Genomic DNA, 243,793 nt, shown 5'->3' on the forward strand with positions numbered 1-243,793 from the left:
ATCCTGCCACTATGCCATAGACAAGTTGAGCATAATTTCTATTTTCACTCTAAGTTGCATTCTGTTTGTGCCACTCACTCCTACTGACAAAAACCCACACACCTTCAGTCAGTGTCAAGATCACATTCAGCAGAAAACTTGCACAAAGTCTAGCTCTAGTAAATCACAAACTGAAATTACTCACATAGTAAATACTCCTATTCACAGCTTCCTGAGCATATCTAATATAGGTGGATATTTATACTTATATCTGACAGATCTGAATTTCTTAGCTTGCTTGTACTTCCTTTGGAAAAAGCTATAACAGCTTTTTATAGAACATAGTCAATGAAACTAATATACAGTACTTTTAGCTAACTTATATCTAAAAGGACTCTGCTTTAATATTTTAAGAGCATGGGAAATGCACATAGGTCTAGAGAAGCAAAAAAATAAATGTTTGAAGAGACTGACAGTATGAAAAAGAGAAGATCTGAGTTTGGACTGTCTGCAGCGAACCCCAGAGCAAAAAGCTAGAGGGCACTGAAAGAGAATATCATCCAGATAAAGTCAAAGGAGGAGTGAGAAGGAAATAAGGAAGAAGGTGCAGAAAAAATTGAAGTACACAGGTAGGGACGAAGTGGCTTCCAGGAACATAGCCATTGTAAAGCTATTATCCCCAGTTTACTTTGGCATATTTCCTAGATACAGTTTGGTCTGCGATGAGAAGGAATCTGGTATTAATTTGAAAATATTCAGCAAGCTGTCCTATCTTGAAGTCTACAAGGGCTCTCATTCTTCTGCATTTATTTTAGTATAAACATTTTCTTATTTTATTATTCTAAAAATGTTCTTTATTTGTTTTAGTATAAAAGAAGAATGTATGCTGCAGAGTCCTAGAAGAAGGTTCACATAACAGAACTTATCTGTCACTGAGTGCCTGTGCCCAAACTTTAAAGGGCACAGGCACTCAAACAGCCCTAAACTTGGGCTGTGTATTAGGTGACATTTGAAAGACTCTGGTGGAGAAAATATTGAATATCAGAGTGCAATTAAATGGATTTCTGGAATACTATGTTGGGTTGCTCTGAACTATATCAGAAGACAATGTGTACACATCTAGCAGGACTTCAAAGCACAATTTCATACAGTAGCCTGCTGAGGTTAACTCAGGGACATCTGCTGAACATGCCCTGCAATTAAACAAGCAAGAGGTTGCCAAGAGTTATATAGGTACCAAAACATTTTCTTCTCCTTTTAGATATTTATTTTTCCAAGAACCAACCTTCAAAACTAGGTGTGGAGAGGGGGCTCTGAGCTCCAGCTCTAAGCATAAAAAAGATTTCGGCATGATTCTGATCATACGCTAGAAACAACCTACGGCTCTGAATATCATTCCTAGATTGCTGCTAGGGAGAGCAGAACACTGCAGAGCATGTGTGCAAGCGCAAACCGTGAATGGTCTCCACAGCAGCTGCAGACCAGCATGGCTCTTGGTTTCACCACAGTATCCACTACTCAGGGTGGTCACTTGCTTGGTCTGCATTTGACTAGAACAGACCGACCTGTTAGCTGACATCAGAAACAGCATCAGTTAGCACACACGCAGCAGCCGTTTGTTTCAGGGACACGTAGCTTTGCGTGTTGATGAAGACAATCCTATGCATCACAGCAGCAGCCTATCTTCAGAATTAAAATGCTAAGGGCTATTCTTTTAGGCTAAAACTAATGACACTAGCAAACAATCCAATGTTTATAAAGCTTACACTCTTTTGTTGATATTAGGTGTGGAGAGCAGGCATTAGCCCTCCCACAGTGAGGTCAAACTCGTTATGAAAGGCTTCATCTATTCTAGGATCTTAAGTCTTATCCTCAAGCCAAACTGCTCCTTTAATCACAAGACTGCCAGCTAGCAAAGGGCAAGTCAGAGATTTGGTTGTGGGAGAAAAGAGAAAGACTTCAGCACTAACTTGTCATTCAGCTGGGACACTCCTTTTTCTTCAGCTTACTGCTCTCAGTCGTGTCTCTTAACAGCTTCATATCTCATTCCTTTCCCGTGGCTTTAATCTGGGTTTAACACAGAAGCAAACCAAAATCCACCCTGTGCCTTGAGGGGAAAAATAGCAAGCAAATATCTAAATTATTTTAGTTGTCTCAAAGATAAGAGTATATCAAAAGTCTGTCTACATTAAAAATACTTTCATTTCTTGCTGTCTTCTACGTCTTTGACTTTCAGCCTTACAAACCTTATGAGGTCACAATTCAGAACGACAACTGTGCAGCAACTGGGAGTTGAAGCACAAACTGTTCTACAAGGTCAGCCGCTACTAATGAATTTCCACACTAATTTTTGGCCTAATCAAGCCTGGTCTTATACTGCTACAATTAATTAGTCAGAGTAGCTACACCAGTATATGCCCCAATATGGAGTCCGCTCTCCACTCCAGTTGGAATTAACTGTTCTAGCCTCAGGCGTCTCCAGCGCAGTGCACTTCTAATCATCTGATGCTGCTGGACTCCCTTCATTGTAACCCAAAATCATGCATAAGGACTTCTGCTTTTAGGTGGACACTGGTCTCCACTCTAAAACAAGATGTAGAAACTAAAAGGGGTGACAGTTTTATACTTATAAATACCTCCTCTTATGCAAGTATGCTTCTGTTTGAGAACAGCTTTTTCCTTTTAACTGTTGGTACCAATTTGTTTAAACTATAAATCAAGGACTTTACACATGCAGAATTAAAAATGAGATACGATCTTTGGAAAAACCCCACATTTATTTTCTCACACCCCGGGCAGCTGCAAGATCCTTTAAATGCTATTAATGACCTTTCTATGACCTTTCAGAGTCAACCATTCCGGAAGAATAACTTGTTTTAATTGGCTAGCATCAACCTGAACCCCCAAATTTTCTCTCAGTCCTGTGCCCCACTCCTAACTGTGGCAGAGACTCTGATTCAGAGAACATTTTCTTCACTGTCTGCAGGGCTGCATATCTGCATCCGTGTGGAACTGATCTTTCTCTTAAAGGCTTACTGTACCAACTCAAAGCTGTTTGCGTATCTGTTTACAACAGTGTTCTGTATGTCCTCTTTCAAGGTGATCCAGAAAATCCCAGAAACTAAAAAGCAGTGAGGAGCCATTAGCTGTCCTAGTGGGACAGATCTTCCAGTGCATAAGTGCCTTTGTGGCATACGCAGCAGAGTATGACCTGCAGGAAACACAGTTTGTTCCCAAGTTACGTAAAGCCCGGTGACACTAGCAAGAACTTCAGCCAGAGGAGTACACTCTGTGCAGGCAACAGCAGCTTACTAGATGTTACAGCGCTCTTAAGAGATAAGGTTAAAGATATCACATGTGCTGCGTGCTAAATGATTTAGTCAAATGTCTTGCAGGAAACTGTTGATGTATTCTCTTCCAGGAATGTTTCCTGGGAAAAACAGCTGGCAATTCGGAACAGAATACTTCAAGGCTGCCTCCACATGCCAGCTGCAGCTTTGATAGCAGCATAGACAGCAGGAGTTAACTTTTGTTCCTATTTAGAGTGTGTTTCCACATAATTAAAGAACTCCATAGAAGAAAGGCATCTGTGAGTAGAAACAGAGTAAATTCTGCAAGCAGGGCTAACTATTAGGAGCTAAAACTGAACCCGCAAGCTCAAGTGTAACTGGAGAAAGCACTCTAACAGACACAGCCTGTCCTGGTGCCCACTCCCAATGATACAAGGAAAACTCAGTCACTTTGCAACCTCAAATTTAGGCAGTCCTTGCTGGTTTTAGACTACATCCTTTTCTCTCGTATGTATTTTTAGTGTGTGCAACTGTCAAAAATCTGAGGATAAGGAAAATATATCTTCTGCATCATCTTCTCCTTTAGCTTGAATGCACCAGTAGGAAGAAGTGAACCAGTCAGCTGAGCTAGCACTAGAGGGGTCCTACAGGAAAGACAAGGAAAAACTCTTCAGTAGGGCCTGTTGTAATAAAACGAAGGGTAATGGTTTTAAAATAGAGGGAGGAAGATTCAGATTAGATATTAGGAAACATTTTTTTACAGTGAGGGTGGTAGAACACTGGCACAGGTTACCCAGAGAGGTGGTAGATGCCCTATCCCTGGAAACACTCAAGGCCAGGTTGGACGGGGCTCTGAGCAACCTGGTCTGGTTGGAGATGTCCCTGCTCCTTGCAGGGGGGGTTGGACTGGATGGGCTTTAAAGGTCCCTTTCAACCCTAACAATTCTGTGATTCTAGAGTAGCTTCTCTGCACTACAATTGCTTTTGTGGTACTTGCTGTTTTGTGCTTGCTTTTTGCTCAGGTGATGGGAAAGAAGTGAAAGGAGAGAAGATGTAACCAAAGGGGTTTGCACTGAGCAGCTGTTCTTTCTCATGCATGTTTTTTTTTTTTTTCACATCATCAGGACATGAGATTTTTCCAGCAGTGCACTTAAAGTTGTAAATCTTTGGGCTAACAAGGATCAAAGTTCCTGCAGACATAACAGACAAGCTTAGAAAAGCTATCCCACAGTACACTGCACAACGTCAGAACCATCATGTCTTATTTAAATGCTGATGCTCTGACAGGTGCAGGGTTTTCCATGCCTGTGGTCTAACATACATGACCTAGATCGCACATTGCTAAAATAGCACAGCGGCTGCTAACTCTGGGCACTTTGAACTATGCAGCTCTTCTGCCTTTCAGAAAGAGATGAAAGAGCAGAGAGGCCCTGCATATGCCTCCACAGTGAGCAGATGTATGAAGCTGTCACCATAATGATGACTGAGCAGGATCTTTCCCTTGGGCATATCCCATTCCAAAAGCCAGAAGTGTATAAGAAAACTAATAACCAGGTATCCTTTTATTTCATCTGTCGTGCATGGAACTGAACACGTGGGTTTTTTTTCCAAGGACATTACCAGCACCTCAACTTATAGTAGCTGTGAACCAAATCAACAACTGAAGCAGAGGATGAAGAGTCCTTCCCTTTGTAAGTCAGGATGTTCCTGTGGGGAAATGATGCATGGTAGAATCCAACCTAGCAGAGAACTGCATGGCAAAAGAAAAATTTGGTAAAGCTGTGGGATGAAAAAACAGAGAATATAAATGTTGTTGAGTAAAAGTCAGCATGGGTGAAAATATTAGAATGTTTTCAATTGTGCTAATCTGCAGTTCATTAGCTGTGCAAAAGCAAGCACAGCTGCATCTGGTGACCTCAGAATTGAGATGCAATTGAAAAAAAGGGATAAAGCAAGAAGAGAGAGAGAAAATATGGGGTGACCTTGATGTGTCTTAACACTCCGCAAAAGAGAGGAGGCTCAGGAATGCTCAAAGTCTCTGAATTGGACCCTAGAATTTGACAGGACTGAGGAAAATTGTGAAACTTTACAGTTAACTTTGTATCCTGTCTTTTTGAATCCTCTGGACAAAAAAACTAGGGTTTTTGCTCTGGAGTCTCAGCCGTTATGGTTTGTATTTGCCAGCTTTTTCTCCTTGACAAAAATTGGTTTTTGTTTGGGGAATTCGTTTGTTTGCTTTTGAGAACAGACCGAGAATTTTATATCACTAAGTATTATGAATCCATAACGAAACTAAGAGACTTGTTAACATTGCCAAAGCCACTGCATCAGGCAGGTTTTCTGCTGAGCATTCTGCTCAGCCCTTCCCCCGTGCCTTGTGCTTTGTCTCAGTTCAGGTAGCCTTGCCCAGCTGCAGTGCTCCGGGTACTAGGTGACCTGTTGATGCTTCCAGCTGACCTACCCTCACCTTCCCTCAGGGAGACAAGAACCAAATGGCAAACCCTGGCCAGTGTACTGCCTACCACCTCTCCTACCTGTCACGCCTCGGAGGGCTGATTTGATGCAGTGAACCCTACTGGTGTCTTCTGCTAGTAAGGACAGAAAACTAAGCAAAGAGGAAAGCACTCAACATCCTCTGTCGCTCTCTTTCCCTGAACAGCAACAGACCTCTGGGAACAGAGGGGTTAGCTACTCTCTAGATGAAGGAAGCTGTGGCCTGTAAAGAGAGGGGTCTTAAACTCTAGCTCTGATCCCTGTGGCTGCAGATGTTAGACCAAGCCTTGCCAATTAAAGAAATGACACAACTTCCTATTGCAAAAGAGTCCAAAGGTTAAAAAAGAAGGCAAAAGTAACATAGGATTGCACTGCACAAAGCCAAATCCTGCGGTAGACAAAGTAAAACTTAACCAAGTGATAATCTTTAGGAAAATCACAACGTTCTTCCACATTACAGACGGGTAAGTGACTTGCCAGAGTCATCTGCTAGGTCAGTAGTAGACTCAAGGAGTGAGGCATTGATTAAATATAATCATGCCCCTGATTGATTTGGGCACTAAAGTCTAGGTGTGTTTCATCTCAACCTAAAGCATAATCTAGGATAATCAGCTGCACTTTTTGAGAAGGAAGGGAGAAAGAGAATGAAAAAAAAATATGGGGGTAGGATAAGGAAGGCAGTTTCCAAGAAAACAAAGAATCAATTCAATTGAAGGAAAAAAAAAAACAAAGAAAAAGTAGCCTGAGGAAAACTTGGCTTCTGAAGAACAATGGACCAAGATGAAAAAGCAAAACATAGGTAGGAGAGACATATAGTTTACTTCAGGTTTTTGGGTTAGAACATGTGATTAACAGGAATTTGAATTTCCTTTCAAGCGAAACTGCTATTCCTAACACTGCTCTCTCTTCTGAGAAGTTTTCCGAGCTCATGGCAAAGATGTGCCAGCATCCTGCTCCTTAGGTGGCCCCTCCCAATATTGATGATCCCTTGTTTTCCTTGGAAAGCTATTAACAGGTATCCAGAGAGCTGCCTCTCTCTGCTGCAGCTGGTACACACAAACATCCCTTCAGGTTATCTGATCAGCTCCTGGCTTGGTGGATCTTCAGCAGCCAGTCTTTGTATTTTGGGGAGGAGGGAAGAATATTTTGTTTCTACAGGGATTAAAACTGAAGTCTGGCATGAGAAATTCTGTTGCCTTTTTCTTAAACCTTGAGGTCTTAGTTGTGCATCAGTTATGATGACACTGGGCCCCAAGAGGAGGCCTAGAAATAAGGCACAAATGAGTGGGGAGCAGCACAACTGATACACCAACACAGCTGTTAGTGCTCTGCAAGGAAATCCACCCCACAGCAAAACATGGCACGAGTGACTCGGGGGCCTCCCACTACTGGCACTCTGTCAGCAGACACCATTTTGATGATTTGCTGAAAGCAATTTTATTATTGCCCTGTAGCATATTGCTGTGTGTGTCTGCTTAGAGTCACAAGTTACCTCCACTGATCACCTGTACAGGCAGGCTTAAGCAAGACAGGGAGGATGTAAATCTCCTGTTCCTTGACTCCTTTTCAGGCTTGTTTGCTCTGTCATATTCTGCTCTCTACTCCACAGCCCTGGCACTCCTGCTTTCACCAGTATTGATAACTTAGGGTTTGCAATATCAGTTCTCTCTTAATTTCTACTTTTAAAATATGAATTTGGAAATGGAAATAAGTTTACAAAAAAAAAAAAAAAAAGAAAGAGTGCTCTACAGATAACCTTTTAAACTGCTATGCACTTGAAACTCAGCTTATGGAGCTTTGTAACTGTTCCAGCTCAGGTGACAAGGATGCCAAAAATGTACTGCAAATCAACACCCTTATGTGTCACACGTCCCTGTTGTGACCCCACACACACACTCAAACCCTGTCTCAGCCTCTTCCTCTTAACAGAAGGGTAATGTCTTAGCAACCGCCAGCACAGTCATATGACACATGTAAATGATTTTGTGAATGTTATTTATAAAGGGCTCAGAGTCTCTGTGTCCTTAAATTATTATTTAAGGGTGGGGAAATCACATGTTATAACTTGATGGCAGTTTTTAAAAAGAAACCGCCCTACAGCAGTTGGACCAGCTGATTAGATATTTTCCTCCTTAGCTTAAAGGCTGGCCCCAGAAATGAAACTGCTGAGCAGAACTGAGCTGATGCCAAGTCATTGTTATGCCAGGACAAACACTGAATTCTTCTCCCTGCTCTTGACATAATACATCTCTGCACAAACACAAGTGCTTTGCAAGTCCATTCCCATCCAAGAGAAAAATCCTGAAACAGCTGGGATCTCTATCACTCGGGCATCAAGCCTATTTCATTCACATGACAGGAGCTCTGTGCCTGTGTCGGGGGGTGGGGAGTGTTGAAGCTCTCCCTTTTCCCTGCAAGAAATGTTTATTTAGCTGACTGGTAAAGCATACTTAGAAATATAAGCAAATTTTGTTTCTACAGACAAAATCATTCATGCTCACACCACCTGAATTTAAGCTGAGGCTATTTTCATTTCTGTGGATGAGGTCTGGAGCATAGAAATGTGCTTGTTAAAAATAAGGAAGAAGCTAGTGTCTTTTGGGACAGAGTATCACAGAGGACCACTAGTGTATTGCTCCTACTGTTATTTGTGGTCAATGGGTAAAATCAGCAACTTGGCCAGAATTCTTCATTTGCTGGGCTTGGATTAAAAAAAAAAAAACAAAAAAAAAGGAGTGGGATTTTTAATTTGAAACAGGAGGAGGGAGTTTTTGGGCTTTTCTGCATTTGCCACAAGAGAACCATTCCCTGCAGATTGCAGCCAACACAGTGAGGCCAGGACTGTCCTCAGTGCCCGGCTCCAGACACTGCACTTCGGCAGGAAGCGCGACTGCCACGCGCCTGGCAGTTAAGGCCAGCACTCTCCTTGCTCAGAAGAGGTGCCAACAGGGGTCAAAGCTTTGAACCAGTGAGAAGATTACAGAGTACACTGTTGGTATGGTAGATGTGTTAAGTGCCTAATCGTTATTAAGATGAGGAAAAATGACTCATAGTGTTTATGTGTACACCCCTCAAAATGAAAGCTTTAACTTGTGAAGTGTAGAGGAAAAGAAGCCTCATTAATCCTAGCAGTCCTTGATACACTGTGTCTGGGGAACCGATCACTATCTGCCTGATAACATGGAGGAAAGAGGCTCCTTCCCAACCCTCCTACCTCCTTCCCACACCTCCCTGTTCCCTCATTCTCAAATCTGATGTTCAGCTCTGTCTGCTATACTGTTGTCACACTTGCCCTTGAATAACTCCAGTAAATTCAAGCAGATCAGAGCAGGCATAAATCTAACTCACTGGCCTTGAAGACCAACATAGCTCCAGCATTTGGGCTCAGATGGGCTTCACAGATGGGAGAAGACAGGTTAGATGCCAGCTTGACACACTTCTCACAAACAATCCCAGCTCCCAGGAGAGGGGCTAAGTCAGTGCTGGCCCCCCACCACATGATGGGAGGGGGCCCACAGCCCTCATGCAGCTAGCTTTTTCAAGACCAAGTTGTCTTTTGCTCTGACCTCCTTTTGCAGCTAGATTTTGAGAGAAGATGCACCAAAATCAAAGGACTCGCTGCATATGCTTTGTTTAACGTGTCACTCATGCTCTGCAGCTTCTCTTGAAAAGACTGTCATTGGCTTTTTTTTTTTCTGCTGAAGAGAGGGCAGTAGGGATGGGATTAATGCACTGTTTCTCACTACATCCTAAGTTACTGTTAGATTGCAAGTCAAAGACACTCCAAGTCAGTTAGTAATTTGATTATCATCAGACTTGTTCTCAGGACCTTTCACTCTACCAATCACAGAGGGAACTTGCAATTAAAGTCCCAGATTTGTCCTTGCTTCAGCATTTTTATCCAGAGCCTCTGCTCACCATTCCCAGGATTTAATCTCTACCAGCATGTTCAATTTCTCAATTAAGATGTCATATGTCCCTTGTTTCTGGGGGTGCAAGCCTCAGTCATAAGCTGTCAGTAACTTTTGACACAAACACACAGACATGGCTCATCCTACACATACCACAATAAACTGCTAGTCTCTGCAGATATATCTAAATGTCTTGGAAAAGTGCTGTGTAAATACCAATAAAATCCAAATAAGTATTTTATGTTTTGAACTAATATATCTCTTCTCAGCATTGGAGCTAAGCTCCTTAGCACCTCCTAATCAAATCCTCTAATAACCCCGTGAAGTACCACATCTGATCATAGGCAGGGATCTAGCAGCACTTCAGAAAAACTCTCAGACACTCAGCCTTCCCTGGAAACTGAGGGAACTGCCACAGAACCAGTTTCCTGCCCCTGGAAAGGTCCCCGCTGCCTGTGTGCCCAGCCTCACCTGCATCTCCCCTTCCCCTTCCCAGTACCAACCATGTGCTTAGTGTAGCATCATCAGGTAGACTGAGAGAAAGTGGGGCAAACGTCCTTCCTCTGACTCTTGCCATCCTCCTCGCTGCTGCGTCTGCCCACTGCCAGCATTGCTTCTCCCTCCAGAAGCCAGGGAAGGCCTCTCTCTCTCTCTTGCACACACAGACACACTCTTGCTCATGCAAAGCATAATTCTGCTGTCCCACCAGTCCATTGCTTCAGATAACTGTTGGTTTCTTTGTTTGAAGAGGCCCCCGTGAAGGTCAGCACTTCCAGCCAGGTATGTAAGATACTAAGAAACAAAGTAATCATTCCAAAAGCCAGTGTTGGTGGTTAGGGCTGTAAGAGAAACCTAAGGACCCTTACATTCAGTTGTCTTTAACTCTACCTTTCTTCTGTTATCATTAGCATTTGCCTGGTCCCCAGACTTCTCTTAAGCTGACGCCCCTCCAGTCATCTTTCTCCGTTTCTTTGAAACCATGCTGCTTTAATTTTTCAGCTGCAAGGAAAGTTCTTTTCAGCTGAAGCCTTTGAATGGAAGCATGGCATTGTAGAACAGTTTTCACGGCATAATCCACTCTGTGCTGAAAAACTTGCTTCTGAAATTGCTTTCAAGCAAAAATATTTAGCCTGGAAGAGCACCATGTTACTGTGCCTCATGTTTCTCTGTACATCTGTTCTCTGTACATGCAGAGAACTTATTAGCTTTTGGAAGTAGGATGTTAAAAAAGTTCTCCAGGAAATTCTTGTTCTTTCCTTCAGAAAGTCTAATTCATAAAATAAATGTTTCAGGTTACACATTTGAGTTGCTGTAAAGTAAACCATAGCAAGAAGCCTTGTAAAATGCAACTGCTTGTTTTGCGTGGTGCAACTCGATGCAGCGTGGTGTTCTCACAGCTATGCAATACTCTGTCCTTACATCCCCTGCACAGCCACGGTGGCTGGACTGATGCTGCAGCACACCAGTAAACTCTTCCACCAAAGGCATTTCTGCAATTCAGTCTCATTTCCGAGAAGTGGACAGAATTTTCTATGGTTCCTTCAAGCGCTTCTTAAAAACCAACAATGGTTTTAATAGAAATGTGGTTGTCTTATTAATATTTGAGCGAGACAGAAGCTCTCTGATGTGATGAGCAAGCAGTGGAGAAAGGGGAAGTGGAAGATGAAGACACCAGGGCGAAGGAGTGTGCTGTGGCCATGCAGGTGGCATCGCGGGAGGCACTGAAGGGCAGCAGTGACTGCTAATGCAGAAAAGCTAAAGACACAAAATATCTCTCCTGTTGCTGCACTGGGAGGAGAAAAATGCTGTCTCCTGCGGGAAAGACAGTCAAGGGCTCTCCGATTCCCATAGGTTTCTAAACAACTTGAGTCTTTGTTTCCTCAGTTCGAGGATACAGCCATAAAATCCTTTTTTTTTCTTTAGAGACCACAACCCTTTTTGGCACCAGTAATACCAGTATGGGAAGCCACAGAAGTCATGGTTTCAGAGACCGGCTTGTATTTAGGACAGAAAATGTTGACAAAGGCATGGCATACACTGAAAGTTTAATCTATTTTACTAATCTATATAGTTCATACGTCACACAGACACCTTAACTATCCCCTTTCAAAAAAATCCAGCCTAGCAAAAATGTCTGGTTCCTGCATGGTAACATCAGCCAGGATCAGGCTCCAGGTTCTCAGGCAGAAAGTGATCTCTGTTCCTGCTCTCCTTCTCCCAAGAGCAACATCACAATAAATCTTACCAAATCTTAACACTTGTTCAAAGAACTGCAGTATATAGGAATCCCCTTAGATCCACCAAGGGGAAGTCATGCTTGACCAACTTGATAACCTTCTATGATGAAATGACTGCCTTAATAGATGACAGGAGCGCAGTGGATATTGTCTACCTACACTTCGGTAAGGCTTTCAACACTGTCTCCCACAAGATCCTCACAGAGAAGCTGTGGGCTGGGTGGCCAGACCTAGAGGTGGACTGAAAACTGGCATGAAGCCTAGCTGGAGGCCAGCAACTAATAGTATAGCCCAGGTATCGATGCTGGCTCCAGTCCTGTTTAACAGTTTAACAGCCCCTAGATGACAGGGCACAGTGTGCCCTCAGCAAGTGTGCACATGACACAAACGGGCAAGAATGGCTGATATGCCAGAGGGTCCTGCTGTCAATCAGAGGGACCTTGGCAAGCTAGAGAACTAGGCTGACAGGAACCTCATGCAGTTCAACAAGGAGAGGAGAAGTGCAAAGTCCTGCAAGTGGGGAGGAACAACCCCATGCACCAATATATTCTGGGGCCACCCAGGTGGAAAGCAGCTTTGCAGAGAAGGACCTGGGGGTCCTGGTGGACACCAGGTTGAACACGAGCCAGCAATGTGCCCTTGTAGCAGAGGCAGTGAATGGTATCCTGGGTTGCATTAGGGAAAGCATTGCCAGCGAGTCAAGGGACGTGATCCTTCTCCTCTGCTCAGCACTGGTGAAGCCACACCTGGAGTACTGTGTCCATTTCTGACCTCCTCAGTACAAGAAAGACATGGACATACGAAGAGAGCCCAAGAAAGGGCCACAAAAATGATTAAGGAACTGGAGCATCTCTCCTGTGAGGAAAGGCTGAGAGAGGTAGAACTGTTCAGCCTGAAGAAGAGAAGGCTCAGGGGGATCTTATTAATGCATATAAATAGCTGAATGGAGGGAGGGTGCAAAGATGACAAAGCCAGGCCCTTTTCAGTGGTGCCCAGTGACAGGACCAGAGGCAATAGGCACAAACTGAAACACAGGAGGTTCCCTCCGAACATCAGGAAACACTTTTTTCAACCAGAAGGCTGATGGAGCACTGGCACAGGGTGCCCAGACACATTGTGGAGTCTCCATCCTTGGAAATATTCAAAAGCTGTCTGGACACGTTCTTGAGCAACTGGCTCTAGGTGGCCCTGCCTCAGCAGGTGGCTTGGACCAGATGACCTCTGAAGGTCCCTTCCAACCTCAGGCAGTCCGATTCTACAGTAACAATATCAGCCAGTAACACTAGCACAAACATTCCTATGCCTACTCTGCTTATCAGCAGTTGTAAGCCTAACTAACAGACACATTTGAGCATGTTTCTAAATAAATAATTCTTTCATTTAAATTACATCAAGTCTGAACAAATTTCTGTCTTAGCTGGAACCAAGCAGTGGATCTATGAAATTAAAAAGCTAATTTTCATGTACAAGTAGAAGTCCATGAAAAAAAAAAAAAAAGAATAGCAATTTGAGCTCTGTTTTCAATTCAGTATTTAAACACTTCATTCTAGCAAGGGCAGAATCCAAAAGCACAAAGTAATAGAAACTGAAACTAATTTCCTATTCACATGTGAACATCTTATTTATACACATATTTACTTTGTCAACCATAATAATCACCTTTCTGTATAGCACAGCATCAAACCATCCTGAAGACAAAGAAGAACAGAAAATCTCTGGGTGAATGCCGTGGCTCGGACTAGTGGATTTTTAAATTCTCACTGCAACAGACTATTTTACAACCAGAAACTCCTGTGTTGTGTGACTTCCAGTAGATGTGGATGAAGGCTGAATTCAGAACGGCAACCGATTTAACAAGATGGCAGTACCCAGCAGGCACTCAGGAGACATAAAAACCCCCTATCGAGTCATGTTTCACACCACTTACAGTGCAATATGTAACAAGGAACACACTTACTGGTTACAGTCTCTTGGGTTGGCAGGACATGGCACGTCTGAATCTGCTGTACACTATGTTATGAAGATGTCTGAATTGCAGTGAAATGTCTTCTTCCCTGGGATGAGAACTCATTTCAGTGATGTGATGAACTGTAAAGAAATAATAAATATGCTAAGAATGAAAAATGTTTGCCTGAGACAAAGTTACTTTGAGAAAGTCTGTAAAGCTGGATCTAATGGGAAGTACTGACAGTGCCATGCACCTCCAAGACTTGCTACATGTAGAGTTCTCTCTTATTAGCAACAGGCAGAGATACTGTGAGGAACCAGTTCATCGTGGACTGCTTTAATTTCCCAGATAACTACTGTATAACAAATGCTTCCAGCAATGATAGAGGCCAAGTATTTTTGTATGGTACAGTTAATATTTCTTTCAACTATTAATCCATGAAGTTTTGGACTTGTTTTGGTAACTATTAATCTTCTGCCACTTACTTTCAATCTGATATTGCTGGGCATCCTGCATCCTGGGGGTGGTTGCACACAGTCATTTTTTCAGCAACAGCTTATTGTCTGTCTTATGACAATCCCCCCCCCCCCCCCCCCGCCTTTTAAACTCCCCAGCTTTCACATGCCTTTTCTTCTCCCTGATATTGCTTGGTGCAGAGTTTTAGCCTTCATCCTAAGAGCCATGTCACACCCAATTTGCTTCTCTGTTCTGTTCCATAGCATTCCCGGCAGGCTGCCTGGTAGCATACCTTGCTGTGTAACATAGATATGACAGAACACTGCTAATCCCAAGAAAAAGCAGCTGTAAAAAGCCTGATCTGGGCCGTATTTAAACAGGATGGTAACACCTACACAACACAATCCCAGAGCAGATCCGTGGAAGTGTTGACACACATCATAGTTAGACCACATACGAAGTATTTTATGGCCTGATTGTATATATGGTGGTGCCAAACTTTTTATCGAGCTTCTCAGAAAACTGTTCTACCCCCAACAAAAGCTTAGAGCACCAAAAAAAATAGTAACTTTTAGGATGAACTTGTTTTAAAATATGTACATGTGCTGCCCAGGCTGAGAAACGAAAAAATATGTAAATAGAGATATCTGAAAGATATCTAGAAATGTTTGGACAGCAAGCCTATACTACTTCCCAGGGGAATTTCATCCAGCCTCTACTATCTTTAACATGGAAACATCTCCACAACAAAAAAGTCCTTGGGAACGGAGAGATCCCTTATAGCATGCTGCGTGGCAGCAGGAAAATGTGAGGCAGCAGCTGGCTAAGGATGCAACATCTACTTGTCTCCTTGGGACACTTTCTGATCAAAGTGCTGCATGATCAGCACTTTATTAACAAAGGCCTTTTGCAATTGTCTGAACAGTCTCCTAGTTTTTTTAATCAATGACTTAATAAAGGACTAAATGCAGAAAGATGGCCACAGACTGACTGGTTTTGGTGCAAGTTAATAGACTAGCCATAGTACAAGAGATACCAGTCAGAGGATCATCAACCTATGGTCCGGTAGAGAAACAGCCTAACGAGTCTTAGCCTGCACTAATTTACTGTGCAGCGTGCTGAACCCAAACATCAGCGCAGGCTCTGCAGCATGCAGCTGTGTGGTGATGCACTATGGTCAGCACAGATCCTTTCAAACCACATAAACCTTAGCTTAGTGCGAACTACAGAGTTTGCACTGATTTCTTTAACGAGACACTCTAGCTCCCACTAAGTCAGGAGGAAGTAACTCCTGTTGATTTCACAGGACTTCCCTCAGATACTGTAAGGGTTCAGCATAATTGAAATTAAAGCTAGATGGGAAATTTTCTGCGAACTTTAAGAGAAGCAGCTAGACCTCTGCTGCCATGCTGAAAGGCTCCTAGGCTCCTTCCTGATAAATGATTTCACGCAATATAGAATATCAAGTTTAGAACAAGATACAGTCTGCAACAAGCTGCCCAATGACTTTGCTTAGTACTTCTACTCAGGAGATTCGTAGAAGTAGTTTTTTGTTTTTCACAGTTTTGACTGATAACTTCCTACTCTGTGCTTGCTTGAACCAAAGCTATTCAGCTCTTAGGACACTACATAAACCTTACACCTTGTATGATGGAGAAATACAAGCTTACATAACAGACTGCACACACATACAAAGAGTTTTATAAGTTCTCTAAGGGATGTTGTCACACCTCTCATGGACTCTAGTCTTATTCATTATTTATCCCCAAAATACCAGTCTGGGAATGTACTTCAAACTTAAATTCATTGAAAGAGCATTCGGTTACTGTTTCCTTATTGGTATTTCACTGCACAGCACAGAGCTCACCTAGACTGTGGTATGTGGGATGAGGCAGATAAACCTTCTTTGAGAAGTTACAGGAAATCCTCTCAAAGCCTTTCTCAGTAGCTTTCTGAGTTTCTTGGTCTCCTGACCATTCTGCCCATACTACTGTCCTCTGACTTCTTGCTGCCTTCTATCTTCTTGCAGAAGTTTCCATCTAATCAGCTTTTACTAAAATCCTTTGTTGAAAAGAGAGAGATGTGCACATACATGTATCTCATATCAATATAGGATGACCTGACTTTGTGTGTTCTACTCTCCATCAGTCTTTCTGGCACAGTTTCTCTCTCCTAAAAAGCGATTTGAGAAACATCCTTCACATTACTCTGTGACTTCTGTTGAGTTACTTCCAATATCCTAAATAAACAGGAAAAAAAAAAAGAAGAAAATTGGCTCCTGCCTCAAAATTCTCCTTTTTCTCCTCACCTCCCAGTTACATCTGGAAGTGCAATTACAGCTTGTGAGCATCTGTGTGGCCTCCAAAGAGCAGTCAGAGCCCAGGGAATGCTCACACACTGGGGAGAAAGATTCACCCTCCAACAGACACAGAAGCTTATCAAAGCCAGGAGGATCCTGAGGGAGACTGTAACACACACAGAGGACTTTATTTTGGGAAGAACAGGAACCTTTCTCCTCCCCCAGTCATAATGCTTACACTGAGCTCAGCCTCAGAAGTGAGCAGGTAAAGTCTCTCTCTTTTTGGACAGGGATTGTGGTAGCATAGAAGGGAACACTCCTATCTTGGCATTGCTTTACACAAAGGAAAATACTTTCATTATGGGCTTCATTCTACTGACTTCCTGGGAAGTTACAGAAAATGTGGCTTATTTTTGTTCCTTTCCTTATTATAATCAAGTATTGGTCCTAGCTTACAATTCCCATTTAACAGCCAGAGCTTTGTATTCCTGAAATGTAACTGCCTGTCTCAGTATTGTACGTGCAGTGTCACGCACCATGACAAAACCCTGAGCTGTACCACCTTTAACAAAGAAATCTACATCCTTATCAGTCCAGGAAAAAACTCCAACTATTCCCTGGCCTTGCCATATCTGCGTGCCATGGACTGGGGATTTGGTTACAAAGCCTATATAGTCACATTTTATTACCTAACAGCAATAAAGAAAAGCAAATTGCACCTTCTGACGAATCAGATACTACTTCAGTGTTTCCAAATGCTTCAGTTGAGCAAGTAATTATCTGCTCATTTCATAGAATGAAAACAATTAGCAGAAACAGGAAGTGGATAGTCCCTCTTCGGGAAATACTCCTAGGGAATTTTGGCAATATTAACCAGAAAGGAGGAAGCAGAAGCAATGACTTAATTTTGAAATCATTAAAAGCTCTGTATGTTTATGTTAATGAAGTCTCTGCTGAATATATTCCTTAGTGTTAAGGCCAATTCACAGACATTCATCCACACCAGATATCCGTCAACACTGGAAGTTTCCTTCAGTTGCAGTAACACTGTAAATCTCTAGCTCAACTGCCAAGTGGCTGCCCAAGCAATCCCCTCAAAACTGTTCCCCTTCTGAATATGAGGATGAGCCTACTTTTCTCCAGATACTTCTCATCCCGGTCTATTGTCTCCTTCTCCCAGCTCACCTAAGTTCTGATCCTCCTCCCTGGTGCAAACCAAAAGCGCCTTGGGAAAATACAGTACAAGAGAACCCAGGGTACCTCTTACTACTGTGTTCAAGAAGTGGGCATCAGAGTATGAACGGCTTTGGTACAGTCAAAAGGTGATACAGATGCGAGAAAAGAGGTGGCAGCTCATACAGCTCTGGCTAGCCAGGACTGCCCTCTAGTCAACTCTAAATGCAACCACTCGTGCAGGCCCTTTCCTTGTTTGGGTTCTATGGCCTCCTTGTTCCCCAGTAGCAGCTTTTGTTTGTTGATTCTAGTTAGATGTAATCAGAAATCTTTTGTAATCAGAAAACCTCCACAGCAGTTGGGTCCTTGACTGCATGAAAACATCTGCAGTTGGTGAAAGGCCGCCGTCATATCAAGGGCAAGATGTATGGGAGGGGGAACTGGAGATGGGCTTTACAGAACTCATTAAGGGTTTGAAGGCACTAGGCCACAAACCATCACATGGATATATTGATTTGATTTTAACATAAACACTTTATGTTACCTTATTTGTGCTTCAGAGTTCCGAATTTTAATATGGGGCAGTGAACAAGGAGTTCAAGTTCAAATGCATTTGACTATGCCCAAATTTGATTACAGCCTAATGATCAACTTCATGTTTAGTGACTCCAAGTTTGTTTATTTTTTTTTATTTTATTTTCTTTCCCCTAGCACAGAAACGATTTTCTAAGTTTACAATGAGCTCTTGGCTATGTCCAAACTACAAAAACAAAGTTATTTTCAGGCTGGTATTCTGTCTAAAATGGAGAGGTTTGTGCTATTTGCTCCCTCCGTATTTTTCAAAATAATAATTTAAAAAATTCTTAGTATATCTATGGTAATATCTAATTGACAATCCAAGGTAAGCTTCTAAGTAATAAAGAGAGGCCAGAGAAGATGTCAAACTCGTTAACTCATATATAAACTATGGCTGTTTGAGTCCTAATACCATTGCATTATATCTAGGCAGAGAAGAAGAAAAAACAATAAAATCCATCTGACTAAGTAGTAATTAACTTTGATACTTCATCTTTAAACATTTTAAGGTGGAAGAAGGCCATTTTCACAAAGTCATTGTGACTGTTTCACTCTAATTAGCAGTTTCTGAATTCAAGAATCTTTAAAAACGCTATTGTTGTGATCCTAATATCACATCCTAACACATGATGAAATAATACTAATCAGATCAGGCTGGTTTAGGAAAAAAAAAAAAAAAAGGCATGAATGCAACTACGAAAACAATGGGAGAAGATGCGGGAAAAGCAGTTAGTGTCTTTCGGATGCCCAGTTGGCCAGAACAGATTATTGCACAATTTCAGTTGGTAGGCATGGGCAAATAAAAATACCTAGTGGCAGTAAGCTGACTTGCTGTGTTTTCAATCATTAAATCAATACTCACATTTTATGGTCTGCACACAGGCACACAAGCTTTCTGCTGTATCATTTTTGAGCACAGAGGCAGTTACAACAGCATGAAAGACACATCCTGTAGCTATAGGTAGACATCACAAAACTCTGTCCTATTGCACTTCTCACTTTTACTGCAGTGTGGCAGCTGAAGCAGAGTCAAGGGAGATGCAGGCTTACACTCAAGCAGATGCACAGAGTCCTGAGAAGTTTCTACTCCCAGCACTTGGAGATCACTGCACAAGCAAAAAGCTAGAACCACTCTTTGTGCTTCAGCCGTTGGTTTGCTTGGCTCTCGTCTATCTGCCATTAAGTACCATCCACAGCTCCACATCATCTCCAGTGATAAAAGGGACTAAGAAGTGCTTTCAGCTGCAGCATTGAAGTCTGTCCATGCCTGTGTATACAGGAAAATAAAACATTCTCTGTTCCTTTCCCTTTAAACAGCACACTCAAGCCAGTGAGGTTTGGTTTTTTTTTGTTGTTTGGATTTTTTTTTTTTTTTTTAGACTAACATTAGGCTTTCTTTTTCTCAGGGAAGCTCAGCACTGACAGCCAATAGGGCCTTACTGGGTAGCTGCCAGATGACGACATCACCTCTCAAAAAAGGTTTCCCATTCTAGCCATCTCTGTTTTATTTATAGGCAAAAACTAATGGATACAAAACACTCAGGGGAAAGGGGAGTGACAGCATGAAGAAACTTGCGACTTTATTTGAATAAATTACTGCTTGACAGAGAAATATTTGCCATGGTCTCATTCAATAACTTTAAAAATATTTCTAGTACAGGGAAAAAAAGTCTATTATTCACACATCTGGCAGCCTGGAGATAAGGAAGAGGCTTTAATTTTTAAACAAAAAGACACTTAGTATTAAAACCACCTGCAACAGACTCAGTTCTAGAAGATGAGGAAGGAGATTTCGTCTCTTTTTTTGAAGTGTTAGCTTACTTTAGAAAGAGGATAGAAAAACAGCTGGAGGAGAAATACAGTGTAGGCAGAATTGTGGTTCCACGGGACAGCCAGGGAATTTCAGTGGAACTGCTCCTCTCTCTCTCTCACACTCTCCCTCTCTCTCTCTCTCCCTATCTCCCTCTCTCTCACACACACACTCTCTCTCTCACTCTCTCTCTCTCACACACACTCTCTCTCTCTCACTCTCTCTCTCTCACACACACTCTCTCTCTCTCACACACCCCCTCTCTCACTCTCTCTCTCACACACAGCCTCTCTCTCACACACTCTCTCGCGCGCTCTCACACTCTCTCTCACACACTCTCTCTCTCTCACAAACACTCCCTCTCACACGCGCACTCCCTCTCTCTCACACACACACTCTCTCACACACACCCTCTCTCTCTAACACACACTCGCGCTCTCACACTCTCTCTCCCTCACACACTCTCTCTCACTCTCTCCCTCTCACACACTCTCTCTCTCACACACACTCGCTCTCCCATACTCTCTCCCTCTCACACACTCCCGGCCTCTCAAACTCTCTCTCACAGTCTCTCTCTCTCAGGCACTCCCTCACACGCACGCTCGCACACACTCTCTCTCGCACTCTCTCTCTCTCTCTCTCTCACACTTCCTCCCTCCCTCCCTCCCTCCCTCCCTCCCTCTCTCTCTTCCCCCCCCCTCACACACACTCTCTCTCTCACACACGCTCTCCCTCTCTCTCACACACGCTCTCTCTCACACACTTTCTCTCACACTCTCTCTCACACTCTCTCTCACACACACTCTCTCTCCCACACACACACCCTCTCACTCTCTCTCTCACACTCGCCCTCTCTCACTCTCTCTCTGACTCTCCATCTCACTCTCTCTCTCTCTCACTCTCTCTCACACTCTCTCGCACTCTCTCACTCTCTCTCACACACACTCTCTCTCTCTCTCTCACACACTCTCTCTCTCTCTCTCTCTCACACACACTCTCTCTCTCACACACTCTCTCTCTCTCACACACTCTCTCTCTCTCTCACACACTGAGTGAAGAGCAGCAAGAGCTTTCCTTGCTGACCCTTTTCACGTGGGAGATTAGCTGGACATTTGCTGGTTTAGTGCCTTGTTTCTTCTGCGCAGCTTGGACAAAGATCATTGCGGCTTTCGCGGTTCGAGTTGTGCAGCGAAGGCAGAAAGCCTCCTCGTCTGGATCCCCGGAGCTCTGCGGGAAAGAGTGAGAGAAGAGCCGCGAAAGCTCCGAGTGCGGCCAGCTGGCGTGTGGCGCCGATCATCCGCTGTTTGTCGGTTGGAGGGCGACTTCCTTCTGCGCGGCTGGTTCCAAGTTGACGGTAACTGCCAGCGTGCTAGCTGTGTAGGACAGTGAAGAGGCTGACGTGTGTGTGTCCGTAGAGCTGCTAGCAAGCGTACGTGAAGAGCAGTAAGGGCTTTCAGAGCAGCCGGTTCTCGTGTTGGACAGTGGCCACACATCCGCACTTTTAGTGCCTCAGCACCCCGCACAGCTTGGAAAACACGGCTGTAACTGTCCCAGCGCAAGCTGTTCAGGAAAGCACAGAGATGCGATGTTCATGTGCCTTTAGCGCTGCTAGCAAGAAGCCTCCGGAGCAGGCACTTCTCGTGCGTCAACAACCGTGCCTTCTACGATCTTTCATAGCCTCTTTTCCTCCGGGCAGCCGGCTTTAGCTGATGTGAAGTGTTGGTGGGCAAATCATCCAGAGAAGCGAAGAGTCGCAATGCTTCTGGACCGTTACCAAGAGCGAGTGAAGAGCAGCAAGAGCTTTCCGTGCTGACCCTTTTCACGTGGGAGATTAGCTAGACATTGGCCGGTTTAGTGCCTTGTTTCTTCTGCACAGCTTGGACAAAGATCATTGCGGCTTTCGCGGTTCGAGTTGTGCATCCCCCGGAGCTCTGCGGGAAAGAGCGAGAGAAGAGCCGCGAAAGCTCCGAGTGCCTAACCCTAAGCCCTAAACCCTAACCCTAACACCGAATCCTAAACCTAACCCTAACCTTAACCGTAACCCTAACCCTGCTGACCCTAACCCTAACCCCTCACCCTAACCCTAACCCTAACCCTAAATCCTAACCTTAAACACTAACCCCTAACCTAACCCTAACCCTAACCTGAACCCTGACCCTAACCCTAATGACACTAACCCCTAACCCTAACCCCTAACCCTTACCCTTACCCCAACCCCTAACCCCTAACCCAACCCTAACCATAACTTAAACCTAACCCTAACCCCTAACCCTAAGCCTAAACCCTAACCCTAACCCTAACCCTAACCCTAATGACCCTAACCCCTAACCCTAAGGTAACCCTAGCCCTAACCCTAACCGTAACCCTAACCCTAAGCTCTAACTGTAACCCTAACCCTAACCCTAATGCTTACCTAACCCTAACCTAACCCTAACCTTAACCCTAAACCCTAATCCTAACTCTAACCCTAACCCCTAACCTAAACTTTAACCCTTAACCCTGACCCTAAACCTAACCCTAAAGCTTACCCCAAAACCTAACCCTAAACCCTAACCCTAACAGAAACCCTAACCCTAACCCTAATCATGTCGCTAACCCTAACCCTAATGACCCTTACCCTAACTCTAACCCTAATCCCTAACCCCAACACCTAACCCTAACCGTAACCCTTGTTCATGTAGGAAAGCCACGCGTCCCAGTATTTGAAGATTTGAGATGCTGTTCATGAACTAGTGTGGACTACCAACAGCTCTTGGAGCCGGCCCTTTTGGTGTGGCAGTAATGGTCCAACATTCGTGATATTTTGTTTTTTTTTTTTTCTCAGTGCTTGGCCTGGTTTACGTGGTGGTAAATGTTGGAGTCCTGTTCGTCTAGGAAAGCTCGGAGCTCCAGTGTTTGTAAACCTGGAGATGCGGTGTCAAGAACCAGTGAGGAGCAGCAAGAGCTTTCGGAGCTGGCACTTTTTTTGTGTGAGCAATTGTCCGACGTTCCTGACTTTTAGTTGGTGTTTTTTTTCAGTGGCTGCACGTGTGTGGTTGATGGTAAGTGTTGAAACACTCTTTGTCCAGGAAAGCCCACAGCTCTAAAGTCTGTGGTTCTGCAGATGTGCTGTGAGGAGGAAGAGCTTTCGGTGCTGACCCTTTTGATGTAGCTGCACTCGTCCTACATTCATGACTTTTAGGTTTTATTCATCGGCTGCCCCTGTGCAGTAGAGGGTAAACACCGCAGTGCTGTTCATCCAGGAAAGCTCGGAGCCCCAATGTGTACTGTGCTGTAGATGCAATGTGAAGTGCAGGTGAGGAGCAGCAAGAGCTTTTGGTGCTGACCCTTTTGGTGCAGGTGCACTCGTCCGACTTTTGTGACTTTTAGGTTTTTTTTTTTTTCAGACGGCGCTTCTCGCAGTAGATGGACAAGCTTTCCGTTCTGGCGCTTTTGGTGTGGGAGCAATTGTGCGACGTTAGTGAATTTTTTTTTTTAAGGTTTTATTCTGAATGGTTGGCCAGGCTGAGGTGGTGGTAAACGTCTGAGTCCTGGTTGTCTAGGAAAGCCTGGAGCCCCAAAGTCTGTGGATCTGTAGTTGCAGGGACAAGAATGGGTGAGGAAAAGCAAGAGCTTTTGGTGTGGGAGCAGTGGTCTGATGTAGTGGATGGGAATATGTGTGTCTATGTGAGCGAATGTATCGAAGTGAGTAATGCGTATGGGAATATGGGTAAATGTATCAAAATGAACAAGATCTAAGCACAATGGACAAAGAGACAGTATGTGCTGAGAAGCAACGGTATGATGGACAAAATAAGTGCGTGATGAAGAACAATGCTACAATGTCAATCAGGAGCGTGAAGCTAATTGGACAAACAGTGGGGTGGTAGAGCTCGTGAAAATAGCTGCCCTATAGGAACAGAAATCGTAGACAAAGATCATCCATGTAAAGAGTATAAAACACTGCTTGTCAAAATAAATGTGCCTTAGCGCACTCACTTTGGCTCACTTGCTGTCTTGCTAGTCACTTTGTCTCAATATGCCACAGATGGTGTCCGAACAGGGACGCATTTAAACTTCAAAAGGTACAGAAACTTTAAAAGAGTCTTGAATAGAGCCCACACTGGTGGCATAGCCCAGTTGTACCAGAGGTCGGAATCCAGAAACTACGATTGAGGATCCACACATCTGGAGGTGCAACCATCACCTGTATACAGGTGAGAAACTGGGAACCATGGGAGGGAAACTATCCTCAGAACAGATGCAAAGCATTGACGTAATGGGAAGAATGCTAAAAACACAGGGTAGGACTGTTACCAGCCAACAATTAATTACTTTATTAGAGTGGATTCGTGATAATCATCCACAATTTCCTGCAGACAGGACTTTTCATCTAAAGGCTTGGGAAAGAGTGGGCGCAAGCCTTCAAAAAGCTGCTGCAGCAGGAGACAGCCAAGCTTGCAAAAACTTAGGCACTTGGGGACAAATCATGCTAACCCTTGAGAATGCTTCAACAGAATCTACTAATTCTTCTTTGCCTGAGGCGTCGGCACCCCCATTACCAGACACTCAACCTGTGAGCACGTCCCTGTGTAACAATGGTATCTCCCCAGAAACTGGTGGGGGGAGGGATTAGCACAGAGAACTCTGTGCTGTGGCTTGGTGCATAAAACTCTGTGCTGTATTCCTGTTCCCCAGGGAACATTGGGTTGTACACCCTGCTTGCGTGCCTTTACCGTCGCTGTCGTCGCCGCAGTCTGGCATGCCAGATTTGCCTTGGGTTCCACCTGTCAATTCTTTTCCTGATACTGTTCTTGCTAATAACGAAACCTCTCTTTATGTAGATTTATTTAATGTGGTTTAAATGGACTCTGAAAAGAAACCTCATCTGTTCCCTCCTCTGCGAGATGTGAATGCTAGTCATGCAGCTGTGAATGCTGAAACGCGTAATATCTGGGGAGACTAAAAAAAAGAGGCAATGCAGACTGGCAAATTGCCTTAGACTGTCCAGTTATGTATCAAGCTAATGAGAAGCCAGTTTGGTAGCCTCTGAGTAATGATGCTATAAAGAATCTGTGACGAACAGTAAAGAAGGGAGGGATACATTCTCCTTTTACTAAAATCTTACTGAGGCAACAGCAGAGATGTATGCTCTGGCTCCACATGATTGGAAATAATTAATGAAAATGGTGTTAACACATAAACAATTTCTGACATGGCATGCAGATTTTAAAGAAGGATGTACTGTGCAAAGTGTTACAAATTTAAAACAACATATTCCAATAGGATATGAACAATTGAGAGGAGAAGGTACTTATAGTAACCTGCTCCTGCAGGCACAGTTCACGTGGGAAGTGTGTACTCAAATTAGACATATTGCTCTTAGGGCAGTGAGAAAAATTCCAGCATCAAAGGGAGAAGGACCTCAATCTTTTGTTAATGTGCTGCAAGGAGCTAATGAGCCATATGCAGATTTTATAGATCGTCTGAAAGCTACCCTTTACCAATGTTAGCCAAGGATGGCCAGGCTGTTTATGAACTGTAGCAGCGACTGTCCTCCTGATTCAAGAAGCTCGTAAGCTGACAACAGGAGAGCGAATCACAGTTTATGTTCTGCATATGGTACTTTCTGCTCTGAAACAGAAAGGAGGTCACATCCTAAGCAGGATGCTCAAATATAAAATTGATGATTGGAACAATTACAAACAAGCACGAGAATAAAGCCTGCCGCTTTTTTAAATTCGATAACAGAAGAACCTATACCTGACCCAGAATTTGAGTTATTTACCGACGGAAGCAGCTTTGTGTGAAGTGGAAAGATTGGCTGGATGTGCAAAAGCAGCGACAAGCTCAGTTATCGATGCAAGGCCGCTTCCAGTGAATACCTCGGCACAAAAGGCTGCACCGATAGCCCCAAAATGGGCAGGAGATAAGAGTGAATCTCCGGACTGATTAAAGTATGGTCTTGGGGTAGTGCACGCTCATGGCGCCATATGGAAAGAGAGAGGAATGCTGACAGCACAAGGAACATCCATCAAACGCCGAGAAGAGATTTTGCAATTGCTTCAAGTGGTGCAGAAACCTATAGAAGTTGCAATAATGCGTTGCAGAGCCCACCGATTTGGGAATTCCCCAGTGAACACTGGAAAGAGATTAGCCAATCAAGCAGCTAAGGAGGTAGCAGAGAAAGGCATCATGGCAATAGTAGCAGTTAAAGAAATGAGATTCGAACAACAAACCCCAAACGACAGTAAGGTTGATCTGGAATTACCTAAATCACTTAATTCAAATGTGGGTGGAAAAGGATGGCTGGTGACTCCTAAGAATCAAGTTGTGGTCTCACCAGAGTTGATGCTTAGGATAATTGAAGAAAAACACAGAGAAACTCGTTGGGGAATAGAGGTAGTGATGAGCGATTTAAGGAGACAGGTGATTAGTGCTAGGAGGACAAAGTGAATGAAATCAGTACTAGAAAAGTGTGAGATTTGTTTATAGATTATATTTTCACACGAGAATGACGTTGCTATGCAGGGTTCTTCTAGGCTATATAGAAATTACTACTCTCTTATAAACTGACTTGATTTCTCTCATTTAATAATTTTATTCTGACTAGTCCTTTATTCTTCTAAATCTCCACTTCACTATTCAAAGTGTCATTAGATATTTATAGGATATAACTACACATATTCATACAATTTCCCTACTCTCCACTCCACTGCGCATGCTCAGTATTTTGAGTCAGTGGTCTCTGAGGGTCCTCTGGAGGGATGACATGAATATTCTTCCTCGATGTGTTCACTAGTTGACCTCTCACTCACTTCAGCTCCTGGTTAGTGCGCTCAGCTCAGGTAGAGCACTGAGCAAGGCACAACTATTTCACAACTAAGCATTTCCTAAGACGACGTGCCTATTGCTACGTGTCTTGTTATAAACGCCTTCAAACTGTCGAGATAGCCAGGGTACGAGTGGAGCCACCACTGTCTGGTACATGTAGAGTAGATAGCAGCACTATCTGGATATTTGATTTTTCCATCCCCTCTGTAACAGTGGGGTGACCAGAGCAGGGACCAGCCTTCCTGTGCCCTGGCCTCGCTGGGTGTCTCTCACACATCTGAAGGACGCCGTGGGTTTCGGCCTGTTGTTCCAGCTTTATTAAAATACAGCCACTTCCCCAAGAAGGCTGCACCTCTGCCTGGCTTAGCAGCAGCAGCAGCAGCAGAGTGCTCGCAGGGTGCGTCCTGATCTTGGCTTCTTCTTTGGAGACTTGAGGATGAGGATGGTCTGAGCTGCCAGGGATGAGATGGAGGGCTTGTGGTCTTTCACCAAGTTCTCAAGGGCTGCGCCAGAGAGAAACAGAGCTGAGATGAACGCCCGCGTCTGCAGAGACCCCCAGGCATCCCCTCCAGACCGTGCTCTCTACTCACCACTGCAGATCGCCCACACCATCTCTGGGCTTTGGTCCCTCAGGGGTGGCACGGCAAGCCCTAGGCACAGAGCTTTGTCAGACCTGCCGCTCCCCAGCGTGCTCCCCACAGCACAGTCCCCGTCCCTGCCAGCTGGGCTGCATGGCTGCCTCCCCCTCATCAGGGTTGACCCCAGGGAAGACCACCAGCCAAGGGGGCTGGGAGCAAGCAAGGCAGCCCCCAAGCCCACCTGCGCGGGCAGGGCTGGGAGAGGGAGGCCAAGGGCCTGCGCGGGACCGCTGGGGCTCTGGCAGCCACAGGGCTGCTCCTCGCTGCCAGTGCAGCAGCAAGGACTGGGGCCAGGCTGCCAAGAGAGGGACCCCGGGGGCTGCGGCTCACCGAGGAACCTGACGGCTGTCTCTCGCAAGGTGGCCTGAGCATCCTCCAGGTACGGCAGGCTCTGACGACAGTAGTCTTCAGCCCTGCTCCTGTCCCGCGCCAGCTGCAGGGAGCACAAGGGCATGGGCATGTCGCAGCCCCTCCCCACTTGGGCGGAGCAGTGCCTCCTCCCACACTCCCCCCAGGTTCCACCCCCCCCTGCCCACTCCCCCCAGCCCCGGGTGCTGAGAGCCCACCAGCCTGCATTGTGCAGGGAGGGGAGAGGGCCGTGGAGAAGAGCCCTTGGGGGCTCTGCTCCTGAGGACAGGGACCAAGGATGCAGCTCCAGGCTGCGGACTCCGGGCTGGAGCCAGGCAGGCGAGGCACAGCTGCAGAGCCCGCACCCCAGACACGGGGGGCAGCCCTCGTCCAGCCTGGGCCCAGGGGCTTGGGGGCTGTGCTCACCAAGCACTCTCCGATCCTCCATGTCTGCTGGGTCTGCAGCAGGTGGCTGAGTTCTTGCCACTTGAGCAGCTCTGCTGCAGCAAGGAGGGCTTCCCCGGAGACCTGCAGAGCAGCAGAAGCTGGGAGATGGCACCATGGTCTGGGGAAGGAGACCTGGCGTCCCTCTCCCCTTGGCTTTGTTCCTGGGGTGGTCCTGCCCTTAGGAAGCTGGGACGTGCCCCGCCTCAAACATCTGGGGGTCTCTTCCCTGCATCCCTGCTTAGCTTGGAAATCTGTACCTTGGCCACGCTCTGCACTTGGTCACTCATGTGGAAGAAGAGTGGGAGCAGGCCCATTCGCACTGGCACCTTCACCTGGCTCTTGTTCTTCCCCACCACAGCCTTCATGAGGTTTCCAAAGAGGCTGATGGAGAGCTCTCTCAGCTGGCTGAACTCCTGGTAGGGAGAAGCGCAGCAGCACTTCAGCAACACTAGCTCTCTGCCCACGGTGAGCAGAAACGTTAGCATGGCTGGGGTCAGGGGAGATGCGCCGGGGTCGGCTTCTGCACACCGGCATTGCGCGCCAAACCCGCAGCCACAGCTGAATGGCCCCGGGCTCGAGAAAGACCTCTCAAGAGAGTTCCTTCAGGCAGTGGCTGTGCCTCCAAGCGCTCCCCCAGCCACCCAGCACTCCCCACCAGCTGCACCAGCCTTGCTAGGGAAGAGCTCCCCACAGCCGGGCTGAGCAGGAGGTCCCCGGCAACACCTCCGTGGCACGCACCACTGGCTCCTCCTCAGCCCCTTTGCCGCGGAGTCTGCGGAGAACACGTGGTCCTGCCCGGCAGTGCAGCTCGGGGAGCCCTCGGGGCTCTGAGCGCAGCTGCCAGGGAGAAGCTGGGCTGGGCTGCAGAACCCAGAAGCCATCCCACAAGAGCCCGGGGCAGAGAGGACAGAAGGCCCTGCTTGGAGTGCTGCCTGCAGGGCTGGGCTGCAGGACAGCCATCATTGCCCCGTGCCCCTCCGTGGGGCTCAAGCTCCCACATCAGCCTTACATGGTCAAAGAGGGGCAGGAGCTTCTCCACCAGCTGCACAGCGATGGGGCTGGCCTCCTCCTTCCTCAGGCGACCCATCACATTTTGGAAGACCACCAGGGCCTTCCTCTTGATATCTTTGTTGCCGCCCTGCAGGACCTCCGTCATGTCTGGCAGGAGGACCTGCATTTTCCTTGCCTGTGTGAAAAAGAGAGTCACCATTCCTCTGAAAAGGTCTGCACCTGGAAAGCTCCCCAGGCAGCCACAGGGCCCACCACGGCAGGGAGGGCAATTGGAGCAGTCACCCCACCGCCTGACTGCCAGCCAAGGCCAAGCCACCGCCTTACCCACTGCCCCAGCCCCCGGCTGCCAACACGGCTCCCGTCATGACGCCCTGCTCACCATGTCAGCTCTCTCTGACAGTGTGACGAGGCCTGTGAGCACCAGCGAGAGCATCCCCGCGTTTGAACTCCTCAGAAACCTCTCGACTTTGTACATTGGCTCAAACACCTCATCTTCCAAATTACGGGAGGCCAGCAGCTGAAAGAAACCCAGCAGTCAGTGGCCGGCAGAGCTGGGGAGGCTCCCCGTGCCATGCAGCTCCTGGTTCCCACGGTCAGGGAGCACAAGGGCACCAAGGCTTTTTCTGGTAACTCACAGCCAAGGAAAGGAGGGAGGTTTGATCTGAGTAGGTGCAGAAGAATGTGTTCTGCGGGTCCTGGAGTTGGATGAACAGCTCCTTCAAAACGTTCTCCAAGGTCTCGGGTAAGGAGAAGATCACCTCCCACATGGCCAGGGCAGTGCTGCAAGACAGAGCGCTCTGTCAGCTGGGCTGCCTCGGCCACAGCAGCACGGCCCGGGACAGCCCCGCGGGACACAGACCCTGCCCCTCGGCTGGGATGCCCTGGGCAGCAGGAGAGGGCTGAGGTGGCGGTGTTCTCGGTGGGGCTGGCAGCCGGAGAGTCCCCGAACCCCTCTGCCCACAGGGAACAAGCCCTCAGGGTGCTTGTCAGGGCCAGTACCTGTCTCCTCGCGGAGCGATCTTCAGCATGGTGCTGACTGCCTCCCCAGGGCGCTTTCTAGCTATCAGGAGAAGCAGTGACTCCACGCTCTGCTGGGCTGGTGCCGTGCTGATCTCTTCCAGGTTTTCGTGGATGCAGCTCAGGATTGCTGGCACCTGGAGGGGACACAGGTGAGGATGGTGCTGCCACTGGGGTGCAGCCCTTTCCTCAGCTGCCCTTCCCATCCCTCTCTGCTGCCTTCACGTGTCTTCTGGTGCCCGATACAGCTGGGTTTGGGAGGGAGGGACGGAGGGAGCAAGAAGGCCTGACAGGGCTCAAGGGCAGGGCAATCCAGCCACCGGCCACTTACATCCATCTGCGACAAGTCAGGGTCTGCCATGACCTCATCCAGCATCTTTGTTGCCACCTCCTTGTCAAAGATGCTGCAGTCTGTCATGGCCTCGATGATGACGAGGACGATGTCTGTCCTCTCTGAAGGTCTGAGGTATATTAAAAAGGCCTATGGGAGGAAGGCAGGGAGCGAAGTCACGTCACCGCCAGCGCCCTGAGGGTGCTGTGGAGCTGGGCAGCGCGAGCAGCCGTGGCGAGAGATGCCCGGCAGTGCTGGCGGCAGTGCTGGCAGGAAAGCTGGCAGCAGGGGCTGCAGTCACTGCGCGGGGCAGGACGAGAAGAGAGGGCCCCCTGGTGAGGGAGGAGAGTTGGGCTGAGGGGCACAGTGTGCTGGCCCTCCAGAGAACCAGGGCTTGCTGGTGGCCAGGAGGGCTGGAGCTGCTGCTGGGACACTGCAGTGCAGCCCTGGCATCGTCCCTGCTCGGGGACAGCAGGAACCCTCTCCCCGGGAACAGTGAGGCTACGCCAGGCCTGCTGAGTCTGGGTGCCTTTGCTCACGCAAGTGCCCTGCCGACGCCACGGAGAAGTGTCCCAGCAAGGGGGAAGCTCATTACCGTGCCTCTGCTGGTGGCCACAGACGGAGAGGAGGTGGTCTGGTGTTCCCAGCAGAGCTGCTGTGCTTTCTCCTTTGGCCTTGACCTGCCTAAACAGCGGGAGAAACACAGAAGAGTCAATAAGACACAGCAGCTTTGCCAGCAAGCTCCCCAAAGCACCCAGAGATCTGCTTGCAGGACACAAGCGGTCAAGGAGATTTCTGGAGGGCGTCAGGAACAGCTTCTTGCTACAAACCCTGGAGGGAGCAGGTGGGGTGATGCACAGATGCACCTGCTCTTTGCTAACAGGGAAGACATGGCTTTGGGACATGGCAATCAAGAGCTGCTTTGGTGGCGTTCAAGATACTGAAAGGAGGGAGGAAGGAGAGCAGGAGACAGCAGATCCTGGACTTCAGGAGAGCACTCAGCTTCTGCAGCAGAATGACAGCTGGGAAGCTACGGGAAGCAGCTGTGAGGGGCAAAGGAGGAGAGGGAGAGAAGCCAACCCAATGGCAGATGTCTGTGTGCGGTGGGATGCAGCCCACCACAACTTCTCTTACTTTCTTGATTTTTCAGGAATGTATAGAGGTAATAGAGAGCCTCTGATGCTGGACGCTTTGTCACATCCTCCGAAGACCAGAAAAGGAAGAGCCGTCCCAGCAGCTGCCCCAGGACTGGGATCTGGATCTCTCTGTAGCTGACGGGGCCGTGTATTTCTCTGCCAAAGTGGTGCCAGGCCTGTGTGCGGGAGGCAGAACAGCAGCAGGGTTGAGGGCAGGCAGCTGGTGCCAAAGCCCTGGACACACCCTGGGGTGAGCCAGGGCTTCGCAGGGCCACGCCGGCCACAGCTCCCAAAGCAGCGACATGGGTGACAACCCCGCGTGGGGAGAGCTGCAGGCTGCTCTGGTGTGCAGTGAGGGGGAGACGGCCTGGCTGGAGGGTGCCTGGCTCCTTACCTCCAGCGAGGAATGCCTGCTCAGCAAACAGCTCAGTGAGCTAATCCTCTCCACAGCCCTCTCCCGCACCTCTGCTCTCTCAGAGTCGGTGAAGTTCAGCAGCATCTGGGGTGAGGTGAGAGAAGCTGCTGGTGAGCCCCGGCAGCAGACACCCGCTCCAGCACAAGCAGCGCGGGCTCAGCTCCTGAGCTGGACTCGCACAGTCCATGGCGGCTTCCTCAGCTCTCGAGCAAAGGTGCGGGCCGTCCGCTCAGGAGTGGACAATCCCTTCCCTGCAGGGTGAGGAACAGCCCCGCTCTTTGCACGTGCCAGACCTGGAAGATACTCTGCAGCTGCTCGCTGACTCTGCAGGCGGGAGCGCTGAGCACCAATGTCCACAGCATCTCGTCCACGGCAATCAGGGTCTGCAAGGAAGACAGAGTTGTGGCAGTGCCGCCTGCTGTCCCTCTCACCCCAGGAGACGAATGTGAACTCGTAGAGCCAAGGGAGGCCTCCTGCACTGCATCGCAGTGGCCGGGGGGGGGAGACCCAGGGACAGGCAATCTGCTGCAGGCAGAGCAGCCTGCGGCGCGGGACGTGGCCAGGCTTAGGGGAAGGGGACGAAAGGCTGAGGGTGGGAAAGCAAAGCCGAGACCCTGCCCTGCCTTGGCTCTCTGCTCATATCGCAGCACGGTGTGGCCAGGGAGCAGCCCAGAGGGGCTGGGGGCTCCTGTAGCTCACCCAGCACTTACCTGAGGGTAGAGAAAAATGCCCAGGCCACGGATTTTGGCGTTTGGTGGAAGGAAGAAGACACTGGAGAAGCAGGCTCGTAGGAGGCTGCTCTTTTTGCTCTCCAGCAGAATCCCCACTGAGCTGCAAAGAGGGAGAGGGGCCACTCAGACGGTGGTGTTGGGAGCAGAGCCTCAAGGCCTCGTGTAGGTGGACACGGACCTCTGGGACAGGGTCCCCACGAGGGATGGGCAGGTACCTCAATGCGGCAATGGCACCCATGGCTTTCTGCCGCATGGCCGTTTGCATTTTGTCCCTGGGCTCCTCTTCCAGCAGCACCTGCAGAGCACAACTGGGATGGGCCCTGGCAGCTGCCAGCACCCAGTGCCACCAGACCCTGGCCCTGCCCAGGCACTGTCCCCACAGGATGCCCGTGCTGGCCAGGCCCTTCCGCAGAGCCGTGGGGTTTCCCCTCACCTGGATCTTCTCTGCCAGCTGGTATCTGTGGCAGAAGACATCCAGGCCCTGACACAAGTCGTGCTGCTTGGCGGTTCGGCACAGGACGCAGATGCATTTAAGGAACTTCATCTTCAGGCGCTCCTCCTGGCAGGCGGGGACAGAGACAGAGAGATGGGGAGCGTGAGAGGGGACACACACGGCCGGCGGGACCGGAGCAGTGGGGGTGCAGTGCCATGCGGGAGAGCTGGGAGAAGCAGCCCTGCCCAGCCAGCACAGCTCCAGCAGCCCGGCAGCAGAGCCCCTGTCAGCAGAGGCCGGCGCTGGCACAGGTGAAATGGCCACGGTTACCTGCTGGGGGCTGCTGGCAAAGGCCTGGATGAAGTCCACAGTTGCCTGTTCCACGGCGTAGACAGGCAACCAGCTGTCATCTAAGGAAGGAGGAGAGCAGGGAGGGTGTGGAGAGGGGCCGGGGCCAGGAGAGAGCAGAGGCAGGAAATCTGCCCTGCGTCCAGCCCCTGCCCACTCCCTTGGCACAGTGTTCCTGTGCGTGCCAGGGCTGGAGGGTGCCCGGCAGACGGGCTGCCATGCTGGAGCACGGCGCGGCGGGGAAAGCCCCCAGTGCCCTGCGCTGAGGAACTCTCTTGCAGGTGGGCAGGAAAGGTCCCTGTCCCACAGGAGGGCTGCCTGCTGCCAGCCCAGCTGCCTCTGGCTGCCTGTGTCCGGAGCAGGAGCTGGGTCCCCTCTGCTCTCTCCCTCTTTGGGAGAGGCTGTGCTGGGGCCAGCTGCCAGCCCTGAGCATCCCTGTCATTCAGGCGGAATCGTGCCCCCCGCCCGCGGGACCCCTGCTGCCCACGTGCCGGGAAACGTGACGCTGGCGTGGAGCAGGGTGCGCTGGCTGGCCCCAGCCCTGCCCCGACCAAGATGGCCCCTCACTGACCAATCTGCAGTGGCTCCACCATCGACACCTCGTTGGGCTCCCACGGAGAGCTGCTCTCCTGGGACGTCTGGCCTCCCTCCCAGGCCACACTGGGGCAGCTGGGGGGCCTCTCTGCCATCCTGCGGGATGGAGGAAAGGAGTAGGAGTGGGGATGTGGGGGAAGCTTTGGAGAAAAGGCCTCGGCGCTGCGGGCTTCTGCCGGGGCCAGCAGGGTAAGACGTGGGCTCCTCGCGGGCTCCTCGCCAGCTCCGTGCTGCTGCCCTGTCCCGTTGCTGTCCTGCTGGACACTGAGGGCGAGGGGGGGCACAGCCGTGCTGACCGTATACGGTGGGGTGGGGTGTCGGAATGGGGAGGTCACAATAGACCCCACTGTGACACGCTGCCTGGGCCGGGAGCGGCAGGGTTCCATGGGGTGCAGCGGGCTGGCTCAGCCCTGGGCACCTGAGTGCTCTCAGGGTGCCCCCGGTCCACCCTTTGCCCTCACGTCCCCCCGGGACCTCCCTGTTGCCCTCTGCGCTGTCGCAGAGCCCCATGTTCAGACACCCCGGCGTGCCCACACGGCATCTCTTTGCTTTTGGTGCGCTGCAGAGCCCTGCCTCTCCCCCTCAACACCATTAAAGACTGAAAAATCACTCCAGCTTAACAGAAATCCTGCTTTTGGTCGCTTCCCTCTTCTCTTCCCCCTCCCCCACCAAAGAGGAAGAGCTCCTGCAGAAAAGGGGAAAAGGAGAATGAAACTTCTTCCCCTGAGTTTGCCCTCTGAGGACTGGGAAGATCCCGGAAATGGAGATTCCAGTCTCCCCGGATTTCTCCTCTGTCTGGCTTGTGACCATGGTGGAGACCGGCCCCTCACAATCAGAGCCCTTCCCCGGCCCTGACCATCTCTTCCAGCACTGGCCCACCCAGGACCCCTCCTGGGGCCTTGTGTTAGTTTTCTGTAGTGGGGCGGGGGGCAGGGGCGCGGGTTGGGGGCTGCGTTGGCAGTTTCTGTAAGAAGCTGCTAGAAGTTGTTTCCCCTTTGTCCGGCGTGCTCGGCCGGGCCCAGGGCTGATCCGCTGCTGGCCAAGGCCGAGCCAATTCATAGCACAATGTTCCTGGATAACGCCTCTGCGATAAGGTATTTAAGAAGCGGAAAACAGAAAAAAAGTAGAGAAGATGTGAAGCAGCTGAGCGGGGTCAGAGAGGGGGAGGCGCGAGCCTTGTGGGCCTTGCGGCCCTCACCCTCTGGCCTCCCGCCGGGTGGCCGACCGGGCCGGACTCGGCCCGGCGCGGCTGCAAGGAGTGGAGAGGAGATGAGATGTGAAGAGAATCTGAGAGGCGTCTGCCTGCCTGTTGTGAAGGATTTCTGGTGAAAGAAATCCTGGTGGGAGCTGTAGAGTGGGGCAGTTGAATTCTGAGGGATCCAGTCCTACCACAGGGAGAACTGGAAGCCAACAAGATCAGGCAGAACAGGGAGTGGTTTAAGCCACCCACCCCTCCCCAACGAGCGGTAGGGGAACAAACCGGGGATGAGGTTGGGGGTGTGGTAGAGGAATGGATAAAATAACTGCAATAGGAGAGAGATTGGGAAAAATCAGTGTGCAAAGTGCAAAGAAGAAAGGCCCTGGAAAAACGAATGTCCCTATTCTGAAGAAAAATCAAGACCGGCAGCACAGCAGATGCCTTTGTCAGACGTATGAAGAGGACGGGGGAGAATTCCCCAGCAGAAGCCCTGGTTACAATCCAGCTGGGGACCCAAACCCCGGATTTTCTAGTTGATGCTGGAGCTACCTATTCAGTTACTTGTAGAGGAAAATGGAGTAAAAAGCATGTAGACATTATTGGTGCCACAGGGAAAGCTGAAAAGAAATTTTTCTTTCTTTCACCCTTTAACTTTTACGGTGTGCGAACAATGGGGAATTTGCCAATTTTTATACAGAGCAGAGTGTCCTGTTCCCTTACTGGGGCAAGATTTATTGAGCAAATCGGAAGCACAAATTAGTTTTAAAAACGGTGAAATTCAGTTAAATATTCCTGAATGAAAAGCAAGCCAGAGGGAAAGAGTGAATATTCTTCCTCGCTGTGTTCACTAGTTGACCTCTCGCTCACTTCAGCTCCTGATTAGTGCGCTCAGCTCAGGTAGAGCACTTAGCAAGGCACAACTATTTCACAACTAAGCATTTCCTAAGACGACGTGCCTATTGCTACGTGTCTTGTTATAAACGCCTTCAAACTGTCGAGATAGCCAGGGTACGAGTGGAGCCACCACTGTCTGGTACATGTAGAGTAGATAGCAGCACTATCTGGATATTTGATTTTTCCATCCCCTCTGTAACAGTGGGGTGACCAGAGCAGGGACCAGCCTTCCTGTGCCCTGGCCTCGCTGGGTGTCTCTCACACATCTGAAGGACGCCGTGGGTTTCGGCCTGTTGTTCCAGCTTTATTAAAATACAGCCACTTCCCCAAGAAGGCTGCACCTCTGCCTGGCTTAGCAGCAGCAGCAGCAGCAGAGTGCTCGCAGGGTGCGTCCTGATCTTGGCTTCTTCTTTGGAGACTTGAGGATGAGGATGGTCTGAGCTGCCAGGGATGAGATGGAGGGCTTGTGGTCTTTCACCAAGTTCTCAAGGGCTGCGCCAGAGAGAAACAGAGCTGAGATGAACGCCCGCGTCTGCAGAGACCCCCAGGCATCCCCTCCAGACCGTGCTCTCTACTCACCACTGCAGATCGCCCACACCATCTCTGGGCTTTGGTCCCTCAGGGGTGGCACGGCAAGCCCTAGGCACAGAGCTTTGTCAGACCTGCCGCTCCCCAGCGTGCTCCCCACAGCACAGTCCCCGTCCCTGCCAGCTGGGCTGCATGGCTGCCTCCCCCTCATCAGGGTTGACCCCAGGGAAGACCACCAGCCAAGGGGGCTGGGAGCAAGCAAGGCAGCCCCCAAGCCCACCTGCGCGGGCAGGGCTGGGAGAGGGAGGCCAAGGGCCTGCGCGGGACCGCTGGGGCCCTGGCAGCCACAGGGCTGCTCCTCGCTGCCAGTGCAGCAGCAGGGACTGGGGCCAGGCTGCCAAGAGAGGGACCCCGGGGGCTGCGGCTCACCGAGGAACCTGACGGCTGTCTCTCGCAAGGTGGCCTGAGCATCCTCCAGGTACGGCAGGCTCTGACGACAGTAGTCTTCAGCCCTGCTCCTGTCCCACGCCAGCTGCAGGGAGCACAAGGGCATGGGCATGTCGCAGCCCCTCCCCACTTGGGCGGAGCAGTGCCTCCTCCCACACTCCCCCCAGGTTCCACCCCCCCCTGCCCACTCCCCCCAGCCCCGGGTGCTGAGAGCCCACCATCCTGCATTGTGCAGGGAGGGGAGAGGGCCGTGGAGAAGAGCCCTTGGGGGCTCTGCTCCTGAGGACAGGGACCAAGGATGCAGCTCCAGGCTGCGGACTCCGGGCTGGAGCCAGGCAGGCGAGGCACAGCTGCAGAGCCCGCACCCCAGACACGGGGGGCAGCCCTCGTCCAGCCTGGGCCCAGGGGCTTGGGGGCTGTGCTCACCAAGCACTCTCCGATCCTCCATGTCTGCTGGGTCTGCAGCAGGTGGCTGAGTTCTTGCCACTTGAGCAGCTCTGCTGCAGCAAGGAGGGCTTCCCCGGAGACCTGCAGAGCAGCAGAAGCTGGGAGATGGCACCATGGTCTGGGGAAGGAGACCTGGCGTCCCTCTCCCCTTGGCTTTGTTCCTGGGGTGGTCCTGCCCTTAGGAAGCTGGGACGTGCCCCGCCTCAAACATCTGGGGGTCTCTTCCCTGCATCCCTGCTTAGCTTGGAAATCTGTACCTTGGCCACGCTCTGCACTTGGTCACTCATGTGGAAGAAGAGTGGGAGCAGGCCCATTCGCACTGGCACCTTCACCTGGCTCTTGTTCTTCCCCACCACAGCCTTCATGAGGTTTCCAAAGAGGCTGATGGAGAGCTCTCTCAGCTGGCTGAACTCCTGGTAGGGAGAAGCGCAGCAGCACTTCAGCAACACTAGCTCTCTGCCCACGGTGAGCAGAAATGTTAGCATGGCTGGGGTCAGGGGAGATGCGCCGGGGTCGGCTTCTGCACACCGGCATTGCGCGCCAAACCCGCAGCCACAGCTGAATGGCCCCGGGCTCGAGAAAGACCTCTCAGGAGAGTTCCTTCAGGCAGTGGCTGTGCCTCCAAGCGCTCCCCCAGCCACCCAGCACTCCCCGCCAGCTGCACCAGCCTTGCTAGGGAAGAGCTCCCCACAGCCGGGCTGAGCAGGAGGTCCCCGGCAACACCTCCGTGGCACGCACCACTGGCTCCTCCTCAGCCCCTTTGCCGCGGAGTCTGCGGAGAACACGTGGTCCTGCCCGGCAGCGCAGCTCGGGGAGCCCTCGGGGCTCTGAGCGCAGCTGCCAGGGAGAAGCTGGGCTGGGCTGCAGAACCCAGAAGCCATCCCACAAGAGCCCGGGGCAGAGAGGACAGAAGGCCCTGCTTGGAGTGCTGCCTGCAGGGCTGGGCTGCAGGACAGCCATCATTGCCCCGTGCCCCTCTGTGGGGCTCAAGCTCCCACATCAGCCTTACATGGTCAAAGAGGGGCAGGAGCTTCTCCACCAGCTGCACAGCGATGGGGCTGGCCTCCTCCTTCCTCAGGCGACCCATCACATTTTGGAAGACCACCAGGGCCTTCCTCTTGATATCTTTGTTGCCGCCCTGCAGGACCTCCGTCATGTCTGGCAGGAGGACCTGCATTTTCCTTGCCTGTGTGAAAAAGAGAGTCACCATTCCTCTGAAAAGGTCTGCACCTGGAAAGCTCCCCAGGCAGCCACAGGGCCCACCACGGCAGGGAGGGCAATTGGAGCAGTCACCCCACCGCCTGACTGCCAGCCAAGGCCAAGCCACCGCCTTACCCACTGCCCCAGCCCCCGGCTGCCAACACGGCTCCCGTCATGACGCCCTGCTCACCATGTCAGCTCTCTCTGACAGTGTGACGAGGCCTGTGAGCACCAGCGAGAGCATCCCCGCGTTTGAACTCCTCAGAAACCTCTCGACTTTGTACATTGGCTCAAACACCTCATCTTCCAAATTACGGGAGGCCAGCAGCTGAAAGAAACCCAGCAGTCAGTGGCCGGCAGAGCTGGGGAGGCTCCCCGTGCCATGCAGCTCCTGGTTCCCACGGTCAGGGAGCACAAGGGCACCAAGGCTTTTTCTGGTAACTCACAGCCAAGGAAAGGAGGGAGGTTTGATCTGAGTAGGTGCAGAAGAATGTGTTCTGCGGGTCCTGGAGTTGGATGAACAGCTCCTTCAAAACGTTCTCCAAGGTCTCAGGTAAGGAGAAGATCACCTCCCACATGGCCAGGGCAGTGCTGCAAGACAGAGCGCTCTGTCAGCTGGGCTGCCTCGGCCACAGCAGCACGGCCCGGGACAGCCCCGCGGGACACAGACCCTGCCCCTCGGCTGGGATGCCCTGGGCAGCAGGAGAGGGCTGAGGTGGCGGTGTTCTCGGTGGGGCTGGCAGCCGGAGAGTCCCCGAACCCCTCTGCCCACAGGGAACAAGCCCTCAGGGTGCTTGTCAGGGCCAGTACCTGTCTCCTCGCGGAGCGATCTTCAGCATGGTGCTGACTGCCTCCCCAGGGCGCTTTCTAGCTATCAGGAGAAGCAGTGACTCCACGCTCTGCTGGGCTGGTGCCGTGCTGATCTCTTCCAGGTTTTCGTGGATGCAGCTCAGGATTGCTGGCACCTGGAGGGGACACAGGTGAGGATGGTGCTGCCACTGGGGTGCAGCCCTTTCCTCACCTGCCCTTCCCATCCCTCTCTGCTGCCTTCACGTGTCTTCTGGTGCCCGATACAGCTGGGTTTGGGAGGGAGGGACGGAGGGAGCAAGAAGGCCTGACAGGGCTCAAGGGCAGGGCAATCCAGCCACCGGCCACTTACATCCATCTGCGACAAGTCAGGGTCTGCCATGACCTCATCCAGCATCTTTGTTGCCACCTCCTTGTCAAAGATGCTGCAGTCTGTCATGGCCTCGATGATGACGAGGACGATGTCTGTCCTCTCTGAAGGTCTGAGGTATATTAAAAAGGCCTATGGGAGGAAGGCAGGGAGCGAAGTCACGTCACCGCCAGCGCCCTGAGGGTGCTGTGGAGCTGGGCAGCGCGAGCAGCCGTGGCGAGAGATGCCCGGCAGTGCTGGCGGCAGTGCTGGCAGGAAAGCTGGCAGCAGGGGCTGCAGTCACTGCGCGGGGCAGGACGAGAAGAGAGGGCCCCCTGGTGAGGGAGGAGAGTTGGGCTGAGGGGCACAGTGTGCTGGCCCTCCAGAGAACCAGGGCTTGCTGGTGGCCAGGAGGGCTGGAGCTGCTGCTGGGACACTGCAGTGCAGCCCTGGCATCGTCCCTGCTCGGGGACAGCAGGAACCCTCTCCCCGGGAACAGTGAGGCTACGCCAGGCCTGCTGAGTCTGGGTGCCTTTGCTCACACAAGTGCCCTGCCGACGCCACGGAGAAGTGTCCCAGCAAGGGGGAAGCTCATTACCGTGCCTCTGCTGGTGGCCACAGACGGAGAGGAGGTGGTCTGGTGTTCCCAGCAGAGCTGCTGTGCTTTCTCCTTTGGCCTTGACCTGCCTAAACAGCGGGAGAAACACAGAAGAGTCAATAAGACACAGCAGCTTTGCCAGCAAGCTCCCCAAAGCACCCAGAGATCTGCTTGCAGGACACAAGCGGTCAAGGAGATTTCTGGAGGGCGTCAGGAACAGCTTCTTGCTACAAACCCTGGAGGGAGCAGGTGGGGTGATGCACAGATGCACCTGCTCTTTGCTAACAGGGAAGACATGGCTTTGGGACATGGCAATCAAGAGCTGCTTTGGTGGCGTTCAAGATACTGAAAGGAGGGAGGAAGGAGAGCAGGAGACAGCAGATCCTGGACTTCAGGAGAGCACTCAGCTTCTGCAGCAGAATGACAGAATGAAGCTACGGGAAGCAGCTGTGAGGGGCAAAGGAGGAGAGGGAGAGAAGCCAACCCAATGGCAGATGTCTGTGTGCGGTGGGATGCAGCCCACCACAACTTCTCTTACTTTCTTGATTTTTCAGGAATGTATAGAGGTAATAGAGAGCCTCTGATGCTGGACGCTTTGTCACATCCTCCGAAGACCAGAAAAGGAAGAGCCGTCCCAGCAGCTGCCCCAGGACTGGGATCTGGATCTCTCTGTAGCTGACGGGGCCGTCTATTCCTCTGCCAAAGTGGTGCCAGGCCTGTGTGCGGGAGGCAGAACAGCAGCAGGGTTGAGGGCAGGCAGCTGGTGCCAAAGCCCTGGACACACCCTGGGGTGAGCCAGGGCTTCGCAGGGCCACGCCGGCCACAGCTCCCAAAGCAGCGACATGGGTGACAACCCCGCATGGGGAGAGCTGCAGGCTGCTCTGGTGTGCAGTGAGGGGGAGACGGCCTGGCTGGAGGGTGCCTGGCTCCTTACCTCCAGCGAGGAATGCCTGCTCAGCAAACAGCTCAGTGAGCTAATCCTCTCCACAGCCCTCTCCCGCACCTCTGCTCTCTCAGAGTCGGTGAAGTTCAGCAGCATCTGGGGTGAGGTGAGAGAAGCTGCTGGTGAGCCCCGGCAGCAGACACCCGCTCCAGCACAAGCAGCGCGGGCTCAGCTCCTGAGCTGGACTCGCACAGTCCATGGCGGCTTCCTCAGCTCTCGAGCAAAGGTGCGGGCCGTCCACTCAGGAGTGGACAATCCCTTCCCTGCAGGGTGAGGAACAGCCCCGCTCTTTGCACGTGCCAGACCTGGAAGATACTCTGCAGCTGCTCGCTGACTCTGCAGGCGGGAGCGCTGAGCACCAATGTCCACAGCATCTCGTCCACGGCAATCAGGGTCTGCAAGGAAGACAGAGTTGTGGCAGTGCCGCCTGCTGTCCCTCTCACCCCAGGAGACGAATGTGAACTCGTAGAGCCAAGGGAGGCCTCCTGCACTGCATCGCAGTGGCCGGGGGGGGGAGACCCAGGGACAGGCAATCTGCTGCAGGCGGAGCAGCCTGCGGCGCGGGACGTGGCCAGGCTTAGGGGAAGGGGACGAAAGGCTGAGGGTGGGAAAGCAAAGCCGAGACCCTGCCCTGCCTTGGCTCTCTGCTCATATCGCAGCACGGTGTGGCCAGGGAGCAGCCCAGAGGGGCTGGGGGCTCCTGTAGCTCACCCAGCACTTACCTGAGGGTAGAGAAAAATGCCCAGGCCACGGATTTTGGCGTTTGGTGGAAGGAAGAAGACACTGGAGAAGCAGGCTCGTAGGAGGCTGCTCTTTTTGCTCTCCAGCAGAATCCCCACTGAGCTGCAAAGAGGGAGAGGGGCCACTCAGACGGTGGTGTTGGGAGCAGAGCCTCAAGGCCTCGTGTAGGTGGACACGGACCTCTGGGACAGGGTCCCCAGGAGGGATGGGCAGGTACCTCAATGCGGCAATGGCACCCATGGCTTTCTGCCGCATGGCCGTTTGCATTTTGTCCCTGGGCTCCTCTTCCAGCAGCACCTGCAGAGCACAACTGGGATGGGCCCTGGCAGCTGCCAGCACCCAGTGCCACCAGACCCTGGCCCTGCCCAGGCACTGTCCCCACAGGATGCCCGTGCTGGCCAGGCCCTTCCGCAGAGCCGTGGGGTTTCCCCTCACCTGGATCTTCTCTGCCAGCTGGTATCTGTGGCAGAAGACATCCAGGCCCTGACACAAGTCGTGCTGCTTGGCGGTTCGGCACAGGACGCAGATGCATTTAAGGAACTTCATCTTCAGGCGCTCCTCCTGGCAGGCGGGGACAGAGACAGAGAGATGGGGAGCGTGAGAGGGGACACACACGGCCGGCGGGACCGGAGCAGTGGGGGTGCAGTGCCATGCGGGAGAGCTGGGAGAAGCAGCCCTGCCCAGCCAGCACAGCTCCAGCAGCCCGGCAGCAGAGCCCCTGTCAGCAGAGGCCGGCGCTGGCACAGGTGAAATGGCCACGGTTACCTGCTGGGGGCTGCTGGCAAAGGCCTGGATGAAGTCCACAGTTGCCTGTTCCACGGCGTAGACAGGCAACCAGCTGTCATCTAAGGAAGGAGGAGAGCAGGGAGGGTGTGGAGAGGGGCCGGGGCCAGGAGAGAGCAGAGGCAGGAAATCTGCCCTGCGTCCAGCCCCTGCCCACTCCCTTGGCACAGTGTTCCTGTGCGTGCCAGGGCTGGAGGGTGCCCGGCAGACGGGCTGCCATGCTGGAGCACGGCGCGGCGGGGAAAGCCCCCAGTGCCCTGCGCTGAGGAACTCTCTTGCAGGTGGGCAGGAAAGGTCCCTGTCCCACAGGAGGGCTGCCTGCTGCCAGCCCAGCTGCCTCTGGCTGCCTGTGTCCGGAGCAGGAGCTGGGTCCCCTCTGCTCTCTCCCTCTTTGGGAGAGGCTGTGCTGGGGCCAGCTGCCAGCCCTGAGCATCCCTGTCATTCAGGCGGAATCGTGCCCCCGCCCGCGGGACCCCTGCTGCCCACGTGCCGGGAAACGTGACGCTGGCGTGGAGCAGGGTGCGCTGGCTGGCCCCAGCCCTGCCCCGACCAAGATGGCCCCTCACTGACCAATCTGCAGCGGCTCCACCATCGACACCTCGTTGGGCTCCCACGGAGAGCTGCTCTCCTGGGACGTCTGGCCTCCCTCCCAGGCCACACTGGGGCAGCTGGGGGGCCTCTCTGCCATCCTGCGGGATGGAGAAAAGGAGTAGGAGTGGGGATGTGGGGGAAGGTTTGGAGAAAGGCCTCGGTGCTGCGGGCTTCTGCCGGGGCCAGCAGGGTAAGACGTGGGCTCCTCGCGGGCTCCTCGCCAGCTCCGTGCTGCTGCCCTGTCCCGTTGCTGTCCTGCTGGACACTGAGGGCGAGGGGGGCACAGCCGTGCTGACCGTATACGGTGGGGTGGGGTGTCGGAATGGGGAGGTCACAATAGACCCCACTGTGACACGCTGCCTGGGCCGGGAGCGGCAGGGTTCCATGGGGTGCAGCGGGCTGGCTCAGCCCTGGGCACCTGAGTGCTCTCAGGGTGCCCCCGGCCCACCCTTTGCCCTCACGTCCCCCCGGGACCTCCCTGTTGCCCTCTGCGCTGTCGCAGAGCCCCATGTTCAGACACCCCGGCGTGCCCACACGGCATCTCTTTGCTTTTGGTGTGCTGCAGAGCCCTGCCTCTCCCCCTCAACACCATTAAAGACTGAAAAATCACTCCAGCTTAACAGAAATCCTGCTTTTGGTCGCTTCCCTCTTCTCTTCCCCCTCCCCCACCAAAGAGGAAGAGCTCCTGCAGAAAAGGGGAAAAGGAGAATGAAACTTCTTCCCCTGAGTTTGCCCTCTGAGGACTGGGAAGATCCCGGAAATGGAGATTCCAGTCTCCCCGGATTTCTCCTCTGTCTGGCTTGTGACCATGGTGGAGACCGGCCCCTCACAATCAGAGCCCTTCCCCGGCCCTGACCATCTCTTCCAGCACTGGCCCACCCAGGACCCCTCCTGGGGCCTTGTGTTAGTTTTCTGTAGTGGGGCGGGGGGCGGGGGCGCGGGTTGGGGGCTGCGTTGGCAGTTTCTGTAAGAAGCTGCTAGAAGTTGTTTCCCCTTTGTCCGGCGTGCTCGGCCGGGCCCAGGGCTGATCCGCTGCTGGCCAAGGCCGAGCCAATTCATAGCACAATGTTCCTGGATAACGCCTCTGCGATAAGGTATTTAAGAAGCGGAAAACAGAAAAAAAGTAGAGAAGATGTGAAGCAGCTGAGCGGGGTCAGAGAGGGGGAGGCGCGAGCCTTGAGGGCCTTGCGGCCCTCACCCTCTGGCCTCCCGCCGGGTGGCCGACCGGGCCGGACTCGGCCCGGCGCGGCTGCAAGGAGTGGAGAGGAGATGAGATGTGAAGAGAATCTGAGAGGCGTCTGCCTGCCTGTTGTGAAGGATTTCTGGTGAAAGAAATCCTGGTGGGAGCTGTAGAGTGGGGCAGTTGAATTCTGAGGGATCCAGTCCTACCGCAGGGAGAACTGGAAGCCAACAAGATCAGGCAGAACAGGGAGTGGTTTAAGCCACCCACCCCTCCCCAACGAGCGGTAGGGGAACAAACCGGGGATGAGGTTGGGGGTGTGGTAGAGGAATGGATAAAATAACTGCAATAGGAGAGAGATTGGGAAAAATCAGTGTGCAAAGTGTAAAGAAGAAAGGCCCTGGAAAAACGAATGTCCCTATTCTGAAGAAAAATCAAGACCGGCAGCACAGCAGATGCCTTTGTCAGACGTATGAAGAGGACGGGGGAGAATTCCCCAGCAGAAGCCCTGGTTACAATCCAGCTGGGGACCCAAACCCCGGATTTTCTAGTTGATGCTGGAGCTACCTATTCAGTTACTTGTAGAGGAAAATGGAGTAAAAAGCATGTAGACATTATTGGTGCCACAGGGAAAGCTGAAAAGAAATTTTTCTTTCTTTCACCCTTTAACTTTTACGGTGTGCGAACAATGGGGAATTTGCCAATTTTTATACAGAGCAGAGTGTCCTGTTCCCTTACTGGGGCAAGATTTATTGAGCAAATCAGAAGCACAAATTAGTTTTAAAAACGGTGAAATTCAGTTAAATATTCCTGAATGAAAAGCAAGCCAGAGGGAAAGAGTGAATATTCTTCCTCGCTGTGTTCACTAGTTGACCTCTCACTCACTTCAGCTCCTGATTAGTGCGCTCAGCTCAGGTAGAGCACTTAGCAAGGCACAACTATTTCACAACTAAGCATTTCCTAAGACGACGTGCCTATTGCTACGTGTCTTGTTATAAACGCCTTCAAACTGTCGAGATAGCCAGGGTACGAGTGGAGCCACCACTGTCTGGTACATGTAGAGTAGATAGCAGCACTATCTGGATATTTGATTTTTCCATCCCCTCTGTAACAGTGGGGTGACCAGAGCAGGGACCAGCCTTCCTGTGCCCTGGCCTCGCTGGGTGTCTCTCACACATCTGAAGGACGCCGTGGGTTTCGGCCTGTTGTTCCAGCTTTATTAAAATACAGCCACTTCCCCAAGAAGGCTGCACCTCTGCCTGGCTTAGCAGCAGCAGCAGCAGCAGAGTGCTCGCAGGGTGCGTCCTGATCTTGGCTTCTTCTTTGGAGACTTGAGGATGAGGATGGTCTGAGCTGCCAGGGATGAGATGGAGGGCTTGTGGTCTTTCACCAAGTTCTCAAGGGCTGCGCCAGAGAGAAACAGAGCTGAGATGAACGCCCGCGTCTGCAGAGACCCCCAGGCATCCCCTCCAGACCGTGCTCTCTACTCACCACTGCAGATCGCCCACACCATCTCTGGGCTTTGGTCCCTCAGGGGTGGCACGGCAAGCCCTAGGCACAGAGCTTTGTCAGACCTGCCGCTCCCCAGCGTGCTCCCCACAGCACAGTCCCCGTCCCTGCCAGCTGGGCTGCATGGCTGCCTCCCCCTCATCAGGGTTGACCCCAGGGAAGACCACCAGCCAAGGGGGCTGGGAGCAAGCAAGGCAGCCCCCAAGCCCACCTGCGCGGGCAGGGCTGGGAGAGGGAGGCCAAGGGCCTGCGCGGGACCGCTGGGGCCCTGGCAGCCACAGGGCTGCTCCTTGCTGCCAGTGCAGCAGCAGGGACTGGGGCCAGGCTGCCAAGAGAGGGACCCCGGGGGCTGCGGCTCACCGAGGAACCTGACGGCTGTCTCTCGCAAGGTGGCCTGAGCATCCTCCAGGTACGGCAGGCTCTGACGACAGTAGTCTTCAGCCCTGCTCCAGTCCCGCGCCAGCTGCAGGGAGCACAAGGGCATGGGCATGTCGCAGCCCCTCCCCACTTGGGCGGAGCAGTGCCTCCTCCCACACTCCCCCCAGGTTCCACCCCCCCCTGCCCACTCCCCCCAGCCCCGGGTGCTGAGAGCCCACCAGCCTGCATTGTGCAGGGAGGGGAGAGGGCCGTGGAGAAGAGCCCTTGGGGGCTCTGCTCCTGAGGACAGGGACCAAGGATGCAGCTCCAGGCTGCGGACTCCGGGCTGGAGCCAGGCAGGCGAGGCACAGCTGCAGAGCCCGCACCCCAGACACGGGGGGCAGCCCTCGTCCAGCCTGGGCCCAGGGGCTTGGGGGCTGTGCTCACCAAGCACTCTCCGATCCTCCATGTCTGCTGGGTCTGCAGCAGGTGGCTGAGTTCTTGCCACTTGAGCAGCTCTGCTGCAGCAAGGAGGGCTTCCCCGGAGACCTGCAGAGCAGCAGAAGCTGGGAGATGGCACCATGGTCTGGGGAAGGAGACCTGGCGTCCCTCTCCCCTTGGCTTTGTTCCTGGGGTGGTCCTGCCCTTAGGAAGCTGGGACGTGCCCCGCCTCAAACATCTGGGGGTCTCTTCCCTGCATCCCTGCTTAGCTTGGAAATCTGTACCTTGGCCACGCTCTGCACTTGGTCACTCATGTGGAAGAAGAGTGGGAGCAGGCCCATTCGCACTGGCACCTTCACCTGGCTCTTGTTCTTCCCCACCACAGCCTTCATGAGGTTTCCAAAGAGGCTGATGGAGAGCTCTCTCAGCTGGCTGAACTCCTGGTAGGGAGAAGCGCAGCAGCACTTCAGCAACACTAGCTCTCTGCCCACGGTGAGCAGAAACGTTAGCATGGCTGGGGTCAGGGGAGATGCGCCGGGGTCGGCTTCTGCACACCGGCATTGCGCGCCAAACCCGCAGCCACAGCTGAATGGCCCCGGGCTCGAGAAAGACCTCTCAGGAGAGTTCCTTCAGGCAGTGGCTGTGCCTCCAAGCGCTCCCCCAGCCACCCAGCACTCCCCGCCAGCTGCACCAGCCTTGCTAGGGAAGAGCTCCCCACAGCCGGGCTGAGCAGGAGGTCCCCGGCAACACCTCCGTGGCACGCACCACTGGCTCCTCCTCAGCCCCTTTGCCGCGGAGTCTGCGGAGAACACGTGGTCCTGCCCGGCAGCGCAGCTCGGGGAGCCCTCGGGGCTCTGAGCGCAGCTGCCAGGGAGAAGCTGGGCTGGGCTGCAGAACCCAGAAGCCATCCCACAAGAGCCCGGGGCAGAGAGGACAGAAGGCCCTGCTTGGAGTGCTGCCTGCAGGGCTGGGCTGCAGGACAGCCATCATTGCCCCGTGCCCCTCCGTGGGGCTCAAGCTCCCACATCAGCCTTACATGGTCAAAGAGGGGCAGGAGCTTCTCCACCAGCTGCACAGCGATGGGGCTGGCCTCCTCCTTCCTCAGGCGACCCATCACATTTTGGAAGACCACCAGGGCCTTCCTCTTGATATCTTTGTTGCCGCCCTGCAGGACCTCCGTCATGTCTGGCAGGAGGACCTGCATTTTCCTTGCCTGTGTGAAAAAGAGAGTCACCATTCCTCTGAAAAGGTCTGCACCTGGAAAGCTCCCCAGGCAGCCACAGGGCCCACCACGGCAGGGAGGGCAATTGGAGCAGTCACCCCACCGCCTGACTGCCAGCCAAGGCCAAGCCACCGCCTTACCCACTGCCCCAGCCCCGGGCTGCCAACACGGCTCCCGTCATGACGCCCTGCTCACCATGTCAGCTCTCTCTGACAGTGTGACGAGGCCTGTGAGCACCAGCGAGAGCATCCCCGCGTTTGAACTCCTCAGAAACCTCTCGACTTTGTACATTGGCTCAAACACCTCATCTTCCAAATTACGGGAGGCCAGCAGCTGAAAGAAACCCAGCAGTCAGTGGCCGGCAGAGCTGGGGAGGCTCCCCGTGCCATGCAGCTCCTGGTTCCCACGGTCAGGGAGCACAAGGGCACCAAGGCTTTTTCTGGTAACTCACAGCCAAGGAAAGGAGGGAGGTTTGATCTGAGTAGGTGCAGAAGAATGTGTTCTGCGGGTCCTGGAGTTGGATGAACAGCTCCTTCAAAACGTTCTCCAAGGTCTCAGGTAAGGAGAAGATCACCTCCCACATGGCCAGGGCAGTGCTGCAAGACAGAGCGCTCTGTCAGCTGGGCTGCCTCGGCCACAGCAGCACGGCCCGGGACAGCCCCGCGGGACACAGACCCTGCCCCTCGGCTGGGATGCCCTGGGCAGCAGGAGAGGGCTGAGGTGGCGGTGTTCTCGGTGGGGCTGGCAGCCGGAGAGTCCCCGAACCCCTCTGCCCACAGGGAACAAGCCCTCAGGGTGCTTGTCAGGGCCAGTACCTGTCTCCTCGCGGAGCGATCTTCAGCATGGTGCTGACTGCCTCCCCAGGGCGCTTTCTAGCTATCAGGAGAAGCAGTGACTCCACGCTCTGCTGGGCTGGTGCCGTGCTGATCTCTTCCAGGTTTTCGTGGATGCAGCTCAGGATTGCTGGCACCTGGAGGGGACACAGGTGAGGATGGTGCTGCCACTGGGGTGCAGCCCTTTCCTCACCTGCCCTTCCCATCCCTCTCTGCTGCCTTCACGTGTCTTCTGGTGCCCGATACAGCTGGGTTTGGGAGGGAGGGACGGAGGGAGCAAGAAGGCCTGACAGGGCTCAAGGGCAGGGCAATCCAGCCACCGGCCACTTACATCCATCTGCGACAAGTCAGGGTCTGCCATGACCTCATCCAGCATCTTTGTTGCCACCTCCTTGTCAAAGATGCTGCAGTCTGTCATGGCCTCGATGATGACGAGGACGATGTCTGTCCTCTCTGAAGGTCTGAGGTATATTAAAAAGGCCTATGGGAGGAAGGCAGGGAGCGAAGTCACGTCACCGCCAGCGCCCTGAGGGTGCTGTGGAGCTGGGCAGCGCGAGCAGCCGTGGCGAGAGATGCCCGGCAGTGCTGGCGGCAGTGCTGGCAGGAAAGCTGGCAGCAGGGGCTGCAGTCACTGCGCGGGGCAGGACGAGAAGAGAGGGCCCCCTGGTGAGGGAGGAGAGTTGGGCTGAGGGGCACAGTGTGCTGGCCCTCCAGAGAACCAGGGCTTGCTGGTGGCCAGGAGGGCTGGAGCTGCTGCTGGGACACTGCAGTGCAGCCCTGGCATCGTCCCTGCTCGGGGACAGCAGGAACCCTCTCCCCGGGAACAGTGAGGCTACGCCAGGCCTGCTGAGTCTGGGTGCCTTTGCTCACACAAGTGCCCTGCCGACGCCACGGAGAAGTGTCCCAGCAAGGGGGAAGCTCATTACCGTGCCTCTGCTGGTGGCCACAGACGGAGAGGAGGTGGTCTGGTGTTCCCAGCAGAGCTGCTGTGCTTTCTCCTTTGGCCTTGACCTGCCTAAACAGCGGGAGAAACACAGAAGAGTCAATAAGACACAGCAGCTTTGCCAGCAAGCTCCCCAAAGCACCCAGAGATCTGCTTGCAGGACACAAGCGGTCAAGGAGATTTCTGGAGGGCGTCAGGAACAGCTTCTTGCTACAAACCCTGGAGGGAGCAGGTGGGGTGATGCACAGATGCACCTGCTCTTTGCTAACAGGGAAGACATGGCTTTGGGACATGGCAATCAAGAGCTGCTTTGGTGGCGTTCAAGATACTGAAAGGAGGGAGGAAGGAGAGCAGGAGACAGCAGATCCTGGACTTCAGGAGAGCACTCAGCTTCTGCAGCAGAATGACAGAATGAAGCTACGGGAAGCAGCTGTGAGGGGCAAAGGAGGAGAGGGAGAGAAGCCAACCCAATGGCAGATGTCTGTGTGCGGTGGGATGCAGCCCACCACAACTTCTCTTACTTTCTTGATTTTTCAGGAATGTATAGAGGTAACAGAGAGCCTCTGATGCTGGACGCTTTGTCACATCCTCCGAAGACCAGAAAAGGAAGAGCCGTCCCAGCAGCTGCCCCAGGACTGGGATCTGGATCTCTCTGTAGCTGACGGGGCCGTCTATTCCTCTGCCAAAGTGGTGCCAGGCCTGTGTGCGGGAGGCAGAACAGCAGCAGGGTTGAGGGCAGGCAGCTGGTGCCAAAGCCCTGGACACACCCTGGGGTGAGCCAGGGCTTCGCAGGGCCACGCCGGCCACAGCTCCCAAAGCAGCGACATGGGTGACAACCCCGCATGGGGAGAGCTGCAGGCTGCTCTGGTGTGCAGTGAGGGGGAGACGGCCTGGCTGGAGGGTGCCTGGCTCCTTACCTCCAGCGAGGAATGCCTGCTCAGCAAACAGCTCAGTGAGCTAATCCTCTCCACAGCCCTCTCCCGCACCTCTGCTCTCTCAGAGTCGGTGAAGTTCAGCAGCATCTGGGGTGAGGTGAGAGAAGCTGCTGGTGAGCCCCGGCAGCAGACACCCGCTCCAGCACAAGCAGCGCGGGCTCAGCTCCTGAGCTGGACTCGCACAGTCCATGGCGGCTTCCTCAGCTCTCGAGCAAAGGTGCGGGCCGTCCACTCAGGAGTGGACAATCCCTTCCCTGCAGGGTGAGGAACAGCCCCGCTCTTTGCACGTGCCAGACCTGGAAGATACTCTGCAGCTGCTCGCTGACTCTGCAGGCGGGAGCGCTGAGCACCAATGTCCACAGCATCTCGTCCACGGCAATCAGGGTCTGCAAGGAAGACAGAGTTGTGGCAGTGCCGCCTGCTGTCCCTCTCACCCCAGGAGACGAATGTGAACTCGTAGAGCCAAGGGAGGCCTCCTGCACTGCATCGCAGTGGCCGGGGGGGGGAGACCCAGGGACAGGCAATCTGCTGCAGGCAGAGCAGCCTGCGGCGCGGGACGTGGCCAGGCTTAGGGGAAGGGGACGAAAGGCTGAGGGTGGGAAAGCAAAGCCGAGACCCTGCCCTGCCTTGGCTCTCTGCTCATATCGCAGCACGGTGTGGCCAGGGAGCAGCCCAGAGGGGCTGGGGGCTCCTGTAGCTCACCCAGCACTTACCTGAGGGTAGAGAAAAATGCCCAGGCCACGGATTTTGGCGTTTGGTGGAAGGAAGAAGACACTGGAGAAGCAGGCTCGTAGGAGGCTGCTCTTTTTGCTCTCCAGCAGAATCCCCACTGAGCTGCAAAGAGGGAGAGGGGCCACTCAGACGGTGGTGTTGGGAGCAGAGCCTCAAGGCCTCGTGTAGGTGGACACGGACCTCTGGGACAGGGTCCCCAGGAGGGATGGGCAGGTACCTCAATGCGGCAATGGCACCCATGGCTTTCTGCCGCATGGCCGTTTGCATTTTGTCCCTGGGCTCCTCTTCCAGCAGCACCTGCAGAGCACAACTGGAATGGGCCCTGGCAGCTGCCAGCACCCAGTGCCACCAGACCCTGGCCCTGCCCAGGCACTGTCCCCACAGGATGCCCGTGCTGGCCAGGCCCTTCCGCAGAGCCGTGGGGTTTCCCCTCACCTGGATCTTCTCTGCCAGCTGGTATCTGTGGCAGAAGACATCCAGGCCCTGACACAAGTCGTGCTGCTTGGCGGTTCGGCACAGGACGCAGATGCATTTAAGGAACTTCATCTTCAGGCGCTCCTCCTGGCAGGCGGGGACAGAGACAGAGAGATGGGGAGCGTGAGAGGGGACACACACGGCCGGCGGGACCGGAGCAGTGGGGGTGCAGTGCCATGCGGGAGAGCTGGGAGAAGCAGCCCTGCCCAGCCAGCACAGCTCCAGCAGCCCGGCAGCAGAGCCCCTGTCAGCAGAGGCCGGCGCTGGCACAGGTGAAATGGCCACGGTTACCTGCTGGGGGCTGCTGGCAAAGGCCTGGATGAAGTCCACAGTTGCCTGTTCCACGGCGTAGACAGGCAACCAGCTGTCATCTAAGGAAGGAGGAGAGCAGGGAGGGTGTGGAGAGGGGCCGGGGCCAGGAGAGAGCAGAGGCAGGAAATCTGCCCTGCGTCCAGCCCCTGCCCACTCCCTTGGCACAGTGTTCCTGTGCGTGCCAGGGCTGGAGGGTGCCCGGCAGACGGGCTGCCATGCTGGAGCACGGCGCGGCGGGGAAAGCCCCCAGTGCCCTGCGCTGAGGAACTCTCTTGCAGGTGGGCAGGAAAGGTCCCTGTCCCACAGGAGGGCTGCCTGCTGCCAGCCCAGCTGCCTCTGGCTGCCTGTGTCCGGAGCAGGAGCTGGGTCCCCTCTGCTCTCTCCCTCTTTGGGAGAGGCTGTGCTGGGGCCAGCTGCCAGCCCTGAGCATCCCTGTCATTCAGGCGGAATCGTGCCCCCCGCCCGCGGGACCCCTGCTGCCCACGTGCCGGGAAACGTGACGCTGGCGTGGAGCAGGGTGCGCTGGCTGGCCCCAGCCCTGCCCCGACCAAGATGGCCCCTCACTGACCAATCTGCAGCGGCTCCACCATCGACACCTCGTTGGGCTCCCACGGAGAGCTGCTCTCCTGGGACGTCTGGCCTCCCTCCCAGGCCACACTGGGGCAGCTGGGGGGCCTCTCTGCCATCCTGCGGGATGGAGGAAAGGAGTAGGAGTGGGGATGTGGGGGAAGGTTTGGAGAAAGGCCTCGGTGCTGCGGGCTTCTGCCGGGGCCAGCAGGGTAAGACGTGGGCTCCTCGCGGGCTCCTCGCCAGCTCCGTGCTGCTGCCCTGTCCCGTTGCTGTCCTGCTGGACACTGAGGGCGAGGGGGGGCACAGCCGTGCTGACCGTATACGGTGGGGTGGGGTGTCGGAATGGGGAGGTCACAATAGACCCCACTGTGACACGCTGCCTGGGCCGGGAGCGGCAGGGTTCCATGGGGTGCAGCGGGCTGGCTCAGCCCTGGGCACCTGAGTGCTCTCAGGGTGCCCCCGGTCCACCCTTTGCCCTCACGTCCCCCCGGGACCTCCCTGTTGCCCTCTGCGCTGTCGCAGAGCCCCATGTTCAGACACCCCGGCGTGCCCACACGGCATCTCTTTGCTTTTGGTGCGCTGCAGAGCCCTGCCTCTCCCCCTCAACACCATTAAAGACTGAAAAATCACTCCAGCTTAACAGAAATCCTGCTTTTGGTCGCTTCCCTCTTCTCTTCCCCCTCCCCCACCAAAGAGGAAGAGCTCCTGCAGAAAAGGGGAAAAGGAGAATGAAACTTCTTCCCCTGAGTTTGCCCTCTGAGGACTGGGAAGATCCCGGAAATGGAGATTCCAGTCTCCCCGGATTTCTCCTCTGTCTGGCTTGTGACCATGGTGGAGACCGGCCCCTCACAATCAGAGCCCTTCCCCGGCCCTGACCATCTCTTCCAGCACTGGCCCACCCAGGACCCCTCCTGGGGCCTTGTGTTAGTTTTCTGTAGTGGGGCGGGGGGCAGGGGCGCGGGTTGGGGGCTGCGTTGGCAGTTTCTGTAAGAAGCTGCTAGAAGTTGTTTCCCCTTTGTCCGGCGTGCTCGGCCGGGCCCAGGGCTGATCCGCTGCTGGCCAAGGCCGAGCCAATTCATAGCACAATGTTCCTGGATAACGCCTCTGCGATAAGGTATTTAAGAAGCGGAAAACAGAAAAAAAGTAGAGAAGATGTGAAGCAGCTGAGCGGGGTCAGAGAGGGGGAGGCACGAGCCTTGTGGGCCTTGCGGCCCTCACCCTCTGGCCTCCCGCCGGGTGGCCGACCGGGCCGGACTCGGCCCGGCGCGGCTGCAAGGAGTGGAGAGGAGATGAGATGTGAAGAGAATCTGAGAGGCGTCTGCCTGCCTGTTGTGAAGGATTTCTGGTGAAAGAAATCCTGGTGGGAGCTGTAGAGTGGGGCAGTTGAATTCTGAGGGATCCAGTCCTACCGCAGGGAGAACTGGAAGCCAACAAGATCAGGCAGAACAGGGAGTGGTTTAAGCCACCCACCCCTCCCCAACGAGCGGTAGGGGAACAAACCAGGGATGAGGTTGGGGGTGTGGTAGAGGAATGGATAAAATAACTGCAATAGGAGAGAGATTGGGAAAAATCAGTGTGCAAAGTGTAAAGAAGAAAGGCACTGGAAAAACGAATGTCCCTATTCTGAAGAAAAATCAAGACCGGCAGCACAGCAGATGCCTTTGTCAGACGTATGAAGAGGACGGGGGAGAATTCCCCAGCAGAAGCCCTGGTTACAATCCAGCTGGGGACCCAAACCCCGGATTTTCTAGTTGATGCTGGAGCTACCTATTCAGTTACTTGTAGAGGAAAATGGAGTAAAAAGCATGTAGACATTATTGGTGCCACAGGGAAAGCTGAAAAGAAATTTTTCTTTCTTTCACCCTTTAACTTTTACGGTGTGCGAACAATGGGGAATTTGCCAATTTTTATACAGAGCAGAGTGTCCTGTTCCCTTACTGGGGCAAGATTTATTGAGCAAATCGGAAGCACAAATTAGTTTTAAAAACGGTGAAATTCAGTTAAATATTCCTGAATGAAAAGCAAGCCAGAGGGAAAGAGTGAATATTCTTCCTCGCTGTGTTCACTAGTTGACCTCTCGCTCACTTCAGCTCCTGATTAGTGCGCTCAGCTCAGGTAGAGCACTTAGCAAGGCACAACTATTTCACAACTAAGCATTTCCTAAGACGACGTGCCTATTGCTACGTGTCTTGTTATAAACGCCTTCAAACTGTCGAGATAGCCAGGGTACGAGTGGAGCCACCACTGTCTGGTACATGTAGAGTAGATAGCAGCACTATCTGGATATTTGATTTTTCCATCCCCTCTGTAACAGTGGGGTGACCAGAGCAGGGACCAGCCTTCCTGTGCCCTGGCCTCGCTGGGTGTCTCTCACACATCTGAAGGACGCCGTGGGTTTCGGCCTGTTGTTCCAGCTTTATTAAAATACAGCCACTTCCCCAAGAAGGCTGCACCTCTGCCTGGCTTAGCAGCAGCAGCAGAGTGCTCGCAGGGTGCGTCCTGATCTTGGCTTCTTCTTTGGAGACTTGAGGATGAGGATGGTCTGAGCTGCCAGGGATGAGATGGAGGGCTTGTGGTCTTTCACCAAGTTCTCAAGGGCTGCGCCAGAGAGAAACAGAGCTGAGATGAACGCCCGCGTCTGCAGAGACCCCCAGGCATCCCCTCCAGACCGTGCTCTCTACTCACCACTGCAGATCGCCCACACCATCTCTGGGCTTTGGTCCCTCAGGGGTGGCACGGCAAGCCCTAGGCACAGAGCTTTGTCAGACCTGCCGCTCCCCAGCGTGCTCCCCACAGCACAGTCCCCGTCCCTGCCAGCTGGGCTGCATGGCTGCCTCCCCCTCATCAGGGTTGACCCCAGGGAAGACCACCAGCCAAGGGGGCTGGGAGCAAGCAAGGCAGCCCCCAAGCCCACCTGCGCGGGCAGGGCTGGGAGAGGGAGGCCAAGGGCCTGCGCGGGACCGCTGGGGCTCTGGCAGCCACAGGGCTGCTCCTCGCTGCCAGTGCAGCAGCAGGGACTGGGGCCAGGCTGCCAAGAGAGGGACCCCGGGGGCTGCGGCTCACCGAGGAACCTGACGGCTGTCTCTCGCAAGGTGGCCTGAGCATCCTCCAGGTACGGCAGGCTCTGACGACAGTAGTCTTCAGCCCTGCTCCTGTCCCGCGCCAGCTGCAGGGAGCACAAGGGCATGGGCATGTCGCAGCCCCTCCCCACTTGGGCGGAGCAGTGCCTCCTCCCACACTCCCCCCAGGTTCCACCCCCCCCTGCCCACTCCCCCCAGCCCCGGGTGCTGAGAGCCCACCATCCTGCATTGTGCAGGGAGGGGAGAGGGCCGTGGAGAAGAGCCCTTGGGGGCTCTGCTCCTGAGGACAGGGACCAAGGATGCAGCTCCAGGCTGCGGACTCCGGGCTGGAGCCAGGCAGGCGAGGCACAGCTGCAGAGCCCGCACCCCAGACACGGGGGGCAGCCCTCGTCCAGCCTGGGCCCAGGGGCTTGGGGGCTGTGCTCACCAAGCACTCTCCGATCCTCCATGTCTGCTGGGTCTGCAGCAGGTGGCTGAGTTCTTGCCACTTGAGCAGCTCTGCTGCAGCAAGGAGGGCTTCCCCGGAGACCTGCAGAGCAGCAGAAGCTGGGAGATGGCACCATGGTCTGGGGAAGGAGACCTGGCGTCCCTCTCCCCTTGGCTTTGTTCCTGGGGTGGTCCTGCCCTTAGGAAGCTGGGACGTGCCCCGCCTCAAACATCTGGGGGTCTCTTCCCTGCATCCCTGCTTAGCTTGGAAATCTGTACCTTGGCCACGCTCTGCACTTGGTCACTCATGTGGAAGAAGAGTGGGAGCAGGCCCATTCGCACTGGCACCTTCACCTGGCTCTTGTTCTTCCCCACCACAGCCTTCATGAGGTTTCCAAAGAGGCTGATGGAGAGCTCTCTCAGCTGGCTGAACTCCTGGTAGGGAGAAGCGCAGCAGCACTTCAGCAACACTAGCTCTCTGCCCACGGTGAGCAGAAACGTTAGCATGGCTGGTGTCAGGGGAGATGCGCCGGGGTCGGCTTCTGCACACCGGCATTGCGCGCCAAACCCGCAGCCACAGCTGAATGGCCCCGGGCTCGAGAAAGACCTCTCAAGAGAGTTCCTTCAGGCAGTGGCTGTGCCTCCAAGCGCTCCCCCAGCCACCCAGCACTCCCCGCCAGCTGCACCAGCCTTGCTAGGGAAGAGCTCCCCACAGCCGGGCTGAGCAGGAGGTCCCCGGCAACACCTCCGTGGCACGCACCACTGGCTCCTCCTCAGCCCCTTTGCCGCGGAGTCTGCGGAGAACACGTGGTCCTGCCCGGCAGCCCAGCTCGGGGAGCCCTCGGGGCTCTGAGCGCAGCTGCCAGGGAGAAGCTGGGCTGGGCTGCAGAACCCAGAAGCCATCCCACAAGAGCCCGGGGCAGAGAGGACAGAAGGCCCTGCTTGGAGTGCTGCCTGCAGGGCTGGGCTGCAGGACAGCCATCATTGCCCCGTGCCCCTCTGTGGGGCTCAAGCTCCCACATCAGCCTTACATGGTCAAAGAGGGGCAGGAGCTTCTCCACCAGCTGCACAGCGATGGGGCTGGCCTCCTCCTTCCTCAGGCGACCCATCACATTTTGGAAGACCACCAGGGCCTTCCTCTTGATATCTTTGTTGCCGCCCTGCAGGACCTCCGTCATGTCTGGCAGGAGGACCTGCATTTTCCTTGCCTGTGTGAAAAAGAGAGTCACCATTCCTCTGAAAAGGTCTGCACCTGGAAAGCTCCCCAGGCAGCCACAGGGCCCACCACGGCAGGGAGGGCAATTGGAGCAGTCACCCCACCGCCTGACTGCCAGCCAAGGCCAAGCCACCGCCTTACCCACTGCCCCAGCCCCCGGCTGCCAACACGGCTCCCGTCATGACGCCCTGCTCACCATGTCAGCTCTCTCTGACAGTGTGACGAGGCCTGTGAGCACCAGCGAGAGCATCCCCGCGTTTGAACTCCTCAGAAACCTCTCGACTTTGTACATTGGCTCAAACACCTCATCTTCCAAATTACGGGAGGCCAGCAGCTGAAAGAAACCCAGCAGTCAGTGGCCGGCAGAGCTGGGGAGGCTCCCCGTGCCATGCAGCTCCTGGTTCCCACGGTCAGGGAGCACAAGGGCACCAAGGCTTTTTCTGGTAACTCACAGCCAAGGAAAGGAGGGAGGTTTGATCTGAGTAGGTGCAGAAGAATGTGTTCTGCGGGTCCTGGAGTTGGATGAACAGCTCCTTCAAAACGTTCTCCAAGGTCTCGGGTAAGGAGAAGATCACCTCCCACATGGCCAGGGCAGTGCTGCAAGACAGAGCGCTCTGTCAGCTGGGCTGCCTCGGCCACAGCAGCACGGCCCGGGACAGCCCCGCGGGACACAGACCCTGCCCCTCGGCTGGGATGCCCTGGGCAGCAGGAGAGGGCTGAGGTGGCGGTGTTCTCGGTGGGGCTGGCAGCCGGAGAGTCCCCGAACCCCTCTGCCCACAGGGAACAAGCCCTCAGGGTGCTTGTCAGGGCCAGTACCTGTCTCCTCGCGGAGCGATCTTCAGCATGGTGCTGACTGCCTCCCCAGGGCGCTTTCTAGCTATCAGGAGAAGCAGTGACTCCACGCTCTGCTGGGCTGGTGCCGTGCTGATCTCTTCCAGGTTTTCGTGGATGCAGCTCAGGATTGCTGGCACCTGGAGGGGACACAGGTGAGGATGGTGCTGCCACTGGGGTGCAGCCCTTTCCTCACCTGCCCTTCCCATCCCTCTCTGCTGCCTTCACGTGTCTTCTGGTGCCCGATACAGCTGGGTTTGGGAGGGAGGGACGGAGGGAGCAAGAAGGCCTGACAGGGCTCAAGGGCAGGGCAATCCAGCCACCGGCCACTTACATCCATCTGCGACAAGTCAGGGTCTGCCATGACCTCATCCAGCATCTTTGTTGCCACCTCCTTGTCAAAGATGCTGCAGTCTGTCATGGCCTCGATGATGACGAGGACGATGTCTGTCCTCTCTGAAGGTCTGAGGTATATTAAAAAGGCCTATGGGAGGAAGGCAGGGAGCGAAGTCACGTCACCGCCAGCGCCCTGAGGGTGCTGTGGAGCTGGGCAGCGCGAGCAGCCGTGGCGAGAGATGCCCGGCAGTGCTGGCGGCAGTGCTGGCAGGAAAGCTGGCAGCAGGGGCTGCAGTCACTGCGCGGGGCAGGACGAGAAGAGAGGGCCCCCTGGTGAGGGAGGAGAGTTGGGCTGAGGGGCACAGTGTGCTGGCCCTCCAGAGAACCAGGGCTTGCTGGTGGCCAGGAGGGCTGGAGCTGCTGCTGGGACACTGCAGTGCAGCCCTGGCATCGTCCCTGCTCGGGGACAGCAGGAACCCTCTCCCCGGGAACAGTGAGGCTACGCCAGGCCTGCTGAGTCTGGGTGCCTTTGCTCACGCAAGTGCCCTGCCGACGCCACGGAGCAGTGTCCCAGCAAGGGGGAAGCTCATTACCGTGCCTCTGCTGGTGGCCACAGACGGAGAGGAGGTGGTCTGGTGTTCCCAGCAGAGCTGCTGTGCTTTCTCCTTTGGCCTTGACCTGCCTAAACAGCGGGAGAAACACAGAAGAGTCAATAAGACACAGCAGCTTTGCCAGCAAGCTCCCCAAAGCACCCAGAGATCTGCTTGCAGGACACAAGCGGTCAAGGAGATTTCTGGAGGGCGTCAGGAACAGCTTCTTGCTACAAACCCTGGAGGGAGCAGGTGGGGTGATGCACAGATGCACCTGCTCTTTGCTAACAGGGAAGACATGGCTTTGGGACATGGCAATCAAGAGCTGCTTTGGTGGCGTTCAAGATACTGAAAGGAGGGAGGAAGGAGAGCAGGAGACAGCAGATCCTGGACTTCAGGAGAGCACTCAGCTTCTGCAGCAGAATGACAGCTGGGAAGCTACGGGAAGCAGCTGTGAGGGGCAAAGGAGGAGAGGGAGAGAAGCCAACCCAATGGCAGATGTCTGTGTGCGGTGGGATGCAGCCCACCACAACTTCTCTTACTTTCTTGATTTTTCAGGAATGTATAGAGGTAATAGAGAGCCTCTGATGCTGGACGCTTTGTCACATCCTCCGAAGACCAGAAAAGGAAGAGCCGTCCCAGCAGCTGCCCCAGGACTGGGATCTGGATCTCTCTGTAGCTGACGGGGCCATGTATTTCTCTGCCAAAGTGGTGCCAGGCCTGTGTGCGGGAGGCAGAACAGCAGCAGGGTTGAGGGCAGGCAGCTGGTGCCAAAGCCCTGGACACACCCTGGGGTGAGCCAGGGCTTCGCAGGGCCACGCCGGCCACAGCTCCCAAAGCAGCGACATGGGTGACAACCCCGCGTGGGGAGAGCTGCAGGCTGCTCTGGTGTGCAGTGAGGGGGAGACGGCCTGGCTGGAGGGTGCCTGGCTCCTTACCTCCAGCGAGGAATGCCTGCTCAGCAAACAGCTCAGTGAGCTAATCCTCTCCACAGCCCTCTCCCGCACCTCTGCTCTCTCAGAGTCGGTGAAGTTCAGCAGCATCTGGGGTGAGGTGAGAGAAGCTGCTGGTGAGCCCCGGCAGCAGACACCCGCTCCAGCACAAGCAGCGCGGGCTCAGCTCCTGAGCTGGACTCGCACAGTCCATGGCGGCTTCCTCAGCTCTCGAGCAAAGGTGCGGGCCGTCCGCTCAGGAGTGGACAATCCCTTCCCTGCAGGGTGAGGAACAGCCCCGCTCTTTGCACGTGCCAGACCTGGAAGATACTCTGCAGCTGCTCGCTGACTCTGCAGGCGGGAGCGCTGAGCACCAATGTCCACAGCATCTCGTCCACGGCAATCAGGGTCTGCAAGGAAGACAGAGTTGTGGCAGTGCCGCCTGCTGTCCCTCTCACCCCAGGAGACGAATGTGAACTCGTAGAGCCAAGGGAGGCCTCCTGCACTGCATCGCAGTGGCCGGGGGGGGGAGACCCAGGGACAGGCAATCTGCTGCAGGCAGAGCAGCCTGCGGCGCGGGACGTGGCCAGGCTTAGGGGAAGGGGACGAAAGGCTGAGGGTGGGAAAGCAAAGCCGAGACCCTGCCCTGCCTTGGCTCTCTGCTCATATCGCAGCACGGTGTGGCCAGGGAGCAGCCCAGAGGGGCTGGGGGCTCCTGTAGCTCACCCAGCACTTACCTGAGGGTAGAGAAAAATGCCCAGGCCACGGATTTTGGCGTTTGGTGGAAGGAAGAAGACGCTGGAGAAGCAGGCTCGTAGGAGGCTGCTCTTTTTGCTCTCCAGCAGAATCCCCACTGAGCTGCAAAGAGGGAGAGGGGCCACTCAGACGGTGGTGTTGGGAGCAGAGCCTCAAGGCCTCGTGTAGGTGGACACGGACCTCTGGGACAGGGTCCCCAGGAGGGATGGGCAGGTACCTCAATGCGGCAATGGCACCCATGGCTTTCTGCCGCATGGCCGTTTGCATTTTGTCCCTGGGCTCCTCTTCCAGCAGCACCTGCAGAGCACAACTGGGATGGGCCCTGGCAGCTGCCAGCACCCAGTGCCACCAGACCCTGGCCCTGCCCAGGCACTGTCCCCACAGGATGCCCGTGCTGGCCAGGCCCTTCCGCAGAGCCGTGGGGTTTCCCCTCACCTGGATCTTCTCTGCCAGCTGGTATCTGTGGCAGAAGACATCCAGGCCCTGACACAAGTCGTGCTGCTTGGCGGTTCGGCACAGGACGCAGATGCATTTAAGGAACTTCATCTTCAGGCGCTCCTCCTGGCAGGCGGGGACAGAGACAGAGAGATGGGGAGCGTGAGAGGGGACACACACGGCCGGCGGGACCGGAGCAGTGGGGGTGCAGTGCCATGCGGGAGAGCTGGGAGAAGCAGCCCTGCCCAGCCAGCACAGCTCCAGCAGCCCGGCAGCAGAGCCCCTGTCAGCAGAGGCCGGCGCTGGCGCAGGTGAAATGGCCACGGTTACCTGCTGGGGGCTGCTGGCAAAGGCCTGGATGAAGTCCACAGTTGCCTGTTCCACGGCGTAGACAGGCAACCAGCTGTCATCTAAGGAAGGAGGAGAGCAGGGAGGGTGTGGAGAGGGGCCGGGGCCAGGAGAGAGCAGAGGCAGGAAATCTGCCCTGCGTCCAGCCCCTGCCCACTCCCTTGGCACAGTGTTCCTGTGCGTGCCAGGGCTGGAGGGTGCCCGGCAGACGGGCTGCCATGCTGGAGCACGGCACGGCGGGGAAAGCCCCCAGTGCCCTGCGCTGAGGAACTCTCTTGCAGGTGGGCAGGAAAGGTCCCTGTCCCACAGGAGGGCTGCCTGCTGCCAGCCCAGCTGCCTCTGGCTGCCTGTGTCCGGAGCAGGAGCTGGGTCCCCTCTGCTCTCTCCCTCTTTGGGAGAGGCTGTGCTGGGGCCAGCTGCCAGCCCTGAGCATCCCTGTCATTCAGGCGGAATCGTGCCCCCCGCCCGCGGGACCCCTGCTGCCCACGTGCCGGGAAACGTGACGCTGGCGTGGAGCAGGGTGCGCTGGCTGGCCCCAGCCCTGCCCCGACCAAGAGGGTCCCTCACTGACCAATCTGCAGCGGCTCCACCATCGACACCTCGTTGGGCTCCCACGGAGAGCTGCTCTCCTGGGACGTCTTGCCTCCCTCCCAGGCCACACTGGGGCAGCTGGGGGGCCTCTCTGCCATCCTGCGGGATGGAGGAAAGGAGTAGGAGTGGGGATGTGGGGGAAGCTTTGGAGAAAGGCCTCGGCGCTGCGGGCTTCTGCCGGGGCCAGCAGGGTAAGACGTGGGCTCCTCGCGGGCTCCTCGCCAGCTCCGTGCTGCTGCCCTGTCCCGTTGCTGTCCTGCTGGACACTGAGGGCGAGGGGGGGCACAGCCGTGCTGACCGTATACGGTGGGGTGGGGTGTCGGAATGGGGAGGTCACAATAGACCCCACTGTGACACGCTGCCTGGGCCGGGAGCGGCAGGGTTCCATGGGGTGCAGCGGGCTGGCTCAGCCCTGGGCACCTGAGTGCTCTCAGGGTGCCCCCGGTCCACCCTTTGCCCTCACGTCCCCCCGGGACCTCCCTGTTGCCCTCTGCGCTGTCGCAGAGCCCCATGTTCAGACACCCCGGCGTGCCCACACGGCATCTCTTTGCTTTTGGTGCGCTGCAGAGCCCTGCCTCTCCCCCTCAACACCATTAAAGACTGAAAAATCACTCCAGCTTAACAGAAATCCTGCTTTTGGTCGCTTCCCTCTTCTCTTCCCCCTCCCCCACCAAAGAGGAAGAGCTCCTGCAGAAAAGGGGAAAAGGAGAATGAAACTTCTTCCCCTGAGTTTGCCCTCTGAGGACTGGGAAGATCCCAGAAATGGAGATTCCAGTCTCCCCGGATTTCTCCTCCGTCTGGCTTGTGACCATGGTGGAGACCGGCCCCTCACAATCAGAGCCCTTCCCCGGCCCTGACCATCTCTTCCAGCACTGGCCCACCCAGGACCCCTCCTGGGGCCTTGTGTTAGTTTTCTGTAGTGGGGCGGGGGGCGGGGGCGCGGGTTGGGGGCTGCGTTGGCAGTTTCTGTAAGAAGCTGCTAGAAGTTGTTTCCCCTTTGTCCGGCGTGCTCGGCCGGGCCCAGGGCTGATCCGCTGCTGGCCAAGGCCGAGCCAATTCATAGCACAATGTTCCTGGATAACGCCTCTGCGATAAGGTATTTAAGAAGCGGAAAACAGAAAAAAAGTAGAGAAGATGTGAAGCAGCTGAGCGGGGTCAGAGAGGGGGAGGCGCGAGCCTTGAGGGCCTTGCGGCCCTCACCCTCTGGCCTCCCGCCGGGTGGCCGACCGGGCCGGACTCGGCCCGGCGCGGCTGCAAGGAGTGGAGAGGAGATGAGATGTGAAGAGAATCTGAGAGGCGTCTGCCTGCCTGTTGTGAAGGATTTCTGGTGAAAGAAATCCTGGTGGGAGCTGTAGAGTGGGGCAGTTGAATTCTGAGGGATCCAGTCCTACCGCAGGGAGAACTGGAAGCCAACAAGATCAGGCAGAACAGGGAGTGGTTTAAGCCACCCACCCCTCCCCAACGAGCGGTAGGGGAACAAACCAGGGATGAGGTCGGGGGTGTGGTAGAGGAATGGATAAAATAACTGCAATAGGAGAGAGATTGGGAAAAATCAGTGTGCAAAGTGTAAAGAAGAAAGGCACTGGAAAAACGAATGTCCCTATTCTGAAGAAAAATCAAGACCGGCAGCACAGCAGATGCCTTTGTCAGACGTATGAAGAGGACGGGGGAGAATTCCCCAGCAGAAGCCCTGGTTACAATCCAGCTGGGGACCCAAACCCCGGATTTTCTAGTTGATGCTGGAGCTACCTATTCAGTTACTTGTAGAGGAAAATGGAGTAAAAAGCATGTAGACATTATAGGTGCCACAGGGAAAGCTGAAAAGAAATTTTTCTTTCTTTCACCCTTTAACTTTTACGGTGTGCGAACAATGGGGAATTTGCCAATTTTTATACAGAGCAGAGTGTCCTGTTCCCTTACTGGGGCAAGATTTATTGAGCAAATCGGAAGCACAAATTAGTTTTAAAAACGGTGAAATTCAGTTAAATATTCCTGAATGAAAAGCAAGCCAGAGGGAAAGAGTGAATATTCTTCCTCGCTGTGTTCACTAGTTGACCTCTCACTCACTTCAGCTCCTGATTAGTGCGCTCAGCTCAGGTAGAGCACTTAGCAAGGCACAACTATTTCACAACTAAGCATTTCCTAAGACGACGTGCCTATTGCTACGTGTCTTGTTATAAACGCCTTCAAACTGTCGAGATAGCCAGGGTACGAGTGGAGCCACCACTGTCTGGTACATGTAGAGTAGATAGCAGCACTATCTGGATATTTGATTTTTCCATCCCCTCTGTAACAGTGGGGTGACCAGAGCAGGGACCAGCCTTCCTGTGCCCTGGCCTCGCTGGGTGTCTCTCACACATCTGAAGGACGCCGTGGGTTTCGGCCTGTTGTTCCAGCTTTATTAAAATACAGCCACTTCCCCAAGAAGGCTGCACCTCTGCCTGGCTTAGCAGCAGCAGCAGCAGCAGAATGCTCGCAGGGTGCATCCTGATCTTGGCTTCTTCTTTGGAGACTTGAGGATGAGGATGGTCTGAGCTGCCAGGGATGAGATGGAGGGCTTGTGGTCTTTCACCAAGTTCTCAAGGGCTGCGCCAGAGAGAAACAGAGCTGAGATGAACGCCCGCGTCTGCAGAGACCCCCAGGCATCCCCTCCAGACCGTGCTCTCTACTCACCACTGCAGATCGCCCACACCATCTCTGGGCTTTGGTCCCTCAGGGGTGGCACGGCAAGCCCTAGGCACAGAGCTTTGTCAGACCTGCCGCTCCCCAGTGTGCTCCCCACAGCACAGTCCCCGTCCCTGCCAGCTGGGCTGCATGGCTGCCTCCCCCTCATCAGGGTTGACCCCAGGGAAGACCACCAGCCAAGGGGGCTGGGAGCAAGCAAGGCAGCCCCCAAGCCCACCTGCGCGGGCAGGGCTGGGAGAGGGAGGCCAAGGGCCTGCGCGGGACCGCTGGGGCTCTGGCAGCCACAGGGCTGCTCCTCGCTGCCAGTGCAGCAGCAGGGACTGGGGCCAGGCTGCCAAGAGAGGGACCCCGGGGGCTGCGGCTCACCGAGGAACCTGATGGCTGTCTCTCGCAAGGTGGCCTGAGCATCCTCCAGGTACGGCAGGCTCTGACGACAGTAGTCTTCAGCCCTGCTCCTGTCCCGCGCCAGCTGCAGGGAGCACAAGGGCATGGGCATGTCGCAGCCCCTCCCCACTTGGGCGGAGCAGTGCCTCCTCCCACACTCCCCCCAGGTTCCACCCCCCCCTGCCCACTCCCCCCAGCCCCGGGTGCTGAGAGCCCACCATCCTGCATTGTGCAGGGAGGGGAGAGGGCCGTGGAGAAGAGCCCTTGGGGGCTCTGCTCCTGAGGACAGGGACCAAGGATGCAGCTCCAGGCTGCGGACTCCGGGCTGGAGCCAGGCAGGCGAGGCACAGCTGCAGAGCCCGCACCCCAGACACGGGGGGCAGCCCTCGTCCAGCCTGGGCCCAGGGGCTTGGGGGCTGTGCTCACCAAGCACTCTCCGATCCTCCATGTCTGCTGGGTCTGCAGCAGGTGGCTGAGTTCTTGCCACTTGAGCAGCTCTGCTGCAGCAAGGAGGGCTTCCCCGGAGACCTGCAGAGCAGCAGAAGCTGGGAGATGGCACCATGGTCTGGGGAAGGAGACCTGGCGTCCCTCTCCCCTTGGCTTTGTTCCTGGGGTGGTCCTGCCCTTAGGAAGCTGGGACGTGCCCCGCCTCAAACATCTGGGGGTCTCTTCCCTGCATCCCTGCTTAGCTTGGAAATCTGTACCTTGGCCACGCTCTGCACTTGGTCACTCATGTGGAAGAAGAGTGGGAGCAGGCCCATTCGCACTGGCACCTTCACCTGGCTCTTGTTCTTCCCCACCACAGCCTTCATGAGGTTTCCAAAGAGCCTGATGGAGAGCTCTCTCAGCTGGCTGAACTCCTGGTAGGGAGAAGCGCAGCAGCACTTCAGCAACACTAGCTCTCTGCCCACAGTGAGCAGAAACGTTAGCATGGCTGGGGTCAGGGGAGATGCGCCGGGGTCGGCTTCTGCACACCGGCATTGCGCGCCAAACCCGCAGCCACAGCTGAATGGCCCCGGGCTCGAGAAAGACCTCTCAGGAGAGTTCCTTCAGGCAGTGGCTGTGCCTCCAAGCGCTCCCCCAGCCTCCCAGCACTCCCCGCCAGCTGCACCAGCCTTGCTAGGGAAGAGCTCCCCACAGCCGGGCTGAGCAGGAGGTCCCCGGCAACACCTCCGTGGCACGCACCACTGGCTCCTCCTCAGCCCCTTTGCCGCGGAGTCTGCGGAGAACACGTGGTCCTGCCCGGCAGCGCAGCTCGGGGAGCCCTCGGGGCTCTGAGCGCAGCTGCCAGGGAGAAGCTGGGCTGGGCTGCAGAACCCAGAAGCCATCCCACAAGAGCCCGGGGCAGAGAGGACAGAAGGCCCTGCTTGGAGTGCTGCCTGCAGGGCTGGGCTGCAGGACAGCCATCATTGCCCCGTGCCCCTCCGTGGGGCTCAAGCTCCCACATCAGCCTTACATGGTCAAAGAGGGGCAGGAGCTTCTCCACCAGCTGCACAGCGATGGGGCTGGCCTCCTCCTTCCTCAGGCGACCCATCACATTTTGGAAGACCACCAGGGCCTTCCTCTTGATATCTTTGTTGCCGCCCTGCAGGACCTCCGTCATGTCTGGCAGGAGGACCTGCATTTTCCTTGCCTGTGTGAAAAAGAGAGTCACCATTCCTCTGAAAAGGTCTGCACCTGGAAAGCTCCCCAGGCAGCCACAGGGCCCACCACGGCAGGGAGGGCAATTGGAGCAGTCACCCCACCGCCTGACTGCCAGCCAAGGCCAAGCCACCGCCTTACCCACTGCCCCAGCCCCCGGCTGCCAACACGGCTCCCGTCATGACGCCCTGCTCACCATGTCAGCTCTCTCTGACAGTGTGACGAGGCCTGTGAGCACCAGCGAGAGCATCCCCGCGTTTGAACTCCTCAGAAACCTCTCGACTTTGTACATTGGCTCAAACACCTCATCTTCCAAATTACGGGAGGCCAGCAGCTAAAAGAAACCCAGCAGTCAGTGGCCGGCAGAGCTGGAGAGGCTCCCCGTGCCATGCAGCTCCTGGTTCCCACGGTCAGGGAGCACAAGGGCACCAAGGCTTTTTCTGGTAACTCACAGCCAAGGAAAGGAGGGAGGTTTGATCTGAGTAGGTGCAGAAGAATGTGTTCTGCGGGTCCTGGAGTTGGATGAACAGCTCCTTCAAAACGTTCTCCAAGGTCTCGGGTAAGGAGAAGATCACCTCCCACATGGCCAGGGCAGTGCTGCAAGACAGAGCGCTCTGTCAGCTGGGCTGCCTCGGCCACAGCAGCACGGCCCGGGACAGCCCCGCGGGACACAGACCCTGCCCCTCGGCTGGGATGCCCTGGGCAGCAGGAGAGGGCTGAGGTGGTGGTGTTCTCGGTGGGGCTGGCAGCCGGAGAGTCCCCGAACCCCTCTGCCCACAGGGAACAAGCCCTCAGGGTGCTTGTCAGGGCCAGTACCTGTCTCCTCGCGGAGCGATCTTCAGCATGGTGCTGACTGCCTCCCCAGGGCGCTTTCTAGCTATCAGGAGAAGCAGTGACTCCACGCTCTGCTGGGCTGGTGCCGTGCTGATCTCTTCCAGGTTTTCGTGGATGCAGCTCAGGATTGCTGGCACCTGGAGGGGACACAGGTGAGGATGGTGCTGCCACTGGGGTGCAGCCCTTTCCTCACCTGCCCTTCCCATCCCTCTCTGCTGCCTTCACGTGTCTTCTGGTGCCCGATACAGCTGGGTTTGGGAGGGAGGGACGGAGGGAGCAAGAAGGCCTGATAGGGCTCAAGGGCAGGGCAATCCAGCCACCGGCCACTTACATCCATCTGCGACAAGTCAGGGTCTGCCATGACCTCATCCAGCATCTTTGTTGCCACCTCCTTGTCAAAGATGCTGCAGTCTGTCATGGCCTCGATGATGACGAGGACGATGTCTGTCCTCTCTGAAGGTCTGAGGTATATTAAAAAGGCCTATGGGAGGAAGGCAGGGAGCGAAGTCACGTCACCGCCAGTGCCCTGAGGGTGCTGTGGAGCTGGGCAGCGCGAGCAGCCGTGGCGAGAGATGCCCGGCAGTGCTGGCGGCAGTGCTGGCAGGAAAGCTGGCAGCAGGGGCTGCAGTCACTGCGCGGGGCAGGACGAGAAGAGAGGGCCCCCTGGTGAGGGAGGAGAGTTGGGCTGAGGGGCACAGTGTGCTGGCCCTCCAGAGCACCAGGGCTTGCTGGTGGCCAGGAGGGCTGGAGCTGCTGCTGGGACACTGCAGTGCAGCCCTGGCATCGTCCCTGCTCGGGGACAGCAGGAACCCTCTCCCCGGGAACAGTGAGGCTACGCCAGGCCTGCTGAGTCTGGGTGCCTTTGCTCACGCAAGTGCCCTGCCGACGCCACGGAGAAGTGTCCCAGCAAGGGGGAAGCTCATTACCGTGCCTCTGCTGGTGGCCACAGACGGAGAGGAGGTGGTCTGGTGTTCCCAGCAGAGCTGCTGTGCTTTCTCCTTTGGCCTTGACCTGCCTAAACAGCGGGAGAAACACAGAAGAGTCAATAAGACACAGCAGCTTTGCCAGCAAGCTCCCCAAAGCACCCAGAGATCTGCTTGCAGGACACAAGCGGTCAAGGAGATTTCTGGAGGGCGTCAGGAACAGCTTCTTGCTACAAACCCTGGAGGGAGCAGGTGGGGTGATGCACAGATGCACCTGCTCTTTGCTAACAGGGAAGACATGGCTTTGGGACATGGCAATCAAGAGCTGCTTTGGTGGCGTTCAAGATACTGAAAGGAGGGAGGAAGGAGAGCAGGAGACAGCAGATCCTGGACTTCAGGAGAGCACTCAGCTTCTGCAGCAGAATGACAGCTGGGAAGCTACGGGAAGCAGCTGTGAGGGGCAAAGGAGGAGAGGGAGAGAAGCCAACCCAATGGCAGATGTCTGTGTGCGGTGGGATGCAGCCCACCACAACTTCTCTTACTTTCTTGATTTTTCAGGAATGTATAGAGGTAATAGAGAGCCTCTGATGCTGGACGCTTTGTCACATCCTCCGAAGACCAGAAAAGGAAGAGCCGTCCCAGCAGCTGCCCCAGGACTGGGATCTGGATCTCTCTGTAGCTGACGGGGCCATGTATTTCTCTGCCAAAGTGGTGCCAGGCCTGTGTGCGGGAGGCAGAACAGCAGCAGGGTTGAGGGCAGGCAGCTGGTGCCAAAGCCCTGGACACACCCTGGGGTGAGCCAGGGCTTCGCAGGGCCACGCCGGCCACAGCTCCCAAAGCAGCGACATGGGTGACAACCCCGCATGGGGAGAGCTGCAGGCTGCTCTGGTGTGCAGTGAGGGGGAGACGGCCTGGCTGGAGGGTGCCTGGCTCCTTACCTCCAGCGAGGAATGCCTGCTCAGCAAACAGCTCAGTGAGCTAATCCTCTCCACAGCCCTCTCCCGCACCTCTGCTCTCTCAGAGTCGGTGAAGTTCAGCAGCATCTGGGGTGAGGTGAGAGAAGCTGCTGGTGAGCCCCGGCAGCAGACACCCGCTCCAGCACAAGCAGCGCGGGCTCAGCTCCTGAGCTGGACTCGCACAGTCCATGGCGGCTTCCTCAGCTCTCGAGCAAAGGTGCGGGCCGTCCGCTCAGGAGTGGACAATCCCTTCCCTGCAGGGTGAGGAACAGCCCCGCTCTTTGCACGTGCCAGACCTGGAAGATACTCTGCAGCTGCTCGCTGACTCTGCAGGCGGGAGCGCTGAGCACCAATGTCCACAGCATCTCGTCCACGGCAATCAGGGTCTGCAAGGAAGACAGAGTTGTGGCAGTGCCGCCTGCTGTCCCTCTCACCCCAGGAGACGAATGTGAACTCGTAGAGCCAAGGGAGGCCTCCTGCACTGCATCGCAGTGGCCGGGGGGGAGACCCAGGGACAGGCAATCTGCTGCAGGCAGAGCAGCCTGCGGCGCGGGACGTGGCCAGGCTTAGGGGAAGGGGACGAAAGGCTGAGGGTGGGAAAGCAAAGCCGAGACCCTGCCCTGCCTTGGCTCTCTGCTCATATCGCAGCACGGTGTGGCCAGGGAGCAGCCCAGAGGGGCTGGGGGCTCCTGTAGCTCACCCAGCACTTACCTGAGGGTAGAGAAAAATGCCCAGGCCACGGATTTTGGCGTTTGGTGGAAGGAAGAAGACGCTGGAGAAGCAGGCTCGTAGGAGGCTGCTCTTTTTGCTCTCCAGCAGAATCCCCACTGAGCTGCAAAGAGGGAGAGGGGCCACTCAGACGGTGGTGTTGGGAGCAGAGCCTCAAGGCCTCGTGTAGGTGGACACGGACCTCTGGGACAGGGTCCCCAGGAGGGATGGGCAGGTACCTCAATGCGGCAATGGCACCCATGGCTTTCTGCCGCATGGCCGTTTGCATTTTGTCCCTGGGCTCCTCTTCCAGCAGCACCTGCAGAGCACAACTGGGATGGGCCCTGGCAGCTGCCAGCACCCAGTGCCACCAGACCCTGGCCCTGCCCAGGCACTGTCCCCACAGGATGCCCGTGCTGGCCAGGCCCTTCCGCAGAGCCGTGGGGTTTCCCCTCACCTGGATCTTCTCTGCCAGCTGGTATCTGTGGCAGAAGACATCCAGGCCCTGACACAAGTCGTGCTGCTTGGCGGTTCGGCACAGGACGCAGATGCATTTAAGGAACTTCATCTTCAGGCGCTCCTCCTGGCAGGCGGGGACAGAGACAGAGAGATGGGGAGCGTGAGAGGGGACACACACGGCCGGCGGGACCGGAGCAGTGGGGGTGCAGTGCCATGCGGGAGAGCTGGGAGAAGCAGCCCTGCCCAGCCAGCACAGCTCCAGCAGCCCGGCAGCAGAGCCCCTGTCAGCAGAGGCCGGCGCTGGCGCAGGTGAAATGGCCACGGTTACCTGCTGGGGGCTGCTGGCAAAGGCCTGGATGAAGTCCACAGTTGCCTGTTCCACGGCGTAGACAGGCAACCAGCTGTCATCTAAGGAAGGAGGAGAGCAGGGAGGGTGTGGAGAGGGGCTGGGGCCAGGAGAGAGCAGAGGCAGGAAATCTGCCCTGCGTCCAGCCCCTGCCCACTCCCTTGGCACAGTGTTCCTGTGCGTGCCAGGGCTGGAGGGTGCCCGGCAGACGGGCTGCCATGCTGGAGCACGGCGCGGCGGGGAAAGCCCCCAGTGCCCTGCGCTGAGGAACTCTCTTGCAGGTGGGCAGGAAAGGTCCCTGTCCCACAGGAGGGCTGCCTGCTGCCAGCCCAGCTGCCTCTGGCTGCCTGTGTCCGGAGCAGGAGCTGGGTCCCCTCTGCTCTCTCCCTCTTTGGGAGAGGCTGTGCTGGGGCCAGCTGCCAGCCCTGAGCATCCCTGTCATTCAGGCGGAATCGTGCCCCCCGCCCGCGGGACCCCTGCTGCCCACGTGCCGGGAAACGTGACGCTGGCGTGGAGCAGGGTGCGCTGGCTGGCCCCAGCCCTGCCCCGACCAAGAGGGCCCCTCACTGACCAATCTGCAGCGGCTCCACCATCGACACCTCGTTGGGCTCCCACGGAGAGCTGCTCTCCTGGGACGTCTGGCCTCCCTCCCAGGCCACACTGGGGCAGCTGGGGGGCCTCTCTGCCATCCTGCGGGATGGAGGAAAGGAGTAGGAGTGGGGATGTGGGGGAAGCTTTGGAGAAAGGCCTCGGCGCTGCGGGCTTCTGCCGGGGCCAGCAGGGTAAGACGTGGGCTCCTCGCGGGCTCCTCGCCAGCTCCGTGCTGCTGCCCTGTCCCGTTGCTGTCCTGCTGGACACTGAGGGCGAGGGGGGGCACAGCCGTGCTGACCGTATACGGTGGGGTGGGGTGTCGGAATGGGGAGGTCACAATAGACCCCACTGTGACACGCTGCCTGGGCCGGGAGCGGCAGGGTTCCATGGGGTGCAGCGGGCTGGCTCAGCCCTGGGCACCTGAGTGCTCTCAGGGTGCCCCCGGTCCACCCTTTGCCCTCACGTCCCCCCGGGACCTCCCTGTTGCCCTCTGCGCTGTCGCAGAGCCCCATGTTCAGACACCCCGGCGTGCCCACACGGCATCTCTTTGCTTTTGGTGCGCTGCAGAGCCCTGCCTCTCCCCCTCAACACCATTAAAGACTGAAAAATCACTCCAGCTTAACAGAAATCCTGCTTTTGGTCGCTTCCCTCTTCTCTTCCCCCTCCCCCACCAAAGAGGAAGAGCTCCTGCAGAAAAGGGGAAAAGGAGAATGAAACTTCTTCCCCTGAGTTTGCCCTCTGAGGACTGGGAAGATCCCGGAAATGGAGATTCCAGTCTCCCCGGATTTCTCCTCTGTCTGGCTTGTGACCATGGTGGAGACCGGCCCCTCACAATCAGAGCCCTTCCCCGGCCCTGACCATCTCTTCCAGCACTGGCCCACCCAGGACCCCTCCTGGGGCCTTGTGTTAGTTTTCTGTAGTGGGGCGGGGGGCGGGGGCGCGGGTTGGGGGCTGCGTTGGCAGTTTCTGTAAGAAGCTGCTAGAAGTTGTTTCCCCTTTGTCCGGCGTGCTCGGCCGGGCCCAGGGCTGATCCGCTGCTGGCCAAGGCCGAGCCAATTCATAGCACAATGTTCCTGGATAACGCCTCTGCGATAAGGTATTTAAGAAGCGGAAAACAGAAAAAAAGTAGAGAAGATGTGAAGCAGCTGAGCGGGGTCAGAGAGGGGGAGGCGCGAGCCTTGAGGGCCTTGCGGCCCTCACCCTCTGGCCTCCCGCCGGGTGGCCGACCGGGCCGGACTCGGCCCGGCGCGGCTGCAAGGAGTGGAGAGGAGATGAGATGTGAAGAGAATCTGAGAGGCGTCTGCCTGCCTGTTGTGAAGGATTTCTGGTGAAAGAAATCCTGGTGGGAGCTGTAGAGTGGGGCAGTTGAATTCTGAGGGATCCAGTCCTACCGCAGGGAGAACTGGAAGCCAACAAGATCAGGCAGAACAGGGAGTGGTTTAAGACACCCACCCCTCCCCAACGAGCGGTAGGGGAACAAACCAGGGATGAGGTTGGGGGTGTGGTAGAGGAATGGATAAAATAACTGCAATAGGAGAGAGATTGGGAAAAATCAGTGTGCAAAGTGTAAAGAAGAAAGGCACTGGAAAAACGAATGTCCCTATTCTGAAGAAAAATCAAGACCGGCAGCACAGCAGATGCCTTTGTCAGACGTATGAAGAGGACGGGGGAGAATTCCCCAGCAGAAGCCCTGGTTACAATCCAGCTGGGGACCCAAACCCCGGATTTTCTAGTTGATGCTGGAGCTACCTATTCAGTTACTTGTAGAGGAAAATGGAGTAAAAAGCATGTAGACATTATTGGTGCCACAGGGAAAGCTGAAAAGAAATTTTTCTTTCTTTCACCCTTTAACTTTTACGGTGTGCGAACAATGGGGAATTTGCCAATTTTTATACAGAGCAGAGTGTCCTGTTCCCTTACTGGGGCAAGATTTATTGAGCAAATCAGAAGCACAAATTAGTTTTAAAAACGGTGAAATTCAGTTAAATATTCCTGAATGAAAAGCAAGCCAGAGGGAAAGAGTGAATATTCTTCCTCGCTGTGTTCACTAGTTGACCTCTCACTCACTTCAGCTCCTGATTAGTGCGCTCAGCTCAGGTAGAGCACTTAGCAAGGCACAACTATTTCACAACTAAGCATTTCCTAAGACGACGTGCCTATTGCTACGTGTCTTGTTATAAACGCCTTCAAACTGTCGAGATAGCCAGGGTACGAGTGGAGCCACCACTGTCTGGTACATGTAGAGTAGATAGCAGCACTATCTGGATATTTGATTTTTCCATCCCCTCTGTAACAGTGGGGTGACCAGAGCAGGGACCAGCCTTCCTGTGCCCTGGCCTCGCTGGGTGTCTCTCACACATCTGAAGGACGCCGTGGGTTTCGGCCTGTTGTTCCAGCTTTATTAAAATACAGCCACTTCCCCAAGAAGGCTGCACCTCTGCCTGGCTTAGCAGCAGCAGCAGCAGCAGAATGCTCGCAGGGTGCGTCCTGATCTTGGCTTCTTCTTTGGAGACTTGAGGATGAGGATGGTCTGAGCTGCCAGGGATGAGATGGAGGGCTTGTGGTCTTTCACCAAGTTCTCAAGGGCTGCGCCAGAGAGAAACAGAGCTGAGATGAACGCCCGCGTCTGCAGAGACCCCCAGGCATCCCCTCCAGACCGTGCTCTCTACTCACCACTGCAGATCGCCCACACCATCTCTGGGCTTTGGTCCCTCAGGGGTGGCACGGCAAGCCCTAGGCACAGAGCTTTGTCAGACCTGCCGCTCCCCAGTGTGCTCCCCACAGCACAGTCCCCGTCCCTGCCAGCTGGGCTGCATGGCTGCCTCCCCCTCATCAGGGTTGACCCCAGGGAAGACCACCAGCCAAGGGGGCTGGGAGCAAGCAAGGCAGCCCCCAAGCCCACCTGCGCGGGCAGGGCTGGGAGAGGGAGGCCAAGGGCCTGCGCGGGACCGCTGGGGCTCTGGCAGCCACAGGGCTGCTCCTCGCTGCCAGTGCAGCAGCAGGGACTGGGGCCAGGCTGCCAAGAGAGGGACCCCGGCTCACCGGCAGGTGAGCTGCGGCTCACCGAGGAACCTGACGGCTGTCTCTCGCAAGGTGGCCTGAGCATCCTCCAGGTATGGCAGGCTCTGACGACAGTAGTCTTCAGCCCTGCTCCTGTCCCGCGCCAGCTGCAGGGAGCACAAGGGCATGGGCATGTCGCAGCCCCTCCCCACTTGGGCGGAGCAGTGCCTCCTCCCACACTCCCCCCAGGTTCCACCCCCCCCTGCCCACTCCCCCCAGCCCCGGGTGCTGAGAGCCCACCAGCCTGCATTGTGCAGGGAGGGGAGAGGGCCGTGGAGAAGAGCCCTTGGGGGCTCTGCTCCTGAGGACAGGGACCAAGGATGTAGCTCCAGGCTGCGGACTCCCGGCTGGAGCCAGGCAGGCGAGGCACAGCTGCAGAGCCCGCACCCCAGACACGGGGGGCAGCCCTCGTCCAGCCTGGGCCCAGGGGCTTGGGGGCTGTGCTCACCAAGCACTCTCCGATCCTCCATGTCTGCTGGGTCTGCAGCAGGTGGCTGAGTTCTTGCCACTTGAGCAGCTCTGCTGCAGCAAGGAGGGCTTCCCCGGAGACCTGCAGAGCAGCAGAAGCTGGGAGATGGCACCATGGTCTGGGGAAGGAGACCTGGCGTCCCTCTCCCCTTGGCTTTGTTCCTGGGGTGGTCCTGCCCTTAGGAAGCTGGGACGTGCCCCGCCTCAAACATCTGGGGGTCTCTTCCCTGCATCCCTGCTTAGCTTGGAAATCCGTACCTTGGCCACGCTCTGCACTTGGTCACTCATGTGGAAGAAGAGTGGGAGCAGGCCCATTCGCACTGGCACCTTCACCTGGCTCTTGTTCTTCCCCACCACAGCCTTCATGAGGTTTCCAAAGAGCCTGATGGAGAGCTCTCTCAGCTGGCTGAACTCCTGGTAGGGAGAAGCGCAGCAGCACTTCAGCAACACTAGCTCTCTGCCCACAGTGAGCAGAAACGTTAGCATGGCTGGGGTCAGGGGAGATGCGCCGGGGTCGGCTTCTGCACACCGGCATTGCGCGCCAAACCCGCAGCCAGAGCTGAATGGCCCCGGGCTCGAGAAAGACCTCTCAGGAGAGTTCCTTCAGGCAGTGGCTGTGCCTCCAAGCGCTCCCCCAGCCACCCAGCACTCCCCGCCAGCTGCACCAGCCTTGCTAGGGAAGAGCTCCCCACAGCCGGGCTGAGCAGGAGGACCCCGGCAACACCTCCGTGGCACGCACCACTGGCTCCTCCTCAGCCCCTTTGCCGCGGAGTCTGCGGAGAACACGTGGTCCTGCCCGGCAGCCCAGCTCGGGGAGCCCTCGGGGCTCTGAGCGCAGCTGCCAGGGAGAAGCTGGGCTGGGCTGCAGAACCCAGAAGCCATCCCACAAGAGCCCGGGGCAGAGAGGACAGAAGGCCCTGCTTGGAGTGCTGCCTGCAGGGCTGGGCTGCAGGACAGCCATCATTGCCCCGTGCCCCTCCGTGGGGCTCAAGCTCCCACATCAGCCTTACATGGTCAAAGAGGGGCAGGAGCTTCTCCACCAGCTGCACAGCGATGGGGCTGGCCTCCTCCTTCCTCAGGCGACCCATCACATTTTGGAAGACCACCAGGGCCTTCCTCTTGATATCTTTGTTGCCGCCCTGCAGGACCTCTGTCATGTCTGGCAGGAGGACCTGCATTTTCCTTGCCTGTGTGAAAAAGAGAGTCACCATTCCTCTGAAAAGGTCTGCACCTGGAAAGCTCCCCAGGCAGCCACAGGGCCCACCACGGCAGGGAGGGCAATTGGAGCAGTCACCCCACCGCCTGACTGCCAGCCAAGGCCAAGCCACCGCCTTACCCACTGCCCCAGCCCCCGGCTGCCAACACGGCTCCCGTCATGACGCCCTGCTCACCATGTCAGCTCTCTCTGACAGTGTGACGAGGCCTGTGAGCACCAGCGAGAGCATCCCCGCGTTTGAACTCCTCAGAAACCTCTCGACTTTGTACATTGGCTCAAACACCTCATCTTCCAAATTACGGGAGGCCAGCAGCTGAAAGAAACCCAGCAGTCAGTGGCCGGCAGAGCTGGGGAGGCTCCCCGTGCCATGCAGCTCCTGGTTCCCACGGTCAGGGAGCACAAGGGCACCAAGGCTTTTTCTGGTAACTCACAGCCAAGGAAAGGAGGGAGGTTTGATCTGAGTAGGTGCAGAAGAATGTGTTCTGCGGGTCCTGGAGTTGGATGAACAGCTCCTTCAAAACGTTCTCCAAGGTCTCGGGTAAGGAGAAGATCACCTCCCACATGGCCAGGGCAGTGCTGCAAGACAGAGCGCTCTGTCAGCTGGGCTGCCTCGGCCACAGCAGCACGGCCCGGGACAGCCCCGCGGGACACAGACCCTGCCCCTCGGCTGGGATGCCCTGGGCAGCAGGAGAGGGCTGAGGTGGCGGTGTTCTCGGTGGGGCTGGCAGCCGGAGAGTCCCCGAACCCCTCTGCCCACAGGGAACAAGCCCTCAGGGTGCTTGTCAGGGCCAGTACCTGTCTCCTCGCGGAGCGATCTTCAGCATGGTGCTGACTGCCTCCCCAGGGCGCTTTCTAGCTATCAGGAGAAGCAGTGACTCCACGCTCTGCTGGGCTGGTGCCGTGCTGATCTCTTCCAGGTTTTCGTGGATGCAGCTCAGGATTGCTGGCACCTGGAGGGGACACAGGTGAGGATGGTGCTGCCACTGGGGTGCAGCCCTTTCCTCACCTGCCCTTCCCATCCCTCTCTGCTGCCTTCACGTGTCTTCTGGTGCCCGATACAGCTGGGTTTGGGAGGGAGGGACGAAGGGAGCAAGAAGGCCTGACAGGGCTCAAGGGCAGGGCAATCCAGCCACCGGCCACTTACATCCATCTGCGACAAGTCAGGGTCTGCCATGACCTCATCCAGCATCTTTGTTGCCACCTCCTTGTCAAAGATGCTGCAGTCTGTCATGGCCTCGATGATGACGAGGACGATGTCTGTCCTCTCTGAAGGTCTGAGGTATATTAAAAAGGCCTATGGGAGGAAGGCAGGGAGCGAAGTCACGTCACCGCCAGCGCCCTGAGGGTGCTGTGGAGCTGGGCAGCGCGAGCAGCCGTGGCGAGAGATGCCCGGCAGTGCTGGCGGCAGTGCTGGCAGGAAAGCTGGCAGCAGGGGCTGCAGTCACTGCGCGGGGCAGGACGAGAAGAGAGGGCCCCCTGGTGAGGGAGGAGAGTTGGGCTGAGGGGCACAGTGTGCTGGCCCTCCAGAGCACCAGGGCTTGCTGGTGGCCAGGAGGGCTGGAGCTGCTGCTGGGACACTGCAGTGCAGCCCTGGCATCGTCCCTGCTCGGGGACAGCAGGAACCCTCTCCCCGGGAACAGTGAGGCTACGCCAGGCCTGCTGAGTCTGGGTGCCTTTGCTCACACAAGTGCCCTGCCGACGCCACGGAGCAGTGTCCCAGCAAGGGGGAAGCTCATTACCGTGCCTCTGCTGGTGGCCACAGACGGAGAGGAGGTGGTCTGGTGTTCCCAGCAGAGCTGCTGTGCTTTCTCCTTTGGCCTTGACCTGCCTAAACAGCGGGAGAAACACAGAAGAGTCAATAAGACACAGCAGCTTTGCCAGCAAGCTCCCCAAAGCACCCAGAGATCTGCTTGCAGGACACAAGCGGTCAAGGAGATTTCTGGAGGGCATCAGGAACAGCTTCTTGCTACAAACCCTGGAGGGAGCAGGTGGGGTGATGCACAGATGCACCTGCTCTTTGCTAACAGGGAAGACATGGCTTTGGGACATGGCAATCAAGAGCTGCTTTGGTGGCGTTCAAGATACTGAAAGGAGGGAGGAAGGAGAGCAGGAGACAGCAGATCCTGGACTTCAGGAGAGCACTCAGCTTCTGCAGCAGAATGACAGCTGGGAAGCTACGGGAAGCAGCTGTGAGGGGCAAAGGAGGAGAGGGAGAGAAGCCAACCCAATGGCAGATGTCTGTGTGCGGTGGGATGCAGCCCACCACAACTTCTCTTACTTTCTTGATTTTTCAGGAATGTATAGAGGTAATAGAGAGCCTCTGATGCTGGACGCTTTGTCACATCCTCCGAAGACCAGAAAAGGAAGAGCCGTCCCAGCAGCTGCCCCAGGACTGGGATCTGGATCTCTCTGTAGCTGACGGGGCCGTGTATTTCTCTGCCAAAGTGGTGCCAGGCCTGTGTGCGGGAGGCAGAACAGCAGCAGGGTTGAGGGCAGGCAGCTGGTGCCAAAGCCCTGGACACACCCTGGGGTGAGCCAGGGCTTCGCAGGGCCACGCCGGCCACAGCTCCCAAAGCAGCGACATGGGTGACAACCCCGCGTGGGGAGAGCTGCAGGCTGCTCTGGTGTGCAGTGAGGGGGAGACGGCCTGGCTGGAGGGTGCCTGGCTCCTTACCTCCAGCGAGGAATGCCTGCTCAGCAAACAGCTCAGTGAGCTAATCCTCTCCACAGCCCTCTCCCGCACCTCTGCTCTCTCAGAGTCGGTGAAGTTCAGCAGCATCTGGGGTGAGGTGAGAGAAGCTGCTGGTGAGCCCCGGCAGCAGACACCCGCTCCAGCACAAGCAGCGCGGGCTCAGCTCCTGAGCTGGACTCGCACAGTCCATGGCGGCTTCCTCAGCTCTCGAGCAAAGGTGCGGGCCGTCCGCTCAGGAGTGGACAATCCCTTCCCTGCAGGGTGAGGAACAGCCCCGCTCTTTGCACGTGCCAGACCTGGAAGATACTCTGCAGCTGCTCGCTGACTCTGCAGGCGGGAGCGCTGAGCACCAATGTCCACAGCATCTCGTCCACGGCAATCAGGGTCTGCAAGGAAGACAGAGTTGTGGCAGTGCCGCCTGCTGTCCCTCTCACCCCAGGAGACGAATGTGAACTCGTAGAGCCAAGGGAGGCCTCCTGCACTGCATCGCAGTGGCCGGGGGGGAGACCCAGGGACAGGCAATCTGCTGCAGGCAGAGCAGCCTGCGGCGCGGGACGTGGCCAGGCTTAGGGGAAGGGGACGAAAGGCTGAGGGTGGGAAAGCAAAGCCGAGACCCTGCCCTGCCTTGGCTCTCTGCTCATATCGCAGCACGGTGTGGCCAGGGAGCAGCCCAGAGGGGCTGGGGGCTCCTGTAGCTCACCCAGCACTTACCTGAGGGTAGAGAAAAATGCCCAGGCCACGGATTTTGGCGTTTGGTGGAAGGAAGAAGACGCTGGAGAAGCAGGCTCGTAGGAGGCTGCTCTTTTTGCTCTCCAGCAGAATCCCCACTGAGCTGCAAAGAGGGAGAGGGGCCACTCAGACGGTGGTGTTGGGAGCAGAGCCTCAAGGCCTCGTGTAGGTGGACACGGACCTCTGGGACAGGGTCCCCAGGAGGGATGGGCAGGTACCTCAATGCGGCAATGGCACCCATGGCTTTCTGCCGCATGGCCGTTTGCATTTTGTCCCTGGGCTCCTCTTCCAGCAGCACCTGCAGAGCACAACTGGGATGGGCCCTGGCAGCTGCCAGCACCCAGTGCCACCAGACCCTGGCCCTGCCCAGGCACTGTCCCCACAGGATGCCCGTGCTGGCCAGGCCCTTCCGCAGAGCCGTGGGGTTTCCCCTCACCTGGATCTTCTCTGCCAGCTGGTATCTGTGGCAGAAGACATCCAGGCCCTGACACAAGTCGTGCTGCTTGGCGGTTCGGCACAGGACGCAGATGCATTTAAGGAACTTCATCTTCAGGCGCTCCTCCTGGCAGGCGGGGACAGAGACAGAGAGATGGGGAGCGTGAGAGGGGACACACACGGCCGGCGGGACCGGAGCAGTGGGGGTGCAGTGCCATGCGGGAGAGCTGGGAGAAGCAGCCCTGCCCAGCCAGCACAGCTCCAGCAGCCCGGCAGCAGAGCCCCTGTCAGCAGAGGCCGGCGCTGGCGCAGGTGAAATGGCCACGGTTACCTGCTGGGGGCTGCTGGCAAAGGCCTGGATGAAGTCCACAGTTGCCTGTTCCACGGCGTAGACAGGCAACCAGCTGTCATCTAAGGAAGGAGGAGAGCAGGGAGGGTGTGGAGAGGGGCTGGGGCCAGGAGAGAGCAGAGGCAGGAAATCTGCCCTGCGTCCAGCCCCTGCCCACTCCCTTGGCACAGTGTTCCTGTGCGTGCCAGGGCTGGAGGGTGCCCGGCAGACGGGCTGCCATGCTGGAGCACGGCGCGGCGGGGAAAGCCCCCAGTGCCCTGCGCTGAGGAACTCTCTTGCAGGTGGGCAGGAAAGGTCCCTGTCCCACAGGAGGGCTGCCTGCTGCCAGCCCAGCTGGCTCTGGCTGCCTGTGTCCGGAGCAGGAGCTGGGTCCCCTCTGCTCTCTCCCTCTTTGGGAGAGGCTGTGCTGGGGCCAGCTGCCAGCCCTGAGCATCCCTGTCATTCAGGCGGAATCGTGCCCCCCGCCCGCGGGACCCCTGCTGCCCACGTGCCGGGAAACGTGACGCTGGCGTGGAGCAGGGTGCGCTGGCTGGCCCCAGCCCTGCCCCGACCAAGAGGGCCCCTCACTGACCAATCTGCAGCGGCTCCACCATCGACACCTCGTTGGGCTCCCACGGAGAGCTGCTCTCCTGGGACGTCTGGCCTCCCTCCCAGGCCACACTGGGGCAGCTGGGGGGCCTCTCTGCCATCCTGCGGGATGGAGGAAAGGAGTAGGAGTGGGGATGTGGGGGAAGCTTTGGAGAAAGGCCTCGGCGCTGCGGGCTTCTGCCGGGGCCAGCAGGGTAAGACGTGGGCTCCTCGCGGGCTCCTCGCCAGCTCCGTGCTGCTGCCCTGTCCCGTTGCTGTCCTGCTGGACACTGAGGGCGAGGGGGGGCACAGCCGTGCTGACCGTATACGGTGGGGTGGGGTGTCGGAATGGGGAGGTCACAATAGACCCCACTGTGACACGCTGCCTGGGCCGGGAGCGGCAGGGTTCCATGGGGTGCAGCGGGCTGGCTCAGCCCTGGGCACCTGAGTGCTCTCAGGGTGCCCCCGGTCCACCCTTTGCCCTCACGTCCCCCCGGGACCTCCCTGTTGCCCTCTGCGCTGTCGCAGAGCCCCATGTTCAGACACCCCGGCGTGCCCACACGGCATCTCTTTGCTTTTGGTGCGCTGCAGAGCCCTGCCTCTCCCCCTCAACACCATTAAAGACTGAAAAATCACTCCAGCTTAACAGAAATCCTGCTTTTGGTCGCTTCACTCTTCTCTTCCCCCTCCCCCACCAAAGAGGAAGAGCTCCTGCAGAAAAGGGGAAAAGGAGAATGAAACTTCTTCCCCTGAGTTTGCCCTCTGAGGACTGGGAAGATCCCGGAAATGGAGATTCCAGTCTCCCCGGATTTCTCCTCCGTCTGGCTTGTGACCATGGTGGAGACCGGCCCCTCACAATCAGAGCCCTTCCCCGGCCCTGACCATCTCTTCCAGCACTGGCCCACCCAGGACCCCTCCTGGGGCCTTGTGTTAGTTTTCTGTAGTGGGGCGGGGGGCGGGGGCGCGGGTTGGGGGCTGCGTTGGCAGTTTCTGTAAGAAGCTGCTAGAAGTTGTTTCCCCTTTGTCCGGCGTGCTCGGCCGGGCCCAGGGCTGATCCGCTGCTGGCCAAGGCCGAGCCAATTCATAGCACAATGTTCCTGGATAACGCCTCTGCGATAAGGTATTTAAGAAGCGGAAAACAGAAAAAAAGTAGAGAAGATGTGAAGCAGCTGAGCGGGGTCAGAGAGGGGGAGGCGCGAGCCTTGAGGGCCTTGCGGCCCTCACCCTCTGGCCTCCCGCCGGGTGGCCGACCGGGCCGGACTCGGCCCGGCGCGGCTGCAAGGAGTGGAGAGGAGATGAGATGTGAAGAGAATCTGAGAGGCGTCTGCCTGCCTGTTGTGAAGGATTTCTGGTGAAAGAAATCCTGGTGGGAGCTGTAGAGTGGGGCAGTTGAATTCTGAGGGATCCAGTCCTACCGCAGGGAGAACTGGAAGCCAACAAGATCAGGCAGAACAGGGAGTGGTTTAAGCCACCCACCCCTCCCCAACGAGCGGTAGGGGAACAAACCAGGGATGAGGTCGGGGGTGTGGTAGAGGAATGGATAAAATAACTGCAATAGGAGAGAGATTGGGAAAAATCAGTGTGCAAAGTGTAAAGAAGAAAGGCACTGGAAAAACGAATGTCCCTATTCTGAAGAAAAATCAAGACCGGCAGCACAGCAGATGCCTTTGTCAGACGTATGAAGAGGACGGGGGAGAATTCCCCAGCAGAAGCCCTGGTTACAATCCAGCTGGGGACCCAAACCCCGGATTTTCTAGTTGATGCTGGAGCTACCTATTCAGTTACTTGTAGAGGAAAATGGAGTAAAAAGCATGTAGACATTATTGGTGCCACAGGGAAAGCTGAAAAGAAATTTTTCTTTCTTTCACCCTTTAACTTTTACGGTGTGCGAACAATGGGGAATTTGCCAATTTTTATACAGAGCAGAGTGTCCTGTTCCCTTACTGGGGCAAGATTTATTGAGCAAATCGGAAGCACAAATTAGTTTTAAATACGGTGAAATTCAGTTAAATATTCCTGAATGAAAAGCAAGCCGGAGGGAAAGAGTGAATATTCTTCCTCGCTGTGTTCACTAGTTGACCTCTCACTCACTTCAGCTCCTGATTAGTGCGCTCAGCTCAGGTAGAGCACTTAGCAAGGCACAACTATTTCACAACTAAGCATTTCCTAAGACGACGTGCCTATTGCTACGTGTCTTGTTATAAATGCCTTCAAACTATCGAGATAGCCAGGGTACGAGTGGAGCCACCACTGTCTGGTACATGTAGAGTAGATAGCAGCACTATCTGGATATTTGATTTTTCCATCCCCTCTGTAACAGTGGGGTGACCAGAGCAGGGACCAGCCTTCCTGTGCCCTGGCCTCGCTGGGTGTCTCTCACACATCTGAAGGATGCCGTGGGTTTCGGCCTGTTGTTCCAGCTTTATTAAAATACAGCCACTTCCCCAAGAAGGCTGCACCTCTGCCTGGCTTAGCAGCAGCAGCAGCAGCAGAGTGCTCGCAGGGTGCGTCCTGATCTTGGCTTCTCCTTTGGAGACTTGAGGATGAGGATGGTCTGAGCTGCCAGGGATGAGATGGAGGGCTTGTGGTCTTTCACCAAGTTCTCAAGGGCTGCGCCAGAGAGAAACAGAGCTGAGATGAACGCCCGCATCTGCAGAGACCCCCAGGCATCCCCTCCAGACCGTGCTCTCTACTCACCACTGCAGATCGCCCACACCATCTCTGGGCTTTGGTCCCTCAGGGGTCGTGCGGCAAGCCCTAGGCACAGAGCTTTGTCAGACCTGCCGCTCCCCAGCGTGCTCCCCACAGCACAGTCCCCGTCCCTGCCAGCTGGGCTGCATGGCTGCCTCCCCCTCATCAGGGTTGACCCCAGGGAAGACCACCAGCCAAGGGGGCTGGGAGCAAGCAAGGCAGCCCCCAAGCCCACCTGCGCGGGCAGGGCTGGGAGAGGGAGGCCAAGGGCCTGCGCGGGACCGCTGGGGCTCTGGCAGCCACAGGGCTGCTCCTCGCTGCCAGTGCAGCAGCAGGGACTGGGGCCAGGCTGCCAAGAGAGGGACCCCGGGGGCTGCGGCTCACCGAGGAACCTGACGGCTGTCTCTCGCAAGGTGGCCTGAGCATCCTCCAGGTACGGCAGGCTCTGACGACAGTAGTCTTTAGCCCTGCTCCTGTCCTGCGCCAGCTGCAGGGAGCACAAGGGCATGGGCATGTCGCAGCCCCTCCCCACTTGGGCGGAGCAGTGCCTCCTCCCACACCCCCCCCCCCCCCCCCCGCCCCGTGCCTCCCCTCGCCCACTCCCCCCAGCCCCGGCTGCTGAGAGCCCACCATCCTGCATTGTGCAGGGAGGGGAGAGGGCCGTGGAGAAGAGCCCTTGGGGGCTCTGCTCCTGAGGACAGGGATCAAGGATGCAGCTCCAGGCTGCGGACTCCGGGCTGGAGCCAGGCAGGCGAGGCACAGCTGCAGAGCCCGCACCCCAGACACGGGGGGCAGCCCTCGTCCAGCCTGGGCCCAGGGGCTTGGGGGCTGTGCTCACCAAGCACTCTCCGATCCTCCATGTCTGCTGGGTCTGCAGCAGGTGGCTGAGTTCTTGCCACTTGAGCAGCTCTGCTGCAGCAAGGAGGGCTTCCCCGGAGACCTGCAGAGCAGCAGAAGCTGGGAGATGGCACCATGGTCTGGGGAAGGAGACCTGGCGTCCCTCTCCCCTTGGCTTTGTTCCTGGGGTGGTCCTGCCCTTAGGAAGCTGAGACGTGCCCCGCCTCAAACATCTGGGGTCTGCTGGGTACAGCCCTGCTGGACCAGGTGGGTCAGGTGTAGGAAATGTCAGCTTTTGCCCTTGATGCCCAGGGGTCAGCATGCCCTGCCCTCTGTCACTAGCCAGCGTTGGAATCTCTACCTTGGCTACACCGTTGATCTCATCATGCATGTGAAAGAAGAGGGGGAGCAGGTAACTTTGTACCCTCTTCTTCATCCTCCTCCTGTCGTTGCCCACCACAGTCTCCAGCAACTCCATGAAGAGGCTGATGGAGATCTCTCTCATATGGCTGGACTCCTGGAAGGGAGGAGGAGATGGAGACTTGAGGGGAGATGCTGCGGAGTTGGGGTCTGCACACAGGAGCTGTGGGAATCTCTGCTCCAGCCTGGCAGCGCCGCTGGGGAGCCCGCGGGGCTCTGGGAGCAGCTCTTGAGCTGCAGCTGGATTGCACAGGGGCCGGCCTGGGACCCAGCACAGGGGGCTCGGAGGCATCGACCTCTCAGGGCTGGGCCGCAGGGCAGCTCTCCTTTCCCCATGCCCCTCTGTGGGGCTCAGTCTCCCACATCAGCCTTACATTGTCAAACAGGGGCAGGAGCTCAGCTGCCAGCTGCACAGCGATGGAGCTGGCCTCCTCTTTGTTCAGGTGACCCATCACATTTCTGCAGAGCACCAGGAGCTTCCACTTGATATCTGTGTTGCCACGGTGAAACACCTCCATCATGTGAGGGAGGAAGGCCTGCATTTTCCTTGCCTGTGTGAAAAAGAGTCACCATTCCTGTGAAAAGGTCCGCACCTGGAAAGCTCCCCAGGCAGCCACAGGGCCCACCACAGCAGGGAGGGCAATTGGAGCAGTCACCCCACCGCCTGACTGCCAGCCAAGGCCAAGCCACCGCCTTACCCACTGCCCCCGCCCCCGGCTGCCAACATGGCTCCCCTCATGATACCCTGCTCACCATGCCAGCTCTCTCTGAGAGCACGATGAGGCCTTTAAGGACTTGGAGGAGCGTTAGCCTGCTTGGACACATCTCATAGCTGGCAGAGGTCACCACCTGAAAGAAACCAAGCAGTGAGATACTGGCAGAGCCTTCAGGGCTTGCAGAAAGTGATCAGGCCTTTGCTGGTAACTCACAGGCACGTGGACACAGGCACCTTCTGAGCCGAGAAACCTCTGCGAACACTCAGTCTGGGACAATCTGAGAAGCCCATTAAAGATCCTCTCCAAAACATGGGGTACAGAGAACATCACCTCCCACATGGCCAGGGCAGTGCTGCAAGACAGAGCGCTCTGTCAGCTGGGCTGCCTCGGCCACAGCAGCACGGCCCGGGACAGCCCCGCGGGACACAGACCCTGCCCCTCGGCTGGGATGCCCTGGGCAGCAGGAGAGGGCTGAGGTGGTGGTGTTCTCGGTGGGGCTGGCAGCCGGAGAGTCCCCGAACCCCTCTGCCCACAGGGAACAAGCCCTCAGGGTGCTTGTCAGGGCCAGTACCTGTCTCCTCGCGGAGCGATCTTCAGCATGGTGCTGACTGCCTCCCCAGGGCGCTTTCTAGCTATCAGGAGAAGCAGTGACTCCACGCTCTGCTGGGCTGGTGCCGTGCTGATCTCTTCCAGGTTTTCGTGGATGCAGCTCAGGATTGCTGGCACCTGGAGGGGACACAGGTGAGGATGGTGCTGCCACTGGGGTGCAGCCCTTTCCTCAGCTGCCCTTCCCATCCCTCTCTGCTGCCTTCACGTGTCTTCTGGTGCCCGATACAGCTGGGTTTGGGAGGGAGGGACGGAGGGAGCAAGAAGGCCTGACAGGGCTCAAGGGCAGGGCAATCCAGCCACCAGCCACTTACATCCATCAGCCAGAGGTCACAGTCTGCCATGACATCATCCAGCATCTTTGTTGCCACCTCCTTGTCAAAGATGCTGCAGTCTGTCATCGCCTCGATGATGACGAGGATGAGGTCTGTCCTTTCCGAAGGCCTGAGGTATATGACATAGGCCTACGGGAGAAAGGCAGGGAGCGACGACACGTCACCGCCAGTGCCCTGATGGTGTTGCGGAGCTGGGCAGCGCGAGCAGCCGTGGCGAGAGATGCCCGGCAGTGCTGGCGGCAGTGCTGGCAGGAAAGCTGGCAGCAGGGGCTGCAGTCACTGCGCGGGGCAGGACGAGAAGAGAGGGCCCCCTGGTGAGGGAGGAGAGTTGGGCTGAGGGGCACAGTGTGCTGGCCCTCCAGAGCACCAGGGCTTGCTGGTGGCCAGGAGGGCTGGAGCTGCTGCTGGGACACTGCAGTGCAGCCCTGGCATCGTCCCTGCTCGGGGACAGCAGGAACCCTCTCCCCGGGAACAGTGAGGCTACGCCAGGCCTGCTGAGTCTGGGTGCCTTTGCTCACACAAGTGCCCTGCCGACGCCACGGAGAAGTGTCCCAGCAAGGGGGAAGCTCATTACCGTGCCTCTGCTGGTGGCCACAGACGGAGAGGAGGTGGTCTGGTGTTCCCAGCAGAGCTGCTGTGCTTTCTCCTTTGGCCTTGACCTGCCTAAACAGCGGGAGAAACACAGAAGAGTCAATAAGACACAGCAGCTTTGCCAGCAAGCTCCCCAAAGCACCCAGAGATCTGCTTGCAGGACACAAGCGGTCAAGGAGATTTCTGGAGGGCGTCAGGAACAGCTTCTTGCTACAAACCCTGGAGGGAGCAGGTGGGGTGATGCACAGATGCACCTGCTCTTTGCTAACAGGGAAGACATGGCTTTGGGACATGGCAATCAAGAGCTGCTTTGGTGGCGTTCAAGATACTGAAAGGAGGGAGGAAGGAGAGCAGGAGACAGCAGATCCTGGACTTCAGGAGAGCACTCAGCTTCTGCAGCAGAATGACAGCTGGGAAGCTACGGGAAGCAGCTGTGAGGGGCAAAGGAGGAGAGGGAGAGAAGCCAACCCAATGGCAGATGTCTGTGTGCGGTGGGATGCAGCCCACCACAACTTCTCTTACTTTCTTGATTTTTCAGGAATGTATAGAGGTAATAGAGAGCCTCTGATGCTGGACGCTTTGTCACATCCTCCGAAGACCAGAAAAGGAAGAGCCGTCCCAGCAGCTGCCCCAGGACTGGGATCTGGATCTCTCTGTAGCTGACGGGGCCGTCTATTCCTCTGCCAAAGTGGTGCCAGGCCTGTGTGAGGGAGGCAGAACAGCAGCAGGGTTGAGGGCAGGCAGCTGGTGCCAAAGCCCTGGACACACCCTGGGGTGAGCCAGGGCTTCGCAGGGCCACGCCGGCCACAGCTCCCAAAGCAGCGACATGGGTGACAACCCCGCGTGGGGAGAGCTGCAGGCTGCTCTGGTGTGCAGTGAGGGGGAGACGGCCTGGCTGGAGGGTGCCTGGCTCCTTACCTCCAGCGAGGAATGCCTGCTCAGCAAACAGCTCAGTGAGCTAATCCTCTCCACAGCCCTCTCCCGCACCTCTGCTCTCTCAGAGTCGGTGAAGTTCAGCAGCATCTGGGGTGAGGTGAGAGAAGCTGCTGGTGAGCCCCGGCAGCAGACACCCGCTCCAGCACAAGCAGCGCGGGCTCAGCTCCTGAGCTGGACTCGCACAGTCCATGGCGGCTTCCTCAGCCCTCGAGCAAAGGTGCGGGCCGTCCGCTCAGGAGTGGACAATCCCTTCCCTGCAGGGTGAGGAACAGCCCCGCTCTTTGCACGTGCCAGACCTGGAAGATACTCTGCAGCTGCTCGCTGACTCTGCAGGCGGGAGCGCTGAGCACCAATGTCCACAGCATCTCGTCCACGGCAATCAGGGTCTGCAAGGAAGACAGAGTTGTGGCAGTGCCGCCTGCTGTCCCTCTCACCCCAGGAGACGAATGTGAACTCGTAGAGCCAAGGGAGGCCTCCTGCACTGCATCGCAGTGGCCGGGGGGGGGAGACCCAGGGACAGGCAATCTGCTGCAGGCGGAGCAGCCTGCGGCGCGGGACGTGGCCAGGCTTAGGGGAAGGGGACGAAAGGCTGAGGGTGGGAAAGCAAAGCCGAGACCCTGCCCTGCCTTGGCTCTCTGCTCATATCGCAGCACGGTGTGGCCAGGGAGCAGCCCAGAGGGGCTGGGGGCTCCTGTAGCTCACCCAGCACTTACCTTGGTGTAGAAGTAAATGTCCATGTTTTCTGTTTCATGGCTTGGAGGAAGGAAGAAGACACTGGAGAAGCAGGCTCGTAGGAGGCTGCTCTTTTTGCTCTCCAGCAGAATCCCCACTGAGCTGCAAAGAGGGAGAGAGGCCACTCAGACGGTGGTGTTGGGAGCAGAGCCTCAAGGCCTCGTGTAGGTGGACACGGACCTCTGGGACAGGGTCCCCAGGAGGGATGGGCAGGTACCTCAATGCGGCAATGGCACCCATGGCTTTCTGCCGCATGGCCGTTTGCATTTTGTCCCTGGGCTCCTCTTCCAGCAGCACCTGCAGAGCACAACTGGGATGGGCCCTGGCAGCTGCCAGCACCCAGTGCCACCAGACCCTGGCCCTGCCCAGGCACTGTCCCCACAGGATGCCCGTGCTGGCCAGGCCCTTCCGCAGAGCCGTGGGGTTTCCCCTCACCTGGATCTTCTCTGCCAGCTGGTATCTGTGGCAGAAGACATCCAGGCCCTGACACAAGTCGCGCTGCTTGGCGGTTCGGCACAGGACGCAGATGCATTTAAGGAACTTCATCTTCAGGCGCTCCTCCTGGCAGGCGGGGACAGAGACAGAGAGATGGGGAGCGTGAGAGGGGACACATACGGCCGGCGGGACCGGAGCAGTGGGGGTGCAGTGCCATGCGGGAGAGCTGGGAGAAGCAGCCCTGCCCAGCCAGCACAGCTCCAGCAGCCCGGCAGCAGAGCCCCTGTCAGCAGAGGCCGGCGCTGGCGCAGGTGAAATGGCCACGGTTACCTGCTGGGGGCTGCTGGCAAAGGCCTGGATGAAGTCCACAGTTGCCTGTTCCACGGCGTAGACAGGCAACCAGCTGTCATCTAAGGAAGGAGGAGAGCAGGGAGGGTGTGGAGAGGGGCCGGGGCCAGGAGAGAGCAGAGGCAGGAAATCTGCCCTGCGTCCAGCCCCTGCCCACTCCCTTGGCACAGTGTTCCTGTGCGTGCCAGGGCTGGAGGGTGCCCGGCAGACGGGCTGCCATGCTGGAGCACGGCGCGGCGGGGAAAGCCCCCAGTGCCCTGCGCTGAGGAACTCTCTTGCAGGTGGGCAGGAAAGGTCCCTGTCCCACAGGAGGGCTGCCTGCTGCCAGCCCAGCTGCCTCTGGCTGCCTGTGTCCGGAGCAGGAGCTGGGTCCCCTCTGCTCTCTCCCTCTTTGGGAGAGGCTGTGCTGGGGCCAGCTGCCAGCCCTGAGCATCCCTGTCATTCAGGCGGAATCGTGCCCCCCGCCCGCGGGACCCCTGCTGCCCACGTGCCGGGAAACGTGACGCTGGCGTGGAGCAGGGTGCGCTGGCTGGCCCCAGCCCTGCCCCGACCAAGAGGGCCCCTCACTGACCAATCTGCAGCGGCTCCACCATCGACACCTCGTTGGGCTCCCACGGAGAGCTGCTCTCCTGGGATGTCCAGTCTCCCTCCCAGGCCACCCTGGGGCAGCTGGGGGGCCTCTCTGCCATCCCGCGGGATGGAGGAAAGGAGTAGGAGTGGGGATGTGGGGGAAGCTTTGGAGAAAAGGCCTCGGCGCTGCGGGCTTCTGCCGGGGCCAGCAGGGTAAGACGTGGGCTCCTCGCGGGCTCCTCGCCAGCTCCGTGCTGCTGCCCTGTCCCGTTGCTGTCCTGCTGGACACTGAGGGCGGGGGGGGCACAGCTGTGCTGACCGTATGCGGTGGGGTGGGGTGTCGACACAGGGAGGTCACAATGGACCCCACTGTGACATGCTGCCTGGGCCGGGAGCGGCAGGGTTCCATGGGGTGCAGCGGGCCGGTTCAGCCCTGGGCACCTGAGTGCTCTCAGGGTGCCCCCGGTCCACCCTTTGCCCTCACGTCGCCCCGGGACCTCCCTGTTGCCCTTGGTGCTATCAGGAGAAGTTCAAAACGGAACAATAGCTTTGAGCTCGGCCCCTCAAAAAAGACCAAGGTTATGGTGCTTCCTTAGAGGTGGTGTAGGAGATATGTTGTGTGGCGAATCAGGTTTATGGTGTCCGAGTAGCGACTGAGTTCAAAAGTGATTGATTGAAATAAAACACCAAGGCAGTTTACTGAGAAGGACTTCTCTGCTTTAGAGAGCTCGTTTTTACTACTTTGTCAATTAATACAATCATAGAATCATAGAATCATAGAATGGTTACAGTTGGAAGGGACTTCTGTCTCTTCTTCTGCACCATCAGCTCCACCGCTTGTAAATTCGCGGAGGGGCGATAGTGAGGTGGGAGCCAGTTTCTAGGTGGCGCCCGAGGAGTCATGGGACATGGACCGGGGTCCTAGCGCTTTCCTGGTTGGGAAAAGAGCCACGGTCCCCAAGAACAAGGATAAAGCGGCGGGTGATAGAGCCGCAGTCCTCGAGACCAGAATGACAAGAAGTACTGCTTCAAAGGAACATAAATCAGTTTTAACGAGTCTAACAAAAGTGTTCTAGGAACAGAACTGTGCTATTAATAACAGTGACCTGAAGAGTTTGTTGACTTGGGTGTCCGCTCACGTATCAAATGCAAACCTCTGTAATATATATACGGTGGGCTCCTGGAACACCATAGGTGTTCCAGGGACTGGGGGACTGTGACTGTGGGACTGTGTAACGCGGGGTGACCCTGCTGTTCAAAAGTTATTACCGGTGTGGTGTGAAATGTTTGAAGCCTTAAAGAATCACACGCAGAAAGGAGATCCAACACCACACGTTACCCCATGCGCTCCTTCGTCCGTGGAAACAAAGACTAACAGCGAGCCGGAAAATCCCTTTGATCCAGGTCCCATAGATCCGGAACAGAAACCTTCAGTCTTTGGAACTTCCTTGTTATAGAGGTGGCGTGTTTGTCTGTGCATGCATATAAGCATGAAGTAAATGGTGTGAAATAAGGGGTGAATGCTGTCTTGGTTTCAGCAGGGATTGAGTTAATTTTCCTCTCAGAAGCTTTGGATTTTGTGTGTGAAGAATGTTGATAAGAATGCTCTGATGATCAGAGTTGTTGTTAATGAGACCAAGGACACTGTCTGGCTTTCCAAGTCTCGTTAACGAGCAGGTGCATGAAGCTGGGCCCAAAAAAAAAAAAGTATCGTTCATTTGGACATCGAGTGGTGAGAAATTATACACTGTTCATTTTGTATATATTGATGTTCTTATACTTTGTTGTTATTGTAGATTTCCTCTTAGTAAACTGCAGCATAAGGTAACGTGTGATTGGCCGACTGTGGCCCCCATTCCCAATTTGCAAAAATTGCTGGGAGCTATCAGCTGGGTACGCCTGGTATTAGGCCTCTACAGAATTACTTTCTCCACTATTCCAAATACTTAAGGGAGACTCAGATTTAACCTCTTCTAGGAGACTAACTCCAGAAGCACAAATGGCATTACAAACAGTTTTGCTACAGATTTCCATTCATTTGCCTAAGCAACCAATGCTGCAATTTTTAAAAGAATTTATGTTGTATCCAGCAACTCATTTAAGTTGCACTCCCATTAAAAATGCCTTGACAATATTTCCAGATGGATCAGGAAAAACACACAAATCTGTAATTGTTTGGAAGCAGGATGGTGAGTGGCATCATGACGTACAATTGGTAGAAGGTTCAACCCAAATAGTAGAACTTGCAGTGGTGGTATGAGCTTTGTATAAGTGGAAAGATGAGTCCCTCAATATTGTCTCCGAATCTGCCTATGTGGTCAATGTAGTACAACGCGCTGAATGCGCAATGTTAAAGGAAATTAATAATCCTTTTTTGTATGATCAGTTTCAACAGTTATTGTTGGTATTAGAATCATAGAATCATAGAATGGTTAGGGTTGGAAGGGACCTTCAAAGGTCATCTAGTCCAACCCCCCTGCAAGGAGCAGGGACATCCCTGACTAGGTCAGGTTGTCTTTTGGTTTGCCCATAACCAAATGAAGTGGTCCTTTTTTTTCCCCCACTGATACCCTGGCTCCCAGTGCCCAGCACATCCTCCCCTTCTCTGTGACCACTCTCTGCCCTGTTCTGCCAGCACAGCCCTGAGCTCAGTGCAGATCTTGTGTCTCAGTGAAAGAGGATTGAACCTGTGCACACTACTGCATACTTTCATCCACAATACAACAGAAATTTCATCCCCAGAGATATGGAGTTTGTCCTTCCTCCTTCTCTCTGCTGTTAGAAAAGACTGTGAAGCCCCGTTGGAAACCTGTCATGCTCACAAGCGGGATGTCAACATGTGTTTGCTGCCAGTTACTGCCAGCGTGGTGGCAGTTGTCTGTTGTGGCTCAAGCCATGGTGGAGGAACATGTTGGTTACAGTAGGCTATATGATAGCGATTATATATCAAGAGAGTATATTGTGCTCCTTGCAGGGGGGTTGGACTAGATGACCTTTGAAGGTCCCTTCCAACCCTAACCATTCTATGATTCTATGATGTTCCTTTCTTTAATTTCTTCCCCATCCTTGTACTCCTCTCTTCCTGGATAGTGGGTCCTATGCTGCCCATCTGATGGTACGCCAGCATCCCCAGCTGCTCCCATACAGCTATCCCTGAGCAGTCATTCCCATTGCAGTCCGCTCCTCTCTGAGATGTCATCTGCCTCCTTCATTTCTGCCTTGCCTTTGTCTCAAGGATCCCTTATCTCTCATTCTGCAGCCCCACAAGTCAAGGTGTTTGTTTTCAAACTCCTTTGAGATGTCCACCTACCAGGTCAAGCTGAGCCTCCCTTTTCAGGAGAAAAACTCCCAGTTCTTTTGAACAGAGGCGAGCTGGCTGGTGGGAAACTCGTCTGCAAAGGAAGGAATGGGGATGAGTGTTCAAGAGGTTCCTCTCCCACCTTGTGTTATCCTTCCTGCTCTGCAAGAAGCTGATGTCCCTTCACAAATGCATTACTTAATGCTGTTGTAAAACACAGCTGTTGCCAAAAACACTGCCTTTCCCCCCATTTTCTTGCAAGCTGTTCTGTTATCAGCTGTGGTGCACAATGCTCTGGATTGGCTCCTTGCATGAGCCTTCTGGGCAGTCATTCCCGTTTAACTTACTTGAGGACAGATGGTGCACTCCGCATAAATGGCAGTCTTTTCCCCACTTGCCTGGCAAGGCTCATCCTTGGCAGTTTCGCAGTGTGATTCCCAGTCATAGTTGGTTTGGAGGTAGTTTTCCATTGTCTCCTGCTGTAACAGAAAGCATGCCTGCTCCCTTTGCTCCATCCAAAATAAGCTGTTAGGACTTGGGAGGTTAGGTCTGATTATGTGAAGTGTTTGGAGGGATTTGCTGCCTGACTTATCCTCAGGAACTGATTCACCTCCAAGAACTGAGAATTAGCATTAAGTTGAAACTCCTGGCAGTCCGTTTTTCTGAGTGCTCTTTGACTATGCAGTCAGAAGATGCCCAAACTACAGGTGATTATCCTTTCCTCTACCAGGAAACCAACCTTACAAGGTCTTGAATGCTAATTTCTTTGGTGTTTAGAAAGGGACGCTGAATGAACTCAGGTCCCTCCTGAGAGATGCTGGGGTCTGTTCATGTGCAGAACAGTGGTAGTCCTGTGAATAAAACTAGAAGGCACTGTTCACTGTGGTCCTTGATTTTTAACTAAGAGGCAGCAGCTGGCGTTATTTCATGGTTGATGCCAATCAAATTAATGAATGTTGTGCAGCTCCAAGTGCTGATTTGAGAGGACGTTCATGAGTTTAGGAGTTTGAAGCCCTGAATTTAAGGGTGAACAAGGAGATGTGGTGGGTTCAGGACACCTGTGTTCAGTAGTTTAAGACATATATGTCCAAGTCGCAATTGTTCATCAACCAATTCATTCAAATGGTGCAGCTTTTCTCTTGCCAATGGCCACTGGTCAACCCAGACAGGGGTATCTGTTACCCATGTCAGCTTTTGGGTAAGCTGCTCTTTACCAGTGGCCATTATGATAAATTTTGTAACAACATTCCCCACTGAGTGAGGAGATCCCTACCCCATAAGGTGACATGAATGGGTAGTATCAAAGGCTGCACAGTGCCCACATGATTATCTGGGTCGTTAACATGTACCAATGCCTCACTCTGTCATGGTGCAGTAACTCCTCCCCCCACTCCCGTTATCATAGTTACTGCCATCCCAGTCCCCCAAGCGGATGGCCAGTCCCATTTAGCCACTATTGTTATATCTGCTTCAGTGTCAATTAATCTGTTAATTATAGCTTGATCTCTTCCTCTTGTAACCATGCATCGCAGCATAGGGCAGCTACTCACTATCTGTTGAGTCCAGTATATTTCGGGGCTACCTGTTGATCCAAACCCCTGGTTCCCACACTCTCCCGTAGAAGCAGGCATTTCAGTGTCTAGGCTGTCCTTGAAAGGTATGAATTGCAACAATTTAACTCCAGATGGTATAAAACATGGTGGCTGTGGTGTCCATAGCATAATTTTTATTTCCCCTGTATAATCAGGATCAATAACACCTGGTAGAATGAAGAGTCCTTGCATTGTGGTTGATGATCTGCCTAATAGGAGGGCATGGTATCCGTTCCCTACAGGGCGATATACGCCGGTTTAGAGTTTTCTAAATATATGGGTTGGGAGGTGGCCAGGTCCAGCCCTGCGCTTCCTCGGGTGCCTGACTCAAGGGTTGTGACTCGCTTATGCCCATCCACAAGTGTGGCTTCTGAGGAGTGTGCCGGGGAGCATTTGTTGCCTGCGCACGCCTCCCTGTGGCACTCAGCTTGTGGTTTCCCTGATTATGGGATCCTGACAATTCCTTGCCATTCTTATCAAATTTTGATTTACAGTATTCCACATAATATCTCCCCATATTTGGGCACTTCTAGGGCAGTCCTTTTGCAAATGCCCTGGCTGCCCACAACTATAACATGTTTGAGGTCGGGATGCGCCCAATTGACAAGCAGCAAATGCTTGAGCCATCATCTGCATTTGCCATCCGTGCGTCCCTACCACATTACACGCCTCTACCATTTGAACCATTGAAGCACCAGGATTTTTGCCAGTAAAGAGCATAATAGCCTTTTACAATTTTGAATTGCATTAGCAACTGCTAAGTGTTCTAACAATATAGATCGAGCTTCTGCATGATCTAGCTGGCTTTCTAAAGCCTCATTTGAATGATCTACAAACTCCATACAGGGCTCTGTAGCCTCTTGCTGTATGGTTGCAAAGGACTTTGTCGCAGTACCACTCTCATCAGGGAGGGTTAAAAGGGCCCGTAAAGCAGCATTCTGACTCTGTAATAAAGCCTCACGAATGATCCATACCTGTGCATCATGTGGCGCGAACGCACCCTCTCCCATTAATATGTCAATCCCAACAGGGTCAGGCAGCTGCCGGTTCAAATTCTCAACCGACACTTGTTCACAGCAATCTCTCCATGATTGCTGCCATAATATCCTCTGGGTGGGGGTAAGGATGATTTGCGCCAATGTGCAACAATCATTAGGTAGCATCAAGGTTGTATTAAAAATTGATTGAATTAACGCCCTCGTATACAGCGAATTAAGTACCTCCTCCTTTACACTACATCATATTTGTTTCACCAACCTGAATTGAAACCCTTCCCACTGAGCAAGGCCATTGGGCTGCAGTAACACAGGCATGGCCAGAGCCTTCAACAAGTGTATGTCCCCTTCCATAGCAGCTTCCGAACCTCCTTCCACTGATCAACCGATTCTGTGGTCATCACGGCTATTAAATTAACTGAAGAGCCACCCTTTTGTGAATTATTGGGGCAGAGTGGGAAAAAACCCGGCTCCTTTTTCGGGCCTATGGGACCTGGATCAACGGAATTTTCCAACTCGCTGTCAGTCTCTGTTTCCACAAACGGAGGAGCAGACGGGGTAACGGGTGCTGTCAAAACCCCTTTCTGTGCGTGATTCTCTGAGGCTCCAGACATTACAGACCACGCCGGTAATAACCTCTGAGCCTTTGAAGCTATGCTTCCCATCATTCCCGGCTGCTTACTTCCCTTAGTTGAGGTAATGAATTAGCTGCACAGACTTCCTACCATTCGGCCAGGCGTTCCCACCCTGTTCAGGCACCAGTTGTCAGAACGCAGTCTCAGATTGTTGGAGCGCAGTTGTAGGAGCATAGTCACAGACCCCCTTGCCTGCTAGACAGAGCCAACTATTGTTACCATTTCCGTGCTTATATATCCATAGATGCTGACGCGGAAGTAACGGACACTGCTGACCACCAATATGATCAAGCAAATGCCGATTTATTGTTGATACATCCCGGTTAATATAGCCCTTCTAATTCCGTATCATGCGCAAGCTCTCTACTAATTGGTTAACTATATCATGCACGCCCTCCTAGCTAAAATATGATTCGTTAAGTCTCTTTGTTCACGCGCACGGCTCTCTCCACCTGCACCCTGCTTCACGTTAAGCCCCCAGTCACGTATGCCAGCTGTTTTCCTTCTTCTCAAGGTTGCTTCGTTTACTTTCTCACAGGAAGCTTCATTACTTTCTCACAGGCGGCCTCATTATTTTCTCACAGGTGGCTTCAGTACTTTCTTACAGGCAGCTTCAGTACTTTCTCACAAGCGGCTTCAGTGATGTCCTTGAGGCCTGCTGCTCACAAACATAACAATTCCATTCGGTCTGGATTGTTCACTAAGTGCCCCTGGTACTCCAGGTATCCAACACATAGATCCTCTAACCATCACCAGGTGTCCTTGATCTTGCTTTTCTTCTCTTGGAAAGTCCCTTGTTTCTCATTCCCATGGCTTCTGATATTTGTTGCCCCCAACACCCATCCATCATGGGCACCCAGATGCAGGCTCTGGGATGCAGAGGACCCAAGGGGACAGTGCTGTAGCCAGGAAGTGACACTGCATCTCCTCGGCAGCACATCCCTCTCCTGCGGTCCAACAGAGAATGAGGACACGTGTTGGGCCCAGGACCACCAGTGATGACTCCAGGATGGGGGCTCTGCATGGGACTGTATGATGTCCCTCTGCCTCCACCCTGTGCAAGCACACAGCCCTGGCCTCGGCCAGGTGCTGTGTGGACCCATCTTGCCAGTGAGAGCCTGCCAGCTGGGCAGGGCTGCCATGGGCTTGCCCGCTTACCAGCTGTGCTTCTACCACCTCTGGCAGCACAGACACCTCAGCCTCCCACGTCTGTAGCTTACTGCAGGCAACAGGGCTCGGCTGGCTGAGTACATACCTTCATCTTACCTCCCCTGGGGCCAGGACAGGGATCTCCTGCTGCACAGACCCTTACACGTCCTTCCCCAGTGGCATCTATGCTCTGGGTGCTGCAGCAGCCCACAGCAGCCACAAGGAGCAGGGAGGGAAGAGGAATAGCCATGAGGGTGCCCCGAGGGAGAGGGGCTGGGGCTAGGGGCAGCCGTGCCATGACCCTGCGGCTGCTGAGGGCTTGCTGCTGTGACCTGGCAACCTGAAATAGGGGGATGTGTGCACGTCCCTGAGGCGCTGGTGCATCCCTGGGTTCCCTTAGGGCCATCCAGCCTCTGCAAAAGGCTCAAGACCCGTGCCGGGGGGAGCTGCTGAGGGGAGCTGCTCCTCCAGTCCCCAAAATCCCTGGAGCCTTCCCCAGTGCCCGCCTGGGACAGGGCAGTGGCTGGCTGGTGCTGAGGGATGTGCGTGTGGATGCAGGTACCCGCGCAGGTGCGTCGGGGGCTGCGTGTGCAAGGGCAGGCTCGCATCGGGTGGTGCTCAGCTTCGAGGGGCTTGTGCTTGCTGGGGGATTTTATACGGGTGAGCTTTGTAGGGGGAGTGTGCATGCCGTTCTGCGTGCAGGGAGGGCGCGCGTTGCGGGGTGCAAGGGTCACGCCTGGGTGTGCTGGGGTGTGCGTGTGTCTGTACAGGTGCACGTGCCCGGGCTGCGTGCCTGAACTGTGTGTGTTACCGCCTAAAGCGTGCGTGCGTGCGTCTGTGTGTGCCTGTGTCCCTGCCCGTGTGCAGGGCCGGGCCGGCCCGGGGGCGGATCCCGAGCGGCGCGAGCAGCAGCAGCGAGAGCTGAGGTGGCAGCGGCACCGGTAGCGGCGGCACGGGCGCTCCCCTCCGCGGGGCGAGCGGCGGCGGGGCCGGGGCCAGGTAGGGTCCCGCAGGCGCAGCGCTGGGTCCGGCCGTGCCCGGCCGCGGCTGGGAGCAGAGCGGGGCGGGCAGGGGAGCGGCTGCGGCGGTCGCGCAGCCCCCACGGGCCTGCTGCTGGACGGGGCAGCGCTGGGGCTGCCCGGGGCCGGGGAGGGGGCCGTGGGCAGGCGGGTGGGGGGCCAGGCAGGGTGCTGGTAGGCGGCGATGGCTGCAGGCTGAGCTCCTGAGCTGGCCGGGGAGGGTGGGAGGCTCTGCCTTGTCCCTCGAGCGAACGAGGCGCCTGACCGCCGCTTTGCTGCCCGAAGAGGGATGTGGAAGCACTACGGCTGTAGGAGCTGGGGGTGCTGCCCCCCAAACCCACCGAAACGGAGCTCAGACTGCCTGCTCTCCCCCTGGCCAGAGCAGCAGGGTCTGTGTCCCACCACAGCGCTGCCACATCCGTCTCCTTCCTCTGCCTCCTTTTTGGCCTTCCCTTGCCACATGAGCTGCCTGCCTGCTGCCTGCCCCCACCAAGGCTTGTTTTGGCCCTTGCATTACCCTCAACAGATGGGTACTGGGAACCATTCTCCTGCCAGTCCTTTACTGAACCCTCACTAGAAAAATCAGGTCTCTTGAGTCCTAACTTTGCCACAGGTTGGATTCTCATCCCTGAGAATATCACCTCCTGTGTCACATCAGCCCCGCTGATGTGGGAGAGGAACCCTGCTGCCCACACTCTCCCTTTGCCCTCTGCTTCGAGCAGTGCTCCTCTGACTGCTCATCAAGGCTCTTCGGAACCCAGGGAAACACGGGAGCATTGCCATAAACCCATTCACACATTGGTAGGGTGCAAAATGGTTGCAAAATGCTTCCAAGGGACAACAGAGCCACGGGGGTGAGTGGCAGGTTCCTGAGGAGATGCTAAATAGGGACTTGGAGACACCTCAGTCTGCCAGCGATGCTCTGAATGACTCCATGAGAGTGTCTTAGCATATCACTGCCCCAGTATCAGTGTCACACTTCGGATGTGTCACATAAGAGACCTTGCTTTCACTCTGCACCTGTTCTATCACTGTCCTCTCTGCAGGCAGGACCGTGCACTGAGGGGTGGGTCAGAGTTAACCCAGCAGAGATAAAGATTTGTTTCTTTACTGCAGTAGTGAGTTCCCTGATCCAACAGCCACCTCTTCATGCTCACTGTGTCTCAATTCCTATCTGTAGAGGGGACTGAAGCACTGCTTTGCCTTCATGTAGGGCGGTCATGAGCCATGTGTGAGCAGCGAGAACCTCAAAGCTGTGGCAAGTGTAGTTACCAGCCTGCCACCACATCCTTCCTGGCACTCTGCTCCTGGCCATTGACTGTCTCCGAAAAGAACTCACCAAACTCACCAAATTCCCATTCCTACAGGCTCGAGAAATAAGCTCGGAGCTGAGTGGTGAGTGACAACAGCAGTGGGTCCCTGACAGCAAGAAATGGTTTTTCAAACTAAAGCTTGACCTGCTCATGTGCACATCAAGGTATGTCAGATTTGGGCTGCAACCAGGCTCTGTGATGTGCCAGGACTCCAAAGTGATTTCACTGCAGGCCGCACCAGCGAGGGGGATGTTTGTGGGATTGCTTTCCCTGATTTGCAGGGTGTTGTGCAGGTATTCCCTGTCTTTTTGTTCTCTTTAGAGCAGCCTTTGAGGAGGGCTGGCAAGCAACTTGTCTGCCTTGCGAAACAGAGAGCAAAGAAAGGACACTTGGCAATGAGAAGGACGGGTGGGAGATGCAAGGTGAAGCAGCCAGAGACTCTACCAGGCAACACAGGCACTGTCTGGGTGGATGATCAGATAAGTTGGTTTCTGGCTGAGCTGTCAGCTCTTCTCCAACTTTGCTAATGCCTTTCTCAGCCCCATGGGAGAAGGATCTCAGCTAGCATGGGGTTTAATCCCGAGGACTGCCTAAGCCAGTGCAATCAACTAGAGGTAGGAATAAAACGCCAGTGACAGCCTGAGTTGCTCCCTGCTGCGTACAGGGAAGCTTCCCTGTCTCAGAGGAGTTAGACAGTGTGAGAAGAGACCAAGGTCCTCATCCAGACTCTGGCACCAGAGCCTCTGGCAGACTCCCATCCATCTGTCTCATCCACTCCTGCTAGGGCCTGTGTGAGCTCCCCTGGACCCTTGTTTTGTCTTTCAAGTCTTGGGGTGCCAATCCAGGCCTTTGGGCCAGTCTCTCCAGTTGAATCCCACCTACCTCGCTCTTACCCTGTTCTTCCGTAACAGGAACCTAGGCAGTGTCCTGTCGCAGCTACCCCTGTCACCTAGTCCTCACAACACAGCCACTGTGCACCAGAGCTGGAATCAGGATGGGTATTTCATTTCGCACACTCCTGCGCAGCCTCCAGAACTGAGGAAGACTATTTTTGTCTGAAGAAAACAACACACACTGGGTTACATGTTATATGCCTACCAGCAGGAAGCTGAGTTGGAGAGGATATGGCAACATTGATTGGACTGCGCACACTACAGTGAATTAAAAAAGGAGCCTCTTCCACACACAGGGAGGGTTAAAGAGTGCAGACAGCTCCAGAGAGGTTATTAACTATAAAAATACTCTCATCCAAGCAGCTGCCAATGGTGAGCAGTTCCACACATGCACAATCACTTTCTAAGCAGAGAATGATCTGGAAGAGAACAAGGGTTGGTAAATGCATACCCAGGGTCCTGACCACAGCTAGTCATAAGGCTAATTAACTGGAATCAGTAATGACTCTGCTATTGCATCAGCCCATCCAGGCCTCTACCTTCCACCTTTCATGATTCACTAACAAACACATTCAGCAGTCACAGCCTGATACTCATTTTTAGGCTCTGTTACTGCCTGCAACCTGTAATATTAGCATGCGTTAGACCAAGCACAGTAACAAGTGTCAAGTCCTCAAAGAAGGAGGCTGCAGCAGTAACAAGGCTGGCACTAATGCACTCAGGATCCCAGGGATCTCACAAAGGGACAAAAAGGGAGGTCACAGACAAGGCAGGCCACATATGCCCACAGCAGAGGTCTAAGCAGCAAAAAAAAAAAAAAAAAAAAAAGCCACATATCTATCTCAAGTCTCCATCCTCAGAGATATTTAAAAGCCATCTGGACATGGTCCTGGGAGACTGGCTTTGGGTGGCCCTGCTTGAAGGGGAATTGGACCAGACACAGATTCCCTTCCAACCTCAACTATTCTGTGATCTCTTCCTTCTGAGCACAGAGCTCTGAATAGCACTTGGAAAACACCAAGGATCCTGGTGTTTTCCAACCTTGCTGTCAAGATAGGCTCCAATGGCCCTGGTTTGGTAGGGATATGGGTGAGCCTGCAGTCTTCACCTCAGCACACATTTAGGCTCCAAAGTAAGAGACTCCAGTGAGGAAAGCCACCAGTTACACAGGCTGGATAGGGCTAACTGGAGCCAAGCAGCAGACAGGTGATTCTTCCTGATCACTTGACAGCGAGCACCATGAGCCAACCCAAGCAGTCTCAGTACCTACAGCCTCTTCCAAATGTGACCATCAAGGGAAGTTTGGAGAAGTATTTCAGGTATACTCGGTGTCAGATAGCACTGGGCTGAGGCTACACAAACCAGGCCCAGCCTTCAAAATGCTGTCCAGGTCTGCCCTCAGAGACCACTACCGTCCTCCCAGTAAGGCAAACAGTAATCCTGCATGCATAACTAAGAACAGCCACTCACTAGTAAAAGAGCACACAATCTTTGACACTTTCGTTCCCAGCACTGACAACTCACAGGAGCATGGTAGGTCTGAGTATCTTTATTTCACAGTTATCAATGGCTAGAGGGATGAGTTACATACTCATGTATGCTGCCACAGGTAGGCAGCAAATCATACTAACAAGGTGGTACTCACTCTGGGTTTAATGACAGGATGTGAGACCGCACAGCTGTGCTCAAGGTATTGAGGCAACTCCAAATGCTGGCAGTGAAAACAAGATACTAATCCTGGAAAAAACTAATTGGCCCAACTAGAGTTTAGGAGAAAAAAAATATATTATCACATTGATGCTGGGGGGGGGGGGGGGAGAAAAGAAAAAAAGAGTTCAAACAGCAGCAAGTAAGAATGTCCCCAAAGGGGAATCAGTAACACGGGCATGTACAGAACAGGTAGGAGAGGGAGAAGCTCAGGGCTAGTCACAAGCACAGCTGGACCAGATCACAACAACATACTTCACTACATGGAGGAACATGCCCTACACTTTTCGTAGTGTGTTAAATTAGTCTGTCTTCATCCCTTCCCAGCCAGCTCACAGTCCAGCAGTTAGTTACAGCACTGTGTGCAAATACAGTTAGAGCAGTCCACAGCTCCCCATCCCTTGTAATGCACTAGTGTAATTAATCAGAGGGTTGGAAAGGGTAAGCCAGACATGCACATGAGAACAAAGACAGGTGGAAGCTCTTGCCAACCACATAGCATTGCTTGGTGCCCTGCAGTCCCAGAGAAGGCTACTGAAGTTGTGTTTCTGGATACACTGGCCCTACCCTATGGAGGGCCACGTGGTAGCAAACAACAGCACTCCTCAGGATGACCTGGACTCAGCTGGCATGTTGAAAGCAAACAGGGAGACACTGGAAGTGCTCTAACGGCATAGGCACTCCACAGAAAATTAATATGGCCTGTAGTTCCAGTAACTGCAGAAAACAGAGATCTGGAAAGCAAGAAGAAAAGCAGGTAAGTTCCTGTATCCCTTGGGTCATAGAAGAAAGAGCAAATAATGCGTGTGTGAAGATTGAGCTTTACAGCATTATGCATTTCCACTCTGCACTGCAGAAGGGCAGATTTGCTGCTATTGTCACTGAAGAGGCGTGGAGCATGAAGTTACTTGCTCAAGGTGGCAGCCAGGTCAGCTGCAGAGCTGGAACTGAACATTGGTCTACTGGAATCCAGTTTGCAGAGGTCTCTGAACACTCTGGTATTTTCTCACATCCATCTCATGCCTGAGAACACAAAAGTGTCCACCTGCTCCTCTCCATCTAGCCACTAGTTCAACACACACATCTGCCACACTACTACACTTATCCCAGATGGCTGTTTGCTAGGCAGTGCTAGCCAGCTCCCTGGCTCCAGAGCATTGACTCATCACTTGTTTTCAGTTTCTCCGGAAGTTGTACTGAATAACATCACAATCTATTTTTAGGAGATCTGAGGTCCTCTCAAAATCCAGAGTTAAAAACAAAGCCCCTTCTCTAAGGCCATTACCTTGTCCTTCAGTTGCTGGCAAAGCTGCAGTGAAACTGTGAAGAAGACAAGGACATCATTTAACCATGAGATAACACATTCCACTTTATGGACCTGGCTGACTTCATAGCGCTGGCTGCCAAACTCACTGGAGTGGGGGAAAAAAGAGCACAGCTTCACACACAACAGCACAGAACACAAAACTCAGTTGTCCTCCATTCTCACAGAAGAGACCATTATGATTTCTACCACATTTAAAACAGCACCTGGTAAAATTATAGAATGCAAACTCTCAGTCTACCTCTGACCAGATTTAGAATTAAGCTAAATCTAATAAGAGTTAAGGCAGAAGCTTTAGCACTTTCCAGAGGCACAAAGGCAGGAAATGCAGATGGCAATGCCAATAACCTAATGTTCATTGTGGCTGACAACTCTGATGTCTAGACAAACTCGTAGCACTGGATGTGTGGGCTGTATCCTGAAAAGCCACACCTTTGGGCCTTTATGACCAAGTCATTAAAGAAACACTATTATGAGCACCCGTGCATTCACAGGCACAGCCACAGCAAGTGACTCAGTCCAGCTTCTCCACTTAACAGAAGCTATAAGCAAAACTGCGTACAGCCATTTGCATCTCATCCTCAGCATACTCCTACACCTGTTACACAGCCCTTGTAGTGACTGTACTTACAACATGGCTCCAGGGTTGTGTAAAATGGATCCTCCAGCAGGTCTGAAGTTCTAGAGTAGAAGGAAAAGGTCACTAGGATTTTTACGCAGTAAACAAACTACTCATAAGGAGGACGTTTAAGGTTTGCACTTTCAGTAGCCTGACATTAAGAAATGTCTATACTGTCTCTGCCCGAATACTCTGTTCATATGGAATCCATGTCATTTGATCCCTTCCTGCTCCTTCATTAAAAAAATTCTGCACAGAGGCAGAGTCCAACATAGCTCCAAATTCTAGCATCACAAAAATAAGATGAGAAGATCCAGAAGAAAAACAAAAGATAGATTCCAGGAAAAATGCAGGACTGCATTTCATAAAACTTAAGAGTTTAATTCTGTTTTTATAGGACATGAAGCTGACCCAAATGCAACATGTGAAGCAGAAAAGTAGCCATCAAAACTCCATTTAGAAAACCTTCTAAACCATGCTACATCAATGTAAACTGGATTAATACAATTACGTCCTTCCAAAATTAAGCAAAATTCTCAAACTATATTGTAAGATAAAGCATTACTTGGCAAAAAATAGTTACTGGCTTTCTCCAGAGCACTGGTATTTTCCTTTGGGCTAAGTGACCGTGCCCCAGACTAGGTTTAGAGCCAGTGTTCTGTCTGCAGCAGATCTAAACACAGACACTTAACACCAGTTTCAGTCATTTCTGTATTATCTTATGCATATAACATTGTACCATGTAGCAGTGCGATCTCCTCACAGTGGGACGTAGGGAGAGGTGAATAAACAAAGCTAAAGAAATAGTAGGCGTCACCTTGGTTGTGCTGGGCTGCAGCACATGGAGTTGGTAGACAGTCAGGCACAGCTTATTCAGGTTAATATAGAAATTCACAAGGATGTCTGGAGGCAGAGCAGGGGTGAACATTTTCTGGTGAGAAAATAAGTAGTTTCTTTGTCAGTGAAAGAACCTGTCCTGATTTTCCCTCATCCCTTACTAAACGAGCTGACTTTCGCTTCCAAGATTTCTTCTTCTGTACAGGGGCGACTGATACTGACTGGAAAATCACTACCTTTTTCTAAGCTATACTACAGTTAGTACCTCATAGTGAGAGGGACGTTAAGAAAGAAACAAAGACTTGCGCAGCTTGCAGGCAACAGTTGTTCCTCTTACTGCACACATCATGGTTTGCACATGATGGGGACAAAAAAGGATGGAGCGGTGTTCACAAGGGCAAATCATCCCTGGACGAGCTTCCTGGGCGAAGAACAGAACTTACTCTCTGAGAACCAGAGTCCTCATGCCCAAGTCATCTGCTTTCCCACATGAAGATACAGAGCAGCCAAAAATGCTCAGGTTTTACACCTACTTCAGCTCTCTCTTTCTGCCTCAGGAGACACCTCAGAAATGCACTTGCACCAGGATGCAGCACAATAGCCTAACCGTTGCACGCTGCCAGACTGTATGGAGATCTAGACCATGAAATACTTACTGTGAGACCACTGGAGGCAATCTCTGGTAGAGTCAGGGTAGCTGGAGTGGTAAGCCGATTTCGGGCTCTTGAGAGCTGTAACATCACCGCATCCATAAGCTACAAGGTAATGTACAGTACACTGCTGAGTGGAAGTTCCTAGACGGCTCTGGATAGCGTGCTGCAGAATCCCACAGCCTTTTGCAAGTGTTACAACAACAACCACCACCCCTGCCTCTGCCCTTTCAGGAGTTCAGAGACATTTTGGCAAGGGGTGGCTCCCACACAAATGCAGTTTAGCCATTGCCACCATCACAGAGAGGTAGGTAAGTTGTTACCACTGTCACTGAGACAGGCCAGGAGCGTTTAATACCAGGGACTGAAGTGAGAACAGCTATTCATTAGAAAAATAAGAAGAGAATATGAGATCAATTACTGATGCCAGAGGAGCATCAACAAACTCATCATCAGCTCTTCTGAAAAGCAGGCGTTAATGAAAACCAACAAGCTGTGTTCTTGTTCTCCCCTTTCCCTCATCATGGGTACAACAACTGCTGAATGGGCCTCTCATTCATAACCATCTATGAGCTAGGGCACTAGGGAAAAGAACCAGCTCATTGTGAGTTCAGTCCTGCCAGAAACCACAGTTCAAAGGCTCTATTCACGCAGACTTCCTTCTCCAGAAATAAAGCAAGAAGCAACATATGCCTGTTACAGAGCTCATAAAATCACAGAACAGTTCAGGTGGGAAGGGAGCGTTAAAAACCACCCAGTCCAACCCCCCTGCCAGGAGCAGGGACATCTCCAACCAGATCAGGTTGCTCAGAGCCCCGGCCAACCTGGCCTGGAATGTTTCCAGGGTGGCATCCACCACCTCTCTGGGCAACCTGGACCAGTGTGCCACCACCCTCAGCATAAAACATTTCTTCCTTAGGTCCAGTCTGAATCTGCCTCCCTCTATTTTAAACCCTGACCCCTCGTCCTGTCACACCCAGCCCTGCTGAAGAGTCTCTCCCCACCTTTCCCACCAGCCCCCTTTAGGCACTGGGAGCCGCTCTCAGATCTCCCCGGAGCCTCCTCTTCTCCAGGCTGAACAGCCCCAGCTCTCTCAGCCTGGCCTCACAGCAGAGCTGCTCCAGCCCTCCCATCATCTGCGTGGCTTTCTCATGATTGTTAAGATGAAGGCGTTTCATATCATGACTAATTTCTGCCCCCTACTTCAATCCAAAAGTAAAAAGGAAATAGTTTTATTATCTAGCTTCTTCGTATTAGCAGCCATTGCCCATGTGGAGACTAAAAAGTTTTAGATTTCTCATGTTTGATATTGTGACGGATGCTAATGAGTAAGTCAAAACTCTCGTTCTGGTAGCTTCAGGGAGCATTTCCAAGCAGAGGGCTGGGCTTTACTGCCACACAGCAGCTGGTCTGTATCAGACAGCCTCAACTGCTACTAGCAAGTGAGAAGTCACTTTAAAATCGTCAGTAAATCACAAGCACTAACTGTAATCTTTTGTTTGCTGATGATTGCCTCACTTCTTTCCCCAAAAACACTGACTGACAGGGAAGAGCATGAGCTGTGTAAACTCATCATCCAAAAAAGATCAAGGGAGATGCTCCCAGAATATCACTGCTGTGCAACAGGGCACTGACTGCTCAGATCACCATTCACCATGATGTACAACCCTGTTACTGATGCTAAACTGGTATAGATTCATATCAAATATAAGGTCACATGACATTCCTTGACACTGGCACATATGGGTACAACTGGGGAATTCATTTCCAGTAAGACTCAAGACAGCAATGTGCATTAACTATGTTTAAAATAAAAAAAAAAATGCACGTTCCTACCCAAGTAGATAGGGCTTTCTCCTCACCTTGAGGACCTCCGAGCCTGTTGTGAACTGGTAGTTTACATCTCTGTTCATGAGCAGGTAAATGGCTTGGTTAACATGGTTTCTAGCATCCTGGATCTGCAAAGATAGAAATGCAGCCCTATTAAAGACACACTCTCTATAACACACAAGGGAAGTAGAGGTTTCCCTGATTATCTCGTTGGCCCTAAGAAAATGGTGACTTCTCAAATGTTAAAGGCCTTTTCTCTCCAAGTACCAGACACTTGCTAACGCAAATCTTCCACTGCTGCCCCGATGCATTATTTGGTTCTTCACTCAAGGACTGGAGATGCAAAATAGTATGATAGCTACAACCTGGATTGACAATAAAAATATTGCTGCTGCCCTGAAGGAACAGTGACATTAGACACTCTCATCCGAGGAAGACTCTGATCACGACTGTTCAGGTAGGAATTTTCACTGTCAATGGTATACAGCAGTCAGGCCTAGCAACATGAATACTGACTTCTTCCTTAGGAACTATTAGAGCTATAACCATTGACGTAAATTACATCAATAGCAGCAGTGAGCAGCAAACACTGATTTCTAACATCAGTCTCTGGCAGTATTCCAGAGTTTTCTAAACCAGAATTGTTGGGCTTGAGAGTTATCTCCAGCATCAAGAAGCTGCCATCGTGCCACTTATGTGGAACTTAGAATCACAGAATCTTTAAGGTTGGAAAACATCTCTAAGATCATCAAGTCCAACCATCAACCCAATACCACCATGTCCACTAAACCATGTCCTGAAGTGCCATGTCTACACATTCTTTGAACGCCTCCACCACTTCCCTGGGCAGCCTGTTCCAGTGCCTGACCACACTTTTGGTAAAGAAATTTTTCCTAATATCCAATCTAAACCTCCCCTGCCGCAACTTGAGGCCATTTCAGCTCAAGTTCCTCTCAAGCAAGACCACTCGCAGCCAGGAGACAATTATCAAAACAAGGTTAATAGGTGTATCCCAGTGCTTTCATGGGAGCAAGGACAAACCAGAGGAAGAAGAAAATGGCCCTGTGAGAAAGTGACTTGTGTTCAGTTCCAGACAGCAGAATGAAAATTGAAAAAAAGCAAAGGGGTAAATCAGAGGGTGCAATAAATGGAAAAGGTAAGCAGGGAAGCCTGTTTGAGAGGTGGCTGCTGGTAGACAGGTCATACAGCATGGGATATTTGCAGTTTGATACATCTACACTGCTCCCCAGCAACCCCAGATCCCAGCTCAGCCTTGTAGAGGCCTCCTTGGCATAGATCTGGGCACTGGTTCCTTCTCATCCGGAGCTCAGGGATCACAGAATAGTCCTGCTCTTAGAAAGCACAAGGCACTGGAGGCTACAGAGAGAAGAGAGAGATGATAAAGTCCACTGTCAGACTACAGAAAGACTCTGCAAGTACTTGGGCTATGGCATCTCCAAACATCATCACCTCCAGCCTTTACATCTCCCAGACGCTTTTGAGGAGGCTAAGTGGTTCCTGGCAGTGTTACCCAACCCAGCAATGCCAAACCTACTATTATAACGACTTGCTTCATTCCCACCCCGCCTTGGTTTTGCTCTGTTTTCTAACCAGGTTCCTCAAAACTTGTGTGCCTGCACTTGTGTTCCTTGAAAATGTGCCTATATTACAACTTCTTACTGATGACTTGACTTTGCACAGACAAACAAAACTCCAGCTGGCACCACTAACTTGGGGAAGAAACTCACAATACTTCAAGATGCTAATTTTTAATTCGCAGGACAAAGATCTCCATGCAATCACTGTAAACACTTCTGCACAGAGTCCTTTAGGCACTCACATTCTGCATCTGAACAACATTAGAACACAAAACTCTTCCAAGTAAATAAGGGAAGGTGTTTTCCTTAAAAGCCGGAAGAAGACTGTCAATCAGGCAGCAGTACAAAACATCCGGAAAATAGGATGCAGTGCTGAGTGTTATCAGAAAAACTTCCTTGCCTTGTGGCAAGGCATAAACTCAGTCAAGTTTGGCATTAATATTTCAAGTACACAATTTTCTAGATTTCTACCAAGTTACCAGGCAGAGCTTTCATTCCACTGCCAAAGCAGCTGTTGGAAATTGCACTGAAGACCAAATGCACTGATGACCTAGAAAAACCTGAGCCATGGTGTAGTGAAAGACATCTTTCCTCAACCCACTCAGCTATGACACAGTAACTATGGGAAACTACATCTTAAGGATCAGGCACTAGATCAGGTGCTGAAATCAGGCATCTCCCAGCTAAATGGTGGTAAAGAGATTCAGCGTTCCGGATAGCCACATCCCTTTAACTCCTTAACAGAGGGAACTCAGCTATGCTACAAGAGCACAATGCAGTGGTATTTGTTCTTAGCATAAAGAAACGTTTCCCTAAGAGAATGAGAGCAAGCTACTCAAAGCTTCTGGAGTTGCTCTTTGCCCTGCTAGCCTCGGTTTTACAAGCAGACACAAGGCCAGTACTGTACAGGCACCCTAGGCACTCCTTTTAAAGGATTATGACTGCTATGCAGACAGTCTTCAGCTCACCAGTTCTTCAGAAACAAGCAGAAGCCATCTCTCTCTTTCCTAGAACCATAACTGAATTTAATTGCATGTTTCCTCCCTTAGATTTTATCACTGGAGCTAATGTGGGACAGACATAACCTTCTCTCTCAGAAAGCAAGCTACTGCTTGGAGGCACAGACACCACAGAGGAGTAGGCATCTAAAGTTAACAGTACCTGCTGCAATTTCCACTGCTTGTCTTCCCGAAATGCAAAGTGCAGAAGCTGATTATTTCTGGGCATTTTCAGATTAACGTCCTTGAAGAAAGAAACAAACATATGAGAGCAAGCATCCCCGTAAGCAGAACATGGAGACTGCCAATCCCACTCCACTCTGTCTCCCAGCCCATCTCGGCAGGCTGATTTCAGCAGTCCTGGCATGGCCAGAACCTCAGTCCTCCTACAGGAAAATGCTAATACAAAGGATAAGTTAAAAGGCATTTAGTGAATTGCGATCCAGGTAAGATGCACAACCTCACCTCAGAAGGCCCCCAAGGAAATTTGATATTACACAACAAAGACAGTAAAGGCAAGGAATCCCCAGGAAAGCTGACTCCACCACTAACTACAGAGTGTGTGTTGGGGGCGGGAGGGTATGTTAGATGCTAGATCTTGACAAATTTCAAGAGTTGCTGAAACATTAAGATTTTAAGATCTATTAGGGAAGACTGACAAACAATACTTATTGATCACTGGTAAAGCATAACAAGGATGACCTCTCCCTTGAGGTTATCAAAGTGCAATAAGGATGACTCCCATCCCTTGATGGTAGTACAAAGCAAGAAGCACGGCAAGTACTCACAGCTTGACACAGGGCATCTCCCTGCAGCGTCAACACACCTTTCACCTGGTCTGTGCTGGAATGAGAAGAAGGATCTGGGCAACACAAGTCACAGGAGGCAAGAGACACGTACCGAAATTGCCAACCCTCCCTGTCCCATGCAGCTTCCTTCCAGGGGTCAGCTGGGGGATGCAGATGAACTCTACACACACTTTCAAGTTCCCAGCTGTTGGCTGCAGCCGGCTGCTGTCATACTCTTTATGAGCCACCTCACTCTAACTGCCCTGCCTAAAATATTACGTTCATTTCTGATCCTATGCTTATTTCTTGTATTACATATCAACAACTTGGTTGCTGTTACAAACAGCTCTAGCAGGCACAAACACAAGGTATTAGATGAATTATTGACCTTGGAGTGCTACCTGGTTCATATGGGAGTTGAAAGCTACAAACCCTACCCTGCCCCACTCCAATAAGCAAAAAGAAAAACCCTAAATAAACAAAAAAAAAAAAAAAAAAACCCACACCTCAAACCCTTTAAAAGGTTCTGCAAGATGGCTCAAATCTACAACGAATGCTAGGGGAAGACTGAAGCACCTGGGCCTTCAAGAACTCAGGTTAGCCATACCTTACATTTTAATACCCTAGACAGAGATTCTTTAGATCAACATTTCTTAAGATCCACCTTGCAACAACAATGAATAAAAACTAGAATCAACTTTAACACTTTAAGATCTGAAGAATTCAACCTTCAAACCCAATACAGAATACTTGCACCATTCTATAAAATGCTCACCATGTTGTTTCTAAGGACTAAGGTCTCCTACTTCACAATCTCTACCAGAGTGCAACTATTTAAGACTGAGGCCTGCGCTGAAGGTCAAAAAATTGACAGCTGTTTCAAGAGAACTACACTTCTACAGCACCTTCTGCACAGCTCTCAGTTTGCTCTATACCAAGGAGATTTATTATTGCTGTTTTAGGGAGATTAGGACAAAGGTTAAGATTTGTCCACAGTCAGAGTTAGAAACTGAGCCAAGAGCAGAATTCAGGTCTTGTAACTTGCAACTCCCTGTGCCCAGAATCAGAAATATGCCCCTTGGCAAAACTGTCGACAGCAGCACGTGGTTGGAAATCAATTACTCTATCAGAGGTGTCAGTGAGAAACAGCACGAGTCTGGCTAAGGCAGCCCCTAGAACATTGCTACAGACTGTTAATTAACCTGTCATGAGAGTTTGTTTTCCTTAAGGTGAAATCTCATATTAAAGAAAACACCTTTACTCTGGCGTGCTGTAGAGATCTTTGCCACAGACGCTCAAGGAACAACGCCCTAAGCTACAGAGGGAAGCCACCAGCACAAGCACAGGCACCTCGGGGAGCAGGGGCAGCACCTCCCACCAGAGCGATCCACTGACCACCACAGACCCACTGATCGCCACCACCACTTACCCCGATGTGCTCAGCACAAAGTTCTCCTGCTTGACGGCTCCTCCTGAGCCACTGGTGGGCAGGGCAAACCGGTGAGAGGCCTCCTGCCCAAGAGAGGACATAGTGAGTGCTGGAGCCCAGCCCGCCACAAACCAGGAACAAAGATGAAGCAAGAGCAGAAATGCAGATGCTGGCAAGTGGCCGAATGCGGAGTGGTCACCTTTGCAAGCCTGCTGCAATTCATCTAGCAGAGCACACAGATTTTCCCTGATCCTCCTGCAGGACAGGCGCAGCCCAGGATAAGGCTCAGTGCATGCAGCTCATGGCAAAAGGTGTCAGAAATCCCGCATTCCAGCTCCACACCCCGGAGCCGGGAGGGCTGGCCAGTGCCCAGAGTGGTCGCCAAGCTGTCAGCAGCAGGAGCAGCACTCTGCACAGCTCCGCCCTGCATGCCATCGGGCACTGTGGAACTGCCACCTTCTCAGCGTGCTTGCTGCTCCGGCTGCGCCGCCAGTCCCTTACACACATGGGAAGCCTGCAGTGAAAGCCAGCCCTCCGGACTGGTTATACTGGCTGGTGACTGTCCTTCAATCACACTTCACCCTAAAAACTGTAACAAATTCTTCAAAACAGATACCGCAAGTTATTATCACCTGCTACTGAGTCACATCCTGGGTCAGCACTCCAGCACTCGCCCCTCACCTCCACATTTTTTCCCCTGCTCTTGCATCACCCAGTAACCCCCACCAAAACCTCACAGCGTTAAGCAGCTGGGCCTGTTAAAAACTAACCTAGCAGGAGAGTGGTGAACTCTCATGCACGCAATCCACTTTGGCCAGTTCAGGCCTGGTTCAGCTGAACACTTTACGCCTCTGGGTACTGGGCAGATACTGGCAGAGAAGTGGGGATATCAAGTGAAGGACAGTTTTGAATGAGGAGAGTGCATGCTACTAATTACTGCACAAGGAGTAGTTAAAGGCTATCATGCTTGTTTCCACCATCACTTGACAGAGCTACAGCCAGATCCAGACTCTCTATTCCAGAACACATCTCAGGCAAACATCTGGCTGCCTCCACGTGCCTTTTCAAAGCAGTTCTATCAGCAAAAAGGGTCAAGAGCAGAGAAATCTAGGGGAAATCAGCTTTATTGTGAATCCTCAACATCAAAGGGCAAGCAAACACTTGGGATATTACTGGACATCTACCACCATTCTTCACTTGGGGGAGCAAACAAACCCACAACACGAAAAACCGATGAAGCAAATTAACCTTACCTTCAAAATATCCTGTAGCTGTTTCAAAACAGCATGGACCTCTTCTTGTAAAAGCCATTTAAATTCTTCTTCCTACATTGTGGAAAGATAGCAGTGGAATCATTAGAAATCAAACACTGGAAATAAATCTCTCAGACACATATGAATATTATTTAAGTTCTAAGCAAACTGCTACGTCCACGTTGTTTACATCTCATGCTAGAGGGAGAAGAAAAATATTGCCTCCTGATTTGTTGAAAGGCCTTACTCTCCACTTCTCTCCCCCAGCCAAATGATTCGTCCGCATTCTTGTTTTGACTTTGTGTAGCAAAGCAGCATTCCAAGTCACTGTACCAATCACAGAATTAGGAAAGAACAGGCATCATGGGATGTGAATTTCAGAACAAAGTACAGACCCTGCTGCTTAAAAATCTGGGGCATCTTTTTAAGTTGCTGTGGTGGGCTGAGCTTGGCTGGCAGGCCACCAGACACCCACCCAACCTCTCCCACTCCCCCTCCTCAACAGGACAGGGGGAGGAAATAAGATGTAAAGCTTGTGAGTGGAGATAAAGACAGGGAGGTCCCTTACCAATTACCATCACAGGTGAAACAGACTCAACTTGCAGACAAATTTGTTTCCAATTAGACAGTCAGAAACAAAGACAAAAATTAAAATGCTCCTCCTCCCCAGTAGCATTTTTCCAAGCAACGGCAGCCTAAAAATAAAGCAAGCTAAACTGAAGAGAGGGTGGGGAGAGAGAAAGGCTGAGGACTCCAAATCATCTGGGCAAATTCAGTAACAAACAAAATGTTTGATCTGATGACACACCATCTCAGGCCTCAATCAGTTGTCTGCTACAGAAAAGCCTGTGTAAAGCAGATCCTCAAACCACAACCCACAAGACCCCATGCAGAAGATCATCAGAAAAGTGAGGTTAGAAGCGAGCGAGGGACAAAGAGGAGACTCACGCTTGCTACCCTGTAAGAGAGGAGAAATTTTCCATGTGGAAAGTACTGGAAGGGAATGAATTGAGCAGGCTGTGGATAGAAACATTGGAAAGGTGTGGCCAACTCAGAAATTTAACCCTATGGTTTCTCCGCTAGACAGTTCCCGTTCACTATGAGAAACACAAAATAACTACTCGCTGATGCGTCATCACCTCATGCAAGAGTTATCTGAACAAAGAGTAGGACAAGGACGGTTTTGTTTCAACAAACATTCACCCAAAGGAAACACACGCAACAAACCTAGGTAGGATTCTCTGCTATCCTTCAAACCAGTGTGGGTGCAGGACCCCTGACTTTCACCAGTTAATCCTGTTTTGGGTTTCTGGGCATCATATTGACATATTGGATTCCTTGCTCTTTTGTCCTCCACAACACTCGCTCTCCTCCAGGTTCCCAAACGAACAGAAATCACACAGGTAAAGCAGAACCTCCACTACCCCACCGTCGCCACGCAGATGTTTCTACTTCACATCATCACGGGTGTTTTTCATCCCCCCTAGTGACAGCAGAAGATCTTCCCCCCTAGTATTAATTTCACACTATGTCAAGTTCATTCACCATGTCTGTGTGCTGCACACCTGCATTTCTGAGGAATGCTAATCATATCATTCCAAACCACATTTATTTTTGAAAAATCTGTTTTTCATATGCAGCTTTCCAACCAGTTGCATCTCTAAAATCCCCTCCCTAGATAGGAAGTTTTTCCTGCTTCTTGCAGCTCACGTCCCTGGAGATGTCTGCAGGGTCGTACCTTCAACAGGCAAACAGGGCTGCTTTGACAGGCCTGCCTGCCATTTGCTAGGTTCAGTCTTTCATCAAGCAGCGTGCTGGACAAATTATGACAAAACCAAGGTCACGTAGCATGGCTCGTTGCTTCCCGTTAGCATGGCTGCCCCCGGTACTGACCTGCCACCGCGCCCAGCCCAGGCCAACGCATGGAGTGGCATCAATTGCAACTCGCCCCCGGCACTGCTCAGGGGAGACCGCAAAAGTGGGAGTGACGCATGGATCAAACTCTACAACTTGGAGAGAGTTCTAAAGCAGGCATGTTTATTTGGCACCGGGTGCATGGGGAATCACTCCTCCAAAAGCACGCACACCGACAGCATGTTTTACCAAAAATTTATCCGGTGCAGGTATACATATTCGTAGGATTGCACAATACAGACATACATGTGCATGAGTGAGGCAGGGTTATTAAAAAAACCACTTGCGTTAGCATTTCAGATCTGTCTCTGGTGGTCGTTTACTTCTCCAGGGGTCTGATCTTCCTCGAGATGAACTTCAGTCATTCACCCATGCTGGCCTTTCGCTTGGGGATTTCAGCAGTTTCCCGACTTCTGACCGAACCTGGGGTGGAACTGACATTCTGTCCTTTGCTAGACATACCAGTCCTTGACAAATACCAGTTTCTTGACAAATACCAGTCCCTGATAAGTGAGTTTCAAGGCAGACAGGATTGCTAGGCATTACCTAGCAGTTAGTCTCCTAAATCAAGCAATACTTGGCAGACAGTTAATTCCCTATATCAGGGGTGTGGAGGGAGTCGCGGCCCTGAGGGCCGCACGGCAACTGAGCCCGCGGCCGGCCCGAACGCAAGGCCGGGTTCACGGGCACCCACGCGCCCTCCCGCCGCGGCCCCGCGCTGACCGGGCGGCCCTCAGAGAGAGAAGCTGGGGACAGGGAGCGGCCTCGCCGCCGCCCGGGCCCGACCAGCCGGGACGGGGTATGCCAGGGACCCGGCAGGGCCGCCACCGCCCGCGGCCAGGCCGCTGCCGCTGGCCGGTCGTCCCGCCAACGCCGAGCCCAGCGCCGGACTCACCAGCACTGCCCGCTCCGCCGCGCTCGCCATGGCGGCCGCCATACCGCCACTCGCCCCGCCCCCTCACGGCGCCCTCGGCCGCCCCGATTGGCTACGGGCACCGCCCCTCAGCCCGCCCGCACCGCCCCGCTGCGGCACGGCCTCCGCCCGGCAACGCAGCCGAGGCAGCGCCTGATTGGGCAGCACCGCTCCGCTCTCGCAAGCGCGGCGTGACGCCAGACGGGGGCGCGCAGGTCTGCTCTGTTCGCAGCCGCGGTGGGGGTGACAGCGGGCGGGGTGTAAGAATCCTCAAAAAGGGGTAAAGACATGCGAGTCTCATCGGTTTCTTCTCAAAATTTTGAAATCGAAATACATTTATACAGTCACTCAAGCCAGTATAAGGAGGGATACTGCAGACAGGGCGCCTGGGTCACCAGGCCCCCAACGCTTAGGCAGCACAGGAGTCACCACACCGGGAAGGCCCGGGCCTCCAGCTCTCGGCATTCTGTGCGTTAAAACCAGGCCGCCCTCCTCCTGCCCGTCCGCATGCACGCAGCCCTCTGCATGCGAGGGCTGGAATTTATCCAGCTTCGTCCTTTGCAGAAGCCTGATCTTGTCAGTGGGGCACTACAGGGACCAAAATGCTCTCACAATTGCTGCTTTTCCACAACTCTGACTTCCGAGCGTTTTGAGGAACGCACATCTCTCTTTGACCTCACAATATAAGTCTGAGATGCTTTAGAAACTGCCACAGGAACATTGTGTTACCAAGAAAGGTTTTATTCTTTTTGCCAGTAGCTTTGTTAATTGCACAAAAAAAAAAAAAAAAATCTTTGTTCTGCCATTTAAACATTTTCACACATCCTATTCTGAATGACAAACGTTAATTAAAAACAAGGCAAAAAAAATAAAAATTCACAACCTTAATTAACTATAGGATCTATCACTGAGGAAAAAAAAAGAAACTGCGTTTCTTACAAGCTTTTCACAAGTGTCACATTTTCTCTTTAAAAAGGAGGGAGTCAAAAAATTGCTAAAACAGAAATCCTCATAAAAAGAACTTTACAGAATTGTCAACAATATTAAGACAACATTGACTAACCAGTTTTATTAGAGCATCTCTCAATCCACAGCTTCCCCTCCCCCCAGCTCCCACTCCTTCCCTCCCCAAATCTCAGGCCTAGGAACAGATTAAGATCCATGATAAGAGGCTACAGATATAAATACAAGAATCTGAGTGAGAGTGACACGAGTCAATCCCAAACAGCATCTGAAACAGTCCCCTTTTCACCATTTCCATCCCTCCTCCTCACTTCGCATCCACTTCAGAGCTCTCTGTCTCCTCCTGCTCCTCCCTGGCTTATCTGTGATTGTAGAGCTGGCTACATCCAGCTACCTCACCAGAACGCCGCAGTCAGACTTTCCCAGGATAAATTACAGTGTTTAACTAGTCTGCGCCTGCCACTCCCACATGAATAAAGATCTCCATTTTGAGAGCTACAGTATTTCTGGAAAACAAAACCCGCATCAGTGAGCTGCCTAGGGAGCGGTTCGCCCTCTCACAAATATGGTTCTTTGAATTCACTACGAAATACACATCACAGGACTTGAGAGCTCCTTTTGTATTCTCACTCTGCCCAGAGGCACCACAAAGTAAGAAAGAGGGAGATTCTCCATTACCTTTGCTCAGACCCATTCACTTTTACTCTGGCCCAAGAGACCTCTGCAGGGCCAGGTGAGGGATGCTGCTGCACTGGCTCAGCACAGTTCCACTCTCAACCGAACCTGAAACTGTACCTCCCTCTTCCTCCCGAAAGATTTCTTACACTATAAAACCTGTGGTCTTATCTCCTGCCCCCAAAAACACAGTTTCCCCCAGACACCCTCAATACACAAATCACAATAAGTGATTTCTTAACTGCGGCATGTTTAAGCAAGGACTTCTGACGCTAATAGCTGAGTTCTTCTGGATGGGGGAAGCGCAAGTGTGTCAAAAGCAAGCTAATGGCTGGTTTTCCTGGGTAGTTATATGTGCCTTTAACATGAGTATCTACATGCTGCCAAAGAAACATGTATGTATAACTAGTATTGTTCACATATACCACTGACAAATGGGAAAAGTGATGTCTAACAGATCTATTACTAAGTGTTTACCACAGGACAGAATGCGTAACACAATATTAGCCCACACATAACAGTGATCACAGGAGGTGAAATATTCAACAAAGTAACATTTACAGCATTAGGCATTAGGTGTTGTGATTTGTAATGAGTATCTGATACGTTCTGTTTCTTAATAAGGTACCCCTGAACCATATGAACATGCTGCACAAAGCAGGATTGGTAAGAAATCCTAACCTACAGGAAAATTTCCCTACACAGCCATTAAGTTCCTAGAAAAATAAGATACTGGGAGGGACAGACCTCACAGATTTCAAGGAACGTGGTCTAATTTGAAATTGCTTGCTTTCCTTTCAGAATCCAAATGGAGGAGATTCTGCTACTGAGAAGTGATTTTGGCCAATAAAGTTTCCTGCTGGCATTTTACTAACTCTCACATCTAAAATGCAAGAACCCTCCTAAAAGGCTAATACTGAGAACAACTAAAAAAAAAAAAAAACCCCAAACAAAAAAAACCCATGCTCTGTGCATTTTTACAGAGACAGGCATCCTTTGGACTCTGGGTTGCTCTGGTGCCAACACTGAGAGCATCTCTACTCTCGAGCCTTGGCATCTGCAGTTCAAGTCCCACATTTCTAGACTGAAGCTCAGCAGTGGTCTTAGCCTCCCATTTTACTTAGCAGTCTTTCCACAAGTTGGTATCTGTCCACAAGCAGAGTCACAGGTACAGGGAAAAGTCTCAGCCTGTGCTCATGTTGTACCCAGAGTAGTAACACTAAAAAGATGTATGGAAAATCTGACGTGTATAAAGATCACAAATCAGTACACAAAATGTCCCTGTGAGGTAGGTAATCATCAGCCACCTTTAAAGATGGGCAAACAGGCTAAGATACACAATGACCACGCAAAGGCCAGAGAGAGTACATGGAAAGGAGCTCAGGATCCTCAGTCTCTTGGCTCTACGATCATTCCTCTCGCCTTTTTCAGGCTCATCACTCTGCTTGTGACACTGCTACAGCCCAAGACACCTTTGTAATTGTTAACTACAAGGGTGTCAAAAAAAAAGAAAAGAAAAAAGCAAGCTAAGGTCAGGAGCAACCCTAAGGTTTGTTCCTTCCCCAGATAAAGTATCTCTGGCCCAGTTTTAGGCTTATGTTTCTCTTTCAGTTTTCTATGCAAATATGTTGATCTCCAATGCTGTCTGTGGGACGGGCAGCTGTGATTAGCCTTTTAGGAGGCTCATGTACTCTGACATTCTCTCATGTTCAGTACAGTTTGTGTTCCCTAAGTTATAGTTGTCTGTACAGGGGAAGACATGGATGCAATCTATTCTTTACAGTACAAGGAATTCCTCCATCGGGGTGCTGGGGAGGTGGAAGTTTAAAAAGAAACAGAATCAAGACAGTGTTGCATGCAACCCAATTACCTTCTGGAACTGCCATTCTCCTCCATGGGAGGTGCTTTGTTCTCTAACAGTGGCCAATTAACAGGAATGCTCCTCACCTTACTTGAGACCAAGGACTTTAGTGATATTCACAGGTAGATAGCATGTTATGTCACCTGTCCTCTTGATGCAGAGAGTCCGACACACGCATTATTTCACAGCAAAGGAGAAAAGATATCATTAGGAACAGCATCTTGGACAAGCATACAAAGAGGAAAAAAGCAGCCAAGCAGCAGATTTCTGGCAGAGTTGCCTCAGAGCTTCTGAACAAGCCGCCACTGTTCTGTTCCATGACTGTCAGTGCATGGCATGGATTTTTCTAATTAGACTGCAACAATCCAAGCCCCCTCCTCCCCCCCTTCTGCCACCAGGGGAAGGCTCACTGCAGCAGCTGCCTCCGTGGCAGATCTCAAAGTCTGTATAAAAGGAAATGGAGAGACAGAGATGGACTGGTCCAGAGTTAAAACCCAGTATCATAATAATATTAACCAATAATCATAGTATTAACAGTAAGAACGGTGCAGCCTAGTGGATGTAGGCCCTGTACACTGCAGACATGTCGTTGTCTGATTGGTCCAATGCTTTTGCTCGTTTGTAGACCTAGAGAAGATAAATTGGAAAAGGATCAGTGCCTGCTCTTCTGTGAAGCCTTTCCCTAGCAGAAAAATCACTTTGTTGACCATTACAAACCAGAGAACTACATAGTATGTAAAGTAATTAAGAGGAGTGCGGATCAGAACACTCTAGGTCTCATTGAGGCCATCTGTGTTTACTGATGGGACTTTCTAAAGAGTTTACAATCAAAACAAATCCAATTCCATCCTAGTCAAAATATATTTCAATCGCTCTTCCCTTGTCTTAGGGATGATGTAATTCTTCAACTTTTGTCTCTTGCTGACAAATGGCTCTACTGAAGAAATGCTGAGTAACAAATATCCGAACACTGAACAACTCTTACCTCATTGGCAGCAGCTGCCATGGGAGTTGGGTGGTTGACAGAATCGCCCAGTGCAATAGCTAATCTAAGATCCTTCTGTATGTATTTCAGGTAGAAATCAGGTTTAAAGTTTCCTTGCAAGATATCTGTCGAGAGGAATGCGTGCAAAAAATAAGCATGACAAAAGTTAATCAAGCCCACACTGCAAGGGCATGCAATTCAACCCCAAACTTCCCTTTCCCATGCTGATCACCAGGAACACTGCTTTTGGCTCTTCTGTTTCTCTGCTCTCTGTCTTCATCCGGCCACAACAAATAACATCACTATTGCCCACTGACAACGTGGGCTCAGATCTCTAAGCAGCTTGTCCTCCATTTCACTTACTACCCTACCCCAATGAAATCCTCACTGTGAACTCAAGTCCTAAGCAGGCTGTAGATAATGCAGAGCTGGAGGTGTGTTCTCAGAAGCCCTGGCTATGAAGGGGAAGGAATAAGAACTCAGCTCTTCGTTTTCAAAATGCTTAAAATACCCAGAATCCTAGGCAGATGAACACGAGACGGTTATTTTCTCCCTTCTGCCACTATCTGAAATGCTGCTAGGCTGTGGCAAATGTCCCATAATAAAACAATGTAAGAGAACTTTACTTTGGCATTTCTGGTCCAGGAAGATGCTGGCAAGTTGTCCCTGATTGAGGATATCCAGAAGGGTCTGTTGGGACTGGCCAGTCACCTGAGCCAAAGTCAGTCCTTCTGCTATCGTTGCCATGAAGCTGCCTTGGACCATGTTCACAATCAGCATCATCTTGGCAGCATTGCCTACTTCACCTGGGAGCGAGACATACCATTGGGCATTCCTCCAGAAGAGATACGCCAGCCTTGCTCTCCCATCCCACACAGTATTAACAGTACCAGGCTCTTCATATCAAGCACTTGGCAGCTCTCCCTTCCCCTGAAAGACTTCAGAACATTTACCCATTTTCCAAACACTCAAAAGGGAAGAGAGAAATTAAGTATGACTTAAAAGAAAAAGGATCACAGATCCTCCAAAATGAGGCAGTATTCAAGAAAAGAAAACTTAGGCTGGAAGCTCTGAAATAGGCCAAGTTCCAGAAGAGCAGGCCAGTTTCCTGTAGTGCCCAAGGAGACAAGAAATAGATTACATATATGCCTCTCAGACTCCTTGCTGGAATTCCCAGTCCTTGTACTGACTAAGAAACCCCTGTTAGGCCCTTCGTGTTTCAATTACCTAGAAAAAAAGAGGTCTTCCCCATCGCTTGGAAACAGCTACTGCAGTCCTCATATAAACCCCTGTCGCCAGCTGCCAGGATCACAAGCATCCCATCATTAGACAGCTGCTGATTTCCTGAGACCGGTGCTTCCAAAAAGCGACCACCCCGAGACACTATCACCTGGAAAAAGAGCATCTCTGATTAGCTCTGCCTGAACAGCATGCGTTGATGCTGAGTAGGCAGCACAGCAAGATTGTTTAGGGCATTCCTGTCCCAGAGGATAGAATTTTAAAGCAGAACAAATAGCTCAGACATACAAACAGGAGAGGAAAGCACTAACACCTCACGCTGCATCCTGCAAAGGGTACTCAAGACCAAAAGTTGCCTTCACACTCCAGCAACACTTTCCTGCACCCATCACTACTGCGCATATTTTAAGCGGCTGAACTTACATGCTTTTGCCATGGCACCCTGTGGACCAATGGCCAAGGAACCAGTGCTGAAGTTGTCCATGTGCTGCAGGAATCTCAGAAGATTAACTGTTAGGATCTCTTCTCCCTTTTCCCCAAAGAGGAAAAGCCTTTGACAGATCTCTTCAGCCAGAAGTTTACTAGTATGTATGACTCTTCATTCTCCAAATTCACGTTACACACTACTGCATCACCAATATGTCTGCTTAAAGCTCCACCAAAACTAGCTGCCCTTCCTCATGCAACAACACACACTGCCTTTAGGGCAGAGGATAGCAATCAAGACGCCAAAGAAGAAATCAAAGATACCACATTAGAAATAATGAGAGCACTTCTACAGAAATCCTCTCCATAACAATATTTCTACAGAATGAGACATGAAGGCACTATTTTTCCCCAACCAGAACACTTAAAATAAGCAGATTATGCATTTTATCAGTTTAAGGAAAATTATTGATCCACACAGTGCTTTCTCCTCCAGTTTGATATAGAATACCAATCTGGTTATAAATACTTCTTAAGGGAAGAAAATTTGGCTGGCTATTTGCACTGGTGCCAGCTAACAGCCCTATCAAATCTACAAGCTTTGCTTTACCACATCTCATCCAACTTTGTTTGCTGGTTAAGATTCAACAGGTTATTTTGTGTTATTTGCCTGGGACTTGAGTGTCTCCTAAAAGGAGCCCCAAAATCTTCAGGCACATCTTTATTACCCACAGCTTACTGTCTGAAGCAACAAGAACTGCAGCACTCCTGCTGAATCACAGATGTTAGAAGTTCAGTTCAATGTGATCACCTGGGCCAACTCTGTGACTGTATCTGCATCCACGGTGGACATATCCACATAACACTTCCCTGGGCGAATCCCCTGCAACACTCCACTCGGACCAAGTACCAGCTGTGGGGAACAGAAGAGCGGTAAAGCAATAGGGTGTCTGCAAAGAAACTCCAATCCTGCAGGACAGCAGTTCAAGATTGCCTGGCACAGCAGTGGTAGACTCCTAAAGGGATATCTAAACTACCCCCCCTGCCACCCGCCATTTTTCAAAAAGTATTATTTTTTTGTAGGACATTTATTTTTATGTAGCTGCAGAGCTCAGCATCTACAACGACCCAGACTACCATGGTTAGTGGGAATCAGAACTGGCATTCAGTGACTGTATCTTGTAGTCTAGCTAGTGGAGGAAAAATAAGAGCTAATCCTTACATCCTTTGCTGCTTTTGGATCTGATACACAGGCAAAGGTGATGTCACAGGTGGAGACAACTTCAGCGGGGGTTCTTCCTAGCCGTGCCCCCTCCTGGATGAACAAATCACACTGCAAAAGTCACAAATCCAAACATAAGAAAAATGTTTGAGAGCAAATGCGTTCTCTACATTTTGCTGAAACAAACTCTGTTGCTGGACCCAACTCAAAAGGAGTGAGGCATGTTAATTACATAGCAACTGGGCTATCTTCTGTTAGTTTGTCCCCACGCACGCACAGGGCTCTTTTGCAGCTTTTCTGAAACCCCAAGTGAAGAACTTCAAAAGACAGACAAAGGAAAAGAGAACGCTTAGGTGAAATGAAACAAGATTGAATGTTGCAGGTCTCTGAGAAGAGGTGAGGGAAAAAAAAAAAAAACACTTAACAGACATAGCAAAAAGGTGTTACTGGACAGTAAACAGGAAGACACATAGCTGAGACTGACACGTGCTGTAACGGTCTGCTGCTTCAAAATCTTAGCTCCTTCTTACCCTATGCCCTCATACCATCCATGTTTTGCAGTTAGGAAAAAAAATAATCATTCAATCCCTTTTAACACAGTAACCACAATGTCTTTCTTGCCTTTGATATTCCAAAATATCAACCGAGTACTACATCTAAGCCAGTTACCTACTTTTACTCCTCCACTACAAAGAATAATGCTGGCTAGAATATAAGTGTAATAAGCTCCATTTTCACTTTGAATACATCTATAAAACTCTTCTCATCCTGGTCTTACGACACAGCAGGTTTTCAGCAGAACCTTTGTTACCAAAACATGAACAGCACAACCGATGTGTAGATCAATCTGTGGTCAAGCCGTGCATCTCACCACGCCATTCCCAGGATCAAGTCCCCAGCACTGGGTCTTTTTGTCCAGCTCCATGACACAATGACTTGGCTATTTACATCAGCAGTATTTCCAGAACCACTTTACATTGCATTCCTCAACACACAGACAAGGTTGTTAGTTTTTCTGGCAGCTCTCTCATCTCTTGAGAGAGCAAAATGGCAACGGGGTGGGGACTGTTCACATAAGAGTGACCATAGTAGGACAGACTGCAGCTTCAGCTAGTGAAAAATGGCCAGCAACAAGTACCTGGCAGATAATACTAGAATAAGGTGGCAAGCATATACTTTGGTTTCTTTGAGATCCTCTCCCAGGCACCACCAACTGGTGACTCCAGGCCTCCTTGAGCTAGAGGTGGTGACTTCATGTTTAGAAAAGGTTAAGTATCATCTTTACCTTAAGCACATGCCTACCTTCTCAGCAGTCCGGTTCCAGACAGTGACAGTGTGACCCATCTTCAGTAAGTTGGAGACAATGCCACTTCCCATCAGGCCAAGTCCCAGAAATCCTATCCTGAGGGGAAGAGGTAAACATGAATGCGACAGAAAGCAATTGCTGTCAGCCTCTCACAATCTTGGAAATGATAAGGACCAGGCCCTGGAGCATCACCAGCAAAAAAAAAAAAATACCAAAACCACAACAAAACCAAACATGCCCCACTGTGGCCACAGCTAGAATGGGCAGATACTGAGCTTTAAAGACAAGCTGGTATTTATTTTTCTTACTAACCATCCATAACAATTTCCTGAAGGAAGTCTTTAGTCTGCTTCAGAAGACTACCTAAATATTAAAAGGTTTTGGTAGTCTGGGGTTTGTTTGTTTATTGGGGGTGGGGAGGTGTTTGTTTGGGGTTTGTTTTACTAAAATTGCTGCTCTTGTGTTTTCTGTTGCCAGCCATTACCTTACTGAAGATAAAGGGAACATTTAGAGATCAGCAGGTGCTTCTCTAATTAATCTTCTGATTTTAAAACTAAATGACATGTACAATTACTTGCTTATGCTATTGAATGACACATTACAACCTGTATTTTAATGAAGCTCAGCAAGGACTACTGGGCTAAGCATCATGCACAGACCAAAGACCCTGCTCCATAGCTGTGATTTTGGACAGACACAGAAAGAAAGGAAGTAAAAGGCCAGTACAGGTATCATGAGCGACAGTACAATAGTCCCAGATACCAGCTGCCTTCCCCCCTGCCTCCCCCCCACACACCTCAAAGCTGGAGTTTTGCTCCCCTGCTTCAAGAAAGAAACAACACACTAACAAGTTCCATGCCTACAGTTACTTGCAACAAGAATTCCTTTGCAGTCGTTGCAAGGATCCTTTTTATACATCATGCAGCTAGCTTCATACCAAAACCACAATTTTAGTAGAAGACTCTGAATTGTTCAGTTACACATCTGATGTAACTTCATGACGAAACCTGCCTGGCAATTCCCCAGTTAATTCTTCAGAATTAGCCACGCTACAGATGCGCTGTGGCTTTCACAAGCCACCTGCACTCTTCCAGCTAGCCATGCCACCTTTTGGTAGAGGAGCAAACCAATTTAGATAGGTCAGAGTAGGTCACTACAGGCTTCTTAAACAGCCCAAACAAGGCCTACCTATTTTCAAGTCTCTAAAACAGAGGAGATGTTCTCTCTCTCCCAACCCACCCTTTCCTGAGAGACTGTTTTACCTGAACAGCTTCATTGTTACTTTGGTTCCCCTGAAGTACAGTTAAGAACTGACATCCCATGAGAAAGACCCCAACAGCAAACAGCAAGCTGTGGCTTGAACTCAATTTGAACAGAGCGGAAATTACAGAGTGAAACAGGAAGCTCAAGTTAGGCTTCTCTCACTCTAGAAAGGAGAAGGGGGATGTTAGAAGAAACCAGAAAGCTCACGGGCTAAACAGCAAAGCTCTTGTGCTGGGAGAACACGCCTCCCTCTTCCTCTTGTCTACTACATGCTCAGGAGAGCAATTAAATAACTCCAGTCAACTGCCAGGCACCAACCAGAGAAAGATATCCTTTTATCTCTCTGCCTCATACAGCATTCAGAAATCCTGCTGCTTAACGTTCTGCAGTATGCCCTACAGGAAAAGGGCAACTGCAGAAAAGCCTTGAATTGCAAATGTATCCAGGCCAGACCATATTCTGGATGTTTCTACTGGACAGCCCCTGCTTGTTTATAGCTGCCTCCCTCCCCCTCGGCCCCCCAAATCAGAGTTTCACACAAGGACAGAGGAGATTGTTAGAGGGAAACTGAGGTTTATTTATTGTCAGTGACAAGCTGATAATGGCTGCATGTATGAGCTGGGAAGAAGAAAAAGGAAAGGAAATGGCTGAAGTGCATTGGAGATCTTACTTTTTGTCTGTAGGTGTGATACTGCCATTGACTGCTGTGCTGTCTGCTGCCTGGATGGAGGTGGATCCTGTTTCCTGGGTGGGATGGGGGAAGGAGAGGAGGGGAAAAAAAAAAAAAAAAAAAAAAAAAAAAAAGCTCTGGAGGAACTGCAAGTCCTCATGAAAATATGGAAAATCCATCAAAACCAAGATTTGCCTTACCTCTTCACAAACTTTCAGCTTCTTTGTGATAGCTTGATAGCAGACAGCTGGCTGCATGGAGAAGACAAAGCATTTAAAAGTGCTGATTTGCTCTCCTGAGCAAACAGACCATATCCTTGTTAGAGAGAAACAGGCAGCTCACTCACCCACCACCATCTGCAAAGCAGGAAAACTTTCACGGTTCCCTCAATGGGAGAAAAGAAAACCAAAAACCTATTACAACATACTAAGCTCTTCTTTCCCACTGTGCCCCAGCATTTCAGCCTTTCTTCCGATACAGATACTGCAAACTCCTTTCTGTAGTTCACACATCAGACAGGCTCCTCCAGAGGCAAGATCCAGGGCATCCCTACTCTCACATTTGTCAAAGAAAACAGAAATCTCTATAGCCTGCTATAGAGCACCTTGCCTCAAGTCTATGCTCAGTATGTCAATGCAGCTGTGGAAGCAAAACCTTGTTAATATGAGAACGCATGCTGCTTTCAACAAACATTAAGGTGAAGGCTGCTCCCTCCCATGCTGCTTACTGTGGCCTTGTTTAGGTTAAAACTGTTAGCTACTCTTAATCCTTCTGCCTCTGCCCAGATCCTCAGCTAGATATAAATCCTTTTTCATTTAATTTGATCTTTCCTTTTCCTCCTGATGTTCACTGCTGAAGATAAAATCCTGCAAGGCTTCTGACTCTCAGGAGATAAATTGTCTATATTTTACAAGGAGCTTTTCTGGTCCTGGAAATTCTCCTACCATATGCAGTTAATTGACAAATTCATTCAGATGAAGGAACTGGTAGGACAACCAAAGACAACCAAACAACAGGAGTTTTAAACAGCAAAACAGCTTTTCCTACCCCTCAATGCTCAATCTACAGAATTTACTACAACAGGTCTGTAAAATACTGGTGCTAGATAATCTTTAATTACTTAAACTATTCACATGTACTCCATGCTAAATCATTCTAAACCTTAAGGTTAGGAAGTAACTGAACTACAAGATTGCACATGAGAATCTAATTGCTGCTAGCCCCCAAAGAACAGAGCTCTTTATGCACACTCCTTGCACTTAGTCCCAGCAAAGGGCAGGTTGCCAAGCTAGACAGACCAGCAGAATGATCTCATCTGCCAAATCCTCACCTTCTCTGTCTGGCTTAGCAGGAAGTGATGAAAGTGTGGATCACTGTCCTTCACGGGCTACAAAGAGAGAAAGTAGAGGCTCAGAATCATTCCCAGAGAGTCACTGAGCAACCACAGCTCAATTCTCTTGTTCTCCCAAGCTGCACAAGAACAATAGCTTAAGGTGGAAAATACAAAATGTTATCAACTGTACCAAGCACCCTCTTTCAATTTAGCAGTTTATGTTGTGTTTCATTCTCAAAACCAGAGCCATTCAATTCAAATTCCTCCATTTTGGACATCTTTAGGAAAACCAAATAAGATTATGAGCAAGATTAACATAGGAGCAAGGGATCTCACACCCTGCTTCTTCCTCTTCCCAAGGGAATGAAAAAACTTGTTTTTCCAGCTTCCAAGGAACTCTTTAAAACAACATTCTGGGGACTGGCTGGAGATACACCTAGCACTGTCACATGCTAGGCAAATCCACATTAACAGTAACAAGGACTGCAGGCCCAGGTATCTCACCTCCCTGACGAGCATTATACGCGCTAGCCTAAAGTCACACTGCTCCTACTCTGTTTTACTGATCACTTATTTATTTATGCACAAAAATGAAAGGTTTACAAAAGCTGCTTATGAGGGAAATCAAATGAAACCACCCCATATGATTGTATCCAGACAGGGAGAGACTATCCACATCATCTCCACCAGTTTTGGGAAGCCAGTGCCAGAAATACTTTTGAAACAAGAAGTGCAAAAATGAGTGCAGTAAGTTAAGTGTGAATCTGCAAATGGTTCCACAAATACTGAAATCTCATTCCCCAGCATAGTTCTTAAGTACACAGGCTATCGTCTAGCCTTGTTACACTACAGAATGATAGAATGAGAGTGTCTTATTTTGTTCCCACAGGAGGAAGAGAAGATCTCACTATTTTACAGCCCAGACAAAAGGTTCTACATTTGCTTACACAAGCTCAGTTCCTAGATTGCATATGTTGTGAAGTTTCTCACCTCACTGACGCTTGGTGGCCATTTAAATCCAGCCACTGTTCCAGTCATCACTCTCTTCACTGTACTTGATTCTGGAATTGTAAGGTCCTGAGGAGACAAAAGGAGGATCAGAAAGAGCTTACAACCTGGCTCACTGGCTGGCCACAGCACGTTGATCACATGAGCACACATAGAGTTTTGAAAAGCAGTACAAATGCCTTCCATTTCACAAGTCTTTGCATGAAGAGTTCATATTTAAACAGACAGTGTATTATCAACACAGATGAGGTGAAGAAAACATGAACTGCCAGGGAAGGAATTCAACCACAGTTACAGCTTCTCGAGAATCCATTCTTCATATGGAAGAAGAATCATGTAATCATACAACGAGCAGAGAAGCAAACAAACACACTCGATCCAGCATTGTCCTCCGACAGATGCAAAAAGCTAAACAAATGGGTGAGGAACATCACCACAGTCAGAGGTCTGAACTCTTCTAATCCTCCACTGGCATAAAAAAGTAGCCTACCTGTTAACAGCAGAATCTTCAAAGCATGAGGCTGATAGTCACATCTGCTCAAGTTTGCAGAATCCACGAGACAGAACTTGGTATGTGGACTGCCCCATTCACTCAACAGGCCCCGATTTGTAATGTCAGGATAATACTTAATGCACCAGGTTTTTTACTGTTGAGCAGATTAAAGTTTTTCTTTCTTACTTCCCCAAGATACATAGGTTAAAATAGGTCTTTATGCTGTAGGTCACAGACATATGCTGTAGACATATAGGTCTTTACGCTATACGAAAAGAGTGTGGAGGACTTCCGGATAGTATGCATTATCTTCCTGAAATGAGGGTTCAGAAATGGAATCACAATATCTTCCCTCCAAAATTACTTCCTGAAAATGCACGATATACCTTAGTGTCCATGCAGAACCACAAGAGAATAGCACTCTGCAAAAAAAGGTAAGAGCAAGACTCCTGGAGGTAACCTAGATTGTCACAACTGTTTCATCTGTTAGCAGGGACAATTTAGACATCAGTCTCCAACCTTAAAGTGTCTTTTCAGTCTAGGGAGAGCCTTGCACACTAAAATTCTCTCCTTAGAGACGACGCTGCTGTTTCAGCTGGCACATCATGGATGAAACCTTCTCTGATACCCAGCAAGTCATGTTGGTCCTTTGAAAATATTCATATAAGCTTAAAAGCGAGAGTATTTGAATGATCATGTATGCCTACAGAGCACTTCTAGTACACCTCAGCAACAACTGGATTCTTGAATTTTGAGCATCCTTCTTACTTGTAAAGCCAGAATTTGGGTTATGATGGGGCAAAAACCCCCAAATCCCAACCCTACAGTAATTCAGGTCAGCGACATAAATATTTTCTACCCTGGGCCTAAAAATTTGGGAAAATTACAAGAATCAGGCAAGAAGATAAGATTTTAAAACTATTTCACAGGCTGAAAAATAGTATTAAGGCAGCACTGTTACATTTTCATGGCAATTTCTTTAATTGTTGGTACCATACTTTCCAGAAGCTATAAGGCTACTTTCCTCCATTAGCCTGCTTGTTTTCATCGTCTGTGGCCAGACATTTATCACATAGCTGGCCATCTCTTTGTGATAAGCTATTTAAAACCACTCCACTTGCAATTTGCCAGTAAAATAATTCCTACTACCACAATTAACTCACTGAGGTAGCTAATACAGTAAAACCTAAGCATGCCATGTATCAGCACAATTAGAATTCTCCCAGACATTAGTTTTGATCAATTTTTGAATGAATCTAGCTTAAAGACACAGAAGCATTTTGCAAGTGGGGAAAAAAAAGGCCTTGTGGCTTATTGTAACAGAAATATGTGAAGATAAAACATGCTCATAGCAAGACACTTTGAAAGGTGAAAGTATGTTGCCAGTAAAGTGTTTTCCTGCATCAGTCAAGCCACAAGTTCTGTAATTATTAGTAAGAATTCAGAAATATGCATCCATTCCTCCCCTCCCCAAACTCCCCCCAAACGGAGAAACGGATGGGCTTTGTTATACGGCCTGATTTAACAGAAGCTGGCTGGAAAGAAAAGCCAGTATTTCCTTCATAGCTAATATCTGAGATAATCAGCTTCATTTTACTACATCAAGAAAGAGTTTGCTGTTCAATCAGCGATGGCAAATCCAGTCACAATTTTGGAGATCAAAGACTACCATCTTGACTCATATCCTGAAGTGCACTGAAAGCAGAGATGTTGAAGAACAGGTGAGCAAGCAGGCTGCTGCACGGCGTATCAGCTGAAGTCTCCCAAAGGTCTTCAGATGCAGTTTCTGATGGAGCGTGTGCATTGTAATAATCCACTGAAATAACTATCCATTTGGAAAAGGAAGATCTGGACCACAACAGTGAGTTCCACAATAAAAAAGCTGGAACTCTAGATGAAGGTAGCCAAATTATTGGCAGCTATCGTTGCTGCCACAACATCCAGAAATAAAAGGGAAGTAATGGGGATAAATAATAATGCTCCAAGGTTGGACCTTTATAATGGAGGATGGAAATATATCCTGTAACAAAGAAGCTGAAATGAACACAATTAATTCTTCTGGCAGATTCCCCAGGCTACAAGAGTTTCTTCTTTAAGCCCTAGCACTTCAGAACACCCCACCCTCTGTAAGTACTGAGGGTGAAGTTGAGTGACTACTGATCACTTAATCACACAAAGCAGATGAGATGGAAGAAGTCAGGAATCGGATGAAGATCCACATCTCTTCACTAATCCTTCCCACACAAACTGAACTTGAGGGATGGCAAGATGAAAGGCGGAGTCTCACGATACAGCTCTTAAGCCCTCTCAAAGATATGAACAGAGCCACTCAAAATAACTAACCGGTAAAAATTACAGGAAGAATCAACAATATGCTTCCCAAAGGTATCAGACAGCCAAATGACCTAGAAGTAGCAACATGGAACAGCTTAAAAAAACCTGATACTGAACTGACTCTTCCTGCTGGCCTGTTAGTGAAGGTGCCTAGAGTCCGTCTGCAAAGTCCACAGGGCACTGGCGGACATGCACAACACAAACCTTCTCATCCTTGGGTGGACGCCCCCGCTTTCGGGGGCTCTGATCCTGGGCTCTTTTCAAAGGTGATTTTGATCCTCTCTCTGACGATACAGAAGAGACCCTCTTTTTTCCTTCCCCTGTGCCCTTCTTCAACTTCCCTTCAGACAAACTGGCTTTGCGTTTCTCTTCACCAGCAGATTGCTTGCCTCTTTCTTCACTGGAATTACGCCGATTCTTCTCTTCATTGGAGTTATGGGAAAATGCCTGAGAGATTACAGAATAGAAGATGGTAAGGAAAGAAGAGAAGAGCTGGAATGATTTTCATGCAAAACCAAGGATGTGAAGGACCCTGTGCTGATTACTATCAAGCAAAACAACAGCACAGTAACTTGAAAACTAGATACTTGTTAACCCTTTGAAGTCGGTGACTGAAGTTCCTGGTTAGTTCTCCTGCACAATCGCATCAGTTTAAGTAAGCGAGTAACAGAACAGGCCACTTGAAGACTTGCTGGGAGTGCATGCACATATATGCATTTCCAATATAATAAAGACAAGATTAGTAGATATCACATAATAGCTCAAGACTTAAGACTGATTTCCCTAGTCATCATAAGCAGATCAGTTAGCCTCTTCAGCTTCTCCACCAGTTTAACAACGCTTTTTCCCCACCAAACAAGACGAAATGGAGAAGAAGAGAGGATGGGGGGTGGGGGAGAGGGGGAGAAAAACACCAAAGGAATTAAAATGAGCCCCTCCTCAACATGTCAGAGGCAACAGTCTCCTTTCATATAGAATCACATCTGACCATCATTCATGACAAGACTTGTTTTGATGCACACACTTAAAAAGAACCCACTCACCTGGTCTTTGCCTTTGGTTTTTCTAAGAAACTCCTCTACAGCATCCACGGCTTGCTGGAAGCGCTTACCCTTGTTAATCTTTATCATTTCCTCTTTGTGCAGGTGATAAGGTTTCAGTTGCTCCACTTTGATCCAAGCACTAGAAACATTAAAAGAAGTTAGTTATATTCTCCAAACAGTAACTTTCTCAACAACGCCACTTTTAGAAACACAGATACACATTTTTTTCTCCAGAGCACCCGATGACAGCAGCCCAAACTCACTTGCTTTCTACAACCTGAATGGCTGTGATTTCTGCTTTCACTGAGAACTTTCTTCTGGCAATTTTACTTGGTTTCTCTCTCAAGTTTTATATCCTCTGATTTTAGCAGTTCTCCGCTCTAAGCATTATTCATATTCTCTATCAGCAAGACAGCTTTTGGATGCAATCATAGGTACTTGTTTAGAAAAAAGGCAGGCTAGTGACTGCTCTTGTATCACCAGGAGGAACACCCACAATCACATGCCTTCACGTAAGGTAGCCAGTAATACAAATCTGCTTGAGAGGCTGTTCTAAGCCATCAATCCTTTCCTCAAACATACTGTGCACACACAAGTGTCTGCAAAAACTGGAGAAAAGAACAAAACTATGTATCTCACAATGGTGCTGACCACAAATAGAGCAAGCATAAACATCACAGCTCACTGCTGAACATATTTCTGATGTACCTTGATATTATACAGAAAAACAACATTTTAACTTTTGAGGAAAAAGAAGTGTTTTCTTCACCGTTGATATTTTAAAATAAACTGGTACAGTAGCGGAGTATTAACCTGACTACAGCCCTATGAGGAAGTTCAAATTACTTCCCTGTTTCCACTTCTGCTAAACAGGACTTCTTGACATTCACCAAATGGTTAAGTGGTCAAGTACAGGGTGACAAGTCCACTTTCCTTCAAGCTGACAAGCTCTTCTATCACTCCTTCACTGTGGCTTAAGGGAATGCCTTTGCCTTCAACATTCCTTGTGGCTCTCACAGAGATTGGACTTCCTCTCTCCCCAGATCCAAGCCCAGGGTTATCAGCCACACTGTTACAAAGCTATTTCCATCCTACTGAATGAAAACAGACCTGTGTAAGTTTTAGAAAAGCTCTTCCTGAGCTAGGATGGCAAACAGTGCTTCTTAGTACACAGCAGCCCAGCACACGGTAAAAACCAGTCAAACTGATCTTCTCTGGTCCCAAAACATTTCTATGTTACAAACACTGACTAGCCACAATTATGGGTTTTAAATATTCTCTAGTGCAGTCTAGCTCCTGACACTGTAAGCATCATGTTATACAGCTAAACTGATCATAAAGGTGAAAATAATAATAATAATGCTTGGCTGGATCTTGCTTGTCCTCTCTTCACAAAGTAGTAAAGCTCAGTAAACTCTTTAAAATTTCACAGAGACCTTTCTCTTCACTGGCATTAGCCATTGTTTGTAGTCAGGAATCAACTTCCTTAAGGTAGACTGAAACTTTTTGGGTCACCACTTCGAGAGATGAGGCCTCCTGCTTGAACTGGTTGTATAAAACACTCTCATCCTCTCCACGCTACCAGTATAGCCTATACCATGATTCCACCACAGCCTGGAAGCAGAACCCAGTACTCTTTTGCATGCAAAGCTGAATCCTCTTGCTTAGTTCACATAATCTTCATAATGACTGACTTAACGTAATATAACAAGACAAAACACTACTTTCAGACTAAAGCCTGCTGTCCAGCAGCTATTCCGAGAATCGCTCCTAGCGGCACAGACATTGTAGTGAAACATACCTTAAAACTCTCTTATATTGTAAAGCTCCTCTGTGTGGCACTCAGTGACAAAGCATCCCTAGGTACTAGACATCAGCTCATGAGAAGCCCTTCCATTATGCACATAAAGAAAAGAAAATTTTGGAGTAGATTATAATAAAGCATGTTAAATGTTGTTACCAGATTTGAATTTCTAAATAAAAATAACTTTTTTTTTTTCTATCAAGGTGTTCTCTTTGGTTTCTGCACTTCCTATCCCTCCTCACTGCACATGTTCATTAGCTTCCTCTCTCACTAGTTTTCCTTGGGTGTGGAGAAAGCCTGAAGCACAAAGCTTTCTGGCTCCTGGCTTTGAAGGTGCATCTTGGCACTTGTGATCCCCCAGGACAAAGAGCTAGCTGAAAAAAAAAGAAAAAGAGATCTCAAAAACAAACAAAAAACCCAAACAACCCCAAAACAGTCTTTTCCTTTCCAGTTTATCCTGTGTCACCGACCTGGACAAACCTCTGTAAGATATGACCATGTCTTTTGATACCAGATGTCCATTAAAGCATTTGTGTGCAATGTTTCAAATACTTGAAAACAAAAGAACTTTCCACCAAACAAAATCATTCATGTTTATACCCAAGATCTCTGCCTGCTAAGCAATAACCTCAGTGACAATGAAGGCAGATCTTTAGATAAGAGGTCTCTAGGATGCAACATATAAAAGGAACTACTATTTCTCTCCTGACTCAGCAAGAAATTAACACCCTAGAAAAGCATTAGTGAGATTACATTACTGAAGATGTCATATTTAAAATGAAGTTGTATTCATGCTGCTGCACAGAGTCATCTGGTACCTGTAAACAAGGAGCTAAATGGAAAGTGAAAAGATGTAGAAGAGATATGTCAGTAATGGGTTTCTCTGCTCATTTCTCCATATCCTTCCTCATCCTCTCCAAAACATCATTCTTATAAAACCACTATTCATGCAAAATCCATGTCACATTCAGGAACAATAATCAAAATTCAGAATTCTTGTAAAGCAGAGGCAAGTACAAAAGTGACCCAGAGCTGTGTGAGAACAGTGGCACAGAAAAGATGCAACCAGAGATATCAGATTTAAATCCATGATATGCTTGTCACTCTCTTCCAGTCTGAAGATATAAATTCCCAATGATAAAGCGGAGAAAGGAAAGTGGAAGAATATCCCCAAAACTCACCTTTTTACAAGCCTTACAGTCTGGCACAGAAAACAGTGGCATTGTATCTCCAAATTTCTATTACTTACTACAGTCTGGGAAAATCGCCATAAAGTTTTTACACTGTAGCAGTTTAGATGTCCACATTAAATGCTAACACAAGCAATTTTGAAAGTCAAAAGAAAACTGCTTGGTTATTTATAAGTCCAGGGTATATGACCACACAACAGAGAAACTAAGACTGGTTTCCTGCTGTTCACAGAATCATAGAATGGTTAGGGTTGGAAGGGACCTTCAAAGGTCATCTAGTCCAACCCCCCTGCCAGGAGCAGGGACATCTCCACCCAGATCAGGTTGCTCACAGTCCCGGCCAACCTGGCCTTGAACGTTTCCAGGGATGGGGCATCCACCACCTCTCTGGGCAACCTGGGACAGTGCTCCACCACCCTCAGTATGAAAAATTTTTTCCTAATATCCAATATAAATCTACCTCCCACTGTCTTAAAACCATTACCCCTCATCCTATCCCAACAGGCCCTGCTGAACAGCCTCTCCCCATCTTTCTTGTAGGCCTCCCTGAGGTACTGGAAGACCGCTGTAAGGTCTCCCTGGAGCCTCCTCTTCTCCAGGCTGAACAACCCCAGCTCTCTCAGCCTGGCCTCAGCAGAGCTGCTCCAGCCCTCCCATCATCTGCGTGGCCTCCTCTGGACCCTCTCCAACAGCTCCACGTCCTTCTGATGTTGGGGGCTCCAGAACTGGACACAGTACTCCAGGTGGGGTCTCACCAGGGCAGAGTAGAGGGGGAGAATCACCTCCCTCGACCTGCTGGCCACGCTTCTCTTGATGCAGCCCAGGATGCAGTTGGCCTTCTGGGCCGCAAGGGCGCATTGCCTGCTCATGTTGAGCTTCTTGTCCACCAGCACTCCCAAGTCCTTCTCCTGAGGGCTGCTCTCAATCCATTCCCCGCCCAGCCTGGATTTGTGCCTGGGATTGCCACGACCCAGGTGCAGGACCTTGCCCTTGGCCTGGTTGAACTTCATGAGGTTGGCACGGGCCCACCTCTCCAGCCTGTCAGGGTCCCTCTGGATGGCATCCCTCCCTTCCAGAGTGTCGGCGGCACCACACAGCTTGGTGTTATCGGCAAACTTGCTGAGGGTGCACTCCATCCCACTGTCCATGTCGCCGACAAAGATGTTAAACAGGGCCGGGCCCAACACGGACCCCTGAGGGACACCACTCATCACCAGTCTTCTCCTGGACACTGAGCCGTTGACCACCACTCTCTGAGTGCGGCCATCCAGCCAACTCCTTGTCCACCGAGTGGTCCGTCCATCAAAGCCATGTCTCTCCAGTTTAGAGAGAAGGATGTCGTGTGGGACAGTGTCAAAAGCTTTGCACAAGTCCAGGTAGATGATATCCGTTGCTCGTCCCTTGTCCACCAATGCTGTCACCCCGTCATAGAAGGCCACCAGATTGGGCAGGCACGATCCGCCCTTGGTGAAGCCATGCTGGCTGTCACCAACCACCTCCTTGCTCTCCGTGTGTCTTAGCATGGTTTCCAGGAGAATCTGCTCCATGACCTTGCCAGGCACAGAGGTGAGGCTGACAAGCCTGTTAAAAGGGAATGCCTCAATTTTCATCAGTAAAACAACTCAAATGGTTGACCTCTGAAATTCAGTATGTAAACCTCTTAATGGGAAAAAAACAAAACAAAACAAAACAAAAAACCACATAAAAATGACCACAGTAAATAAGAACAAACCTCCATGCAGCTAACAGAAGGCGATACTTAGCAAAAGAAAACAAGTATCAGGGCAACAATGAAAGAAATTCTTAGATTTTTTCAAATCTGTGCAATAAAAAAATTTTGCAAAGTACCTACACATCCAAAGACATCAGTAAGAGGCAGAAAAGTTTTGACTGCAGTAATTTTCGGCTACCGTACTCTGCAAATTCCAGCTGCCAGTACCATATAGCAGTCTGGCTACAGCAACATAACTCTGCACGGGATAATTTGCCTAACTGAGAAACACCAGCAATGTAAGCTAACCCTCTCCGTCATCTTACCCTTACCCTCTGGCTCCTCAGATGGCCAAAGAGCACCGTGTCCAGCACCTGACAAACTTTAAGCAAGTGTTTTCTGATGTCAGGACCTGAAAGAACATTTTAGAAAGACTACATCCAGAAATTTCTCTCTCCTGGAACATCAGGGAGAACACTGGCAGAAGAGGGTAGGTGTTTGCATCCCAACAGGATATGGAAGACGGGAAGGCAGCAAGTGCTGTGCCTGATGGAAATACGTTGCAGATTATTATACTTATCTTAGATTGCAAGCTTCCTTTAATTTTTCCTTAATATATTGAATTAGGAAGTGCACCTTGACCCCACTACATATAGTGAGACTATTTAGTTTTCTACTGATGTTTCAAAAAGGTGCTGTCAGTAAGAATGGACTGCAAAGACTGCAAAGTCTTCCAATTAAGACTTTGATACACATGACTTCAAGACCATTTGGCTATTACGGAATATCTAAGGGGGGAAGAGGGTAGGATGAGAGGTGGGTGAGTGTGTTTGAACACGCATCTCTGATGACTGCAGGACTCTCCCTACTACTTCTATGACACATAGTAGAATGACACCTTCAAAGCAAGGGTTTTTTTCAGTTTTGACAATGTCATAATGAATTCTGAGGCAGGCCATGAAACCTAAGAATATTTTGAACTGTGTAAAGCACACCAAGAAAGACTTGTAGGCTATGGACCTGCCAGGCTACTAGTTCTGACTACTAAGAGCAATAAATGCACGTATACAGCAACGTGTAAGTTCTTACATTGCAGTACTTGACTACCGGAATCATCTACAAATATTTCCTATGACAAGATTATAGCTTGGGTAATAAAAGGGGATCTTAAAACTACCTGAAAAAACACAGTTAGAAACACAGACAAGAGGTCAAAGTTCCATTGCTATTTAGAAAGACTAAATTAAAAATGTTGCTTATACTCCCATAATTGGATGTTGTTACACGCTTGCCAGGTCTAGTGGCAGGAAACATCTTATTGATTTTAGATAAAGAATCCTTTTAACGTGACTTAGTCTAAGACGAGACATTCGGAAAGAGAACTCCAAGGCAGACTACAAAAATCTCCTTATTAGTTTGGAGAACAAGTTAATAAGAGACATTACATGAGTATGTGCATCACAATTAAGGCAATCACTTAGAATAGCACATGGAAATTACATTACTATTACGAAGATCAAGGTGGCTTTCACTGTGGTAAACCATAGGTGTACTTCACAGTTTAAACATATAACCAAGTTCTTCTTCCATGGGTAGAGAATTCTTATCTTCCAGAAGATCTGTGACTTTGAAAGTGACAGAAGCACTTTCCATGAACACAATAAACATACGGACCACAGAGCTCAGCAGAACCTTTATCAAAAGCCAGGTCTTAGAGCACAGTCTCTAAGAGACAGTATGCACTCATGCTCTCACTTTCATGTCTTTGGCCAAAACTACTTACAGCCTGCCAGTTAATGTATTTCCATAATCACTGCAGCATCACACCAGGCCAGTAAATATCAGTGTGCAATTCACAGGGAAAGAAAAAAAAAAAAAAAAAGCATTTTCGTCCATGCCATATCCAAAGCTATTCAGAACTTCAGAAATAACCAACACTACACCAAAACCACTTCCAAATTCACCAGTATTTTTTATTCACCCGTCCACCACACTCAGATGCATGCACACTAGTTCTTACTTCTAAGCAGCTTTCTCCTTAATCTTTGGTATGGCAAACTGGAGCCACGTAAGTCAGGAGGAAACAATTTTTAACTAGCCTGAAACAGTGGCATTTCTGGTCACAGCAGTCACTTGGGAATCCTCAGAAGAAAATAAGACCATCAAGCCTGAGATTGCCTACCCATCAACAAACTGGCTGGCAACCACCCTCAGAAGTTTGTGAGACGGATTCTACCCAGCAACTAGCATCACCTTCACCTGACACACACAGGACAACAGGCAAATAGCTTATATCTATATCCTCACCTGTTAAACCTTGACAGAGTAAGGCAGTAATAGAAGAGTTGTAAAAATGGACCAGTAGTATAGTAATGTCAGTGCACAAACTTCAAAGTGGCAGAAAGAGTGAAGTGCGAGAAAAGAGAAGCAATGTGCACTACAGTATCAGTATGAGTCAGTGTACTCATCACACCACAGACTACAGTCGGTGATGGAGCTTTGCATCCTCCTATTCCTCATGCTGTTCATTATTGTAGAGTAGTGACATTTTGTCAGTTATGTATTTCCACTTACTGTTTACACACACCTAGAAAAAAGTATTTGCAAAACACATTCGTTCACTTGCACAAAATAAGTAAAGGGATTTTCTCTTCATGCTCACATTTCAAGCAAAATTGGTTGCATTTTTTTCTGATTTGGTTCATCGATTATGCTCAAAGATAAGGATGTTCTCAAGCACCACACTGGTTAGAACAGCACAGTTCTAACCAGCACACTCTTTCGAAGTTCCAAGTCAGGACAGAAGAGGCACACAAGCTTCTCTGTGTTCCATCCATCAGTATTATTTTAAAAGGAGAACATTTATTTCTATTTCATTTTCAGGTAGGGTATGCCAAAGTGAGCAAACTTCTAAATCACGGTTATCTAGCAGGAAATTATTAAATTGCACACAAGACAACGACTACACTACCTTTTGGTGCCAGATGACTGGATTTTCCCTAGCCAGAGCTCTAGAACAGTGCAATAAATCCTGATTATTTTGCAGCTCTGACCTCCTCATTTGCAATCACGCTGCTAATCTCAGCTACAGTACCCCAGACATATGACCATTTTTTCCAAACTTGTCTTAATACAAAACATCTCTGTATTTGATTCAGTAACATGAAACAGAAGAATCGAGAACAATCTCCTCAAGTTTTAGAACTTGATTAGCTCAAATAACCATGTTTAACAATGCCACTCCCAAAAAACACTCTCTGCCCTCAAATCAACTTTCACTTGCCTCACATTACTAGAGATCCAACAAACGTTCCTGTTAGTATGCAGCACTCACTGCTACTCTACCAAGTTTAGACCTCAGTTCTTAATGGAAAATTATTTTTAAATATTGAGCAAAAATAATTTAACAGTCAAAAATAACTTTCTTAAGAAACATGCATTAAATGGTCTCAGTTCTATTTACCTTCTTTCCAAAAAGTAAATATTTTTCTAGTCTTTCGCAGATATTTCTAGTTTTCTCCCTTACTGTATGACTTAATGCAAAATAGCAGAAAATAAAGGGGAAAACCAAAAAATCAGAAAAATAATTTTCAGTTTCATTAAATACTTAAGTTCTCAGGTTTGGGGTTTTTTTTCCCCAGTTTGTAAGCATCTAAGGCAACTATGATTCTGTCCGCATGTTTGGATTCAACAAATTCTACTTTGCAAAAAGGTAGTCTACAACAGTTTTGGCTTTCCTATACCGTAAAGTCTTCCCAAAGCACAGCAAGAATGTTTTCAGTCACCAGGTATGACAGTATATTATTTTACAAATAGCAAGTTTATAGCTGTTCTATTCTTCTGGCAGAAAAACAAATGGATACTCTTAGCTGTGCCTTTCTTATACATGGTTACAGGCTAAAATCTAACTCAGTCACATCACATTTACTCCTCTAAAAAATGGCAAGCTACCAAGAACTTTCCATCACAGTGGCAACTAAAATCCTAACATGACTGAGCACATAAGTCTTTACAGTCTTCACACACCCACGTGAGCAGCTATAGCATGCAGTAACTGTTGACTTTTTTTTGCAGGTACATGAAATACAATCCTTTGCAAAGTTACACTGCACTGTGTTAGTAAGTATTTATTCCATGGAAGATTCGTATTATATGTCACAATATTTTCACCAGATGAAAACAAGCAGGTACATACTGATCTTCTGTTCCAAAAAACTTCACAAAGAAGCACTTTTTTCCACGAGGTTTCTTCAGATCTTTAGGTGGATTAACAATCTGAAGGTGATTAGAAGTGAAAGTTAAAAAGTATATAATGAAAACTTATACTCTGTGATTTTACTGTCACATGTTACAGCTACTGTAATTTATTTTTGCTTATTTTTTTAAATCTGACTAGGAAAAGAATTCGAATCTGTTATCAGTCTTTCAAGTAAAGATGTAAGCCATGTATCTCCTTATATGAGTACACTGCAGCAGAGTGAAAAAGGACCCAAACTCCACTGATGCATCACTACATTCTTAGTGAGGTTTTCTTCTCCCTATCCCCAACAGATAAGGTAGCAATCTTTTTGAAAACTTATAAAGCCACATGGCATTAATAAAGTTTGTTCCACTTAGGTAACTTCTAAATGTAAATTTTAGAGTTTGGTCTTTACTCCCAGAATAGATTGCTTACAAAGTTCAAAATATTAGCAAAGAGAAAACCTGTCATTCAGTTACACATGTGACAGCTGAAAGACTTCAGGAAACCTGGACTTAACTTGATCCACTAACCAAAATTTATGGTTGTCAGCCACACTGACAATACTTTTCCCTGCTGCATGCTGTTACATCAGCATGCTTAGTCCTCACACTTACTCCAGAAGTAAAAACAAAGTTCCTTCCGAGAAGTAGAAATAATAAAAATGGCCCATCCATTTTTTTTAAGTCTTTTTGGCCTTTCATCAGAGGAAAAAAAAAAAAAAAAACAAAAACAAAACCAGAAGAGAAAGTTTAATTACTCCCTACCCCAAGAATTATTACTCAAAAAACATAGCTCTAAAACAGTATCTTGAGAAGTCAGACTCTTTATTTGTATTATTTCACACAGTGCATTTAACCAATTTACTATGGGAGGAAAGAAATCTGTCTTACAGAAAGTGATAGGGATCAAATAACTAAATCTGGGAAACACAATCAGCTTCAGAGCTGGGTGAACTGCTCTCTGTCGCTTTTCATTCCATCTGAACTAACAGCTGTTAGTGACAGGCTGAACTTCTAGACCAAATAAAGTCCTGAACTCATTCACATTTCAGATTTGTGGGGTATGTATTTTAAAAAACAAACAAACAAAAAAACCCACTCAATATTAATCTTTAACAGAAAAGCTTTCGGGCAAAGCTTTCTCTGCACAGAAGGAAACAAATCAAAACAAACCAAGAAAGCAACAATAAAAAAAACCAAAACAAACCTCACCTTTCCTGGCCATGGAGGATACCGGCCCAGCTTCCCCCTAGAGAAAAAAAGAAAGTATTAGGCACTAGAACCAGATAAAAAAAACAACTACCCCGTGTCTACCTTTTTGCATTACATCATATTTTTCATATTAAGAACTTGAGTCACAACTCACAGTGAAAACCTACCATGAAAGGCAAGACATGCAGCTGACACACAAGTATTATACTGTTAGATACCTGCACCCAAACTAAGCCTCTAAACAGTCTTCATGAACTCGCTGGACTATCAGAATTTAAGTGAACAGAGCAGCAGCAGCATAGCTACTGCCTGGAAGATACAGCGCTATAGTGCTAATTGCTCTTGTAAGACTGGATATTCCCTCACAAGGAACTGAAAAAAAAAGTATTGATGCAAGCAATCAAATCAAAGTTCAGGTTGGCAACTTATATCCACCTGGCAAGAACAGCCTAGTGAGCAACAGCAGCCATTGATTTCCAGCTCAGAGAGCTGAGATTCTTAGAAGTTCTCAGAGGAAAGCATTAATGGCAGGAGCCCCTGAACAAGTGTTCCATTATCACTTTCTTCAGGTGCTCGCCACCACAATAAGACATGCTAAAGTTACAAAAGAGCCACAAGAAAGGCAGGAAAGTTTATTTGCTATGCTTGCAAATGTTTCCACTATGAAAACCACACAAAACTATTTCTTCACAGAAGATGAAGAGAGACATTAGTCTTAGCCCTCAGCATGATGGCTTTACCATTATCTTACCCTTGTCACTTACTCAGGCTGCAGTATTCTCACCAGTCCTTATCAGTCATCGTCTTGCCAGAGACTGGCAAAGAACCTGCAGAGCCTGCCAGCTCCTGAACCAAAAATTTTCAGAAAGTAGCACTGCAGCCCCTCCTGAGATGGCAAGGCTACCCAGACGATTCAGTAGCGATGGTCAGGCAGGAACGTTGTTGAGAGCTGTAACCGTGACCGTGTCTCTTATCCGATGCTTCCATTTTTGTACCGAACAAGACACTCATCAAAGCCTTTCATCTGTTACTGTCTTATTGTCACAGCTCCTCCACGGTGGCTCTAGGGATAGTACCTGCTGAGGCTGTCATGTACAAAACTAAAGCAGGATAATCTGCATTCCAACATTGAGAGTAGTACACTCCCCAAGTCCTCATGTGAAAACAAATTTGCTAAAAGGAACCAATCTTTACTTACTTTGCTATATAAATTAGACAACTTCACAGCACTGTCAATTTTTCAGGTGAGAAACTGCAGTTGCCACAGCCTGGAGCACGCGCTTCTTTTTATCTGGGATATAAATATAAATGCATGCACTTGCGTGTTGGGGATTAGCTATTTCTTGCAAGCCCTAGCAGGACACCCTAGCCTATCAAGTACCATAGAGTCTATGCACTTAAAGATCAGCGCTTACAGGGCTCAACGGAATCCCCTTGGTTCTCCTGATCCAGAAATACAATATCACAGCTCTCTATTTGAGGGTCAAACTGGAGCAACATGGGGAAAGGGCTTCTGTGAGCTTCAAGGGATATCCTAAACTGCAAAAAAAACCCCGCTGTTTGCCCAGACTGTTGTGTCACTTCATTGAAGTACGGCCGAGTGGCATGGTCGCTGTCCCTAAACACTTTCTAATTTATTTACGCCTCCCTTGGGAGGAGATCGTATTTCCAACCGAGCCCCGCAGCGATCGCCCCTCCGGCCCGTTCCCCTCACCCCTCTCCACCTCACACAGGTGCATTTACGCGCCGCCTCCCGTCAGCCTCCGGTACCGGCCCGGCCAGAAGCCGAGCTGCCCTCGGCCCGCTCCAACCCAGCCCCGCGGCCCCACACTGCCTCCCCCCGCCGCCTGCCCTGCCAAGCCCCTCCCTCCCCACAGCCACACCTTGTGGTTCCCTGTGGCTACGGGGTGACAGCGCTGCCCCGGCTCCCGCCCCGCCGGGCTCCGCCGGGCCGAGCGCAGCCCCGCCGCCGCCGCCCCGCCTGCGCCTCCGCTGCCACAGGCGGAGCTTCAGCCTCCTTCCGCAAGAGCCAGCCGCCCCGCCACCGCCCGCCCGTCCGTCCGTCCACCGCGGCCGGCGCCCCGCTCAGCCCCGCCGCCGCCCGGCCTGCAGTGTCACTCACCACACCAGGTCTCCGAGCCTCAGACTCACGGCCGCCATCTTACCGACACAGCCACCAGCCGCACCGCGCAGCGCCTGCCGGGACAGCACGGCACTCGCAGCGGGGGAGGGGGGCAGCGCGGATTGGCCAGCCCCCGTCACGTGGGCGGGCGGGCTGTCACCGGCCGAGGCGTGGCCGCGGCTGCGGCGCCGATTGGACGGGCGGTAGCGTGATGGCGTCGGGCTGGCGTGGGGCGGGGAGGGGGCCGGCGGCTCGGCGGGAGCTGTGGAGCGGGGGGCGTTGTGCTGAGCGCAGCGGGGGGAGCGGGGCCGGGCCGGGCGGCAGTGCGTCGCTGCAGCCCCCGCTCTCCCGGGTGCCGGGGGCTCCCCTGCGTCTGTCGCGCCCCGGCGTGAAGGGGGCTTCTTTAACCGGATATTTCACGTCCGGGAAAAGCAAACGAAGAATCCCGTGGCGGCCCCTCGCTGTCGGGCTGCCGGCTCGCCAGGCTCTCCGGTACCAGGGGACATTCGTGACCGGCAGCGCCGGTAGCTGCCGCCCCCCCGCCGGGCGGGGCAGGGGGTGCTGGGCTGTCCAGCACGCCCCGTTCTCGCTCCCCTGCCCCAGCAGCCGGGACGGGCTGCCTTTGGCCGGCTGTTGCAGAGCTGCATCAGTTTTTCCCTGACGTCTCGCTGTGCCCTTCCTTTCTGTGTGTCTGACTGAGCCAGTGTCACAATTTTTCAAGTGTTACTGTGTCCTCTTCCGGTCCGTCCCCCTTAGAAACCTGGATGTAGGTGCCTGAAAGGACACGACACCCACACCTTGATACTGCACAGCCCAACAGAACGCGCCGCCCGCTCTGCACCCTGTAGTGAGTGGTTTAATGACTCCGCTTTTCCTCCCAGATTTCAGTGGGCTGAGGTCAAGTAGAATCATAGAATTACAGAATGGGATGGGAAGGGACTTTTCAAGGCCACCCAGTCCAGCCCCCCTGCAAGAAGCAGGGACATCTCCAACCAGATCAGGTTGCTCAGAGCCCCGGCCAACCTGGCCTGGAATGTTTCCAGGGATGGGGCATCCACCGCCTCGCTGGGCAGCCTGGGACAGTGCTCCACCACCCGCAGTGTGAAAAATGTCTTCCTTACGTCCAGTCTGAATCTCCCTCCCTCTATTTTAAGCCCATGACCCCTCATCCTGTCACAGCAGGCCCTGCTGAAGAGTCTCTCCCCACCTTTCCCACCAGCCCCCTTTAGGCACTGGGAGCCGCTCTCAGGTCTCCCCGGAGCCTCCTCTTCTCCAGGCTGAACAGCCCCAGCTCTCTCAGCCTGGCCTCACAGCAGAGCTGCTCCAGCCCTCCCATCATCTGCGTGGCCTCCTCTGGACCCTCTCAAACAGCTCCACGTCCTTCTGATGTTGGGGGCTCCAGAGCTGGACACACTACTCCAGGTGGGGTCTCACCAGGGCAGAGTAGAGGGGCAGAATCCCCTCCCTCGACCTGCTGGCCATGCTTCTCTTGATGCAGCCCAGGATGCGGTTGGCCTTCTCTGCCTCAAGGGCGCATTGCCTGCTCACGTTGAGCTTCTCGTCCACCAGCACTCCCAAGTCCTTCTCCTCAGGGCTGCTCTCAATCCATTCTCCGCCCAGCCTGTGTTTGTGCTTGGGATTGCCACGACCCAGGTGCAGGACCTTGCCCTTGGCCTGGTTGAACTCCATGAGGTTGGCACGGGCCCACCTCTCCAGCCTGTCAGGGTCCCTCTGGATGGCATCCCTCCCTTCCAGCGTGTCGGCGGCACCACACAGCTTGGTGTCATTGGCAAACTTGCTGAGGGTGCGCTCCATCCCACTGTCCATGTTGCCGACAAAGACGTTAAACAGGACTGGGCCCAACACGGACCCCTGAGGGATGCCACTCATCACTGGTCTCCTCCTGGACATCGAGCCGTTGACCACCACTCTCTGAGTGCGGCCATCCAGCCAACTCCTTATCCACCGAGTGGTCCGTCCATGAAAGCCACGTCCCTCCAGTTTAGAGAGAAGGATGTCGTGCAGGACAGTGTCAAATGCCTTGCACAAGTCCAGGTAGATGATTTGATCAGGTCTGTCCCCCTTGCCACAACTCTTCTTCAGGAGAGATGCACCTCCTTAGGAGAGAGGGTTAACAGCCTTTAAAACGGGCGTTTTGCTGGGTTTTTTGTGCAGCCCATGCTCCCCACCCTCCATTTTTCCTCCCCAGGCCAACAAAACCCGGTACCTGCAGGGCCCAGCACCTTTGGCAAAGAACCCCATGGCACTACTGGAATGGATGCGTTTCCTTGGGTGTAAGATATGGGTTTAAAAAGAAAAAGAAAAAAAAAAAAACCCAAACAAACAATACAAAAACAAAAAAAAAAACCCCAAAACAAACAAAGAAACAAAAAAAACCCACACCCAAAACTTTCTGCTGACAGGTTTAATTCACCAGTCTGTTGCCAAAATCCAGGCGCGGACCCAGCCAGCCCCGCTGCAGGCCCTGCCTCGCGGCGCCGGCACTCCCCGGCCGGAGCGGTCCGGGGGCCGGGTGCCGTCCCGTCCCGGGGAGCGATGCTCCGAGCCGCGCCTTCCGTGCTGCTTCTCGGCCGGGGCGAGGCGGGACCGGCCGGGCGGCTGGGCCGCGGCACCAGCGGTCCGGCGGCGGCTTCCGGGCGGGACGGGAAGCGGCGGCCGCGGGCGGGCGGCGCCATGGCGCGCAAGAAGCTGTACCGGCCCATCGCCGCCGCGGCCAAGAAGATCCGCGAGTACCGGGCGCTGAAGAACCGGCCGCGGGAGTCGGAGCGCTTCGCCCTGGACTACGAGAGCATGAGGCGGCCCCTGACGCAGAAGCGACTGCCGGTTCGGGCCTGGGAGGACGCGCGGAACGAGAACCGGCTCTTCGCGCTGCTCTGCCGCCTGCCGCGCTTCGGCGTGGGCCGCACCGTCACCCGCAAGTCCTGGCTGTGGGCGCACGACGAGCCCTGCTACTGGGTGATCGCCAGGGTCAAGGCGGACTACACGGCCGAGGTACGGCCGGCCCGGGGCGGGCTGCGGGCCCCCGCCCCGCGCACGCCCCCCGGCCTCAACGGCTTCTCGTTTTCTTTGCAGAACATGGATCACGGAAGAGCCTGGGGCTACCTGACCTTCCGAGGTAAATCCGGCTTGTTCTCCTGCACACGAGGTCTGGAGAGAGCATCCCTAGGCGGGACCGGTGTGCGGGAGGGAGCTGTGGGGAAAGCACAGCCTTCCTGCTTGGGACGCTTGTTTTTCTCGGATCTGCTAATAAGAAGAGAACTTCTCCCTGTTTTGGTTTGAAATGCTGGGGTCCAGCCCTCACGGAGTGCGTTCCTGAGGAGCCCTGTGGGAGGCTGAGTGTGAGGACAGACAGTGCGAAGGGGGGATGAGATGAGGCATTGGTCTGTTCCAGGACACCGAAAGCAAGGCAGAGAATGAACACGTGAGGGTATCCCAGGTAAAATCAACAGTGAAACAGGAGTGATGGCAAGTAACTGGGATTTCAAATTAATGCTTGGAGTTGAGCAAGTGAATTTCCCTTCTTAAAACTGCTATATATTAGGCATATGATTGTCACATACTAGAGTTTTTGAAACATTCTCATTCAAAAGCTTTAAAGTTGTTGAGTATTCGTAATGTTACATTTCCCAGGGAACTTTCACCAGTGTCGAGAGAAATTACTCTCCTTCCTTAGCCATGGAATCTGAACCACAGAGAGGTGAAGTGACATTTTAAATTAAGAGAATTGGAACGACTTGCCTGTAGTCCTTTCAGCCTGTTTCTGGTTTGGTTTCCAAGGATGGAAGTGGGATCCTGTAGTATAGCAGGGAAGATCCTGTCTGATCCTCTAAAAACTTCCTTTACTGTTTTGTCGCATCTTTGATACCGGCGAGCTGACGCTTTGCTGCGTTTCCCAGAGGAAGTTGATTGTCTGTAGCATTGTCCACTGTTGTTCATCATCTTTTCTCAGGCAAAACCGAAGAAGAAGTGAGAGAGATTGACAAAGTCATGTACCATGACTGGCGTATGGTGCCCAAGCATGAGGAGGAGGCCTTCAAGAAATTCACCCCAGTGCCAGAGGAAACCATTCGGTACCTTCCATACCCGCCTCTGCTCCGAGCCATGATCCTTGCACAGTGGCAGAAAGAAGGAAAACCCATCACAGAGGAGCCAGTGATTGATCTGGAGAAGGTCATGGCCTCTCCCCGTCAGGGTGCAAAGAAAAAAGCTGCAGGGACACCAGTCTAAAGACATGTTCTTTGTCCTGAGCTTCCCATGTGCCCTTACTGTTGTGTTAGAAGCACGTCTTCTTATGGAAGCCCCTCCTTGTCCACTGTGGTGTGGTGTAGCCAGGTTTCTTAGCTTTCTCCCCAGCCCTGTACAGTGAGCTCATCTGTAAGGAAAGATGCAGATGCATTCAGATTTTTTTCATGTAACTTTGGTCTCAGTCAGCAGAGAACCTTGATTCCCCGTATGCTCTCTGAATGCATAGCTCCTGTCATCCAGCTATAATTCTTTAGAGCGCAATTTCCTTTACAGCCTGAAAATTAGGTTTTTAAGAACATTTTCCAGATACTTTGGGTCCTACATAAATTACAGAAAAATGACTGAGAATATAGCATTATTTCACTGAGCTGTGTACAAATGTATCTACTAACAAAAATAAATGTTTTCTTATTTCTGCAGCACAGTTCTAAGAAAGCTTGGTGGGTTTTTGTTTTTCAGTCCATGGAGAGCATTATGAGGTTCAAATGCAGAGTCATTAGCTTACCAAATACAAGCGTAGCATCGAATTCCACTTAACCGCTGAAGGAGCATCTGGGTTACTCACAGGTGGTCGTAATGAACAACACAGGAGGAACTTGACTTTGGATACTAAGCGTGTCCAGAGCTGCCCATCTCTTATTCCCAGAGATGGCTGTCAGGAAATAGGAGAAATCATTTTAGTTCTGGTGATGCAAAGTATACACGATTGGCTCTGTCATAGTTCAGCCCCGATCGGGACCAGACTAGCAGTCTCTCTCTCACTCCCCCCACCCTCCGAGAGAATAGGAGGAGATGATATAAGGAAAATGGCTCAAGGTTTGAGATAAGGACGGGGAGAAATCCTTAAAGTTACCATCACGGGCAAAACAGACTCGACTTGGGGAAAAACGCTCATTTATTTCTAAAATTAGGAGGAGAATGAGACAGGGAACAAGATAAGCTCCCCCCACCCCTCCCTCTTCCCAGGCTTAACATTATCTATACTACCTCCCCTCCCGAGCGGCACAGGGCGGGGGAAAAGGGAATGGGGGTCGCGGTCAGTTCATCACGCGTTGTTTTACGCCGCTGTATCATCGTCGGGGGAAGAACTCCTCGCATTCCTCCCCTGCTCCAGCGTGGGGTCCCTCCCACGGGCCACAGTCCTTCGTGAAACTGCTCCGGTGTGGGTCATCTCTTCCACGGGTGCAGTCCCTCTAGAACAGCTGTCCCAGCGGGCCCTCCACGGGCCACAGCTGCCTTCAGGCCTCCACCTGCTCTGGCGTGGGGTCCTCCACGGGCTGCAGGTGGATCTCTGCCCCTCCGTGGACCTCCATGGGCTGCAGGGGGACAACCTGCTCCACCATGGGCTGCACCACAGGCTGCAGGGGAATCTTGGCCAGGAGCCACATTACTCCTCCCCCTCCTTCTTCACTGACCTTGGCGTCTGCAGCCGTTCCTCACAACAGGCTGGCAGACGCCTCTAAGGATCCTTTTTACATCTTATTCACTTCTCATCTCCTCTCTACTTCTTGCAGCCGGGCCGAGTCAGGCCCAGTCGGCTGCCCGGTGGGAGGCCAGAGGGTGAGGCCTGCAAGGCCCACAAGGCTCGCGCCTCCCCCTCTCTGCCCCCTGCTCAGCCGCTTCACATCTTCTCTCTTTTTTTTTTTCTGTGTTCCCCTACTTAAATACGTTATCGCAGAGGCGTTATCACGGGACATTCTGCTACCAATTGCCTTGGCCTTGTCCAGCAGCGGGTCCGCCCTAGGCCCAGCTGAGTCCACTGAACAAAGGGGAGCAACTTCCAGCGGTTTCCTACAGAAGCTGCCACCTTAGGCCCCCCTCACTAACAAAACCAGAACATTACTGTTTGAAGCCAATTGCAAGTTACCACCGGTCCCCGTGCAGCACATTGTGATGAACATTAAAACGTACAACTCCTTAGTACAGTTCTTAGCATTTCACTTTCTCTTATAGTGGCTCTGGATTCTGCTGCTGTGTCAGAAACTGTTACAATCATCGAATCATTATGGTTGGAAAAGACCTTTAAGATCATCAAGTCCAACCGTTAACCTAGCCCTGCCAAGTCCACCCGTGAACCGTGTCCCTAAGCACCACATCTACGCTGCTTTTAAATCCCTCCAGGGACAGTGACTCAGCCACTGCCCTGGGCAGCCTGTTCCAGTGCTTGACAACCCTTTAGGTGAAGAAATTTTTCCTAATATCCAATCTAAACCTCCCCTGGCACAACTTGAGGCCGTTTCATCCTATTGCTTGTTACTTGGGAGATCAACCCTCACCTCGCTCCAGCCTCCTCTCAGGCAGCTGTAGAGAGCGATGAGGTCTCCCCTCAGCCTCCTCTTCTCCAGACTGAACAACCCCAGTTCCCTCAGCCGCTCCTCACGAGACTTGTGCTCCAGACCCCTCACCAGCTTCGTTGCCCGTCTCTGGACGTGCTCCAGCTACTCAACGCCTTTCTGGTAGAGAGGGGCCCAAAACTGTACACAGCATTCGAAATGCGGCCTCACCAGTGCCGAGAATGCTCTTGGCCACCTGGGCACACTGTGGGCTCATATTCAGATGGCTATTAACCAGCACCCACAGGTTCTTTTCTGCCAGGCAGCTTTCCAGTCAGCCCAGTTCAGTTTTCCAGAACAGCCCTCCTGTTGGAGGCTCTAGTCTGAGTGCGGGCAGAGGGTGCACAAGAGCTGCTCCGGTCCATAATCCTGCAGATCAGCTCCCTGCAGAAATAGCTACTTAGTTCTTTTGTCTGCTGTAGTGGGTAGTCAAGAGGTGCTGTTCCATTTGCTGCAGCATCCTGAAATCACAATTAGCCTGAAGAGATTTACTAAGCAAAGGCAAGAACTGTACTCTGTGTCCTGCCCAGTGTTGATGGCAGGCCTGGATGGGACAGGGGAACACCTGGCTCCAGCCACCAGGAAAAGTCTGTGAATGGATCAACATCGGCTACCTAGACTTCCATGGGGTTCCTCACCAGAGGCTCCTGTGGGATAAGAAGGAAGATTTTTCTCACGAGTTAAAAGCTCGTCCTATGACAGGGTGCGAAGGCTGGGAGGAGCTGTTCTCCGTCCCTCTGTTGTGGCAGGAGCGCTGCAGGGCACATGCCAGGGCGGGTTCACTGTCTTCAGAAGCAATGGGAGGATCTAGGGGAGGGAAAATCCAGAGTGTTGCCAAAGGCACAAACAGTTTGAGTCTGTGAGACTTCCCGCTGCAGCTGCTGGGAATGGAAAACAGCTTCTTTGGGCTCTATAGCCTCCACTGCCAGGTGCTGGGCTGAGCTGGTGCCTTGCTGTCCCTACTGCGATGGAGGAGCCGCTGGAGCAGCACACAAACCAAGGGCAGGAAAGGTGGGACAGGAGGTGTAGGTGTGAGTTAGATGGGATGAGTAGAACTGTCCTGCACAGCCAGGAGCTGAACACAACCCCAGGGCAGGCCTACGTGACCACAGTGGGCAGAGCCAACACCCCAGACAAGGCAAGGAATGACCCATGGCCAGGCTCCATCCAGGGAGCTCAGCCAGGAGCAATAGTAGGTGGATGTAATACACCGTAAGGCACAGAATTATACAATGGCTCGAGCTGGAAGGGACCGTTGAAGATCATCTAGTCCAAACCCCTAAATCCCCCTCTAGAAACAGCTGGGAATAGGTGCAGCTGCAGCTCAGCTCAGGTACAGACTGAAGGCCCCAGCTGGGGCATCACTGAGGCTCCTGGGCCGTGTGGAGACGGCCTAGGTGGGGCTGATCAGGACAATCGTGGCCTGTGGGTGACCACAGGGCCTTAACAGTCGAGGCGGGGGGAAGAGTCTTCCTGCAGAGCCCTGGGCAGCCCGAGAGCCTTGTCCAACTGTGCAGCCGCTCTTCTGGAAAGGTGCACAGCCCCGCTTTGCCATGCAGTAAATGCCTAGAGCAATGCTGGGAGCTCTGCTGGGACCCTCAAACCTGTGCATTAACGCCCTCCAAATTTCACAGCATGGGGGGGGTGGTTGTCTGAAGGATGATGGTAGTGAGCCCCTCCCTCAGCCACCCAGGTGAGTGTTGGACGTAGCTGCACTTCACCTGATGCCTTGCTCAGACTGCTGCTGGCTGTATTGAAGGGTCCAGCCCCAGGGGTGCAGGATGGGTCCCTGGGCCTGTTTCCAAACCATGTTGCTGAGGTGCTTTTAGGAACCCAAGAGGCACTGCCTGTTGTATTCCACCGCGGCCTGCACGGGTGTCAGCCATGGTGCTGCTCAGGGCTGAAGCTGCTCCCAGCATAAGGAGGTTGCTCCCTTGTCTATTTTTGCTACGTACAGCCCCTGAATTAATGTAGTTCTACAAAATAAATAAGAATATGTCTAACTGCTGCTGGGACTAAGAGGAACTTGCTTCCTGCACCGCCGAATGTCACCAATTCCTACAGGACTTTGTGAAACACCAGTTGAGCATGGAAAGCTGAACCCTGAGTACTCCCTCACCTGCAGCGCTGCGTCCAGCTCTGGAACCCCCAATATCAGAAGGATGTGGAGCTGTTGGAGAAGGTCCAGAGGAGGCCACGGAGATGATCAGAGGGCTGGAGCACTGTTGGGGATGACTAGTATCAGAAGCCACGGGAATGAGAAACAAGGAACTTTCCGAGAGAAGGAAAACAAGATAGAGGATGCCTGGTGCTGGTTGGACGATCGGAGGGTAGATAAGCACATAAGTTGTAACAATAAATGATTTTCGCTTAGCATGCAGCAGGGGTCCGTGACTACATTCCCACAAATGGTGCCCAAACAGGGACTTGTTAGAAGTAGTGAAGATTAGAAGATTGTGATTCCGGTGGGAATGCCCGGCCGATTGGTAGGAAGCCTGCGCAGTGAGTTCGTTACCTCGAGGAAGGGAGGTAAGCGGCCGGGAACGAGTCCGAGCAAGGCTCCAAAAAGAAACCTAGCCAAACTGGGGAAGTCTGCGCAGTATCCATCACCTCGACTAAGGGAGGCAACGCGGCTAGGAACGATGGGAAGCACTGCTTCCAGGAACATAAATCAATTTTAATGATTCTAACAAAAGTGTTAGAGGAACAGAACTGTGCTATTAATAAAACTGACCTGAAGAGTTTGTTGTTTTGGGTGTCCGCTCACGTAGCGGACGCTAACATCTCTAATATCTGCACGGTGGACACCTGAGACACCATAGGTATTAGACTGTGGGACTGTGCAACGCGGGGTGACCCTGCTGCTCAAAGGTTATTACTGGTGTGGCGTGAAATGTTTGAAGCCTTAAAGAATCACACGCAGAAGGAGGATCCGACAGCACACGTTACCCCATCCACTCCTCCGCCCATGGAAACAAAGACTAACAGCGAGCTGGAAAATCCCTTTGATCCGGAAAAGGAGCCCTCAGTCTTTGGAGCTTTCTCGCTATAGAGGTGGCGCGTTTGTGTGTGTGTGTCCTTTGTGTCGACAGCGTCGTGCTTTTTTGTGTGTGTTTGTGTCCTTTGTGTCCACAGTGTCATATTTTTGTTACTGTTCAGTGTTGTTGGTGTGGACATAAGCTTATTCCAGCTGATCTATATTTGTACTATAGCTGAGCGTTCGGGTGTGTGCGGTGTCGCAGGTTGACCCCGTTGGAACAAGTGATACATCCAGGTTGGTATTGTTGCCGTGCAAGGTGCAACCTTAAGTTGTAAGATGTTTAAGTGGAAACGGATAGGCAGTGCAAACAGACAAATTAACAGATTACAGTCTGGAGGAAAGTAAAAGTTTCCTAGACAGATATAGTCAGTCTGTGTGTGCGTAGAAGCATGAAGTGAATGCTATGGAATAAGGGGTGAATGCTGTCTTGGTTTCGGCAGGGATGGAGTTAATTTTCCTCTCAGAAGCTTTGGGTTTTGTATGTGAAGAATGTTGATAAAAACACTCTGATGATCAGAGTTGTTGTTAATGAGACCAAGGACACTGTCTGGCTTTCCAAGTCTCGTTAACGAGCAGGTGCAGGAAGCTGGGCCAAAGGCAGACAGCGTATCGGTCATTCGGACATCAGGTGGTGAGAAATTGTACATTGTTCATTTTGTATGTATTAATGTTCTTATATTTTGTTATTATTGTAGGTTTCCTCTTAGTAAACTGCAGCATAAAGTGACGTGTGATTAACTGACTGTAACCCCCATTCCCTCTTGCCGCCCCCCCACCCTGTGCTGCTCGGCGGGGGAAGGAGGTGGAGAGGATGTTAAGCCAGGGGAGAGGGAGGGGTGCGGGGAGGTTATCTTGTTCCCTATCTCATTGTCCTGCTTTGGTTTTAGTAATAAATGAATAGTTTCCACAGGTCAAGTCTGTTTAGCCTGTAACGGTAGCTTTAAGAATCTCTCCCTGTTCTTGTCTCAAACCTCAGGCCTTTTTTTTTTTTGTCTTCTTCTGTGCCCGGGGTCACGGCCGCTGCCAGGTGCTCCCCTCATCCAGCGGGGCAGGGGCAGCTCACCCAAAAACTGCCATGGTTTAGTTACTCCCATCTGGGTTGATCAGCGGCCTTTAGCAAGAGAAAAGCTGCACCATTTGAATGAGTTAGCTGACGAGCAATTACAACTTGGACATATAAAGCCAACAGACAGTTCCTGGAGTGCACCTGGGTTTGTACTACAGAAAAAATCAGGTAAATGGTGACTCTTACAGGATTTAAGGGCAGAAAATTCGGTAATTGAGGATATGGGACCTTTGCAACAGGGGTTACCATCTCCTTCAATGATACCTCGACACTGGAGTATTACCGTAATTGATTTTAAAGATTGTTTTTTCACTATACCTTTACATCCTGAGGATGCTCCACGAGTCGCATTTTCTCTGCCTTCAATCAATATGGGAGAACCCAGTCAGCAAAATCATTGGACGGTACTTCCGCAAGGTATGAAAAATAGTCCAACCATCTGCCAACGCTACGTCGCACAGGCCATAGCACCAGTAAGGCGCTTGCATATGAATAGCCTCATTTATCATTATATGAATGATATCTTAATTGCAGCACCCACTGATTCTCTGGTGGACAGAGTTCTTAATGATATCACCAATGCATTATCTGAATTTAAATTGGTTATTGCTCAAGAAAAAATTCAAAAGGTGTGTCCCTGGCAGTATCTTGGCTGGCGAATTATGGAAAGAACAATTGTGCCACAGAAGTTAAAAATTCGTCAAACACTGTTTACCTTAAATGATTTGCAGAAGTTGTTGGGAGCTATCAACTGGGTATGCCTGGTATTAGGCCTCTCTACGGAACTGCTCTTGCCTCTATTTCAAGTCCTTAAGGGAGATCCGGATTTAACCTCTCCTAGGAGACTAACTCCAGAAGCACAAACGGCATTACAAACGGTTTTGCGACAGATCCAAGTTACCCAAGCCGATCGATTTGATCCCAAACTACCCTTTAATGTATATGTATTTGCAGGAAAGGTGCAACCTAAAGCTTTGATAGGCCAACAGGTGGAGCAGCAGCTTCTACGAACAGAATGGATCTTTTTATCACACATAGGCAAAAAGACGCTGACTACTTGGGCACAGCAATTAGCACAGTTGGCGGCTAAAAGCAGGACTCAGCTTCGCCAATTAACAGGGCAAGATAATCACCCTCCTGCTCGGCGGTGTCTCCAGCGTAGTCGGGTTGGTAACAGAATAGAGCAGCAATACATTTTTTATTATTATCATGAAGTCATGGTTGTCAGGATTTTGATGGGCTTTGCTGCATGAATCTGTCTGATCATTCGGAATCTATTCACAAAAGTATTCAAAACTTGCAAAAAGGAGTACAGAAATTGCAACAAAGTAATAGTTTTGATATATTCAGAAATCTTTTTGGTGGATTGATAAAAAGCTTATTACAAATAGCTGTAGGATGTTTATTCATTCTTCTTATATATGTATTTTGATCTGTATTCCGTGTGTGTTAAAATGTGTGCAAACTTTAATAGATAAAGCATTGAAACAAGCCTCTTTTGTAAACAAAGAAGGGGGAGATGTGGGTATTTCGCTGAGCCAGTACGGTGTCAGAGAAAGCACACTGACCTTGGGAGAGGGATACAATCATGCTCGCTGGAAGAAAGCCATGGAATGAGAAGGGAAGCTTTAAGATACAAGATATTGTTAGCAGAATTTATGGCTTGTTTCAACAGAGGCCTGCAAAAAACTAGTCACTGGCCCTGTAGATAAGAAAGTTACTGGAATTGTTATGTTTGTGATAGTAGAAGAATGCTGTAGTAGAAAATCACTAGAAAGTAGTGAAACTTAGTTTTGCTTAGCAGTCATGAATATGTATAACGTGAGATCAGTAATTTTATTGAGTAAGCTTGTATAATTTTTGATTGAATACGAATGCAATAAGGATGCATTATGTTACTCTTGAAAGGAACCATTATTATTATTATTATATTGTTGACCGTGGCATGTGTTCTCCCTTGTATTTTGCGATGTCTACAAGAAGTCCTCACAAGAAGTTTTGATAGAAGCGCGTGTGCTGTGCTTTTAAAACAAGAAGGGGGAATTGTTGGGGACGATGAGTATCAGAAGCCCTGGGAATGAGAAACAAGGGACTTTCCGAGAGAAGGAAAACAAGATCAAGGACACCTGGTGGTGGCTGGATGATCGGAGGGTAGATAAGCATGTAAGTTGTAACAATAAACGATTTTTGCTTAGCATGCAGCGGGGGTCCGTGACTATATTCCCACAGAGCACCTCTCCTGTGAGGCCAGGCTGAGAGAGCTGGGGCTGTTCAGCCTGGAGAAGAGGAGGCTCCGGGGAGAGCTGAGAGCGGCTCCCAGTGCCTAAAGGGGGCTGGTGGGAAAGGTGGGGAGAGACTCTTCAGCAGGGCCTGGTGTGACAGGACGAGGGGTCATGGGTTTAAAATAGAGGGAGGCAGATTCAGACTGGACGTAAGGAAGACATTTTTCACACTGAGAGTGGTGGGGCACTGTCCCAGGTTGCCCAGAGAGGCGGTGGATGCCCCATCCCTGGAAACATTCCAGGCCAGGTTGGCCGGGGCTCTGAGCAACCTGATCTGGTTGGAGATGTCCCTGCTCCTGGCAGGGGGGTTGGACTGGGTGGGCTTTAATGCTCCCTTCCCACCCCACCCCTTCTGTGATTCTATGCCTTGAGCCTGGCAGCCCACCTGAAGAGGACACCATGAGGACAGCTGCAGCCGCATTTCTGACACTGGGAGAAGCTATAGACTGCACTATGGCTTGCAGGACCAGCCTCTTCTGCTCTGACCCAGTGAGCAATCCCCATCTCATTTCTTGCCGCTAAATTGCTCAACAGTGAACTCTTGGGCTGCCATTCCCCGCCTTTTAAGTGTCTTGCTGTTATTAAAGACTGAGCAGAAACGCCTGTGCCTTTGGAAGAAGACGACGCTCTGCCCTTCCTGATGTTAACACATTTATTACATACAGAACAGATCTGGTTTGTTGTTTGATAGCATAGGGGACAAAGCATGGGAATGTATTCATATAGCAGTCTCTTTACAGAATGCCATCTTCAGACCAAAGAGCGGAGTTTACAGGCCTTAGGACACTTTTTAAAATCCTTTTGTAACATACAAGATACTTTACATACATCACAGTGGAGATATGACAGGGAAGTGTGTTGAAGCCAGCCATTTCTCACCTTGCTGCCCAGTAGCCACCAAATGCCCGCAGGAGCTGACAGCAGAGGCTGGGTCTACTTGGCTGTAGCTGCCCCTCTTGCACATGTGCTTCTCTTGGAGGAAAATACGCACGGAGCTGGAAAGGAACCTGTTGGTAGAAGCCTGACACCCATCTCCTTATGTTGCCAGGGCCCAGCGGGTGAGAGGAGACCAAGTACTGTCACTTTGACTGCTAAAACCAGATAAAGAACAAATAGTAGGAGGTAAGAACGTTGCAATTCCGTATTTTCCTACGGAAGACTCGACAGATAAGGAACCGAGCCTACTAGGGCTTTGTTTTTTCCTTCAGTTAGCCCAGTTTATGAAGTTTACCTGGCCCTAACTGATGAACTGCTACATGTCTGTGGAATCTGTGGCCTAAATGTTGATCCTGTTCACTTTAATGCACTGTGTTGTGATCCAAAGAGCTCTTCGTAGCAGAAAGCATTTTGGGAAAGTGAACGAGAAGCGTGGCATGGTCAGCAGTGCCCCGGTGAAATGGACCTGGTGAGACATCCCCCACATGCAGGTGGTGGCTCCAGGCATCCCTTAGCCAAATGCCAGCCACAGCACCCAGAGTGCCAATGGCTGGAGGACGCTGGTTTCCTGCCTCAGGGAAGAGTGAGGTGGTGTCACCAGCTGACAAGCAGCATGGGCGCCAACTGTGGCTCCGTACTTTGGTGGCTGAGGCCTCTGTTCTCCAGAGATGTCCTCATGCCTCCTTGCAGGGGAAATGTACGCCCTAGCCGTTTCTGAACCATGGATCCAAAAAGCGTTTTAGTGCTGCTGCATCTGGACAGATGCCACATGTTAGAGCTTCCCCTGGGAACACTGCATCCCTGCAGCACATGAGTAGCTTCAGACCACAAGCCTTGGGGCAGCCTGGGCAGTGGTGACAAGCACAGGACACAGACAGGAGCTTCCCAGGAGATGGAGGCATCTCCCAACTGTCCCTGTGGCACCACACTGGCATAAGGACATGCCTGTGAACCCCAGAGAGCACAGCTCAGTGAAGAAACAAGATGACCACCAGCAGCTTCCAAATTCATCGCTAACAACAGCTACTCACGCTAGTCCTGCACATCCAGGAGTGTTCAATGGAAACAGAACTTGTCCTTCTGGAGACAGGACTGTTTCCGTTACCAGAAAGGGAGGACAAACCATTGCCTCTACATCTGGAACTGCCATATTCTGCATCTGGAGCTCAAAACTGCTCTCCCTGGCCCCATTTTTTGCTGCTTCTCTTGTAAGCAGGACACACATTTGCAATCCCCCAGCACTGCTTACACAAGGAGAGCAGTCAGAATTTCTCTTCAGGGCTGTGAATTCTTTTCAGGAGTCAGAAATTTCCACCTTTTCAAACTACTTAGTAAGAAAGTCAGAACTCATGATGTTACGTAAAAGAGGTCGGGAGATGTGTCCTCAATTTCTTTTTCTGGGTGACCTCGGGTGAGACACAGCCTTTCTGTGCCTTCACTGGACCTACTCAGTCTTTCCTAACTGACAGCCACCATGTAAAGGAAAACAGCCATCTCCTTCCAGCAGTTCCTGGGATGGAGACACAGCCTTATGAGTCATGGTCATCTCAATGTGTGAATGTAGAATTCACAGCAGACCAACATCATCTGCCCTTGCCTGTATTTCAAAAGCCAAAAAATGCAGAGATCGCTTTCTCCTGGACCTGTCAGGATGAACTCAAGTGTTCTTTTCTGCCTAGCATTTTTGGAAGAGGGAGTTAGATATATTGCTGCCTCTTCTGCTCTTAAAAAAGCAAGGTTCCAGTACTCCTTTCCTACCACAGTTTCCAAAGGCCCTGCAGCCTCCACGATCAAACACCTGTCTCCCATCTGGGGCTACCAGACAATCCTCTCCAGACACACACAGTCACCCAGCACACAACTGCCAAGCCAAAAACAGCAGCAGAGGAGGGAGACTTTACATCTGCAAGTATGGAGGATGTGTTCCCTGCAGTAATGGCGCTGCTGCCTTCTCCAACCAAACAGCAGAAGTGCTGCCCAAACCCCGACACTCCTTTCTGTTGAAGGTTCCTTAGACCTGGCTGCTCTCAGTCCGTGGGACATTATTCTGTGCTTGAGGGCAGATAACGTGGAGTGTCCACTGGTGAACTAGAAAAGGCTTTGCACAGTTTCAGCTCCAAGCTCCACTTCATCGATGCACTGCCATTTCTCTCCTTGTAGATGCCAGCTCCAGAGCAGAACAATAATCCAACCACGCAGAAAGCGCACGGGCTCAAGGTGAAAGCTGCAAGTTCAGAGGTTAGAAGGGGGTCACAGTCTGAGGCAGGAGCCGTTGCAGTTGTCTGGGGTCGGTTTCCAGCAGCAGGTATAATGCAGGTGTTCTGTACATACATCTTGGCATTCGGGTGGGAGGAGGGACACTTACATTGGTGGGAAAGGAGACATTCTCACTCAGGGATATACGATACCTGCCACACAATAATGTGGCTCCTTTCAGCCTTGGAAAGAACTGGCTTCACCTGGGTGGCGTCTCCTGCATTCTCCTCTGTCTCATCATCTTCTCCATCCCCTGAAGAGGGAAAACAGAGTAAAAAAGGCAAGAAAGAAAATCCCAAATTGCGCTGCTCTGGAGTACTTCCAAAGAGGCTCATATCCCCACTACAGTCACGACAATCTGACAACAGATAGCATGAGCTGAGCCCTTCCTTTACGCCTGGAGAACATTCATAGCAATGTGGTGCTTTCTGAAGCAGGACTGTATGGAACCTCCAGCAGTGGGGAAAACCACCCTTCCCTGCGGGGAAGCTGTTTACAACACAGGAGTGCCCTCAAGCAGCACAGGTGACCACAGTGGGGCAGTGATGTTTGGAGCCAGTGGCCCAGATGGTTTTACTCTTTCCAGGGCCATTAATGTGGACTGCGTGGCACTGCAGGCACAGGCGCGCAGGGTTTGTCAGCCTTGTGCTGTGCAAGGAAAACGCTTGCTATCTGCCTTCACAGCCAGAGGCAGGAGAAACAGAGAGCACTGCTTTTCAGATTTTGCTCCCCACAGCAGTGATCCCTTTCTCCACGGCCACAGCCTTGCAGCTCCTCTTGTTCCAGATGCCTCCCACCACAGGCACTCACCGATCCGGAAATCAATGTACCCTTCTCCTCCGCTCAGCACCAGGACATTCTTCAGCTTCTGCCCCTCGGTCTCTGCGGGCGTTGTGCTGGGGTTCTCCGAAGGGCTGTCCAACACACTCCCATTCAGGGTTGCTAGGACATTCCCTGGGAGGCGACAGAGGTGCTATCAGTGCCCCTGCTCAGCCCCCCTGCAATTACACATACCCACACGTGAACAAAATTGGGCAGGCCAATTCCTTCTGGCTGGTGAAGTCTGGAAGTCACTGCAGTTTAAACTGCTGATGTCTCAGCCCCAGTGATCTGCAAGTGCCAGAAATGGCATGTACAGTGGTCTGCTGCAGATCAGCTCAAGCTCCCGCTGCAGAATGGATGGCGGGACAAGACCCTCACAAGGAAGGGCTATGCTCATCCTTACCAGGCACAGAGACGAAGAACTTGACAGCATCACGGTGGCCGTGGAAACAGAGCTGCGCCTGCGCCATGGAGCAGTAGGGAATGAAACTGCTGGCAGATTTGTCACTGTTGTCATCACCGTACACGTGGATGACCCCACCAGAGCGGTTGCCCTCTCCAGAAGTTGGTGAGGTCTTGTTGGCTGAGGACAGGGAGGAGGAATACTGTCAGCGATGGCTTTGAGTCCCGTTTACAGAAGGGACTCAATCAAAGAGAATACTCATGAGCCATGAAGGAAAACCTTTAAAGGCACAGGTCTCTTTAAAGGTCTTGCATAAAGGATGTGATGGAGGAGATCTCACTAGACTATACAGTCCCTCTCTCTTAGGCTGATAACAATCCACTCATGATAACAAACTATTTTTTCTCACTAAATCTAGAATTTGGCTGCTAATGAGGCACACATCCCTGGAGGTGCTGGGCAAGAGTGACCCTAGGCAAGCTAGACAAGGTCTCTGAGGTGTCCCAGTGAATGTCTCTTCACCAGCAGCAATCCTGTCCAGCCTCCAGAAATGACCTGCGGTTCTACGATCAACCTTGGTCGTTTGTACCTAGCAGGGCATGCAAAGCTGTCCATTGTACCCGTGAGACATTGAAGGCACCTGGAGGAGAATTACTGCTGTTTTCTGGACTGGTGAAGTTGCTCAGTTTCCAAGTCAAGTCCTTTGCTCATGCCAAGCTGTGAGCACACGGACTGCTGAAAACAGTCTTTGGGTCTGGTGAAGGCCTCTCAGCCCAGTAAATGTCAGACCAGTGGAGTGAGGTCTTTCCTTAGTCCTTGAGTTAGCTGTGACACCAGAATATCAGCTACTCAAACAATGAACATCTAAAACACGTTCACTATCCACAGCTTCCAAGGATTTCAAAGTGGGCTGCATCCTTCATGTCCAGGCTCCGAGAATATGAATGCTTCCACTCACCAAGGAACAGAGACCAGCGCTCAGAGGTCAGGATGGGAGATGCTTTCCTTCCGCATGCACCCACACCAGTAACACAGTACTATAATCAGGCGGCTTTCACTTTCTGTGAGAGAACTCAACTGCTTGCTTAATTATCTGTAGTTCTGTATTTTGGCCTGGGCTGGATTTCCATTATTAGTGACTTGGATAAAGGTGACTTTTACCTATCAGGCTCAAGCCAGGATGGTGAGACAAGTAAAAATATTTGATGCAAGAATGAGAATCAGTGTCTGCAGGGGGAAGATCCCCAAGATGAAGGCTGTTTGCACCTCTGTGCTTTGGTTTGCTGTGAACAGTGACAACCAGATGAGCTCATCCAGTTGACAGACAGGGCTGGTACTAGCACTGCTTCTCGCTCAGTATCTGGCTTCTTACTGCAACCAATATCAGAGGCTTTGACAGGAGACACATGTTGATAATGCTTCTGGACAGCCACGGAAATGTCTTACAATGAGAAAAAAAACCTCTAATTTCTGACCCTGGAAAGGCTAAGGTAAGCACAAATTTGAACTCAGACCCTGCCTTCACTGGCACAAACCCAAACAATTCTTACTGTTTATCAAAATCTCCTCTGGTCAGATGTCTTGGCTGGCTACTTGCAGCTGGCAGGTGCCACAGCACCCGCTGCCATTAGACTGGAACTGATGAGAGTAGCATCCTTGGAAAACCAAGGATGACCAAGGAAGACCTTGGAAGAACAGTCTACTCCTGCTTCCTGGAACATTCTGACTGAATGAACCCTTACAGTCCCCATCTCAGCCTGGCCCACCACAATAAGGGAACCACTGATGAAGAATAAAGTACTCTTAACACACACACACACACACACACACACATATACACACACACACACACAAAACCCAAAAAACCAAACAAACAAACAAAAAAACAATAAACACAGGGACAGCTGGTGAGACGGATGAAAATATTTTTAGCCAGGGAACTGAGGATATTTACATTACTGTCTCTGGTGGCTTTTCTCAGATGCAACTTAAAATGAAAGAGCGATGAGGAAAAATAGATGGAGAGAGCTGGATGGCAGGATGGAAGGGTAGGAAAGTGACTGCAAAGGTGAATGGGTGCAAAGGAGTGAAAGCTGAAGGAAGGAGGCAATGGACTTACCCCGGAGCCCAAGGAGTTGGCCTCGGTGGAGGACTACAGCTAGGCACAGGCAAGGAGTGGGAACACAGAAGGGCATGGGAAGAGACAGGCAGGAGGGGAGAGAAGAAAAAGGTGATTACTGGGAGAAAATTCAGGGAGCAACAGAAACATGTAAAATCTAGAGAAATCGCAAGAGGAGCTACAGCCTCAGATCAGTTTATACCAACACTGTTCTTGCTCACTTTACTCTTATCTTACAAGGATAAATGTAATATCTGAGATGGGAGAGGGACCATGGTCACAAGGATCTGTTGCTAAAGTGAGACCTTACTGCTTACCACATTTTCAGAATCACCAAAAGACAATGCAACTGGTTTACAGCAGGGAACAAGCTTAACTCAGAATTAGGACAGCAGCCCCAGGAAAGAATGGGCTTTAAAACAGGGATTCAGAAATGAGACTGAGATTGCAATGCGCAAAGACAACTGTGTCATTGGCTTCCTGGTGTCAGCCCTGGGTGTATCCAGCTCCACTATCCTCAGAGGAGACCACCTCAGCCCTGTCTTCCAGAAGAAATACAACAGGTTTGCTCCTCTTATACAAGAGCCATTCGCGTCTCAGATTTCCTGCTAGCAGTGGTCAGAAAATGTAAATTTGGCAGTTCTCTGTTGAAAGCAACTTGCAATCAGCCTCAAATCCTACTCTCCCATTACAATCTGGAACAGACCTTCACAATTAGATGCTGACTGGCAGGTACAGGACAGGATTACTAAGAGCTTCAACTAAACTTCCAGCTCCAGAGATGCTCACCAGGTTGGTGTAGGATACTGTTTTCCACTTGACTGATAAAGCTGAGCCCTAATTCGAGCAAATGAAGCTTTTCTAAGGTCTGCAAAATACTGTTACAGAGACATTTGGATGTCTACACCAACACAGAATTTCCAGGGAGATCTTCCTGGTGACTTCTCATCCCACGGCCTCATTTTGCTGTCGTGGTTTTGTTAGTGAGGGGGGGCCTAAGGTGGCAGCTTCTGTAGGAAACTGCTAGAAGTCGCTCCCCTTTGTTCAGTGGACTCGGCCGGGCCTAGGGCGGACCCACTGCTGGCCAAGCCCGAGCCGATTAGTAGCAGAATGTCCCGTGATAACGCCTCTGCGATAATGTATTTAAGAAAGGGAAAAAAGAAAAAAAAAAAAAAAAAAAAGAAGAAAAGATGTAAAGAAGCTGAGCGGGGGCAGAGGCACAGAGGGGGAGGCGCAGGCCTCATGGGCCTTGCAGGCCTCACCCTCTGGCCTCTCGCCAGGCAGCCGACTGGGCCCGACTCGGTCCAGCCCGGCTGCAAGAAGTGGAAAGATGAGAAGGAAGTGAATAAGATGCAAAAAAAAAAAAGATCCTGAGAGACATCTACCAGCCTGTTGTGAGGAACGGCTGCAGACGCCAAGGTCAGTTCAGAAGGAGGGGGAGGAGTAATGCAGCTCCTGGCCAAGATTCCCCTGCAGCCTGTGGTGACGACCATGGTGGAGCAGGTTGTCCCCCTGCAGCCCATGGAGGTCCACGGAGGAGCAGAGATCCACTTGGAGCCTGTGAAGGACCCCGTACCGGGGGAGGTGGATGCCTGAAGGCGGCTGTGGCCCGTGGAGGGCCCGCTGGGACAGCTGTTCTAGAGGGACTGCACCCCGTGGAAGAGATGCCCCACGCCGGAGCAGTTCCACGAAGGACTGTGGCCCGTGGGAGGGACCCCACGCTGGAGCAGGGGAGGAATGTGAGGAGTTCTTCTCCCGACCATGAAGCAGCGGTGTGAAACAACGTATGATGAACTGACCGCGACCCCCATTCCCTCTTCCCCACTGTCCTGCTCAGGAGGGGAAGGTGGTAGAGATAATGTTAAGTTTGGGAAGAGGGAAGGGTGGAGGGAGGTTATCTTGTTCTCTGTCTCATTATCCTGCTGTTTGTAGTAATAAATGAATAGTTTTCCCCAAGTCGAGTCTGTTTTGCCCGTGATGGTAACTTTAAGGATTTCTCCCTGTCCTTATCTCAAACCTTGAGCCATTTTTCCTTATATTTTCTCTCCCTGTTCTCTCGGAGGGTGGGGGGAGTGAGAGAGAGACTGCGTAGTCTGGTCCCGATCGGGCCTGAACTACGACATTTGCTCATTTTGGAGACTTACTACAATTCCCAAAACTTTGTTTCTCCTGCTTTCCAGTAGCTACAGAATCAGTTCACGTCAATCTGCTCTGTCAAGATCATGCTCAAAAAAGAAGACTGTACAGATGGTAGAGATGTCATTGGTCCCCCAAGAAGGAAATGGCTTCAACTGAACTGAAAGGGACAGTGACAAATACCTATTTGGTTTTAAACAGGTTAAATCTATTCAACTGAACACTTAACTCCTTAACACAGAAGAGTTAAACCAAGTTCAGGGTTGCTCATGCCCAGGGCTCTTCTCTCTGAACACAGCTAGAATCAAAGGTGTGTTCATTGTAAAAAAGTCCAGAAAGCATTAGCCTGCCAGAGCCATCTGCTGTGTGGCACAAATAACATGCAAAAGCAATCTTTTTGGGGGAGGGAGGGAAGGCACACAGAAGTTATCTCCAATAAATGTTACTTACTTTCAGTCAACGGAATGGAGATGACAACACCGTTCCCTGTCCCTACCCAGAGGCGGTTGCCAGCAATGAGCAGGGCTGTAATCCGGACAAACGAGAAGCCCAGCTTTCCAGTGCCTAGTAAGCATGAATAAGAATTGGAGAATCAGTTACAACTTTGGGCCAGGTCTGCTAATGAATTTTGACTTTTCTCTGATGTCTGTAAGCAAAGACCATTTACCGACAGTCCCTATTGCCTCACCTAGCATCTTGCTGACGTAAGGCTCAATGTCAACATCTTGCAGATGTTGATGGCTGTGGGCGTGGTAAAGCCTCAGAGTAGAGTCCAGACGGATAGAAACCCATACTCCATCTCCAATCCATGCCAGCTGTCGCACCTGACTCTCCCGCCGAGGGTGGGCGTCAAACGATTTCTGAAACGCCAAATAGATAATCCATGTGAGTTTACAAAAGGTTTGCAATTATCTACACATATACACACTTTGGGTTTCAAAGCTCTTGGAGAAAACAAGTTAATGCCAGCTGACCTCAGAAGTTCACTACAGTATACAGAAAATCCCTTCTTTGAAATAATGAGTTGCGTAGCAGCTCCACAGAAGATTATGGTCTTTGCAGACACTTCAGAAGCAAGAACATTTAGAAACCAAGAGATTTCAATGTGCTTGGCAGAAAAGGAAAACACACAACTCCAGTATAAATTCCAAAGATCAAAGTGCCTTGGCTTACTGATGTGAACTTCAGATTCAACACTTCTCCTCCCTTTGATTAAAATTATTCCAAGCATGGTCAAGCAGGTTTGTACGAACACCATCGTAGTGAATTTCAACCAACTCTAAATGTAATTTTTTTCTTAGGCAAGTGAGATCACGGGGGCTTGCTAACTGTACTCTTCCTTTGTGCCAGAATGCCTAGAAATGAAGAAGTCTTAGACCACATATGAAGGGTAGCTGTAAAGTACACATGTACGTTTGTACAGTACGTGGCCTCACAGACTCACTAGTAAAGGCAAAGAAAGTGCTCAGTTTAGACTTACCTAAAGTTTTAAGCTCAGTTTAGATTTATCTAAAGATTTAAGGGAGGAAGGAATAAATACCCGCTGGCCAATTGGGTCATGACCCAGATTGACAGTTTGGGTCCTACTGACAATACAAAAGTTCTGCAATTCCATACACTGCAGCAGAAAACAGCTGTAAGAATAAATACAACACATTTCCTCTCTTACCTCAATCTGCATTGTCTTAGGCTGGATAACATGGATTTTGTTCTTGTAGCCACACCAGACTCTGTCATACACAACAGCCATGCAGCGGATGGAGTGGTGAGTGTGACCGAGGTCCATTAGGTGGTAATTACTGAGATCCCACTGACCATCTAAGGTGAAAAACAAATGTGGAAGATGCATCTCCTTCATGACACGTCAGCATACAATAGAATCATCTACCTTTCCATGTCTGTCTAGGTATACAGGCTTAGCTAATACTCAGATGCTCATTTTGCTTATGACTGTGAACTTCCCAAGAATCCACACTACAGCTTCGGGCACAGCCTTATACTGAACAAAACACATGACAATAAAGTTTAGTTTGGTAGGCTGAAAGCTCTCCAAATCAGGCTAATTTAAACATCCTTTTATTGTAATGAAGTGAACGGGCTTCTCTAACAAGTACAACAGAAAAAGCAGGGGAAGAAGAAAGACAGCCTAAGAAGACTATGTGGAAATATAAATGGAAATGGACTGTACAGTCCTTGTGGTGAGGCTTCCTCATATCACAGGTGGACAACAAAATTTCTCAGAAGTGTCAAATCCAGGATAAGGAATCAGATCTCCCTTCCCTTTGTATCAGGAACAGTGTGGCCAGCAGGACCAGGGCAGTGATTGTTCCCTGTACTCGGCACTGGTGAGGCCGCATTTCGAATGCTGTGTGCAGTTTTGGGCCCCTCTCTACCAGAAAGGCGTTGAGTAGCTGGAGCGCGTCCAGAGACGGGCAATGAAGCTGGTGAGGGGTCTGGAGCACAAGTCCCGTGAGGAGCGGCTGAGGGAACTGGGGTTGTTCAGTCTGGAGAAGAGGAGGCTGAGGGGAGACCTCATCGCTCTCTACAGCTGCCTGAGAGGAGGGTGTAGGGGGCCGAGCGTTGGTCTCTGCTCCCAAGTAGGATGAGAGGAAATGGCCTCAAGTTGTGCCAGGGGAGGTTTAGATTGGATATTAGGAAAAAATTTCTTCACCTAAAGGGTTGTCAAGCACTGGAACAGGCTGCCCAGGGCAGTGGCTGAGTCACTGTCCCTGGAGGGATTTAAAAGCAGCGTAGATGTGGTGCTTAGGGACATGGTTCACGGGTGGACTTGGCAGGGCTATGTTAACGGTCAGACTTGATGATCTTAAAGGTCTCTTCCAACCTAAACGATTCTACGATTCTATTTTCTCAGGCTTATTTTCTAATTAATCAGGCAGATACTGCGTCCTTCACAGACACGTGAAGTCTCTATGTCATGAAGCTTTATCTGGTTTCAGATAGGAACATTTTTTACGTGTCAATGGTCAGGCCTGAACTCATGACAAATGCTGAATCAAAATTTAGACTACACAAAAAAACAGAAATCTGTATATATTTCAGCTTGCTGGATAAAATGCTACTCAATGAATAAATAAGTTCTTAATAGGCAAACATGAGTTACGGTTAGCAAATTCCCATGTGCTTTCAGGTATGAACACAGCTCAGGAATTGCTCCAGTCATAAGGAAACAAAACCTACAACAGTGAAGAGGACAAGAAATACAGAATACAAAAAATATCTTGAAGTGACAAGATTAAGGCACGTCAGATTACTCAGAAATCTTTTTCGCAACAAGAAAAACCGACCAAGTGCAATGCAAAGGCTCCATTTGTCTGGGATTTCCAGACTTCCACAGAATCCCAGCTCTGCCTGCTGTGTATGCAGTGATCGATTCCACTACTTACACAGAGTCCAACTTTTCTGCGAAGCAGTAGGCCTATTCGCAACTGCAAAGATGATCTGCTCAGGTACGGCCTGAGCTGCACGGGGCTCCCTGTTGCAGGGGATTTGTGAATGCACAGTAACACCAGTATCGTCCAAGCATATCACACTTACCAAGCATGCCTCAAACAACTGCACAGCAGATGTATTCCTAAAAGCATGGCGTTTACCTCGCATGTGCTACACAGCGCATACGCATGTTTTGTACAGAAAAGCTCAGAAAATGGTGTCAAAGTATGCCTTAGACATTTTAGGGTAAGAACTACATTTATATAATAGCTATGCATTTTAACCATATGTTTGTACTCTGGCAAACCAGCACCTTCCCTTTTCAATTCAGAACAGCATTTAATCCATTGCTACACTTTCGGTCAAGTTTGGTTTTCTCTTATTATGTTGATTCTCACCTTCTCCCCGGTGGAATATGGCTAGTGTTCCATCTGCCAGAGCAACAAGAACCCTCCCCTTCACATGCCTGAAATAACAGAAAAGTAAGAGACTAACAAATCCTTTCTGACATCCACACAGATCATCTTTACATTCTCTCTACAATTCCCACTCAGTTGAGCACTTCCAGGAACATCCTGCAAGGGCTGAGGGTCATACCTCTTACCTTTGTTGTTGCAAGATAATCCATAAATTTCCTGTTGAGGTTTACTTCCCCTTTACACTACAAACTCCATAAATTTCAACAAATTCCACCCAATTTAAACCCCAGTGAAATTTTGCCTTTCTCCTCCCCACATATTTCCACCTGATACTGCTAATCTCATTTAGTACCTTATTCACTGAATTGGGTCAGGTCTGCAGCTGAGCAGGAAAATGGCTCAGTAACAAAACCCTTCGGAAACTTTCCTCACAAACAAATGCACTTAAAAAAGCAAAGAAAAAGATGCCTGACAAAGAGCTGGTATCATCATCTAAAATACCACTTAGGCACTGAACCTTCTCCTTCTGTGTCCCTTGGCATGCACACTTACACTAGACTCAGTACAGAGTCCTTCAGCTTTATCGAGTGTAGACACTTCTTCCAGTTGGATACAGCTGAGTGCACATAAAGCCTGTAAGAAAGGACAGATCGGGGAGGGTTAGCCGGAAGGCCCCACACCTTCAGCTTGACCAGGCTTGAGTCTTTTTTCTGGTAGGAAAGGTGAAGCTTAGGTAAGAAAGCGAGGTTAAATCCATGTGCCTATGATGAGCTGAGGGCTCAGAACAAAGAGCAATGAAAACCTACTCCAGAAACAAGAAGAGAACTCAAGTGTGAGGACGTGAAAAATGGAGCCCAGAGGAGAATGGACGTTACAGAGAAATCTTCCAGCCCAAGGGAAACCTTACCAGCCATTCTGTGCTCCCAGCCACATGGTGGGGGCAGCACTGGTGCAAGTCCCAGCAGGATCCCCATTCAACTCCTGATCTGGCAGGCTGACTCCTGACTCTGTCTTCGGCTGCCCATTCTCCCTGAAGTGGCAGAAGAACACTGTTAGAGGCTTTTATTAGCAGCAATGCACAGAATGCCCATGCACTCACAGTCTGGCATTCACAAGCACAAAAAGGGACTTGTATACACAAAGCGCTTCCTTCTCTCCAGTGTTTTTTGACTTCTTGACTCCTGAATCTGCAATTTGCAAGGTTTTTGGTTTTTTTTCCTGCCAAAACAAATAGCAAGTACATAAAATATATGGAACTTAATCAGGCACGATCTGCTCTTCGTGAAGCCATGTTGGCTGTCACCAACCACCTCCTTGCTCTCCAAGGAGAGGAGATCTTCAGAAGATCTGTCTTAACAGCAGGTTATTCATATTGAGAGATCAAATATTTGTACTTAAACAGCTGACACAGTCTGCTGCAGGCTGAACCATGTTTATTTTAATCTCATTTCTTTATCTCTCTATCATCCCATCCATATCCGGGCACTATTTGGGCACAAAACCAAAAGAAGTTTGACACTTTGTCAGACCATCAGGCTGGTTCTCATACCAAAAAGCTTATGAAAACAGAGCTGATAAATAACTGACCTGGTACTTTGGCCCCAGAACACCTACCCATTCTGCCTAAGAGGTGCCTGTGCAGGGACTGGATCTGTAAACACGTGCTCCGTAAGGGGCCCAGGCCGGGCCTGAGCAGGCTCTGCCTCACTTGTACCGTTCTCTGGTACCTCCATAGCCTCTGTTGCCTCCTCAGTAGACTGGGACTGGTTGATCTTCCCATTGCAGAGAGAGGCCACCTCACCTAAAAGACAAGGGACAGTGTGAGACATACTGGAGAATGAGCTGGTAAGTAAGCTATACAGAATTCAATTTTTTAAATTTATCCTTCGTTGCCAAAGTCAATCAAGCCCTGAGCCTGCACCACAGACAGCAGCTCATCTAGTGTTTTCTGTTTGGATGGGAAACAGAGGCTATTTTAGAGTGAGGAACAATCTGTGACTAGCAAAACATCAGAAGTCCTACAGGGCTGCACACTGCAACATGGAGTCAGCAAGGGCATCATTACAGTTTTCACATCGGTTTGACTTCACAAGAAGACTTGGTTCAGAGGACAAAGCAATGAGAACAGAAGCAATTGTACCAGGGCAAACACACCTGTCCAAAACACTCTACTACATCACCCCCGCAACCAGGCTGCAGGATGTTGATCACTCAGAAAACTAGGTCTTAGAAGATAAATGTACCAAAAGGGCCTTTGGTCTTCCCGTACTGCATTAGGAAATGATTGAGGCCTCTGAAGTAGTCAACGCAGGGACAGGAGGACACAGCTGTAAGACCGTAAGCTCATATGGGACTAGCTATAATTGGGCTAGCATTAAGTTTTATGTCCCAAAACTCACTCTGTCCCTTGTCCAGCACAGGTGTGTCACCACGTGAAGAACAGTTGCTTCGTGGCACATTGCAGCGAGTCGCACAGCCCACCAGAGTGATTCCTGCCAAGACACCATCTGTTCCAGACGACTCTTCAGGATTTACATCTCCCTCCAGAAAGATCTCGCCTGGAGGATAATCGCTCTCACTGGCCGCTGAAGGGCAAAGAACAGATTCTCCCATAAATCTAGCTGTTGCTGCTAATTTAAATGTAACAGTACTCCTGAGGCAACCACACGGATGGAAGATGCTGACCCTCAGGGTTCACTACCCTGGGGCACAACAGCATCAGCCAACATCACAGCGAATCCCTCATCCTTAGCACCAACATCCTTGCCCTCCCAAACCTGGGCAAGGCTCACTCTTGCTCCCAGGAACCATTCTTTCTGTGCCAAAGGAACAATTTACTAAATGTTCAACAGAGAGGGATCTCCACAGAAAGGTCCTACAAGAAGGCAAGATCTGAGTTTTGTTTTTGAGGGACAATTACAGAATGCAGCAGGGTTGAAGGATTAGTTCTGAAGTGAGGACGCCACATTTGTCGCTCCTCAGTGGAGCAGGTGAGTCTGTGCAGATCATAGCCAGTGCCTGGCTCCCACTTACCAGGGATGCTGGAGATGCAGAGCACATGAGCATTGCAGACAGTGAACTGGTCTACCACTGTGCCAGGCTGATTGGCATCAATAATTACAACTTTACTTGTTGACAGCGTACTAGTGAGGATCCAGACACGACTGGACGTGGCATCCATTTCATGGATCTCCTTTGCCTTCAGGAGAGCAAACACATGGGCAGAATCAGTCCTCCTCTCAGATCAGACTGAGCATGTTAGTGCTTGGTAACATTTACACGTGCAAATACCAAAATGCCAGCTTCAAAGAGCCAAGTCTCTTCCTAGTCGATGCAAATAAACCATATGAGCTATGCAAATGTCATTCAGGCTGCCGCACTAGTATCTGGAGCACTGGCCAAAGAGTCTATCCGGCTCCCTAGAGCAAGAGGAGTTTGGCCATCAATTTCTGTTCTGAGATGTCTGAACGTTCGCTCTACAGAGAATACCACGGAGCTGGGATGCACTCAACCTACCAGCTTAAGCAAGCTGATCTCAAAAGACTACTCGACAGCAGTGTGAGACAGCTGGGGGAAGAAACCCCACAAACCAGAAAGGATAAAACATTGTATTATTATCTGCAAATTACAGCTTGGTTCTTAACAAAAAAACCCACTTAAGACTATTAAAAACCAGAGCTGGAATAAATCTTCTGAACCAATGTACTCATGGACTGATATGTCTACGTTCTTTGTAACAAAGCTTTGCCTGATTATTTTTTTTTTTTAATTTATAGTGATGAGGACTCCATAATCTTCCTAGTAACCTCATCAAGCACTTAATTACACTTACTAGGAGGTGTTTTTTTCAAAATTCTAAGTGTTTCAAAAGCAGAAGTTGGAAAATTTTATCCTGGATGATTTTACCCAAATCACACAGAAAGTTACTGAAGAGCCAGAACACCACAGCCCTGCCCCACAAGACAATGCCTCAGAAGTGCACATTAGAGCACTACATGACATAGCACAACAGCACTGAGAGAGAGGGCATGTCAGAGACAGAATGAGAAAAAACACTAGAGGAAAGAAAAATCGATTTTCTTTTCTGACCTTTTTCTTTTCGGGAGATGTATGGTTACTTTTGTTGTTCTCGCCTTCCACTTCCCTATCACAGGTGAGGGGATCACGTCCAGGATCCAGTTTCTGCCCATTCCCAGATTCCTGCTCCAAAGGTCTCCATCCTGTGAGATTGACTCCAGCTGCACACCACAGCTGTAACAGAAACAGGAATCTTAAACTAACAATTCTGGAGGCTCCGGGGTCTCTTTAAATTCAGGCACTTTTGTACAGAACTGCAGATACATGTGAAACACCTAAAATATTTAGTTGGAAACAACAGATCTTGAGGATTTCTACTAGAAGATAGATTGGATGGAGGCAAGATAAAGGTTCTCTGTAACCTAGGAAAAAAATCACTGTTTTTTTAACAAATGTAAGAGATTCAAAGAAAATAAGGATAATAAATCAAGCGCATAACTGGAAACCGGCTTCTGAAATGTCCTCGTGTTTTTCTGACTCTGGGGTTCCCAAGTCCTGCAAAGCAAGCAGGACACGGCAGATGTTACTAGCTCGGGGTACAATAAGAAGGACTGCTCAACCAAAACTGACAGTGACTGCTTGTCTGAGGGACACACACTCAGTGCACTCCTGTTCCCCAGCCTCTCTCCCACTCCTTGCACTCTTCTGCTTTCTCACACACTCCTTTGCCCAAAAATCAGTGTTCATCTGATCTTAGAGAGGTATTTAAAGATCTAATACAGCAAAAAAAGAAGTGTCTCCTCCTACAAAAAAAGGAAAAGGAAAAAAAAAAACCTGCTGCTTTGGCTCCCTACGTAACAATTGTAGAGTGAAAGAAGCACACTGCATATTTTCTGAAATCAAATCTAGCTAACCTCCTGTGAGCTATTTCCAGGTAGTTTTTTAGGAGAATGCTGGGAACAGGACTACAGAAACAAATATTTGATTTATCCAAAATTATAAAGGAAAGATGCTGAACAGAACATTATGCAAAGATCACACCAACCTTCTAGAAATAATAGTGTAAGAATTTTCTAACAACTTAAACACCAGAATGACATCTAAAATCAGCTCTGAATGAAGTTAATGGCGAACTGCCTATTTCAAAACAACTAGTTATAGCAGATAAATGTGCTACCAGTAGAGAGGTGACCATCTATTCTCAACTGCAAATCTACTCAAAATATCCTAGTATTGACAGGCAAAGCTTCACAAAAACCTGCTCTAGATAATTTCAGCCTGTTATCAGTGAACCCTTGGCAACAGTGGACTCCTCTAAAAACAACTGATGAAATGCATTTTTACTTTCACCTGCTCTTTTCCCTGAAATTTTATATTGTTTTGTAGTATACCCTAAGGAGTCTTAGAAAAAGCCTTACAAACATAAAATGTTGCTGATATTATGTGAGAGTTGTCTCAAAAAAGCATAAGATATAAGACAGAAGCATGGGACCTGGCAAACAGAATCAGCTGAGAATTATGTCCTTACAGAGAGAGGCACTTTTCCCTACATACACTAGAAACCACCACTCACAAAAAGGAAGCGGAAGATAGAATTTGGAATGTATAATGTAAAAAAAAAAATACAAATTGTTGCAAAAATTGCCTATTTAATGACCAAATTCTTTGCTTATTCCATGTCCCCTTTCTGGACTGGAGTGGTAGACAGAGAAAACATACCTTCATGGTTGGGTCCTTCTCTACTAGTGGGCGACAATATACAGGCACGGGGACGTTTTTCATGCGAGTGTCTTCCTGACCACCATTAGGACTCAGCTGTGGGGGAAGAAAAGATGAAAAAGACAATACAAAGATGTAAACACTAGGCTATGGTAAGAGACATGTAACCCATATGGCAGAACCACACTTATTAGCCTCAGAGGTAGGTGCTGCTGAGGCTTCATCTCACATCTTGTAGGAAACAGAGTCCCTACAGGGATGGGAGCAGCCTACCCGAGAGACTGCCTCTCTCACCATGATACAGTGCTCCAGTTATGGTCAACAGAGGCTATGCGCTGCATTGCTGACAGAGAAAGGCTCCTTAACAGATCCCTCCTGCAAAGAAGTCAGAACACTGGCCTTTCCTTCCACCATGATCTGAAACTCATCCACTTTCAAGCCACCCTCAAGACTCCTTCCTTTCAAGTGGTCTTTGACCAGTTAAATGTGTCATAGGCCAACAAATGAGGCTGATGACATTTGATTTTGTGTCACTGCTGGGTAGAAGGGGGAGCAAATTGCACTGCATTTGGCTTTTATACTAAGCAATTGGTAAAGTTCTCAGAGTACAAATGAAATACCTAATGTTCAAACCCAATTATAATAACAAAGGAAATAAAAACAAATACTGGGCTCTGGACAAAGAAGATGAATTAATTTTGGTTTAGGATAGGTTCTTTCAGCACTTTCATGCAGAGGAATGCCCCTTCCATTGACTTTGGTGGAGATACAGAAAAGATTAATTTACTCCATGCCCACAATTACCATACAAATAAAATACACATATGATACCTCTAAAGGAAATATTTAAGGACTAAGGCTAAAGTTACCAGTGGGAGAATTAGGTCTTCACTGGTTTCACTGAGAGGGACGACGTCCCCTCAGCCTGTCTGGAGAGTGGTCCCTACCTGCTTGTACTTGGCAGGGAGGCTCCAGCCGCAGGCCTGCAATCGCCCGTCATCATTCCGCACGTGCTCTCGGACCTGGCGGTACTGCTCCCGTTTCTGCTCGCGACGTGCTGAGGACGTACAGTCGCTGAGGGGAGAAGCAACAGTGGTTACAAACAGAAGCTGAAGGTTCAGGGAGTGTCACCATAGCAGGGAGGGGAAAATACAAAGCAAAACAAATCCATCTTTGAAAACAGATGCAGGAAATCAGAGAGAGAAAAACTCTGTTAAGAAGCAGACACAGGCATCCCAAATCTCTAACTCCCTGTTACCTGAGCAATGTGGCAGGCCAAATCATTGTTATCTCCACTTAAGTGCTCCAAGAGCCCTTCAGAAACAGGGAATCAACCTTCCATAAGGTTTACGAATCCATGAGATTACACCAATTTTTGCTTAGCTGTTACAATTTACCAATCTAATGTCTCCATCAGGAAGGCATTTTGAGTCAGCTATTCATTTTTCTATCCATTTTAAAGCTTTATCTGCTGACAAGAAAAATATGCACTAATTGCTGTTGAAACTGCTGGTTTCAACAGAGCTCCAGCTTTGCACCGGCAAAGGTTAAAAGAAAAATCATAGAATCATAGAACAGTTTGGGTTGGAAGGGATCTTTAAAGCCCATGCAGTCCAATCCCCTGCAAGGAGCAGGGACATCCCTGACTAGATCAGGTTGCTCAGAGCCCCGGCCAACCTGGCCTGGAAAGTTTCCAGGGATGGGGCCTCCACCACCTCTCTGGGCAACCTGGGACAGTGCTCCACCACCCTCAGCGTAAAAAAATTTTTCCTAATATCTAATCTAAATCTACCTCCCTCTATTTTAAAACCGTTACCCTGGTTACCCCGGTTAACCATTACATCTATCTGTGTGCTCTTAAGATATGTTTTAATACAAGCAAAGGATATCTGAATATCAGTCTCAGCTCTCAATAGGTTTTTAAGTTATCATTCGAAGGTATGAATCTAATCCAAAATAAAAAACCCTACACACATAATGACATATACACTTAAAACAAAAACAACCCCCTGCTAAAACAAAACACTTCCCTGCACATGCTTCCTCCGCTGAGGAGAGGATGAGAGAACAAACAGCTTCTGACAGTGCTTACTCACATCATTTAGTGCACTGCTGAAAAGCGCTCAGACACCACACAAGGACTATGATATTGTGATCAGACAGAAAGAACAAAATAAAGGCAGTGGGTATCTATAAAATACAAATTTACCCTTTCAAAGACAATCTCTCTTCTATCTAGCACCTTTCCAACAAATCCTTCTTATTGCAGAAGTTATACTATTTACCATCACATTCTCCAAAGTCCTTCCACAAAAACATACCACATATGAAACTGTACAACCTCGGAATGGTAGCACGCACGCATTTTGAAGTCAAGTAAAGCACAGAAGTTTCCTCCCTTCATGTCAGAGACATAAAGGATAGGGAGAAGACTCTGCAGTACCAACATTTAGAGGCTCTTTTTCAGCATGGTTAAGATTAAAACCAAATACTGTAAGTTAAATTTGCTGTTGAGAGAACTTTTCCCTTCACCTAAACTCCTTGTCCACAGAGCTGGGCAAGACACTCTACCCCACTGTCCCAATGCTGCTGTCACACTCTATCACAAAAGCCCTACCTCACTCTACCATGCTGTCTGCAAACACGAGTGCAGAACTAGGGCTGAGGCCAACTCAAGCCTACAGTGGTGCCTGTCGAGATGAACCATCTTGCTGAGCCATGCAGCAAGTGATGAGTGAAAGATCAAGGAGATAAACCACAAGAGACAGAAATGTATGAACACCACATAGACTTTTTTCAAAGCGGAAACCAACTGAGTTTAAGATAAGCTGCTATTTGGGAGGGCTGCAGGGGGACCTGGCTTGGCACACAGCACGCAACTCACTCTTCAGGGAAGAACTCCAGGGTGCGGCTGCCGGAGGAGATCTGGCACATGGTGTGACTGCGACGCTGGCTGAACCCTGCTGTTGTTGGAGACTTGTAGTGGATGTTCACAGACGGATAAGTCCTCTTTGCTGGTGGAGGACTCGAGGAAGAGCTGAACAGACGGCTGAAGCTAGGGATAGAAAAAGGCCAACAAACATGAGAAGAGGTGCCTGGGGAGACAATACATCATAGATTCACAACAGGGGAAGCAAGAGGTACGCAATCAGGGGCTGTAAGCCCTTAATGAAAACTGCCATACTTCAAACACAGAGCTAAGTCCTCAGTCCGATGGACTTTTAAGGTGCTTTTAACTTACAGAAACAGACACCTTCTGAAAACAACCCTTTATTAAAACTCATTGTGAGTGTATGTATGTTTCCATTCCAGGGAACTCAATCTTTTTCAGCTTGTAAAACAAAACCAAAGCAGATGTTCACATCTGATTTTAAACTCACTAAGGACAAAGGAAACCCTTGAAGGCAAAAGGGTTCAGCTAACAATGCTTTTAATTGAAGTTTCACTAATGTCAGAGTCTATTACGTTTCTGCCTAAGTAGAAATGGCAACACTTCCCTTTTTCGTACAAACCCCCAAAGAACTTACAACTGCCAAATGGTGGATTTCTTCTTCTCCTGGACGGATGGATGCTCACGGGAAGCTCTAAGGACAAACACAGCAGACGTAAGTTAATTTCAGCATCTCTTACCAAAGTTCCTGCCAACCAGCAGGCCATTTTCATCAAGGAAACCACGTTATATTTCAGAATTCATTCTAAGATGTTTCAAAACACAACAGAGGAAGTGACATGCTCTGGTCTTTCACGCAAGCACACCCAATCACTTAATGTTTCAATGTTGACATGAAGTGCAATTAAGTGTGTTAAATTCAAAGTTCTATCATCTCCCTGCAACATTATCATTGCCACAGTACTCGTGTGACAACTACAAACTCCAGCATTATATTCACGCCAAGCCACAGCCTTTAGAATTCATTAATTAGAAGCAAGTCTCTTGCCTACAGCTTCTCCTAGCATATAAATAGTACACAAGAAACACGTAAGACAAACAACTACCCAGTCTCTCCAAATAACAATGGCAACTCGAGATTTGCAGCCCCAGTTCAGGAATAAGAGAGAAAGAATTAGTTATTAGGAGAGAAGTATCTACAGTTTAGAAAACTGGAAGCACTTCTCAACCTGTATCTTGGTAAAGGTTCCATTGACCAAAAGGTCCAAGCGTGGCCAGGTTCTATCCTAAATAGGCATGTTCACCAACCCCTTGTCTCACCTGATCATCTCTGTCCACCTGACAGCCTCCTGGAGCTCCATCAATCTCTCTTTGTATTGATTGCGCTCCATCAGAACCCGGGCCATTTCCACACGGGTGAAGCGTCGGCGTTGAGCTATGGGAATGTTGTCCTGCAGAGGGGAGGAGCACTGCTTCAGCCAACAAAAGATGGAAGGGGATTGATGTTAGTACAGGGCAAGGCAGGAGACAGAAAAACGTATTTGTTAGTTCTCCTCCTGTTCTGTTTGATTGCCCCCATTTTTCCTGTATGAGGTGCTAATTCTAGACAAGTGAGCTCCAAACTATGGCCCATGGACCTCTGGGGGTTCTGCAAACCCATGGAAATTACAATTAAACCTCCACCAAATTGAAACCCCACCCAGCGACTACTGCCAGCAAGGTGCTTTGATAGTCTGCAAGAAATTATGGGAGCTGACAGTGGCCCATTGATCCAGAAAGTTTGGAAAACAAAGTTTTAGTTTATTAGCAAATCCAGTCATAAGCAGCAGGGAACACCACATAACGCCATCTGTCCCCTCAAGAGGACAAGGAAGGAGGCGTTCTGCTAGCACACACTGATAAAGGTGTAGGGCACAAGAAATGAAAGAAAGGCCTTTTCCTCTCTGATGACACAATTTGGCTGTGCAATGAGGGCACATGCGGCTTTGGGTTAGGAGGTGATAGGAATGAGATTCCGTTTGTCTTTTTCGAGGAGTGGAAAATGAGAACAACATGGCTAAGCTGGGGAAAATATCTGCCCCAAAAGAAATCGTAAGGTTTTGGGGAACTCATTACTAGGAAGTGGCACTGGGTTGTGCCTACACTGTGGCAATTCCCAAGCTCAGCTTGGCTGGTGAGTACTGCTGAGAGCTGGAATAGCACAAATTAACCAAGTTCCTCTCCAGCCTCCTTGGACTTGGAATAAACCTGAATGACTAGTCAAAACAAGAAGTGTATAAATGAATTTTACAAACTTTTTTTTTTCATTTTAAAAAACAGACCTCCTGTCCAACTTAAAAGAAATCCAGCCCTCTTCAGCATTTCACAAGCACAATTCAAAAATTTTCTTATCTACCTAAATTCCCAACAGAGCAAATTCACCCCAGTTAAGTCAGGAGAATTAGGCTAGATCTGAACCTTCTCCAATACCTTTTACAAAGTAAGAACACAGTAATATTGAAAAGAAGTGTACCTAATTTCCTGTCCTAGCAGAGGGACAAGTACAGGGAAAAATCTCTGTTACTGCTTTGGTTTGCTGTTTTGTTTGGGTTTTTTTTTGGCTACAGTTGGTCTTTGTTGAAAAGTCTCTACCTCAGCCAAAATAGTCTGAAGAGCTGTCATAAAAGAACAGCCCATGAGCCTTCTCTGCCTGTATCCTGTAACAGGCAGCGCTGGCTTACGTAAAAGAAAAAATAAGACAAACAATGCCACAAGACTGAGATAGCAGGACTAATAAAATAAGGCAGTTACTGCTGCAAAGCTGTCTGTACAACCCAGATTTCACTGCACAACGTCCTCATGGCTTACAGCTTCCCTGCCAAGATGGAGACAAGCTCTTCTGGAGAAGCTTGACTATCACAAGACCCTGAGAGAAACCACACTGCACACTAGATTGCAATTCAAAATCAGGGAGAACCAGATAAACAGAGAAGGTGCTGAGCAGAGCACTGCTCTAGCACCATTCCGCAGAAACGACATCGTGCACAGTATTGCCACTGTGTTGGCTGCTCGTCTTTGCCAAACTATGGTTTGAAAATTATATGAAGAGGTAATCTCATTGCATCTGTCTATTAGGAATGCTCATCAGCAACGACTTGCAGTCCACCAGCTTTGCCCCTCATTGTTAACAAAGGCAGATCAATCTGCATCTCAGGTCTCATATGCGTATGAAATAATATAGAGTAAGTATATAAATCCCCTTTCCCCGCAGGCATTTTAGTAATGTAATATACCAATTCTGTACAGAGATAGCTGCTTACATCCTCCACCTCCTCTTTGGGTTCTCGTCGGGCAACAATCGCTTCAGATTTCACTCTAGGAAACAGGAAGAAAAGCATCAAACCAGCAAGTGGTACCATGGCTGGCCCTCAGGTGTTAGGAGGAGAATCACCTTTGGAAAGGTCTCTCTGCATGCATCACAAGGAAACGTTTTCAAACTGGGAGCTAAGAATACAAATTATGAGATATTTCTCTGATATTTTTCCCCTCTTCCTTGCAGCATGTTACTTTGAACAGTTCACCAACTTTATCTAATTTTTTTTGGAACATTTGAAGTAAGCATTGAAGAACTGACCACTGGAACAGTCCAGCCAATTTCTATTTCAGAGCCCTAATCTATGTTCAAATGTTTGATAAGATCTTAACCATGGGAAAACTGAGCCATTATCAGCAGTGAAAATGCTGGCTTAAGTTCTTCTGGGCTTCTTCTGCAATGCAGTGAAAAAAAACCTCTAATGTGCAGAACAGTTTGCCATAATGGTAAAAAAGAAACACCAAATCTGTGTTAATAAAATACTTAAAGTACTTATCTGAGTGCTTTTAATTTCTTTAAACTCCATACCAAGGCACAGTTGTGCAGTCCCAATTGAATTACAAGCACTTTTATTAAGAGCAAAGACACTGGAAAAAAATGCTGTCTCCATCTCCTAAAAACAAACACTTGCCAGTTAAAAGTCCATGTCTCTACTGTCTAATATATTAAGTATATTATTAGACACTCAAAAAGGCATTTTAGAAAACCAGACCTATTTCCACCGCTTGTGAGACTACTTTAATGTCAGACATGTTGAACATCGAAGAGATGAGTCTGTGTTATTCTTGCTGATTCTGTGCCCAGATTACAGAGGTAACTTTCCAGATTCCGGCTGCAAACTGAACACTGTCCTCTGAACTGAGAAACCACAGTGCAACGCACAGCTAGCCAAAACATAATTGTGCTGCTTTGAGCCCCGTGGGGCATCTTTAGTTTTATGGATGTGAAATCGTCACAGGCTTTTCTAGGCATTCAGGCTTCGGTTTCTCTAGTCTGAGTGAAAAATAAGAAAGGGGATCTCTCCAAATGCTGCCTGCATAGGACTTGAAAACTTCTGCCTCCTCTTCTCATTCTTAACATGAACAATGGAACAATTAACAATACTAGCATTTAAATATTGTTTGTGGTGATCTGTATTAGCTCTTTCATTAAATGAATGGGCATCCATTCCTTTCATCTTGGCTGCTGTGAGGATCAAGTTCTTGGCAGTTTCCTTCAAAACTACTGGGATTGAAATTATCTTTTTTTTTTTTTTTTAATTGAAAATTGAAACTCTGAATGCTTGAAACTCTGAATGCTTCACTCCAGGGAGTCCATATTTGCAGTTGCTGCTGCAGAATCCTAGTCGTGGGGAGGAAAATTCTGCGGGTTTTCTAAGGTTCAATAATCCATTTCAGTCCAATAAAAACAACGTAATGCTAAAAATACCTCAGCTACCTACCATCAGCCTTGAAGTGCTCTGTAAGGTACGTTTGAATTCCAATACTAACCTCCATGAGAGAAACAGAGCTAAAACAAGGGAGGAGGTGGGTTTCTGTGCTCCCAGCTCCCTTGGGCAGGGTGTGAATCACTCACCTCTTCAGCTCCTCCTCCAGCTCCTTGACTCTGGTTTCCATTTTGGCTTTGGCCTGCTTTGTTGCTTCAAGCTCTCCCTTCAGCACTTCTTGCTCTCCAGACAGCTGGTCCACCTTGGCAATCAAATCATTCTTCACAACGTTCAAAGCATTTCTTAAAGGTGTGAAAGGGACAATAAGCAAAAATGCCCAAAACCAGCAGCTGTCCATAAGATAGACCTGAAACTAAAGTCACAGGCACTACAAGCAGAGTTGAAACGAGTGTATTTAAACAATTCAGTCCAGCTATAACTCATGGAAAGTCAGATTTTGGGAAGAAGGAGCTGCAGAAGAACACAGAAATCACAGAAAAAAAGGTTGGAAAAGACCTTCAAGATCAAGTCCAACCTGTTAATTGGTCAGGACAAGATTTGCCCAGTCCTGTATCCTGACTGACAGACCAACATCTCCTTAAGAAGATGGCAGGATACTGTAGAAAGTAAGTGTAGGGTAACCTATCAGCTGCATAAAGTTAAAATCTATTTTTAATAGAATGAAGATCTGAAACACACCTTTCATAACTGCTGTTATCTGTAATTGTGGATAACTGTGTGTGTTGGCCGGGACTCTGAGCAACCTGATCTGGCTGGAGATGTCCCTGCTCCTTGCAGGGAGGTTGGACTGGATGGCCTTTAATGCTCCCTTCCCTCCAGCCCCAACTATTCTATGGTGATATAAATACGCATTTTCAATCAGCTCCGAAATATCTTAAAATCTTTAAAGTCAGCAGCTTGCTATCATAGTAAGTTCTTCAACTAGCCTAGGAGTAATTTGCCGTCCTCTTCCTGGCTGCTTAGCTTTAGCATCTGGTTGGCAAGCCTTTCTCAAAAAATAGGTCCACTACATTGTCTGCTTCTCCTTTATCAACTATTAGAACTTTGAAAACTCTTCTCAATAGTAAGAAAATTTCCTTTCCAAATAGCAAACCTTGCAAATAAAATCTTATAAACAGCAATATCCTCAGAGAGGCTCAGACCCATATCTAGATTCCCACTGAAGTTAATGAAAAGCTTGCCATTGCTTTCAGTTGGGATCAGACCCTTCCAGCACAGGCCCAGAAACTTCACTCAAGTGCCTGCAGAAAGGAAACAGTTAGGAAAGTTGCTCAGAAGTTGCAATTCCTCTTCTACAACTGAAGGAACAAGAAGTATTCAAGAGAACCGGTTAGATAAATGAGCCAGACCCTGTGAGGCAGGAATTCTGGCCAAGACCTATGTCAATATGACATCTCATAACTAGGCAGGCAGTTCAGAGCATGTAACAGTTCCTTACTTGGTCTCCAGCAGCTGCGAGTTCTCCAACAGCAGATTCCCCACTTCTTTGCCCATTCCTGAAAAGAAAGGCCAGGCAGTTTTCACCTCCTCACTAGAAATACAAAGCTTGTGTGACACTGCCTGACTCATGCTTGAGGAAAAGAAATGACTTTTGTTAAGCTTCCCTAGGCTTCTGTGTCCTACTCTGGAGAGTGGAGTGCCTCTTGCTGAAAGACCACGCGGCACAGGCAGACACCCATGTATCCTGCTGTAAAGAACCCAAATGCAGATCTAGCTTCCCACCCCAATTTCCACAGACCCCCTTGAGAGGGGCAGAGAGGAGAGCTTCACTAATGCCAATTAGGGGAAATCACGTCAGTAACTCCTGGTTCGGCCCTGAGCTATTGCAACCATTTTTTATCATCATACAGAAAGAAGGTTCATGGGTTTTTCATAGAGGACAGCAGAACACTGTCCAAATTGCTGGCCAGATCTGCACATCAGCAATTTTCCTTTTTTTTTTTTCTTAGTATAAGCCAAATTTTCTATTTCTTAGTACAGATTTGGGATAACGGTTGTGACCAGTTTCATGTACATTAAAGGCTTCCCATTATCAGTGTTCCACTAGAGTAATTTTAATAGGACTTTAATAGGATTGCTCATTGCTCTACCTACCTTTAACAGTTTTTCTCATAGATATTAAAATCTGAAGTCTCAGTCCCATCACTTAAGACCCACACTCAATAAAAACATCTGTGTCAGACACACTGGACTTGCACTTGGGCATCAACATATGACAACTGCAATATGCAGGTTGGGTTGCAAGTACTTTGAAAAATCTAGAGCTAAGAGTGAAGGTTGAATTTGGTATTTTATAAAACCAAACGGAAAGGAATTTAGGGATCAAAAGCACATCTGGATTGTTTCCTGCTGCCAGGGACTTGCTGGCTCCCAGGCTCAGCCTCCACCTTACAGTGAGGAATAGAGGCCACCTGAGAATTAAAGGCAAAGAGACCTCTCCCTGTCGGGGGCCAGTGCTGAGGGCTGCAGCGCATTTCTCACCACAAGTCCCAGGGCATAAAGAAGTCTCATAACCATCAGTGTTTGCACTGAAAGTGGTCATTGTCCTGCCCTCTGAACTACCTCTTCCTTTACAGTAAAGACATCAACAGTTTTCATGATGTTATTTGCTGATTAATTAATATTTGCAATAAAATAAAAACAACACAAACTTGCAAGTAAATGGAAATTAGAGAAACATGGTAGCATACAAGTGAGAACACACCACAACACTCCAACACACAGATCCTCTTCCCACAGTTAAATGGGATGAATTTATGATAGCAAAAGCAAATTCCCAGCAAGAATGAGTAAGAAGCAGCATTTTCAAATAACTTTTGAAAATTTATTAGACTGATAATTAATCACTTTGATGTTTCAAGCAATGTGTTCTTTGGATGCTGTGTCAAAGAATATCGCAAACAGCAAGAAAGTGAGAGACACTAACTGCAGTGCAAACTGAAGTCTATTTTCAGTTTGGTAAGGTGAACGACCTACAGCCCTTTGTGGCATGCCGGATGTTGATCAGAAGACCAAGACGTCATCTGTTTATTAAATTATTTTCTTTTTCCTTTTTAGTGGGTCAAACAAATGATCAAACAAATATTTAGCCAGTAAAACATTAAAATGGCACAAGGACATTACAGGTGCTGAGGGGCATCAAGGGAAATAGTTCACTCCCATTTTTTTGGACTAAATCTTTTTCCTTTCCACTCTTGAGTCATCTGTCCCTCCCTGTGGCTGGTTTTGGGAGAGAAAGGAACTCTGGTGAAGAGGGTGAGCTATCATGCCAGATCTAAAAGCCATACAGAGTCCCAACCATCAGTATCCTCACCACAGCTTCTACCATATTTGTGTGTGACTGAGTCACAGTGCGATGCTTTAAGCAGCAAGAGGTCGGAAGGGCTAGTCTTGCAATAAAGAAATGGATGATGCCATCCCAGTGCCATAGAACTGACACTATGACACAACCTTATGCAGGCTGTAATGGGAAAGCCCTGCTCACGGGAAAAAAAAAACATTGTGGAGTGACTAAAAGGAGATCTCTTCACCCCTTCATGGTGTGGAGCAAAGGGAAGGAAGGTCTGGATGCCCATCCCATACTGTTCACCTCCCACAGCCAGGAAAATAGTGTGAAGCATCAAAGTGGATAATCAACTACAAAAAAGAGAGGAGAACTCCCAAACCACTGCTACTGACCAGCTGCGTCCTGCTTCTTGGAGAGGTGATACCACCACAAAAAAACAAACCAAGGGAATGCAAGACATATGGAGGGATGTTGAGTGAATGGAAGAAAGTTAGAAAAAAACGCACATATTAAAAAAAAAGAGAAAGGAAAAAAAAGAAAAGGAAAAAGGCCTTCGCCTTACCAAAGAAATCATCCCGTACTATGAGAGCCATCCCATACGAGAAAGGGAACAGAAAGAGATGGGGACAAAGGGGAAGAAAGGAAGAGAAAAAAAAGCAGCCATTAAGTACCAGTGTGTAAACAGCAAACAGAGCAGCTCACCAGCATGTGTACATCTGTGTGCGGTGGCAGTACATGCGGTGTGCAGCAGTCACTAATCTACACCTCGTTCTGCTGCAGCCTGGCCTAACAGGGATTTACACCTGAGATGTCAGGACAAGCTCATCTGTTTCTCCCATCTTCATCATTTCCCCTGGACTACACACCTTTGGGTTTCCCATCCCCACAACACAGATAGTTCAGCAGACGTTATGAATAGAGTGCGGGAAGAACAGGGGCAGGATGAAGAACAAAAGCAGGGGTGGGTATCAAAGCTCTCATCTGGCCTTTTTGCACAGGCCCAAATCCAACCCACACTGCAACAAACTCCAGCTTAACTTCAGCAGGAGGTTTTCCAAGAAACAACCATGAAAAAGTGGCTTACAGTAAAAACAGTCTGAAGTAAAAGAAAGGATGATGCCATTCCTTTCTTTTGTAACCTCACAGAGCCAACACCAAGAGGTGCTGGGCAAAGGAATGTGACAGCTCACTGCTCTGCAGCATTACGCTATTGCGCTGCATAAGTCACCTGCCTTTCCTACAGGGAAAACTTAATCCAATTGGCACTGAAATCAAGAGAGATCTCCTTGACTTCATCTGAAATTGCATCAGGGCCCAAGTGCATTTTCTGGAAAGGTGTAAACCTTCTGACGACAGAGTGCGGCCCTAAGGCAGCAAGTCTCCTTCACCACAGCAAAAGACAGCTATCACTTAAACTGCTGCCAGAAAGGCAAAGCTTCAATGAAAGACAGAGGCTTTGCCACTCTAATCCATCAAGAAACTGTCTTTAATGTCATTACAGCTATTACAGAAGAGGGCCAGTAGGCATCAGCTAACCCACAGTGGCCTCCATGCACATGGAGAGATTCCTCCCAGCGTGGTTCGATGAGAGGAGAGTGGGAACCTAACTCAGTCCTGTGCCCACTCGAGCTCTGCTCCACGCACAGCACCGGTCCTGACAGAAAAAAAAGCACTTTAAGCCCCAAGACCTTGAGTGACAGGCCAGTGTAACTCAGTGGAGCAAACCTGCAGAAAGCCACACAAGAAGAGCTTATTGAAACTGAGCAGGCGTGTGAGCACAGAGCGGGGATGTCCTGCTGCCCAGGGACCCACCGGTGCAAGGCAACCAAACGAGGCGAAGGTGGGAGAAGTCCGCAAAGCCAGCCGTGTTTGGACAAGAGCAGGGGAGTATCACATGTGTATACCACGTCATTCGACCTCAAGAAGGAAAAAAGAAACAAGAAAGGAAACTGAGCAGAGAAGATAGATACACACCTGAGAACTCCCCTACGGGCCATGTCCAGCGAAGCACAGAGAGACAAGGGAAAAAAAGGAAGTGAAAAAAGGATCAATCAGTGACTGAAATCAACAAAATAAAAATTTTGTTCAAAAAAAATTAACAATGATTCAGCCATTTCAATGTCAAAAGGCATGAAATAGTAAGGACAGGACCTGCCATGACTGTAGATGGCATGACTCTACATACAGGACATAAAAAAAAAATCAAGGGAAGGTAACCCGTGGTACAACTGCAACCACATGCCTCAGCTACCCCCAGTTTTCTAGACGTGCATCTCAGGCAATTGCATCTTCCTGGACTGGATAAACCTCTATTTTCCCTTTATTTTCTCTTTATTTGGTTGTGTACCACTAAACAGAGAACAGCTTGTTCCCACTACCTTCTCATTTCCCCTCCTCTTGTTATTTTAGCAACTAGATCTTCTGATCACAAATATGCTCCTCGATACTTCAGCTTGCAAAAGACAATCAGTTGCATTTAAAAACTTTTTTTTGTTCTTTTTTTACAGTGCAGTGCTAGAACTCAGTTTGATAATCCCATTTCAACTGCTGTACAAAAAGCTGCACACAAACTTACCACTAATATGGTTGAATCTCTGTCTTCACCACAAAACCTCTGTTATTTGAAGGCAGATTTTAATCTCCAAAGCAAACACAGTTGGGCATTCTAAAACTGAAAGGAAGGATCTGCCCATAGCACACAACCAAACTGCTAGCACTCCTTCGCTTCCAGAAACTCTTGGGACAGTGAAGAACAGGAAGGGGGAGACGGGAGAAAGGGGAGCCTACCCAGGATCAGGAGGTAAGAACCTGCGATTAACAAGTGAATACACAGGAGAACAGCCAACTAGTGTTCCTAAGGCTGTAGCGAGAAAGAAGGGAATTTAGTCGACAATTATCACTAGTAAATAATTTTTTTCATTCCACATTTTTTTCCAGAATACTTCCTATACAAGCTCATGCACGTAAAGCAGTATTAGAGGCAGGGGGGAAATACACATATTTTACATATTATTTTATATTCAAAAATTGCAATGAAGAGTGACAATTTTGTACAAGGAGATGTTGTCTGCTTTGCAGATAGCCAGAAAGAACAGGTGAGATTTTCTGTTCAAGAAACAGACTTGCCTGCCAGCTACTGCTCAAGGGTAATTTCTGTAAGATCCTTCTATTTTAAAGTCCTCTTTAATGAGATTTCTTTTTCTTTAAGAAATTGATTTTGAAAGGAGGGAATATTCTTTGAAGATTGATAGCCAAGTTTTGAGAGAGACTAGAGGAAGTAATCAAATTTCACTTAGGTGGGGTATACATCATTAATTCTTTGATTTACAGAGAGAAGTGAGCTCTAAATACGACCCATAAAGACAGAACTCTTTCGGCTTGTGGATCCTTTTTCTTACATCACGTCCATACAGCAGTTTCCTCTGTGGCTCTTCAGACTCAAAGGTACAGCAGGAAGAGAGAACAATTTATCCAACAAAAAAGGCAAAATTTTGAATAATATTGACAGATTTGTCAGCACTGAGATCTAGCCTTTTGCTTCCACCTTTACCAGACTTTCTTAGTGCTTTCTATTGTGCAAAGCCAAAAAAAAAAAGGTTAAGTCTCATTTCTTGGTCAGAGACATGACACTAAGATCACTTTCTGCCTTCCTCCCTTTGTCCAATCCTGGCAACACATCTGTTCATTTTAAAGAACTCTTTTACATGGACAGAGTAAGAAGCCAGAACTCAACAAAGGGATTAATTTGATTAACATTTCTCACAGGAAACTCACAGAACTACCTGATTTAATCAGAGTCCATCTTTCAGGTTTCAAAAGGAACCAGGAGAAGCCTTCCTGCTCTGCTGGTCCACCATGTGAACACTTGCAAGAGTTTTGCCGCTCTGCTCAAACCAGAAAATTGTCCCGGCACAGAAATATACTCTTCAGAAACAACACTATGTGGTCTTCATAAGCCACACTGACATGGGCGTCATTCAACAATGTCTCTGTACATTTTTATTATGAGTGGTAACTGCCAAACAACAGATGTTTCACAACCCAAAAATCAAGCACCTTTGACTTTAACTGAAACCGCAGTGAAGTTTGGGCAAGTAAAATCTCCGGCCCTTTGAAAACAACAGTTTGCATTTCTTACTGATCACTGGGTCAGACTACAGGGTAATCCAAAGGGGACGTGTATGGCCAGAAGGCAGGCTTCCTGAAGTCTGAAGCAGTTCATAGCAAATCATGTTCCTGGACAGTAACTCTTAGAAGCTGACGATCCCTGACACCCCAGGCACTTTGGCGAGAGAAGGAAAGCAGCAGTTGGCACAATGATTAGTCGAAGAGAGCCACACAATCAACCATATACTCTCCTAGATAAGGAAGCACCTGAAGACCAAGATAAAATAGATGGGGAATGGAAAGATTGTCAGTGTTTTTAATACTTTGATTCTGCTAGGAAGACAGTTCCCAATAACATAGCGGGGCTGGCTAACCAAAATTCATTCCACAGCAGGTAGACGAAGCTTTAACCATCACATGTACTTCCTACTGTCATCTTCACTTTAAGCAGGAGTCCCAGCCCTTCTGCAATGACTGTTAACATCCAGGTGATTCTCAAACCTAGAAATCTTGCTTTTCCTTCTAAGTTCTTAATTTTGTAAGTATCTGCACACATTGCCTCCAACTGCAGGCAGAGAAAGCCTGTGCTTTCATGTTGGCTCTTCTGTAGATTTTTTTTTCTTTCAGCAATCTTGAGTTGGAGCTGAAACAGTAGATGTTTTAACACGTCAGGCAATGTTAATCAATCCATGCACGAGAGCCGTCATCGCAGGGCCATTGCAGGGCTAGCACCATGCTTCTCAAACAAAAGAAATTCTATCCACATCAAAAAGGTATTGCAGGCATTCTGATGACAGTCTGGAACATGTTCTCACATTCCAGTCACACTACTGCCTACAACAGTAACAATTTCACAGATTTTTGTCTTTCATAAAATAAGAAGTATTGCATTAACCTCCTTTCCAGTCTTCAGTTCATGTCTTCATGGTTATGTCTTTGGTGAATAGGGTAAAATCTATTCTCTCTGCAGAAACATACCCTTTTAGAGCGTCCTGATAAAAGACTCATTCCAAGGTGATACTTGGATCTTCCCAATTTAATTTCTGCAAAGGTTAGCTGCTGCAAATCCATGACGTGATTCAGGTCATCGTGTTCTGGACACATATACAGAACCAAACTTACAAGATTATCCATAAGCAGCTCTTACATCAGTCATCACCAGAAAGGAAACGTACACTTTTAGATCAGACCTCCTGCCATTAAATGTATAAAAGGCTGTTGTCAGAGGCCTCATGTCTCCTAAGGCTCCTTAAATCAAGCAACAAAATGGAAAGTAAGCTACACAGTTATAAACTTTGTCAGCTGCTCGTGTTGTTTGAGAACACTCATATTGTCCTGATTCAGGAAAACAGTCAACAGGACTTGTGAATATGCTTAAATCAGGTCATGAATTAAGGTCGAGAGACTCAAGAGTTCAACACCAAGAAGTATGGCAAGGGCTCAGACTGCTACCTGAGGCAAAGCTGCTTCTCTGACTGCTTCAAAGTCCTAGTCAGGAACACGGAATATAACCAGACTTCATGTATTACAAGCTCCTTCAAAGCAGCCTAAAAAGTTAATCACTACAATCTCTTAAACTGACCATAAAAGGGTAAAAACTGCAATACAGACCGTAATACTTCCTTGTAATTTAAACCTCAAAAACCTAACAAAAGGAGTTACTTTCTTGCAAATTTCAAACAAACTCTTTATTCCAAGTGAAATTTCTAGTGTATAAAATTACTGAGAGGGGGAAATTTGAGGGAGGAAAAAGAAGGAGCATATTTGGTCTTCAAACTGTTTGTGTGGGAGACTCCTATAGGAAAATAACACATGTACATAAAGACAATTCAAATAAAAGTTACCCAACAGTTTAAGTTATTCTCTAAGTAAGCATTACTCTACTGTCGGTATATATTTTATCCACATAATGTCTCAATTCCCATGCCGTTTTAAAAACTAAACATCCAAGTTCTGAAAAAAAAAATTAAAATTTAAGTGCTTCTAGAAGCTCAATATAGTTGTCATTGTACCAGAGAAAACAGAATGGTTCTAAACAAGTTTTTACCTAGCAGATCTGCTCCTTCATCAACATCTCCAATAACCTCGGACCCTGCTGTGGAAAGTTCATGATACAGAGAGTCTGTATTGATGCCAAACGCTTTGTTCACAATCCCCTGTGTTGGGCTGTTGTTGGAAGAAGAAAAAAAAAAACAAGGGCTCTTGTTACTTGGCAACATTTCAGCTAGAACACTCCTCTCTCAAATGCTGAGGGTCCCAGACCACAGCCATCAAAAACCTGTTCACCATGGGCTGATTCAGGGAATGTACTGAGTAAAGAAAGAAGTATGTTTTATTCCCCATATCAAGGACAAGTACCTACCACGCACGACCTCAAAGCTCACGCAGCTGACTTCCTTTTAAATCATTATAGCTAATGACTATTCAGTATTCGATAGAAAAATTTCAACTCGCAGAAGCTCTCGGTTCTGACTTTTCAGACTCTGCAAGGATTGCTGCACTCCTAACAATTTAGACAGCAACCTTTGATAGCAGTAAGATCAGGTAAGGACTCAAATGCTGAAAACAGCAATGATAATTTTTTTTTCACCAACTAGTAAGTGAAATCAGCCTGAAGAGTTAGTTTCTTTAGTTTCTTCTTTGGGTGAGTCTATGTGCCAAAAATGCTGCTTCACGTGTCAGCAAAATGTATTTCATGAAAGGTAAATAAATCAACGTCAATGTTTTCAAATCATATCATATGGGAGCACATTTCCACCTCTTAGTGTCTTTAGTGCCACCAAAAATCTTCCTGCATTTCTTGACAGTCTCATGGCTCAAACAGAAAACAGCTTTTACAGGAGGTGAGGGTGAGGTAATCTCTGAGATTGTCATTGCCTACTCTAAAAAATTATATTCATGCAATTATAAACACTTTTTAAGTGCCTTGCCTTGCATGAGGGGAATCAGCCAGCGTGAATAGAGTCTGTGCAATTTTCCCAGCAGTCTAACAGAAAGGTCAGTACCACTGGCGGTTAATTCAAGTTGTGTGGCTTCATTCTTAGATAAATCAAGTCTCAGTGATAAAGCCTGGAGGTTACAAATAGGATGCAGTAGCTGCCTCTGATATTGCAGAGTTACAGCACATTGCAGAGAAAAGGAAAAAAAAAAAAGTGGTTATTTTTCAATTACAGAAATATTACAGCTACTCAGACATCTGAGAGCACTGAGGAGTTAGAAGTGGGTGCTGTGATCGCACTAGAATTAATCAGTTTACACAGTCTAATGGACAGCACAAGTGACAAGAAGCAACCAGCACTCAGTGTCTGACCTGAAGACTCAATTCAGCTCGAACCAACTTCTTCAGCACTCAACTCTCAGAAGCTGTATATATCTCAAAAGCATTCAGCTTTTACAGCAGCAAGCACACTGTCCAGCAGCTCCGGAGTTAGCTTGTGTCTCCTGTAGCTTTCAGTCTCATTACCTGGATCAGAGATCACTGCCTGAAGAGCTCCCAGTGCAGCAGTCCTCTCAGTTCCCTTTTTTCCCTGGGTCTGATCAAATTTCAATTTGGTATCCTCAGTCACTTTCGTCTTCCCCACACAGAGCTGTTTCAGCCACCTAGATTCCTCCTGCACCTGACCCCCAAAATCATCCACGCATGCTACAGGTTCTGAGGGGAGCTTAACTGTATCTGGTTTCACAGTTGAGAAATGCAACTGTTACTGCTGCTCACACTCTTCAGGATGAGAGCGCTGGACAGAGGGAATCCAGTCCAGATTTGGACTGTGAGAAAATCTTGCCTTAACTTTGTTAGGTATTATCTTCTGCATACACATGAGAGCTAGGGGGTTATTTTTGCTGGTGTAGTGCCAAATCACCCACCGGATGAAGGTAAAAATTAATGAATCTTGTAAAATTAATCCCCAGACCTTAGTAAAAATGAATTGAGGTACCTAGACTAATAATTCTAGACTATTGCAGGCCTCACAGAAATATGCTGTCAAAATTGTCGGTGAGATGGACAGTGGGATGGAGTGCACCCTCAACAAGTTCGCTGATGACACCAAGCTGTGTGGTGCCGTCGACACGCTGGAGGGGAGGGATGCCATCCAGAGGGACCTGGACAGGCTGGAGAGGTGGGCCCGTGCCAACCTCATGAAGTTCAACCAGGCCAAGGTCCTGCACCTGGGTCATGGCAATCCCAGGCACAAATACAAGAAAGATGGGGAAAGGCTGTTTAGTAGGGCCTGTTGCAATAGGACGAGGGGTAATTGTTTTAAAATAGAGGGGGGTAGATTTAGATTAGAAATTAGGAAAAAATTTTTTATGATGCGAGTTATAGAACACTGGAACAGGTTGCCCAGAAAGGTGGTGGAGGCCCCATCCCTGGAACCGTTCAAGGCCAGGCTGGATGAGGCTCTGAGCAACCTGATCTAGTCAGGGATGTCCCTGCTCCTTGCAGGGGGGTTGGACTAGATGACCTTTGAAGGTCCCTTCCAACCCTAACCATTCTATGATTCTATGATTCTAAGATGGGCGGAGAATGGATTGAGAGCAGCTCTGAGGAGGACTTGAGAGTGACGGTGGACGAGAAGCTCAACATAAGCCGGCAATGTGCCCTTGTGGCCCAAAAGGCCAACCGCATCCTGGGCCGCATCAAGAGAAGCGTGGCCAGCAGGTCGAGGGAGGTGATTCTCCCCCTCTACTCTGCTCTGGTGAGACCCCACCTGGAGTAGTGTGTCCAGTTCTGGAGCCCCCAACATCAGAAGGACGGGGAGCTGTTGGAGAGAGTCCAGAGGAGGCCACAAAGATGATGAGAGGGCTGGAGCAGCTCTGCTGTGAGGCCAGGCTGAGAGAGCTGGGGCTGTTCAGCCTGGAGAAGAGGAGGCTCCAGGGAGACCTTAGAGCAGTCTCCCAGTGCCTAAAGGGGGCCTACAGTAAAGATGGGGAGAGACTCTTCAGTAGGGCCTGTTGTGATAGGACAAGGGGAATGGTTTCAAAATAGAGGGGGGTAGATTTAGATTGGATATTAGGAAAAAATTTTTTACAATGAGGGTTGTAGAACACTGTCCCAGGTTGCCCAGAGAGGTGGTGGATGCCCCATCCCTGGAAATGTCCAAGGCCAGGTGGGATGGGGCTCTGAGCAACCTGATCTGGTTGGAGATGTCCCTGCTTCTGGCAGGGGGTTGGACTGGATGGGCTTTCAAGGTCCCTTCCAGCCCTAACCATTCTATGATTCTAATTCAGAGGACTCTGTCGAGGTCCTGAGTGTACTGTTGGGTGGAAGTTGCTCTGAGCAGCCCTACCTGGGACTCACACCCACCCACTGGTTGAAGGGCTCCCTTTAGCCTCAGGCTTGTGCCTTCAGTCCTTCTCCGAGCTACACTGTAGGTGTACCTGTCTTCAGCCCTGCCTCCTGCTGCTCAGGGGTAGCAGTGGGACCCAATTCATCCCCTTGCCTTGTCTGGCACTGTTGATGGAGCTCACTATCAGTGCTCTGCCCCCTCTGCTCAGAACCTGCGTGGCTGGGATCGCTGGGGTTACTCCTGCTTGTCCTCCTTTGTGGAGCAGCCCTGCTCCTGCTCTTCAAACACTTGAAAAAATTAAAACAGAAAAAAGCTTGAGGTTTTAAAACTGAATTCAGAACTGATCTCTTATTTGACAAATGCATCTTTTCTCTCCCCATAGCTTTAGCCCCTGTCCCCTTTGTCTGTCTGAAACCTTTTGTTGCTCCATCTCTCCATCCTCCCTGATCCAGCAAGACAAACAATCCCAGTTCTGGGTCAGCTGGACAATCCTTCTGCAGATTACCAGCAGACATTTGCCTCCTCTGGAGAACTCAAAGAAGAGCAGGACCCCTCGTACTCACACTAGGCAGAATATATGGACTCTCTCAAACAGCTGCACCTTGAACTCAGTGTGGGCCACAGTACCCATTCCTCACTCATAAAACCAAGCAAAAGAGCACATAGTGAAACGTCACAATCAATACCTGTTACCACTGCGTTCCAGGCGGGGGTCTTGACACATATCCAGCTCTGGAGTAGAGTCTATGATGTCCTGAACGTCGGACCACTCATCACTGCTGCCCATTCCTAGGTGAAACAATACATATGATCTACAGGATCAGGACTTTCACAGAGTGGTGTGCCTTGAAGGGACTTTTGCACCTTTGAATACCGAGGTTTCAAAACTTCATGGTGTTGTGTCCAAAGTCTTAAAAAGGAACAGAAAAGTGGCTGATCATCTAGAGTCACAAATGCACCCGTTCTGGGAAGGTGCTCTCACAATTCCAAAGCAGGAAGACCATCCCCTCCCTCCCGCCATACCAGAGTGTCATCAAGGTCACTGGCCTGAATTCTCATTAAAATGTGCTAAGCAGAAATACTTCATCCATTAAAATAAAGTCCAAATAAACTTTTTATCTGTCAGTAAAAACTTTTCAATCATCATGCAGCTTTGGCTGAGATCGAAGACAACACAGGGATTTCCTGTATAGCTTCACAGAGATTACTGTAGTTATGAACTGGCACTATTTAGTTTTAATAGAAATAATTTTTCAATACAAATTCTCAAGTCTACAACTGGATTAGATACCCATTACGGTGAAATTTCACTTGAAAACTGATACATGAAATCTACTGTAGTTTCTGTATAATCTACAGCCTAACACCTGTATTTAAAGAGTAAAGAATTTCCTCCTCTTGCCAAGTCACACTTATCGGATATCTAACTGTTCAAAACCTCAGACTTGCACCTATTCTAAACAAATAACATGAACACAGCATCTGTTCACATAAGAAATTCTTGAAGGATTAAAGACCTCATTTGTAACTACATTAGTCCCTCAAGGGTGTTAGATGTGAAATTTTTGACCTTTCCAAACAGCCTCTGTAGCCAAATGTACAAAGCCTATGACAACTTGAGTCTTGATTTTATTCTTTTAGGCTGGCACTGTGCACCAGCTGGCAGCAAATGACATGTCTGAAGACAAAGCACGATGTGTATCTGTTGCCAAAGCAGGCATCCATACACCAGTGGTTCTCAAGCTCACAGAAACAGAAGCTTCCTTTTCTTTATTTTTTCAAGCTGGGAAGCTTTTCTACAAATACCTTTGAGTATCTTTTTTTCAGTAGTTCAGCTCTAAGGCATTTGCATAATTGACAGACATTTTAATTACAGATGCATAAAATACATAATTAAAATTCAAGTATCTGTGTTTCTCTTCAGCATGGAGATCTGATTTTGCGTTACATTTGAGAAACAGCTGAAAGGCTGAATATGCAGAGCACAAAGGAGAAATACAACTATCTGCCTTGAGCAGGTTCCACAATACAGTACTTCCACCAAGAAAAAAGCAGCTTTTACATGCACAATGACTTCAGAGTTGCACACATATATAAGAAAGCAGACTTGGACCTAAGAAAGCTATTGATGGTAAATGAGCTTGTGAAGCAGCAACTGTAAAAATAACGGTAAGTGTTTACAAGGCATTCAAACTACTGACATCCATACTCAACTTCTCTGATACCAATGCTTACACTGACTTGCCTTGGCCAGGACCACCAAACAGATCACATCTAACAGCTGGCTATGCTGAAGCCATCTGCTTTCACGGAGAACTACACTACTTTCTGGCAGATCGACATCTGTGAGCCTGGGACCCCCTCAGCTGCTAATATCAATACCGAACGGGACTCAGTCATGACAATTCTCATTTAAATGCTACAACAAAAGATGTTGCATGTTGGTTTATAGCCTTAGTTTGTTAGGAACCAGCTTGTGAATGTTAGCAGACAGATTTCCTCTGTATTACTTAGGAAACCAGATGGTCATCTGGTTCAGATGCTAACCTTGAAGGCCTACACTCATGCCCATGCTCCTGCACAGACCTTCCTCAGGATCTCCACCTAGTTCTACAGTCCTTTTGTATGTAAGTTCCAGACATGCAGAACAGACCACTTCTCATTTCTGAAGGCTGCTGCAAGTCTAAATACAATACAGGCTGGGAGGTGCTCAGACACTACATTGGCACAGCTATACTAGAAAGCACAGAAACGGGCTTTTATCACGTTACTACACCATTTTCTTTATTCAAACAGCCTGGTGCTAAAGGCTTAGGTGATGGCTTTCCTGAGAAGAAATCATAAACTCAACTTACTGAAGGACTCCAGCAAGTGGAGAGAAAACAACCATAACTTCCAGAGATTTGGACGGTTTCTTATTTGAGAAATAGACTAAAAGAAAACAGTTTATTTAGCCGAGAAAAACAGCCAGATATAATTGTGGGGATAAACACACAGAAGGGAAAATAATTATTTAACCTGACTGACAAATTTAGCAAATGAACAACTGGATATAAAATACTTAGGAACAAACCCAGACAGAAAACTAAATGAAAGCTTTTAACTATCATATTGACGAGGTCCAGAAACACCTTTCCGAAAGCTCAGTAAAACTAAGATGGGACTCAACTGCTCATCAAAGAGGTTCTATGACATGGATGAATGCAACTGCAGGGGACTGAACTCAACAACCTGTATATTTGTGAAACTATCCGTATTACTGACGTTTTAACATCTTGCTACCCAGAAAACTGCTAACATCCAATTAGCCCTGTCTCGCTCATGTATCTTTCCAAGTAAGGCTACCTCAAATGCTATCCTTACGAAGCTGGATACCCCTTAGTCTCCCAGCCTCTTCCTGTAACAGATGGACACAAGCACTGGGAAGTTGATTACCTTAATGACCAAGTACTCAAACTCCAGCTTCCATACCTATGCTGACATTCCTCATCTCTTGCGTGACCTGGACTTCCATGTTCCGGCTGTTCCGCTTTTCACGCGCCCTCTTATTGCTCTTGGTTGTGCCATGGTATTCGCTGATGGGCTGGATGCTCTCGTTCAGGGGTGTGACGGCAGCAGAGGGCACAGATGACGTGGGAGTGTTGGACTTGGTTCCAGTGGTGCTCGGTGTGGCAGCTGCTGAGGACTGTCCAGATTCGGACATTTCATCTTGGGGGCACTACGGCAATTACAGGGTGGGGGAAGAACAAAAAGGGAAAAGCAGAGGTATTCATTTCAATTCATCTCCCATTTGTTGGTGTATGGCTGCCTTAAAGCATTATGGAGAATAAGTCTGGCTCACTGTACCAGCTAAATGTCCAGTGCTGGCTGGCAACACTAGGCACTGCAACCACAATGAAGCAGCGAGTTCTCGTGCTGAACTCAACAAGCAAATCCCACCTGAGAAAGGACTTGTTTCTCTCCTCCTTTACTACTAAACATTGCTATCACAAGTCAGTATGTGATCTCTTCATTGTGCCTCTCAGGAAAGGTGGCCTTATCGTAAGTGAAAAGCACCTGCAGCTCACACAGACTGCAGTGCAAGCTGAAGGGCTTTGACACTTGGGATAAGCCAGGTCAGCATTTCCCCAAGATCGGAAGGCAACATGGATACTGCTTGGGAAGGATCTGAAGTGACCTCTTAGAGGTCCCCGATGATGTCATTACTGTAAGCCATCAATGCAACCTGGATGAGATAATAGGAAAGTGGTTTTGACACTAAACTGCAGAAGCAACGCGGACACCAAGCTGGGATGGTCTGACTTTGCTAGCACAGGAGACCTGTGTCCCCATACCACCTTACGCAGAAGCTAGCCAGGCATGGGTCCAGCTTGACAACACAGCAGGAACAAACGTGGTCTCCCCGCTTCCAAACGACAGGATGACAAGACTCAAGAACTCAAAAATCAGAAGCTGAGAAACATACGGGGTGGATTCCCAGTGTGAAATGCACACAAATGGCTCTCAGTTTTACAGACATTACAGCTCCATTTCTTGAAATACCACTTTTTGAAAAATATGAGAGGCTTTCAAGGCTGTCAGGATTTTATACCGTGACTCTTGTTTGTCAATTAAAACAGCACTGCTTCACAGCCAGCCAATTAACATCTTGGCCAATGCTGTGATCACTCCCAGACCCAAATGAGATCTCCCCATTCTTCACGGCAGCCCACTCTTAATTACTGCCTGTAGGGAGATGACAAAAATAATGTTGAGAGTTATATGTGACAATGAGTTGCGATTGGGTGCAGTGACGTTCAGCATCTGCACATCTAGACCCAGCTTTAACCTTTACTACTTGCCTCTCCGCTCCTGTGCAAGCACTAGAAAGACCCCAATTCTGCTCAGAGGCTGCTCTGTGCCTCCCACCCTTGGAGCTGTGATGCTGTTTCACTTCACTAATCTGGAAGTCTCGTTCTCTTGTTCTAACAATAACTTCACAACATGATCAAAAAATTAAAAATGGGATGAAAGAAAAGTCTTAAAGAAATGGTGACTTAACCCTTTGCAGCCATTTTTTTTTTTTTAAGCTGGAATCTTATTAAGATCTTCCTTTAATTAGACTGGCCTCTATATGCTTATCTTAAAGTACCCTGCTGGACTGCACTGTGGAAGTCAAAGGTTTTACATTGAATCTGTGCATTTATACTGGAAATCAAGATTTTTTTAAAACTGCATTACCATTAAATACGATCCATATTTTGTATATAGTTTCTGCATTGTCAGCCCAAACAGCTTCTACATTCCCACAGGGACATTCAAATCATCTCCCTGCATGTTTGCTGATTTTAGCATCAAGACTGAGATAGGGACTTTTCATTTAGGCTGCCACATGTGAAAACCACACTTCCCACCTCTACTTCATATTCCTGTTTCAGGAGCTGCTTTCCTAATATGTAAAGAAAAAAAATCAAACCAGGTTTTTGAGAACAAATACGATCCAGTAGCCTTGTACTCCTTCAATCGCAGTTTGCATGTGGTGCTTTCTGATGTGCAAATGGCCAAAGAGTATAAAGTGTAAAGTGCAACCATAAAACCTCTTTCCCCAAACAAAACTGTTGGATGAAAGGATTCAGAGATGTTCTTGTACCCACCATGAGTCTACAAGCATAACCAACGTCCAGGAGCATCTCAGCACTGTAAGAGTCACCCAGGTGGGTCCACATGTCATTCTTTGTTCTAGGAACCAGACGTCACTCAGAAGCCCAGCATCACCAGTGTCTACAGGGTGATACTTGTAACAGCGATAATCTGTAACTCCTTGTTTATTGACATAACCTGCCCCTCACCCAGAACACATCAGCAAGTAATTACTCTGGTAATTACTCTGGTCTTTCACTTATTCTTTAGTTATACGCCCGAGTTCTATATTTACCTAGGAAATATACTTTATCAACCTACCAGTCTGCACTGGAGAAATCCTCCCGAATGTAAATACCACCAAGGCACTCCTGTCGAAGCTCTATTAATCTTTGCTGGTCCAGAAGCAATATTAATCTTTGCCGGTATCTTCCCTCTATGGTCCTGAGTGCTCTGTTAGCTAAATACTCCACTAAGTGAACAGCTCTCCTCTACAGCACAGGAGGCATTCTCCACAACCCATATCTCACCCAAAGAATACTCTCCACAACCACCACTTACCTACAGCCATACCTGTCAACCTCCTAAACATCAAATGTGTAGTAGTGACCTCCAAAATGCATTGCAAAGGCCCAACATTCATAGCAGTCATATGTCACCATGAGAAGTCACAATTGTATGGTTATAACACTGAAAGCATAGTACATAAAAACAAAAACGTTAAGGACTTTCATCTTCAAAACATAGTACAACATAAATGTACAACTGAATGTAAAAATAAAATAACGTAACGACAGCAACTAAAAGAGAAAACAGTAATAATAAGTACACAAGGACACTTAAAATATAACTACAGTATGGCCCTATGAGGAAGGAAAACCAGTCAGAAAAGTCAGGATACACAAACTGGAAAGGTGAGTCCTGTGTGTGCAGTTGATGTCAGCGAAATATCAGAGTTGCTGAAGAAGAGGCGAGGAGTGCATGAGCAGTACTGCTGAGATTGCAGTCGTGCAGAATATTTAAGAAATAGCATTCCAGTCAGACAACGTGCAAGAAGCTTGCAGGAGGAAAATCTCCATTCCAAATTGCAAATCTAGTAAGCCAGTCAATCTCATCCTTTAATTATTCACAGGTCTGCTCCATACCCTTAGGAAATTCTCTGTAACAAGGTACATCATCCAAGTCTTCCACAGCCCAAGCTCTCTAACTACACCCTACCGGCTAGCCTCCTTAAACCCAGCATCCTATTTCTGAGTTTCCCTAACGAGCATCAACACAAACCCCAGCGCTACCCATCACATACACCTGCAGTAGCACATTACTATTTCTGTACATTACAAAGTTTTAGAATCATAGAATGGTTAGGGTTGGAAGGGACCTTCAAAGGTCATCTAGTCCAACCCCCCTGCAAGGAGCAGGGACATCCCTGACTAGATCAGGTTGCTCAGAGCCTCATCCAGCCTGGCCTTGAACGTTTCCAGGGATGGGGCCTCCACCGCCTCGCTGGGCAACCTGGGACAGTGTTCTACAACCCTCAGTGTAAAAATTTTTTTCCTAATATCCAATCTATATCTACCCCCCTCTATCTTAAAACCATTACCCCTTGTCCTATCGCAACAGGCCCTCCTGAACAGCCTCTCCCCATCTTTCCTGTAGGCCCCATTGAGGTACTGGAAGACCGCTATCAGGTCTCCCCGGAGCCTCCTCTTCTCCAGGCTGAACAGCCCCAGCTCTCTCAGCCTGGCCTCACAGGAAACGTGCTCCAGCCCTCTTACCATCTTTGTGGCCCTCCTCTGGACCTTCTCCAACTGGTCCATGTCCTTCTGATGTTGGGGGCTCCAGAACTGGATACAGTACTCCAGGTGGGGTCTCACCTCCCTCGAACTGCTGGCCACGCTCCTCTTCATGCAGCCCAGGATGTGGTTGGCCTTCTGGGCCACAAGGGCACATTGCCTGCTCATGCTGAGCTTCTCGTCCACCATCACTCTCAAGTCCTCCTCAGGGCTGCTCTTAATCCATTCCCTGCCCAGCCTGGATTTGTGCCTGGGATTGCCATGACCCACCTGCAGGACTTTGCCCTTGGCCTGGTTGAACTTCATGAGGTTGGCACAGGCCCACCTCTCCAGCCTGTCCAGGTCCCTCTGGATGGCATCCCTCCCTTCCAGCGTGTTGACGGCAACACACAGATTGGTGTCATCAGCGAACTTGTTGAGGGTGCGCTCCATCCCACTGTCCATGTCGCCAACAAAGATGATGAACAGGGCCGGGCCCAACACGGACCCCTGAGGGATGCCACTCGTGACCGGTCTCCACTTGGACATTGAGCCGTTGACCACCACTCTCTGAGTGCAGCCATCCAGCCAACTCCTTATCCACCGAGTGGTCCGTCCATCAAAGCCATGTCTCTCCAGTTTAGAGAGAAGGATGTCGTGCGGGACAGTGTCAAAAGCCTTGCACAAGTCCAGGTAGATGATATCCATTGCTCGTCCCTTGTCCACCAATGCTGTCACCCCGTTTTCTTGAATTCAGAAATGGATTTTTTTTTGCCTGATACTACCACCACCAAATCACTAAGAGATCCAGTCAGTAGCCCTCTGGGGAGGGATCTCTTAGTGACTTGAGCTGGGACATCAAAGCTTCCAGTTTATCTGGGTTCCTGTTGCCTTCTCCTGCAATGCAGATGCTGGGTCATCAGTGAGATCCACTCAACTTCTTTCAGAAGTTCTGCAATGGTACCGCTTAAAGAACTACATCTTAGCAAGTCTGTGGAATATGGATCTAATCCCAACGTCCTCCCAGCCCTTCTCTAAAAACTAACCCCTGCCACACACACCTGATCACTAGAGAGCTGGATGGCACGTTCACATCATACTATGCAGCACTGCCTGGAGATCCCAAGGGAAAAACAGGTTCCAGAACCAGAAGCGGGTTGGTCTCTGTACATTTTGGTTGCTGTCTATGTCCTTGCAGCTGTGTTGCATTGGCACAACACTAGCCTGAAGAAACATATTCATGCTCTATCTTCATTTCCACTATCCTTAATTATACTACTGCACTACGGCATTGCTATTTCCTAATTCCAGGCAAAGCTCTCCAGAAACGACTGCAGGACCCAACTGGCATTCTGCAAGTTGCTACACTTCATGCCAACTACAGCAAGGGTTGGGTTCCAAGAACAGTCTCCACCCTATCCAAAGATCTTGCTTTTGGATTTCCAACTTCCATGACGGCAGAGGGTTGACAAAGTGCTAAGGTCTCCGCTGTGTTAGGCGTGGCTACTTTACAAAGGCAGTGTTAAAAAAGGGAAGTTGCTGCTTTGTCTTCTGTGCAAATTTTGAATTTGTCTACACTTCTCGTGCTATGCATCAAGGAGGCCACTCCTGCAGAGTCCCTCAGGCCAAAGTACCATTCATGTAATCTGGAGGCATGTAGAATGGGTACAACAAAAAGTTGGGTTTTTTCTTTCCTTGGTTTTTTTTTTCCTCCTCTTTGACTTTACTACCTCAATGCATTTTACCGCATTAGGGATTTACAACTTCTCAAAAGGAGACCAGTCCTTAGATGTGACACATAAAACACCTGATGTTCCACAAATTCTAGGCAAAGAGAAATAAAATTTTATCAAACACTTTTAAAGCAGATCAGAAGCTCAGTGAGATATTGGTGGACATACTGCAAGCTGTGCTGGGCAGATGCACCACCGGCTCTCAGGCCTGTCACCAGGCCTTTGTGGAATGTCATTCAAAGAGAGGAATTTGGTGGATCTTGAGCACAAAGATATTGAGAAGTCTACAGGTACAGTGCATGGGAAATGTGGGTCACCATGTATAGCCTAAACTGTGAACAACTGCAGTGAGCTGTCAGCTAGAAGTACAACATCTGGGTCTCTGGCCTCAGACCAGTCTCCAAAAGGCAGAGCAGACCATCACAAGCAAGAGGCAGAACCATTCTGCTGATTCAGTGCAGCTGCAGTGCTGTGAGTTTTGTGGCAAGCCCCAGTGCAGAAGGCAGTGCATCGAAGGTGACAAGCGTACTGAAGGCAGAGAATGCAAGTCTACAGCAATGGTTAGACATCTGAGGAACTGCAGACCTTAAAGAACAGTGCAAGACGTGGGCATCCAGAGAGGATTAGGAGCCCTTTTTATTGAAGATAGGAAGGCCAGAACAGCAATCAGGCAGAAATGACAAACACTGGAGAGCAAGCACAACCGAATGCCTGCTCCAGCTGAGGTACAAAAGCACTCCTCTTACTGAGGAGAGAGGGGACAAGGTCCACCATTTCCTCTCCCAAATAAGCTATGAAAAAGTGAAGGATTTATTTTCCCTAAATCCTTAACTGCCTCCCCACATATTCCTTTCAACTTAGGGCCAGCCAAGTAAAGGAGATTATCACTGAGACAAGAAGCATGAGGAGCTGTGTCAAATCCCTCCCTCACCATATGCCAGATCTGCAAAAGAATATCCTCCCATCTACGGCACAGCTACCAAGGGAACAGACACACAGCAGGGAGAGGCTGCAAAGGGTTATGGACACAGATTAGTCTCCATCTTAACGAAAACATGGGATGCTTTTGACAGGGGGAGAGTGGGAAACCCTTGTTCCATGATGGTCTATAAAACCTTGTAGCTGGAGTTGGACTGCAGCTGGCCGAGGTCACTCAGGTGCCAGTGGTCCAGTGTTGGGATGATCTTGGCCCCTATCTGCCCACGTACCATGCCATCCGCGAGGGGGAAGACATTCAGAGAGTTAGGACGTTCCTTCCTGCTAAACAGAGAAACAGAGAAAGAGGGGAAACCAATCTGTTAGCCATTTACAAGGTTCTCATAGAAAAGAAACAGCACACTAGCTTAGGTGAAATATTAGTCACTAGAAATTGAATTGCACTCCTTCCCCTCACGTAGCAGCTGCACGAACCCCCAGCTCCCACACTTCCATGGTCTACCCAGACCCACATCTATTGCTAGAGCCATCTCCCTAGGGAGACTCTAAGAGGGAGGGAGTCAAGTGACCACACCACGTACAACCAACCTCTCCATCAGTACCAAACATTTTGGGCGAATGCAAAAGTGCAGGGAATCATCAGCCAATTGAAGTTGGTGTATCTTCTGAGAAATAAAGGTACTGTAGAGAAACAAGCCACAGCGAACAACTGTCACAGCAAAAAAAAAAAAAAAAAAAAAAAACAGCTCCCACAGATCCTAGAGGTGTCATCATTTGGTCAGGCAAGAGGCTCTTAAGTAACAGTCACCTACATGGCACTTTTGTACATCCCAACCCCAAATCTGCTCAGCTCCAACAGCAGAAATTAGAGGGTTTTGGATCACTTCCAATACCAAGCAAAAAAAATACTACTTGTACTCTCTGATCCCTTCTCCACATCCATATTACAGTGCACTCAAAATTCAGAAATTAAATAAAAGTATACATGAATGCATTATTCATGTTGCCAGACGTCTGTAATTATGTTTTCCTCATCATCTTCTTTCTGGCAATTGCAGGTGACTAGCTAGCTGTGGGTTTGATTCTGAATATAAAAGCTAGCATGGGTTTTGAGACCCACCTCCAGTGAGAGAAAATCTAGAACAAGCAGTGGAGGTGGAAAAGGCTGCAGCAGCATGCCGAAACCTGCAACTGCTTTCATGCCAGAGAAGCAGACCTGCAGGGACAGAGCGCACATCTGTTCAGCGGAGATCCCCAGCAGTCTCCGCGAGCTGGACTGCGGTGGTCCGGCAGAGACAAACTAAGCTGATCCTCTGTGTGACATGCACCCACAAAGGGGTTCAATGATGGCACTTCATCTACTCCTATAAGGGGCTTCTGCTCACCCGTGTGGGGAGTGATGAAATCCACCCTTCTGTACACCAGTATCACTAACAGTAGACGTTCATGTGCCTTTCTTTAACAATCTTCAGCTCTAGTCTGATGGCCAGGCTAGGCAACCATCACAATCACCTCACCCGTGACCACGGGTGAAATGACTGCAGCGGGACCTAACACCTGTGGGATGTATACAAACACAGGATATGGCGCACGAACCAGCTCATTTGTGAACGAAGGAGGTGGAGTGTCTAGCAGAGAAGACAATGTTTGTAGAGAACATCAAAATGCCCAACCTTCCCATTCCACGCACTGCCTGACCAACACGGCGTGCTGCACTGCGGTGTCAGTGTCGCTCATGCTGAGGAATAATTGCTTGCTGTGGCCTATCTTGGATAGGCAAAAGGGGCAGAAAGGTGTTTCCAGTGTGGCCCAGCAAGGAGATCTGGGATGCACTTTTCCTAAGAATCCTCTCCTGAAGATCCTAAAGACTCATACATGGAAGTTTCAAAGACAAACTCTCTTACAAAGGCAGCATGTAACAGGATTTTAGAGGAACACAGATCATTGATACAACCTGAATAACTTTACTTTCAACAAATTCAAAAACAGATTAATATATGATAGGGATTATCAGTTTCCTTGTAGCCTTTCCACTCAAAAGGCATTTTGGTGCTTGCTACTTTTAAATATTGACAACTGTTGAAGGTTTATATAAAATATTCTACTGCTGTTTGTCTAAATACCAATTTATGACCTCTGTCCTGCCATTTACACCTGCTCTTGGTCATGATGTTAAAGTACATTTACTTCTCTCTGTCCTCCTGCATTTACCTTTCTTTATCCTACTGCTACCATTCCGAGACCCTGAAAGTTTCTAACAGCTATGGTTTAAGTTTATAAATAACATACTAGGGATATTTTTCCCCTAATATGAAATCTTCACCCCTGGCACTGTACTGATCTAAGCACCACAAAAAGTATAGTCAGTTATGTGTTAGAGATTATAAAGAGATTCAAAACTAGAAATTAGAACTTTATGTCACAAAGACAGAAAATTTGTAGTTTTACAATTAAAGAAATAACTCAAGGGTCCCAAAGAGGCTATTCTATTCTTTTCAGGGAGGAAAAAAAAAAAGCCCAGTTTTGAGCTGCTTTAACCATTAGTTTCATATATTTCCTCTTCTTCAGGTTAGAATGATGGTCTTAAGGGGTCATGCTGCACAGGCGTATGTAGCCAGAGAAAATTTCCCCTAACTGCAAAACATTCCCTGCAAAACAAGCAGTGCAGTCAGAATAGCTAACAACATACTTTAACAGAAAGGCTTTTGTGGCTACCCTGTGATGGCCTGACACCACTCCCTGGCAGCACCGAGAAATAGGAGCCATCCCAAACACACGCTGAAAGAGACATTAAATTATACTTCCTGTTTAGGTAATCTCTGTTAGATTTCTTCAGGGAACCCATAGCTCACTTCTACATTCATATACAAACACATGCAAATTTAACATGCAAGGATATACAGCACTCCACTGGTACAGAAAACGTATCAGCTTCACAGTCCCTGCCAAACAGAGGAGAGAGGTACAAAGTCTCCATAGCATCAGAAGCTGTAGGATCTTCAGGAAAGGATTTTAACATAGATTGCCAGGAAACTTCCTTGCTGACTTTCTTTGGAAACACCTCCCAGCCTCCTTCCAGGGAAGAGGAAAGAGCCAACACCACAGAAGAGCTAACTTCAGCTTTGCAGTCCTGGGGTTGAGTATCAGTCTTCAAAGAAATTCAGAGTATCCTCAGGGCTGGTCGAAATTTTCAGTGCTGGAGGAACCTGCACACACCCAGTTCTTTCCAGTACAGGGTGACTCTCTTAGTTCCACTTTGCGTTAGAAGGTAAGCAGCAAAGTCCTCAATAAAGGCTTGCAGTAGCCAAAACCTAGGATCAGGATGCTCTACAAGTAACATCCTAAAGCTTATAAAACCTAACAAAACTACTGTCTGTTTGCTGCCATTGAAAGACTAAAACTGCTCTCTTTGCAGCCTCCAAGAACAGAACTCACTGGCCAGCCCAAAGTTAGAAGGGCCTCTGGAGAGCTATTAACAGTGACACATATTTTCTGTCCTGCTCAGAAAATATGCATGCCTTGAACTCTATAGTAAAATAGTAAAATAAGGGAGAATAGATGACATTTTAAAACATTCTGGGACATGAAGTGTAAATGTCCAATCACAGAGGATTGACCCCGTTTTGGGACGAAACTGCTGCGTCTTCTGCATCTGAGCACACAGGCTTCTTCCCAGCTGTGTTATCCCAGCAGCTTGGTGGCTGTGTCTCCCTCAGTCGAATAAGTCACAGGTGCCAGTGAAAAAAGATGGGAAACATGCCAGTAGAGTACATTCCCAGCATCACACTGTTGCCACTCAACAGCCACCTCCAAAACTAGGATTAACAAAGTTAAGATGCAGCAATAGGATTTACCTTTTCCTCCACGACTGGCGATGACTGCAGTGACAAACATAACAGCCAAAACAGAGCAGCAATTGCACAAAAGCGAGACAAAAAAAAACAACCATTAGAGAGCAAAGGTCATGCAAACATGCAGCCCTACAGCAGACAGGGTACACGTGCACTGTAACCCACGCCCTGCGGCAGTGCGCACTGCGCCCGTCACCCCTCTCGGATGGCGGCAGACACACACCCCCTCCAAGAGCTCTTGCATGAACTTCTTCCAAGTGACAGGCAAATACACATGGTGTACTTACGGTCTTACGCAAATATGCGCCCCTGTGCAGTCTAACACACCCAGCACATCCACAGACAAAAAGAAATAAACACACTCATATCTGTGTGACAGGCCACAAGAAACTGTCCACATCCCCCTGAGCGCATCAGTTCACCAAGACACAGGAACACCGGTGTTCCCCTCCACCCAGCTGTGCAGTGACACAAAAACACACATCTGTCCCAAGTGCTTGGGCACAAGCATGTACAAACACCGAGCCACACACACGCGCGCGCACACAAACGGTGCAAAGCTTGAAATGAAGGAAAAAGTCCCATTTCCCACTGGTAGGTCCTACAATCTCAGATCACAGCCTCACTGGGGGCTTTCACAGACATACAGTGTTTCTCTTTTTTCTCTCTCCAAGGAGACTAGCAATATGCCACACTTACAAGGGTAAAAGACTAATTTCTCTAAAACGAAGAGGCAATTCTTGATGAAAATTTCGCCCTTCATCCCAGAGAATGGCATACTTGCAGATACAACCAGTAACACTTTTCACTGTGCATCCCTTTCACAGAATGATAACATTAAGCCACAATTAATATTAGCCTTATCTGAAAGTTAGGGAAGGAAAATCTCATTAAAATCAATTTCTACCATGCAGCCCAATCCAAATTCGGCAGACGCATGTATGAACCACCCTTTAAAAGAGAGAGGCTCTAAGCACGCTTTTGCCTACAGTACTTTTATATTTCACTGCGCAAGTACTTCCACAGATATATTCTTATTTACAGAAGGCTAAGTGGGAGGGGAAAAAGCTTAACACACTTATCCCATCTCAGCTGTACCACTAGGATCTGGGAGCTCACTGGGGACTTCCAGACTGTGAGGAGAAGAGGAGAAGGAAGAAAAGTAGCCTGATAAGGGAGATTTTATGAACAGAAGAACACCTACAAACTACTGGTTCTTTTTACATCATGTCTTCTCCTGCTGTCTACACCCCTCATGCCTGTCTCTCTTGCCTAGGAAGGCTGCCATCTATCTTTTGATTTTTTCTTCCGAATAGATTTTCATAGTTTAGACAACCCAATTTTAGCCAGACCCCAAACACTGTATTCTGTAATTACTTTTATTCTCCTAAACCACTCTCTGTTGTGAGACTAATTTACTGTTTTGCAGAAAATAGAGCACAGAGAAAACTCACTATACAGCCCACCCAACTACAACAGCCTTTAGTTACTCCTCTCTAGAAGTAATGCTGTGAGATATTATTTTTGGAAAAGACTATCTGACTGTCAGAAGAGGAAGGGCAAACAGTCCCCCTTGATCCACATATAACTATCTTTCCTTCCTCCATGTAAGGCTTTGGTAGCCTTACAAATGAGGGTATAAAAATCTTACCTACTGACTCAGAAAAAATAAAGGATCTTTCTTTGAGATACCAGTATCTTTCAGCTGCAAGCTACTATTGTAGCCAAGGCTACAGAAGTGTCTTTAATTATTATGGGAGGTAATGATATTACAAATAGACAGTATTGGAAAAAATTCTTCACTGAGAGGGTGGTCAAGCATAGAAACAAGCTCCCCAGGGAAGTCATCACATCTCCAAGCCCATCCGTGTTCAAGAAGTGTTTGGACAACGCTCTTAGATACATGGTTTTACCTCTAGGTTGCCCTGTGTGGGGCTGGGAGTTGGACTCGATGATCCTTGTGAGTCCCTTCCAGCTCAGGATATTGTGTGACTCTAAGGCTGCAGGGACTTGGGCAGAAGTCCCAGGCTAATTACCAAAGCTTCTGAAGACTCGTGTCTTTTACTACTCCCTTTCCGACCTTCAAGCCTTTTTCTTTGACAAGGTGGGGTTAGGTTTCTTTTTCTCTCCCTTTTTCTTTTTTACAATACACAGTCAAAACTTTGGCAATTTGAATTCTGTCTTTTCCAGGGCAGTTCAATCCAGCAACAAGCAGCGACAGCAGACAAAGGGCATTTACATGTCCTATGCCAAGATCTGAAATTTCTTTTCTATTACATTACCCCAAAACCAACTGACATTCTGGTATTTAAGTGTTACAGATCTAAATACAACTTATTAAAATATTCTCATTTATTCTTAATATATTCTTAATATATTCATTTATTCTTCATTTCAGATAATTTTGCTCTTTCTTAATCTCCAAATTTTGCTCAATGCTCCTCTTTTGCATTTTATCATCCCTACTAGATGATACTTCACAAACTATAACGGCTTTCCACTTATCTCGTTTCCCACTATTATCATCTCCATGTCTCTGCCCATGCTGCCCTTTGTGTATAGTCTGACGTGCCGTCCCAACTCCTTTTCTTAGCCTAATGCTTCCCAAAGATTTCGATTTTGAGTGAAGTTCAGCTGAAGTTCACAGACCAATCAAACACATTTTCAAAGGGCTGACGGAGGATGCACCTAGCAGGCACTCTTTTCCAAGTACTCCTGTGCAGCTGGTACTGTCTCTCTTTTTCAGATCAAAAGCTCCCATGGCTTGTGGTCAGCACGTGTGCAAAACCTTTTAACATTCCTCAAGCCCAGAAGAAATTCAAATGTTAAAAAAAAGACAGGCAACAACCAGAAAAATATTTCATCTCCTGCTGCTTATTTCACCAATATTGTTCCTCTGGAAAACACTCTTCTAGTTTAAATCTTCCAGAATTAGACAGTGTCACTATAGTGTTAATCAGCATGTGATGATAAACACAAACAGTGCCACAGAACACACCTTTTTTATTTCTGAGTGATTTAATAGATTATGCTTAATCTGAGTAGATTACGTGTTGTGTGATCTATTACATCTCTAAGCAGTATTTATGTAACATCACTTCTACTTCTCAGCTCGTGGGCAATGTTACTGGTACATAGTATCATCAGAGAGAAAGCATTTGGTTCCTTTAAATACCAGCTAAAACCAGAGGTATCTGCAGCTTTTGTGCTTTAAATTTGTTCTAAGACTACAAAAAACAAGTTCTTGTATATACTGAACTTCTTTCTTACCATTCCCTTCTTTAAGCAAAGGCTGGTTCTTATTGCTTTGGTGCTCTGAAAACGAGGGGACCAGGGAGGGAGCAAAATCAATTCCTTGGGCATTAGTAGGTCTATTAGGTGACTGACTTACAGAAAGCCTCCCTTGAAGGAACACAGGAAAAAAAATCTTACAACAACTAACGCATTTAACTGCTACAGTTTTGCTGGCTGTCACACGTACAAAGACACACATACACACACAAATACTTTATCTGACACCTCCATTCATTTTATAAATAAACCTTTTACATGTTACCTGAGAATATAAATGTATTTTTCCAGAGGCTCCCCATCAATAGCTGCATGACAAAGCCTAAGCTTTGCAGGAGAACACATAAAGCTCCTCCTTGTCAAGCCTTAGAAAAGGTACCCACAACTCACCCACAACCCATTACAAAAACGCTTCAACTACAATCCATGCCCACAGGGAAAGATCGTGCTTCTGCTTTCTCTCTCTCAACTACACACACTCAGTTTATAAGTTCCCAGATATCATACGTTACATGGAGAGGTTATGGTCCTACCTTCTTCCAGGTAGACTGCCCTCAGTTTGATTATTAGCCCCAACCTGTTGCATCTTGGATCGCTCAATGTGTTCCACGTAGGTCTGGATCATCTGCGAGGAGAGAAAAATTCATGAGCCGAAGAGAAGAAAGGACTCCATTTCTGCTTTTGTTTGATCTTCTCCAGGACCCATTTCCAATTCCCTTTCTGGTTTTGCACAGCTCCTTGTCTTTCCTCTTGTCTTCCAAGCTGATGACGTATGTAAGTGAATGGAGTAATCTGACAGCAAATTGTGTCAGAAATGACTTAAGCTTAATCCCATAACAAAAAAGCCATGAAAGAGCATATCCAAAAGTAATGTTAAGATGTCTTCTGGAGGTTCCTTGGCAGTGGTAGATGAGGTAGTGGGGCACTGTTCACAGGATCACACAACAGTTGAGGTTGGAAGGAATCTCCTGCGGTCCCTGAGGTCCAACGTGCCTCTCAAACAGGTACACCTAGAGTAGGTTGCCCAGGACGATGTCCAGGTGGCTTCTGAATACCTCCACGGATGGAGGCTCTACCACATGTCTGGGCAACCTGTGCCAGTGCTTGTCATCCTAACAGTAACAAAGTTTTTACTCATGTTCAGAGGCAGCCTTCTGTGTTCCAGTTTGTGCCAGGTGGCTCTGGTCTTGTCACTGGGCACGACTCGAAAGACCTGGCTCCATCCCTTTTACACCCTCCATTCAGGTATTTCTGATGTTGCCAAAGGTCAGAAGCTCTACTCATCACTAGTATTGTAAAGCTGAGTTCCTTGACATGAGTTTACAGACAGGCTAAGAGTTTATTTATTTAGAAATAATGAGAGGACATCCTACCTCTGTGTGACGTTGATGTAGAGCATTATACTCTTTCTTCATTTCTGACTCACGTTCCTCCAGTCGCGAAACTACCAAGAGAAGATTCCAACCGTCAGCTAACACACATCAGGCTCTCAAAAGAATCTAGGAGTCTCATAGTCTATTTTGTTAGAAATCAATTTATACCTACTGAACAAAACAAACAGAAGTAGAACAATGCACATTGTGTGATCTGCTGTTCATTACAAACTCGATTCATGGGTACCTGCATGTTCCCAAAACGAGCAGATCAAAGAGTGCAATAAGACCACAGAAGCAGAGTTCTTCAGCAGTGGCCTGGTGCCCCTCAAGTGTCCTAGTTTGACAACAATGTAAATGATCCTCTGGGACAGGCACCTCTGGCTATTTGAGGAGCAGGAGTACCAAACAAAACATCAATGGATTCTGAGGGGAACCTCAGCCAACAAAACACAGCTGCACATGTTAAGGAAGCATTTGTGAAAATAAATAAATAAACAAACAAAAAAATAAATGTGATAGTTTCTATGAGAAAAAAAAAAATGTGAGGTTCTATTCAGGAACAAGGAGAAACTGGAAACCAGGTTCCAAAGCTTCACCAGTGGCCCAAATCTTGCATCTGGAGAAATTGAGCATGCCCCACACAAGAGAAGTAATGAAGCCTCTACGAAATCAGTGTAGATACATGCCATCCTTTAGAAGGCTCAGAATTCTGTACCAAAGTAAGGGATAACCAGACATTTCAGTCTTTGTGTAGATTACATTAAAACAAATAAAGAGTAAGAAAAATATTTTCAAAGTAGCAGTACATGTGTGTGAAAGGCAAAGTGTATACTTGTGTCTGCTGTACAGCTTTGCTTACTCTGATCTGCATAGTTTTTGGTCTTCAGCTCCAGCTGTCGAGTCTGAAATTCAAGGTGTTCCACTTGGATTTGTAGTTCTTTCTTCTCCTGCTCCAGTGCATCTTCAAACTCTATAAACTTCTGAATAGGGAGAAAGCAGAGAAGGAGGTATGGATAAGGAATACAAGTAAAATGTGTTTGACTTTTCCTCTCCTCACAAAAAAAGACAAATTGAAAGACTATTAAGAACAAAATAGGAAATAAGAATTTTTAAGTACTGTAACTAGTACAATAGCATTTAATCAAGCTGAAGAGACTATTTTATATGAGAAAGTATTAGCTATCTTTAACGTTTAATTAATATAGGAACTATGGTCCAACTTGAGTTATGTAAACCAGCACAACTCTGTCATCTTCAGCAACATCGTTCTTCCTCATGCCAGGCTGAATGCTGATTCCTGTTGATTTGATGTAAGAGAAAAAAAATTCTATTTCTGTGGTCATATATTTACAAAGACATATGTCAGAAACCTTCAGGCCAATTCTTCTATTGGTGCAGTTTTAGAAAGCTCCACCTGTAACTCATGCGGCGGGCAAGTTCTGCAGAAACATACAAGTCTCTTGGAACACTCAGCCGCAACTCTGGGCAGCGGAGAGCAACCTCTGCACCCAGAGAGGGGGACCTGCCCCCGCAGCAACCTCCAGAAGGGCTCTGCAGTGCGCGGCAGCCAGGGAAAGGAGGAGGGAAATAGGCAGAGGAGGAGATTCTCATAGCAGAATTTAACAAATTTATACCTAGCAAGAAAATACCTGGCTAGCTGCTCTCAGCAAAGAAGGGAGGGAAGGGATCGTTGCTTCTAACTCTAATTAGCAACAACCAGGTGGCAGCTGTGCACACAGCAGTGTGGGCTCCTGCACAGAACACCGCGCAGATATACTCATTTCATTATTAAAACACAATAGAAAAATACCTAATTTGAGGCTATTGTTTCCGTCAAATGTCACTTTTGACCTGCGAGCTTTAGTCATTCTCTGCACTGAACACCGGAAGGCACAGCAAAGAAAAGTAAAACATGTGAAACATGCCATTTAGCTTCACTACAGTGAACTGATACTAGACATTACTCTCAGTAAGAACTGTAGCCACAGCTGAATGTAGTCACAGCTTTAATTAAACAAAGTGGAAAGTGAGCAGCACCTTCAAATCTCTGAGCATACCTAAGCAAGCCTGCATCTTGTGCTACACATGGTCATGAGTTTGTCTGCACTAATGCCTACCCATACGCTGTAACAACCCATAGTCCATACTTCTGGACTGAGAAGACCAGAAACCGAGCTGGTTCTAGTAACACCCCTGACACAACTTGTGGAAAAATCCATAGAACATTTACTCCGTTAAGCACATACATCCTCTCCACACCAAATCAAATCCAAAGCACAGTACCACCATGCTCACAATGGTGTAAGACAGCAAAACTATCTCACTAGTTCCAGAACAACTCCTATCCCGGCCTTATGGACTCAGAACGTTGAGTCTTGTTCCATCACTCCTAACCAGCTACATGCAAGGAAGTGAAAACAAGAGAGTCATCTGCACCAACCAGTCCAGTAATGAAAACACAAACCCATTACCTGAGCAGCAAGAGCACAACTGGGACTGGGAGCAGCCCTGGGTTCAGAGCTGCAGAGGAGGAGAGAGAGCAGGAAATAAAGCCAAGACGGCTTTAATCTGCCATTAAGATCTTTACAGGACATGAGGAGACCGCAGGAGGTAAGTCGGGGCTATGAGGAGCTCACAAGGGTGCTCTGCTCCTGGCCCTGCCTCTGTTCCTCTCCGTCTGGTCGCAAAACCCTCCATAGGCTGAGCTCTAGCAGATTCACCAGCACATGCACACCGGCTGGCTGAAACCTCCTCTTTCTAAAAGTATGAATACTAGGGAAGAAGAGCCTTCCCTCGCCCTCGTCTGTACTCTGCAGAGGGGAAAGTGTTGCTCTCTGCAAATAATGCTGCTCAAGAGGGCACGGCAATTTTAATTCAACAAAGTAAAGCCTCATTGTACTCTAAAACAAACAGACTTTGGTGAAAATAATTTTGGGATAATTAATGTATTTAAATGCACAGTAAGATTCTTTTCCTAAATTCAGCACATGAAACAATATGCACAGTATTTTAGTGCATTCTCAGGATAAGCCGTGTGCACATTTCCTGTTACTTTTACTGGAATAATTATGGATGGCTCCATCATTATGTTCGTGAACTGGATCTTCTCTCTGTACACGACTGAAAGGCTACATCATTTATTATTCTTGCAGACTGTGCAGTAAAATCACCCGAACAATGAGTCAGTTTTCATTCTTACATACCTGTATTTATAGAAACAATCAAATGCATTTTAGCCTCGTCTCATTTTCCCGCACTCGGTGTTCTTCATTGCCTTTAATCTTTAACTGGGCTTTTAACTTTCTTTTCCTTCCTCCCAAATTTAGAGCAATAAGGGGTTTTTTTCCCCCCTTACAGTTGTTTTCCAGTAGTATTTTCTAGAAATAGAAGAAATGCCAATACCTTTCTTCCACTATAAGGGAGTCATCTCAGAGGCTAAACATTTACTTTTTAATTAAATTTTAAGACTGTACAAGGTTTTAGATTTTTAAGTAAGCATTTTTTCTCTGAGATGTCACTTAAACACTGAAATCACTTAGTCACTCACTAATATCCAAAAATCTGCTTTATGGACTTTGATATATTTGTAAAGCAATCTGCTTTGTACATTTTCAAATTTATTCTTGAAACATTTTCCAGAAGAACAATCTAATTTCAGAATGAGTAAAAAGGAAAAAAAAAAACCTAACCACCACAGCTACATTGAGAAACAGACGGAGAGAAGCAGCAGTTTAACTTGATCCATTTGGAGGACTGATTGAAGCTACACCAAAAAAAAAGAGCTATTTTGCTGGTATAATCTCCATCTCCTCACGGGCTTTTGCTGGAACCCCTCTGTGCTAAAGCTCTGTTGATGAACCCTTTTAATTTTTCCAAAGGCTAACTCCCCGTCACATCGCACTGACTCAGCTCTCACTACCCTCTTGGCTCAAGATGCCCTCCGGCTCCTAGTTCTCTGCCCAAGAGCACGCCACCCAGGCAAGGCAGGAATGAGGTTTTTAGCAGCAATAAAAACAAACGGACTTTAAGGAAAACATTCGCAGATTTCTCAACAGTAAATTAGGAAGCAAAAGAAGGTACAAGCTAAATTTTATTCCAACTATGTAGGTCATCTTTAATAGGATTCCCAGAATTCCTACTGCTGTTTTGCTTTAATTCAGAGGAAATTGATTGGAAGATTAAGTCTTCAATAAAGATGGCTGTTTTCTTATTCAGTCCTATTTTGCAACCTAAAAGTAATCAAAGAAACAGAAAACTAGAAATCAATTAACCACCTGAGGAAGAAAGAGACATGGAGACCACGATATTAAAAATTAATATTACTCTAAGTCCTCTCAGGGAAGAACAGCATTTCAGATAACTGTGCTGCAGTATATCCTGTCCTGACTGCCGAAGAGATCGATGACATCTGCGCACAGGGACTCTGCCTGCCTCTGAACACCCTGCAGCTGCTCCCGCACCAGAAGCCATCTCACCCTGCACATACAGAAGGGCTGCAGGGCTGAGAGCAGGAAAAGCTCCCGATCCAGAGAGGAGTGAACGGCCACGCCAGCGGGATGAGGAGGAGAGGCTTCACTGCCAGGGCCGGCCCCGAGGAAAGCACGCTCCCGACTGAGGAGACAGCTATAGAGCGCACTGTCACTGCTGCTCACCCTTCATGGTACGAGTGAGCTCCAGGGTATTTATGCAGGCTTTATTTTTTTTCCAGTAAGCCAGCAGCAGGCATTTCATATAGCATTCAGGGAAGAGCCTTAGTGGCCAGAGACTGAAAGGACCTTGCTCAGGAATATGAGCACGTCCACAAGCACAACTAAGCGGTGCCAGGAGTTTGGGCAAAACAGGCACTTCAGGCACATCTGCGTTACGCCTGTGAACAGTAGCCTCCAGAGACAGAGACATCAGAGGCAGCGCTTTGCCTACAGCAGGATGCTGCGCTGTGGTCCTCAAGCCGCGGCTCGTGGACCACGGTGTACGGCCGCGGAGGTCCCAGCCAAGCAGCACCGCCCGGGCCAGCTCTGGTCTCTCTCCTCTAACTCAACCTGCCAGGCACATCCCCTGGCACACAGTGAGTCCCCACACCGCACGGTGCTCTCTGCACCAACCCGCACCTAGAAGTTCACTCCAGGGCAGGAGAAACAGAGAACACAAACTGAATAAAGTATATTTATTTTTTTCTTTAATTAACCAGACTCACAGATGCAGTTACGCTTTAAAGCCAAGCACACACTATTGAGTGGATGCAGCTCAGTAAATAAATATCCACAGCCATTTCAGATTTTCCATTTCTTTCAGGGGGACAGGATACTGAAGCTGGGCCTACTGAAGCTGTGGGAATGTTCTAAGTAACTCAAACAAGACTAAGATTTCACCCCAAACTTTTAAACCTCCTAAAAATATACAGGCAGAGGGGACACTAACTCGAAAGTCACCTTCCCATCTGAACATTTTCAGTCTGTAGTATTTACCCAAAGCATCAAAAAGGTTATAATAGCAAAAGAATCTTTCTGGTTTACTCTTGTTTCTTGTGTTTTTCACCTAAGTTTGTGCACAGCCAATCCTATCTAAATGCTGCAGCTCGAAGCACAGATGAAGCGCCACATCTCTATGAGTGCTAACAAAAATCAGCAAGCCTTCGTAACAGAAAAGAATATCCACATGAATCAAATTCCTACTTTTGACCTCAGAAATAGTACAAATTCCAATGACTTGCTGAAACCAGATACTGCAGATATTACCCTTGCTTTGTTATAAACTTCAATATTTAACAGGATAAGAGTGGGCCAAAAAAAACCCACCAAATCCAAACAGCATGGCCTTACAGTCTTTCTAAAGACATCTTAAAATAACTGAGATACACTATTTACAAAGAACTCTGCCATGCATTAAAACGCCCAGGGTACCAAGTTTAAAAAATGAAATGTAAATTTGCTGACTGCATTCTTTCACTCTAGTGCTGCCAACAGGCAAAATAAATATGGTGCTGTCAAAGAATCACAGGCTTAACTTACTGCTATGAGCTGCCCTCGATTTCAAGGGGTTTCTCATTTGCAGAGCCAGGTGCTGCAACTGATTTTCTCTGACAGCTTCACTGGACGGAGCTCAGTTCAGACACACACCTCAGTGATTCCACAGCTCAGAGCTCCATCTTTATGAAGATGCAGTAAAGACATTTAGAAAACAGAAATTAAAAGGACCAGATCATTCCACTGATGGTTAAGTATTTTTTTTTTTTTTTGGATCTCACTATGACAAAGTAGATGGGTGCACTGGAAGAAGAAACAGCCCACACCCCCAGTAGTTCTCAATAGCAAGGCTGACCATAGTAGTTAATATTTTTACTATTTTAAAATCATTTTTACTATTTTTTTCCAAAGCCCCTACACTTGCTTTCAAATAATAATTTCTGAATATGAACAGTCAAATAGTTAATCATCTCAGTGATTTAAGAAAATGGGAGTATGAAACTGCTATCTATAAAATTATTCACAGGGATTTTTTTCTGCTAGAAATCCCCAGATTTCAAGCAGGATAACTGGTGTTTAATAACCCAGGGTTATGATAAATCATAATAGCTCACACACTAGTCTTCACAGGGAAAACATCTAGCATAAAATCATCTTAAGGTGAAAGAATGAATATTCCTCTGAAAAGCAGTGGTACAACGCAGATTGCCTGGCATCCTGCCTTACTGCCTTTTGCAAAGGAAGAAAATTACTAAAAATAGTAGCTGATAATCAGAAATCGTCACATCACAGTAGTGATAAATCAAGCAGGGAGCCAGAGATGCACGTATATGCAGAAATCTCATTGCGTGGCCTTAATCTGTGGTGGCTGGTAGTGCGTGCGATGGCACTGCACACCAAAGGGAGCACGGGGGTTCATGCTCTCTTAACAGGAGCCATTTCACTCAGCAGCAGAAATTACTCAGCAGAGAAATTACTTCCCTACCAAGCAGGTGTCTACCACGTATCTGACACTCAAATCAGCAAATCACCCTTTCTCATTGTAGCTCCTGTCCAGGCAACAGCCACAGGCAGATAGAAACAATACCAGAGCTTCAGGAACAGAGTGTTAAATCAGAAAAAGGATCCTTAAATTAAGCCAGTTCTCAGAATTACGGTGGTCATCAGTGAAGTGCTCTCTCAGGAAATAACTTCCACTTCAATAGCTGATATCAAGAGAATTCTGCTTCTCGCTTTATAAGCCAGTCTACATTGATGCATCTATTTTTTCAAAGAGATTTAGAGAGCTGTTTAAAAAACAACAGTCAAAAATATCAAACTATGAACAGATGTTCAGATTTTTATCCATATAGGCATTCTATATAAAGTCATAGAATCACAGAATCATAGAATGGTTAGGGTTGGAAGGGACCTTCAAAGGTCATCTAGTCCAACCCCCCTGCAAGAAGCAGGGACATCTCCAACCAGATCAGGTTGCTCACAGCTTCATCCAGCCTGGCCTTGAACGTTTCCAGGGATGGGGAATCCACCACCTCTCTGGGCAACCTGGGACAGTGTTCTACCACCCTCAGTGTAAAAATTTTTTTCCTAATATCCAATCTATATCTACCCCCCTCTATTTTAAAACCATTACCCCTCGTCCTGTCACAACAGGCCCTGCTGAAGAGTCTCTCCCCACCTTTCCCACCAGCCCCCTTGAGGTACTGGAAGACCGCTCTCAGGTCTCCCCGGAGCCTCCTCTTCTCCAGGCTGAACAGCCCCAGCTCTCTCAGCCTGGCCTCACAGCAGAGCTGCTCCAGCCCTCCCATCATCTGCGTGGCCTCCTCTGGACTCTCTCCAACTGGTCCATGTCCTTCTTGTGTTGGGGGCTCCAGAACTGGACACAGTACTCCAGGTGGGGTCTCACCAGGGCAGAGTAGAGGGGGAGAATCACCTCCCTCGACCTGCTGGCCACGCTTCTCTTGATGCAGCCCAGGGTGCGGTTGGCCTTCTGGGCTGCAAGGGCGCATTGCCTGCTCACATTGAGCTTCTCGTCCACCAGCACTCCCAAGTCCTTCTCCTCAGAGCTGCTCTCAATCCATTCCCCGCCCAGCCTGGATCTGTGCCTGAGATTGCCATGACCCAGGTGCAGGACCTATTTAGCAAAGCTGAAGACGATAAAGGAATTGAGTCTTGCCTACCTTACATCAACATTAACTTGACTCCATTGCATGAAAACATTCCTCGTTTCTATCAAGGAGAGGCAGTACAGACATATTTAGTGTCTCCCTTGTGAAAACAAAGGTTTTGCAAATACTTAGAGCTGCTCTCAACAGCTAAAATGTACCCTCACACAAATAGAAAAACACAGCCATCAGCCCACATACAGTGATAAAAGCATACTTGAATTTCCAATGTGTTGTATCTAATATGATTTGAGTTTTAGAAACATTTTAGCTCTCTGAGAGCAGAGTTTCACTAATAAGTAAAAAGGGACCTCCTTGCCTTTCACCTGATGATTATCACTTCATCTTGCTCTTCAGTGCTCTGAGGCAACAGACCCATGGGTTTGAGGGTGCTCCGAGCAATGCTCACCCTTCCTCCTGGAAGTCTCTTGCCACTAGAAGACCCTTCTCCATACGACTCAGGTCAATCCCAGCCACGGCACCTGATGAGCAAACCCCTGTAGCCTGGATGCTCCCCAGCGGTATCGACGGGCAGTGAAACCCCAACACATTTGTGACCCAGATGAAAGACTTCAAACAGCAACAATGACACAAGAAAATACGCAATCAGTGAGCGTAAATCCTAGCAACAGCCCCTATCTTCTCCATCACAGAAGGATCTTAGTTACTGCAAACAAGAAGATGCTATCTCAATATTAGTTTTATAAGATACAGTTCAAAAGACCAAACTATAACACTCCCACTAGTGCAATGACAAACAGCAGACAGTCCACAAGCTGAAAAGAAGTTCACCTGCAACTGTGGAGTGAAGGAATCAACAATTTAAAAGCCCTGACTACAACATACTTTTAAAAATTCACAGATAATTAATTTACTATCTCAAATTTCATGCTTGTTCAAAACCTTATCCCGCATTTATCACAAAACTCAGCAAATCATAACTCTGTGTGCTCTTGTTCCACCCTGTGTGGGTTCCCCATTTCTGGGGTATACAACAATCGTGCCATCACAGTTGTGATAGCTGCGATATAAAACTCTTACATTCTCATTGCAGAGCTTGGCCTGAAGTTCAAACCATATTCACAGCACAACCCATTTTACACATCAGCCTTGGGACCAGGCGGTGTTTTATACTAGGAATGCATGAATATATTAATACTTCCATACTGAATACTTAAGATACTTAATACTGATTCACATGAAGATGCTGACACATAAATATGCCTTTAATATGGAAAAATAAATACCAGCCTTCCTTGGCTGAGGTCTCTGACATCAAACATAGCTGACAGTGAACAAGGCCATTTATTAGTAGGATGGCCGAAACATCACAGAAGAGAACAATCCTTTCCTCCCCCTTCCCATTTTTTCTGACACATCATAATGCCATTTTAACTTAGTTTTTAGAACTTATTAGTCCAGAAGGACACACAGTACACAGTTTTGTGATGGAAAGATGCTCTGGGCTGTGCCCTGCCCTGTGTCTGAATCTTTGCTATCCCCTTCAAAGACTGAAGGTGCACTTCTGAAGGAACATTTCCATCTCCATAACAGCACACTGCTAACTTCCAAAACTCAAAAAGACATCTTTTTTTTTTCTGCTAGATACTCTATAGTCAAGATTGGTCTTTGAATGCCTAGTGTGAAATAAATGTCTTTTTTGTCGATTTACACAAAGATTACCATCTCCTCTTCCAAGAGATCTGAGTCTTTTTTCAAAGGAAGATCACATTTCTCTTCAGATGCTCTCCTTGAAGTAGGCCTGGTCCTACAGCACAGGCAGGAGAGGCAGAGGGGACCCTCCCACACCCTCAATCCTGCTCCAGCTCTGCCCGAGACACAGAGTTCACCCATCCTGCCACTTGCATGTCCTCGTGGGACCAACAACATGCTTACTTGGGACAGAAGATGTGGTGGACAACAGGAGTGCACAAAGAAGGGACGGGCTGCTAGTGGAATTCTTCTCAAAACTGCCTCAAGAACAGCTTTGTCCATATTTCCATTGGCAAGTACAGCCAACAAGAAAGGAGGTGCGACTGCGAAGTCTTGCAGATGACACAAGACCAGGAGGTGCCACCAGCACTAAAAAGAACCAGACTATGCCAAGGGAATAACTGGATGATGCTGAAGAGCAGAGCAACACTGGCATGGAACTGCACACAAGTGCAGGGGCACGCAAACAGGGACAGCCATTTCTGCTTGATAAGGAGGGTCAAGAGGAAGGAGCTGAGGACAGAACAATTAGTTAATTAAGCCCCATGGAGACCTGCTCTGGACCAGATGCAACTGTGGCATGAGAAGGGCAGAGAGGGGATGGACATGCTGCTGCCTCCTGTATTCCATGTCATGCCAAGTGCACTGGACCACACTAGTGAAGGTGACAGCCATCAGACAAATGTTGTTACCAGGACTTTGAACAAGGCAATGTGACACTGGGACACTGCCAGGAGAGCATTCGCGCCACCGTACGAAGCACTGGTAAGATGTACCTGGCAAACCACCTGTTATTCCTCTTGCCCCTCAAGGAGGATCAACTCAAGCATCAGATCTGGCTAAGCACTACACACGGTAGAGGGGTACGAGGGAATCTGTAAAACAAGACCAACCTGGCCAGAGGACACATGGGCACCCCCGTGATAGCAGGCCAGGTCACCTGCCTGCTTCAGGGAGGGAAGAGCTTGGCTCCAACACCTAGCAAACAGAGACCAAGGCAGGGCAGGATCAGTTTCCAGTGACACAGCAAAGACATAAACATTTGAGAGAGTGAAAACTTACAAATAGTAAAGGATAACACTGGTACAAGAGCAAACCAGTAAAACCAGGCCAGGAATAAAAAAAAAACCCACCAATGCAATTAGAAGAAGGTTACACTTCGTCAGAGTAGAAGCAGGAGATTCAACTGATGGTTTTACGACAAAGCTTGAGATATTTATGAAACGGATTATATAACTCAACTGCCTGCAACGCCAAGGGACTGGACATGCTGACTCAGGAGGTCCCTTCCAGTGTGAGTGTCCTAAGCTTTTAATTAAGAGTGAGTGTCCTTCTAAGAATCTCAGAGGCAAAACAGTTAGAGACTTGGTGCAAAAATTACCATGAGATAAGAAGTCAATACAGATCATGTCTGGAGTAACTCAAACCAAGCCAGTCTCCAGCGCTATAACTACACGTGTGATAGCTACTCCGTATTTAGTACTAATATCACCTGATATGTGTGTCTGTATGAAGTATATAGTCTATTACTATACAGTAATAGTCAGTATTAAAACTATTCAGTATTAAAACAACAGGTCGAGTGGATGCTGGATGCCCATCACATCACGACATGCACAGACTGCCTGCTTCTTACGCTGCTTCCACAACAGGCTGGACTATGAAAGACAGACACTCAGACAGAGGCATTCTCAGTAGAATTATATGGTAAATACTAGTTTAAGATAACTTCCCTTATTTCAAGAGTGTAGATGTTTATTTTCCCCCAAATCATAGAGAACATCACACCACAACTGCAGCAACTGGAGAACACCCAACAACTGCTATCCATACTCTTGCCTCCCTTGTTTTTCTTTCTTTCTAAATTTCTTCACGTATAACACTGCATTATTGAAGTCACAGTTTTCCGCTTCTTGCATAGCTTTGCACGAACCTCCGTTCAGGGAGATAAACTATACCGATGCGCTGTTTTTAAATGCTGAACAGGAACAGAGCATGGATAACAATGGATACTGAAACAAGTATTAATGGAACAAATATTTTAAAAAGGAAAAAATAAAAATCAAAATTATGCAACCTAGTAATGTGAAGACTAAAATGTACTTGTATGTATTTCTGTATCTGGAATTATGATGCAAATTATGCGGCAGTTTCAACCCAACTCAAGCTGCACCCTACAAAAGCCACCCAGCTGAAGGAACAAAAAGGAAAGAAACCAGGGAGGTGAGAATAAGGTGGGGATGGTAAAACGCTGGCAGTGTTTCAAGTAACTGCAATCACAAAGCTGCTGCAATTGCATGTAATGCTGCTACAAAAAGCTGCTGCGATGAAGAATTGTTTTAAACCACGTAACTACCCTGAGAGGTGCTTAAATAATTATTTTACAAATTTAAAAAATGGTAATACAGTGAGTACAAGATTTGCCAAAGAGCACCACGCAAGCGAGCAGAATGGGTAGCAGGCTGGTGGGAAGGGCAAGGGCCGCTGCCTGTGTGCCCATAGTGGGGACCCAGAATAGGGGTACAGCCCCCAAAGGAGCCATGGCCACCAAGGAAGGAATGAAGGTAACAGCCATCACAAGATGGACGCCAACACCACGGCCGTGATCGTGTGGCAGTTGACAGAGCCTGTGATGTCCCTGAAGCCGAACACACAGCACGTGTTCTGCTGGACAAGGACCTCCAGAGAGAGGACAACGTGTGAAACCAGAGACCCCATGTAGCCGTGGCAGGTGCCCTCCGCCAGGCCACCACAAGCTCCGTCTCCTCCATGCAGAACCAGAGCCGCTGCGGGGCTCCACCAAGGCACCGCGCTGGGAAGCCCCTTTGAAGGCTTCTCCAGTTACAGCTGGTTAATAGAGGAGAGGTGCCTCTTTCTGGAGGCAAAAGGCCCCTAGTACAAGTTATATACAAGTCAATGGATAGAAATCACATTTTATTTTAAATTGAAGGTGCTTTTAAACACAAATGCTCAGAGATCAAATTTCAAAGTACACTAGTATCTGTTAAACACTATTATGTTCAAATCACAAGTGGAAAACATTATTTCTCTAACAAAGACTTTCACTACTTTCTAATAAAATGAAAATCAGTAAGAAGTATGACTAATATATTTTTAAATACATATGTGTAAATACTCTGTCTCCTTATTTTATACATACATACAGCCAAATTGCTTTGAACCAGTGAGAAACAACTTGTTTTTAAAAGACTACAGAAAAGCACAAAGTGCTAAAAAAAATAAAATAGATCACTAAGAGTGGGAAATCTCTATTTAAATAATTAAAATCACTTACCAGAGCGTATTTCCAGTCAATCTGGTGTACTAAGGACAAAACTGATACCAAATCCAATCTAGGACACCCAACACACCTTAAAAACAAAGCTTTGCGTGTGCAAAGCTACCAAGCCACGCTAACACTGGAGAAGACAGACTCCTTGTGCAAGAAAAGTCTATTAAGCGTTATGCAAAAGTGAAGAGGCCAGCTGCCATGGCCATCCTTCTATATTTCTCACACTGCTTTTTTTCATCCTTATCCCATGAACCTCTTTCAACTTAAAGGAAAGGATATTTCTAGCAGATACATGTCATACTGTACAGTACCACACCTTCACGATCTAAAAGAAAAGAACAAATGTATTGGTAGCTGCTTAGATCTTCATAGGAAGCAATCCTGAGGTGTCTCAAAGCTGTACAGCACTGTCACCAATCTAGCAATACTTTTCTGAACTACTCAGCAGATGTAATATCCACATCTGTTACAAGGTCTTACACAACAGAACATTTCTGCTTCCACAGCAGGGGCTTGGTGTCAGAATTTAACCCTCCAATTGGAGTTAGGGCTAATTTATTTTCTAGTGGAGCTTCAGGTGAGCTTTATAACTAGGTTTTGGAATGTCAAATTTAGACCATTTAGAGAATGACATAAAAAATACCCCATTACATCCAATATAGTATAATACAAAATAGCGGATATTTCACTAACAAAAAAAAAAATCCATTCCATGGGCTTCTGGGGAGAATACCGAAACTAGCAACAAAAAATGCAGTGAAACAGGAAGGCAGACCCAGACAAAAGCAGTCAATTAATGCCATCATCACCACGAAATGCAAAACTCCTTACAATTTAGTAAGAAAAACGCTACTTAGTATATCAGTTACTTGAAAAATCTCTTAGCTCTGAAACCACTCACTCTGATTTTAGCTCTGATACTCTGAAACATAAGCTATACAGTTTTCTTAAGTAATGCTGGAGGAAAACATAATGCACCAAATTAAGTGCTGAGACAACCAGATTCCTCTTCATTTCATCACCACGGGCAGCTCTGCAATGACCAACTCTGCCTGCCCACTCCTCAGCCTAGGGAGGTTTCTCCCGAAAACAGACACCTGCCTTCTCAGCCACAGCTTTAAAGCGGTGTCGTGGTTTTGTTTAGTGAGGGGGGGCCTAAGGTGGCAGCTTCTGTAGGAAACTGCTAGAAGTCGCTCCCCTTTGTTCAGTGGACTCGGCCGGGCCTAGGGCGGACCCACTGCTGGCCAAGGCCAAGCTAATTGGTAGCAGAATGTTCCCTGATAACGCCTCTGCGATAACGTATTTAAGAAGGGGAACACAGAAAACAAAAAAGAGAGAAGAGAAAATGTGACGAAGCTGAGCGGGGGCAGAGGTGCAGAGGGGCAGTTGCAGGCCTCACCCTCTGGCCTCTCACCAGGCGGCCGACTGGGCTCGACTCGGTCCAGCCCGGCTGCAAGAAGTGGAGAGGAGATGAGCTGGATGATGCAAAGAGATTCTGAGAGGCGTCTGCCTGCCTGTTGTGAAGGATTTCTGGTGAGAGAAATGGCTGCAAATGCCAAGGTCAGTGCAGAAGGAGGGGGAGCAGTAAAGCGGCTCGTGGCCAGAATTCCCCTGCAGCCCATGGTGAAGACCATGGTGGAGCAGGTTGTCCCCCTGCAGCCCGGGGAGTCCACAGAGGAGCAGAGATCCACTTGCAGCCTGTCAAGGACCCCACATCGGAGCAGGTGGAGGCCTGAAGGCAGCTGTGGCCCGTGGAGGGCCCGCTGGGACAGCTGTTCTAGAGGGACTGCACCCGTGGAAGAGATGACCCACGCCGGAGCAGTTCCACGAAGGACTGTGGCCCGTGGGAGGGTCCCCACGCTGGAGCAGGGGAGGAGTGTGAGGAGTTCTTCCCCCAGCCATTAAGCAGTGGTGTAAAACAATGTGTGATCAACTGACCGCAACCCCCATTCCCTCTTCCCCTCTGTGCCGCTCGGCGGGGGAAGGTAGTAGAGATAATGTTAAGCTTGGGAAGAGGGAGGGAGGAGGGTGGAGGGAGGTTATCTTGTTCTCTGTCTCATTCTCCTGCTGTTTGTAGTAATAAATGAATAGTTTTCCCCAAGTCAAGTCTGTTTTGCCCGTAACAGTAACTTTAAGGATTTCTCCCTGTCCTTATCTCAAACCTCGAGCTGTTTTTTCTTATATATTCTCTCAGAGGGTGGAGGGAGTGAGAGAGAGACTGCGTAGTCTGGTCCTGATCGGGGCTGAACTACGACAAGCGGAGAGAGACCCAGAACTCGGTATGCAAGACATGCCACCTGAGTCACCAGCAATTTTCACCATCTTCTGGTCCTGCGCACGCAGACACGCGTGTCTGCACACACCACATGCCTCCTGCTTTACTCCCCATCTCTGTTTGCTGTGACATAGTCAATTGAGAGTGCTCATTCTTCTAACACATGTCCTAGGGTACCACTTTCTGCAAGACACAATTTATTTTACAATGATTAACAACTACATAAAAAAATAGAGGATTCTGTTTTAGCTCAACCAACACATAAATTTGGACTATTTTCCAAAGCTATCATGGGCTGGTGAAAGGAAACTGTAAAATATCCTAAAATGACACCTCTTTCCACAGCAGGAAGGGGAAGGTACTTCTCCATAAATGAGTTCTAAATGTGATGTACATCCTGTTGTATACTTCTTCTGAATGTGCTGTTCATAAATGTGTTCCAAATGAGCCCTTTCAGTTCTTTTTCAAGCACAGAATCCCAGAACCAAAAATTTCAGGCAGATCCTGAAAAAAGAAGGCAAAAAGCTAATGTGCCCTTGGGCCACACACCTTGAAAATATCCAATCACTAGATCATTTTCCTATTTTAAATCAGGATTTGCAAGTACTATGTACTTGTACAATTGTCCTTTGGGAGAAACTCGGCATGTATCCAACAGGAAAACCTTTCCACAGAACACCACAGACGGAAGGGCAGGGAAGCCTACTGTGATGCTGCTCTGTTGCTTCCTCTCTCCAGGCATATGAGCAGGTCTGCTCCAGCACCAAGAGACAAATAGCGTTCATGCCACAAAGTGGAGTGGCTGAGATTGGGATGGCCAATCCCCAGGCAGAACGGGCAAGAAAAGTAAGAGCCTGAAACTCTTTTTGTCAGACCATCTGAGCATCACATCCTGCCTTGAGCAGGTCCCGTTGAATCAGGGCACTGGGAGAGGGCAGACACTAGCAGCTGTCCACAACCAGTGGAGACCACGTCATCATCCAGCTTGGAAGGAAAAGGTCCAATCCTTCCCATTGATGCCTGCACTAAAGGAAACCGCCCTGTAAAACAAGAAGCAGCTCCAAGGATAACATTCTGGACACCCTACAGCCCAAGAGACTGCAAAGTGAACTGCAAACAAACAGAGCACCACACCCGATGCATCAATTTTGAAGGCTGACCACCTCTTTGAAGAAAAGATGCCGCTTGTGGCATCCTTGGACATGCAGATTAGCTGTCAATCTTCCCAAAATCAATGTGCAACCTCAGACTGATGGTCTATCTATTTGAAAGACTGGACTAGAACTGAAATTGAGAAATCTGAACCTGGAATCCGTTGATCGAGAAGTGGACAGACGAAGTGGTAGCCCTGCACACATCTGCTGGTCCTCACACAGCGTTAAGTAGCGGTTAGCATGATACAGGCTGAGCCCATGAGGCTCGTGGTGCAGTCTCCTGGAAATGCCAAGCAGGCTCTCACTAGGAACGGCAGCAGAGGGTCCAGTTGGCTGCTCAGACATCACTTCACCACCTGATGTCAATGCAGAGCAGCCGCCGCCTGGCCAGCATTCACCACGTGAGCCCCAGGACTGTGCAGGAGGAGAGAAGAACAGCAGCAGAGCAGCTCCTCTGGCCTGGGACACCCCAGGCTTCCTCCTCAGCAGCATGAAAGGACCCAGCCTGCTACAACTTGTCAGAGGCACCATGACAACTGATGATGGTGGAGATGTGTGCCATCTTCATCCTCCTCAGTAGGCAAGAGGAAGGACAAACACGCTGGGGTGCCTCTGCTAGATGAAAGATTGCATAATTCTCGTAAAAGTGAAGAACAGCTAGGGATTTTTCTTGAAACTTCAGCCATCACAGTTATTTAAATTAATTTGCAATGGTAGTAAGTCTAGATCTTCCCAGACCTTCTTGGCTTTTCTCTTACAATTCTGCCTCCTGAAACCCCAATGCTAAGTTCTGCCTTCACATACCTAGTAGATCCCAACAACATCCTTGAAAAATCCACCTGCAAAGCCACGAACAGAAAGTGACCACGAAGCAGCCTGCTTCATTTCACCAAGAGAAAAACAAAAAAAAATGGTTCCCATCAAAGCTCTCTTGGGGATTACAATCTGACTTATGTGGGTAACCCTACGGAGGGGAAACCTGGCCATCACCTCAGATCATCATCATCAACTAACATCCAGAATATTATCCTGAACTACTCTCTAAATAAAGTAACATAGGGCTCGCTCAGATTAATTTTACTTTGAAGGTGTTTTTAATAACACACAGATATGCATGAATATTAATAAGTAAGCTTGAGTGACATAGAGAGGATTTGTATGAAGGATCTCTGTTTAGATATAGATATTTTTTCCTTCAAGATCAGTGAGAATAAAGCAAGGTTAGCAGATGGCAAGGACTGATGGGTTACATTTGGAAAGCCTGATTCCTCATAAAGAAGTGATTTAGAAATACGTATCATATGGTTAGTTTCTACTGCCTGTCACAAATTGATTTTGTTAGCTTTCTTTAAATTAATAAAACTTGTAAACTGAAGAGTATCCAAACTCATTTGCCTTAATTGGTGTAGACTGCATACTATTTGTGAGAAAAAATTTAGAATAATTAATCAAGTTGTTTTTAGCAAGAGGCTTTCCAACAACCATTTGTCCTATAACAATGTCTCTCACATGGTTAAAAAAAAATCTATAGTTTTTACATTAAAAAAAAGCATTCTGCACACAAGTGTTTTATGGGCAGAAGATCAAAAAAATAAAGGGAAGGACAAGCTGCTTCTGCATTTCTAAGAGCACTTTTTTCCTCTGCCTAACCCCAAACACTACACCTTGTATTTTAGCTCTTAGTCTGCATTTGGTGTCCCTCCATCAGAGCAGGTGGCTTCTCACCAGCAGAAGGATACATCTCTCTCCTGCATCTCAAAACCCCCACCGAAACAGATCCCATGGGAGATGAGGTCCCAGGAACAGATCGGCACATTCTGCATCTGTCAGGACGCTGCATTGCTCCCAGCCGGGGTTTCATCCACGCTGTCATGTCCAGTCCGCACCTTGTCACGTGCCAACTCGCTTTACTCCTGAGGGAGCGATGCACAAAGCAGGAAGCAAATAAAAAAGGGGCAGACTGCCATGACACTAATATAGCGTGGAGAGGGAAGAGAGCAGCTGCTGCTCTTAAACCTCTGCAGACAGTCTCTTCCCTGGCATCATGTTGCCAGCGGTAGGGGCAGGACATGAACAGATCTAGGACTGCAGCAAAACATCCTTCCGCTAGCAGAGGCAGCTCTCGACCCTCACATGTGAGCAGAGAAAAGGCACCACTGAATAATGATTTCCCAGCAAATGCCTCTACTTCACCTTCTGGGGAAGGAAAAAACTATCTCTATCACTGTTACTCTATCACAGTTATTTGCATTAACATTGATCCTAGTCCTGCATCAGGAGACACACAATGGGATGTTCAGTCTTTGGCTTACAATCTCATTTTGTTTTATTGCTACAATTTTTTATAAAGAAAGGCATGCTCAGAATCCAAAGATTACCATCCGTCACACAGTGGACATGCTGATCGCGGGCCAAAGCAGTGACGAGGTTCTCTCTACTGGTAAGGATGGCCTGCATGTTTATCTTACCATTTAAAAGAGAAAGGAGAAAATTAGAATCATTGTATGTGAATTTGAAACACAAGGCTTGCCAGAAACATTTTTTGTTGTTGCTTACTTTTTAAACATATGGAGTTAATTTTTTATCTTTGGCTGTTGAGTTTTAATCATAATCTGCAATACTGTGGTCAATTCTGAATCATGTTCCAATGGTATCACTGGCAAAAGACAGAGGAGAAAAATAAGAAAACATTATTAATATCCCAACAGTTTAAGGTTTATCTCATCCAGAAAACACACGATCACTTCACAGAGGCTCACGCTTGTGTTGCTTTTTACTTCTGAACAACTAAATGAATATATTTTGGAACCTTACAACAAGTAAAGAGGAAAGTATCATAAATAGGAAATTAATATTTGCATGCTCAGTAGAAAAATATCGTTACAAATAACACAGTATTCTTCACTAAAATTAAGAATCTAGTTTCTCCAGGACCAACAGCTTTTGTAAATCAAGATAATTGCAAAGGAGGACTCAAGGTACATTGGAAGAACCCTCTAATAGGGACACAGATTCTGCTGCTCATGCTGTTGTGAAATCTGACAGTGCCTGTGGGCCCCAGGAACGGACAAAGAGGGGTCTGAAGGATACAGAGACAGACCTTGTCCACAGATGGCTGTGCAGTAAGTCTGTATTTCATGCTGCCAGTTACCTTCAACTACATATAGCGGAAAGGATCCACACCATAAGCAAAGCCTTTCTATATCTCGTATCTGCTATTCCCAAATGCTTTTCTCCTTCGATGCTATGAGGTCACCACCAAGCTGCAGAAACTCCCATTAATCAGCTATTTGTGAGGTCAGGTTTCAGGGTGGGGAAACAGAAAACGCCTTCCCAGGCTGCGATTCATTTCACAGAGAAAGAAAATATAAGGCAGAAAGAGAAAAAGCGCTCACAGTGGAGAACACCAGAGGCACAGAACATCACTTTCATCACTCTTCCTCACCATCTTCTTAAAGGGAACTAGTGTATGAGCGAAGGACAATATTTAAAGTATCCCTTAACAAACCGGGGGGAAGGGGTGATTTTCAAAAGCCTTTCTGCTGTTTGAGATGCAGATAGGAGCTAATGAACTTGAAATATTGCCACTCAGCTGGAGAGCTCTTTAAGAACCTCAAGCCACACAGAAATCTGTGGCAACTACAGTCCATGCCTCTCCTGAAGGACCATCTCTTCCCAACACACTGTCCACTGATTTTCAAACAAAACAAAGGAGGCATCTCCAACTATCATAAAAAAATGAAATACTGGTAAGTGAACATGCTTATCACGTACAGTAACAATGCAAACAGGAAGCCATAAGGAGGAAATGATGGCCATGGCAACATGCTGACAGAAGACGGAGACGTTGCTTTTTTTTGGAAGTAGGAAAGGATGACACCCAGGAATCTCTCGAACACGAGTTCCCCAGTGGCAACGCCAGCAAAGGGCTTTTACAGTTCACATCGGTTTTGGGTCCTGCACCTGGGGAAGCACAATCGCAGACACCAGTATATGCTGGGGCCGCCCAGCTGGAAAGCAGCTTGGCAGAAAACTGCGGGTCCTGGTGACCATGAGCCAGCAATGTGCCCTTGGCAGCAAAGCAGGCAAACAGTGTTGCCAGGAGATCAAGGAGGTGAGTCAGCACTGGTGAGGCCACATCTGGAGTGCCATGTCCAGTGCTGGGCTCTCCAGTACAGGAGAGACAGAGACACACTGGAGAAAGCCCAGTGAAGGGCCACAAGGATGATGAAGGGATTGGAGCACCTGGCTCAGGGGCATCTCACCCATGTATCTAAATACCTGAAGGGAAGGTGTGCAGAGAGGACAGAGCCCAGCTCTTTCCAGTGGAGCCCAGTGACAGGACAAGAGATAATGGGCACAAACCAGAACACAGGAGGTTCCCTCTCAACATCAGGACAGATTTTTTCACTGTGAGGGTGACTATGCACTGGCACAAGTTGCCTGGAGAGGTAGTGGAGTCTCCATCCTTGGAGATATTCAAATGCAGCTTGGATATAGTCCTGGGAAGCCTGTTCTGGGTGACCCTGCTTCAGCAGGTTGGACGAGATGACCTCCAGAGATCCCTTCCAACCTCAACCAGCCTGTGGTTCTGTGAAAGTACCCAGAGCACAGACACACCCGTAGGGAAGCCCAGAAGATGACAACTCAAGACAGTCCACTGGGAATATCACACGCACGACGCAGTGCACACCGCTTCGAGGGGTCCCTGCGATGCCAACACTCACGTCACATCACTGGGCAGCTCAAAGCAGCACTGCCCAGCTCTCAGTCGGGTCCAACAGCGAAACAACAAGTCTTCGAGAACCACATCTGGGAAGGCTCTGCCCCACAGTCACATGCCAGCTTCTCGCTCCCAGAGTCGAGCAATGGCCCAACCACACTGATGCAAGCAGCGTCACCTGCCCTCCAGTGCCTGTGGCCTGGAAACACACCTACCACCACAGGCAGAAGAGTCGTCATTTTGAAACAAAAGCCACATTTACAGAGACAGTCTTCTTCAACCACTTTCCAACAGAAGTTGCTTCCAGGTGCTGGACTGCCATAGTGCAGAAGGCAAGCTACAAAAGCCTTTCACTGAGGGAGTCAGACCTCCTAACCAGCACCAGGTACTTATTTCTATACCATACGTATATGCATGTTAAATGAGCATCCATTTAAAAAATTCTAATGAGCATTAACTGATGCCGCCACGCGCAGCAGAGATCCACCTCGCTTTTCTGACCTCCAAGAAGCCACACCAACGTACACCAACCAGCCCCATGCCTCTGTGCTTCCCGTCTGTGAAAGCTTTTACGTGTATTTATACGTGCACGCTAATCTTGCAATTAGTGCCCAAACATCACCAACAATCTCTGCCGAAACCAGCATTTAGGGCACATGGTCGTGGTTTTCTTCAAGAGAAGAATCCAGAACATTTGGAAAGTGGCTTACATAAAACAAAATGTCTCATTAAGAGTGGACCCAATAAAGCCTATTTTCCCTGGGGATTTCTGCTGGTGTTCCCTAGCCTTTTCCCTGTCCCAACTCGACCCTCACGTGTCTTCTGAGCAGATACCAGGAAGAGATGGTGTTTGCACGGGCTAACAAGGGCTGGACCCTCCCGTCCCAGACCCAGATGCCAGCTGTCCTAGGGCCTGCTACTAACCTGCCTGCTGGCAAGCTCTGCCTGTCTCTCCTCCAGGCAGGACCTACACTTGGCCTTCCTCTTTTGCTTTTTACTAAAAATATATATATATAAAAATATATATATATATATAGCCCTTCCTTTTACAAATATGGCTAAAACTAGTCACCAGCTTTCTAAGTTATCGGGGGCAACTGACAGAGCAATCACATAAGCTTCATTTCCTTAACAACTCATGTTAAAAACAATACCGAGCCAGTAAAAACAAATAACCACCACGTCAGTACACAGCACCACACATACCAGGGCCACAAAAGCAGTAAATGGCCTGGAACATCTCCCATAGGAGGAGAGGCTGAGACAGCTGGGGCTGCTCAGCCTGGAGAGGAGCTGGCTCGGGGAGATCCTGCCACTGTGTTTAAGTACCTGCTGGGAGGGAGTGTGGGCGAGGGAGCCAGATTCTGCTCTGGACAAGAGACAAGAGGCACAGCTTACACCACATAAAATGCCAGCTGAGCACAAGGAAGCACGTTTGTACTGCCAGGGTGCTCAAGCACTGCGACAGGTTGCCCAGAGAGGTTGCAGAGTCTCAGTCTGGGGAGATGCTCAAACTCTGACCAGCCGCGGTCCTGGGCACCTGCTCTGGCTGACCCTGCTTGAACAGGGGGTGCTGGACCAGATGATCTCAGGAGGTCGCTGCCAAACTAAAAGAGCCTGTGATTCCGTGAAACACCATACCATAGAAGTGATTACCCTATGTTCATACATAAAACGGAAGAGATGGAAGAAAACAAAATCACTGAAAATCTGGTGCAATCCCACATCTTTAGTAGCTTGGAAGTAATGGAAAACTGAAACATTGTGCACTAAGCCCCATAATCACAGAGACAGACAGCATCGCCTCATTTCAAGGAACTTCTATTTTCAATCCACTTGCCTAGGTGCTTCTGCTGTCCTATTTTAGGACAAGTGGAAAATATAGAGTCACTCTGCAGCCCAAATATTCAGAAAAAAAAGCAATAATTTGCTTTTGGCAAAGATTGTTTTAAAATATAATATATTGAATCATCTTAAGAGAAAAAGACAGAAAAGCGTTGAGGAGGAAAACTTTCATCTATTGCATTTAGCAGAAGTGAAATGAAAGTTTTTAGAAAGAGTCCTAATTTAACAAAACATACCTACAGAGTCTGTTTGTCCACAATTTCTGCATGAAGACAAAACAGCAAGATTTGATGGCTCTGCAACAAGACAACACAATGTACATTTTTATGCCAGAGAATAATGCCCACTTCTGGTTCCTGTTACTTTGAAATTAATAAACTAATATAAAGTAATTATAATGCAGGGTCTTTTGACACGACACTGCAAGAGAAGAACAGATCAGTTCTTCATCTCTAACTCCCAACTTTATTTGTTGTTATTAGCACTCAACACAGAGAGGGACCAAGGCTGGGGTCAAATCCTGTTGCCAGAGGAGGATCCTCCCACCTAAACATAAAGATCTCACCCCAAGACTCGAGGTGCAGCACAGGAGGCAGAACGCTGCTCGCAAAGTGGGACGGACCTTCCCTGGTTACTATGGGCACCGCTACAGAACAGCAATCCACATTCTGGTGGGAAAAACATTTTTCTGTTTTTTGATTGCTTACAATTATCCAGTGCACAGCAGAATTCTCTCTAATATACAGATTTTCACCGCCATTACATGTTAATTTACTGCATAGTAAGAGGAATATGGGAAACAGGTGCAGATAAATAATTTTTGTTATGTGCAAAGGGAAATAAGAGCCATATATTCTGTATATGTTCTGCCTCTACACAGACACTGCGTAGAGGCAGAACACTCAGTTGTTCTCATAAAAAGCACATTGTCTATTCCTTTTTGGTCACAAGTCTCTTTGCAGACACTTTTTTCTCCACTTATGTTGAGCTGAGCGTAAGGATGACAGAGCATCACCATAATCATCAGTGCTTTTTAAATCTCAGCAAACAGTATTCTGAGCTTCCCCACACGGAACGTGACCTGTCACTACACCGGCTTCCAGAAAACACATCCTGTATCTAGTAAGTCAAGTACAGAAATTGACCCAAGTCCAAAGATGCAAGATCATCCTAACTAACTGGACTGTTCCATTCCTCATTTGTAGTCTCATTTTTTTCCCCCATAAATAGTGGACTCTTTAAAAACTTTATTTCTCAGAAGCTGCAAGATATTGCCTCTATGCAACATTTAATAAGTAAAGTCTCATGTACATGTGAGACTTTTTCAATCCCGGCACGCATTCAAAAGAATTTTAGAAGATTGTCTGTTAGTCCATTAACACATAATTAAAACTCAGGACTAAAACTTTAATTAACTGGCTCTCGCTTTCAGTATTAGTAATGAATCACAAGTGTCCTCCTCACAAAGTCAGCAAGATTCTTGGACGTGATTTTTAAGCAATGAGAACACATCTATGAAAACACTGCATGGTGCTTTACATTGTTCTCCAGTTCAAAAGCTATTTCATTAATTACCCGTTATCAAATCAGAACTTGACTCCTAGTAAGACTACTGAATCTTAAATCTTCTGCTCACTCTTCCTCTAAAGGATGGACAAAAAAATCCACTTTTTAAGAAGCTGTGTAGTGAAACAAGGATAATGTGGCAGTGATGGCCTCTTTCCACTGCCAATGCTTTATCCCAGTTCCCAGACTATCACTTCGAAAGGCTGAAGAGCAAACTCTACGGTTCACAGTCCTCATTTATGGCCGAAAAGATGCTCCTGATTCCAGCAGGGAAAGGCACAGACGGAGGAAGAAGACAGAGTGCAAGTCACCTCCTCTATTTCCTCTGCATCTGAGTCTCTGCGACCCAGGGATTCTTGTTTCTCTCCATCAGAGGGGTGTGTTCTTCTCATGATCCACTTCCAGATGCCCCCTCACAGTGAGCAGCCCTGATGTGGCTCTCAGGAGTGGACCCGTACTCTAGGAAACTGCAGATGCTAAGTTGAGAAACTATTTTACCAAGGTTCAAGGCATAGTTTTGGTAAAAACAAGCTTCCAAAATCAGCTGCCATACTCTAAAGGTAATTTTTCGCTCCAACTAAATAGCTTACTGCTGATATTTAAAAACCTGTACGGGCTGCAGGTTTATCAATTATCAATTTTAAAAGGTGGGGTTTTTTCAGCCACAAATCAGTGTAACTGTCAAGTCCTCTGCGTTATTAGCATTCCGAAGTGAATTCTTGAAATCTGAAGGATTGCGGCCGGTTTGGGGGTCATTTTTTTCCTCTCCTGCCTTCGGCGGGGCGGATCAGCCGCAGAGGCCCCGTCCCGCCCGCCCGGGCCCGGGGAGGGGAGGGGATCCCGCCGGGGCATGGGGGCTGCGGCAGGAGGGAACCGGGACCGGGACCGGGCCCGCAGGGCCCCCGCCGCCCGCCCGCGCTCCCCTTCTAGAAGGTACCGCCGGCCGCTGCTCCCCCGCCGCCCCAGCCGTGCGGGCTCGCGGAGGAGGAGACTTGCCGATCGCCGCGACGGAACCGGGGCCTGTGGGCGGGCGGCCCCGCCACAGGCCCGAGCCGCCCCCGCCGCCCCCCCCGCCCGGGCCCGGCCCGCCCGTCAGCCGCAGCGGGGCCGCGGCGCGGTGCCCCCGCCCGGCGGCGGCCAAGATGGTCGCGGGGAGGCGCCGCTCACCTCCTCGGCCTGCTTGCGCAGCGCCTTCTCCCGCTCGTACTGCGTGAGGAGCTGCTCGTTGTCCTCCCGCAGCAGCTCCAGCTCCACTTCGTGCTCCTGGTTGTCGGTGAGCACCGAGTCCAGGTTCTCCAGCACCGTCACCACCAGCGGCATCAGCTCCTTCACCACCTCCTCATCGTAGCAGTGGATCAGCCGCTCGAACTCGCGGTAAATGCTGTTGGCGAGGCCCGAGACCCGCTCCGACATCACCGACCCCGAGCAGTAATCGTCGCCAGGGTACCCCCCCACGCCGCCATCGTCCAGCTGGATCTCCAGCATCCTGCCGGCCCGACAGCCCCCCGCACCGCAGCGAACCGCGCCGCTCCGCCGAGGCCGCCGCCGCCGCCAGGCTCTGCCCCGCCCCCGCCCCGCCCGCCGCGTCACGGCCCGCGGGGACCGGTTGGGGCGGAGCGCGGCAGCACCACCCCGGGAGGCCGGATCCCCCCCCCCGACCCGGGCCCGGACCGCAGGGCGGGGACGGTGTTTCCGGCGTGGATACCGGTGGCCGTGCACAGAGACGGTCCCGGCACATCGATGCTTTTCCCGCTCGGGAA

General features: G+C 49.6%; 15 protein-coding genes across 49 annotated transcripts; 1 reads left to right on the forward strand and 14 right to left on the reverse strand.

Annotated features, from left to right (window-relative positions):
• Nucleotides 1-27,348: 27,348 nt before the first annotated feature.
• Nucleotides 27,349-31,428, reverse strand: LOC147598853 (maestro heat-like repeat-containing protein family member 7). The gene is made up of 10 exons (XM_086760108.1): nt 31,373-31,428; nt 30,778-30,927; nt 30,429-30,583; nt 30,065-30,209; nt 29,809-29,946; nt 29,428-29,604; nt 28,676-28,831; nt 28,398-28,499; nt 27,954-28,056; nt 27,349-27,488 (listed from the first exon to the last, which is right to left on the reverse strand). The coding sequence occupies exons 2-10, from the start codon at nt 30,862-30,864 to the stop codon at nt 27,349-27,351; spliced, it is 1,203 nt and encodes a 400-aa protein (XP_086616234.1). The 5' UTR covers nt 30,865-30,927; nt 31,373-31,428.
• A 379-nt stretch (nt 31,429-31,807) lies between these two features.
• Nucleotides 31,808-34,944, reverse strand: LOC147598854 (maestro heat-like repeat family member 5). Its single transcript, XM_086760109.1, has 9 exons — nt 34,853-34,944; nt 34,412-34,698; nt 33,823-33,902; nt 33,493-33,618; nt 33,275-33,354; nt 33,039-33,159; nt 32,622-32,711; nt 32,308-32,412; nt 31,808-32,089 (listed from the first exon to the last, which is right to left on the reverse strand). Exons 1-9 carry the CDS (start codon nt 34,942-34,944, stop codon nt 31,808-31,810), a joined length of 1,263 nt encoding a protein of 420 aa, XP_086616235.1.
• A 2,997-nt stretch (nt 34,945-37,941) lies between these two features.
• Nucleotides 37,942-40,958, reverse strand: LOC147598855 (uncharacterized). The gene is made up of 7 exons (XM_086759997.1): nt 40,903-40,958; nt 40,308-40,457; nt 39,959-40,113; nt 39,595-39,739; nt 39,339-39,476; nt 38,958-39,134; nt 37,942-38,361 (listed from the first exon to the last, which is right to left on the reverse strand). Exons 2-7 carry the CDS (start codon nt 40,392-40,394, stop codon nt 38,152-38,154), a joined length of 912 nt encoding a protein of 303 aa, XP_086616123.1. The 5' UTR covers nt 40,395-40,457; nt 40,903-40,958; the 3' UTR covers nt 37,942-38,151.
• Nucleotides 40,959-47,467: 6,509 nt separating this feature from the next.
• On the reverse strand, nt 47,468-50,484 carry LOC147598856 (uncharacterized). Its single transcript, XM_086759996.1, has 7 exons — nt 50,429-50,484; nt 49,834-49,983; nt 49,485-49,639; nt 49,121-49,265; nt 48,865-49,002; nt 48,484-48,660; nt 47,468-47,887 (listed from the first exon to the last, which is right to left on the reverse strand). The coding sequence occupies exons 2-7, from the start codon at nt 49,918-49,920 to the stop codon at nt 47,678-47,680; spliced, it is 912 nt and encodes a 303-aa protein (XP_086616122.1). The 5' UTR covers nt 49,921-49,983; nt 50,429-50,484; the 3' UTR covers nt 47,468-47,677.
• Nucleotides 50,485-56,989: 6,505 nt separating this feature from the next.
• Nucleotides 56,990-60,006, reverse strand: LOC147598857 (uncharacterized). Its single transcript, XM_086759971.1, has 7 exons — nt 59,951-60,006; nt 59,356-59,505; nt 59,007-59,161; nt 58,643-58,787; nt 58,387-58,524; nt 58,006-58,182; nt 56,990-57,409 (listed from the first exon to the last, which is right to left on the reverse strand). Exons 2-7 carry the CDS (start codon nt 59,440-59,442, stop codon nt 57,200-57,202), a joined length of 912 nt encoding a protein of 303 aa, XP_086616097.1. The 5' UTR covers nt 59,443-59,505; nt 59,951-60,006; the 3' UTR covers nt 56,990-57,199.
• A 379-nt stretch (nt 60,007-60,385) lies between these two features.
• LOC147598858 (maestro heat-like repeat family member 5) lies at nt 60,386-63,521 on the reverse strand. The gene is made up of 9 exons (XM_086760110.1): nt 63,430-63,521; nt 62,990-63,108; nt 62,401-62,480; nt 62,071-62,196; nt 61,853-61,932; nt 61,617-61,737; nt 61,200-61,289; nt 60,886-60,990; nt 60,386-60,667 (listed from the first exon to the last, which is right to left on the reverse strand). The coding sequence occupies exons 1-9, from the start codon at nt 63,519-63,521 to the stop codon at nt 60,386-60,388; spliced, it is 1,095 nt and encodes a 364-aa protein (XP_086616236.1).
• Nucleotides 63,522-65,455: 1,934 nt separating this feature from the next.
• Nucleotides 65,456-69,535, reverse strand: LOC147598859 (maestro heat-like repeat-containing protein family member 7). Its single transcript, XM_086760111.1, has 10 exons — nt 69,480-69,535; nt 68,885-69,034; nt 68,536-68,690; nt 68,172-68,316; nt 67,916-68,053; nt 67,524-67,711; nt 66,783-66,930; nt 66,505-66,606; nt 66,061-66,163; nt 65,456-65,595 (listed from the first exon to the last, which is right to left on the reverse strand). The coding sequence occupies exons 2-10, from the start codon at nt 68,969-68,971 to the stop codon at nt 65,456-65,458; spliced, it is 1,206 nt and encodes a 401-aa protein (XP_086616237.1). The 5' UTR covers nt 68,972-69,034; nt 69,480-69,535.
• Nucleotides 69,536-69,914: 379 nt separating this feature from the next.
• Nucleotides 69,915-73,048, reverse strand: LOC147598860 (maestro heat-like repeat family member 5). The gene is made up of 9 exons (XM_086760113.1): nt 72,957-73,048; nt 72,517-72,635; nt 71,928-72,007; nt 71,598-71,723; nt 71,380-71,459; nt 71,144-71,264; nt 70,729-70,818; nt 70,415-70,519; nt 69,915-70,196 (listed from the first exon to the last, which is right to left on the reverse strand). Exons 1-9 carry the CDS (start codon nt 73,046-73,048, stop codon nt 69,915-69,917), a joined length of 1,095 nt encoding a protein of 364 aa, XP_086616239.1.
• A 1,934-nt stretch (nt 73,049-74,982) lies between these two features.
• LOC147598861 (maestro heat-like repeat-containing protein family member 7) lies at nt 74,983-78,153 on the reverse strand. The gene is made up of 8 exons (XM_086760114.1): nt 78,076-78,153; nt 77,712-77,856; nt 77,456-77,593; nt 77,064-77,251; nt 76,323-76,470; nt 76,045-76,146; nt 75,601-75,703; nt 74,983-75,122 (listed from the first exon to the last, which is right to left on the reverse strand). The coding sequence occupies exons 1-8, from the start codon at nt 78,102-78,104 to the stop codon at nt 74,983-74,985; spliced, it is 993 nt and encodes a 330-aa protein (XP_086616240.1). The 5' UTR covers nt 78,105-78,153.
• Nucleotides 78,154-79,454: 1,301 nt separating this feature from the next.
• Nucleotides 79,455-82,588, reverse strand: LOC147598862 (maestro heat-like repeat family member 5). The gene is made up of 9 exons (XM_086760115.1): nt 82,497-82,588; nt 82,057-82,175; nt 81,468-81,547; nt 81,138-81,263; nt 80,920-80,999; nt 80,684-80,804; nt 80,269-80,358; nt 79,955-80,059; nt 79,455-79,736 (listed from the first exon to the last, which is right to left on the reverse strand). Exons 1-9 carry the CDS (start codon nt 82,586-82,588, stop codon nt 79,455-79,457), a joined length of 1,095 nt encoding a protein of 364 aa, XP_086616241.1.
• A 1,934-nt stretch (nt 82,589-84,522) lies between these two features.
• LOC147598863 (uncharacterized) lies at nt 84,523-95,037 on the reverse strand. Its single transcript, XM_086760116.1, has 20 exons — nt 94,915-95,037; nt 91,271-91,652; nt 90,682-90,761; nt 90,352-90,477; nt 90,134-90,213; nt 89,898-90,018; nt 89,481-89,570; nt 89,167-89,271; nt 88,771-88,948; nt 88,232-88,320; nt 87,637-87,786; nt 87,288-87,442; nt 86,930-87,068; nt 86,754-86,849; nt 86,375-86,551; nt 85,942-86,097; nt 85,582-85,683; nt 85,128-85,230; nt 84,750-84,809; nt 84,523-84,662 (listed from the first exon to the last, which is right to left on the reverse strand). Exons 1-20 carry the CDS (start codon nt 95,035-95,037, stop codon nt 84,523-84,525), a joined length of 2,652 nt encoding a protein of 883 aa, XP_086616242.1.
• Nucleotides 95,038-103,696: 8,659 nt separating this feature from the next.
• Nucleotides 103,697-118,082, reverse strand: ROGDI (rogdi atypical leucine zipper). 3 transcript variants are annotated; one of them, XM_086759741.1, is made up of 11 exons: nt 118,006-118,082; nt 115,197-115,268; nt 113,944-114,026; nt 112,515-112,569; nt 111,890-111,970; nt 109,163-109,258; nt 107,307-107,381; nt 106,631-106,744; nt 105,826-105,875; nt 105,156-105,282; nt 103,697-104,604 (listed from the first exon to the last, which is right to left on the reverse strand). In XM_086759741.1, exons 1-11 carry the CDS (start codon nt 118,045-118,047, stop codon nt 104,563-104,565), a joined length of 837 nt encoding a protein of 278 aa, XP_086615867.1. In that variant the 5' UTR covers nt 118,048-118,082; the 3' UTR covers nt 103,697-104,562. The 3 variants fall into 3 exon arrangements, with proteins under 3 accessions (XP_086615867.1, XP_086615866.1, XP_086615864.1); XM_086759740.1 differs by having other exon boundaries at nt 105,156-105,190; nt 107,307-107,405; XM_086759738.1 differs by having other exon boundaries at nt 107,307-107,405.
• Nucleotides 118,083-118,743: 661 nt separating this feature from the next.
• On the reverse strand, nt 118,744-147,206 carry GLYR1 (glyoxylate reductase 1 homolog). 7 transcript variants are annotated; one of them, XM_086760233.1, is made up of 18 exons: nt 147,126-147,180; nt 146,419-146,542; nt 146,202-146,294; nt 145,004-145,040; nt 143,745-143,824; nt 134,845-134,983; nt 134,006-134,248; nt 130,957-131,043; nt 129,964-130,020; nt 128,834-128,884; nt 128,634-128,707; nt 126,697-126,796; nt 125,395-125,505; nt 124,984-125,085; nt 123,735-123,897; nt 123,134-123,313; nt 122,508-122,632; nt 118,744-122,149 (listed from the first exon to the last, which is right to left on the reverse strand). In XM_086760233.1, the coding sequence occupies exons 6-18, from the start codon at nt 134,929-134,931 to the stop codon at nt 122,075-122,077; spliced, it is 1,455 nt and encodes a 484-aa protein (XP_086616359.1). In that variant the 5' UTR covers nt 134,932-134,983; nt 143,745-143,824; nt 145,004-145,040; nt 146,202-146,294; nt 146,419-146,542; nt 147,126-147,180; the 3' UTR covers nt 118,744-122,074. The 7 variants fall into 7 exon arrangements, with proteins under 7 accessions (XP_086616359.1, XP_086616358.1, XP_086616360.1 ...); XM_086760232.1 differs by lacking the exon at nt 146,419-146,542 and having other exon boundaries at nt 147,126-147,206; XM_086760234.1 differs by lacking the exon at nt 146,202-146,294.
• A 2,583-nt stretch (nt 147,207-149,789) lies between these two features.
• On the forward strand, nt 149,790-151,815 carry MRPS34 (mitochondrial ribosomal protein S34). Its single transcript, XM_086760236.1, has 3 exons — nt 149,790-150,137; nt 150,219-150,261; nt 151,096-151,815. The coding sequence occupies exons 1-3, from the start codon at nt 149,820-149,822 to the stop codon at nt 151,371-151,373; spliced, it is 639 nt and encodes a 212-aa protein (XP_086616362.1). The 5' UTR covers nt 149,790-149,819; the 3' UTR covers nt 151,374-151,815.
• An 11,317-nt stretch (nt 151,816-163,132) lies between these two features.
• MAPK8IP3 (mitogen-activated protein kinase 8 interacting protein 3) lies at nt 163,133-243,550 on the reverse strand. 27 transcript variants are annotated; one of them, XM_086759364.1, is made up of 32 exons: nt 243,201-243,550; nt 218,197-218,317; nt 217,335-217,405; nt 216,495-216,586; nt 212,674-212,697; nt 209,092-209,140; nt 202,231-202,477; nt 199,446-199,548; nt 195,519-195,637; nt 191,339-191,350; nt 187,517-187,574; nt 186,207-186,359; nt 184,552-184,633; nt 182,600-182,751; nt 181,917-181,973; nt 181,274-181,444; nt 179,337-179,463; nt 178,390-178,485; nt 176,743-176,904; nt 175,687-175,852; nt 175,053-175,238; nt 174,268-174,454; nt 173,561-173,683; nt 173,206-173,286; nt 172,633-172,700; nt 170,454-170,602; nt 169,473-169,644; nt 169,235-169,348; nt 166,649-166,687; nt 164,530-164,709; nt 164,115-164,258; nt 163,133-163,557 (listed from the first exon to the last, which is right to left on the reverse strand). In XM_086759364.1, the coding sequence occupies exons 1-32, from the start codon at nt 243,516-243,518 to the stop codon at nt 163,436-163,438; spliced, it is 3,945 nt and encodes a 1,314-aa protein (XP_086615490.1). In that variant the 5' UTR covers nt 243,519-243,550; the 3' UTR covers nt 163,133-163,435. The 27 variants fall into 27 exon arrangements, with proteins under 27 accessions (XP_086615490.1, XP_086615476.1, XP_086615500.1 ...); XM_086759350.1 differs by having other exon boundaries at nt 208,999-209,140; XM_086759374.1 differs by having other exon boundaries at nt 182,600-182,730; nt 209,092-209,143.
• Between the last annotated feature and the right edge of the window lie 243 nt (nt 243,551-243,793).

This window comes from Chlamydotis macqueenii, chromosome 15 (genome assembly GCF_036417535.1).
Source record: "Chlamydotis macqueenii isolate bChlMac1 chromosome 15, bChlMac1.mat, whole genome shotgun sequence".
NCBI lineage: Eukaryota > Metazoa > Chordata > Aves > Otidiformes > Otididae > Chlamydotis > Chlamydotis macqueenii.

Excerpts from the sequence above, each read along its gene's own strand:
- LOC147598853 (XM_086760108.1), bottom strand. The coding sequence starts at position 30,864 with ATGACAGACTGCAGCATCTTTGACAAGGAGGTGGCAACAAAGATGCTG. Across the intron at positions 30,584-30,777 it reads CTGACTTGTCGCAGATGGAT|GTGCCAGCAATCCTGAGCTG; the intron begins GTAAGTGGCCGG and ends TGTCCCCTCCAG. Across the intron at positions 28,057-28,397 it reads GGAGGATCGGAGAGTGCTTG|CTGGCGCGGGACAGGAGCAG; the intron begins GTGAGCACAGCC and ends TGCTCCCTGCAG.
- LOC147598856 (XM_086759996.1), bottom strand. The coding sequence starts at position 49,920 with ATGACAGACTGCAGCATCTTTGACAAGGAGGTGGCAACAAAGATGCTG. Across the intron at positions 49,640-49,833 it reads CTGACTTGTCGCAGATGGAT|GTGCCAGCAATCCTGAGCTG; the intron begins GTAAGTGGCCGG and ends TGTCCCCTCCAG. Across the intron at positions 47,888-48,483 it reads TCCTGCCCCTCTTTGACCAT|GAGTTCAGCCAGCTGAGAGA; the intron begins GTAAGGCTGATG and ends TCTCCCTACCAG.
- MAPK8IP3 (XM_086759349.1), bottom strand. The coding sequence starts at position 243,518 with ATGCTGGAGATCCAGCTGGACGATGGCGGCGTGGGGGGGTACCCTGGC. Across the intron at positions 174,455-175,052 it reads TGTGCTGGACAAGGGACAGA|GTGAGGTGGCCTCTCTCTGC; the intron begins GTGAGTTTTGGG and ends CTTGTCTTTTAG. Across the intron at positions 166,688-169,234 it reads CTCCATTCCGTTGACTGAAA|CTGTAGTCCTCCACCGAGGC; the intron begins GTAAGTAACATT and ends GCCTGTGCCTAG.
- LOC147598855 (XM_086759997.1), bottom strand. The coding sequence starts at position 40,394 with ATGACAGACTGCAGCATCTTTGACAAGGAGGTGGCAACAAAGATGCTG. Across the intron at positions 39,740-39,958 it reads ATCGCTCCGCGAGGAGACAG|CACTGCCCTGGCCATGTGGG; the intron begins GTACTGGCCCTG and ends TCTGTCTTGCAG. Across the intron at positions 39,135-39,338 it reads TGTCAGAGAGAGCTGACATG|GCAAGGAAAATGCAGGTCCT; the intron begins GTGAGCAGGGCG and ends TTTTTCACACAG.
- LOC147598863 (XM_086760116.1), bottom strand. The coding sequence starts at position 95,037 with ATGGAAAACTACCTCCAAACCAACTATGACTGGGAATCACACTGCGAA. Across the intron at positions 90,214-90,351 it reads AGCTGGCAGAGAAGATCCAG|GTGCTGCTGGAAGAGGAGCC; the intron begins GTGAGGGGAAAC and ends TGTGCTCTGCAG. Across the intron at positions 87,787-88,231 it reads TGGCCACCAGCAGAGGCACG|GCCTATGTCATATACCTCAG; the intron begins GTAATGAGCTTC and ends TTTCTCCCGTAG.
- LOC147598860 (XM_086760113.1), bottom strand. The coding sequence starts at position 73,048 with ATGGGGCTCTGCGACAGCGCAGAGGGCAACAGGGAGGTCCCGGGGGGA. Across the intron at positions 71,460-71,597 it reads AGCTGGCAGAGAAGATCCAG|GTGCTGCTGGAAGAGGAGCC; the intron begins GTGAGGGGAAAC and ends TGTGCTCTGCAG. Across the intron at positions 70,197-70,414 it reads GCAGGCATTCCTCGCTGGAG|GCCTGGCACCACTTTGGCAG; the intron begins GTAAGGAGCCAG and ends TCCCGCACACAG.
- LOC147598861 (XM_086760114.1), bottom strand. The coding sequence starts at position 78,104 with ATGCTGAAGATCGCTCCGCGAGGAGACAG. Across the intron at positions 77,594-77,711 it reads CCTCCCTCCTTTCCTTGGCT|CTGCTGGCCTCCCGTAATTT; the intron begins GTGAGTTACCAG and ends GGTTTCTTTCAG. Across the intron at positions 75,704-76,044 it reads GGAGGATCGGAGAGTGCTTG|CTGGCGCGGGACAGGAGCAG; the intron begins GTGAGCACAGCC and ends TGCTCCCTGCAG.
- LOC147598857 (XM_086759971.1), bottom strand. The coding sequence starts at position 59,442 with ATGACAGACTGCAGCATCTTTGACAAGGAGGTGGCAACAAAGATGCTG. Across the intron at positions 58,788-59,006 it reads ATCGCTCCGCGAGGAGACAG|CACTGCCCTGGCCATGTGGG; the intron begins GTACTGGCCCTG and ends TCTGTCTTGCAG. Across the intron at positions 57,410-58,005 it reads TCCTGCCCCTCTTTGACCAT|GAGTTCAGCCAGCTGAGAGA; the intron begins GTAAGGCTGATG and ends TCTCCCTACCAG.
- GLYR1 (XM_086760229.1), bottom strand. The coding sequence starts at position 147,163 with ATGGCGGCCGTGAGTCTGAGGCTCGGAGACCTGGTGTG. Across the intron at positions 134,984-143,744 it reads TTTTTTGGAACAGAAGATCA|TGCTTGGATCAAAGTGGAGC; the intron begins GTATGTACCTGC and ends TAATGTTTCTAG. Across the intron at positions 123,314-123,734 it reads GAAGACCTCTTTTTTTCTAG|GTGAAGTAGGCAATGCTGCC; the intron begins GTAATTGAAACA and ends TCTCGCTCCCAG.
- MRPS34 (XM_086760236.1), top strand. The coding sequence starts at position 149,820 with ATGGCGCGCAAGAAGCTGTACCGGCCCATCGCCGCCGCGGCCAAGAAG. Across the intron at positions 150,138-150,218 it reads AGGCGGACTACACGGCCGAG|AACATGGATCACGGAAGAGC; the intron begins GTACGGCCGGCC and ends TTTTCTTTGCAG. Across the intron at positions 150,262-151,095 it reads GGGCTACCTGACCTTCCGAG|GCAAAACCGAAGAAGAAGTG; the intron begins GTAAATCCGGCT and ends ATCTTTTCTCAG.
- LOC147598858 (XM_086760110.1), bottom strand. The coding sequence starts at position 63,521 with ATGGGGCTCTGCGACAGCGCAGAGGGCAACAGGGAGGTCCCGGGGGGA. Across the intron at positions 62,197-62,400 it reads TTGCCAGCAGCCCCCAGCAG|GAGGAGCGCCTGAAGATGAA; the intron begins GTAACCGTGGCC and ends CCCGCCTGCCAG. Across the intron at positions 60,668-60,885 it reads GCAGGCATTCCTCGCTGGAG|GCCTGGCACCACTTTGGCAG; the intron begins GTAAGGAGCCAG and ends TCCCGCACACAG.
- ROGDI (XM_086759738.1), bottom strand. The coding sequence starts at position 118,047 with ATGGCGGCCGCCATGGCGAGCGCGGCGGAGCGGGCAGTGCTG. Across the intron at positions 107,406-109,162 it reads CAGGCTCGGAGGTCCTCAAG|CTTATGGATGCGGTGATGTT; the intron begins GTGAGGAGAAAG and ends ATTACCTTGTAG. Across the intron at positions 104,605-105,155 it reads GCCAGCAACTGAAGGACAAG|ATCTCTGTTTTCTGCAGTTA; the intron begins GTAATGGCCTTA and ends CTTGCTTTCCAG.
- LOC147598859 (XM_086760111.1), bottom strand. The coding sequence starts at position 68,971 with ATGACAGACTGCAGCATCTTTGACAAGGAGGTGGCAACAAAGATGCTG. Across the intron at positions 68,317-68,535 it reads ATCGCTCCGCGAGGAGACAG|CACTGCCCTGGCCATGTGGG; the intron begins GTACTGGCCCTG and ends TCTGTCTTGCAG. Across the intron at positions 66,931-67,523 it reads TTTGACCATGTAAGGCTGAT|CCAGCTGAGAGAGCTCTCCA; the intron begins GTGGGAGCTTGA and ends CCAGGAGTTCAG.
- LOC147598854 (XM_086760109.1), bottom strand. The coding sequence starts at position 34,944 with ATGGGGCTCTGCGACAGCGCAGAGGGCAACAGGGAGGTCCCGGGGGGA. Across the intron at positions 33,160-33,274 it reads GGTGCCATTGCCGCATTGAG|CTCAGTGGGGATTCTGCTGG; the intron begins GTACCTGCCCAT and ends CCCTCTTTGCAG. Across the intron at positions 32,090-32,307 it reads GCAGGCATTCCTCGCTGGAG|GCCTGGCACCACTTTGGCAG; the intron begins GTAAGGAGCCAG and ends TCCCGCACACAG.
- LOC147598862 (XM_086760115.1), bottom strand. The coding sequence starts at position 82,588 with ATGGGGCTCTGCGACAGCGCAGAGGGCAACAGGGAGGTCCCGGGGGGA. Across the intron at positions 81,264-81,467 it reads TTGCCAGCAGCCCCCAGCAG|GAGGAGCGCCTGAAGATGAA; the intron begins GTAACCGTGGCC and ends CCCGCCTGCCAG. Across the intron at positions 80,805-80,919 it reads GGTGCCATTGCCGCATTGAG|CTCAGTGGGGATTCTGCTGG; the intron begins GTACCTGCCCAT and ends CCCTCTTTGCAG.